The sequence below is a fragment of the Macaca fascicularis genome, chromosome 5 (genome assembly GCF_037993035.2).
Source record: "Macaca fascicularis isolate 582-1 chromosome 5, T2T-MFA8v1.1".
NCBI lineage: Eukaryota > Metazoa > Chordata > Mammalia > Primates > Cercopithecidae > Macaca > Macaca fascicularis.
This window is the reverse complement of record NC_088379.1, coordinates 14,593,443-14,881,800: the sequence shown is the minus strand read 5'-3', so window position 1 is coordinate 14,881,800 and position 288,358 is coordinate 14,593,443. Positions and strand designations below refer to the sequence as shown.

General features: G+C 39.7%; 5 protein-coding genes and 2 long non-coding RNA genes across 45 annotated transcripts in view; 3 read left to right on the top strand and 4 right to left on the bottom strand.

Moving 5' to 3' along the window:
- BST1 (bone marrow stromal cell antigen 1) overlaps positions 1-51,653 on the bottom strand; it is a 65,249-nt gene extending 13,596 nt beyond the window's left edge. For 2 of the 8 annotated variants that reach the window (XM_015450074.3, XM_074039438.1), the window contains exons 1-6: positions 20,117-20,372; positions 14,612-14,738; positions 12,610-12,745; positions 8,398-8,480; positions 4,900-4,976; positions 4,461-4,553 (exon numbers count right to left, since the gene is read on the bottom strand). In XM_015450074.3, the coding sequence (XP_015305560.1) occupies positions 4,461-4,553; positions 4,900-4,976; positions 8,398-8,480; positions 12,610-12,745; positions 14,612-14,738; positions 20,117-20,295 (695 nt within the window). In that variant the 5' untranslated portion in view covers positions 20,296-20,372. Of the gene's footprint in view, positions 1-4,460; positions 4,554-4,899; positions 4,977-8,397; positions 8,481-12,609; positions 12,746-14,611; positions 14,739-20,116; positions 20,373-20,638; positions 20,757-51,522 lie in introns of those variants that run through there. The other 6 variants (XM_074039439.1, XM_074039442.1, XR_012434698.1 and 3 more) reach the window with 5 other exon arrangements.
- On the bottom strand, positions 37,014-51,499 carry FAM200B (family with sequence similarity 200 member B). Of its 4 annotated transcripts, XR_012434695.1 has the most exons (5): positions 51,406-51,499; positions 46,857-47,083; positions 44,578-46,312; positions 40,004-40,096; positions 37,014-37,250 (listed from the first exon to the last, which is right to left on the bottom strand). XR_012434695.1 is itself a non-coding variant. In XM_074039436.1 (4 exons), exons 3-4 carry the CDS (start codon positions 45,802-45,804, stop codon positions 37,167-37,169), a joined length of 1,311 nt encoding a protein of 436 aa, XP_073895537.1. In that variant the 5' UTR covers positions 45,805-46,312; positions 46,857-47,083; positions 51,406-51,499; the 3' UTR covers positions 37,015-37,166. The 4 variants fall into 4 exon arrangements, 1 of the variants encoding a protein (XP_073895537.1); XM_074039436.1 differs by lacking the exon at positions 40,004-40,096 and having other exon boundaries at positions 37,015-37,250; XR_012434696.1 differs by lacking the exons at positions 37,014-37,250; positions 40,004-40,096; positions 44,578-46,312 and adding an exon at positions 48,365-48,474 and having other exon boundaries at positions 46,706-47,083; positions 51,283-51,499.
- Positions 51,654-51,719: 66 nt separating the features above from the next.
- Positions 51,720-66,606, top strand: LOC107129707 (uncharacterized). Of its 16 annotated transcripts, none has more exons than XR_012434703.1 (7): positions 51,720-52,027; positions 53,391-53,531; positions 54,878-54,922; positions 59,723-59,829; positions 60,424-60,585; positions 60,872-60,940; positions 65,490-66,606. It is a non-coding gene; the product is annotated as an uncharacterized lncRNA (long non-coding RNA). The 16 variants fall into 16 exon arrangements; XR_010586758.2 differs by having other exon boundaries at positions 59,642-59,829; XR_012434704.1 differs by lacking the exon at positions 59,723-59,829.
- An 8,106-nt stretch (positions 66,607-74,712) lies between these two features.
- Positions 74,713-121,309, top strand: FBXL5 (F-box and leucine rich repeat protein 5). 4 transcript variants are annotated; one of them, XM_065544801.2, is made up of 11 exons: positions 74,713-74,889; positions 90,083-90,298; positions 94,192-94,287; positions 96,391-96,577; positions 98,383-98,565; positions 104,564-104,689; positions 107,382-107,530; positions 108,465-108,547; positions 109,435-110,160; positions 113,972-114,120; positions 120,516-121,309. In XM_065544801.2, exons 2-11 carry the CDS (start codon positions 90,164-90,166, stop codon positions 120,590-120,592), a joined length of 1,911 nt encoding a protein of 636 aa, XP_065400873.1. In that variant the 5' UTR covers positions 74,713-74,889; positions 90,083-90,163; the 3' UTR covers positions 120,593-121,309. The 4 variants fall into 4 exon arrangements, with proteins under 4 accessions (XP_065400873.1, XP_045248099.2, XP_005554563.3 ...); XM_045392164.3 differs by lacking the exon at positions 74,713-74,889 and adding an exon at positions 79,293-79,446 and having other exon boundaries at positions 90,134-90,298; XM_005554506.5 differs by lacking the exon at positions 74,713-74,889 and adding an exon at positions 79,293-79,446.
- Positions 121,310-124,739: 3,430 nt separating this feature from the next.
- CC2D2A (coiled-coil and C2 domain containing 2A) lies at positions 124,740-258,840 on the bottom strand. 9 transcript variants are annotated; one of them, XM_045392157.2, is made up of 39 exons: positions 258,670-258,840; positions 252,769-252,825; positions 249,902-249,985; positions 247,828-247,951; positions 221,327-221,415; positions 220,923-221,024; positions 213,577-213,678; positions 212,385-212,561; positions 208,927-209,089; positions 207,773-207,909; positions 207,021-207,152; positions 196,731-196,940; positions 195,671-195,777; positions 191,573-191,713; positions 187,860-188,016; positions 186,798-187,036; positions 183,667-183,844; positions 174,964-175,120; positions 172,639-172,786; positions 170,730-170,868; positions 168,429-168,632; positions 166,612-166,704; positions 165,225-165,316; positions 162,320-162,487; positions 158,038-158,143; positions 157,734-157,843; positions 156,124-156,220; positions 155,007-155,105; positions 151,233-151,409; positions 148,208-148,228; positions 144,722-144,925; positions 140,042-140,131; positions 138,319-138,432; positions 136,615-136,749; positions 136,164-136,202; positions 130,085-130,207; positions 128,806-128,864; positions 126,582-126,759; positions 124,740-125,051 (listed from the first exon to the last, which is right to left on the bottom strand). In XM_045392157.2, exons 2-39 carry the CDS (start codon positions 252,805-252,807, stop codon positions 124,863-124,865), a joined length of 4,923 nt encoding a protein of 1,640 aa, XP_045248092.2. In that variant the 5' UTR covers positions 252,808-252,825; positions 258,670-258,840; the 3' UTR covers positions 124,740-124,862. The 9 variants fall into 9 exon arrangements, 7 of the variants coding, with proteins under 7 accessions (XP_045248092.2, XP_065400870.1, XP_065400869.1 ...); XR_012434690.1 differs by lacking the exons at positions 136,164-136,202; positions 148,208-148,228 and adding an exon at positions 146,095-146,170; XM_065544798.1 differs by lacking the exon at positions 136,164-136,202.
- On the top strand, positions 153,948-221,465 carry LOC135970883 (uncharacterized). The gene is made up of 2 exons (XR_010586756.2): positions 153,948-154,132; positions 221,335-221,465. It is a non-coding gene; the product is annotated as an uncharacterized lncRNA (long non-coding RNA).
- Positions 258,841-283,280: 24,440 nt separating the features above from the next.
- C1QTNF7 (C1q and TNF related 7) overlaps positions 283,281-288,358 on the bottom strand; it is a 108,085-nt gene continuing 103,007 nt past the window's right edge. For all 3 annotated transcript variants that reach the window (XM_005554497.4, XM_065544795.1, XM_065544796.1), the window contains exon 3: positions 283,281-286,682. In XM_005554497.4, coding sequence (XP_005554554.1) covers positions 286,051-286,682 — 632 coding nt within the window. In that variant the 3' untranslated portion in view covers positions 283,281-286,050. The remainder of the gene's footprint in view (positions 286,683-288,358) is intronic.

The window sequence follows — 288,358 nt, the reverse complement described above, 5'->3', positions numbered from 1 at the left end:
TAAAAAGTAAGCAAATAAGAGGTGGAAGAGGAAGTTGTTTCTGGGATAATCATAATTTCTTTTGACCATGTGCTCCTGGATATTCTACTCCCAGAAAGAAAAGAGGAATGTCTCTGGTTTAAAGAGGGCTGCTTCTGGTAAACCTGCAGGACCCAGGAGATGATGCTCTGAAAGACCCCAGAACCAGACCTGAAGCTGGGCAGCCGGGAGCGCTGGGAAAGCCAGGGCCAGTGCATGCACGTGGTGTCAGCCACCTGTGTAGTCTGTCCCCAGACAGTGACACATATCTGCAATGTGCTCCAGGGGCTCGGCACATTGCTACCTGCCAATTTGTTCACCCTACACTACAGTATATTCATTTGAAGTTTTAAGTAGCCACCAAAACATACAGATTTAAAAATATTAGAAAATGCAAATAAACAAAAATTTTTTAAAATTACCCCAAATCTCACACCCCTAGAGATAGCTGCTGTTAACATTTTGGTGTATATAGGTCTAGACTTTTAAAATATATTTATTTCTGCAAGATTTTTAAAATACAGCAATGGGTCTCTGCTATCCAATGTGTTTTGTAGTCTGTTTTAGGTCCTGTCTGCACACACACACATACAAACACACACACTTCTCTGCCATTATTTTTAGCTCCAGCATGGTCTCCCTTACATAAACAGACCAACACTCATAGAACCCATCCTCTCTTGTTGAAGACCTAGGTCGATTCTTTTATTTCAATGCCATTTACACTAGAACAAACTTTGTTGGTGTGGAGTCCTAATTAGGAAAACGGAGTCAGGCTGGCAGGAGCAGGGGAAAGCAAAAAGACAAAGCAGATAAGCTTTGTCTACCTTCTTCATGGTCCAGGTCTACCTTCTTCATGTAGACCAGTCTACCTTCTTCATGGTCCAGGGCACATAGGCTTCCTGCACAAATAACTCACAACCTTCCCAAGGCCACCTATCACCAGACGCTCAGCTGATAGAAAAAGGCAAGTTAGCTCACTGCAACCTTGGTGTTATCAGAACTGCACAAGTGCTATTCAGCACACAGCACAAGCACCATTCTGTAAAATTCCCAGTAAGCCTTTGTCTCCCTGCAGTCAGCTTGTCTCTTGCTGACCTGCCAGTTGCACCCTTACAACATATTTTCATACTTTCTCTAATAAATCTGTCTTTCTTTACCTACAACTGTCTTGGTAAATTCTTACCTCCCATGCCACCAGCCCAGACAGTCACTGACTGGAACTTCATTTTCATACACATTATTAATTATTTGTTCCGTTGGTATAAATTCCTGAAAGTAGGTTTTCTGGCATCAAAGATTTGAATCCAGTTTAAGGCTTTTATATGAATGGCCAAATTACACCCTGATAAAGTATGAGAGTGGCAATTTCCCACACTCATACCAACAGTGATTGTGTGTGTGTGTGTGTGTTTTTATTATTATTATACTTTAAGTTCTAGGGTACATGTGCACAACGTGCAGGTTTGTTACGTACGTATACATGTGCCATGTTGCTGTGCTGCACCCACTATATCATCATTTACATTAGGTATATCTCCTAATGCTATCCCTTCCCCCTCCCCCCTCCCCACAATAGGCCCCGGTGTGTGATGTTCCCCTTCCTGTGTCCAAGTCATCTCATTGTTCATTTCCCACCTATGAGTGAGAACATGCGGTGTTTGGTTTTCTGTTCTTGCGATAGTTTGCTGAGAATGATGGTTTCCAGCTGCATCCATGTCCCTACAAAGGACACAAACTCATTCTTTTTTTTTTTTTTTTTTGGCTGCATAGTATTCCATGGTGTATATGTGCCACATTTTATTAATCCAGTCTGTCACTGATGGACATTTGGATTGATTCCAATAGTCTTTGCTATTGTGAATAGTGCTGCAATAAACATACGTGTGCATGTGTCTTTATAGCAGCATGATTTATAATCCTTTGGGTATATACCCAGTAATGGGATGACTGGGTCAAATGATATTTCTAGTTCTAGATCCTTGAGGGATCGCCACATTGTTTTCCACAATGGTTGAACTAGTTTACAGTCCCACCAACAGTGTAAAAGTGTTCCTATTTCTCCACATCCTCTCCAGCACCTGTTGTTTCCTGATTTTTTAATGATTGCCATTCTAACTGGTGTGAGATGGTATCTCATTGTGGATTTGATTTGCATTTCTCTGATGATGAGTGATGATGAGCATTTTTTCATGTGTTTCCAACAGTGATTCTTACCTGCTTTCAGTAATGGTCACAATCAAGCAGGGAGAATTTACAAATGCAAACAGAGATAGATACACACCACCAACAACTGTGGTTATTAGGCACGATATATTACAAACAGGACCCTGACTTTACATGAAATGGGATGGTAAACAGCCTCACCACCATAAAATTAATAGAGTGGGAGTGTACAGGGAGGAAATGAGCAACTGGAAATTTTTACAGAAGTGGAATTCCAGGCATTACAGGAATGAAGAAAGCACAGTGTTGAATAACATCATTTTTTAGAACTTTGCCAATACCTGGGACAATGCCTTACTCTGGGCCAGGCTCACTACTTAGAATTTTTTTTTCAGTAAGCAACGACATTTAGGCTGCAGGACACCTGGACACAGAGATAAGTGAATGTGTTATTAAAATAACTATAAAGGCTGGGCATGGTGGTTCACCCCTGTAATCCTAGCACTTTGGGAGGCTGAGGTAGGTGGATCACCTGAGTTCAGCAATTCGAGACCGGCCTGGCCAACATGGTGAAACCTTGCCTCTACTAAAATACAAAAAATCAGCTGGACGTGCTAGTGGACACCTGTAATCCCAGCAGTCAGGAGGTTGAGTCAGGAGAATCACTTGAACTCGGGAGGCTGAGGTTGCACTACACTCCAGCCTGGGCAACAAGAGCGAAATTCTGTCTCAAAAAATAAATAAATAAATAAATAAATAAATAAATAAATAAATAACTATAAACTGTTTATTTGAATAAAGGCAGGCCAAACCATGCTAAACACAATCAGGTGTTAGCCATGCTGTGTTTAGCTCTTTGCTTATGAGTTTTATTTTTTAAATAAGTTTTATTTTGTATATTTGAGATGTACAGCATGATGTCATTAGATACATATAGATAGTAAATTGGTTATTATAGCAAAGCAGATTAACCATCTATCATCTCACATAGTTACTTTTTTGTGTGACAAGAGCAGCTAAAATCTACTTATTTAACAATAATAATCCCTAATACATTATAATTTTATTAACTATGGTGCTAATATGTTTTCCCTAAAATGTGAGCCAAGAGTCCTACTTCCTTAGATCATGACCTGCACCTCCACCCTGTGGCTCAAATGTACTACCAGGTGCTCTGACTCCTTTTGTAACCTCTCATACAGCAGAAATGATGGGCTGAGATGACGTTGAATGCCAATCCCCTTATCTCATTAGAGGTAGGTTTTGTGCTTCCTCTGACAGATACAGTAAAATAACAAGCAAGTATAACTTCTAGACAGAGCAACTTCTCACAAAAATTAGACCAACGATATGCATTTTTCATGCAAAAATAAGTATAATTTGTCTTCTGAGAAAGGGAATGCAGATCTTGGTATAATTAAGTAGTTTGCAAATTTATCACGATCTATTGCCCAAGGGACAGGGGAAAAATTACCCCTTATATGGTGAGTCTTAGAGAGTCCTGGGGGCTGACACAGACACAGGGAATTCACTGAGGTTCTCCTAAACACTTTCAATGGGACCTCCACTCCTTGGGGTTAGTAATACCTTCCTCCAGGTAGCACAGAGGGACTGTTCCGAAGGACAAGGCCCCAGCTTGTTTCTGAAGCTCCATCATGGCTGTCCAGCTTTATTTAGGCTGTGGCCTCGTTGGCTTTTCTTTAAACCAAATCAATTTAACTTTTTTATCTTGAGTTTGTGCCAGCAGTGCCCTTCACTGCTGAGAAGGATGAGTTTAAGTTTGCATTTACATATAAACTCATGTGGCTTCCCAGAAAATGTGGATCATAAAAGTTTTCTTAACCAGTTATTCAAGACCCAGTTGAAGAGCTGGTTGTTCTCTGAGAATGACATCTTAATTATAGAGTCCTTAGGTTAATTCTGAGAACCACTGGTGAGGGCTTTTGAATTTCAAATGACCAGAAGGAGAAAATGACTTAGACCCTCACAAATGCATAAGGAACTCGCCCATCCAAAGCTACCCAAGTCACTCAGAAAGGAACACTGTCTTTGCTGGCTGAGAAGAATATCCCGGATAAAGGAGGTTTTCTCTCTGGGCTCAGGACTGACTAGTGGCATTCCCAGGAAGTCAAGCTTCTGTCTTTCTCTACCAACCCCGTTAGAAACAAGAAGGCTGTCATTTCCCCCAAACTGAAAATGTTAAACGAACTTGATCATATCATAATCAAGAAAAACAAACTTGTGCAATTATCATCATCAATATCACCATAACTTACACATTGGGTCCCCCAATTTCATGCATAACCCAGATCTCAATTCGTGTAATCTTTTCCTTCTGGAGGTTTGGAATTTCATAATCTGCAAAAAAACTGAGAAACATTTCTTAAAGCCCTAAAGCAATATGATATTTTTTCCATTTCAGTTTTTAGTTAATTTATCATTACTCTTCTTTAAAAAATAAAGGGCTTTTAGAAGTTTTTCTTCTTTAGCTTTTATTTTTAGTTTACTTTTTATTCCAGTATTCATCAGCTGTTAATGGTTTAACTCTATAGACATGGCTCTGATCACCAGGTCATTCATCTGTTTTGCTTTACCTAAATTTACAGAAGCAAGCATGAGATGGGGACTAGGATAATTTTCTTTAGCCTCTGTTTAAAACAATTAAATAAATATTTGGGCATTCTCTGTTGTGTTTGAATGTGCTGGTGTTCTTACCCTTTGATGGGATAGGCTCCTGTTGGCTCTGAACCATTCAGCATGACGTGGATCACCCCAGAACTATCCTTTGAATACTATGAGAAGAACCAAGTATTTTTAGCAAATAAAGACGTGACATTTTTCTGCTATGAAATGAGCATTTTTACAAATCGTCAGTTCTAAATAATGGCAAGGATATGATAAATGTGGCATTTCATATGGCTTAGTAGAAATGCAAATTGGTTTATTTTGGAAAGCAAATTGCCTTGAAATGTCAAAAAACTCATAGACTCAGTAATCCATGTCTGGGAATCTACCCCAAGAAGATAATAGAAAATATGCAGTATCTTATCAGCTATAATAAAGTAGGTTATGCTCCCTTAGCAAAGAACCTCGAAACTGCAGTGACTTTAAAACAACAATGATTTATATCATGCTCACACTACATGTTTATCACAGGCCCACTGGGGTTTTGTTGCACGTGTCCTCATTCTGGGACACATCTGCAAAATCTCTGATTGCCAGGAAAGGGAGGAGACAGTGACAAATCATGGACCACTTCTTAAAGGCTTCCACCCAAAAGTCACACACATCACTCCCGCTTGCAACTGATTGGCCAGTGTAAGTCACATGTAAATAATTTCATGAGGCAGGGAAGTGCAAACGGTGGGCTCAAAAGACAAGCCAGAATTATCTGGCAAACAGCACTAAGGACTACCAGGAGCATTGTGCACAAAGATGTGTGGTGCAGCATTCTTTGTAATACTGAAATATTATAACCAATACCAAATACTTAACAAGGGGATGGTAAGTAAACTGTGATACTTAAGTGTCTGAAATATTAACCAGCCATTAGTAAAAGTCTACAGTATTTGCAATAGCATAGGAAGTGCTTACTTTCAAAGCAAAATGCAACAGTTGTTGGAGGAGCATGAGCTTTACTGTGTTAAAAATACATGGGCCGAAGTCTAGGATTCCCAACGGAGTGACAGGTCTACAGAAATTCCAAAATCTCCACTTCAAAATACTACTGGAGCATGTAATTTCCCTCATAAAATGTTTATAGTAGAATGAAGGAGGTGTAGAGGTGAAATATGTGGCAGTGATGTATAGGTGGCTGGGTTCATTCCCTAGCAAAATGATACTCAATATCAAACAATATACTCCATGTTATCCATGTCTCAGATTGCTTCCAAATAGTGCTAACAGTCATAGTTAAATTCTTAAATGCCAATACCTGGTCACCACTATGCTAAATGGGTTGCCTTTAGGTGGTAGGAATGTGGGTGATTAATTTATATTTTCTGTATGTGTCAATCACTATTATGAGCAGCTATTACACTGACAAAAAGAAAAAAAATATTTTAAAAAAAAATGTGTGCAGAGCCAGGCATGGTGGCTCATGCCTGTAATCTCAACATTTTGGGAGACTGAGGTGGGCAGATCACCTGAGGTCAGGAGTTTGAGACCAGCCTGGCTAACATGGCAAAAACCTGTCTCAACTAAAAATGCAAAAATTAGCTGGGCGTGGTGACACGCACCTGCAGTCCCAGCTACTCGGGAGGCTGATGTGGGAGAATTGCTTGAACCTGGGAGGTGGAGGTTGCAGTGAGCTGAGAATGTGCCACTGCACTCCAGCCTGGGTGACACAGAGAGACTCTGTCTCAAAAGAAAAAAAAAAAAAAAAAGATAAAAATAAAAATAAAAAGTATGCAGATGCAATGAGGCTGTATAACGTTGTGGTTGAAAGTCTGATCTCGAGTCAGCCTGCCTGGTTTCAAATCCTAGCTCCCCTACTTGTCAGTTCCATAACCCTAGTCAAGCTTCTTGACCTCTCTGTACCTTACTTTATTATCTGTAAAATAAGGTATTTTATTACGTTATTACCTGATAAAAGTCTCTGCCTCATATAATTGTCATAAAGATGAAAATATTTGGCCAGGCACAGTGGCTCACGCCTTTAATCCCAGCACTTTGGGAGGCTGAGGCGGGCAGATCACGAGGTCAGGAGTTCGAGACCAGCCTGGCCAATATGGTGAAACCCTATCTCTACTAAAAATACAAAAATTAGCTGGGCATGGTGGCACGCGCCTGTAGTTCTAGCTACTCAGGAGACTGAGGCAGAAGAATCACTTGAACCCGGGAGGCGGAGGTTGCAGTGAGCTGAGATCGACAGAGTGAGACTCTGTCTCAAAAAAAAAAAGATGAAAATATTTAAAATAATAACTGCTAACATTTATTGAATACTTATCTGCTAAGGTTCAAATCCGCTTCTCATCACTATACCACACTAATTCTCCTCATGCTTCGACTACACAGCAAATGCCAAGGGCTCAAAAAATGTGGGCACTAGTATTAGATTTCCATTATAGAATTGGAGGAAGTAAAAGGTGGTGGTTTGCAGCACACACTTGAAAGTCTGGCAGACCCACTGGGTAAAATAAATGGTTCCTTTACATGTAATGCTGACATCTCCCCTGAGTTACTGTTTGATCCCACTTTCAGATGAGGACATCTCTGTAGCCTCCCAGTTCTCAATGAAGGGCTCTGGCAGCTGCTGCCAACTGACTGAAGTCTGTGCTCAAGATGAAACCTACAGGTAGTGGGAGCAAATGGTGCTCTCTTGGGGTAGGCAGCAGAGCACAGTAATAAACAGAATATGTTTTATCTGGGAGGGATCCTCTGCTTAGCTCCAAACTGCAGCCACCATGGAGGATTTGGCCAAGGTCCTTCTCACCCTGACTAACAATCTACCTAGTGGACACCTGAGGATCTAGGGTAGAAGATGAGACCAAAAAAGACATGGATAGTCCTGAAATGGGGTTGACGGTGGTGGGCGGAAGTGCCCTGACATCCACCTGGTCAACCTAGCTAATGTTTAATAGTCAACAGCTCTTTGCCAGGCACTGAACTAAGAACTTAACCCTCTTTATTTGTAATCTTTATTCTGATTCTCATGACAGAGAATTCTGTAGTCACTGGCATGCTATAGCTACTGATAGCTGTCATCAGTTCTGGTGACATCATTCTCTGGGAAACAGACCTACCTTCAGGGGACCATTTCTGTGTCTCCAGCTTATCCTCCATCTCCTATCAGTTCCTCTCCTGTTAATATTAGTCTTGTGAACATTTCTGATCCCCACAACTTGATCTCAGGTGTACTAGGGTCTTCCATAAAGCAGGAGTTGCCCCATTTTATGTAGCAATCGAAATCATTGCTTTGAAATACTAATGATAACCATGACATAATGGAAATAATAATGACTAATTAAAAGCCTCATGCATAGTGAGCATTTATGGAATGTTTTCTCTGTGCCAGGCACTGCATTAAGCATTTTATTTCCTTAAATTCTCACAACTTTATATAGCAAAGAGCATGAATCATGATGTGGTAAAAGTGGAAAGTGAGGCTCAGAGAAGTTGATTGATGACCTGGGGCCCAGACTCTGAATCACTGTGTTCCATCTCTATGGGTCCCACACACGCTCAACCACTCAGATATCATCCCAGCATTACCTGGATGGATGCCCTTTTCCAAAAGGAATCCACAGGATTATTTTCACAGTCTTCTGATGTAGGGCAGGATTGGTAATCGAGTCCTAAGGGGTAAGTAGACAAACACATTTTATTCCAAAGATTATCTATCTCAGAGAAGAATTAACTTACAATATATCCCAGTTCCATGACGCGTACTTAGCCTCCATTCTGTACAATGTGTACAAGTTTAACATCCACAGTTCTTCCCACTTGATCCACAAGGAGCCTGGTGAGGGACCACCTTGTCCATGATACTAAAGACATTGGTCATTTTTCTCACCACAAATGTGAGGAAGGCAGAGAACTAAATAGCTGGCTAGTGAGTGAGCCTAGCTGACCACTGAGCCTCAGCATATTAGCTGGGTTATTTCTCTCCTGGAGCACTAGTAAAGTAATGTTTAAAAACCCACAAACAGCAACAAAAACCCTTTGCTTTATTGGGAGAAGTGCCGTCTCCAAAAATTAAAATCGTTAGCCATTATCTTAGTAGTAAATGCAAGGAAAAAAAAGGATTAAGAGCGATAATGCTTAGCCAGAGAACAGAAATTTTATACAATTGAAAAATATACAAAATGTCAAAATATATTACATTTAAAAATGTTTAAGGACAGATTAAAGACCCCAGCAGATCAATGGGATGTGGAACATGCTTACCATATACTCTATAAAGAAAAAAAATTTCTGATTTACAAGTTGACCTCATATTCCTAGCAAGAACTGCTATTAATGGCATTATTCATAATAGCCAAGATACAGAATCAATCTGTGTCCATCAACTGATTAATAGATAAGAAAATAGACCGAGCACAGTGGCTCATGCCTGTAATCTCAGCATTTTAGGAAGCCGAGGTGGGTGGATTACCTGAGGTCAGGAGTTCAAGACCAGACTGGCCAACATGGTGAAACCCCATCTCTACTAAAAATACAAAAAGTAACTGGGTGTGGTGGCATGCACCCGTAGTCCCAGCTACTCAGGAGGCTGAGGCAGGAGAATTGCTTGAACCTGGGGGGCGGAGGCTGCAGTGAGCTGAGATCGTGCCACTGTACTCTGGCCTGGGCGACAGACAGAGACTCCATTAAAAAAAAAGAAAATATGGCATATATACACAACGGAATACTATTGAGTCATTTGCAACAACATGGATGAACCTGGAGGACATTATGTCAAGTGAAATAAGCCAGGTACAGGAAAACAAATATTGCATGATCTCACTTGAAAGTGGAATCTTCAAAAGCAGATGTCATAGAAGTTGGGGGTAGAATAGTGGCTACCAGAGGCTGGGAAGGGGAATGGATAAGGGAGATGGGAAGAGGCTGGTCAACAATGTTACAGTTACATAGGAGGAATAAGCGCTGGGGCTGTAATGCACAATAGAGTGGCTATAGCTAACAATAGTGTATGCATATTTCAAAATAACTAGTAGAGAGGATTTTGAATGTCTCACCAGAAAGAAATAGTAAATGTTTAAGATGATGGATATGCTAATTACCCTGATTTGATTATTACACAATGTATATATGTATCAAAACATCACATTGTATGCCATAAATATATACAATTTTCATCTGTCAATCAAAAATAAAATAAAAATAAAAATTTGAAAAAAGAACCAAGGCCAGGTACAGTGGCTCATGCCTGTAATCCCAGTGCTTTGGGAGGCTGAGGCACGAGGATTATTTGAAGTCAGGAGTTCAAGACCAGCCTGGGCAACATGACAAGACCATATGTCTACAAAAATAATTTTAAAAACAGCCTAGTGTGGTGGTGTGTGCCTGTAGTCTAGCTACTTAAGAGGCTGAGGCAAGAGGATCCCTTGAGCACAGGAGTTCAAGGCTGCAATGAGCTAGGATCACACCACTGCATTCCAGCCTGGGCGGCAGAGTGAGACCCTGTCTCAAAAAATAACACTGATTTTAAAATAAAAATAAATAAAATAAAAAAGAGCTGCTGTCAATGGTTTGGGTTTGCTATTTTCTTGACTTTTTTCTGTGTGTATATTTTCATAGATGTATTGTGTATATGTGTTTCTATTTGAATAGCCTCATACCTATCACAGGGTTATATAAGTTTATTTTTCGCTTAAAAATATGCCTCTTTCTGGGTCAATAAATAAAAAACCTCATCACCATTGCTACTGGCCCCACAGGATTCCATGACATACACATACAGTTATTTGGCTGACCTGAACTGCTGGAGTTCGCTTCTTTCTGACACAAAGAGCCCTGATAGGAGGGCATAGATAGAAAAGGGCAGCGAAGTGAGGAAGAAATAACTGGTGGTTTTCTGGAATGCTCTTCCTTTCTTTATGTGTTTTTCATCACATTCCTCCCCTCCTTCTCCCCACCCTCTGCAGCATCATCAAACAAAAACTTCCTGGAAATTCTCCATTGAAAGATTGGCTGTGTCCATTTGACCTGGAACCTGCAATGCTGCCCATCTCACTCACAGTGAAAAGCAGAGGCCTCACAACATCCTGTGCCACCAGGCCCTCCTTTATTCCTCCAGCCTCATAGCTTGCACTTTCCTCTTTGCCCACTGTCCTCTTTGCTGTTAAATATGTCACACACGCTCCCACCTCAGGGTCTCTGCAATTGCTGTTCTCCCGTCAGAAAATGTTCTTTCTCATCTCGTTGTTCAAATATCAGCCTCTCAGTGAGGTTCTCCTTAGGCATCTAGGTAAAAATGCAACACTTTCCTCTCCCCAGCCCTCCACTCTCAACCTTTTTTGTCCTTATTACCTGTTTTATTTTTCTCCATAGTCCTTATAATCTTAAGACAGACTATATATTTCACTTGCCTGTTTATTGTTTTTTCTGCCCTCCTATAATGTAAACATGGGGTATTAATTTCCTCTTTCATTCTCTGCTGTGTTCCTACTGTCTAGAAGATGAGGGTCAAGCACATAGTAGACACTATAAATTTTAGTTTGATGGACAAATGGAGCAGAAATAAACAGAACTGATATTAGGTTAACTCTTTTTTTTCGTTTTTGTGCCGAGTCTCACTCTGCTGTCCAGGTTAGAGTGCAGTGGTGTGATCTCACCTCAGTGCAACCTCCATCTCCAGGGTTCGAGGGTTTCTCCTGCCTCAGCCTCCTGAGTAGCTGTGATTACAGGCATGCACCACCACACTTGGCTAATTTTTTTGTATTTTTAGTAGAGATGGGGTTTCTTCATGTTGGCCAGGCTGATCTCGAACCCGTGACCTCAAATGATCCACTCACCTTGGGCTCCCAAAGTGCTGGGATTACAGGCGTGAGCCACCATGCCCGGCCTGATATTAAGTTAACTTTTGAAGTGACTCTGATACCCAGGAAGGATCTCCAGTCTTCATGATGGGAACACTCCCTCACCTCCTTTCCTTGCTAGCCTCCCTCCTGAAGCTTCCCTGATGCCCTGGTGAGGCTGGTGTCTCACTCTGCTACTCCTCAGAACACCATTTTTCCTGCATTATATCACTCGAGCTAATGCCCCCCATGAGACTATAAGCTCCCCGAAGATAGGGACTGCTGTGTCTCCAGCTCCTAGCACCACAGTTGGATGAATGAGGAGAGTTTGCAGAGCATTCAGGCCAGCTCTTGTGACTCTAACTTTCCTTGTAACTTGGATCTCGAAATATCTGCCGGCGGCCTGGAGTGGTGTTAAAGAGCACAGGCTTCAGAATCCATCAGGACAGGGCTGAGACCCAGCCTTACCACTTCCAGTCATTTAACCTCTCTAAGCCTCAGCTTCCCCCTCTGGACAAGTGAGGATAGTAAGGCAGAGTTGTGCAAGCTTGAGAAAATGGGCTGTGGAGTCAGACTGTCTGCTGCTTACTAGCTATGCCCCCCGAGCAGTTTTCTTAATCTTGCTGTGCCTCAGTTTCCTCATTTATCAAAATGGGGATTATGATAGGATCCCATGAGGCTGTTGTGGGCATTAAATGAGTGTATATATATATACACACACACACACACTCATTTATATGTATATATGTGTGTATACACACACACACACACAAAGTGCTTAGACTGGCACCCGCAAAAGATAAGTATTCTCCAGTATTGTTATTATTAACTATTCTTGTCACTTATTTCAGAGGACTCGGAGAGGATCAAGTGAAATAAATGCATATGAAAGCATTTAGCACAAATGGTAATGCATAGTAAATAGGAGCTCTTAAGTCTCCTGTGATTTGTGCAGGAGTCTTACCAGAGGCATTTTTCTGTCGACACCAGCTCAAGAAATCTGCAACCCTGCCATACAGAACATCACTCAGGGGCATAAAACGACGGGTGTTTCCTGCAAAGCTGTTAACAAGGAGGTGGCTATTTTCCCAGAACAGGGACTAAGGAAAGACAAACAAAACATCAAAATACAACACAAAATCAGACTCTTCAGGCACAGCATTATCAAGGCAGGTCGGGCAATCCAGTTCTCATTCAACTCTGACCTGCTGCACAACAACTGAACGTTCTTATTCGTTGTCTTTATTTATTCATTCAAAGACTGCTAGCATCTCTCCTCCCTTTATTCCCAGGGTATCGTGCAAATGTTAATGGAATATTTTCTCACTAGTACTAAATATACACGCATGTGGTAAGATTCCCTACATTAAGAATGATCAAGGGACCTGGGCTGGAATCCTGGCTCTGTCATGTATTAGATATGTAATCTTGACCAAGGCATGCAATCTCCCTGTTTCTCAGTTTCTACTTCTGGAAAATGCAGAGCATGAGCCCTTTATCTTCTTCCACAGCTGTGGCCAGGATAATATGAAGCCACAGAAAGCACTTCCTAAAGTGTCAAGTGCCTCAAAAACACATTGCTTTCATATTATACTTCATAGTTTCCACTATAGTGTTTTCATATAACAATAACCCAAATGCCCCAGTCACTATTTCATCTGATCCTCAGTAGTCCAATCAGTTTATATTTAGACTAGAAGGTCCCCAAGGGTGGGGGCTGTTTTTCACTGTTACAGCCTTAACCCTTAGCACCAATGACTGGGCAAACAAATAGCCCAGGAAGTATTTACAGAGTTCATCAACTAGCACCGAATCTCTGAAAGAGAAGGTAAAAAAGTTGGCTTCTGCGCTTTTAGTGACAGGAAGACAGCGAGGTTCAAAGAACAGCATATACTCAAAATCATGTTTTCAGTCTCTTCTATCTTTGAACCTCACAGTTCCACTTACTTGCCTTTACAAATAACACACAGTGGAAAAAAATCAGGTTAAGAATGTTTATGTCACAGAAACAAAAATGGTGTCTAGCATTCTTTAAACTTGAGGTATTTTTTAAGCAAGGGTTTATGGAAATTTTCTCATTTATTTTCACTTTATTAGACCTTAGAGTGTAGACAGAATATAGATATGTGGTTTTCTTAAATCAACTGGTACTGAATAAATATAATCTTAAGACCCATTAAATGGAGAGACTGGTCTCCCAGAAGGATACTGAGATTGAGAGTTTTCTGAATTACTCAAGGTTCAGGCCATTGGGCCAGTTAGGATGAAGGTTATTTAGAATTGACCAGATGTGGAGGCCCAGTGTGACAGGTACGGCTATGTCCTTATGTCCCTGTGCTGATTCTCACACTGACTTGCAAACTTAGGAAATTTTCTTCTGCCCACAACCAGCTGGAGATCTAGAACCACTGTTGGAAACTGATATGGTTTGGATTTATGTCTCTTGTCAAATTGTAATCCCCTATGTTAGAGGTGGGGCCTGGTGCAACGTGATTGGATTATGGGGGTGGATTTCCCCCACTGGTGCTGTTCTCCTGGTGGAGTTCTCAGAAGATCCAGTTATTTACAAGCCTGTGGCACCTCCCTCTGCCCTTGGTCCTGCTCGTGCCATGTAAGACACCTGCTCCCACTTTGCCTTCCACTGGAGTAAAAGCTCCCAGAGGCCTCCCAGAAGTAGATGTTGCCATTCTTCCTGTACAGCCTGTGGAACTGTGAAACCAATTAAACCTCTTTTCTTTATAAATTACCCAGTCTCAGGCATTTCTTTATAGCAATGTGACAACGGACTAATACAGAAACAAAGCTAGCTTCCCACAGAGAGCTCAGCACACACATTATGTGTGCTGCTTGATGTTTCTGTGACATTGCAGGATGCAGGGGACAGCTAATCTCACACCTGGCCCATGCACCATCCACTTCTGTAGAGACAGAGAACAAAGTTTTACCCAAGACGGTTGTAGCATTACCTTATCTCTGGGAATAGAGTGCCTGGACAAGTTAATAAAAAGGTCATAGTCCGAGGGAAGCACGGAGCAGGGATCCTTGTCCAGCGCCACTTTAAAGGCTTCCCAGATGGCTGTGCAGTTCTTGTTCCTGTGCAAAAGTACAAGTTGGGAAGAACACACACATGCACATCACGATGTAATGTGAAGTATTTCCATTTCTCTAAGAGCTCTACAAGAGATTTTGTCATACAGTGACTCTGTGGAAGTAGGCTTACAAAAAAGACAACAAATTATCACGGCTCAGGTGACAGATTCAGAAATCTGACACTGGAATTGCCTCTCAGAAGGCACTGCACAGATTTCTCAGAGCTAAGGAATACAGCCTTGCCCCCAGGCTCACAAAGACGAGTAGAAATGGCACCTAGCAGGAGGTGACAATTTCAGTCAACTATACAGCAGGTGCCTCTTCATTTAGAACTAACAGTGGGGGCACTCTCGTTGTTCAGGTCCACTGTGGACCTCGGGGACCAGGTGAGGCCAGGCCAGGCCAGCCAGCAGGATGTGTGATGTTAGGAGGGAGGTCCAACGCTGCAAGAGGCTTCCACCCCTGGCAAAGCAGGTGCACCCTCCAGTGCCAGCCCCTCTTGAGGTCCATCCTAGTTTTCAAAAAATATTTCCCACGGCATTTGTGACTTTCTGTTTCTCATACTGGGTGGTGTGTAACACAGGTGGTTCTTATATTATTCTCTGCTGTTTTTTATTTGCCTGAAATGTGCGACAGTAAAAACGATCAGCACAAGAAAGACATCGCAAACACAAGAAAAGGGGGGCCCACAGAAGGAACAAAAATCAGTAAGAAATGCAGCACTGGTAAGAAAGACCCAAACTTCAGAAATCCTCCAGATTTAGGGGTTCTGAACTTTGAATTCCGGAAGGACTGGACTCAAGGAATTCAACCTGAGACCACATTCTGGGTTCTGAGGGCTCAGACCGAACATCTGCTGGGTGGCAATGGGCTGTTACCCAGTTCACCTCTACCCCACCCTCACTTCTAGAGGGATACCTCTCCACCCTCCTTCACACTCACACACACATACACCCCACACCTCTAGACCACACACACATCCCTCACCTCCAGACCACACACACACACACACACACACCGCTCACCTCTAGACTACACATACACATCCCCCTCACCTCTAGAATAAACACACACATATCTCACCTCTAGAACACACACACACCCCCCTCACCTCTAGAACACACACACACACCCCTCACCTCTAGAACAAACACACATCTCACCTCTAAAACACCTCTCACCTCTAGAACACACACACCCCCCTCACCTCTAGAACATACACCCCTCACCTCTAGAACACACACACACACATCTCACCTCTAGAACACACACCCCTCACCTGTAGAACACACACACACACCCCTCACCTCTAGAACACACACACACCCCTCACCTCTAGAACAAACACGTACCCCCCTCACCTCTAGAACACACACACACCCCTCACCTCTAGAATACACACACACACCCCTCACCTCTAGAACACACACACACACCCCTCACCTCTAGAACAAATACACATCTCACCTCTAAAACACCTCTCACCTCTAGAACACACACACCCCCCCCACCTCTAGAACATACACCCCTCACCTCTAGAACACACACACACACACATCTCACCTCTAGAACACACACCCCTCACCTCTAGAACACACACACACCCCTCACCTCTAGAACAAACACGTACCCCCCTCACCTCTAGAACACACACCCCTCACCTCTAGAACACACACACACTCCTCACCTCTAGAACACACACACACCCCTCACCTCTAGAACACACACACACCCCTCACCTCTAGAATACACACACACACCTCCCTCACCTCTAGAACACACACCCCTTACCTCTAGAACACACACACACATCTCACCTCTAGAACACACACCCCTCACCTCTGGAATACACACACACACCCCCTCACCTCTAGAACACACACACACCCCCCTCACCTCTAGAACACACAGACACCCCTCACCTCTAGAACACACACACCTCACCTCTAGAACACACATACACACCCCTCACCTCTAGAACATACACACCTCTCACCTCTAGAACACACACACACACCCCTCACCTCTAGAACACACACACACCCCTCACCTCTAGAACACACACACCCCCTTCACCTCTAGAACACACACACATCTCACCTCTAGAACACACACCCCTCACCTCTAGAACACACACACCTCCCTCACCTCTAGAACGCACACCCCTCACCTCTAGAACACACACAGTCTCCTTACCTCTAGAATACACACACACCCCTTACCTCTAGAACACACACACACACACACACACACACACACACACACACACACTGATATGGTTAGACTTTGTGTCCCCAACAAAATCTCATCTTGAATTGTAATCTCGATAATCCCTAGGTGTCTAGGGAGAGACCAGATGGTAGGTAATTGAATCATGATTGTGGTTTCCCCCATGCTGTTCTCTTGATAGTGAGTGAGTCTCACAAGATATGATGGTTTTATAAGTGTCTGGCATTTGCCCCTACTTGCACTCGCTCTATCCTCCCGTCCTGTGAAGAAGGCGCCTGCTTCTCCTTTGCCTTGACTTTCGCCATGGTTGTAAGTTTCCTGAGGCCTCCCCAGCAATAAGGAACTGTGAGTCAATTAAACCTCTTTCCTGTATAAATTACCCAGTCTGTGGTATTTCTTCATAGCAGTGTGAAAACAGACTAATACACAGACACACCCCTCACTGCTAGAACACATGCACACCCCCCTCACCTCTAGAATACACACACACCCCCCTCATCTCTAGAACACATGCACACATACCCCTCACCTCTAGAACACACACACACACCTCACCTCTAGAACACACGCACACACACCCCTCACCTCTAGAACAAACACACACCCCTCACCTCTAGAACATACACACACACCCCCTTCACCTCTAGAACACACACACACACACCCCTCACCTCTAGAACACACACACATCCCTAACCTCTAGAACACACACACACATCCCTCACCTCTAGAACACACACACACACACCCTTCACCTCTAGAACACACGCACACACATCCCTCACCTCTAGAACACACACACATCCCTCACCTCTAGAACACACACACACCCCTCACCTCTAGAACACACATACCCCTCACCTCTAGAACACACACACACATCTCACCTCTAGAACACACACCCCTCACCTCTAGAACACACACACACACACCCCTCACCTCTAGAACACATGCACACACCCCTCACCTCTAGAACACACACACACACACCTCTCACCTCTAGAACACACATGCACACACCCCTCACTGCTAGAACACATGCACACACCCCTCACCTCTAGACTACACACACACCCCTCACCTCTAGAATACACACACACCCCTCACCTCTAGAACACATGCACACACACCCCTCACCTCTAGAACACACACACTTCACCTCTAGAACACACACACACCCCCCCTCACTTCTAGAACACACACATATCCCTCACCTCTAGAACACACACACACTGCTCACCTCTAGAACACACACACACCTGTCACCCCTAGAACACACACACACCCCTCACCTCTAGAACACACACACCCCTCACCTCTAGAACACACACACCCCTCACCTCTAGAACAAACACACACATATCACCTCTAGAACACACACCCCTCACCTATAGAACACACACACACACCCCTCACCTCTAGAACACACACACTCCTCACCTCTAGAACACACACACACACACCCCTCACCCCTAGAACATACACACACCCCTCACATGTAGAGTGCACACACACACCCCTCACCTCTAGAACACATGCACACACCCCTCACTTCTAGAACACACACACACCCCTCACCTCTAGAGCACACGTGCACACACACACACCCCTCACCTCTAGAACACACATACACACTCCTCACTCCAAGAACACACACATACCCCTCACCTCGAGGGCACACACACACCCCTCACCTCTAGAACGCACGTGCACACACACCCCTCACCTCTAGAACACATACATGCACACCTCACTTCTAGAACACACACATACCCCTCACCTCCAGAACACACACATGCACACACCCCACACCCCTCACCTCTAGAACACACACACACTCCCCCCATCTCTAGAGTGCAAGTGCACACACACACCTCTCACCTCTAGAACACATGCAAGCACCCCCACCTCTAGAACACACACACACACACCCCCCTCACCTCTATAGTGCACACACACACCCCTCACCTCTAGAACGCACGTGCACACACCCCTCACCTCTAGAACACACACATGCACACTTCACTTCTAGAACACACACACACACCCCTCACCTCCAGAACACACACACGCACACACCCCTCACCTCTAGAACACACACACACCTCTAGAGTGCACGTGCACACACACACCCCTCACCTCTAGAACACACACACCTCACCTCTAGAACACATGCACACACCCTTCACCTCTAGAACACAAACACACACCTCTCACCTCTAGAACACACATGCACACTCCTCACCTCTAAAGCACACACACGCACTCCTTACTTCTAGAACACAGACAAACCCCTCACCTCTAGAGCACACACATACCCCTCACTTCTAGAACACACACACACACTTCACCTCTAGAACACATGCACGCACCCCTCACCTCTAGAAAACACACACACCCCTCACCACTAGAGTGCACACACACACCCCTCACTAGTAGAGCACATACACACACCCCTCACTTCTAGAACACACACATACACTTCACCTCTAGAACACACGCACGCACCCCTCACCTCTAGAACACACACACACACCCCTCACCTCTAAAGCACACACACACATCCCTCACTTCTAGAACACACACACCCCTCACTTCCAGAACACACGTGCACACACACACCCCTCACCTCTAGAGCACACACACACAAGCCCTCACCTCTAGAGCACACACACACACAGCCCTCACCCCTAGAACACACACACATCCCTCACTTCTAGAGCACACACACACACACCCCTCACCTCTAGAACACACATACACCCCCTCACTTCTAGAACACACGCACACACACACCCGTCACCTCTAGAGCACACACACACAAACCCTCACCTCTAGAGCAGACACACACACACACCCCTCACCTCTAGAACACACACACACCCCTCACCTCTAGAACACACACACACACACTCCTCATCTCTAGACCCCGCACAGCGCACCCCTCACCTGCAGACACACTTCACAGTCCCCTCCTCACTTGCCCGCATCCTTCAGGACCATCACTGTCTCCATACTCACCTCTCCCCTCAAGGCCTCTCTCATTGTCCCCTCACCCCGACCTTTAGCTCCAGTATTCCCCTCCCCAGGCCCTCTTCACTGTCGCCTCTTCCCGCCCCCCGCTTCCCTTCCCACCCGGCCCGCGGCCTCACCGCTGCTCCGAGCTCAGCAGTGCGCGGTACTCGGCGCAGCGGCCCAGGAAGATGTCCCGCAGCTGTGGGCTGGTGCCTTCCCCGTGCCACGGCGAGGGCGCCCCGCCCTCAGCCAGCAGCGGCAGCAGCAGCAGCAGAAGCTGGAGCAGCCGCGAGACCGCGCACCCCCGGGCCGCCATTGGGGAACTTCGGTCCCTCCAGTCCCGTGCCTCCTCGACTCCCCTTCTCTCCTTCTACTAAAGCGGCTCCGCAAACTGATGCAGGGCGGGACTCTCGCTCGTAGGAGCGACTCTCGCTGGTCGGAGGAAAACCTTGCTGTTTTCCGTTTCCCGTTCCAGTCTATTTCAAGACTGAGCTTGGGGCGGGGTGCGGTGGCTCATGCCTGTAATCCCAGCACTTTGGGAGGCCGAGGCGGCCGGATCGCTTGAGTCTAGGAGATCGAGACAAACCTGAGTAACATATAGGTAACAAACCTCCTCTGTACAAAAAATATAAAAATTAGCCGGTCTTGGTGGTGCGCACCTGTAGTCTCAGCTACCTGCGAGGTTGAGATGGGAGGAGGCTTGACCCCAGGGAATCGAGGCTGCAGCGAGCAGTGATGGCACCACTGCACTCCAGCCCTGGGCGACAGAGTGACACCCTGTTTAAAAAAGTAATAATAAATAAATAATAAAAATTAAAAAATAAAAAAAGTGAGCTTGGAACATCACCCAGAACAGGACCGGTGCACTGTGGCCCAGGCTAATCTTGACCGGTGTCCTCCGGGAGGGAGCCCCAAAGAAGCTGCGAGGTTGGAGGAGAGGTGAGGAGAGGTGAGTCATCATAGAAGAAAGACTTTTCTGGCTCCAAAGGACAACTTTGACAGATGCCCTCTTTCACACCAACCAATAAGTGGTTTCTGTTTGTTTTCAGGAAATAATAACCACAATAACGTGCCAAGCACTTTGCAAGTATAATATTCATTGCTTTCCGCAACACCCTTCCTAGCTAAGTTTGTAATTATTCTCGCTTTAGCAATGTTTAAACTTAGGGAAGTTAAGCATGTTCGGCCCTCCAGATTTGCGGATTCATCATCCAAATTCAACTAACCACGGATGAGAAACATTTGAGGAAAAAAAGAATGCTTGCCTCTGTACTGAACATGTACGGACTTTTTTTCCTTGTCATAATTCCCTAAATAATACAATGTAACAACTACTTACGTAACAATTACATGGTACTTGATATTATAAGGAATCTGAAGATGATGTGAATTATAGGAGAGGATGTGCAAATACCGTACTACACCATTTAATATAAGGGCCTTGAGCATCTGTGGATTTTGCTGTCCAGGTCCTGGAACCAGTTCTCCATGGATACCTACTGCCCACTGTAACTTGTTAGAGGTCACAATCTCCCTTCCTGATAGATGCAAAATCCTGGAGACAGTCAGTTTAAGAGAGCCAGTATTAATAGAATACCACGTGGAGGCCCAAGTCCTCAATTCTTAAAGTAATGACAGCAATGAACTTTGAGTGCCTGGCAAGCACTTGATAAACACAAGGGAGGACAGAACAGGTGTTCTGTACTGTTTTATTTGAATCTCTTTCTTTCTATAACCAAAATCTGCTTTCTCCTGTTCAGTTCCTCCTTAAGTTAAATCCACTTTCCAGAGGTAAGCATTTTTAATCCTTTCAAGTTTTGTTCCTGGTGTTTACTTCCATATTTCTAAATAACATGTGTGAACACCCAAAATTTGAGACAGGTCTCAGTTAATTTAGAAAGTTTATTTTACCAAGATTGAGGACGCTTATCCATGACACAGCCTCAGGAGGTCCTGACAACATGTGCCCAAGGTGCTCAGGGCACAGCTTGGTTTTACACATTTTAGGGAGACATGAGACATCAATCAATGTATGTTAAGAAGTACATTGGTTCCATCCAGAAAGGCAGGGACAACTTGAAGCAGGGAGGGGGCTTCCAGGTCTCAGGTAGGTAAGAGACAAATGGTTGCCTTCTTTTGAGTTTCTGATAAACCTTTCCAAAGGAGGCCATCAGACTATGCATATATCTCAGTGAGCAGCTGAATGACTTTGAATAGAATGTGAGGCAGGTTTGCCCTGAGCAGTTCCCAGCCTGACTTTTCCCTTTAGTTTAGTAATTTTGGAAACCCAAGATTTTCCTTTCATGCATCCCTGGTATGGCTTGTCCCACCAAATCTCATGTTAAATTGTAATCCCCACTGTTGGAGGTAAGGCCTGGTGGGAGGTGATTTGATCATGGGGATGGGTTTCTCATGAATAGTCTAGCACCATCCCCTTGGTGCTGTTCTCATGATAGTGAGTGAGATCTGGTTGCTTTAAACTGTGTAGCACTGGCAGGGCACCTTGGCTCACGCATGTAATCCCAGCACTTTTGGAGTCTGGTGCCAGGGGGGTGGGTGGGAATCATGAGGTCAAGGGATTGAGACCATCCTGGCCAACATGGTGAAACCCATCTCTACTAAAAATACAAAAATTATCTGGGTGTGGTGGCATGTGCCTGTAATCCCAGCTATTCCGGAGGCTGAGACAGGAGAATCGCTTGAACCTGGGAGGTGGAGGGTACAGTGAGCTGAGATATCACCACTGCACTCCAGCCTGGTGACAGAGTGAGACTCCGTCTCAAAAAAAAAGGGGGGGGTAGCACCTCCTCCCTCTCTCTCTTGCTCCCTTTGGCCACCATGTAAGACCCCTCACTCCCTCTTTGCCTTCCACCACATTTGGAAACTTCCTGAAGCCTCTCCAGATGTAGAAGCCACTGTGCTTCCTGTACAGCCTGCAGAACTGTGAGCCAATTAAACCTCTTTTTCTTATAAATTACCAGTTTCAGGTATCTATAGCAATGCAAGAACAGACTAATACAATGCCTATATGCTATTTTTTGATGTTTCTGTTTGGGACATTATTCTGTTTGGGAGGTTATTACATTTTATTTGTTGTAAACCTCTTGTTTACCCTGGAGGTAATCATTATCTAGAAAGTAACTAGCTTGCTTTCAATATTACAGGCTCATAGGCAGAAGGGACTTGCGTTGTCTCAGATGGAACTTTGAACTGTGGACTTTTGGGCTAATGTTGAAATGAGTTAAGAATTTGAGGGACTGTTGAGAAGGCATGATTGGTTTGGAAATGTGAGGACATGAGATTTGGAGGGGCCAGGGGTGGAGTGATATGGTTTGGCTGTGTCCCCACCCAAATCTCATATTGAACTGTAGCTCCCAGAATTCCCACGTGTTGTGGGAGAGAGCTGGGTGGGGGTAATTGATTCATGGGGGCTGGTCTTTCCCGTGCTATTCTTGTGATAGTGAATAAGTCTCACAAGATCTGATGGGTTTATCAGGGGTTTCCACTTTTGCTTCTTTCTCATTTTCCTCTTGCTGCTGCCATGCAAGAAGTGCCTTTCACCTCATGCCATGATTCTGAGGCCTCCCCACCCATGCAGAACTGTAAGTCAAATTAACCCTCTTTTTTTTTTTTTTTTTTGAGACTGAGTTGCTCTGTGGCCCAGGTGGTGCGATCTCAGCTCACAGCAAGCTCTGCCTCCCAGGTTCACACCATTCTCCTGCCTCAGCCTCCTGAGTAGCTGGGACTACAGGCACCCGTCACCATGCCCAGCTAATTTTTTCTATTTTTAGTAGAGACGGGTTTTCACCATGTTAGCCAGGATGGTCTCGATCTCCTGACCTAGTGATCTGCCCGCCTCGGCCTCCCAAAGTGCTGGGATTACAGGCATGAGCCACCGCACCCAGCCCAATTAACCTTCTTTTTGTTCCCAGTTTCAGGTATGTCTTTATGAGCATCATGAAAACAAACTAATACAACTAGATCTCACATCCTCCTCTTTCTTGTTTTATGGAGCACATCTTCCAATAGCTTCTTGAGAAGATACATAGGGACTAAACTTTCTGATATTTTTGCATAAAAATTCGAAATATCATTATTCTACCTTCATACTTAATTGAGAATTTGGTTGGGTTTCTGAGATTTTTGCATAAGAATTCAAAGTATCATTATTCTAACCTCACATTTGATTGAGAATTTGGTTGGGAAGATTTTTGCATTGGAAAGCATTTCCCTTCAAAAATTTGAAGACTGTGTTCCATTGTTTTCTGTGTTGCTGTTGAGAAATCTGAACCCATTTTCCTATTCCTGTTTATTTGACCTTTTTTTTTTTGTTGTTTGCTTTGTTTTTTGTTCTTTGGGCTGTTTTTTTCCATCTGAAAGTTTTCAGAATTTCCTTCTATTCTTAGGAGTACGAAATTTCAGAGATGAACTTGGGCAAAGGTAGTTGTTTTTCATTGTACTGGACAATCCATGAGCCCTTTTAACCTGCAAACTCATGTCTTTAAATACTGAGATATTTTGTCAATTTTTTTGGTAATTTTCCCTCCTCCAAATTTGTTTTCTTTTTCTGAAATTCCTATTACTCATATAGGAATGATTTCCTTGTTAGATTTCCTAGTCCCTAATTTTCTATATTTTCCCCTTCTATTTTTTATTTACTTTGTCTTCTTATGCTTTCTTGAATATAAATTTATCATTATCTTCCAACTTCTCTACTGTTTTTTTATTTATACTATATCTATATATCTATATATACATATGTACAGTTGTGTTCTACCTGTTCAGGTCTTTTTGCTTTTTATAATCTTCTCTTGCTGTTTTGTGAATATTTCTGAAGCTTTTATTACAGATGTAGGTTTTTCATTTTTCTTTTAAATTTTCTTCTGCCAACGTCTGTTTCCTTTGAATGCCATATTTCCATTTTGGTGACTGACTTTAATGTGAGAAGTTTCCCTCAAATAAACTGATGACTTTTGGCTGATTATTTTTACAAACACAGAAAAATATAAGGAACTGTATCAGTTCATTGTCACACTGCTGATAGAGACATACCCGAGACTGGGTAATTTATAAAGAAAAAGAGGTTTAATGGACTCACAGTTCCACATAGCTAGGGAGGCCTCATGATCATGGCAGAAGGCAAAAGGCACGTCTTACCTGGCAGCAGGCAAGAGAGAGTTTGCGCAGGGGAACTCCTCTTTATAAAACCATCAGATCTTGTGAAACTTATTCACTATTATGAAAATGGGAAATACCCACCCCCATGATTCAATTACCTCCCACCGAGTCCCTCACATGACATGAGGGAATTGTGGGAACTACAATTCAAGGTGAGATTTGGGTGGGGATAGAGCCATACCATATCAGGCACTAATCAGAAGCAGGCTCAAGGCACATGGTTAGAATTTATCAAAGGGTGGGCTGCCCTGTAGGATTAACATACTGCACTTTATCACTAAGAGATTCCTGTCATTTTCTCTTTGACAGTCCATTTTTCCAGAGAGTAATATTCCTTTTTTTTTTTTTTTTTTTGAGACGGAGTCTCGTTCTGTTGTCCAGGCTGGCATGGAGTGGTGTGATCTCGGCTCACTGCAAACTCCACCTCCTGGGTTCACACCATTCTCCTGCCTCAGCCTCCTGAGTAGCTGGGACTACAAGTGCCCACCAACACACCTGGCTAAATTTTTGTATTTTTTGTAGAGACAGGGATTCACTGTGTTAGCCAGGATGGTCTCGATCTCCTGACCTCGTGATCCACCTGCCTCGGTCTCCCAAAGTGCTGGGATTATAGGCATGAGCCACTGTGCCCAGCCTAATATTCCTATTTTCTACCTGGAAGGATATAAGCCTGGATGCTAGCAATGTGGAGCTGAGTGGGAGAAGGTGGACGGAGGAATCTCACTATTCACTATAAAGATTTTCACTTATCCCTCCTCTCTCACCACATTTTTAGTAGAAGCTCTGGCCTCAGCAATGCCTGGTACCCCACAACCCAGAATCTTTGGTTCATTCTTCAGGAAATATATTGCTGCATAGGATTAGGGAGGGCATTCTTGGACTTACAACTACTTTTTTGACTTCCAGCCCTACATTCACTCCCACTTCCATCTTAGTGACAGACTGTTCTTCCAATTCCTCTTTCTTTTGAGGGTTCATGGTATCAAACAACTTTCTTCACAGCTTACATTCTCTTTCCCCACTAGCCAGCTGAGGTTTCGTCCTTCACTGGCCAACTAAATTGTTACCCCTTCTTCATTTTCTTTCCATCATCCCAAATTCTGTTCCTGACAACTCCTCTTCTTTTCTCTTTTCCCTCATAGTTTACTCCTTTTTCATTTTGTTCATATTCATCTTGTTTATTGTAATGGGGGATGAGTTTTTTTTGAGGGAAGAAGTCTTTCATACCTCACAAACCCTCAAAACATGACTTCATCTTGATGTGTGAGGCAACAGGAAATACACAGCACTACTTTTGAAGTATCCATGCATCTGTCTGTCTATCTATCTGTCTAATCTGAATCTAGCAAACCTTCAGATTTAACTACAGTTTTCAGGAAATATAGGGGATAGAGGGATATGTTAAATGATACTACAGGCAGCCATGCACTGAAACTGGCTGACAATATTTGACAGATACATTTTCAAAAATCTGTGAGCCATTTGTTAAACACAGTCATAATTAAAAATTAAATTATATAAACCTATAACAAAATAAATTATATTAAAAGCAGGCTGGGCCGGGCGCGGTGGCTCAAGCCTGTAATCCCAGCACTTTGGGAGGCCGAGGCGGGCGGATCACAAGGTCAGGAGATCGAGACCACAGTGAAACCCCGTCTCTACTAAAAATACAAAAAATTAGCCGGGCGCGGTGGCGGGCGCCTGTAGTCCCAGTTACTCAGGAGGCTGAGGCAGGAGAATGGCGGGAACCCGGGAGGCGGAGCTTGCAGTGAGCCGAGATCGCGCCACTGCACTCCAGCCTGGGCAACAGCGTGAGACTCCGTCTCAAAAAAAAAAAAAAAAAAAAAAAAAAAATAGGCTGGGTGCGGTGGCTCACGCCTGTAATCCCAGCGCTTTGGGAGGCTGAGGCAGGTGGATCACAAGGTCAGGATATTGAGACCATCCTGGCTAACATGGTGATCTCCACAAAAAATACAAAAAATTAGCTGGGTGTGGTGGCTGGCAACTGTAGTCCCAGCTACTTGAGAGGCTGAGGCAGGAGAATGGTATGAACCTGGGAGGCAGAGCTTGCAGTAAGCTGAGACCATGCCACTGCACTCCAGCCTGGACTACAAAGCGAGACTCTGTCTCAATAAATAAATAAATAAAAGCAAAGGTAATAAACATCCAAAATACATAACTTCTTAATTATTTTACTACATGTTGCTGCTATTTATGCTCTTGGGGATATTTATATCTATTTCATTTTTACAGTAGAAATATTATGTAAAGTTGTGCTACTACACATCTTTTCCCAATTCTGCATTCAGTGGCATCATGTTGGCAGCTTGAAATCACTATGGTGGTAGTATTTACATCAAGAAAACCAGAAAATACTACAAAGCAGAGCCCATTCACCCCATCTCAACCCTACCCAGAAATATTATTATATAATTACTAGCACAGCACTGACTGCAGGTATTGTAATTAGCAAAATCCAGAATGTAGAAAATCTTTCAGAACAAATGATTCACTTTCTTCAATAATTAAATGTAAAGAAAAAGGAGGGAAACCTAAAGGTTTAAAATATGTATGTAAAATATGTAAAATAATTTTACAGATTAAAATTATCTTTTAATCTGTAATTAAAAGATAATTACAAGACTAAATAAATGCATTTTGTGAAGTTTGTTTAAATACTAACTTAAACAAACTGTAAAAAAAAATTATGACACAACCAATGAATTTGAATTTTAGACAGTCTAAATATTCAGTAACCAATGTTAAGTTTTTCTAGTTATAATAATGATATTATGGTATTGTGGTTTTAAAATAGTGCTTATCTTTTAGAAATACATACTGAAACATTTACAGATGGAATTAGGTCTGGGATTAGCTTCAAAATAATCTAGGAAAGGGGAGAATGGTAAGGAATTGTGATATAGATAAATCAAGATTGGCCTTGCATTGATGTTTATCATTATTGGTTGAAAGGTATATGAGAGTTGATTATAAAATTCTTTCTACTATTATATATGTTTGAGATTCTCCCTAATAGAAGGTTTTTGGACTTTTAAGGTAGGTATTTCATATCCTTTAATTCAACCATTTTATTGAAATAAAACAAACATACTGAAAAGTACACAAATCTTAAATGGGTCAATGAATGTTCACAAAAAGAATAACCAGCACCCAGATCAAGAATGACATTCAATACACATACACTGCAAATTACAAAACACTGCTCAGAGAATTGAGAGAACACTTTGGGAGCCTGAGGCGGGCAGATCACTTGAGGTGAGGAGTTCAAGACTAGCCTGGCCAACATGGTGAAACCCCATCTCTACTAAAAATACAAAAATTAGCTGGGTGTGGTGGCACACACCTATAGTCCCAGCTACTTGGGAGGCTGAGGCAGGAGAATCGCTTGAACCCATGAGACCAAGGTTGCAGTGAGCTGAGATCACACCACTGCAGTCTAGCCTGGGTGACACAGTGAGACCCTGTCTCTAAAAAAAAAAAAAAGAAAGAGAGAGAGAGAAAGAATTGAGGGAAGACTTGACTACTTTGAGAGATATATCACTTTCATGGATTGGGAGACTCAATACTGTTACAATGTAAAGTTTCTCCATATTGGTCTTTAGATTCAGTGCAATTCCAATCAAAATCCCAAATATTTTTTTAAAAAAAAGAAATTGAAAGCACATTTAAAAAATTAAATGGGGGGGCGTGCCCAAGATGGCCGAATAGGAACAGCTCCAGCCTCCAGCTCCCAGCATGAACAACACAGAAGACGGGTGATTTCTGCATTTTCAACTGAGGTACCGGGTTCATCTCACTGGGGCGTGTCGGACAGTTGACGCTGGTCCACAGGTGCAGCCCGATCAGCAAGAGCTGAAGCAGGGTGAGGCATCGCCTCACATGGGAAGCACAAGGGGGAAGGGAATTCATTTTCCTAGCCAAAGGAAATTGAGACACACAACACCTGGAAAATCCGGTAACTCCCACCCTAATACTGCGCTTTACCAAGGGTCTTGGCAAACGGCACACCAGGAGATTATATCCCACACCTGACCCAGAGGGTCCCACGCCCTTGGAACCTCCCTCATTGCTAGCACAGCAGTCTGAGATCTAACTGCAAGGCTGCAGTGATGCTGGGGGAGGGGTGCCCGCCATTGCTGAGGCTTAAGTAGGTAAACAAACCCACCAGGAAGCTCGAATTGGGTGGAGCCCACCACAGCTCAAGGAGGCCGGCCTGCCTCTGTAGACTCCTCCACTGGGGACAGGTCATAGCTAAACAAAAAGCAGCAGAAACCTCGGCAGAGGTAAATGCCCCTGTCTGACAGCTTTGAAGAGAGCAGTGGATCTCCCAGCATGGAGGCTGAGATCTGAGAACAGACAGACTGCCTGCTCAAGTGGGTCCCTGACCCCTGAGTAGCCTAACTGGGAGACATCCCCGACTAGGTGAAGACTGACACCTCACACCTCACATGGCAGGGTACACCCCTGAGACCAAGCTTCCAGAGCAAGAATCAGACAGCAACACTTGCTGTTCAGCAATATTATATCTTCTGCAGCCTCCGCTGCTGATACCCAGGCAAACAGGGTCTGGAGTGGATCTCAAGCAAACTCCAACAGACCTACAGCTGAGGGTCCTGATTGTTAGAAGGAAAACTAGCAAACAGAAAGGACACCCACACCAAAACCCCATCAGTACATCACCATCATCAAAGACCAAAGGCAGATAAAACCACAAAGATGGGGGAAAAGCAATGCAGAAAAGCTGGAAATTCAAAAAATCAGAGCGCATCTCCCCCTCCAAAGGAACTCAGCTCATTGCCAGCAACGGAACAAAGCTGGACGGAGAATGACTTTGACGAGTTGAGAGAAGAAGGCTTCAGTCGATCAAACTTCTCAGAGCTAAAGGAGGAACTACGTAACCAGTGCAAAGAAACTAAAAACCTTGAAAAAACATTTGATGAATGGCTAACTAGAATAACCAATGTAGAGAAGTCCTTAAAAGAACTGATAGAGATGAAAACCATAACACAAGAACTATGTGACAAATGCACAAGCTTCAGTAACCGACTCGATCATCTGGAAGAAAGAGTATCAGCGATTGAAGATCAAATGAATGAAATGAAGTGAGAAAAGAAGTGTAGAGAAGAAAGTCTAAAAAGAAATGAACAAAGCCTCGAAGAAATATGGGATTATGTGAAAAGACCAAATATACGTCTGATTGGTGTGCCTGAAAGTGACGGGGAAAATGGAACCAAGTTGGAAAACACTCTGCAGGATATCATCCAGGAGAACTTCCCCAACCTAGTAAGGCAGGCCAATATTCAAATTCAGGAAATACAGAGAATGCCACAAAGGTACTCCTCGAGAAGAGCAGCTCCAAGACACATAATTGTCAGATTCACCAAAGTTGAAATGAAGGAAAAAATGTTAAGGGCAGCCAGAGAGAACGGTCGGGTTGCCCACAACGAGAAGCCCATCAGACTAACAGCAGATCTCTCGGCAGAAACTCTACAAGCCAGAAGAGAGTGGGGGCCAATATTCAACATTCTTAAAGAAAAGAATTTTCAACTCAGAATTTCATATCCAGCTAAACTAAGTTTCATAAGTGAAGGAGAAATAAAATCCTTTACAGACAAGCAAATGCTTAGAGATTTTGTCACCACCAGGCCTGCCCTACAAGAGACCCTGAAGGAAGCACTAAACATGGAAAGTAACAACAGGTACCAGCCATTGCAAAAACATGTAAAAATGTAAAGTCCATCGATGCTAGAAAGAAACCGCATCAACTAGCAAGCAAAATAACTAGCTAATATCATAATGACAGGATCAAGTTCACACATAACAATATTAACCTTAAATGTACACAGACTAAATGGTTCAATTAAAAGACATAGGCTGGCAAACTGGATAGTCAAGACCCATCAGTTTGCTGTATTCAGGAGACCCATCTCACATGCAGAGACACACATAGGCTCAAAATAAAGGGATGGAGGAAGATCTACCACACAAATGGAAAACAAAAAAAAAAAGCAGGGGTTGCAATCCTAGTCTCTGATAAAACAGACTTTAAACCATCAAAGATCAAAAGAGACAAAGAAGGCCATTACATTATGGTAAAGGGATGAATTCATTAGGAAGAGCTAACTATCCTAAATATATATGCACCCAATACAGGAGCACCCAGATTCATAAAGCAAGCCCTTAGAGACATACAAAGAGACTTAGACTCCTATACAATAATAATGGGAGACTTTAACACCTCACTGTCAACATTAGACAGATCAACCAGACAGAAAGTCAACAAGGATATCCAGGAATCGAACTCAACTCTGCACCAAGCAGACCTAATAGACATCTACAGAACTCTCCACCCCAAATCAACAGACTATACATTCTTCTCAGCACCACATCACACTTATTCCAAAATTGACCACATAGTTGGAAGTAAAGCACTCCTCAGCAAATGTAAAAGAACAGAAATTGTAACAAATGGTCTCTCAGACCACAGTGCAATCAAACTAGAACTCAGGACTAAGAAACTCAATCAAAACCACTCAACTACATGGAAACTGAACAACCTGCTCCTGAATGACTACTGCGTACATAAAAAAATGAAGGCAGAAATAAAGATGTTCTTTGAAACCAATGAGAACAAAGATACAACACACCAGAATCTCTGGGACACATTTCAAGTAGTGTGTAGAGGGAAATTTATAGCACTAAATGCCCACAAAAGAAAGCAGGAAAGATCTAAAATTGACACCCTAGCATCACAATTAAAAGAACTAGAGAAGCAAGAGCAAACACATTCAAAAGCTAGCAGAAGGCAAGCAATAACTAAGATCAGGGCAGAACTGAAGGAGATAGAGACACAAAAAACCCTCCAAAAAAATCAATGAATCCAGGAGCTGGTTTTTTGAAAAGATCAACAAAATTGATAGACCGCTAGCAAGACTAATGAAGAAGAAAAGAGAGAAGAATCAAATAGACGCAATAAAAAATGATAAAGGGGAATCACCACCGACCCCATAGAAATACAAACTACCATCAGAGAATACTATAAACACCTCTATGCAAATAAACTAGAAAACCTAGAAGAAATGGATAATTTCCTGGACTCTCCCAAAGACTTATACTCTACCAAGACTAAACCAGGAAGAAGTTGAATCCCTGAATAGACCAATAGCAGGCTCTGAAATTGAGGCAATAATTAATAGTCTACCAACCAAAAAAAGTCCAGGACCAGATAGATTCACAGCCGAATTCTACCAGAGGTACAAGGAGGAGTTGGTACCATTCCTTCTGAAATTATTCCAATCAATAGAAAAAGAGGGAATCCTCCCTAACTCATTTTATGAGGCCAACATCATCCTGATACCAAAGCCTGACAGAGATACAACAAAAAAAGAGAATTTTAGACCAATATCCCTGATGAACATCGATGCAAAAATCCTCAATAAAATACTGCCAAACCGAATCCAGCAGCACATCAAAAAGCTTATCCACCATGATCAAGTGCGCTTCATCTCTGGGATGCAAGGCTGGTTCAACATACGCAAATCAATAAATGTAATCCAGCATATAAACAGAACCAAAGACAAAAACCACATGATTATCTCAATAGATGCAGAAAAGGCCTTTGACAAAATTCAATAGCCCTTCATGCTAAAAACTCTCAATAAATTCGGTATTGATGGAACGTATCTCAAAATAATAAGAGCTATTTATGACAAAACCACAGCCAATATCATACTGAATGGGCAAAACTGGAAGCATTCCCTTTGAAAAGTGGCACAAGACAGGGATGCCCTCTCTCACCACTGCTATTCAACATAGTGTTGGAAGTTCTGGCTAGGGCAATCAGGCAAGAGAAAGAAATAAAAGGTATTCAGTTAGGAAAAGAAGAAGTCAAATTGTCCCTGTTTGCAGATGACATGATTGTATATTTAGAAAACCACATTGTCTCAGCCCAGAATCTCCTTAAGCTGATAAGCAACTTCAGCAAAGTCTCAGGATACAAAATCAATGTGCAAAAATCACAAGCATTCCTATACACCAGTAACAAACAGAGAGCGAAATCATGAATGAACTCCCATTCACAATAGCTTCAAAGAGAATAAAATACCTAGGAATCCAACTTACAAGGGATGTAAAAGACCTCTTCAAGGAGGACTATAAACCACTGCTCAGTGAAATAAAAGAGGACACAAACAAATGGAAGAACATACCATGCTCATGGATAGGAAGAATCAATATTGTGAAAATGGCCATACTGCCCAAGGTAATTTATAGATTCAATGCCATCCCCATTAACCTACCAATGACTTTCTTCACAGAATTGGAAAAAACTGCTTTAAAGTTCATAATGGAACCAAAAAAGACCCCACATTGCCAAGACAATCCTAAGCCAAAAGAACAAAGCTGGAGGCATCATGCTACCTGACTTCAAACTATACTACAAGGCTATAGTAACCAAAACAGCATGGTACTGGTACCAAAACAGAGATATAGGCCAATGGAACAGAACAGAGCCCTCAGAAATAATACCACACATCTACAGCCATCTGATCTTTGACAAACCTGAGAAAAACAAGAAATAGGGAAAAGATTCCCTATTTAATAAATGGTGCTGGGAAAATTGGCTAGCCATAAGTAGAAAGCTGAAACTGGATCTTTTTCTTACTCCTTATACGAAAATTAATTCAAGATGGATTAGAGACTTAAATGTTAGACCTAAAACCATAAAAACCCTAGAAGAAAACCTAGGTAATACCATTCAGGACATAGGTATGGGCAAGGACTTCATGTCTAAAACACCAAAAGCAATGGCAACAAAAGCCAAAATTGACAAATGGGATCGAATTAAACTAAAGAGCTTCTGCACAGCAAAAGAAACTACCATCAGAGCGAACAGGTAACCTACCGAATGGGAGAAAATTTTTGCAATCTACTCATCTGACAAAGGGCTAATATCCAGAACCTATAAACAACTCAATCAAATATACAAGAAAAAAATAAACAACCCCATCAAAAAGTGGGCAAAGGATATGAACAGGCACTTCTCAAAAGAAGATATTCATACAGCCAACAGACAATGAAAAAATGCTCATTATCACTCGCCATCAGAGAAATGCAAATCAAAACCACAATGAGATACCATCTCACACCAGTTAGAATTGCCAGTTAGAATGGCAATCATTAAAAAATCAGGAAACAACAGGTGCTGGAGAGGATGTGGAGAAATAGGAACACTTCTACACTGTTGGTGGAACTGTAAACTATTTCAACCATTGTGGAAAACAGTGTGGCAATTCCTCAACGATCTAGAACTAGAAATACCATTCGACCCAGCCATCCCATTACTGGGTATATACCCAAAGATTATAAATCATGCTGCTATAAAGACACATGCACACGTATGTTTATTGCAGCACTATTCACAATAGCAAAGACTTGGAATCAACCCAAATGTCCATCAGTGACAGACTGGATTAAGAAAATGTGGCACATATACACCATGGAATTCTATGCAGCCATAAAAAAGGATGAGTTCGTGTCCTTTGTAGGGACATGGATGCAGCTGGAAACCATCATTCTCAGCAAACTGTCGCAAGAACAGAAAACCAAATACCGTATGTTCTCACTCATAGTCATAGATGGGAATTGAACAATGAGATCACTTGGACACAGGAAGGGGAACATCACACACCGGGTCCTATTTGGGGAGGGGGGAGGGGGGTGGGATAGTATTAGGAGATATACCTAAAGTAAATGACGAGTTAATGGGTGCAGCACACCAGCATGGCTCATGTATATATATGTAACAAACCTGCACGTTGTGCACATGTACCCTAGAACTTAAAGTATAATAATAAAAAAAAAATTACATGGAAATGTAAAAGATCTAGTATAGCCAAAACAATTTTAAGAAATCAGAACACAGTTGGAGGATCTATACTACTGTCTAATTTCAAGACTTACTATTAAGCTACAAAAACAAAGACATCATGGTATTAGTGTAAAGATAGATGTATAGGTAAATACAGCAAGAAAAAGTTCTACAAATAGACCCACATAAATATGGTCAATTGCTTTTCAATAAAGACATCAAGGTAATTCAGTGGAGTTATAGGTAGTTTATTTATTTATTTATTTATTTATGAGACAGTGTCTCACTCTGCTGGCCAGGCTGGAGTGCAATGGCATGATCACAGCTCACTATAACCTGACCTCCTGGGCTTAGGTGATCCTCCCACCTCAGCCCCTATCCCCACCCCAGTAGCTGGGACTACAGATGTGTGCCACCACACCCAGCTACTTTTTCTAGTTTTTGTAGAGATGGGGTTTTTTCATGTTGCCCGGGCTGTCCTCCAATTCCTGGACTCAAGCAGTCCACCTGCCTCGGCCTTCCAAAGTGCTGAGATTATAGGTGTGAGCCATAGTACCTGACCAAGATGGTCTTTTTAAACATATGGTACTGAATATCCGCATAAAAAAAGAAAAAGAACCTCACACCATACATAAAAATTAACCAAAAAATATGTTATAGGCGAAACATAAAATCTGAAAATATAAAAACTTATAAGCAAAAATGTCTTAGTTATAACACCTATGAACCTAAGATATCTAAGACAGGTCTCAGTCAATTTAGAAAGTTTATTTTGCCAAGGTTAAGGACAACACCAGTGACACCTGTCACACAGCCTCAGGAGGTACTGATGACATGTGTTCAAGGTGGCTGGGGTACAGCTTGCTTTTGTACTAGGGAGACATAATACATCAGTCAATACATGTAAGATTTTCATTGGTTCGATGTGGAAGGGCAGGACAATTCAAAGCTGGGGAGGAGAATTTCCAGGTCATAGGTAGGTTTAAAAATTTTCTGCTTGGCAATTGGTTGAAAGAGTTACTATCAGTTGAAAGGAATGTCTAGGTTACAATAAGAAGTTGTGGAGAGGTTTTATCATGCAGATGAAGCCTCCAGTGTTAGCAGGCTTTAGAGAGAATAGACTGTAAATGTGTCTTATCAGACTTAAGGTCTGTGTTGATGTTAATGCTGGAGGGGTATAATGTCCAAGCCCCTCTTGCATCATGGCCTGAACTAGATTTTCAGGTAACTCTGGAATGCCCTTCGCTAGAGGAAGGAACCATTCGGATGGCTGAAGGCCTTAAAATTTAATTTTTGTTCTACATACTAAAAGCCAAAACACAAATTTATGTATTGACATTCATCAAAGCTAAAAAATTCTGCTCTTCAAAAAGCACCACTAAGAAAATGAGCAATCCACAAATTGGGAGGTACTTGCAATATATGTATCTGACAAAGGTATGTATCCAAAAAACAGGGTTGTCCAATCTTGTGGCTTCCCTTGGCCACACTGGAATAAGCCACACATAAAAAACACTAACACTAATATAACACTAACTTCAGCCACACATTAAAAAACACTAACACTAGCTGATGAGCTTAAAAAAGAAAAAAAAGAAAAAGTTCTGTGTGTTACATGTAATTAGGCATGAGTGGGGCAGGAGAGGGTTCTTCCCCCGCCCACTAGGAATGTTGGGTGATGGTCTGGCGGTTATTACATTTATTACATTGCCTCTTTAAAAGTGATAAATTGGCAGCTGACACCAGGGAGAGGCCATTTCCTGATGGTCCACACCTGAGGCACTAAACTGTTAATTGAATGCAGAGACCAGGGAGAAGCAACTTCCAGATCATGTACATTAAGAGACAAAATGGTGGAGTATGACCTTCCAGGGGCACTCTCCTGGAAAATGGAAGAAAGCCTCAGATGGCATGCATACAGCTTCCTAAACACATTGCGCATGCTCACCTCCCAAGCACATTAAATAAAAGCAGTTGTTACGCTTGTGTGCACGGCTAGCTGGAGGGCCAGAGAGTCCCCTTTCCACTTGCCTCCCAGTTGACCAGGAATGGGCTGCATGGTAGCTCTCTTCCAGGATTCTATGGCTTGGGGCAACAAATCATGCCAAGCTCTCTCTCTGCTATATCCCGAAGTCCAACACCCTGCAGATCAGCCCCCGAGGACCATTCAGCTTCCTTTTCCCGATGTCAGTTTCACCTTGTGTCTGTCACGACAGGGGGATAATGTTGCATTCCTTGGAAGCTTAACGGGATGCCATGAGCTTAAGAGTTTCCAAGAGCTTGTCCATCAGTCTGCCCTTAGTCATCCTCAAACAGATGTATGGTGGTATTGTGGTGGACACTTACTGGACACTCTGCCAGGTAATTGGAGAGTAGTACTTATGCTCTTATCCAATTGGCTATCCCTTTAACCCTGGCATTTCACCAACCAGAAAAAGAAAAACCAGAACACACACAAAAAATAGACTCTCAAGTTAACATAGACGTCATTGGAGTTCCACAAGAAGTGCCTAACAGATTCAAAGCCCAGGACCAAATAGCTGCAGGATTTAAATCCATATTTCCACAGGTAACTATTAATAAAAATGTAGCTTGGATAAATTACATCTATTATAATCAGCAGCAGTTTATTAATTATACCAAGGATGCTATCAAAGGAACAGCCGAACAATTAAGGCCTACTAGCCAAATGGCTTGGGAAAACAGAATAACTCTAGATATGTTATTAGCCAAAAAAAGGTGGGGTTTGTGTTATAATTAAAACCCAACATTGTACCTTCATCCCAAACAACACTGCTCCCAATGGAAGTATAACAAAGGCCTTGCAGGGATTTACTGCTTTATCCAATCAATTAGCTAAAAATTCTGAAGCCGATGACCCTATTTCAGAATGGCTAGGAAAGTGGTTTCGTAAATAGAAAGGAATCATAGCCTCAATTCTTATTTCTCTTGCAATCATAATAGGTGTACTCATTAGGTGATGTGTCATACCATGCATCCACGGGCAAATACAAAAAATTGTACAAACAGCACTTACTAAAGCCTCCCTTAGTTCTCCTCCACCTTATTCAAGTAAGCGTTTCCTGTTAGAAGATCAAAACAAACTGCAAAGCCAAGACATGTTAAAAAGTTTGAAGAGAAAAATCATAAGAAAATTTAAAAAGGAGGAATTGTAAGATACAACGAATTTCTCTGAGTTTCTCTTCAAAAATTTAGCCTGCTAACTTCCTTGTCTTTTGTTCTCAAATTCAACTGTCCTGTTCCTCCTTGCCCCTAGTTACTGTAAAACAGCCTACCCCTTTTCCGTCATCCCTAATCAATAACTCACATCTGTTCCCTTGGTTACCTGCACCCATTGTCCCCGAAACTGCACGTCTCACCTGTTCTACCTCTGCACCTCACGTCCCCCTCCCCTTTTATATTTAGAAAACTACGTACAAGTAGCCAGTCGGGTCAGTTCAGATTGTGCAGTCGGACCCTAGCCCATGGGGGAGGGACACAGAGGTAGGAATTGCGTTAAGGATATAAAAATCCCCTAGTCTCCTTTGTTCTCTGTGCTCTTGCGATCTTAATTGGCACAGGTGGCACCCTTCTGCAGAAGTCAATTGCCTTGCTGAGAGGATTAAACTTTTGCCCGAGTGCTGGTTTTACTTCGTGGCACCGGGCATTTATTTCTGGAGCATTTTATATCCAACAAACACAAAAATAAGAAAAACAACCACATCTTAAAATTGGAAAAATAGTTGAGCAAATACTTCACCCAAGAAGATATTCCACTCCTAAGTATTTACCAAAGGAAATATGAAAATACATCTATGCAAAGATTTGTGCCTATGTTTGTAGAAACTTAATTCATAACTCAAAACAGTAAATAATGCAAATGTCCAACGAGAATAGAATAACTTGCAACATCATCATACAATAGAATATTATTTAGCAATACAAAATAATGACAAATCTTTTAAAAATATGCTAAATGAAAGAAGCTAGATGTAAAAGAACACAAACTTTATTACTCCACTTATATAAATATCTAGAAGAAGAAATAGCAGTATGCTGATATATACAGTTGGAGGAAAAGAGATTTCAGATGGAATGAATTGCCTGAGCAAAGGCAGAAAAGGAAAAACTATGGAACTTCTGAAAACAGTTGAAAGTTTAGTTCGATTGGTAAACAGGATGCAGACGGAGATTGGACAGGAAAATTACGGTTATAACTTAAAGCAATTGAGCACAATGCTAAGGTATTTTCACTTTGTTCTTTTGATCATTATGAATTATCAGTAATTTCTGAGCTTCCTTATTGAAAACTGTGTTTCTTTTCTTGGCCAGAATTCTTGACTGCCAGAGAATGAAGAGAGATTATGCATTTAAAGGCCTTAGAATAATGTGTTCCGTAGGGTGCTCTCAATGATGGTTTTGAATGCTTATCTTATATGTTCTGTATGTTTATTGTCTGTTGTGGAAGGTTGAAAAATAACCCAGCAAAGATGTCCATGTCCTAAACCCTGGAGCCTACGAATATGTTACTTTACATAGTAAGAAGGCCTTTGCAGATGTGATTAAATTAAGGATCTTAAGATGGGGAGAATAGACTGGATTATCTGGATGAGTCCAATGTAATCTTAAGAGTCCTTACAGGAGGAAGTCAGGTAAATCAGAGACACAGAGAAAATAATGAGATGGCAAAAGCAGAGAGATGCTTGAAGATATTATGCTGCTGGCTCTGAAGATGCAGGAAGGAGCCATAGGACAGGGGATGTAGGCAGACTTCAGAAGTTTGGAAGGGTAAGGAAACATTCTTCCCTGAATAATCCAGATGTAATGAATACTGCTGACACCTTGACTTTCACCCAGTATACATTTGACTCCAAAGAAGAATAAATTTATGTTGCTTTAAGTCACTATGTGGCAATTTGCTAAAGCAGCAATAGGAAACAAATACAGATTTGGGTACCTGAAACCGTCACTCTTTCTGCCCCCTTTTCTCTTCATTTGTAAGGTTGAACTTGGCAGTCACCAGGAGTAGGACTATTATTCTTGTTTAATCCTGACCAGAGTCCATGAGGAAGGCACCCCAAAGAAAAAGCAAGATTGGAGAATAGGTGAGTTCAGTCAAGAGAAAGATTTTTCTGGCCCCAATATTATGACAACTTTGCTGTAACAAACACTGAAGTTATAGAAATAATTTGGGTTTGGATAATCTGTAGAAAGACTGGAAAAATTCTTAGGAATGTGATAGAAGAGGCCTAAATATGCTTGAATAGGCTGTTAGTAAAAATATGGGTGTTATGAGGGCTTGGAAGTAAGTGAAAAGCATGGTAGAGAAAACCTGTATCATATCAGAAAAAATCTTCACACACCACAAACTGTAGAAATATAGATGTTAAAAGCGCTGCTGGTGAGAGCTCACAAGAAAATGAGAAACATATTTTTGGAAACTAAAGGAAAGAGGGTTCTTATTATACAGTGGTAGAAAGCTTAGATGAATTGTGTCCTATACTTGTAAGAAAACAGAACTTTTAAGCAATGAACTTGTATAGTTGCAGTTTCCAAGCAGTGATGAAGGTCTGACTTGGATTTTTCTTGTTGCTTTTAGAAAAATGAGAAAAGGGATAAATTGAGAGAACTGTTAGAAAATGAAACCATGATTTAATGATTTGAGAAATTCTCAGCCCATCCAGATTGCAAAAGATGCCAAAGCTGAGAGATCCACTGTAAGGAAAACATGCTCTGGTGAGAAAGCCAACAATGTGGCTGCATATCCTTCTTTAAAAAGTTTTTGATTTTTAAATTGTAGTAAAATATATACAATATGAAATTTATTATCCTAACTATTTGTAAGTGTGGGTAGTCTTTTGCTGCTGCTTAGGAAGCACAAAAGATTACAGTATTCTGATACACAGAGGGCTCTTTGAAGAGGCATGTGACTCACAAACCACCTCAACCAATCTCAGCAGAAGCCCCAAGTAGAGCTAGGATTATTCAGGAAACATCTGTTGAGGAGCCTCTCTCTCAATGGAGTGAATCCCTATGACTCACAATGTTTTGTTTACCAATAGAAACACTGTGAAATTCGACTAAAAGAGACAGAGTGGTTGAAATGAAAGAAGGCAATCGAGCTCCCTAAATTCTACCAGCAGGAAATGGGCTGATAAAACTATTCAGTAGCAGACATGTGGTACTCCTCATCAAAAAGGATGGCTCTGAGGGTTGGAGCCCCAGCAGAGGGCAGGGTAGGAGCCACAGCTATTCTCAGGCTTAGTAACCTAGTGGAGTTTGCCCATAGGACTTTAAAAGGGATTGGTGTTTTCTTTTTGGCTTTCATTTTCTCCCTTTTTGAATGGGAACGTCTATGACTGTCACCGTATTTCTGTCCCACTACTGTTTTACAGCACAGAACTTGCTTTCTAGTTTCACAGGTCCTTAGATATAAAACTTTGCCCCAGAATAGATTTATACTCAGAACTGCACCCATATCTAATTTAGATACAAGATTTGGGACTCTTTAGTTGAAACTTAGATGAGATTTGCACTTGAGCTGATGCTATAATGGGTTAAGATTTATGGGGACCTTAGGATGGGTGAATGTATTTTTCACATGGGATGGATGAGTCTTTGGGGACCAGAGGGTGGACTACAGTAGGCTTAACAATGGCCTCCCCAAAGATGTCTACATCCTACTCCCTGAAACCCATGAATATTACCTTACATGGTAAAAGAGATTTTACAAAGGAGACACAGAAACACACAAACCTCTGGATCAGAGACACAGTTTCTTATTTACAATAAAAACAGCAGCCAGAGGCCGGGCACGGTGGCTCACGACTGTAAACCCAGCACTTTGGGAGGCCGAGGTAGCTGGATCACGAGGTCAGGAGATCGAGACCATCCTTGCTAACACGGTGAAACCCTGTCTCTACTAAAAATACAAAAAAAAACTAGCCGGGCGTGGTGGCAGGCACCCGTAGTACCAGCTGCTCCAGAGGCTGAGGCAGGAGAATGGCGTGAACCCAGGAGGTGGAGCTTGCAGTGAGCCGAGATCGCGCCACTGCACCCCAGCCTAGGAGACAAAGCCAGACTCCGTCTCAAAAAAAACAAAACAAAACAAAAAACAAACAAAACACAACAGCAGCCAGAGTAGCATTGTGTGTGTTCCCCATGCTCCAATTCCTGTAATGTAATACACTAAGGGCCAAGTGTTACCTCTGCATGGAGTGGGTTGCACTACAGAACAGGAGCCCCAAATTTTAAGTTTCTAGGCTTTTATAGGGTTGCTGACATGTCTGCCCATCTTCTCCAGAGACATTACTCATTATTTCTGGAATGTAGGCAAATTCACCTCCTGGTGTGAGAAAAGAGAAGGCTTTATCTTTACTTCCCTGGGATGTGTTTATGGGAGGTGCTATCTCTAGCTTCACTATCCTGGAATGTTTCCTTTACACATTCTTAATTTGGATGCGAACATGGTCAAACACGGGATTCAGACTGTGCAGAAATATGAGCTATTCACAGAGAATTGTTTTTTTTTTTTTTTGAGACAGAGTCTGGCTCTGTCACCCAGGCTGGAGTGCAGTGGCCGGATCTCAGCTCACTATAAGCTCTGCCTCCCAGGTTTACACCATTCTCCTGCCTCAGCCTCCCAAATAGCTGGGACTACAGGCGCCTGCCACCTCGCCTGGCTAGTTTTTTGTATTTTTAGTAGAGACGGGGTTTCACCGTGTTAGCCAGGCTGGTCTCGATCTCCTGACCTCGTGATCCGCCCGTCTCGGCCTCCCAAAGTGCTGGGATTACAGGCTTGAGCCACCGTGCCCGGCCGAGAATTGTTTTTCAACACTTTATTTCAAGCATCAAAAAAGAAAAAATCAATTACCTTCAATAGAATAGAAAATCTGAAAAATTAAATAAGGCTAGGCACGGTAGCAGATGGAAAGGTACTGCTACGCTGTATGATTTTAATGAGAATGACCATGCCAAATGATATCACCCAGTGGGATAACGGAGTACACAGAGAAGCAGAGATTGAAATTAGTTTGAAGACTATGTTGTATATTACACAATATACATTGCTTAAGCATCAGCAACAATGTGAAGAAGTAACATCAATGTCATTTCTGGATGGTTACAGAAGTTATGTCAAAGTTAGATTTTTGAAAGTAAAAAAGGCAAAGAAAATTGCCACATATTTAATAATTACTCTTGGGAATGACTGCAAATTAGAGATGTTAGGTATTATTGATTCATGTATTCTTTAGCAAATGTATATTGAATACACACTATGTATCAGGCAAATGGACATCATCTCCCCCACTATGGAAGAATAGTAATCAAATAATTACAAATTATATACTCCAAGGTGGCAGAATGACAATTAGCAATCAAAATTATTACATATTATACACTACAAGGAAAACAAATAAATAAAAGTAATAATGGAGGATTTACCCTAGGGTGGTTAGAAAAGGTTTTTTTTAGGGAAGTAACATTTAATTTTTTTGAGACAGGGTTTCACTCTCTTGCTCAGGCTGGACTGTCGTGGTGCAGTCACAGATGACTGCAACTTCAAACTCCTGAGCTCAAGCGACCCTCCTGCCTCAGCCTCCCGAGTAGCTGGGACTACAGGTGTGCACCACCACACCTGGTTTATTTTTTAAAAAATTTTAGTAGAAACAAGGTCTCACTATGTCGCCCAGGATGGTCTTGAACTCCTGGGCTCAACTGATCCTTCTGCCATGGCCTGCCAAAGTGCTGAGATTACAGGTCTGAGCCACCATGCCCAGTGAGGGGAAAGTAACATTTAATTCAGACTTATCCTAAGCATTTAAAATAGTGACCAGAGTGTTTATTAAAACCTAGCTCAGATCATTTCTCTCCTTTGCTTAAACCCTTCAATGTTCTCTAGTCCACTGACAAAAGCCAGAGGCCCAATAATGGTCTTCAGAACCCTTCATGGTTTGGTTCCCCAATGCTTCCCTGATCTTCCTTTTTACTACTCTTTCTGTAGCACTTAATAGCTTCTAGATATTATAAAGCTTATTTATTAGGTTTATTTTCAATTTCTCCTTGCCAGGATATAAACTCTACTAGGGAATTATCTGTTTTGCTCACTTTTGTAACCCAAATGTCTCTGGAATAATTCCTGGCCTCTAACAGAAATTCATTAAATTTTTGTTCAATGAACATAATTTTATTAAATACAACAAAAATTAAAACATAACAAAAGTATCACAATGTTATAGTAGCATTTAAATATAACATAGAAAAATACTACAAAATAAGAAACGCAAAAACAAAAACTAGGTAAGATTTTATTTACTATGATGGGTGTGCTTGCCTGTTCATAAGTTCATTCCAGTCTAGAACACAGGAAGATAACGCTACCCGCATAGCTGCTGCACCATTCAGCCCATTTCTTTCCTTTGTTTTGAACTGGGTTAAGATGGAAAACCCTAGTTCACACAAACTAGTTGTTGTGAATGGTAGTAATAGCAGGACACTCTTTCTACTTAACAATGGAAAGTCTTCCTTTACCTTAATCCAAAATGCTGATAAACTTAAGGTCTCATAATCATTCTTCAACGTATATGAAGAACTAAGCTGCAATAATTCATTCTCTTCTTCAGGCACCAAGTTTAGCTCAATTATTGATTCAGGGTTTCGAAAAGCAAATGGATCTTTTACCCAACTGTTTTCCCTTAATGTTTCAAATTTTTCTTCTGGAAAGAAATGGTTAAAAGTTTGAGATAGAGAAGTGAGATGCAACAATATCTCTAACTTTATTTCTTTCAAAATGTTTTCATTAATAATATTCTCTTCAATATGTTGCAAAAATCTTGGAAACATGTAGTAGCTAGGACGATTACTTTTAAGTCTTACTTGCCATAACAATAACGTCTTTCGAAATCCCTGAATACGTTCAACATGTTGGAATACATCACTGTTTTTCCCCTGTAGTTTTAAACTCAGTTCATTAAGAATGCTAAAAATATCAGTTAAATATGCCAATTTTGTTACCCAAGTATCATCTTCAAAAATATTTGCCAAATGAGATTTTTTTTCAATGAGAAAAAAGTGAATCTCATTCCTGAGCTCATAAACCCTGCTTAGTATTTTCCCTTGAGACAACCAGCGAACTTTGGTATGATAAAGTAAGTGGGTATGGTTAGTTCCAATCTCTGAACAAAATGTTTCAAGAAGCCGGCTATTCAATGAGCTTCCTTTAATAAAATTAACAACTTTCACTGCATTTTTCAATACTTCCATGAGAGACTGTGGAATTTCTCTGGATGCTAAACCTTCACGATGTATAAAACAATGATTCCACACAGCACCATTATTAGTAACTTCTAGTAATTTTTTAATTACTCTGCTATGTTTTCCAGTTATGGTTGCTGTGCCGTCACTTGTAATTCCTTTACAGTTTTTCCAGTTTAATTTATATTGGCCAACTATGTGTCTTTCTAATTCTGTAAAAATATCTAATCCACTTAGGTGTGAGGTTAAATTTAAAAAACACAAAAAATCCTCCATAAAATCATCTTGCCACGCATATCTGACATAAACTAAAAGTGTTGTGCAGCTTCCAATATCAGTGCTTTCATCAAGCTGGATTGCAAAATCTATACCAGACTGTAACCGAGTAATAAGCATTGTTTCTAAATGTTCTGCAATAGTACAAATTCGAAGAGATACTGTGTTATCATTAGGTATAGTTTTTAATTTATCAGCGGATTTATCATCAAATATTGTACGCACCATATCCAAACACGCTGGAAGAATAATTTTTTCAGCAGCTGTGTTAGCTATTTTTTCTTTTGCCACACGATATGCAACTAAATATGATGATAATAAGGCTTTCTCACTAACAGTAGTAGAACTACTAAGAAATTGTGTTGATAACTTTACATCTTTTTTCTTTCTTTGAAAATATTCAAGAGGCTTATCAATAAGTTCAGCATGCTGAGTTTCTAAGTGCCTTTTTAATTTTGAAGGTTTTAAGCTTTCATTTGCAAGAATATTATTACAAATAACACACTGAGGTCTGTCATTTTCAAAGAGTTTTTCACATTTGATAAAGCCGTATTTTAAGTAATCTTCATTATAACGTCTTGCACTTACTTTTTTCTTTTTGAAATGCGGCTCAAATGAACTTGAAGTTTGCAGACTGGAGTCAGTATTTTTCTCAATATTGTCACTATTCACAATTCCAGATTCAACAGATGAACTTGAACATGCTTCTGTATATTTCACTTCACTATTCCTCTTTCTTTTAATAAAGAAATGATCCATTTTAATAGCAATTTGTTCCAGTTTGATTAAAATGTTATAATTGGCATTAACGCAAAAAAGAAATAAATATATATAGTCTAAATAACATATTTTCAAAAACTACACTCAAAGTTTGCAATTGAATCTCAACTGAGTATCTCAGACTTCACAACTAGTTGCAAGTAATTGTAATATAAAATGTGACTGTACAACATTAACCTTGCTATTATAAAAATCAAGCAAGACACCCCTGAATAAATGACTGAAAACCATTTCTTAGCCAATATACATTCTATTCATCATATCCCCTCCATCAAATAACCCTCTCACATATTGAAATTGAACTCAGCATTCCTTGTAATGTGCACAATTCAGGCAAAGGATTCAACACTTTGGTATTTTACATTTTATTTTGTTTTTTTTTTTTAAAAAAAAAGTTCATTGTGACTCACAGAATTGATTTCATGCCTCACTAATGGGTCTCACATATACTGTGAAAAACACTGATATAGAGACATTTTGTGCCTTTGCTGTGTTGGTACCTTGAGTATGTCTGCTTGATGATGAAAGAGACTAGCTGATCTGCTAGACTGTTGACTTGTATAAGAACATCTTGAAGTGGTGGGAATTTATCTTAGATTTTCATTCCTGAATCATTTTTATGGTCTGATCTAGTGAGGAGCCAATGAGGTTTTCCATGGCTAGGTCAAATATCGGGTTGGAGCTGATGGTATATTTTTATGGAACTTTCCTGGAATGCATCCTTGACCTGGGAATAAGACCAGAGATAAGACATTAAAGAATCACTGTACAAAGTAATATTACTGCCAGCTATGGGGGCCTTTATGACATCCGAGATCATGGACGGTGAGGCAAAAAGTCTATAGCTCTCTTTATCACTATCTTATATTGGCTTAGGCCTATTTCTGTAAGGCAAACCACTTCGAGATTAGTAAATAGAAAAACAGTAACAGTAAAACCCAGAAGTTGGCATCAGGAGTTGGAAAGTATATTAGCAACACAGAATACCGCAAGCCATGAAGGACTATAGCCTACTCGCCATACATACTTCCTTTTTGCTTGGCTGCACCTATCTTGGTCATGCCTGCCTTGGTAGTGATGCACTGCTCTCTTGGATCATAGTATATTTCAGTCTTATGACCGTAACAGTAGTTTCAACTTTTCCTTATATAGTTTTCCATCAAAATACCTCAAATTTTTTGGGAGGGGTGCAGTCTTACATTTACTGTAGTGTTTATTTATTAAAAATTCAACATGTCTTAACTGTGTTAATACTGTATGTTTATTATGACTGTTTACATTAATTGTATTTTCTTATCTTTATATTGTTGATGATCTGGTTATCTAGGTGGTTCCTCGATGACTGCAGAGGTACTACCTCTCCCAGGGTTAGCTAATTCCTATGCAAACTAACCAGTCCAGAATCCCCCCACCCCCAACACAAGACATCTTGGGTTCTTACACTCCTGGCCAATATTGCCCTGTCCTAATCACTCCAGGACGAGCTACCAGGCAACTAGGGATATCCCCTATGTCCCAAGTCAGCCAAAATTATTTAAACTAGCCAATTTTAAACCTGTTCAAGCCTGCTTATCCAGTTTTGCCCACTCCTTCCTAAGAAAACCGAATAAAGGCTTTCCTGCAGATTCCTTGTACTTTCTCTCCCCACTGACCCTGCTGCTTCTAGGTATGGCACCCTTGCATGGTGTAAGGTGCTATATGCTTCCCGCTTCTAGGGATCCAGGAGTATAAAAATTTCTTCTTTCATGATAATCATTTTCACATCTGCATATCTTACCATATCTGATTAAAATAAATCCTGGGTACATTTAAAAACACTGTTATTTTGTGTTATTGGTCTAGTTACAAAGTTGTACAGTTTGGCCCTAAACCTCTTTTTCCTGATCAGGTTTTTTACCTTTTAACACAATTATTTTGCGGAGTGAGTTTTTCTAGGAAATCAAAGTCCTAAATGCTTTAATGATGGTTAAATAGCTAGAGATTTATTACATATGGTACCTGATTGTACCTTAAAAGGTGTGCATCTGGGAGAGAATTCAGGACCTGGTAGATGCCTTTGACTTAATCTTGGTTAGATGCTTCCTTGAAAGATGACATGTTACAAATTCCTAACCTTGGCTGGAAAGGGAAAAAGATTTTCTTATTAGGTTTTATGTCCTCTGCCAAGGACAATAGCAGGACTAAAGAGTTTATGGTACATATGTCTTGGATGTCCCAGCACAGTGGGTGGTCATCAATATCAGAACTACACTGCTGAAGGCAAATGCATGTAGATCTCTTTTTAATGCATAAGAAAAGTTGAAGGGCAATATACAGCCTTGAGGCAGTCTAAACCAGATAAACACCTGCCTGAAAGGGAATACTGACTCTTCCTTCCATAGTTAAAAGTTCATATACGGATGCTAACATGTTTTAATGCTTCAACTTTCCCCCAAGAAACCTCAAACTACTACAATTTTGTCCTTCTGCCACCTCTCCCTAGATATTTATCATATATAGCTCAAGAAAAACAGTGCTAAACAAAACATGCTAAACAAAACGTGCTACAAAGTCTTTTGTTTGACTTTCTTTACTTACATCTCTGAAAGCAGCTTTAATGAGAAGCCAGAGGAATTTTAGGAGAGAAATTCAAACCTGAGGTTCTGGCCTAACCATAAGTTCTGGAACTTTAATTTAAATAGACATTCTCAATTAGTACTCAATGTAAATCAGAGCATGTTCATACCTGAACACGATCAAGTACACCAGTGTGATTCCATAACCCAGGTGGGTTCTGCTGGTCAAAAACACCAAAGACCTATAAATGTGTACACTGATGCTTAAGATGTGTGCACTGAAATTGGCTCCTGTGGCTACATGGCAATATTTCCAAGTAATAACTTTATTCAGCTATCCATCTATTTAGCCTCCCTTAAGAATTACAATTAAGGTAATCAAATATTTGTAGCTGAAAGTTTCCCATACACCAAGGTGCATTAACATGGTCATATGATTGGTTTCAGGTTAGTGATTTTCCACTAATAAATCTTATCTACTTGTTCCTAGAATAGTGCTTGCTGTATGGTAGTTACTCAATGTATTTGAAAGAATGAGAAAATTAATGACACCTGTAGTAAACTGTACAATGTACATTCTATTTTTATCACAGTCAGTAACAAATAAGTTATCCAACTATATTTGGACAATTTGGAAATATGTAAGACAAAGGCTAATACAACATATTATTTAAAATAGGATTGTCGAAGATTCTATTTCATAATAAACTGCTTATGTTAACAAATAGTAGAAACAAAGATCCTATAAAAACATACATGTAAATTTAGATTTAGCTTTTAAAGCTTAGAACCTAAATCTACCTGAAAAAAAGAAACATACATTAAAAGAGTATCTTATTTTTACATTACTCCATATATGGATCATTATTCTCTTAGAAGCAATTGTCTTTTAACCATTCTATTCTTTCATATTCTTACTTTTCATGTTTCAATGCCCCCTTGAAAGTTTATAACACTAGTTCAGTTACTATTGTATTAAAAAGTTATTTTTAAAGGGTTTACTCTCCCTCCTAAATCAGACAGTTCACCTACAGTAATAGCAGTGGCAGTATATTAGGGAACGGATCTCGTAGATGTGGTGATGAAAGCATGGGGAAGTTCTTTTTTAACTGAATAGGATGCCAGGTATCATCTAAGCAAAAGGCCCAAGTAGAAAATGTTGCAAGTTTGTCAGAAGAAAATATGAAATATTAATAATTGTTTAGGAATGTGATAATATGATGGACTAGGAGAATGTTTTAGGATTTTTAGTCTGGCTGGCTGTCTTACTTGCTTAATGCAATGATTGTTGTTATAATGCTTGATAGTCTAAAATTCCCTATCTCTAATCTTTTATATCCTAAGATATATCTCTAGTGTGCTGTGAGTATCATCTTCTGAAAATACAGCTCTAATCAGCTTCTTCATAACTGGAAAAGCACTTAATGGCACCGAGCTTGTGTAAGCTCTTCAGGATAATATCCTCTAAGGTTAAGCCTCATCTTTCCAGGTTTCTCGTTCATCACATGATCTCCATACATTCCACATTTCAGTACTAAAAGTATGGACATTCTTGAAATAGTTCATGCACTTTCATGTCTCTGCTTTTGGCTACTATTCCCTTTGCCTGGAATACTCTTGTTGGGTCACATGAAGTCCTATTTATTCTTTTTTACTTAGTTCAAATGCTACAGCAGTCATACATTCAACTAACATTTAGCTACCTACAGTCCTAAAGTATGTCAGGCACTGGAGATACTTAACAGTGACATATTAAAATAATAGAATATCCGTTCAGCTATTAAGATGAATGAGGTGGAGTTATACAACACTGACAAATCTCAAAAACATTATGTAAAACAAGCTAGCTGCAAAAAGATGTACACATTACTGATTGCATAAAGGTGGTTGGGAGAGTGGTTTCCTTGGGCAAAAGGGAAGAGAATGAGATGGGGTAGAGCTGACAAAGGACTTCAATCACTTAATATAATCATTTATTTCTCCAATTCAGTGGTGAGTACACATGTATTACAGTTTCGTTTCTACTTTTGTCTGTCTGAAATCGTCTATTTTAAAAAAGGATTTATAAGGCTGGATACCTTCCTGAAGGCACTGCGAAACTGTCATACAGCCACTAACTTAAAATTACCTTCCATCTCTTGCATTTCCCTTTGTTTCCTGTTTTGATATTACGCACACATTAGGCCTTAAGAGTGGAAACTGCCAGGTACCAGCTTTAGCTAGATTAAAATATGACCCTCTTCCCAGGAGACTCCTGACCGGTTTTCTCGTCCTCCAGGTACCCAACTAGGATTTCAAAGAACTTTGGCCTGAACCCCTCGGCCGACCCCAGCATAATCGCCCTTCAGGCCCGGATTGCTGCTGCTCTCACCTTCCCTCAATTCATACGGGGGGCAAAACCAGACTGTATTTCCCCGCAACGAACCCTGGAATGTTTCGCTTTAGCGGACTCCGGTCCACTCCCATCAGAGGTTGTCCTTCTTTCTCGCCTCACCTCCAGCCCCGACGCAGCAACCCGGCCGGGACCAGCGCCGCAAACCTCAGGTCTCTGCAGCGGAGGTACACTTCAACTCTCCCCACAATTCCCTTCACAACACCACTTCCGGCTTACCTCACAAATTCCACATTCCAGCCGGAAAGACCTGGATAGGCCCTCTGCGCATGCGTGAGACCGGGGCGGTGTCCGGGAGTCGAGAGAGTCGGCGGTGCACGCTCCACATTTCCACTTCCCTAGTCAATGCCGGCAGTCTCGCGGGGTTTCCTCCTGTCGCGGGAGTTATTTGAATGCCTGCGCGGTAACGACTCCTTAGGGGCCTGGGGCCCTCTGACAAGAAGCCTGAGGAGACGCCGCGGAGAGCTCTGCCTCTGGATTGGTGGGCAGGTTGGCTGTAGCTGAACGCCGACAGGGCTTGTCCGGACAGAGTTCCAGAGCCATGGGAGCGTAAAGAGACTGCTGCGGTTTAAGGAGGCCTTTCGGCTGGCGCAGCAGCCGCACCACAACCAGGCGAAGCTGGTGGTGGCGCTGAATCGCTCCTGCGGCGGGGTAAGCGCTCCCGGCCCGCGCCCGCCCCAGCCCGGAGCTGGCGGGGCCAGGACGCTGGTTCATACACTCCAAGGTGATTTTCACAGTCTTTGTGGAAGAGTTAGAGAATTTTGAACTCTGATATCATTTCACCTATTTACTTCTTTAGAGAATAGCATTGTGTTTAATAATCATAGTATTAGTGTGCGACTCTTTCAGTTAGCAGGTCATTGGTTTTTTAACATAAACCTGCATTTCATTACATAGATTTAAATATGTATGTATATTTCTGTCCTCTAATGATTGTAACAGAGCACATTTCTTGGTCATTAACAAGATAGGTTCGTGCAAATAAGTGCATCTTTGTCACAAACCAAGTATTTTTCTGGAGTTTATATATATATGTGTGTGTATATATATATATGAGACAAAAAATATATAAAGGAGAATATATATATTATATATTTATAATATATACTTTATTTTTTGGTTTGACATATATATGTCATATATATGGTTTTTTTTGTAATTCTACCTTAAAGAAACAGGGAAACAAATGTTAGATACCGAAGCTTGAATTTCAACTCTGAAACTTAATGCGACTTTATCAGCATTTCTCTTCCTCAAGCTACTTACTTCTTGTAGGATTACACAGTCAAATTTTTAAAAAATGTTGATTCTCCCACTGGATTTTTTTTTTTTTTTTTTTTGAGACGGAGTCTCACTCTCGCCCAGGCTGGAGTGTAGTGGCCCAACCTCGGCTCACTGCAACCTCCGCCTCCCAGTTCCAGCGATGCTCCTGCCTCAGCCTCCCGAGTGGCTGGAATTACAGGTGCCCGCCACCACGCCCGGCTGATTTTCGTATTTTTAGTAGAGACGAGGTTTCACCATGTTGGCCAGGCTGGTCTTGAACTCCTGACCTCAGGTGATCCATCCGCCTGGGCCTCCCAAAGTGCTGGGATTACAGGGGTGAGCCACCACACCCAGCCTCTCCGACTGGATTTTTAAAGCTTTTAATCAAAAGATTAGCAAATATTTATTTTACATGGCTCAAACTACATGAAAAGAAATGCAGCGAGAAACACTTCCTAGTCTCTGTACAGTACCATTTCTAATAGTCTTCAACGGGTAATCATTTTAAATTAGTTTCTTATTTATCCTTCCGGTCTTCATGCAGAGATACAAGCAGATGAGAATATACAGTCTCATTTCACTGGGTCTGTCCTTCAATATTTTCTGCACTGTTCATGTTCCCCCCCCCCGTTTTACTGTATATTCTGGATATTCCTCCTTATCAGTATTCAATTAAACTTATTTTTTCTGTCACATACTCCATTTTGTAGATATACTCCAGTTTATACAGTAAATCACACATAGGTGGACACTTGACGTTGTTTCCAGTCTTTAGATATTAGAAACAATTGTTCAGTGAATACATGTCATTTCTACATTTGCAGGGGTAACTGTCAGATTCTGAAAAGAATTAAAGAGTTGCTGGATCCAAGAGGAAATGTGTTTGCAAATATGATAGATATTTACAATTGCCCTTCATGGAGTGATCCGTTCTACACTCCTATTGGCAGAGAAGAGCATGAGAGGTATTGCTTTTTTTTTGTGGGGGGTGGGGGTGTGGGATTGGAAAGAACAGGAATATAATTGGGATTTTTTGATAGATAAGTGAAATCCTGAAAAGTTTGGGAATATGAGTTAGAATGATAAAATGTTTAACAAAAACAAATCGTTGTGTGATAGCTTAATTTTAAAAAGCAGTGTTGAATTGGGACCATTGGGTGTTGGGTTTTTTCTTTTTTTGTTGTTGTTCCTGAACTGTACCTGTAGCACATTTCTCCAGATAGATTCAAGGATGTTTAGAAAAATCAAAATCTCTTGTGATCAAAATCTGTGCCACCTAGCTCCATGACAGAAGCAATTCGAAAACAAGAGACTTGGGAAAATATTACCCAGGTTTATTTTTCTCAGTTTTTTCTACTGGATGGATAATTAATAATTATTAAAGAGTAGAGATAAGAGATTTTAGCCCGGCACGGTAGCTCACGCCTGTAATCCTAGCACTTTGAGAGGCTGAAGCGGGCAGATCATGAGATCAGGAGATCCTGACCAACATGGTGAAACCCTGTCTCTACTAAAAATACAAAAATTAGCTGGATGTGGTGCCAGCTACTCAGGAGGCTGAGGCAGGAGAATCGCTTGAACCCAGGAGGCAGAGGTTGCAGTGAGCCGAAATCACGCCACTGCACTCCAGCCTGGTGAGAGTGAAATTGTTAAGATTCTTGAGAGTTATGATAGTGTTAGGGACAGAGACTTTTATCAGTGTAATTTGTGAAGGGTTTGTTTTTTATTTCTGCTGGCCAGTAAAACAGTTTTTTAAGAGGCATTTGTTCATTGTATCAATTAAGCTATGATGATCTGCAAATACGAACCAACAGCAGAGTGAGAAACAGAATTTGCAGCAGTTTGTTATGTCATTTCACCAAACAGAAGGAAGATAAAGAGAAAAATGAAGACAGTGACATTTCAAACAAAAGGACCTTATACATATTTTTCTGTAGGCTAAAATAAGATTATAATTAAAAGCTGATTTGTTAGGTAATAGTAGCTTACATTTAAAATAAAATTATAAGAAACCAATTTTAGGTAAATAAATTAATGCCCTACCTAGGAAGGAATGCAAAAGATCATTTTTTTTGGTCAAAAAGTTGTTGCATTCTTGTTATTTAGCAAATATTTCAGACAAGGACTATTTTGAGACTATATAAATGCGTATTTAGTATACCTATGCATGAAAGTAGCACTGTAGCTTTTCTTAGTTTGCATGAATTGTAGCCCCTTTTGAGTTATTAAAGTCTTCATTCTGAACTTGGGGAAAATCAAGCAGTTGTTATAATGCCACTTGGGAATAAGTTTTCGTTTGTTTTTGTTTCAGTACTGTGGTAAACAGCAATGAAGTTTTTGATGTGCCAAATTCTGAGTAAGTTATTGGGAAATAAGCCAGAAAATGCCCAGATTGATAATGTTTTGTGTAAAAAATTAATGAAGCCATTCTTATTTGATTGAAAGATAAAATTGCAAATGAGAGAATCCAGGCAATCCTGCCTCTTTTGAGACTTAAGACCTATGAATAATGACTTGTCCCATAAGTTAAAAAGTATGTGCAACTCCATAGTTTTTTGTTTGATTTTTAAATTCACAGTAGTTGAATTATTCCTATTAAATATGTCATTTATGAGAAAAGAAAGTATGTATGAAACACACCCACCTACCCATTTAATGATACATCATTCCAATAGCAATTCCCTGACACCAGCTGGATGTCCTGCAATGCAATTCAATTTTGATACTAATTGCCTGAAGTTAGCACAGATGCCACAGGTTAAGTGCTCAGTCCCACAAGACTGCCTCCATTTCACATGCCCGGCCACAAGTCTCAGGTATTCCCAACCTACTTGGACTTCTTCCAGGCTGACCCCATATTTGGGCATTCCCATGACCTACCCCCCAGGTTTGATAATTTGCTAGAATGACTCACAGAACTTAGGAAAGTGCTATTTTACTACTACAGTTTTTGTGTAAAGGATACAACTCGAGAACAGCCAAATGGAAGAGACACATCGGGGAAGGTATGGGGGACAGAGGATGCAAAACTTTCATGTCCTCTTTGTGTGTGCCACCCTCCCAGCACATTAATGTGTTTGGAAGCCCCTTAAGCCAGATGGTTTCAAAGTTTTTTTATGGGGTTTCATTGATCAGACATGATTCATTAATCATTAATCACTAGTCACTTATTTGAACTCAGTTTCCAGTTCTTCTCTCCTTGTCAGAGATCGTGAGATGGGCTAAAAGTTTCAGTCCTATAAATACCTAGTTGGTTTTTCTGGTAACCAACCTCCATCCTGAAGATACCTAGGGTCCCTCTCTATCTCCCAACCCTTATGAGTCATCTCATTAACATAAACTCAGGTATAACTGAAAGGGATACATTATGAAGTATAAAAGACACCTCCTATCAGGAAATTGTAAGGGTTTTAGGAGCTTTCTTCCAGGAACCAAGGACAAAGAATAAATATATTTTTTTATTATACCACAGAAGAGTAATAAGATGAACATATATACCCAGCATCCAAATTAAGAAACATAAAGGTATCTTTTAAGCCTCTTGTGTTCCTTTGTGAATATATTTCCCCTCCTTCCCAGGGGAAACCATCATCTTGAATTTCATGTTATCTATTACCTTGCTTGTCTTCAGAGTTTATTACAGTTTTAAGGCTGTCTAGCGGTATATCCGAAATAAGCCTCTTTTTGACCTTAATATAAATGGAGTTGTATTGCATGTATGCTTTCCATGGTTTATTTTGTTAATAAATATAGAACATATCATTTGTTAGATAATTATATTGGGCTGTTAGTGACTACTTTTTTTGTCTTTTTGTTTTCTTAAGATTTTGTTCTTAGCTTCGAGAATTTCATTTCCTTAACATGGACTAGTGATATATTAGGTAATGTGTACTTAATAGAATTGAAAATCATACTTTAATATACACAAAGGTAAAGAATTGTATAATGAACCCAACAACCCAACACCTAGCTCCAACCATTATCAAGTCCCCCCCTTGCCCCTACCGTAATACTCATTCACATATACACGCACTCTACCCTTCTGTCAGCCAGAACTATTTTGAAGGAAATGTATGACGCTGTAACATTTTTATCTAATATCTAATATTGAGTGTTAGGATTTTTATAATTATTGCCAAAAAATGTTTTTAAACTTGTTTCTTTGAATTAGAAGCTAAACTATGTCCACATATTTCATTTTATTGATATATCTTTGTCTCTCTTAATATATAACAGAGTCCCCCTTTTTTGTGTTGACATTTATTTGTTGTAGAGGTTAGGTCATTTGTCTGATTGAATTTCCCATATTCAGGATCTGGCTGTTTCCATCCTCATACAATCATTCAACCTATTCTCTCATGTTTATTTTCTGTAAACTAATAGTAAAATTTAGATGCTTGATTAGGTTCAGGTTTGACTACTTGGGCGCAAGGGCAAAAATACTACTTATGTGGTAGTTTATAAACATCCTATTGCATCATACCAGGAGGTTAAAGGCTTCAATAATATTTTCGAAACAGTGTCCTAATATATATGGATTAAGGATTATAGAGCAATAATGCATAATTTCCATAAGCCGTGTTCTGCTATAGTCATATCTCCTCTAACCTCCTTTCTGGTTTTAGATGGAGAAACTAAGTATTTGCCAAAGGTCAGACAGCTAATTTAATAGTAAAAGTAGGGCTCTTTTTCACCTTTTGCCCCTTTTAAAATTTTGTCTCATAAACCTTTGATATCTGTGGATCAGAAAGAATTCTGTTTGATGTAGTCAGAATAGCATTTCTGCCTATTCAACTAGAACAGGAGTTTTGGCCGGGTGTGGTGGCTCACGCCTGTAATCCCAGCACTTTGGGAGGCTGAGGCAGGCGGATCATCTGAGGTCAGAAGTTTGAGACTAGCTTGGTTAACATGGTGAAACCCCATTTCTACTAAAAATACAAAAAATTATCGGGGCGTGGTGGCGGGCGCCGGTAATCCCAGCTACTTGGTAGCCTGAGGCAGGAGAATTGCTCAAACCTGGGAGGCAGAGGTTGCAGTGAGCCGAGATGGCGCCATTGCACTCCAGCTTGGGCAGCAACAGCAAAACTCCGCCTCAAAAAGAAACAAACAAACAAACAAAAAACAGAATAGGAGTTTTGTGACTGAGAAGTTAAGACATAGTGAAGGTTCATCTCCTTGAGTGGTTCTGTTTTTGCACTGCCTGTGTGGTAGCTGAAACTTAAGTTTGAAAGCAATAGTTAGAGAGGTTAGATAGGATCTAAGCCTGAAGCCTGGTAAATCCAGGATAGGAACAATGCAAGAAAATCTTTATAGACTATAATAGTAGTTGGTCATTTAGTTCTAAATAATTTTTATTTGTGGTACTTATTCACCTCATTTTTATATAGTAGTATGCTTTGCTTCCCGTGTTAATTTCTACTTGTCTTATAAATGTTAAGTGTAAATTAATCTTAATTTGAAGAAAATGAATTATGGAACAAAATATAGGAAGTGAAAACTAGAGGGAGGTAGCTTTCCTCTATAAGTTATGTGACTTAACATAAAAAAATCAATGATGTGGAAAAGTCTTCTACAAGCCTGGTTACACATCACAGAAATACCTTATGGTTGCTTAATCTGTTTGATGCATAAAGTGTTTTGTAGTGGCAGACGCACTGCTTTTTTTTCTTGTGATTCCTAGTGAACTGATGGGAATTTATGCAAACAATGATTGTAGGTATATGACAAATTAATTTATCATTAAAAGCCATAACTGGGCGGGCATAGTGGCTCATGCCTGTAATCCCAGCACTTTGGGAGGCCAAGGTGACCGATCATGAGGTCAGGAGATCGAGACCATCCTGGCTAACATGGTGAAACCCCGTCTCTACTAAAAATACAAAAAATTAGCTGAGCGTAGCGGCACGTGCCTGTAGTCCCAGCTACTCCAGAGGCTAAGGCAGGAGAATAGTGTGAACGTGGGAGGTAGAGCTTGCAGTGAGCCAACATCACACCACTGCACTCCAGCCTGGGCAACAGAGCGAGACTCTGTCTCAAAAAAACAAAAAAAATATAACATTGATAATCTTCTAAGATGAAAGAAATGAGTTGATAAGGAGAAAAGGTTTTAAGATTAAAATGGGCCGGGCGCGGTGGCTCAAGCCTGTAATCCCAGCACTTTGGGAGGCCAAGACGGGCGGATCACGAGGTCAGGAGATCGAGACCATCCTGGCTAACACGGTGAAACCCCGTCTCTACTAAGAAATACAAAAAACTAGCCGGGCGAGGTGGCGGGCGCCTGTAGTCCCAGCTACTCGGGAGGCTGAGGCCGGAGAATGGCGTGAACCCGGGAGGCGGAGCTTGCAGTGAGCTGAGATCCGGCCACTGCACTCCAGCCTGGGCTACAGAGCGAGACTCCATCTCAAAAAAAAAAAAAAAAAAAAAGATTAAAGTGAAAGTTTCATGAATAACTTTATTTTGTAAGGAAAAAAGTTATGATTACATATAATTTCACTAATTTTTAAATGTAAAATGGAGAAATAATCCCAGATAAATAACAATATAATAAAAATTGGGGAACATTTTATTTAATGTGATGAGTGTGCTATGTATTCATAAGTTTATTTCAGTTTGGGATCTCAAGTGCAGTTCTCACATACCTGGTGCAGTGTTAACTCTGTTTCTTTGTTACTACATTCATTCTACTTAGCAATGAACAATCCTGTTTCCTCCAAAAGAATAATACATCATTATGACATAGGGCTAGAAAGTTTTAAAAAAATATATACATTTGATGTTTCATAATCATTCTTTAATATTTACAAAGAAGTAAGCTATAATATTTCCTATTCTTCAGGCACCAAGTATAAATCAGTTTTTGATTCAGAGTGGTGGAAAACAAATCTATCCAGTTTTTTTCTTGAATGCATTAATTTTTGTTCGGGCATGTAATGGTTAAAAGTTTGAGTCAGGCCAGAAACAATAAAAAATGGACAAAATATATAAAACAATGTTTTCTAAGATATTGGATATCAGGCAATGAAGGACAGTGAAGCTTGATCAACAGAAAACAAAGTGAGTCCTATGTTTGCCTCAGTTTAGTGCCTTGGGAGAATTTCTAAGCCATAGTACAAGGAGAGAGGAACATATCAGCCTGGTGGAATCCCTCTGTTGATAGAGCCCAGAGCCTGGTGAGACCAATGCAGCCAGAGTTTGCTAGAAGGGAGAAAGCTGCATAGAAAGAGAATTCTCGTGGTCTGGAATGAATCGCTCCTGATTCTTCAGGTAAGTATTGACCACTGCATGTGAGGAAATGACCTGAGGCCAAGGAAAGGATCATCCAAAAATATTACAGTACAGTCTTGGATCACATAAAGACATTTTGTTCAATGATGGACTGCATAAGATTATAATGGGGCTGGAAAATTCCTACCACCTACCTAGTGATGTCATAGATCTCAATCATGATGTCTTATGTGTCTGTGGTGATGCTGGTCTACTGTCTTGCTGATAATATTCTTATCTTTTTTTTTTTTTTTTTTTTTTTTTTTTAGATGAGGTCTCACTCTGTTGCCCAGGGTGCAGTACAGTAGTGCAATCTTGGCTCACTGCAGCCTCAACCTTCTGGGCTCTGGTGATCCCCCACCTCAGCCTCCCAAGTAGCTGGGACTACAGGCAAGTGCCACCATGCCCGGCTAATATTTTGTATTTTTTGTAGAGACGGGATTTTGCCATGTTGTCCAGGCTGGTTTCAAACTTGTGGGCTCAAGTGATCTGGCTACCTTGGCCTCCCAAAGTGCTGGGGTTACAGGTGTGAGCCATTGCACCTGCCCTATTGTTATTTTAGAGTATACTTTTTCTACTTACATATTTTTTCAGAAGTTTACCGTAAAACAACTTCAGGCAGATCCTTCAAAGTATTACAGATGAAGGCATTGTTGTCATAGATGACAGCTTTGTGCATGTTACTGCCCTTGAAGACCTTCCCATGGGACAAAATCTGGAAGTGGAAGACAGTGATATTGTTGATTGTGACCCTGTGTAAGTCTAGGCTAATGTGTATGTATTTGTGTCTCGTAAAAATAAAGTTTTAAATACAGTTTATAAAATAAGGATATAAAAAATATTTTTATACAGCTGTACAACATGTATTTTAAGCTAAATGTTATTACAAGAGAGTCAAAAAGTTAATTAAAAAAAATTTTTTTAAGTTTATAAAATAAAAATTTACTATTGAAGAAAAACATTTTAAAAATAAATTTAATGTGTTTAAGCCTAAGTGTGCAGTGTTTATAAAGTCTACAGTAGTGTTATAATAATGTCCTAGGCCTTCATATTCACTCACCACTCACTGACTTACCCGGAACAACTTCTAGTCCTGCAAGCTCCATTCATGGTAAGTGTCCTTTACGGGTATACCATTTTATCTTTCATACTGTATTTTTACTATACCTTTTGTATGTTTAGATACAAAAATACCATGTGTGACAAATTCAGTATGGTAACTGAATGCTGTACAGGTTTGTAGCCTAGAAGCTATAGGCAGTGCCATATAGCCTAGGTGTGTAGTAGGCTGTGCCATCCAGGTTTGTGTAAGTACTCTATCATGGTTACATAATGATGAAATTACCTAAAGGTGCATTCCTCAGAACATATCTCTGTCATTAAGCAACACATGACTATAATTGTGTTGTGTTCAGAGACAGCTGGGAATATTGGCTGTTTCCACAAGACAGACTGGAAAGCCTCATTCATGGAGCATTGGGTAGAGTACATACAATGGGTCTTGCCTCAGTTGTGGGAAACAGCCCTAGCCTGAACACTGTCCCTGTTCTGCCTAACAAGCGTTTAAAGCAAGACCTGAAAGCATCAAACTATTTCTAAGGAGCTTAACTGAATTCTAGAACAAACCTCAAGATTTATAGGGATACAAAAACATCCAGCACCTAGAAAGGTAAAATCCACAGTGTCATCTCCAAACTAGCAAGGATGCAAATAAGCAGTAAAATAGGACCCATAATGAGACAAAAAGTGACATGTTAGAATTCAGACAGTATTCCATATTTTCAAAAAGTTAGGTAGGGGCCTGGAAGATAGATGCCAATCCAACTTCTAGAGATGAAAACTGCAATGTGTGAAATGTAAAACATATTGTGTGGGATTAATGGCAGATTGCACATTGTGGAAGAAAAGATTCATGAGTTTGAAGAAGACATAGCAATAGAAACAAATCAAAGTCACACCAAAAAAATAGTCTATCAGTGAGCTGTACACAAGTTTAAGCACCCTAGTGTGTAATGGGAGTAGGGGAAGGGAGCATACAAAGCATTTGAAGAAATGATAGCTTAAAAGTTTGATAGAAACCATAAACCCATAGATTCAAGAAGATATGAACTCCAAGCACAAGAAGCATAAAAAACCCATACTACCCAGGCGTGGTGGCTCATGCTTGTAATTCCAACACTTTGAGAGGCTGAGGCAGGAGGATTGCTTTGAGGCTGGGTGTTTGAGACTAGCCTGGGCAACGTGGAGAGACCCTGTCTCTTACACAAAAACCCAAACCAGAGTACACCATAATCAAATTGTTTAATACCAATGATAAAGATAAAATCTTAAATGGACTAGCGGCAAAAAGGTACTGTTTTCAAGTGACTTGGAAATAGTTACAAAGGTGAGAAGTTAGATTTCTTAAAGGGAACAATTTGAGAAGCCAGTAGAGCAACATATTTCAAGTACAGAACAGAGAAAAACCCTGTCAACCTAAAATTATGTGCCCAGGCCAGGTGCGGTGACTCACGCCTGTAATCCCAGCACTTTGGAAGGCTGAGGCTGGCAAATCACTTGAGGTCAGGAGTTTGAGACCAGCCTGGCCAACATGGAGAAGCCCCATCTCTACTAAAAATGCAAAAAGTAGCTGGGTGTGGTGGTGGGCACCTGTAATCCCAGCTACTCAGGAGGCTGAGGCAGGAGAATCACTTGAACCCAGAAGGCAGAGGTTATAGTGAGCTGAGATCACGCCACTGCATTCCAGCCTGGGTGACAGAGGGAGACTTGGTCTCAAAAAAAAAAAAAAAAAAAAGCCTATGCCCAGAGAAAATATCTTTGAAATAAAAAAGCAGCATACTTTTTCAGACAAGAGCTGAAAGGATTCATCAGTAGATGTGTAGTACAAGAAATGTTAAAGGAAGTTAAGTAAGGCAGGTAGAAATACACTAGGGACCAGCAACCCATGGTCTGCAAGCTGGTATTTGACTGCCTGCAGGCTAAGAAAGTTTTTTTTTTTTTCCTCCTTTTTTCAAGGGTTATAAAAGAAAACCAAAAATAACTCCTGATGTTGCCCACTGTTTCTTTTGTGGGGGGAGGGGGAAAAGGGGCAGGGGACATACAACTGCCTTCAGTTGAGAGCCACTGGCTATATATGCATCCCAGTTAAAAGCTAGAGGTTGTTGCATTGGATAAAACAAGATCCAATTTTATGCCTCTTATAAGGCACACAGTTTAAACGTAAAGACCCAAATAGGTTAAAAGGTTGAAAAAAGATACCGTGGTAACACCAATTAAAGCTGGAATGTCTGTATTATTAGACAAAGCAGATTCTAGAGCAAAGAATATTGACAAGGATGAAGAATGCAAAACGTAGCAACCACTGGAAAATACTTTGACAGTTTCTTGTAAAGTTAAAACATGCATCTATCATATATATGATCTAGCCATTCTACCTGTAGGTATTTACCCAAGAGAAAATGAAATATTTGTTCATGCAAAGACAAATGTCCATTGTAGCTCTATTTGTAATGACCAAAATTTAGAAACAACCGAAGTGCCTATCAAGTGAATAAACTGGAATACAATGGAACACATGAGAATACTACTCAGCAATGAAAAGGAATGAACTGTTGATACGCATGTGCAATTCATTTCAAGTATACCTCCATAAAGCTTGTATAAGCTTGAGTCAGGAAGTGAGATATAACAATACAGTAGCTCTGATTTTATTTTATTTCAAAATTTCTATTATAATGTCCTTTTCTATATGTTGCAAAATTTTGGGAGCATGTAGTACCTAGGGTGATTACTGCCTTTAACAATAATGTCTTTTGGAACCCTTGGATAAGTTGGAATGTTGAAATCCCTGTAATTATAAACATAGTTCATAAAAAATGCTGAAAATATCAGTAAAATATGTGGTATTATTAGGTATTGTCTTTGAAAATGTTTGCCAAATAGTAATTGCTTTTCAATAACAAAATAAGTACTGACCAAGGAGTATTGAGTATTTAATAAAAATAACTTTTCATAATGTAAAATCAGCAGACTGTCTTTGGATGCCAGAGTTTTGTTGCATTTTCTGTGGGCTGATGATCATTGATGCCAGGTATTGGGTAAAAGGAGAGTATTTATTACCATTCTTTCTACTTTTATGTTTGAAATTTTTTAATCATAAAGCTTTTTTTTTTTTTTTTCTTGAGATAAGGTCTCTGTAGCCCAGGCTGGAATGCAGTAGCACAACATTTAAAAAAATTTATATTATCTAGCAATAGATATTCTATTCCTGAAAATACATTTCTGTTGTCTGATATATAATGACATTCTGTTAACAAAACACTGCATATATGATGGTGGTCTCATGAAGTAATACTGTATTTGTACTGTACCTTTCCTAGTTTTGAATACATTTAGATACAGAAATACTTCACCATCGTGTTACAATTGCCTACAGTAAAGTGACATGCTGTACTGGTTTGTAGCCCAGGAGCAAGAGGCTATATTTATAGCCAAAGTATGTAGTAGGCTATACCATCTGGGTTTGTGTAAGTATGCTCAGATGTTTGGGCAGTGACAATCGCCTAATGACACATTTCTCAAAATGTATCCTGTTGTTAAGTAACAAATACTTAACTGTATATCTAATTCAGTTGTGTCTGAGGTTATATTTAAACAACATGGTGTATCCTGTACTAACGGATCTTCCTACATTTCTCTACAAGTGTTATGCAGCTTATTTTCAACGAGGTGGATTATGAAGTCTGTACAGACTTATAGTAAATATTGCTTCCAAATGTTCTGCAGTGGTAAAAAGTAAATAAGCTACTGTGTTGTCACTCTGGATAGTTTTTAATTAATTAGCTGAGGTTTAAAGTTGTACATATCATATCCAGACATATTAGAAGAAAATACATGAGTTGTTTTCTGTCTCACAATATGCTTTAATGATGATAATAAGGCTTTATCACTAACAATAGTGCAATAACTAAGAAATTAGTCTGGGAACTTGAATGTATTTTTTTCCTTTGTCAATAAGTTCAGCTTCTTGTGTCCAAATAGCTTTTTTAATTTTGAAGATTTTATGCCTTTATTTCAAGAATACCATTGACACATTTGATAAATGCACATATTAAATTAACTTCATTATAATCTTTTATACTTTCTTTCTTCTTTTTAGAATGTGATTTGTATGATGTTGACTGTTGTTTGAAATAAACAAAAGAACAATACAAAAACCAAGTACAAAAAAAATTTAAAAATGTGATTTGAATAAAGTCAAAATTTGCTGTTTAAAAACTCAACACCTTTCTCTGTTTTGTCACTTATTTTACATCCCAGATCCAGCAGTTGAACTTGAGTGGTTTTTACTTCATCATTCTTGATTATCTTTATTTTTAAAAATGTGGTTCAAGTGTAATTTGTAGTTGGATTAAAATGTTACAAGTTATAAATTCGAAAATACCATACTAGATAATGTGTTTTGACAAATGAACTGACCATTTACAACTGATACTTTTTTTTGGTCTTTATACTTCTGTTAGTAGCAGATGAAATCCTTCACACATGAAGTCACAAATAATTGAATTTTATTAACCAAAATTTTAATTGTTACAATCATTGGCTTTTCAATTAAGTTGATAGTTAAATTGACTATCTGTTTTTGTTTGTTTGTTTTTTAGCGATGGAGTTTTGCTCTTGTTGCCCACGCTGGAGTGCAATGGCATGATCTCGACTTACCGCAACCTCCAGCTCCCGAGTTCAAGTGATTCTCCTGCTACAACCTCCCGAGTAGCTGGGATTACAGGCGCCCGCCACCACGCCTGGCTAATTTTGTATTTTTAGTAGAGATGGGGTTTCTCCATGTTGGTCAGGCTAGTCTCGAACTCTCGACCTCAGGCGATCTGCCCACCTTGGCCTCCCAAAGTGCTGGGATTATAGGTGTGATAAATTGACCATCTTATACCAGGAAATCAAATGAGAAGACATCAGTAAAAATATTCTGGCCAACTCATGTTTTATTTATCATATCCTCTTCATTAATTGCTTCTCATAATGCCACAGTTTGTCATGGTATTTGTGGCAGCAGGCAAAGTCCTTGCTTAGACTTTGATTAAATTGCTGTGGCATTTTTCTATTAAAAAGATATCGTGGTTTCAATCTATAATTTGCCTGTGATCTGCGGGTTAAAAAAAAAAGCACTATACTATTCCATTTGATTCAGTGTTTTCAGATAATACATCATTTTGCTTAGTCTCATTTGGATGAAATGAATATTTCCAGATCTACATGTCAAATAAGAGGATACTACAACTTAGTATGTAACTCCTAAAAAATAGAAATTATTTAATATGAGTTAAACTTCAATTTTAACAGATGTTGAGTGCCTATATCATATGCCAAGCATTGGACTAGGTACTTGTACATGTTTTCTCATGGACTGCCATCAAGGTTAAAGAGGTTGCCCATGATCATGTGACTGTTTAGTGAAAGAGCCAAGAACCTAAGTACTACGACATGTATTCAGGTGCCCTTTGCACTGTCCCATGTTTCAAATCATTAAAGGTGGGATGCGATTTTCAAGATTATTTAATAGCTGCAATTTGTAATGGGTACAAATATGGTTTATAATGTTAACATTAAACTAGAAACTATGCAACATTTAGTAATTTTTAAATTATGATTATTTTGATTGATAATTTATAATTGTATACATTTATAAGATACAATGTGATGTTTTGATATATGTCTACAATGTGGAATGATTACATCAAGCTAATTAACACATCTAGCACTTCATTTGCCTATCTTTTTTTTTTATGGTGGGACATTTGAAATTTACTCTTGGTTTAGTTTGTTGAGACAGGTGGCAGCTCTGTCACCCAGGCTGGAGTGCATTGTTAGGATCACAGCTCACTGTCACCTTGACCTCCCAGGCTCAAGCCTCAGCCTCCCAAGTAGCTGGAATCACAAGCACACACCACCATACCTGGCTAGTTTTTTTGATGTTTAGTCGAGACAAGGTCTCACTACGTTTCCCTGGCTTCTCTAAATATTCATTATTATTGACTGTAGTCACCCTGCTGTCCAATAGATCTCAGAACCTATTCCCCTTGTCTACCGGATACTTCACATCCTTTGATCAACAACTCATTCCCACTCCTACAGCCTCTGGTAACCATCATCCTCTCTTTACTTCTATGAGTTTAACTTTTTTAGATTCCACAAATGTGAGATCATGTGGTATGTGTCTTTCTGTGCCTCGTTTATACTAATTTCTTTTTAAATGAAGTTTATTTAATACCATTGAATGAAAACACTACCAGTATTTCAAACCATAATCTAGTCAGCAATTGGATGGGTACTACATTAATACTACATTCCCTAAAAGTCTTCAGTTTCACCAAAACCAACACAGCACAAAGCAACAAAAGCTCATATTTATATTTTACTTTGTTTTTAGAGGCAGGGTCTTGCTCTGTCTCCCTGGCTGGAGTGCAGCGGCGCCATCATGGCTCATTGCAGGCTGGACCATCCTGGGCTCAAGCAATCTTCCCACCTCAGCCTCCTGAGTAGCTGGGACTACAGGGATGCACCACCATACCTGGCTAATTTTTTAACTTTTTTGTGGAGGTGGAGTCTCCTTATGTTGCCCAGGCTGGTTTTGAACTCCTGGGCTCAAGTGATCCTTCTGCCTTGGCCTCCCAGATGCTTGGAGTATAGGTGTGAACCACCATGCCCAGTCCCAAAATTCATATTTTTAAACTGAAAAGCCAAATCACCCTAAAAGGTTTCTATTACAAGAACAAGATAAGGAAATGGTCATTAAAAAAAAAAAAAGGTGTCAGTAGGAAATTGAGGCAATTCTGTTTGTATGCATTTGGCCTCAAGGAAGTGATTCAGCTTCCTCTTGCATTAGCCCAAGGGTGTGGCTTATGGTCTTGGACAGTTCACTTGTGATCCAGATTCCTTTGGAGGGTGTCAGAACAGGTGCAGGTACACTAGTCATTGGATTCCTACCAACAACCAAATCCATCTCAGTTGAGAACCATGTATTTTACTGGGTTCTTTTTTCCCCTTAAATTGAATAATTTTGGTGTAGTTTTGGACTTGGGCCAGATACTCTCATCCTATGTTTGTGTTTCTTTTCTCAGATAAACTAGTTCTGCTCAACTAGCATAGAATTTTATTTTTTATTACATATTAAAAAACACATATTGGGCTCTAGTATGCACAATGCTCTAGGCGAGGCAGTGGAGTTGGGGAGAGGAGTGGGAAAGAGTGAAACAAATATAAGCTTGGTTATATTTGAATATTAGCTGTGGATGCTTTAGCATTCAAACAATTTTAGATACATCTCGCAAGTTTGTAAGGTAGTTCCAAATTAAGTTTTACTGAATTGGTTGGGGTAACTCCTGCAAGGTAGACCATCCTAAGGGTAGAAGAAATGAGCTGTACTAATAATAAGCCGTTGTTGGAGTGAAGGAGGGATTCTGATTATAGTGGTATGGCTGTACCTCAAGTTTGCCTTGACTAAGATCCCTGACACCATATCTGATGCCCAGGGAGGTAGGGGGCTCTAAGTAAATACGGTTGAAAGCTACTTCACATAAACACACGAGTTGAAACAACCCGCCACTGGAACCCCTTTAACAATATGTCACAAGAAAGCCATTCTTTCCTACATTGGCAGCTAAGCTCATAATGGCTACCTGAAAATACAGGGTTCAAGGAAGAATGGGAGAGAGAGAGTGGCTCAGTTTTCATATGGGGTAGCAATGTAGCTGTAGCGGGAGTGAATTTATGACTGAGCACATGAAAAACATTTCTGATAATTCAGAAGCCCTTTGCATTAAGGGTAGGGAGATTTTGCTGAAGTTTAGGTTCTAAACTTCAACCTTAATGAATCATTAAGATTCACATATTAATGATATTGTGACCTCATTTGTACCTGTAGGCTGTTGGGGACTGCAGAAATAAGGGTTATATAAAGATGAGCAGGCTGGGAGTGGTGGCTCATGCCTGTAATCCCAGCACTTTGGGAGGCTGAGGTGGGCAGGTCCCCTGAAGTCAGGAGTTTAAGACTAGCCTGGGCAACATGGTGAAACCCCGCCTCTACTAAAAAATACAAAAATTAGCGGGGTGTGGTGTCAGGCGCCTGTAATCCCAGCTACTTGGGAGGCTGAGGCAGGAGAATTGTTTGAACCCGGGAGGCAGAGGTTGCAGTGAGCTGAGATGGCACCATTGCACTCCAGCCTGGGTGACAAGAGTGAAACTCTATCTCAAAAAAAAAAAGATGAGCAAAACTGTGTCCCCACCTTCAAAAAGGGCCCACTTTGGTGGGGGGAAAAATGTTTGTGTCAATAAAATAAAAAGCAGTATATTCAACTTTATAAGTGAGGTACTGTAATAGGTACCTCATCGGACGACACGTAAGAGTGTCTGAGTCCTGTTCAATAGGAATTAGTGTGCCAATATGTTTTTAACTGAGCGAGAGTCATTAGATTTTTTGTTTTAGAAACATTGCTGGCTAGCTGGTTTGGTGCAAGGATTGAAATGAGAAGCTAAAAGCAGGGAAACTAGTAGTTCAAGCAGAAGGTAAGTAGGGCCCATACTAGGTCTGTATTAGTGTAAGCAGAGAAGGGGTGAATTAGAGATGTTTGAGAGGACTATGTGTCTTATTAAGATACTGAATGATGGAAAAACGAAAGCTTTTAAGATAACTCCAAAATCTCTAGAAGCAGTATTGTGTGTTTACCTAAAAAGATAGAAGCTCTGAAGCCAGACTGCCTAAGTTTGAATCTTGGCTCTGCTATTTCTTTTTCTTTTTTTTTTTTTTTTTTTTGAGCCCTTTGTAGCCCAGGCTGGAGTGCAGTGGCCTGATCTCAGCTCACTGCAAGCTCCGCCTCCCAGGTTCACGCCATTCTCCTGCCTCAGCCTCCCGAGTAGCTGGGACTACAGGCGCCCGCCACCACGCCCAGCTAATTTTTTGTATTTTTAGTAGAGATGGGGTTTCACCGTGTTAGCCAGGATGGTCTCAATCTCCTGACTTTGTGATCCACCCACCTCGGCCTCCCAAAGTGCTGAGATTACAGGCGTGAGCCACCGCGCCCGGCCTCTGCTATTTCTTAATGGGGTAGTCTTGGGCAAATTATGTACCTTCTTTAAGTTTTTCATCTCAAAAATCACGATAAGAGTGCCTACACTTCATGCAGTCATTCTGTGAATATAAATACTCTAAAACCAAAAAGTCTTTAGAATGGTGATTTGCACTCAGGTTTGTTTGCTATAATTATGTTAGCCAGGGTAACTAAATGAACAGTGATGAAAATGAGATGAGAATACAGAAAGCTTGGCAAACTCAGAGGATAGAAAATGGTGAGTTCACTTTTGGACTTACTGAATCTGTAGCTTCTGGCAAATGATAGTCACCTAGTGTTTGTTGAATAGTGACAGAAATAAGCAGATTTTTTTTTTTTTTTTTTTTTTTTTTTTTGAGACAAGAGTGTCGCTCTGTCGCCCAGGCTGGAGTGCAGTGGCCGGATCTCAGCTCACTGAAAGCTCCGCCTCCCGGGTTTACGCCATTTTCCTGCCTCAGCCTCCCGAGTAGTTGGGACTACAGGCGCCCGCCACCTCGTCCGGCTAGATTTTTGTATTTTTTAGTAGAAACGGGGTTTCACCACGTTAGCCAGGATGGTCTCGATCTCCTGACCTCGTGATCCGCCCGTCTCGGCCTCCCAAAGTACTGGGATTACAGGCTTGAGCCATCGTGCCCGGCCAGATTTTTCTTTAAAAAAAAAAAAAAAAAATAGGCCGGGCGCGGTGGCTCACGCGTGTAATCCCAGCACTCTGGGAGGTCGAGAAGGGCGGATCACGAGGTCAGGAGATCGAGACCATCCTGGCTAATACGGTGAAACCCCGTCTCTACTAAAAAATACAAAAAACTAGGCGGGCGAGGTGGCGGGCTCCTGTACTCCCAGCTACTCGGGAGGCTGACGCAGGAGAATGGCGTAAACCCCGGAGGCGGAGCTTGCAGTGAACTGAGATCCGGCCACTGCACTCCAGCCTGGGTGACAGAGTGAGACTCCGTATCAAAAAAAAAAAAAAAAAAAAAGTACCAGGTATTGTTGTAAGCTCTTTGACTAGAGAATCTCATTTAATCTCTACCACAATCCAGTAGGATAGGTAGTATTATTTCCATTTCACAGATGAGTGAACAGAATAGTGAACAGGTTTATGGCTTAATGGTAGTAGCAAAGTCCTCATTCCCAGAAGGCAAAAGAGGTTCTGTTTCACCTTGCTGGTAGTAAGAAAGTGGACCAGCTGAGATTTGAACCCAATCCATGCAACTCCAGTGTGCTGAACCACTACAACAGGTCAAACCATTTTGAAACCTCTGGCCCTAATATCTCAATAGAGATACTGAGACTAGAGTCTATTATGGTAATCTGTTTCATACAGTGTTAGGTGTCTAATAATAAATATACCTATCATTTATTGAATAGCTACTATGTCCCATGCAGTGAAGTACCTAGTGTATTGTTAGTTTTTGAATAATTAATGACTAGTATCAATATATAATATTACCCCTATCTTTGAAGAGGAATATCATAGAAATATTATGGTATATGCAAAGGAAAGGATATCATTTCTAGGAATTTTCAGTAAAAGACTGGCAAGAATAAACATATGTGAACTTGTAATTCTTCATGAATAATAGCATTCCTTTTTTTGACCCATCCTAAAAATACCCAAATTAGAAAGTTACATTTGGTAAATATTTTACAATCATTTCTTATTTACTCATTGCTTACCCTGCACACTAGGTCAATATGCCCTACTGTTTTATGGTCAGTTATTCAGTGACAGAAAGATTATTTTGACAAAGATCTGGTAGTAACAATTGTGCACACTTACATTTTTTAAAATCTGGGAATAATGTTTAGCCACAAACTTGTTCACTATTCTGCTGTTCCTTGTCAGCAACAAGAACACCTTTGCAAAGACAAACAAAATTACATCTTACTATAGTATCAGCTACCTAGGAATAGATTACATAAAGATAATGGATTGAATAGATTGATGCAATTTTAACTCCCTCTAGGATGATATTGAAGAAAACAATTTTTATCCTTCACCATTTCTGGGCTGGGAATGGTGATGAGAGGCTTGCTTGAATTATTCAAGTAGAGCTTTTTTATTACCAGTGATTTCTAAGCTTGACCTTTTCAAGGAACAATGCATATCTGATGATCTCTTGGGATATTCTCATTATTTAATGTATATAGCAATATTAAAAGATAGTATTGAGTGCTAAGTATGCCAGGTACTGTGAAAGCCTATTACACTTATTCAGTTAATCTTTACAACAACACTATGAAGTATGTTTTACTCTTTTTCATAATTTATTAAGTGAGGACCCAGAAACTCAGAATACATAATTTGCCCTGGGTCACACAAATGCCACCACCTTTGAACTTAGATATGAAGACTACCCTCTAGAGTTGGTAGAGCCGTGGAAGGAGCCTATGCCCCTAAATAAAGTAGAGCTGTCAAACCAGTTCTGGACCACTTACATGGTGTATATGTAAGTTTAGTAGCCAGCTTCAAAGATAGCCCTCAATTAATCCCTGCGTTTATTAGGTACACTGTTGTGTAAGTAATCCCCTCCCACACTGTACTGGGGTTGTTCTGTACCACCAATAACATAGGCATGAATGATGGGATGTCTCTTCTGAGATTACATTATAAAAAATTGACTTATCTTGGGTTTGAAATCACTTGCTCTCTCTCTTTCTTGGCCCTCACCTTGAGGAAAGCAAGCTACCATATTATAAGTAACCCTATAGAGAGTACCATGTGGTGAGGACCTGAGGTCCTTATTCTAACAGCCTATAAGGATGTGAGGCCTCCCAACAGCCACTTGAGTGAACCTGAAAGCAAGATCCTTCAGTCCCAGGTTATGTCATTAGATGATCGCAGCTCTGGCTGCTAACTTGACTGCAGCCACATGAGAGAACCTGATCTAGAATCACCCACTAAGCCACTCTGTAATTCCTGATTCTCAAAAACTGAAATAAAGCCATTTAAGTTTTAAAGGGTGCTTAAGCCATTCAAGTTTTTGGTTAATCTGTTATGCAACAATAAGTAACTAACACATGAGAAAAAGGAAAAAAAAGACCCTATCTTGTTTAAGGCACTGTTATTTTCTATTTTCTGTCACTTGCAACTAAATGTAATAAGTCCCTTCTCCAGTTAATTTGTAGAATTAACCTAAAGAAACAGTTTTGAAATACTATTCCTAAGGTTCCCAAACACTGAGAATTGGCAGAGACCAAAGAGAACATCATGTCCAATCTGCTCGTTTTACAGGTAAAAGTAATAGCTAACATTTAGTGCTTCCTATGCCAGGCTCTGCTAAATTCCATAAAACAGTTAATTCTCAGGATACTTTGTGACGTAGAAACTCACTATCCCTTTACAGATGAGGATACTGGTTCCACACTCCAACCCAATTTTGCTTTACTGTCTCTTCACTGTAAGAGAACACTTTTAAAACAGTGCAATTACAAGCACATGCCAAAGTTTTGTTACAACCCCGCACACAGGGGAAACACCTATAGTAGTCCAAAGAATCACCTTGGTAGAGACATTTTAGGGAAAGAGAATGGAACTAATCACAGTTAAATCGGTTACACAAATAACATAATGATTCATTAAAGGTTACCTAACTTTTTTTTGAAACGGAGTCTTGCTCTGTCACTCAGGCTAGAGTGCAGTGGCTTGATCTAGGCTCACTGCAACCTCCTCCTCTCAGGTTCAAGTGATTCTCCTGCCTCAGCCTTTCCAGTAACTGGTACTACAGGTGTGTGCCACCATGCGTGGCTAATTTTTGTATTTTTAGTAGAGATGGAGTTTCGCCTTGTTGCCCAGGTTGGTCTCAAACTCCTGACCTGAAGTGATCCACCCACCTCGGCCTCCCAGAGAGTGTTGGGATTACAGGCGTGAGCCACCGTGCTGGGCCACCTAACTCTTCACTGACTTATCTGGATGACTGGTGACTGATTTCCCATAACAAGTCAGCCTGAGAAAGTCCTTTTTACACGTGTTGTAGATTAATTAATATGTATTCATAATTTAGCACCTTTTATCACTCAAAAGTGTCCCAGACCAAGTCTGCACAGTTGAGGAAATGAAGGTTCCAGAATGGCCAAGTGATTTGTCCTAGATCTTGTGGGTATGTAGTGAGAACTGGGATTAGAGTTCAAATCAATGTTTTATGTATTAGCCAGGCTATTAGTCAGTGAACACAAATGAGATGTATATATGACATCTCTATTTTTAGGTAGCTCTCCGCAGAGGTGTCTTGTGTAATTGGGGATGTTTTTGTACTCTGTTTTGAGTTTTTAAAACAATGTCAGAGGCTGGGTATGGCAGCTCATGCCTATAATCCCAGTGCTTTGGGAGGCCAGGTGGGAGGATTGCTTGAGGCTGGGAGTTCAAGATCAGCCTGGGCAACATCATGAGACCACACCTCTACAAAAAATAAAAATAAAAAATTAGCCTGGTGTGGTGGCACATGCCTGTAGTCTTAGCTATTCTGGAGCTGAGAAAAGAGGATCATTTGAACCTAGGAATTTGAGGCTGCAGTAAGCTATGATTGTGCCACTGCACTCCAGCCTGGGTGACAGACTGAAACCCTCCTAAAAAAGAAAAAAAAAAAAAAAAGTCAGAGGTAGGGAGGAAGGAAACAGAACTGATACTTTCCTAATACTTTTTTTTCCTCTCTGTAGGCAGGGATTAAGCAATTGCCTGCCAGATTTCATCATTACAATGAATGTAACTCTAACACTTTACAGGAAACTTATCATTTCTTTCCATTCCAGAAACTTGTGATACTTTCTCACTACATGGTGCAAACAGCTGAGTCAAGTTGTCCTTGAGAGTAGCCACCTTTCCCTCAGGTCATACACATGGAACCATTCTTTCTCCCTACAACTCAGCCCATTATAGAGCCTTTGACTGAAAATCAAGATTTTGGTGTTCGCTTGGCAATATTTACTACGAGGTAAATGACACAAGGTAGGTGACACAAAGGTATATTTGGGAAATGGAAGGCTCATCTCTGTCTGAAAATGTTGCAAGGAAACTTTATGGACCACTATACACATTATATCTCCAAATTTAAAATGAAAGAAACTATGGTTTTAGCATTATTTAAACTTCTCTTCAAAAGGAGATCTAAGGAATGGGACTACTCTATATTTGAACAGTTAACGTAGTTTGTGGTGCAGCTCACATTCTCTTGGTAGAAGGAATTGGAAATCTGAGTAAAGAGGTTCCCAGAGCTGAATTTCACCCAGTACCCAGTTGAGGAATCAAGTTTTGCTTATGAGGTCAAAATGAGAACCCTTTAAAGGAGGGTAACAATTGTTGAAAGTAAGAAGGACGTTAAATACAGCTTGTTTGGGTTAGTTTTCCTTAAAAACCATATATGTATATTACTGAATAACAGGAGTATTTTGGCTTGTAAAAACTTTTCAAATTATCATTCATGCAGCAAGAAATATTTTATGCTTGCTATGTAAGCCTACTACTTGTTCAGGGAATGTAGATAAGCATTATTACATAATGTCAGGTACTTAAAATGGCTAAGAAATTATTTTACTGGATACCTTTTCATTTATGACATTCTTCTGATTTTTTGTCGTTAAATATATTTAGTTAAAGCACAGGAGGGACTGGAATTAATGAGGAAGAAACATTGATCACTGCAGCTCATTCAGAATGGGGTAGATAGTATGAAACTTTGAATCTAAAAGCTGGGAGATTTCCAAGAACAGTAATCTGGATTTATTCAACTTTATATCTCAAGCTCCTTCTGCATAGTGGGTGTCCAATTTAATGCTGAATATGAGAAAATTAAGTCTCTGGAGTCCCAGATGGATAATTTTTCTGAATATTTAATGCTGAGCTTAAGGGCCACTTCCACCAGAAAGCCCTCTGTGGCTATCTAGAAAGTTGATTAAGACCATCCTATATGTGCCCATCTTAGTCCGTTTTCTGTTGCTTATAACAGAATACCTGAAACTGGGTAATTTATAAAGAAAAAGAATTTATTTCTTACAGCGTGGGGCTGAGAAGTCCATGGTCGAGGGGCTGCATCTGATGAGGGCCTTCTTTCTGGTGGCGACTCTGCAGCGTCCCAAGGCAGCGTAGGACATTATATGGCGAGGAACTGAGCATGCTGGCACAGGTCTTTCTTCCTCTTGTAAAGCCACCAGTCCCACTCCCATGATAACCCATGAGTCCTTTAATCCATGAATGAATTAAGCCATTCATGAGGGCAGAACTTTCATGACCCAACCACCTCTTAAAGTCCCCACTTCTTAATACTGCCTTATTGGGGATTAAGTTTCAGCCTGAGTTTTGGAAAGGACAAACATTCAAACCACAGCAATTCTTAAATCATCTTAGCTGGCTGCAGCAGTTGTCGATTGACTATTTTAATGGACAGTAAGGATCAACTCTGGTACTGAGAGAGGACTATGATTCCAGCTGGGTCAAAATGGAAACATTCTTTCATTGCTTGTTTTCACAACTAATCCGCTATTGGGGAAAGTGCTGTGTCACATACTCAAATAAACCGAGTTAAATGCCTTAGAATTGACCTTCCCTGGCCAGTAACCCTTTCCAGGGTTCCCAAATTAGGCTTGGAAACTACTATAGAAGAGGCCTATTGATAACGGAAGAAGTTATATTTTTAGGTTGCCAGAGACAGAGTGAGAGTAGGTAAGAGAAACGACCAATTCTACCAGTCATTCTACAATGTGGGTTTTCACTGCTCTGTTCACATGCCTTATTCAGACTTCTTGTGGTGGTCAATTGCTAGATGGTCTGTTGGAATTATCTGCTGTCATATATCCAAAGAGGTCTCAAAGAGAGTTAAAATGACAACCTTAGCCTTTATAAACGTTCCAATCTGTTGTAGTTGCAGTAACCTGTGGTAATGATACTACATTGATCAATGACCTCTCTAGAGCTAAAGTTCAGTATAAGTCAGTCATTTATTTTGGATATATCAGGTGATTAATTGCTACATCATTCAGCGTATGGAGCTAATGTTAACAGCTTTCCATGGGAAAAATTACTCACAGGGCTTACTTTTAAAATCACTTTCTTTCTTTCATTTTGTCATCTAAAACAAATTCCTTGAAAAGGCCAGTGTCCAAAGTGGCTGCTATTACTTTTCAGCTGACTATAGAGCTTCAAATCTGGGTGACAGTGAAACTGTGTGGATGGGCTTTTTGTTTTTGTTGCCAAATACCTTTTTAATGTGTCTGGTTCTAGAGATGGATACACTAGTGAACATCACAAACACAAACAGTTGATTGGAGAAGACAACATAGCATATTAAACGTTAGTAAAAATGAGGAAATTACACAGTGCTATGAACTATCCTCATTCTTTTTTCCAACAAGTATTTACTGCATACTCACTTTATGACAGACATCATTCTAAGTGCTCAGGATAAAACAAAGTGCATGTTCTCATGGAGTTCATTTCTCTATATAACTGGTTAACCTGAGGTCTGATTCTTCATTCCAAGATAGCTGGAGTGAAAGGTTAGCATGAGGTAAAGAAATAGAGGGTAAATAAGAAAATGCTCTCTGCGGGTTATTAAAAAATATAGAGGCAAAGTCCTGGGGAAAGAACAGAGAAAGAGAGCGAGAAACAGGGTGAAAGGGAGAAGGAGGAAGAGAGAGTCAACATCTTTATGAAGGACTTTATTATTCCATTTCTTAAGCATTATTCCTGCTTCTTAAGACACATTGTGTATAAGCCATCTCTGTATCCCAACTAATGCAATGCCTGTGGGGGTATTGTCAAATCCAGATTTATATGACCAGATTTTTCACTTACTAATTTCTGGGACCCTAGGCAATTACTAGAATGTCTTGAAGACCTAATTTCCTGCAGCACTACCTCATAGAGTTGCTTTTAAAAAGTATTGATAGCTTACAGACGGTACTATTATAAGTGCTTCAAATATATAAACTCAATCCTCATAAAGATTCTGAGGTAGGTATTACTAGCCTCATTTCATGTAAGAACAAACTGAGGCACAAAGAGGTCATATAGCTTGTTAACGGTTGTATAGCTAGTGTCTGGCAAAACCAGAAATCTTAACTTCATTTCCAGAGTCTGTGGTTTAACCACTGTTTACACTGACTGTCTATAATAGCATATAGTAAGATAAGATTAGAACTAAATAGGGTGCATTCCACTGCAAAGTTCTTTCTCACCTCCTTCTACTCCATTATTTGTTGAATATTTACTGATCCCCATGTTGTCTTGCAACTGTGATAGATAATAGAGAACAAGGGTGAACACAGCATATCTGGTTCTTGCTCTCCTGGAGGTTCTGGCCATTAAGCAAATAACAATTCCTCTCAAGGTTCTCAGGCTTCCCTGTTTTCTCCTGTTTCCCTGTCTGCCCAGCAGTACTCCAGCCAACCAATCTAAGACTGACAAGCGTCAGCAGAGAACAGGGTCTCCAGGAGGTCTGTGGCGAGGGCCAGGCTATTTATGGGGAAGAGACAGACATTTCCCTGGTTTAGTGATCTTGTTTTCTCTCCGAACCTCCGCTTAAAATGGCGGGATTTGTACCAAGGTTCTTTACCGCACTAACCTTCCGTTATTCACCCTTCTTCCCACCCCCAAGGCCCGTCGGGCCTATCCCTGACCCGCGTTCCAGCACTTGAGGTGCATTTCGGCACCTGGATCCCTAGATACTGTTTTTCCCCGCGTTGAGACTTCCGAATTCCACCAGGTCTCTCTCTCGCGGTCTCTGTCCCGCCCCTCGCACCCAGGCCCCGCGCCCGCGGTGGGCTGCCGCCCGGGACCGAAGCTCTCAGAGCCCGCAGCCCTGGTTCACCAACCGCTGGGCGGGAGCCAGGCCCGACCTTTGACTGGCGGGCGGGGTGGTCTGCACTTGGCCCCAGAAAAAGTCTGGCACGGGCCAATCGCAGGGAGGCAAAGGGTAGCTCTGGAGGTCCCGGCCAGACGCATTGGTCACCCAGGCCAAGCAGGCGTCGGGGCCTGGGCACAGGCAGAGCTCGCGGCCCCGACTGCGGCCATTGTGCTTGGCTGCCTCTCCTCAACGCCTGGTGGGCTGGGCAGAAATGGGAGAAGCGCCGAGAGCGCCACTGAAACGACTTTCCCCTACTCTCAGATACTGTGCTTTCATCTAGTGAAAGAGACAGGGTAAAGGTTTGGGTTCTTTCTGCTGCATAGGAAGAGGACAAGAAACGAAAAGAGTGGGGGCGGGAGGCAGAAGCCGCGAGCCTCTGCGCGCGCCCGGTCACGTGGGCCGCAGGGACCGCATGGCGGCGGCCTGCGCGCCCCCGCGTTCCTGCCGGCCAGGCTGACCGGGCGCGCGCGCCGACGGGGCGGGCGCATGCGCAAGGGGGCGCGCCGCCTCTGCCCCGCGGCGAGGGTGTCTATGGAGAGGCGGCGGCCGCGGCTGCTGAGGCGGAGGCTGAGGCAGTGGCGATGGCGCCCTTCCCTGAAGAAGTGGACGTCTTCACCGCCCCACACTGGCGGATGAAGCAGCTGGTGGGGCTCTACTGCGACAAGGTAACGGAGCGCCAAGCCTCCTGCTGTGGGCGGTGCGGGCGGCGATGGGGAGCTGGCTGGGTTACTGGGGCGGCCTGGCCTGTGCCGCGCCCGCAGCCCCGTGCCGTCGCCGCGCGAGTAGCCGCCTGCGCAGCTGTCAGCGCTGCCGGTTCCCGCAGCCTCCCCGCCCGCTGCGGGGCCCTCGCAGAGCCGGCCTCCCCGCCTGGCCGCCGCCTCGGACGTGCTCTCGGGGCGGGCGGCGTCCCCTGCCGAGGGCCTGGCGCCTGAGGAGGGGCGCTGCCGGGGTCACTGGCCGCCCTCGCGCCGGCCCCACCGCCGCCCTGGGCCTCCCGCTGCTGCCTCTAAGGAGAGCGGCCCTACCTCCCCGAAGCCCTGGGTGCCCCGGCCGGCCACCTGCGGTGGACTCCCATCCGCACCGAGCAGTTGTTCCCGTTCTCCGTCACTCCCCCGGGCCTGTTCGGGGCTCTCCGTGCAGACACCCACCCATCCTCTGAACCTCTCGCTGGCTTCCTGGCTGGAACTGCGGCGTCTCCCAGCTACCGGGTTCCTTTTACCCCCAGCTTTTTTCACTGGTTTGATTTGGGGGAAAAGCCAAGTTTAGAACTGAAGAACCTTCACTCTTCATATGTCGTTATCGTTTTCTTTGCAACTTTTATTGCCTTGACCACTTACTAGATGTAGATTTTGTTATAAGACAGCAATTCTTGGAATTCTTTACATAAGCTCGAATAAAGGGGGCCTCGGGAAAAGTTGGTTTAACTGTGAGAACCATTTTGGGCTCATAATTGGTGCAGCATAAGCTGAAGAGGCACTTTTGTGGAGATGATTCAGGGCCCTTTGCTAATGATTTTAAAACAATATTTAACATTCCACATATTTGTCAGTTTATGTTGGGAAAAGTCACATGGATATCTGCAAACCTCAGGCAGTCCCGTTTCTTGTGGAAATGATCCAACTACATAAAGCATTCAAATGACTACTGTTTAAGCATAGAAATCAACTTTTAGGAATTCTCAGAAATTGCATAGCATTATGCAGAACCATTGTCTACAGAAAAGAGGGGTGTTTCATAGTTAAGCCAGGCGATTGGAGAATGCCCAGGGTGTTCACTGCTAGGCCACACTCAAGACCAGCAATTTAAAGCAGTGACGTTGAATTTCAAATCTTAGCACTCCATCTTCTCCCTCCCTCCATTCTGAAAATTTAGAAATACCCAGTTCACACGTAGTTGGAAACACCAGGACTGTCTAGGACAGTGGTTTGCAACCTCGGATGCTTATTAGCCTTAACCTAAAAACTATTAGAAATCCTGATGTTTATGTGACTAAAATTAGGATTTCACCCAGACATCAGTTATAGATGATTAAAGCTCTCCAGTTGAGTGCAGTATGCAGCTGAGGGTGAGAACCACTTATCTAGGAGAAGCATGAGGAATGGTTAAGCCATTAATGGAAAGGGTATATCCCTGAATTTTTTAGTTAGCAGTATTGTTGTGTTTTTATCCTCTCTGGCTTTTGAATTTGGTTCATTCAGACAACATTCTTTAATAGCAGGAAAGAAAAAAATTGGTCTCAAAAATCGAAAGTGGAAGTTGAGACTAACAGAATCCAAGTTTTCTCTCCAGTTTAAACTGTGGAGAGGTAGCCTACGATCAACTGAAATTATATGGAGAATTTTGTGCATGTGCCCATTTTCCTAGGGGGTTTGTAGCTTTCATCGATTTCCAGATGATTGTGACCTCCCAAAATAATCACAATTTAATTTACTTGCAGACTACGCTCACCAGCCTTATTTTAAAATTTTCAACAAGTTAGTCACTCTTTTTCTGTGTCTCTTCCTGGTGGTTGAGAATATTTGAACAAATTTTGAAAATGCAGTTGCTTTTTTACAAAATATCTGAGTCAAGTAAGATTCTTTTCAGTAATGTTCCTATTTGCATAACTAGTTTAATAAAGCATTTTCAATTTGACATAGTGTAAGTCAAAATTATTACTAATTCTGAATTAATTAGATATAGTTAATGAGATTGTTGTATATGTTTATGAAGAAGATTAAAAGTCCAATTTTCTGAACTGAGACCGAGGAGATTTAGGGAAAAAAAAAACTGCATAGGAATTTTACATCCAGATTTCTTCTTGATAATGATAGCCAATGGAAATCTCTCTTAGGATGTCCTTTGGGAGCTAGAGTGGAAAATAATTATTTTGTAATGGCTCAGTAATCTTAAAGGAATTAAAGGAAGAGTACCTTGTTTGTTTTTATTCATTTATCATCTCACGTTTTGCCATTATCCTTTGGTTGTATAGACCAAGGATATCCCATTGAACACAGTTTACAATAAAACTATACAAAATGAGAACTAGTTTTTATGCTCAAACTAAAAAGGTACAAAATAGTTATTTCACTGTACTGTAGTCCAAATTTGGGCTCTGAATGCCCAGTTATTATAAAGAAGTCAGTTACTATTTTCAATACTGAACTTCTCAAGTACAATGTATTTTAGAAGCATCCATTTATTTGCTAGCATCAAGTAAACCACTTATATGCTTAAACTAGTTAGTATAATGTGTTCCAAAGTTATCTTAGTCTACTTATTTTTTAGGTAGAAAGTTGAATAGGATGAGAAAATAAAACAAATTTTCAAAAGCTGACAGATGTATGTCTTAGACCATTTTAAATATTGCTGTCTAATACCTGATTTAATACTTTGCCCATAGATTTCTTTTTACATTTGTAAAAAGTTTTATGGAAAGGATTTTCACCTTTGTTATCCAGACAACAGTGCTTTGAGTTATGTAAAGACAAAGTATTTCTGTTTTATTGCTGGGGACTTACAGGCCTAGATTAGCTAGGCCAAGGTTACATAAGCAGCTAGTGGTAGATCCGGATGGAAACCCAAGTCATTGTTAGGATTCCTAGTTTAATTTTCTTTATATTAAATCATAGTAGTTTATTTTTTGGGGAACAATGTGCTAAAAAATCTGCTAATTCACTGACCTTTCAAACTGGGATGATGTTAGTAAATATTTATATTGAATGACATCCTTTTTCCATTTTACTTCAGTTTATCAGTCTTTTCTCCAGTTCTCCAAGGTTAACGCCATTAATTCTGTCAGTGAGCATTGGAGTTTCTACCATCTACCCTGTAGTAGCTTGTACTACAGAAAGACGTTGGCAATGTGACATGTGGTCTCTACTCTCAAAAAGTTTACAGTCCAGTATGTAATAACATCTATGCTAGGATGGAAATCCAAACACGGTATAGTGGGAGCAAAGGGAGTTAGGTGGTCAGTTCCACATTAAAGTGTCAGGAGTGGTCTCTTTGAATTGATTTCTGAGGGAAGAGTAGGCTGTGGTTGTAAGGATGTGGTTAGTTCAGAGATTCCCAGGCTTATATATAAACCAGTTATTAAAAACTCAAGTAATGGAAGCCTTAAGGCGTGCCCAAATTTTTCAGGTAAGGGTATTAAAAGTGCTATTTACTTTTATTAAAGGATTTAATATATTTATACATTTATTTATACATATAGGACATTTTGTCACCCAAAACTCTTAGGTGGGAAGAAACGTAGAGTAATTTGAATATATTCTTTTTTTAAAAAAATGAGTGAGTATAACTTTATGGTCAGTTTTCCTTCCCCACCTCCCGGCCCCCCCACCCCTTTTTCTGCATACCTGTAACAATTTATTGACTGGCATTTGAGAAGATTGGCTTAGTGGAGAAAATATTGAATTGAGAGCTGTGGAAGAAGTAAAAGGGAATTTAATGAGTTCTTACTACATGTCTACATTGTTTCTTTTAATCTTCACAAGAACTATGTAAGACAAATATTATCCTTCATTTAAAGTTGAGGAAACAGCTTTAGTGGTTAAGTAACTTACCCAACTCATTCAACTAGTAATTAGTAGAGCCTCAATTTTAATCTTAGGATTTTTTTTCCCCTTCAGAAGCCCATGGGTTTTGCATTACCTTACTAGTTCGGCTACTTATTGGGAGCTCTATGATTTTTATGCAGAACAGTTTACCTGTGGGTCATTTTTTCCATCTGTAAATTTGATCAGATACTTACTAAGGTTTCTTCACTAAGTATAAGTCTCCCTTGATTAAATTAAAGCATTGTCTGAGTGAGTAGACAAAGTAAAAATGTATTTGGGTGAATAATATTGGTGTTTTTGTTATGCCATTTTCTTTTTTTTTTTTTGAGACAGAGTCTCGCTCTGTCGCCCAGGCTGGAGTGCAGTGGCCGGATCTCAGCTCACTGCAAGCTCCGCCTCCCGGGTTTACGCCATTCTCCTGCCTCAGCCTCCCGAGTAGCTGGGAGTACAGGAGCCCGCCACCTCGCCTGGCTAGTTTTCTGTATTTTTTAGTAGAGACGGGGTTTCACTGTGTTAGCCAGGATGGTCTCGATCTCCTGACCTCGTGATCCACCCATCTCGGCCTCCCAAAGTGCTGGGATTACAGGCTTGAGCCACCGCTCCTGGCTGCCATTTTCTTATCTATTTTTGAATGTGCCGTATTGTCTTTAAGTGACATACCACTTTTGAGAATCAGTTTGAAACCAGGCTGTAATACTTGATTTATCACTGTAGAATGTTTGAGACAGAAAGTCAGTTATAGGTTGGGCGCAGTGGCTTATGCCTGTATCCCAGCACTTTGGGAGGCCAGGGCAGGTGGATCATGAAGTCAGGAGTTCAAGACCAGCCTGGCCAGAATGGTGAAACCTCGTCTCTACAAAAAATACAAAAATTAGCCAGGCGTGGTGGCGGGGTCCTGTAATCCCAGCTACAGGGGAGGCTAAGGCAGAATTGCTGGAATCCAGGAGGCAGAGATTGCAGCGAGCTGAGATTATGCCATTGCAATCCAACCTGGGCGACAGAGCAAGACGCTGTCTCAAAAAAAAAAAAAAAAAAAAAAGAAAATCAGTTATAAATCCTTTTAAAATGTGGAAGGTACCATGTTACTATTTGTTAATTATGTGTGTCCTTTTATATATGTAAGTTCTTTGTTGAATTTGTGAGGCATCAGAGTATGTAACTTTATAGGTCACTAGGAACCTTTATATTTTACTGTAGAAGAGTGCTCTTCAAAATGTGACCTGTGACCTATTAGTAGTAGGTCATAAATTTCTTTTGTGGGTCAGGAACAGCATTAAAAATTTAAATGGAAAAGTAAGTATTAGAGTACATCACAGATTAGAGAGGGAAATACTGTTCCCTGAAATTTGTTTGAGTGTTTGTGATGGGTGTGAATCTGGATTACACTATATTTCATACTAAAGGTCATGGTTAACAGTGTTTGAAAAACAGTTTTCTAGAGCAACATTTCTGAACCAAAGCACTGTTGACGTTTTGAGGTAGATGCGTCTTTTTTATGGGGGCTATCCTGTGCCTTGTAGGCTGTTTAGCCACCATCCTTGACTTTTATCCACTAGGTGTCAGTAGTACATTTCCAGTGGTGACAACCAAAACTGCCTCCAGATTTTGCCTTTTATCTCTGGGGGATGGGTAGGGGGGTGGCAAAATTACTGCCTTGGTGAGAACTGTTGCTTTGGAGCAAATGTTCTTTCTAACAATTTACTCTCTTGGATCTGAAAAGATAGCTTTATTAATGGGACTAACGTTGTATCTGTAGAAAAGCCATAGATGTTAGAGTTTTAGGGACTTGGTCTTGGTTTTGTTGTTTACTAGTTGTATGATGTGGGGTAAGTTTTTTTCCTGAGCCTGTTTGTTAGACTATAAAATGAGGATTTTAATACCTACTCTTTAGATTGTTTTAATAATTAAATATATAACAACACTAGGGTAATTTCTCACATATCTTTGGCTTCAGTATGTCCCAGAAATTATTAGTGTCCAGGTTTTTTTCCTCTATAAAGTGTGTATGTGAAGGCAAACAATTTTAAAAACTATTCATATAAACAGATGTCAAAAAAGTTAGAATGTGTATATTCTGGTATATTCTGGTTCTTTTTTTTTTTTTTTTTGAGACGTAGTCTCGCTCTGTCTCCAGGCTGGAGTGTGGTGGTGTGATCTTGGCTCACTGCAACCTCTGCCTCCCAGGTTCAAGCCATTCTTCTGCCTCAGCCTCTCGAGTACCTGGGACTACAGGCGTGTGCCACCATGTCCAGCTAATTTTTGTAGTTTTAGTAGAGATGGGGTTTCACCATGTTGGCCTAGATCTCTCGACCTCGTGATCCACACGCCTTGGCCTTCCAAAGTGCTGGGATTACAGGTGTGAACCACCGTGCCGGCCCTGGTTATTCTTTTAACTGCTAAATTTACTAACTTTAGGTACCAGGTTAAAAACATTTGCACTTTTCATCGCGCCACTGCACTCCAGCCTGGGCAACAGCGTGAGACTCCGTCTCAAAAAACAAAACAAAACAAACAAACAAACAAAAAAAAATTTGCACTTTTCATATGGAGAAAAACTGAGTTGGGTAGTATCTTTAAGGACTTTTCTGTCTGTTGCTCTTTTTTTTTTTTTTTGGCTTTGTTTTCACTTCATCAAATCAACAAACATGTTGAGGATTTAATGTAGATAAAAATCTTATTTCCTCAACCTGTTGTACAAAATATTTTATATTCTCCACCAAGAATTTAACTTGATCTGTTAATCTGTTGATCATTTTTTCCCAGCTTTATTGAGGTATAATTGACAAATAAAAATTGTATATATTCAAGGTGTACAATGCGATGGTTTGATATACATGTACATTGTATAATGATTACCAAAATCAAATTAACACATCCATCACCACAAATAATTACCCTTTGTGTGGGAGTGGTAAGGACACAGAAGATGTACTCTCAGCAAATTTCAAGTACATAATACAGTATTATTAGCTATAGTCATTGTACTGTACTTTATATCCCCAGAACATACTCATCTTAGAACTGAAAGTTAGTGTTCTTTGTTCGGCATCCCCCATTTTCTCCATCCCCTGCTCCCTGACAACCATCTTTCATACTCTCTGCTTCTATGAATTCTACTTTAGATTCCATATATAGTGAGATCATACATTATTTGTCTCTCCGTATCTGGCTTATTTCACTTAGCTGTTTTCCAGGTTCATCTGTGTTGTTGCAAATGACAGGATTTCCTTTTTTATGACTGAATGATATTTTGTTGTATATATCACATTTTCTTTACCCATTTGTGGTCAAGCACTCCAATTGGCTCCATATCTTGGCTATTATGAATAATACTGCATTGAACATGGGAGTGCAGATATCTCTTAGAGATCTGAATTTTATTTACTTTGAACATATACTCAGGAATGGGATTGCTGGAACTTATGAAAATTACATTTTTGATTTTTTGAGGAATTTCCATACTGTTTTCCATAATGGCTGTACTAGTTTCTTTGTAATGATATTTTATTTTAGTCTGAATACAGAATTAATAACGGAAAAGCCTACTAAGTAAGGCTTGCAGATGCCTAGGTAGTGTTTATATTCTGTGTTCTTTATATTATTAAATTGTCACAGGTAGCCAGGTGCAGTGGCTTGTGCCTATAATCTCAGCAACTCAGGATGCTGAGCCAGGAGGATCACTTGAAGCCAGGACTTTTAAGACCAGCTTGGGCAACATAGTGAGACCCCATCTCTAAAAGATAAAGGAGTAACTAGGTGTGGTGCACACCACACCTGTAGTTCCAGCTATTCGGGAGGCTGAGGCCAGCAGGAGGATCACTTGAGCCCAGGAGTTCGAGGTTGCAGTGAGTTATGATCATGCCACTGCACTGCAGCCTGGGCAACAGAGCAAGACCCTGTCTCAAAAAAATTCTCACAAGAACTCTGTGAGGTAGTTAATATTATTAGCCCTGTTTTACAGATGAAGAAACTGAGGTACAAAGAAATGTAATGACTTGCTGGCAGAATGGATTACACCTAGGCAATCTTGCCCCAGAGTCAGTGCTTTTAACTACTGTGCTAGATTAGCTGGATATAGATTCTCTCTGTAGTTTAGAATCTCTTTATATAGTTACTATAGTTAATTTGGCTGTCAGTTTGTGGCACGAAACAAATCTTTACCTTAGTGTGTTATTAGATCTAAAAGAATTTCTAATAGTCTAATGAGAATATATGCAAAATTCCCTGTATGTCTTTTAAGATATTATTTTTCTTAACTCATGTTAGGGCCTTACAGTCTTCCTTTGATATCCTCCTATTTTGTGGGAGATTGTTTTCAGGACACCCATGGATACCAAACTCCATGGATGCTCAAGTCCCTTATATAAAATAGCATAGTACTTGCATGTAACTTACACGTCTTCCCGTATGATTTAAATCATCTTTAGATTACTTATAATACATAATACAGTGAAAATCCTATGCATATAGTTGTTATATTGTTTTTTATTGTTATTTTTACTTTTTATTTTTTTCAATATTTTCTTTTCTTTCTTTTTTTTTTTTTTTTTTGAGAAGGAGTCTTGCTTTGTTGCCCGGGCTGGAGTGCAGTGGCATGATCTCGGCTCACTGCAACCTCCGCCTCCTGGGTTCAAGTGATTCTGCTGTCTCAGCCTCCCGAGTAGCTGGGACTACAGGCATACACCACCACTCCCTGCTAATTTTTGTGTTTTTAGTAGAAACAGCGTTTCACCATGTTGGTCAGGCTGGTCTCGAACTCCTGACCTCAGGAAATCCACTCACCTCAGCGTCTGAAAGTACTGGGATTACAGGTGTGAGACACCATGCCCAGCCTTTTACAATCCACAGTTGGTTGAACCTGTGGTTTCTGTATCCCCACGGAGGCTGACTGTGTTTACTTTTTGCCATTAAAAAAATAATACCTAGCGTTAATGGTTTCTTTTGATTTGTGTCCTGCTTCTACTAAGGCTATTTTTAAGTTTGCTTTTTTTTTTCCCCAAAAAATGATACATGATAATGTTTGTAGAGATTAGCCACTAATGAATTTTATTGTAATCTTGTGTGGCATTTCTTATGATTTAAAAAAAAAATCTATAATATGTATTTAACCAAATCTGTCTTACCTGTGTTTTTTGTGTGGCTTAAGAGCCAAGCATCACTTTTACATTTTTAAATAGTTGGAAAAAATCAAAAGAAGAGTAGTATTTTGTGACATGTGAAAAACATATAATTTTGAATTTCAGTGTTTATAAAGTTTTATGAAAATATAACTACAGTCATTCATTTACATATTGTCTATGACTACTTTTGTGCTACAACTGCTGAGTTAAATAATTGCTACGGACCACATGGCCTGCAAAAGTTAAAACATTTGTTATCTGTCCTTTTATAGAAAAGTTGCCAATTCTTGCTCTAGATGATTTACTTGTGTATTGCAGTTAACTGTTCATTGTCTTATTTGCCTTCACTGGAATGGAAACTCCATAAAGGCAAGAAATCTTTGTTTTGTTCATTGATATATCCCAAGTACCGAAGAACAGTGTTTACCTCATAATAGCTACTCAGTAAATATTTGTATAGAGTAAAAAATGTATGACTTTATAAAAAATGAATATTTAATTTTCAAAATGATAATAGCTAATGTTTATTGAGTACCAACAACCATGTGAAATACAGATGTTTTATTATACCCATTTAACATCAAGGTTAAACTAACACATTAACAAAAGTAGGCCAGGCGTGGTGGCTCCTGCCTGTAATCCAGCACTTTGGGAGGCCGAGACGGGTGGATCATGAGGTCAGGAGTTCAAGACCAGCCTGGCCAAGATGGTTAAACCCTGTCTCTACTAAAAAATACAAAAATTAGCCAGTCGCGGTGGTGGGCACCTGTAATCCCAGCTACTTGGGAGGCTGAGGCAGGAGAATCGCTTGAACTTGGGAGGCAGACTCTGCAGTGAGCCGAGACCATACCACTGCATTCTAGCCTGGGCGACAGAGCAAGACTCCATCTCAAAAAAAAAAAAAAAAAAAGAAAAAAGAAAAAAAAGTAACTTACCCAGGGTTGCACAGTTAAATAATGGTAGAACCGGTATCCCATCCTAGAGAATCTGACTTTAGAACTGGTTCACTGTAAGTGACTCTTAAAATGCATAATCCATACTACCTTTTATAGAAGATAGTTAATTCTGTTATGTATAGTACGAATAATTTTGTTTTAGGAGCTTGTATGTCATCTGTTTTGATGCTGTGTCATCAGACTGTCATTCCAGCTGATGACAGGCAATAAGCTTAGATTATGTTCCATTTTAGGAATACTAGATACTTTAGAAAGCAAGTCTAGGAGGTATGGTGTTAGTAGCTTTTCCCCTTTCATCTACTTGTTGTATTTAACCAAATCAAGTTTCCCTCTTTAAAATATCTGCCTGCCTGTATTTAGCATACATATAGAGTAATGAAATTTTAGGTTTAGAAGGGGCGTGGTTTAATCTCTTCTATTTAAAGAAACGATGATTTGTGCACGTATCGTTTTTCTGTATCACCAAGCCCTCCAGACAGCAAACCAACATCTTCCTGGCCTAGTGTACTTTTTAATATACTATTATAACTTGTTAATTTATGAATTTCCTTTATTTGTACTTTAACCAAGTGTAAGGGAAGTATCATGCTGTGTGCAAAAGTGAATAGGGATGTATTTGAATATTTTTTATTTGTGCATATTTGCACGTATTTATTACACTTTTCTTTTTAAATTTTTATTCAGCTTTCTAAAACCAATTTTTCCAACAACAACGATTTCCGTGCTCTTCTGCAGTCTTTGTATGCTACTTTCAAGGAGTTCAAAATGCATGAGCAGATTGAAAATGAATACATTATTGGTTTGCTTCAACAACGCAGCCAGACCATTTATAATGTACATTCTGACAATAAACTCTCTGAGATGCTTAGCCTCTTTGAAAAGGGACTGAAGAATGTTAAGGTAAGTTTGCAAAAATGGATATTTAACTGTCAAAACTTGTGCCATCTTCTGGTATGTCATTGGCAAAACTTGTCACTGTTTTATAGTAAATGATGTAATGATAAAAAAAATTATTGCCGGGCACGGTGGCTCACACCTGTAATCCCAGCACTTTGGGAGGCCGAGGCGGGCGGATCACGAGGTCAGGAGATTGAGACCATCCTGGATCCTGGCTAACACGGTGAAGCCCCATCTCTACTAAAAATGCAAAAAATTAGCTGGGCATGGTGGTGGCAGGTGCCTGTAGTCCTGGCTACTCGGGAGGCTGAGGCAGGAGAATGGCGTGAACCCGGGAGGCAGAGCTTGCAATGAGCCAAGATCGTGCCACTGTACTCCAGCCTGGGCGATAGAGCGAGACTCTGTCTCAAAAAAAAAAAAAAATTGTTTTGTCACTTGTTAAAGATGGCAAGGAAGACTATTTAAAAAGAACTACTGCAGTGGGGAGTTTGCAATAGTGGAGAGAGAGATCAGGCCCAACATTGAATACAGTAAGGACAAGTAGGGATTTATATCCAAGTGGCAAAGTGGGAAGAGTGGGTGGAAAACTACTGAGGAAACATCAAGGCCAAGGGGATTCTTGCTAGACTAACTATAAAATTCTTGCTGAAGGCAGGAGGATAATAACATATTGAAGGATGAGTAGTTTGATCAAATGTAGAGAGTGATCAGATACTAAGACTGAGAGATTTTCACTAAACCAATTCAGCAGGATTTTTGCTAAAACTGGACTAAGCAGGACAAGAACAGAGTATAAGGTCAGGCCTAAGTTGAGAAGAGGGCCCAGAGGAGCCTGATTCAGGTTTGATGAGAGTCTTTATCAGTTACCTCTTTATTATTGTTTAATAAAATTTTATAATGAATACTACTCACCAAGTCTTAAAGCTGTTTTTCTAAGTTGAAGTTTTAATTAGAAAATTTTTACATTCTGTTAACATTTGCTGAATTATTAAAGGAAAGCTATCAATCCAGTTAATGGTGACCAAAGGTATAATTATTACTTAGAATGAATAAACACTTTAATTTTGTAAATTGTACTTGTTTTAGAATTGAATGCCAGCCAGGTGCAGTGTGCAGTGGCTCACACCTGTAGTCCCAGCACTTTGGGAGGCCGAGGCTAGTGGATCACTTGAGGTCAGGAGTTCTAGACCAGCCTGGCCAACATAGTGAAAACCTTTCTCTCCTAAAAATATAAAAATTAGCCAGACATAGTGGCAGGCGCCTATAATCCCAGCTGAGGCAGGAGAATTGCTTGAACCTGGGAGGTGGAGGTTGCAGTGAGCCAAAGACGTTACTGGGTATAGTTTAGGATAATGATGTAGAGAGACTTTCTTCTTAATTACATTTATATATTATAGGATTTTGAAATTTGATCTCAGTTATTTCCCTTCTGGCTTGGTGAAGCGTAAGCTTAAGTTATAGCTCTTTTAAGCCATCATATACTCTTCACCTAGAGATTTATGTTCTGGAAAGGCTGTTCTGCAGGTTAGGGAGGATGGATTAAAGATAAAAGACTAAAGGTGGAAGACCATTATTAAACATTATTCTAATAGTTTCTGGAAGAATACTCAGTAGCTACTTGGTGGGGAGGTGTGGGAGGTTTGGTAGGGGTAGGGTACTAGATAGTAATATTAATAGAAGGGAGATTTACTTTTTTATTGAATATTCTTTTATATTCTTCAAATTTTTTATCATATTATGTATTGCCACATGAATGCACCTTCAATAAGATCTGAACTATAGTTATGACTAGTGGAAATAAAGGGGAGGGGATCAGACTTGAGAGTTATGTAGGAAATAAAATTGATAGAATATAGTGATTATATTTAAAGGGAGGAGGAAAGAAAAGAAATAAAAATGAGGATTCAGCCTGACTTTCTAGAGCATATAGAAGAGGGTCAGGAAATAAAAAGATTCATTCTTGACATATTAGGTTTGAACTGCTTGTGTATCCAGATGGGCATTTATGAATAGGAGGTGATAAAGATGAATTTCATGGTCAGAAGAGTGACCCAGTATGAAAAATCAAATTTGATAGTTATTATTAGCATATAAGTAGGAATGGAAGCCATGTGGATACGCTTAGGGAAAATGTGTAAAGTCATAAGAGAATAAGACATTGGATTGAATATTGGGAAGCAGTTGAATAAATTAGTTCTGGAAAAAGAGACCAGAGAGGACTTAACAGAGATGAAATATTTTCATATTTTAAGTTTTCATAGGCTGGGCATGGTGGCTCATCCCTGTAATTCCAGCACTTTGGGAGGCTGAGGCGTGCAGATCACTTGAGGTCAGGAGTTCGAGACCAGCCTGGCCAACGTGATGAAACCCCATCTCTACTAAAAATACCAAAAAAATTAGCTGGGAGTTGTGATGTGCACCTGTAGTCCCAGCCACTCAGGAGGCTAGATGGGAGAATAGCTTGAACCTCAGCTTGCCGCAAGCTGAGATTGTGCCACCGCATTCCAGCCTGGGCGACAGAGCAAGACTTGTCCCCCAAAAAAAAAAAAGTTTTCATTATTTTGTAAATTTCCTACATGCTTTGAGAGGGCTGATATAGAAGTGGGAAAATGTAATTCTAGGTTATGAGGAAGAACTTTATAGTTCCTTAGAATTGCCCAGAATTAGAATGATTTGCTTCAAGATACAGTGAGTACCTTGCCTTTAGAAGTGTTGATATTGATATATATGACCTTACATCAAGTAAAATTTTTTTTTTTGAGACAGAGTCTTGCTGTGTCACCCATGCTGAGGTGCAGTGGTGTAATCTCGGCTCATGGCAACCTCCTTCTCTCAGGTTCAAGCAATTCTCCCTGCCTCAGCCTCCCGGATAGCTGGGATTACAGGTGCCCATCATTATACCCAGCTAATTTTTATATTTTTAGTAGAGATGGGTTTCGCTGCATTGAGCAGGCTGGTCTTGAACTCCTGACATCAGGTGATCCACCTGCCTCTGCCTCCCAAAGTGTTGGGATTACAGGTGTGACCCACTGCGCCCAGAAGCATAATGTTAACAGGTACAGTTGACCATTGAACAACATGGGGATTAGGGTTGCCAACACCCTGTGCTGTTAAAAATCCATGTATAACTTTTGAATCTCTCAAAACTTATAGCCTGCTACTGTTGACTGGAAGCCTTACCGATAACATAAAACGATTAACAATTATTTCATATATTGTATGTAATATATATATATACTGGATTTTTACAATAAGGTAAGCTAGAGAAAAGAAAATGTTACTAAGAACATCATATGGAAGAAAAAATATATTCACTATTTATTAAGTGGAAGTGGATCATCATAAATGTCTTTATCCTCATTGTCCTCACATTGAGTAGGCTGAGGAGGAAGAAGAGGTGAGGTTGGTCTTGCTGTTGCAGGGGTGGGAGAGGCAGAAGAAAATTGGTATTTAAGTGAACCCGCACAGTTCAAACCTGTGTTGTTCAAGGGTCAACTATATTCTGAATTTTTTAGTGGAGGAGACACTAGATGACCATAAAGGGATTCCGTAATGATACAGTCCATTAGGCTTGGAGATACATTAAGACAACTGACATTTATAAATTATATAAATATATGATTAGAAATCAAATCAATAGAAGTTATGGGCAGATACTTGCTATTTTTAGGCTTTTTGTGATATTTTAAAAATATAGGGTTACATACATTACTAAAGTAATCCAAAGCTTACTGTTTTACGGCATCTTTTATGCTAAAAGTAGAGAAACCACTTTGCAATTTCTCTATTTTTTTTTTTCCAGAGGTTTTATGTCACATTTTAAACTGCCTTCCTGGGACCAGACATAATTAATGAAGCAAAACTTTTATAAAAATGTATTTTTTTTTGGTTTCCAGAATGAATATGAACAGTTAAATTATGCAAAACAACTGAAAGAGAGATTGGAGGCTTTTACAAGAGATTTTCTTCCTCACATGAAAGAGGAAGAGGAGGTAAGCATACTTTTTCCCTCTTGTGATTTAGATTTATAACATTCTTAAAATACTATTTTGCTTCAGAGGATCTTCAAAATAATGCATAGGAAGATGTGTCTGGTTGATGGAGAGAAGAACCCAGTTCTTTTTGGGAACTGAAGAAAACCCAAGGGGGAAAAAAAAAACATTTGTTTTGTTTTCTCAGAAAGGTTGTTGCTTTTCATTGAATAGATGATTTAATTAATTTACTCAGGAAATAATTTTCTTTTTTGTAAATGGCTCTGTCTTAAATGTTAATAACTTATGCTACCCTAATGTCTTTCCAGAACCTTTAGAGGATTCTTTAAACTTCTAAATTTTTTTTTACATTTTCATGCTGTGTTTAAAGATTTTTTTAAGTTTTGTTTTTTTTTTTTTTTCCAGTAGTGTACTTTAGTATTTAAATGGTGGTTTTAAATTTATTAGCCTTGACTGGACATGGTGGTTCACATCTATAATCCCAGCACTTTGGGAAGCTGAGGCAGGAGGGAGGATTGCTTGAGCTCATAAGTTCAAGACCAGCCTGGGAAAAATAGCGAGACCTCATCTCTGCTAAAAATTTAAAAAATCAGCTGGGCATGATGGCATGTGCCTGTCATCCCAGCTACTTGGGAGCTTGAGGTGAGAGGATTGCTTGAGCCCAAGAAGTTGAGACTGCAATGAGCCGTGATTGCACCGTGGTACTTCAGCCTGGGTAATAGAGCAAGACCATGTCTCCAAACAAACAAACAAAGACATTTATTAGTCTTAAGCCTACTATACATGTATTAGGGTATCATTGAATGAATGGGCAAAACGTTTTCCCTTTTTCTTCTGTCTCTAATTTGGGATGAATATCAGAGTTAGAAATAGATAAATGATTTTATGAGGAACTGAATACCTGTTCAACTGTAAGTCAGTTATTGTAGAGATTCTCAACTATAGCTTCACCTTATAATCAAATTGATATTTAAACAAACAAAAGAAACCCCAACAGTATTTTAAGCCCTTTCCAGACAAATTACATCAGAGTTAAATCAGAGGACATGCATTGACTTGGGTATTTTTTCAGGGCCCCCCAACTCATTGTAATATACAGCCAGTGTTGAAACCACTGAATTAGTAGACTGACCAGTGTTTTTGAACTGTATGATACCCATCACAATTATCTGTGGAAGTGAAAACAAAACAAAAAAAGCCTTGTTTCCAACCTCTAAAGATTCTAATTCTGTAAATTGGAGGTTGGGACTAAGCATCTGTTTAGCAGAAGAAATCTCCATGGATAATTCTTATAGGAACCACTGTTGTAAAATAAGGATTTGAGGGAACATTTCTAAAATCCAGAAACAGTATTGAAAAGTTAAGTGTTTCAGTAGAGTTCTGACTTTTATGGTTCCAATACACTGGGAACCATTCTCATGTGAGGCAGAGGCCCAGTTTGGGTGGAGTTCGGTTACTCTAGTACCAGAAGGCAGTTAACTGACCTAAACATCTAACAGAATGATTAAGAGTGTTTGACAGATTCTATAAAGGGAAAGCCTTCTGGTCCTCATACTTTAAAATAGTTTGGGATTGATTTATTAACTGGAGAAACCATAACAAGAGGGATTTATTTTATTTATTTATTTTCTTTGAGATGGAGTTTTGCTCTTGTTGCCCAGGCTGGAGTGCAATGGCACAGTATCGGCTTGCCGCAACCTCTGCCTCCTGGGTTCAAGCGATTGTCCTGCCTCAACCTCTCGAGTAGCTGGGATTATAGGCATGCGCCACTATGCCCGGCTAATTTTGTATTTTTAGTAGAGACAGGGTTTCTCTATGTTGGTCAGGTTGGTCTTGAACTCCTGACCTCAGGGAACCTACCCGCCTTGGCTTCCCAAAGTGCTGGGATTACAGGCGTGAGCCACTGCGCCTGGCCAGGATCTTCTTGATGTACTTTTCTCTGCAATTTTTAGATAAACTAACTCAGTGGTAACAACTACAATTTTTATCTTTTTGAGATATATGATCATAATACGACATTTGAGCTGTTAATAATTTAAAAGGGTGTAGAGTGAAACAACACGAATTAAGCATCTTTCCTCATGAATATTTTGTTTAATTTAGGTTTTTCAGCCTATGTTAATGGAATATTTTACCTATGAAGAGCTTAAGGATATTAAAAAGAAAGTGATTGCACAACACTGCTCTCAGAAGGACACTGCAGAACTCCTTAGAGGTCTTAGCCTATGGAATCATGCTGAAGAGCGACAGAAATATTTTAAATATTCTGTGGATGAAAAGTCAGATAAAGGTGAGATTCATATATATAGATAAAGAACAATTTATTAGTTATAAGGTCATTGACATCTTACTGATATGAATTGTAGATTTTGGTTGAGGAATAATTTAAGTTAGGCCTGTACTGTGGTCAGTTAAAGGCGTTATTTTCATGTATCAATTTAATTGAAGACAATGGTTCTCATTTTAGAATTCAGTGTTGTGTATGATAATTTAACATATACTTGGGACGTATTCAGTGTAGTGTTTCTTGAATGAATTTATATATGAGTGAATCCAAATTATTGAAAACTACCAGTACAGAGCACTGGCCTGCTCAAAACTGAGCAGTCAAAATTGTTGAAAACTACCATTACACAGAGCACTTTTGTGGTATCATCCTGCTTCCTGAGCTTTATTGACCATAGTGGCTGCTTTTCTCTTTCCTTGTGTTTTTTCATTGGTTTTCAAAATCAGTTATGTTTATAATTTATTTTCATCCTTTCCTGTGTATCATTTTTTCAGCTTGTATCCAGTAATATTCAGAGGAACAAGTACTAGAGGCAGAGTTTTTCTGTGTTGTTACTCTGAAAATACAGATGAGAAAGGCAAATAAAGTTTATTTTTTAAAAAATAAACTACTTCCTCAGTAATTATTTATGTTCACTTCTTCAAGATTGGCGGCAGCAATGGGATTTCTGTTAAAATAGCTTGGAGTTTTTTGAAATTGGTCCTTTTATTTTTATTTAACAATGTAGGTGAAATGCATGTTGAAACAAATAATTTTACAAGTTAAGCAATAATTAATCCCATAAAGCTTGTATGCCTTACTCTGAAATATAGCTTGTGCTTTAGTTACCAAGCTAAGACTTGTTGTGTCTGGTTTAATTGTAATTATAACATGGGATTTAAAGGCATCACACTTACTACATTTTATTTTCCCACTCCTTCAAAGCAAATTGTAGCTGTATTATGTTTAAAATATTTGGCATTTTAAAAGTGGTAGTTTAAAGAATGTGATCATAGCGTTTCTATATTTAAGTTACTTTGTGAAACAAATCAGATATATAAAGTACTCAAATTCTTCATATGACTTTAATGATGAATCTCTTATATTTTTTATTGTAACACCTCATTTTCATTTTTATTTTGGAAATTATTACTGAAATAATAGGTTTATATATCCATAAGTACTTCCTGCAATAGTTGCTGACAAAAGATTCCTTATCAACGTGAAACAACATCAGAAATATTTGCATTTTGTCGTGTCACCTGCGACATAAATAATTGAAGTAGTTTAAAGCACCTCTAGGTTAAGGCAGTCAGATTTCGCAGACCTCTTGTATGAAATGTGAAAATCAAAGAGGGAATACAAGGAAGATTATTGACAGGAGTCATAATGCATAAATGGAAAAGGTCATGAGATTTGTGTGTGTCATTAAAAATGCCTTGGAGATCTCATAATCTGGCTGACTCTATACTTGTTGATTTAAAGCTGTATAACCTGTTTGGTTCCTTTTTCAAGTGATGCTACTTAATGCTACAAAGTGAGTATTGTTTTCTCTGTGATGCCTTTGTAAGAGGAAGTTAATTCTGTGTTCATTATTGTAGCTCCCACTGATGAAGTATGATTTGGGCCATGATAGTTTAACCCTACTTGTTCTTAACAAGTTTAACATCCCCATGTTACCTCTAATACATGTTATTTCATTTTCACATCTTGCAAGCAGGAAGGAGTTGACTTCAGGCACTGGATTTTGTTTATAGAAATGTGATTGTAATTTCTTATTGCATTTGCTCTTTAGCCTTTACTGGTAAAGTTTTTCTTTTTTATTTCAGAAGCTGAAGTGTCAGAACAATCCACAGGTATAACCCATCTTCCTCCTGAGGTAATGCTGTCAATTTTCAGCTATCTTAATCCTCAAGAGTTATGTCGATGCAGTCAAGTAAGCATGAAATGGTCTCAGCTGACAAAAGCTGGATCGCTTTGGAAACATCTGTACCCTGTTCATTGGGCCAGAGGTAGGTAAATGGGTTTTAAAAATATTTTCATGTTTTTTTGTAAATGAATATTTATTTACATGAATCAGCAATGCCAGGGAGGGAAACTCTGAGAGATTCATCAAAAAGTAGATTTTATAGTTAGATGATGTGTTTTTGGTATATATATTTTTGGAAAACTAGCAATGCTGAAATTCATGGGTAAATTATAATGGTGTCTGCAATTAAAAAAATTAGGAAAATATATTTGTGGGAGAGGATGCAAAAAGATTGACAAAATGATAATTATTGAAGATAGGTGATAGATACATGGGGATTCATTATGCTAGTTCTTTCTGCTTTTGACTGTTTTTCAGAATTAAAAGTTAAAAATAAAATTAGTATGCTTTCGGCCGGGCGCAGTGGCTCAAGCCTGTAATCCCAGCACTTTGGGAGGCCGAGACGGGCAGATCACGAGGTCAGGAGATCGAGACCATCCTGGCTAACACAGTGAAACCCCGTCTCTACTAAAAAATACAAAAAACTAGCCGGGCGAGGTGGCGGGCGCCTGTAGTGCCAGCTACTCAGGAGGCTGAGGCAGGAGAATGGCGTAAATCCGGGAGGCGGAGCTTGCAGTGAGCCGAGATCCGCCACTGCACTCCAGCCTGGGTGACAGAGCAAGACTCCGCCTCAAAAAAAAAAAAAAAAAAAAAATTAGTATGCTTTCAAAACTGCTTTAAGTAATTATGTTTAATAATAATTATATGAATATTTTAAAAATACAGAATAAATTCTATAAAATTTAAGGGTGATATACCATTATGGCTCCATTTGGGTGATGGCTCAAAATAATTGTGAATCTGTTTCTGTCTTTGACCTATCTTTATTTGATTGGTAATGCCACATTCTCTGAATCACAGTTTCATATAATATCATTATAGTAAATTACTTTCACATGTGAACAGTTAAAGACAATTTTCTTTTCATCAGCATATAATGCAGTTATGGGTTAAATACAACTAATATAGCATACATTTTTTCTGTCACTGAATTAAACAATTTCTGCTAGGTGAGTTTTTTTTTTTTTTTTTTTTTTTTTTTTTTAAAGGCAGAGTTTCGCTTGTGTTGCCCAGGCAAGAGTGCAATGGCACGATCTTGGGTCACTGCAACCTCTGACTCCCAGGTTCAAGCGATTCTCCTATCTCAGCCTTCCAAGTAGCTGGGATTACAGGCGTGTACCACCACACCTGGCTAATTCCGTATTTTTAGTAGAGATGGAGTTTCACCATGTTGATCAGGCTGGTCTCAAACTCCTGACCTCAAGTGATCCACCTGCGTCGGCCTCCCAAAGTGCTGTAATTGCAGACGTGAGCCACCGTATCCGGTCCGGGGGAATATTAGCTTCCAAATTCACATAATTTTAAAAATTGTTTTCTGTTTATGACTTTATGTCTGATTTAAATTGTGAGTCTAATTTAAAAGCAATTTTATTCATTACAATAACATATAGCACTTTTTTTTTTTTTTTTTGAGACAGAGTTTTACTCTCGCCTAGTGGAACTCAGTGGCACGATCTCGGGATCACTGCAACCTCCACCTCCCAGGTTCAAGCGATTCTCCTGCCTCAGCCTCCTGAGAGCTGCGATTACAGGCGCCCACCACCATGACCGGCAGATTTTTTTGTATTTTTACTAGAGACGGGGTTTCACTATGTTGGTCAGGCTGATCTTGAACTCCTGACCTCAGGTGATCTACTCTCTCAAGGTGATGGGATTATAGGCTTGAGCCACTGTGCCCAGCCACGTATAGCACTTTTAAAATAAGCTGTTAGATTTTTTTTTGAATGAAGCTATTTGGAATATTAGGTAGACTTATATCATCTAAATAATTAGAGTTGTTATGTGGGATAATTTTTTCTGTTAGTTGTAAGATAATGAAATATTTAGTGAAAAGTCAAGGCCAACATGGATGCAGAAAATATTTTCTCTGGCTGGCTATTTTTAATTCTTAAGAATTATGTCATGATTTGATATGAATGTCAAATGTGATAATGCTGTGCTAACTTTCATGAATTCACCTAAATCTCAAATATACTACTTTTTTCTGTTTTTAATATGTTTAAACAAAAAATTCCAATAAGCCCGGGCTCTACTAAAAAAATTTAAAAAATGCCTGGGCACGGTGGCTCACACCTGTAATCCCAGCACTTTGGGAGATTGAGGTGGGCAGATCACCTGAGGTCAGGAGTTTGAGACCAGCCTGGCCAACATGGCGAAACCCTGTCTCTTCTAAAAATACAAAAATTAGCCAGGCGTGGTAGCAGGCACCTGTAATCCCAGCAACTCAGGAGGCTGAGGCAGGGAGAATTGCTTGAACCCGGGAGGCAGAGGTTGCGGTGAGCTGAGATGTGCCATTGCACTCCAGCCTGGGCAACAGAGTGAGACTCTGTCTCAAAAAAAAAAAATTAACAAAAATAAAAAAATTAGCCAGACATGGTGGTACATGCCTGTAATCCCAGTTACTTGAGAGGCTGAGGTGGGAGGGAGGATCATTTGAACATGGGAAGTCAAGGCTCTAGTGAACCATGATCACACAATCTTGGTGACAGAGGGAAGACTCTGTCTTAAAAAAAAAAAAAAAAAAAAGAACCAGTAGAAATCGGATTTTATTTATTTCTAGTATGTGCTTTGAGTGGTTCTCAATCAAATTGATTTTTCCCCCTTCCAGGGGATATTTAAAATATGTGGAAGCATTTTTGTTTGCTCCATCTTTGGGTATCATACTGGCATCTACTGGGTAGAGGCCAGGATTGTTGCTAAGCACCCTGTAATCCACAGGATAGCTCCCAAAAACAATTACCCAGCCCAAAATGTCAGTAGTGTCAAGGTTGAGAAACTTTAATTTAGATGTAAAGAGTTCAGTAAATTGGCTGGGCACGGTGGCTCATGCCTTTAATATCCTAGCACTTTAGCAGGCCAAGGCAGGCAGATTGCCTGAGCTCAGGAGTTCGAGACTACCCTGGGCAACAAGGTGAAACCCGGTGTCTACTAAAATACAAAAAAAAAAAACAAAACCCAGGCGTGGAGGTGCATTCCTGTTATCCCAGCTACTTGGGAGGCTGAGGCACAAGAATCACTTGAGTCCAGACGGCAGAGGTTGCAATGAGCCGAGACTGCGCCATTGCACTCCAGCCTGGGCAACAGAGTGAGACTCTGTCTCCAAAAAAATGAGTTCAGTAAATTGATTCTGCATAATCTGTCATTTCATGATCATATAATTTAGTTGCAGTACATTCTCCAGGATCTATGAATTTATAGTTTAGCTTTAGATTAATCTTTCCCTTTGCTTCTGTTCCCATCTACTTCTGACTACTGGTTGACTACAGAGTAGACAGTCCTGCTTCCTTTTATTAATTAGCTGTTACCATAATGAGGCTATTGTAGGAACCAGTGTGAAACAACAGCAGGGGAGAATGTTTGCTCGTTGTGATTTCTAAAATTTTATGCAAGACTTGATAATCATTAAGCTTATTTCTATAAAAGATAAAATTGAGAAACTTTATAGAGAGTAGGATACATAGCAGGTACATAGCAGACTCTATACATTTTTGTAGTTATTGTTCTGTTTCTATAGTTTGAAAGAGAAGGATTTACTTTGGGAAAATATGAACTATTGGTTAATTGATTATTATTGTTAATTGAAGCCACCTGTCATAGTTCTTTTCAGTATGTCTGAATGGAATCCTTTGCTGATTTCAGCGTAACTTTTTTTTAACCATAATTAAATATTTCTAAAAAATTGCCCATTGCCTGGGCAAAAACTGGAAGCATTCCTTTTGAAAACCGGCACAAGACAAGGATGCCCTCTCTCACCACTCCTATTCAACTTAGTGTTGGAAGTTCTGGCCAGGGCAATCAGGCAAGAGAAAGAAATAAAGGGTATTCAATTAGGAAAAGAGGAAGTCAGATTGTCTCTGTTTGCAGGTGACATGATTGTTTATTTAGAAAACCGCATCGTCTCAGCCCAAAATCTCCTTAAGCAGATAAGCAACTTCAGCAAAATCTCAGGATACGAAATCAATGTGCAGAAATCACAAGCATTCCTGTATACCAATAACAGACAAACTAGAGAACCAAATCATGAGTGAACTCTCATTCACAATTGCTACACAGAGAATAAAATACCTAGGAATAAAACTTAAAAGGGGATGTGAAGGACCTCTTCAAGGAGAACTACAAACCACTGCTCAACAAAATAAAAGAGGACACAAATGGAAGAACATTCCATGCCCATGGATAGGAAGAATCAATATTGTGAAAATGGCCATACTGTCCAAGGTAATTTGTAGATTCAGTGCCATTGCCATCAAGCTACCAATGGCTTTCTTCACAGAATTGGAAAAAACTACGTTAAAGTTCATGTGGAACCAAAAAAGAGCCTGCATTGCCAAGACAATCCTAAGCAAAAAGAACAAAGCTGGAGGCATCATGCTACCTGACTTCAAACTATACTACAAGGCTACAGTAACCAAAACAGCATGGTACTGGTACCAAAACAGAGATATAGACCAATGGAACAGAACAGAGGCCTCAGAAATGACACCACACATCTACAACCATCTGATCTTTGACAAACCTGAGAAAAACAAGAAATAGGGAAAGGATTCCCTATTTAATAAATGGTGCTGGGAAAACTGGCTAGCCATATGTAGAAAGCTGAAACTGGATCTCCCCTTCCTTACACCTTATGCAAAAATTAATTCAAGATGGATTAAAGATTTAGATGTTAGACCTAAAACCGTAAAAACCCTAGAAGAAAACCTAGGCAGTACCATTCAGGACATAGGCATGGGCAAGGACTTCATGTCTAAAACACCGAAAGCAATGGCAACAAAAGCCAAAATTGACAAATGGGATCTCATTAAACTAAAGAGCTTCTGCACAGCAAAAGAAACTACCATCAGAGTGAACAGGCAACCTACAGAATGGGAGAAAATTTTTGCCATCTACCCATCTGACAAAGGGCTAATATCCAGAATCTACAAAGAACTTAAACAAATGTACAAGATAAAGCCCCGTCAAAAAGTGGGCAAAGGATATGAACAGACAGTTCTCAAGAGAAGACATTTATGCAGCCAACAGACACATGAGAAAATGCTCATCATCACTGGTCATCAGAGAAATGCAAATCAAAACCACAAGGAGATACCATTTCACACCAGTTAGAATGGCAATCCTTAAAAAGTCAGGAAACAACAGATGCTGGAGAGGATGTGGAGAAATAGGAACGCTTTTACACTGTTGGTGGGAGTGTAAATTAGTTCAACCATTGTGGAAGACAGTATGGCGATTCCTCAAGGGTCTAGAACTAGAAATACCATTTGACCCAGCGATCCCATTACTGGGTATATACCCAAGGGATTATAAGTCATGCTACTATAAAGACACATGCACACATATGTTTATTGTGGCCCTATTCACAATAGCAAAGACTTGGAACCAATCCAAATGTCCGTCAGTGATATACTGAATTAATAAAATGTGGCACACATACACCATGGAATACTGTGCAGCCATAGAAAAGGATGAGTTCATATTCTTTGCAGGGACATGGATGAAGCTGGAAACCATCAGTCTTAGCAAACTATCACAAGGACAGGAAACCAAACGGTGCATGTTCTCACTCATAGGTGGGAATTGAACAAAGAGAACACTTGGACACAGGGCGGGGAACGTCACGCACTGGGTCCTGTCGGGGGGTGGGGGGCTGGGGGAGGGATAGCATTAGGAGAAATACGTAATGTAAATGATGAGTTGATGGGTGCAGCAAACTAGCATGGCACATATATACCTATGTAACAAACCTGCATGTTGTGCACATGTGCTGTAGAACTTAAAGTATTAAAAAAAAAAACTGCTTATTGCCTAGGGCTCAGATGTTGTCTCTATGTAGAGATTTTTATTGTAAATAGCTTAGTTTTCCATTATTGCAGGCAATCTGATATTATTTTGATCCTTTTACTTGTTTATTCATCGTGTAGGTGACTGGTATAGTGGTCCCGCAACTGAACTTGATACTGAACCTGATGAAGAATGGGTGAAAAATAGGAAAGATGAAAGTCGTGCTTTTCATGAGTGGGATGAAGATGCTGACATAGATGAATCTGGTAAGCTTGTTTGAAATTAAAATTATTACATAGTGTTTTAATAATTATATATTAAGTACTTATAATTAATAAGTACTAATAATTAGGTATTAGATTTATGTAGTTTGTATTTTCTAAAGAAACGTGTTTCTACGCCTACTACTTTTTAAAATTTGAAGGAATAATAATAACATTTTAAATTAATTGTTTGAAGTACTTTAAAGAGTGCATAGGATTATTTCTCTTGTTTTTATATTAAAATAAAAAACCAGAAAATGGTACCTTTTTTTCTTATGGAAATAATGTATGTTTATTATAGTGCTTTATAGTTTACAATGTGATTTTAGCGCCACTTCAGATGATCAGTTGTGCAGCATCTATTGAGTCATATGTGACTTGAGGGAAATAGGATGAAACTGTTAAGTTGACTTACTCATTTGTAAATAGTCTTAATATTTGCCTAATAAGGTTATTGTAGAATTAAGAGGTAATATACATAAATATTCTTTGTAAATGGTAAGGGATTACAAAAACTAATGTAGCCATTCATTAAACACTGTGGGAGAGTTCAAGGGTGGATAAGACTTAATCGCCACTCCAAAGAATTCACAAACGAGAGAGAATTTAGAAAACATAATTTTTTTTTTTAAATTTATTTTTTATTATTATTATACTTTAAGTTCTAGGGTACATGTGCATAACGTACAGGTTTGTTACATATGTATACTTGTGCCAAGAAAACATAATTTTTACTTTAAGGTACATGTTGGAAAAATGCTGTCATACTTGTGCAGAGAGATGCTGTTTGAAAGTGTGAGGAGGACGACAAATTCTGTCTTGGATATTCTAGATAATACTTACTAAAAGATGGTAAAATAGTAAAAAATGAACAGATGAGACATTCTTCTAGTTGGTAAAACTGAAACTATAGGAACTTTTTATAAAGTTACCTGCTTAAAGTAGTTTGATCTGGCAAAAGAACTAAATGTGGAAAAAAGAAACATGGAAAGTAACAGTGCAAGTATAAAGATTGTTATATCAGCGGCTAAAGTAGTTTATTTTTATGAAAAGCAGATGCGCTACATTTTGATAAAAAGATTCAAAATGTCATATATAAGGAAAAGGTCTATTCTAGTTATGATAGATTTGGTGATGTGCTTACCTGTGGCAGGCATTGTTTTAGGTATGAAGGATCTAATGGTGAACAAAATGGAAAAAAAAAGAAAAAACTGGCCCTTGTTGAGCTTAAAATTTAGAGACAGGAGGCAGACGATAAATACAGGTAAAATATATTCCGTATTAGATGGTGACAAGTGTTGTGGAGAAAAATAAAACAAGGAAAACATGCCAAGAAGAATTTAAAATTGTAGTTTTAAATTGAGTGATTAGTTAAAGTCCTTTGAGAAATTTGAGTAAAGACCTGAAGGAAATGAGGTATTTGCTTAGATGTCAACTTAAGGAAGTCTCAGTTTATTCATTCTGGAAAATTAATTCATAATACCTGTGGTAAGAATTTTGAAGGTTCTAACAAATTCAGTATATTTGTCTCAATACTTGAAGATGGAGCAAAGACTCTCAATTTCCTTGATACCGAAAAGGAAAAGTTAAGGGTATAAAGATTGAGCCTTTTTAGATAATGTATCTGTTGATTATTAAAGACTAAACTGCTATTTACTTCAGTGCTTTTTTCAGTTTAGCTGCCTTGTCTTTACTTGTCCTAAGAAGTTATTGTTTTTCATAGAATGTTTAACTTTCTTAAAAAAGATTTCACAGTTCCAATTACCTTGATTTGATCATCACACATTGTATACAGGTATCAAAGTATCACATGTACCCCCAAAATATGTATAATTATTGTATATCAATAAAAAATTAAAAATTTAAAAATTTCATAATAAATAGTGTACCTTTAGATAGTGAGGGCCAAAGTAATTTTTATTTCCTTATATTTTATCTTCGTGTGTGTGTGTTTGTGTGTGTCTGTGTCTGGCTAAAGGACGAATTTAGGATACTATCTAAACAAGGAACCATGAGTAACAAATTCTTTTAGTTTATATCCTTTTGTCTGCTATACTTAGTTTTGTTTTAAATGAGACTTCCTTAACTTGTTCTGTTAAATCGTTTTATGTTTAAAGACATTCAAATTGGTCTTTAGGTAAGAATAATAACAATAGGATCCTGAGAAAGGCAATACAATACAGTTATTCATTCTTTTTAGTGTAGTTTGTTTTTTCCTTTTTTCGAATTGGAGTGTATAGTGTTTTCATGGTGGATGTTACAGTAGTACATTCTGTTGTAAACATCCAAGCTTTACAGAAGTTATTAAGTAAACCAAAAGCCATGTCATTTTTAACTTCTTAGAAATTCTTAACTACCTTCTTTTGCTTGATTCATTATGATCAGGCTAATTTAGTTGAGTTTCAAATCTTTTCTAGCTTTGTGTCCTTTTTAGTTATGTGGAATCAATGATAGTACGTTTTACTATGGATCATTTTTCTTTTAATATCATATTTTTCTCTTGAAAACTTTTACTGTTCTTTTTAGTTTTCACATTTTTTTCCGAAACTTTCTCATTGCCTAAAAATGGGATTATTTACATAAGAAAGTATAAGGATAGCACAAAGTATTTCATATTTAACAATTTGGTGAGTCCTTGAGTAGCTTAATTATTATCAGTTTATCAAGTTCTTAGACTTTTTAATTCATGTTACAGAAGAGTCTCCGGAGGAATCGATTGCTATCAGCATTGCACAAATGGAAAAACGTTTACTCCATGGCTTAATTCATAACGTTCTACCATATGTTGGTACTTCTGTAAAAACCTTAGTATTAGCATACAGCTCTGCAGTTTCCAGCAAAATGGTATGTTTAAATTAACACTAGTTTGGGTATTAAGAAAAATCGCATGATAAGACTTTGGTTTGCTCATTCCTGAGTTTAATTAAGGGCAAACAAACCCCCAAAATGATTATTGAGTGCCTTCCTATGGGTAGGCATACACTGCTAGGTTACTTATTATTTCATTGCGGTTCTCACAACAATCTTTGTAGCATAATTATCATTACCTATATGTTATAGATGAGGAAACTGACTAGAAGAGGTTAAACATTTTATTCAGTTTCACAGATGTTAAGTGATAAAGCCCAGTTTTATGTAATTTTTAAAATAATATGTAAGACATGGTAAGATGGGCAAATTAGATGAAAACACTGTTTTATGAAAGTAGATCTTATGACTTCCTACATCAGAATCTTGAGTGTTCCTTAAAAATGTAAATTTCTTGGTTTAGTCTCATAACTGCTAAAACAGATTCTTGGGTGGGTGCAGTGGCTCATGCCTGTAATCCTAGCACTTTGGGAGGCTGAGGTGGGCGGATCACAAGGTCAGGAGTTCAAGACCGGCCTGGCCAATATGGTGAAACCCTATCTCTACTAAAAATACAAAAATTAGCCGGGTGCAGTGGCGCACACCTGTAGTCTCAGCTACTCAGGAGGCTGAGGCAGAAGAATCGCTTGAACCTGGAAGGCGGAGGTTGCAGTGAGCCGAGATCCTGCCACTGCCCTCCAGCCTGGGTGACAGAGTAAGACTCTGTCTCAAAAAAACAAACAAAAAAAACACAAAAAGATTGTCAGGGATTTGAGCCCAGAATTTTTTTTTTGTACTCTATTCAAGTGTTTTTTTTTTTTTTTTATATTCACGAAAGTTTGTGAACTAGATTATGTTTACTAATAGTCATCTGTTACTTAGCTAACTGAAGTTCTGCAGATCTTCACAGTGACAATTTTTTCCCTCTTAGGTTAGGCAGATTTTAGAGCTTTGTCCTAACCTGGAGCATCTGGATCTTACTCAGACTGACATTTCAGATTCTGCATTTGACAGGTTAGTTATTTTAAACAATTTAAATATAATGAAAAACTATTTTGTAAGGTTTCATTTATATAATTGCAATTTAATCATACTATTATTTTTTACTATCAAATATCAGTCATGTCTGACTATAATTTGATAGCACCCTCCAGTTCTTCACCTCTTGTTCATGGGTCCCAGCTGATCCAAAAATTCCATCTGTATCATCTTACAATCTGTATAGTCCTATATTTTGTCTAGGCCCTTGAGCCCTGCTGTGCAACCATGTAGATTGGTATTATATGTTTTTAAGAAGTTTTAGTTTTAGTTGGGCTCTAAGTGCCATTTGGCAAAGCTCCCTGTTAGATTCTTCACAGTTACTCTGAAATAGTATAACTTTCTTCAAGCCACCTCCTTCCCAGAGTATATCTCTTTGACCACCAATTCTCTGTATTCTTGCTCACTCCTTCTTTCCCACCCAACCATTTATATCAGCACCTTTTTTCCTGCTGCAGAGGAAGAGGTATACTCTTCTCTGGTTAAAGCTAACCCTCTATCTTCCTAGAGCTTGTTTCTTATGGATCTTCCTCATTAACCATTAGTTATTATTCTCTTTCTTTCATGTGTTTGCACCCTTACTTCTGCTGATTACTTTTAGGGTAATAAACTTAAGTCTTCCCATCCTTACCCCTCTCACATCCTACCTTTCTGTTAGGTTAGGAATACTCTGACTTCCTAATTACTCTCATTGAGTTTTTGTATCCCTAGTGTTAAGAATAGTACGTTAACAATAGATATTCAGTAAATACTTAAGTGATTATATTAGATGTAAAATCTTCTAGTTTTAATCACATACATGTAGTCAAATGCTTTTGAAAAATTTAATAATATTCATTAATAGTCTTGTCTTTTATTTATAGTTGGTCTTGGCTTGGTTGCTGCCAGAGTCTTCGGCATCTTGATCTGTCTGGTTGTGAGAAAATCACAGATGTGGCCCTAGAGAAGATTTCCAGAGCTCTTGGAATCCTGACATCTCATCAAAGTGGCTTTTTGAAAACATCTACAAGCAAAATTACTTCAACTACATGGAAAAATAAAGACATTACCATGCAGTCCACCAAGCAGTATGCCTGTTTGCACGATTTAACTAACAAGGGCATTGGAGAAGAAATAGATAATGAACACCCCTGGACTAAGCCTGTTTCTTCTGAGAATTTCACTTCTCCTTATGTGTGGATGTTAGATGCTGAAGATTTGGCTGATATTGAAGATACTGTGGAATGGAAACATAGAAATGTTGAAAGTCTTTGTGTAATGGAAACAGCATCCAACTTTAGTTGTTCCACATCTGGTTGTTATAGTAAGGACATTGTTGGACTAAGGACTAGTGTCTGTTGGCAGCAGCATTGTGCTTCTCCAGCTTTTGCATATTGTGGTCACTCATTTTGTTGTACAGGAACAGCTTTAAGAACTATGTCAACACTCCCAGAATCTTCTGCAATGTGTAGAAAAGCATCAAGGACTAGATTGCCTAGGGGAAAAGACTTAATTTACTTTGGGAGTGAAAAATCTGATCAAGAGACTGGACGTGTACTTCTGTTTCTCAGTTTGTCTGGATGTTATCAGATCACAGACCATGGTCTCAGGTGAGTTATCAATTCCAGAATATTAAGAAGTAGATGTGTTCTCATTTCCAAATGGAATATAAAAATTTTGATCTAAGTCATTCTTTTCAGTTGATTTACTTAAGCAAAAAGAGTTAACCAAGATCTGCTCTACTTCAGTGTTGGACCAATGTAACTTCTGTTATTAGTATGAAGTTTCATTTCTGTCAGTTCAAATCCATTGTGATATATGGAAGAACATAAATTTGAAAGTTTAATAAATAGTAAATGGCTACATCACATATTTTAAGGTACTTTAGTGGATGAATAAGGTACAATTTTTTCTCAAGAACATGTAACAAGAAAATGTGCATATTCTGCTGCTGTGTATTATTTCTGTATGTTACAGTTTTATATTGAGGGTTTTGGAAAATGTAGGCTGTCTATGGAAGTCATTTAGTCCAACTACATGGCTGTTAAGTGTTTACCAAAGCCAAAGCTGAGCTACAGTTTCATATGTAGCTAGAGTTTAGATATTTTGCTCTTTGATCATGATCAACTTACCTTCTGTTGCTTTTTTAAGTCATAAGGAGGACGTGTGGAAGAAGTACTGCAGTTTCTTTTCTGTGTTTTTTTTTTGTGAGCATAATCTTTAGCAGATTAAACCGACTTTTTTTGTTTGTTTGTTTTTTAACCTCCTAGAGGAAAGAAGGGCTGGAGGTGACACATATATCAGCCCAGACAGGTAGCTCTTTTCAGCAGCTAGGTTCTATATGTTTTATAGGACCCACTTCAAGATTTGTTAGGTTATGAGTTACTCTTATGCACTGTTGGAGAAAATACCATGGTTCACTGACTTGGGAGCATGGCAGACTTGATGTAGATTGATCTTGTTTTTTTCTGTATAACTGGCTTTGTGTACAATACTTAACCTTATGCTTTGAGGCTTATGTAAGAGGAATACTTATAAGGCATCTAACAATGATACAGAATAGATTTTTAGTAAGTGGAAGCTGATGTGCAGTAAGCGATTATCTTTGACATGAGCCTTTGGAAATTGGATACATGTTTTTCTTTGATAATGGGATGTCAAATATTTTATAATGAAAAATTCTGCCAGCATAAAACTTAATACCCCCTACTATTATAAAATATACTTAACATGAAATTATTATAAAAGTTTTTCATAAGTCATATACAGTAACCAAAAGTGTTTTCCCTGAGGTAACTGGTATAACTGTGCTTTGACTGCTGTGAATCATTTCATTAATTTTCAGTTTTCTCAAATCCAAGTGCATATGTTGTAATTTTAAAAAATAAAGATAACTTTATTCTGAGTTTTATTCTTTAAAATAATTTTATTACAAGTATGTATTCCTAAATGTAATATGATTTTGTTTTTGAATGCAACTTGATTTTAGAAAGTAAAAGCAATTTTTAGTTCAATGTAAAACCTAGTAATTCATTTTTCATTGTCGTTTTTTCACTACCATCATACCTTATTAAAATTTATTTATAACTCTGTTCAGTTTGCATTTTCAATATGACCAGTTTTTGTGTTTTTTTTCAAAGAATGAAGTAATACATGTGACCTCTCAGAGCTGCAATGACTTCTGACCATGTGGCAGTTTTCTTATCTTTTAGTTTTTTAGGATGTTTTTAAAAATAACCCAGAACTTATTAAAATTTTATATAATTAATTGATTTCAAGGTTTTTTTTTTTGCTTTCAAAGTATTTAGAAACTCTTCTAGTATAAGGTTTTGGAAAACACTAGAAGGGAGCACACTTTTTAAAAGCAGGTGACCCCAGGGCAAACTTGTATCCTCACTGAACTACTGCAGCTGATGCTTTCTTGAAAGCAGCACCTCCTGGCTGGAGGCCAACCAACACACTAAAGAAAACTACACACAAGGACCCTCACAGAGTCCACTTCACTCCTGTCCTATCTCTACTGGAGCAAGTGCTGGTACCCATGGCTGAGAGACCTGAAGACAGATCACATCACAGGACTCATCACAAACACTCCCCAATACCAGCCTGGAGTCCAGCAGCTCTGCTGGGTGGCTAGACCCAGAAAAGAAATAACAATTATGGCAGTTTGGCTCTCAGGAAGCCCCATCCCTAGGGGAAGTGGGAAGAGCACCACATCAAGGGAGCACCCTTGTGGGACAAAAGAATGTGAATAATAGCCCTTGAGCTAGATCTTCCCTCTGACATAGTCTACCCCAATGAGAAGGAACCAGAAAAACAATTCTGGTAATATGACAAAACAAGGTTGTTTAACACCCCCAAAGGAACACACTAGCTCACCAGCAGTGGATCCAAATGAAGAAGAAATCTCTGAATTGCCACAAAGGGGAAATCAGAAGGTCAATTACTAAGCTACTCAAAGAGGCACCAGAGAAAAGTGAATACAAACTTAAAGAAATAAAAAAAAAAAGTTATAGGATATGGATGGAAAAATCTCCAGAGAAATTTATAGCATAAATAAAAAACAATCTCAACGTCTGGAAATGAAGGACATACTTAGAGAAATGCAAAATGCACTGGAAAGTCTCAACAATAGAATTGAACAAACGAAAGAACTTCAGAGGTTGAAGAGAAGGTTTTCAAATTAACCCAACCTGACAAAGAAAAAAGAATTAAAAAAAAAAAAATGAGTGAAGCCTCCAAGAAGTTTGGGATTATGTTAAATGACCAAACCTAAGAATAATTTGTGTTCCCAAGGAAGAAGAGAATTCTAAAAGTTTGGAAAACATATTTGAGGGAATAATCAAGGAAAACTTCTCTGGCCTTCCTAGAGATCTGAACATCCAAATAGAAGAAGCCACCTTTTAATTTTATCCTGTTTACGTAAATACTGCTTTTATTCTTCTAGGTGTGCCATTAGGTTTTATTTTTTATTGAAATGTAATTAACATACCATAAAATTTACTGCTTTTTGAAAGTATACAATTAATTCAGTGATTTTTTAGTATATTTACAGGGTTGTTCAACCATCCACCACAGACTAATTCAAAACATTTTCATCATCCCAAAAAGAACCCCATACTTAGTAGTAGTCACTTCTCACTCCCCCTTTCCCCAGCCTCTGGTAACCATGAATCGACTTTGTGTCTATGTGGATTTACCTATTCTAGAATGATAATATTAATGGAATCATTCAATATGTGGCCTTTAGTATCTGGCTTTTTAAAATTAGGTTTATGTGCTCAAGGTTTATGCTTATTATACTATATGTCAGTACTTTGTGGCTGCAGATTATTTAATTGTATGGATATACCACATTTTATTTATCCATTTATTAATGGACATTTGAGTTGTTTCCACTTTCTAAGTGTTATGAATAATGCTACTATGAACATTCATGTGCAAGTTTTTATGTAAACATATGGTTTTAATTCTCTTGGGTATATACCTAGGACAGGAATTGCTGGGTCATATGCTAGGTGTATCTATGCTTTTTTTTTTTAGAAACTGCCCAACTGCTCATTAGGTTTTAAGCTTCAGTAATTTTCTTGATAATTTTTACTTACTAATACAATTGGGTAGGAGAATGAACATTACAACTCCAGGGTTCAGTACTTCCTCTAAGAATTAAGTTATCATGATGTTCTTGTAAAGAACAGTTTTATAGATTTCTTTATTGAATGTCATTAGGAAAAATGTTGAACATTTTCTTAAATGTATTTCTGCCTAAGGATGAGGTTAGTTATCAGTGTTTTACAGAAATTCTTACATTTTCTCATTACCATATTGAAAAGTATGTAAAATAGTGGTTCAGTGGACCATAGGAATACAAACATTTTTGTAGATGAATATCTTTTAACTGTCAAATTATTTTTCTTACAGGGTTTTGACTCTGGGAGGAGGGCTGCCTTATTTGGAGCACCTTAATCTCTCTGGTTGTCTTACTATAACTGGTGCAGGCCTGCAGGATTTGGTTTCAGCATGTCCTTCTCTGAATGATGAATACTTTTACTACTGTGACAACATTAACGGTAATGCCTTTTAACAATGCAATAATTTTGAAGGAATTAAACTTTTTTAGCAGTTCTAATAATTTTTCCATTTAGTTTTCTAGATTGCTAATTACCAGACTGCCTTACTTTCAGATTTAGTTAAATTTGATAAAATTTTAAAATTACATTTTCATTAATATCTTGAAAGGTAAGTTTTTCTTGCAGATGTATATTCTAAATATCCATTGTGTCAGACTTTTGAGGCATGTAATAGTGTAATCAAAAATGGTAACTTAATGGAAGTACTAAAATTCTTGTTTAAAAGTTTTGGATATTCCTCTAGAGTTCTGTAGCGCTCATTAAGAATTTAGAACTATTTATGTTCTAGATATACTGCTTTCTTAGGGATGATAGACTCATTTTTCTTGTAAGATGGCTTTATCAAATGTAGAAAAATGAGGACTTTAGTAATGTGGACTTCTAGAGTTTCTGGATCTGATGTCAACTCTTACTGAAGATTGAAGGGAGTTGTAGTATTGAGAAGAGGCTGAGATGCTTTAGACATGATTAGGATTCCTATAGTGTTTTGGAAATTGATTCCTGAACCTACTTTCAAAAATCACAAGAAATATTTCTTGATTTTGTTCTTTTAAACATATTCTACCCTACAGTGGGCTTATTGAACATGCTTTTTCAAAGTATGTTCAATGCCTTTTTGCACATTTGATAGTCACTGATAGAGATTGAATTTCCCAGAAGCATAAGAAGCTGCTCTTCTGTTATTAATAAGCAAATCAACCTCCTGTATTTATAACTGGAGAAAATTTTAAATGGCTCAGACTACTGTGTACCTGTCTTTTTATACTACGCCCTATTGTCTTTGAGTGCCCAATTCACCTTAAGTGACAGGAAAATCAACAAAATTTTTCTCAGGCAGAACAATTGACAGGAGTCAGGAAGACCAGAGGGAGTAATGACATACCAGAAAGTGGAGAAATGAACAAATCTGCTATTTCTCGAGATTAGATTTTCCTTAAAATATGTAAGAGGAAACTGAAGATTGCAGCTCTCTTATTTCTGGAATCACATTGTTATACAGGAGATGACCTCCCATGTTCTTGATATATCAACACTAAGTTGGACATTTCTTGTTTTCTGTTGCCTTCTGTGTATAATCAAGGGATGGCCAAAGGGAATGTCATCGTAGTTGGTTAAAGTGAATGTCACTGTAGTTGCAACATGCTAAGCCTATGAAAACAGTGTGATTGATGCAGTGAAGCTGTTACTTTTGTGGATGCTCTGGATTTGAGACAGGAGTTTTGTTTTGTTAACATAAAGTTATTTCATTGTAGGTTTAGTGCTATACTTTCTAAGGCTTATAGGACATATTATCAAGAGTAATTAATAAGCAATTTTTTTTTATCAGAAAATTTTATTTGTATGTTGCACTTGAATTTTTCATACTGATTTCAGCATAGGTTATGCTTCGGAATAAATCTCACTATCAAATTCATTATTTATTTTTGGGTACATAGATGTTACTGGGTAGAGGGAGGGGACTGGGTTTCAGATTGTTTTTATGCTTACTTGTTTTATGTTTATATGTTTCTAAACTTTGCAAAAATTTAGATGATGGGATAAAATGAAATACTTAAAATCTTTTGCACTTTGTCCTTATGCATTTCCTCTAAACTCGTTTTGAATATGTAGTTTCAGAGGAGCTACTATATTCCTATTGTTGAATGTAAAATTTTTTTGGATAAATGACTGATTTTTTAAAATAAATGAATTGTAATGAAGATATCTGACTGAAAGATTTGAAAGGAAATTGCAGTGCTTGTATAATCCAATATTAACTCTCCTTTTATAGCTTATTGAAGCATGATTTGGGGGAATGGAAAGCCTTTAAAATTTACAGATGACTTGTTATATAACTTGTGTCTGAGTTCCACATAGGTTGTTGTTAAAGCAATGCTGTCTTATAGTCTTTTCCTTAAAAGGATATGTGGACAACCTAGAAAGTGTTAGAATGTAGTTTTGTTGTATCCAGTTTTGCAAGATGACACTTGTTCCAGTATCTTTCAAAACAGCTCAGCTTGTATAGTAGATATCTAGTGAATGCTCAGGGTCCTCCTTGTTACTATTTTTATTATTTCTGAAAGTGGTCAGTGTGTTTTAATACGTGGTATTAGAACAATGGAGAAATGTATTTAGGTGACAAATTACATTTCCAATATTTGAAAGTAACATTTAACTAAAAATACATTTTTTAAAAGAAAACATGTATAGTTAACTATCAGATTACTAAATATAAAAGAAGTAAATACTGATAAACATTAGTCATTAAGTAATACATAATAAGTAAAGCAGAATGCACTAGCAGAGATTTTGGAGATGATAAGTTAGTTATCATGTATTCAAGCAGTAACTACCTTGAGCAAGACACTGTACATAAAGTGTCTTGATATAAAATGCAAATCTAGATTCTTCTGAATGATTCTTTATGACTTAAATTTATATGATAAGATTTGAATATAAAAGTCTTCTTAGCCATAACATTAAAATTTTTTTGTTAACATTTAAGAAGTGTTAAATGAAATAGCATAGTTGTAGAGCTGTGAAGAAGGTATGAACAATGACACAAAATAAACTTTTTTACTGATTTGCATTTCAATGTGTGTATAATTTATAAATTAAGATAGATTAGCTCATAGTTTTAGAGGTGACCCAGTCTCAGATGATGTGCTCTTTTATGTTTCTAATTTAAGTTAAAGAGGAATTAAAGGTAAGTGAAGGTAAGTGCAGATATACAGCATAAGTAATATACTTAGAACCCAGTAAAAACAAGTTATTCAGTAATAAAAATCTGGAGAAATAATAGCTAACCTGATACTTCCTATCATCTGATACTTAAAAATGCTTCTTATAAGATTATTCCTTACCATGCATTTAAATATTTTAATGATTATTATATTTTTCTATTTTCTTTATTATTCTTTAATGTAATTTAGGCTTTATATATCTTAACCATTTGGGTTCTCTATCCTACACTGAGATGGAAGTTTGCTGGTGATAAGTCAAATATTTAAAGGGAACTACCTTGTGAATTGTCTTTGTCTAGTAAAGCATAGCTGTCTACCTGGCAATCCATCATATCTTCGTCATATTTCTTTCTAATGCTCCCTCACCTTTTCTGTTGTCCATTTATTCTGTTGTCCATTTATTCATTTTTCTGAACAGTCCTTTTGTGTTACTTTAAGGATTTTATTGTTGATGTTGCTTATACTTTCCATGTTTTGGAAGGTGCTAGTCTCCTGTTTCTATAATGTGATACTGAATTTAAAACAGTGCTTGTCTTCATTTTTGTTTTGACTCAGGCCTTCAGCAAATCCTTTAATGGATGCTGTCACTTTTATGATTATTGGGATCAAATACCAGTAACTACTCTGTTATTAACCTTATCAAAGGATTGTAGTTTTGAGTCATTTAATATTACAGTTACTGATTAAGTTCCTATAGGCTTCTTTAAGCAGATTCTGCTTTCAAATTTGAAAACAATATATTAATTCTCTCTCTTTACTCTGTACACTTAGAATCTCACTGAAACTCAATTCTAGTGAACTTAGAATGTATTCAGAGTTCTTGCTTATATTCATGTAAAATGTGCCTACTCAGTGAGTGGGCACATTTTACATGAATATAAGCAAGAACTTTGTTTTGTGATAAATAAGGAGATGCTGACAGTAGGTTTGTGCTTTTTACTTAATACAGGGTAAGAACTTTTATTCCTACATTTTTCTTCCCCCATTATCTCTGCAATCATCCCTTAGGCTTCAAGAGCAAAATGACCCAGGTAGCTAGGGTAGAAACTGAGCATGTGGACCCTACATCTTTTGAGGAGGATGGTGAAAAACTGTGTCGTGTCAGGTTAGATCTGAATCTCTAGGAGAATAGCTTTTTTGATCTGTTTGCTCCTTTGAGTCTCCCTTTTACTTTATCCTTTGAAAATCACTTGCATACTTCACTTCCATTGCTTGCAGGCATGGCGTATGATTTTTCTCAGGCTACTGTTGAAATTTAGCATAATATTTCTCCTTTATCTTTCTGTCCTTTAAAAAAAAATAGGACTGTAGTAAGTCCTCAGTGTTGGTGATACGTTTTTGGAAACTGACTTTAAAGAAAACAACATACAGGAAGTCCTCAAATAGTGTCATTTCATTATAATGATGCAAACAAAACAGCTAGCTTTGTTATACGTTATTTTGCTTAGAGTCGCAGTTTCTAAGAACCTATCGATGTTAAATGAGAACTTAACGTTATGGACATTTTGAAATATTTGAGGAGTTGCAGTTTGGAAAAATTGTATGAGAGTCTTCATGTCTCTTCTTCTTTAAAAAAATTTAGAATGGAATTTTAATCTGATAAAATGATAATCAGATCCATTTTGGCAAAACCCAGTGAATCTGGCATTTCATGATGGACTATGGGTCAGAGCAGGGGAATGGCAGTGAGGCAGGGCTTGTGTCTTGAGGTGAGGCACTAGGTGATTGGTGGACAAAACAGTGAGCAGTGTAAGGGGTGAGGAAAGACAAGCTAAGAAGGGGAAAGATGGGGATTGGGTGGTGCACAGTAGGTAAAGCTGGCATTATATTCTAAGGAAAAACTTGGTTAAAGATTGGCAGTGGGAGAAGAATTTCAGATCATAGGGTTCCTTCTCAGGGCATTTTTAATAAGTATTCAATACATACTAAAACATTTTATCTTGATTGTGATTAAGATGATTAACATTGTATCTTATTATAAGGGAAAATAATTTTAACACAATGCCGCTTTTTGAATTTTAAGTATTTGACATATTTCACTTTTCATTTAAAGACTAGAACAGATTGTTATTTTGATTAAATAAAAATTGGCTTTAGTAATTCAACTTTATATATAAAATAATTTTAAACTTCCTGTTATGGAAAAATTTAACGTCGAATAATGTAACGAACCCTCATGTACCATCAACTTCAGCAGTTCACCTGTGGCCAGTCTCTTTTCATCTATACCATTGCTCATTCCCATATCTGCCCCCCCCATTAAGCTAATCGCAGGTGTCATATCAACGTAAAAATTTAATATGACCGAAAGCATAAGCTGTGGTAGTTCCACATATGTGCGTAATGTTTATTAGTTTCTTTCCTAAGACTGTATGTCTTAAGAAATTTGCCCTTTGTATTTTGTATGTGCCATTTGGGGAATATAAGGAAAAGTTAAATTTCTGGAAATTAATGTGTTCTGTGTGTTTAGTTGGAAGTAATTATTATGGTGGTATTAGCCTAGTTGCTTTTTTTTTTTCTTTCAATTGAGTGCTGTTTTAGAAAACAAAAATAAATTTAAAATGCGTTTTTGAGTTAATCCTAGATATCACACCAGAGTACTGTGATTTTTCAGTTATAATCCATTTGATATATTCTGTAGTAAAATTATATTTCATGTACAGTTTTCATTTTGTATTGTTCCTTATATCACAATTTGCAAGTATTTTGGTTGTTCTTGTTGATATGTAAAGAACTAATTAACTATTCCTTATTTGTTCATGGTGCAGACATACTGAAAGACTTCAATATAGTTGAAACAATCTTTCCCACATGTGCCTGCTTTTATGAAAATATTCATTCAGAGTACTTGACATTTGAATATGTGCTATGAAACTTCTTCTTTGATACTTTCTAATTCTCAGCTATGTTTCCTAATGGATCTTGTATCTAGTGCCTAGGTAGCATAGTGTGACTGGGATAAAATGTCAGTTATTCCACAAATGTTTTATTATTCTTTGTAAGTGAATGATAATTTTTACTATGTCTTAGATAAAGTTTAATTGATCACTCATTATATATTTAACTTTGGATATACATTTAACCCTGCCATATATAGATATTTTTGGCTGTAAATACTAAATAAAAATATGGCAAATATATTAAGTCTTTGTCCATATAGTTTATTTTGCTGTAAAATTTGAATGTAATGTTTATTGTAATTGCTCAATAGTGAATTCTTTAGCTGATCAATTAGTTAGGGCTGTTTTTTTGCCTTTATTACATTTCTAGGGAGGATGTTCAGATTATAAGAATCTTTTTATAAGTTAGCTTTGCAGTCTTCTGTGGATTGTCTCCTTTCCATTTTGGATTTTTATATTGTAAAGTTGTTGCTAAAAATTATTTTTTTCCCTTCCACTTACCTTTTGGACCATGAAGGATATATTAATTAAAGTCAAGCTGCTGTTGATTTTTGTGTCTGAATAATTTCTTAAACACTCATCATGAGATTTACTTCTGTGATATAAGTACTGCTAGTAAAACCAATGAATATTTTGGCTCCTTCATAAGCAAAATTTTTTTTATGTGATCTCTAAGAAATTCCTCCTTTCACATTTTTCTGTTTTCATACAGGTCCTCATGCTGATACCGCCAGTGGATGCCAGAATTTGCAGTGTGGTTTTCGAGCCTGCTGCCGCTCTGGCGAATGACCCTTGACTTCTGACCTTTGTCTACTTCATTTAGCTGAGCAGGCTTTCTTTCATGCACTTTACTCATAGCACATTTCTTGTGTTAACCATCCCTTTTTGAGCGTGACTTATTTTGGCCCCATTTCTTACAACCTCAGAAATCTTAATTTACCAGTGAATTGTAATGTTGTTTCTCTTGCAAATTATACTTTTGTTTTAGAAACGGATTAGGTCTTTTCAAAAGGGTGAGAACAGTCTTATCAGTTTTCTTTTAAGTGAAATGCTTTAAAGAATGTTGGTAATGCCATGTCATTTAAAGTATTTCATAGATTATTTTGAGTTTTAAAGTCCATAAAGGTGATTGGTTCTCTTTATACATTGACACTGTATCAAGCTTTGCAGATCTTTTCTGACATACATGTCTGAAGAGTTATTTTCAAAGACAGCACATTTTTGGAAACTAATCTGTTTTCTGTAATATTTCCTTTATTTCAACAATTCTCAGAAGACCAATTCAAACAAACCCACATTTAAGATTTTTAGGATTATAGAAAAAATTGGCTTCTGGGTGTTAGCTCAGTGAGCTAGGAAAGCACCAATCCATATTTGTTTCCATTAAGGATACCTTGTTCTCACCACTGTCCCTATATCGTCAAATTTGGGAGAGATTTTTTAAACTACCACAATCATTTGAAGAAATGTATAAATAAAATCTACTTTGAGGACTTTACCAAGTAATACTGTTGTGTTGTGATTTTTATTATAAATCTCAATCCAGGTTTACTTTAGTATAGAATAGGACTAAATACTTTGTCTTTGGAGCTCCCATGAACTCATTATCCTGACAAATAGTTTAAGACAGATACTGAATTTTGTTGAGCTGAATTTTCTTTTTGAAATTAGTCAGTAGTCAAAATTTGAATCTGTAAGTTTATCTACTTTGCTTTGTTAAAACATCATGAGAGTGGAGGCCTGCCACCCAGAAAGGCACATACTAGTGCCTTTTAGTACAATTTTATGTCATGCAGAAGAAAATGGCTATGTTCCTCCTGTTGATATAGATGTAGGCATACGTCATTTTATTGCGCTTTGCTTTATTGCACTTGGCAGATAATGCATTTTTTACAAATGGAAGGTTTATGGCAACTCTGTGTTGAGCCTGTCTATTGGGGCCATGTTTCTGATAAAACTTGTCCCTTCACGTCTCGTATATTTTGATAATTCTTGGAGTATTTCATAGTTTTTCACTGTTATTAAATCTGTTATGGTGATCTTTGGCCAGTGATTGTTGTTACTATTGTAATTGCTTTGGAATGCCATGAAGTGTGCCCTAATAAGACAGATAACTTAACTGATAAATATTATATATGTTCTGATTGCTCCACCGACCAGCGGTTCCTATCTCTCTCCTCCTCAGACCTCCCTCTTCCTAGAGACACAACAATATTGAAATTAGGCCCCAGCTAATAACCTTGCAGTGGCCTTTAAGTATTGAAGTGAAAGGAAGAGTCATGTCTCTCACTTTAAATCAAAAGCTAGAATTGATTAGACTTAGTGAGCAAGGCATGTTGAAAACTTAGGCCCAAATCTACACTTCTTGTGCCATACAGCGAAGTTGTGAATGCAACAGGAAAGTTCGTGAAGGAAAATAAAAGTGCTACTCCAGTGAACACCCAATGATAAGAAAGTGAAACAGCTTTTTTACTGATATGGAGAACGTTTTAGTGGTCTGGATAGATGAAACTAGCCATAAAATTCCCTTAAGCCAAAGCCTAATTTAGAGTAAGACCCTAACTCTCGTCAATTCTATGAAGGGTGAGAGATGTGAGGAAGCTTCAGAAAAGGCTGAAACTAGCAGAGGTTGATTCATGAGGTTTAAGGAAAGAAATCTTCTCTATAACATAAAAATACAAGGTGAAGTACCAAGTGCTAATATAGAAGCTGCAACAAGTTATTCAGAAGATCTAGCTAAGGTCATTGATTTGAAAGTGGCTACACTAAATATCAGATTTTCAGTGTGTGGACAAAACAACCTTCTATTGGAAGAAGATACCACCTAAATCTTTCATAGCTAGAGAGGAGAAATCAATACCTGGCTGAAAAGGGCAGGTGGACTCATGTTAGAGATTGGTGCAGCTAGTGACTTTGTTGAGAATGCTCATTTGCCATTCTGAAAAACCTAAGGCCCTTCATTAATGCTAAATCTACTCTGTGCTCTATAAATGGAACAACAAAGCCAGTATGACAGTATATCTGTGTACAACATGGTTTGCTGAATATTTTAGGCCCACTGTTGAGACCTGCTCAGAAAATTTCTTTCAAAACGTTAACTGCTTATTGACAAGGCTCTTGGTCACCCAAGAGCTCTGATGGAGATGTACAAGGAGATTAATGTTTATATGCCTATTAACACAACATCTATTCTGCAGCTCCATGCAGAATTACTCCATGGATCAAGGAATAATTTTGATTTTCAAGTCTTATTAAGAAATACATTTGGTAAGGCTATAGTTGCTATAGATAGTGATTCCTCTGATGGATCAGGGCAAAGTGAATTGAAAATATTCTGGAAAGGATTCAATTAGAAGGATTCACCATTCTAGATGCCATTAAGAATATTCGTGATTCATTGGAGGAGGTCAGAATATCAACATTAACAAGAGTTTGGATGAAGTTGATTCCAGCTCTCAATGGATGTCTTTGTAGGGTTCCAGACTTTAGTGGAGGAAGTCACTGCAGATGTGGCAAAAATAGTAAGAGAACCAGAATTAGAAATAGAACCTGAAGATGTGATTGAATTGCTGCAATCTCATGATAAAACTTGAATGGATATAGAGTTGTTTCTTACGGATAAGCAAAGAACATTTGTTTCTTGGTCAGGCGCAGTGGCTCACTCTTGTAATCCCAGCACTTTGGGAGGCTGAGGCAGGAAGATTGCTTGTGTCCAGGAGCTCAAGACCAGCCTAGACAACATAGTGAGACCCTGTCTCTACAAAAAATAAAAAATTAGCTGGGTGTGGTGGTGTGTACCTGTAGTCCCAGCTACTTGAGAGACTGAAGTGGGAGGATTGCTTGAGCCTAGGAGGTTGAGGCTGCAGTGAGCCATAATCACACGACTGCACTCTGCCTGGATGACAGCAAGTACCCTGTCTCAAAAAAGTTTTTTGAGATGGCCTCTACTCCTGGTGAAGATGCTGTGAACATTGTTCAACTGACAACAAAGGATTTAGAATGTTACATAAACTTAATTGAGAAAGCAGTAAGGGAGTTTGAGAAGACTGACTCCAGTTTTGAAAGACATTCTGTGGGTAAGATGCTGTCAGCATTTCATGCTACAGAGAAATCTTTCATGAAAGGAAGAGTCAGTCAGAGCAACAAACTTCATTGTCTTATTTTAAGAAATTCTCACAGCCACCCCAACCATTGGCAACTTCGAGGCAAGACCCTCCATCAGCAAAAAATTACAACTTACTGAAGGCTCAGATGGTCATTAGCACTTTTGAATAGTGAAGTATTTTTAAATTAAGGTATGTACATCTTTGTGATAATGCTTTTGCACACTGAATACACTATAATATAGTGTAAACATAACTTTGCACTGGGAAACCAAAAAAATTGGTGTGACTCATTTTATTGCAATATTCACTTTATTGCAGTGCTCTGGAACCAAGTGCACAGTATCTCCGAGGTATACCTGTACATGCAAACCTGTGGAAGATGAAGTAATCTTGCAGTCTTAGATATTTATTTGTTTTATTTATTTGGAGAGAGGAGGAGGAGTAGCAATAAAAACAGGTAAACATTCAGTTCAGGCGAAGTGTCTTAGTGTTGTCTAAAGATAAAGGAAGAATCATTTGATGGAATATAAATAACTCATTACTGCTTTTTATTTCTACTAACATTTGAATTAAACACGGCAAAGGAGGAGGAATTCTGAAGGCTCTAATGATGCTCTCTTTAAAGCTTTACCTTGCTCTGAGGTAAAACTTGGTAAGTTTCTCTCACTTTCATTCCATTGCTGTTAATATTTGCCCAAGCAAAAGGTAAGTAAGTACAAACGAATAGAGGCAGGAAGCTCATAATGTACTCTACTGTGGGTAGTCTCAATTGAATTTCAGGGTCAAGTAGCAGAGACGAGGCAGACTACTAAATAAAACACTTTGCACAGTTTGAAAACATGATAATTTTATTATTTGCGAATAATATGTTCTTCTGATGTGATGCATATAATTTAAAATTTTCTCATATCCTGTGTAGTTTTTACATGATACAAAAAGTACAGTGAAAAAAATTACCTGTTGCGTATAAGAGAGGCAACATAGATCCAAACAGACAAAACATTTTTGGGGTATGGGTGTATGTATACAGCTAAAGCAAATTCAACATTAGGAACATCAATATTATGTACTCCAGTACTATACACAGCGTCAATTAAAGGCTTCACTTCAGAATAAGGCATGTGAAGGGGAAATCCAGAGAACTGAAGGGAAAAAACATTTGTAGTCATTAGTGAAGTTTGAAGATTTAATACATTGTTTCCTATGTAAATGTATGCCATTAATATAATAAGTCTTCTGGATCTCAGTTATTTGCTTGTGTTTTTCTACTCAGCTATTTATTAGCAATACAGAAAATGGAGAGTTGCTTAATACCCATTTTGTTTTCCTTGCTAGCATATAGGTGTTAGTCACCCCATCAGTGTTCCCTCTTTTTGGAAGTACCTAGTACGCATAGTAACCATTCTAATTCCAGAAACATAGGTTAAACTAACAAATACATTTCTTTTTTCTTTTTTTTTTTTTTTTGAGACAGGTCTCACTGTCATCCATGCTAGAGTGCAGTGGCGTGATCATGGCTCACTGCAGCCTCGGCCTCCTGCTGGGCTCAGATGGTCCCCCCACTTTAGCCTCCTGAGTAGCTGGGACTGCAGGAAAGTGCCGCCATGCCTGGCTACTTTTTGTATTTTTTGTAGAAATGGGGTTTTGCCATGCTGCCAAGGCTGATCTTGAACTCCAGGGCTCAAGCGATCCGCCCACCTCAGCCTCCCAAAGTGCTGAGTTTACAGATGTGAGCCATGGCGCCCGACAATAATTTTCGTCCCCTTGGCTACAATGATTGATCCATAGGGATGGGCAAGAGATCAAAGGGAGTCTCAGAGGGGATCTCGGGAAACTTGTAGGAATAATGGCACATGACGTTCTCCTGCTTTGGGTAGTATGTGCGCAGATGTGAATTCTGTAAGTGTTCCAGCATTTGCTAACATGAGGAAACCCAGTCTTAGGATGATGCCATCATACGGAGGAGGAGGGCAGAATGGGAGGACTTGAAGGAGAATGGGAAAACCCTGATAGCTACCCTCTAAGCTTTACTTAAGCTGGTGAATTCTCTATTGCTCAAGACTGTTTGAGTTTTCTGACACTTGAACTGAAAATATCCTGACTGAGAACCTGCCTTATAAGTTAAAGGATAAATTTTACTCAGTGAGTGATCTAATTTGACCTTCACACTGTTTAGCTAATAAGGCTTACTGTTAAGTCTTAGTTACAAGCCTGCTTTCTAGGTTTTATTATCCAGCTATAGCATGTGAACACAGTACTACAAGCAGGCAGTAGAGAGGGTATATCGTCTGTTAATAACCACCTTTCTTAGCAATGAAAAGCAATCAGTGTAAAACCTTACATCCTTTAAAAAAACTGTTCTAGAGTGTTTTGATCCTTGTGCACAGTTGAGTCTAACATGATTTAGCCAGATGTTTTCATTTTATTTGATATGTAAATGTATTTCATAAAAGGTATTTTTCATGGGATACTTATATGAAAAATAGTGGTATTTTGCTATTTAGTGATTATTGAGGTTTAAAACTTATAATCACAGTTTTTAGTTTATGCTGCTTTAAATATGTACTTCTGGGAGCAATGTGGGTCTTTTGATTCCAGAAACCTGTTATTGGCTAATTTCCAATTTGAAACAAGGAAATCCACAGTCAGTTTAGGATCCATTTGTAACTTACCCTGTAGTCTCCCAGCTGCTTTAGCAGTTCTGCTCTGTGGTCATCTTCTACATCTTCTCCTTGACTTTTTTCTAACAGAGGCAAGAAGTGACGCAGAGTAGAGGTACAATATCTATTCCACCGAGTCAGATGGCGTGGCCTCCAGTCCATGATTTTTTCTTTTAGTATTTTTTCAATCCTGGTCACAAAACATAAACTCCATTTTTTGGTGACTCACTTTTCCCTTGTTAAAAAATATATGTAGTATGTAGTGGGGATTCAGATGATTGTATAACTACATTTTTGTTGATGGAGTTGTGATCCTCCAGGCATAATTAATGTCTAATGGCTACTCCCTGGAGATTCAGAATTAACATGCAGTCCTGTCCTTAAGGGTTGTATATGAGTTGAGATGGGAAATAGGCCTATAAATAGAAAGTATGTGTATCCTAAGAGCTATAACAGATACTTGAAATGTAACACAGAAGCACAGAAGAGGGAGTACTGAATGACTTGGGGATAGCAAAATTCAATACATGCAGCAAAAGTTTATTAATATTAATTTTTTTTAAGGCAGGATCTTGCTCTCTTGCCCAGGCTGGAGTGTAGTGGTACAATCACAGCTCACTGCAGCCTCAACTCTCGGGCTCAAGTGATACTCCCACCTCAGCCTCCTTGGTAGCTGGGACCACAGGTGCATGCCACTATGCCTGGCTATTTTTTTTCTTTTTTGGTAGAGACAAGGTCTTGCTGTGTTGCCCAGGCTGGTCTCAAATTCTTGGGCTCAAGCGATCCGCCAGCCTTGGCCTCCCAAAGTGTTGAGATTACAGGTGTGAGCCACTGCGCGTGGCCATGAAATGTTTTTTGAAATGTTGTACAGCTATACTCATTGGTAGCATATATACGGACAGATGAATTAGACACAGGCATAAGAAGTAGGGCTTATGTTGAAAGCCTCAAGTATTTGTGGGGCTGTTAGTGTCTTGTGATTTATTCATATCATGAATAGTGAATTCTATTCATGATGATGGATTTTTTTTCTAAATTGCGTTAAAACTGCCTTTAAAATACCAACATCATGGAAACTTTATTTGTGGTAAGTACAGGTATTGGGTTCATAGGGTGTGAAGTTTAAGCATAGAATGAAGGAAAATAGCTACTATTTATTGAGCCATTATTTACTAGATACTGCGCGAAGTGCTCTTTGTAGATTTTTATTTAATCTCACTAATAACCTTATGAGGTAGGGATATTGTCCTGATTTTACAGATGAGAGGACAGTTTGAGGCAGGATAAGTGATTTGACTAAGGCAAAGGAGCTGGGATTCAAAGCCTCTTGTACATTCCCTAACTAATTGCATGGGTTTAGAGACCTAGATAACTTCTCGTTGTTCAGTAGTCATAGGGATCATTTCTTTTTTGGCACTTAACATATCTTTGTTTTGGGTTTCAAGACGGTCTGCACAAGAAAGTATGGACGAATTGTCAGGCATTTTAATATTAGAGAAATAAATGACTTGGGTCCAATCAATAGCATGTTGAAGCTATCAGAAAAAAACAAAATGTTTGGAGATTAGTTGTTCTAGTTGAGGATCTTGAATAAGGCATTATGGAGAAATTGAGAGTAAATGAGAGTAAACCAGTATTTTCTAGTAATAATGCCTCAAGAGGGGTCACACAGCTTAATACAGTAGAAACAGTACACATGCCTTGAAATCAGAAAGGTTGGGCTGGGCTCAGAAGCCCCCTTTAACACTTAAACAAGTATGTGGACTTCTCTGACCCTCAGTTTTCACACTGTGAAACCAGGAGAATAATTTCTATTTTACAGGGTTATGAGAATTATGAAGACTCACATAGGCTCTTACTGATCTTTTCCATGTGTTAGGTCCATAAACTAGCTGCAGTTCAATAGGACCAAAGAGGTATATTTAAGCTAAGGATTATGATGTGCCTCAACAATACCTATAACATGATGTTAAACTCATGTTTCACTCAAAGTGGAGTCTCTGTAGAAGTGTGTATTACTGGTCTTCCACTCTGGTTGGTTCCACAGCATGCTGATGCTAAAGGTTCCTTTTGAGTCATGGGATTTAGAGATCACATCTGTGTTTAGAATCTATAAACATGAATTAAAGTTAAGTTGCCTAAATTGTTTCACGTTCATTCAGGCTGACAGTGGTTTAAAGTTTGGTATTATACTCCTAGTGACAGATTACATGTGGATTTATGGATGTTACGTTACCTGTCTTGTAGCTCAGCTGCAGCTGCTTTGTCTGAACGCTGGTAAATTAGCTCTTCAGGCTATAGAAGAGAAAATAGTTCAGAAAGTATAAAAATCACCTACAGTTAATTTGAACAGCTGTCCATCCTTTTAAAAATCTTTCAAAAAATCAATGAAATCTCAGACATTAAGATATAGAAAATAATATAATGCATGCTGATGGACACATGAACCACCATAAGTAAAACATCATAATATAGTGCTCTGTAGTTCTTTCTCAGTTTCATTTTTCTTCTCTCTTAACAGAAGTAACCATGACCTGAATTTGTTTTAGCACCCCTTTGTTCAACAAGTACTGATTACCTGCTGTGTGCTAGGCACTTTCATAGGTGAGAGGGATAATGGATTTGGCTATGAATAAAAATTCCTGTCTTCATTAATACAATGTGTTTATGTTTTTATTACAGATATATGTACCCCTAAACATTTTATTGTTTTGTATGTTTTCTAAACTTTACCTAATTGTTTTATGAACATGCAACTTGTGCTTTCTCCCTTAACTTTATATTTAGTGGCAGCAACAAACATATTTTTAGAGGGCTTACTAAGATTCATTAATGCTGATTGTTCTAACTGCTGTAAAATATTCCATCATGTAACATAATTTTTCTCTTCTGTCATTCCAACTCTTTTGCTATTTCAGGCAATGCTTCTATTAAAAATGTTGTATATATCACCTTATACACATATGGGAGAATTTCTCTAGGGTAATGTTCTTCAAAGCGTTTTCTGAAAGGTAGATTCAGAGTATAAAATACATTGTATTACAAACCTAGTACACACATACATATATCTATCAAATGAAAAAAAGTTTTAGTAAACTGCTTATGCTTACTACTTACAATCTACTACTGGTCAGGACCCTGTAAGTTAATTTTATGAGCCCCTAGTGGATCACACCCTGCAGTTTAACTTGATGTTTCATTAAAAATCATGAAATCTATTTAGTAAATTGAGATGAGCATTTAAAAAATGTAGATGGAATACATTTTGTGGTACTTTTATATGTCATGAAACTTTTTATATCAAAACTTCCACATATGTGTAAGATGTATATACTGGTCCTTTCACATATATGTACATATATATGTCCATTTCTTGTTGTGAGTTGAACTCAGATGCGTTTGATAAACAAATACTGTTCTAGACTACCCAGGAGTAAAAAATATCTTGTAAGCCAGTATAATGATTTCCTGTTTTTTACTTTGTCTACATTTAATTGTTAATAAAAGATTTATACCTGAACACTGGAAAGGCCAGGGTATGGAAGGCTTCTTGAAAAGAAAGATTTCCATAGCTTGGGCTTGGTGACATCAAAATTTATCCTTAGTGGAGAATCATATCGTTGAATATTAAACCAAATCTAAGAAATACAAGACTATATTAGCATATATGTTAGCATATATACATACACATGTGTGCATGGATGTATGTGTGGCAGAGGCAGCAGAGAGACAGCAAGTGTTCATACAGGCCGCACACTTTTTGTCATTTTTTGATTACAAAAATTGTGTACATTTTACAATCAGTGGCATCATACAGTTGTCATTGGCCATTTTTTCACATTTTTTATCTGAAGTTGGGGGTGGACCTTAGTGTTGACTATAGATTTGATAAAGTGAGGTGGTTTTTTGTTATAAAAACCAAGGCCACTTCTTTCTTAGGCTAACCTTAACTGACCCTTCTTTTCCCAGCCTCCTAATTGAATGAGTGTTCATTCATCTCTTTGCATCCACAGCAACTGTAGTCTCTGAGATAGCCCTTGTCTTGGTGAGGCAGCATAGCATGTTGGTTCTGGAACCAGACCACTTGCGTTTTAATTTTGGCTCCAACATTTACTAATTGTGTGACCTTGGATGATTTATGTCACTCTGTATGCCTCAGTTTCCTTCTCTGTAACAGTGGGTTAATAAATAGTATCTACTTCATAAGGTTGAGTTGATTCAGTGAGTTAATCTGTACCTCTTAGAAAAATGCCTGGTATGTAGTAAATGCTCAATAATTGTTAGCTATTTTAAAATTATTATTAGTTAGCATTGTTTATAATTGCCTGTCTATTCATGTCTACACTAGGCTGTTAGACTTTTGTCCTGAGGACATTCACCATGTGCCTTATTTACCATTGTATCTTTAGCACCTAGCATAGCTCCTGGCATACAGTAGTCATACTGAAAAGCTATGTACATGAATTTGTCCATTCAGTATATTTAATCAGCTACCTACTATGTTGAGGCTCAGTTCTAATTACTGGGGATAAAGCAGTGAATGAAATAGATTTTCTACCCTCATGGAGTATCTAGTAAGAGAAGGTAGCAAACAAATAAGCAAACAGGCAGGCACTGAGGCTCACACTCATAATCCCAGCAGTTTGAGAGGCCAAAGCGGGAGGATCACTTGAGGCCAGGGGTTCAAGACCAGTTTGGACAACATAGTGAGACCCTCATCTCTAAAAAATATATATATATATTTTTTAAAGAAGTAGCCAGGTGTGGTGGGGTGCGTTCCTATAGTTCTAGATGCTTGAGAGGCTGAAGTGGGAAGATTGCTTGAGCCAAAGATTTCAAGGCTCCAGTGAACTGTGGTCACACCACTGTACTCCAGCCTGGATGACAGAGCAAGATCTTGTCTAAAGCAACAACAACAACAACAAAAACCAAGTAAACACATGGGATATCAGATGTTGCATGATGTGGTAAATTGTATCATTAGCCCCAATTCTACACTCCTTTCTATATGCGTACCCTTTCTCAAGTTACTTTGCAGTTCCTCCCACTAAAAGAGAAGAAATATACTTCTGCATTCCTTGACTTTTGGCCAATGGACTAGGACAGAAGTCAGTGCATGGTTTCTGAGTCTACGCTTAAGAAGCTTTGTGTGCTTCTGCTTGTCCTTTTGTGCCTCTGCCATTGTCACTACACTGCATCCCAGAATAAACACACATGAAGCTGAGCTCTCTCAGTTGACTCACAGATCTGCTGTAAGAAGCAGAGCTTGTCTTGCTACCACAACTTGCAGCAGAGTTGCCCAGCCTCAATTAGCAGAACCTCCCCAGCTGACTCAGATCCCTGAGAATAAATGTTTGAAGCCATTTAGTTTGGGGGTAGGTTTTTACTGTCTTTATTGTGGCAGTAGTTAATTGTGCAAGGGCTATGGAGGAAACAAAAATGGAACATTTTAAGGCAGGCAGGGAAGTTCTAACTGGAAAAATGACTTTTCATCAGAAATGCAAGAAGTGAGGGAGAAATTTATGACGATATCCAGTAAGGGGGCAGTGGTCATTTGTGCCTAGGAAACAGCAAATGTAAAGTGTGCTTTGTTATGTTTGAGGAATAGCAAGGAATATGAAGTAGTTTTAAAGAATGAGCAAGCTGGAGACAGCAAGTAAGAAATGACATTATCAGATGAAGGGGGAGAGAGGTGGGTAGGGTGGGTATCAGATCATGGAGGCCCCGTGGGCCATTTTGGAGATTTAAGCTTTGACTCTTAAGTGAGATAGGAAGTCACTGGAGTATTTGGGTAGAGGAGTGACATAATTTGCCTTTTATTTTAACAGGAATTTTCTTTGCTGTTTTGAGATTAGACAAATGAAGGAGGGTCAAATGGTGAAACCTTAGTTAGGACGCTTATTTTGAATAATCTGGGTAAGAGCTACAGTGACTTGAACGAACATGCTAGCAGTAAAAGTGGAGAGATGTGGTTGAACTCTGGGTGTACTGTGAAGGTAGAACCAGTAGGATTTGGTTTGGATGTAGGAGAGAGAGGAATCAAAGATGACTCCAAGGATTTTGGTCTAAATAACTGGAATGATGGAATTGACATTTATTGAGATGGGAAAGACTGCAAAGGGGAATCAGGAGTTCAAGTTTGGGCATCTTAAGTTTGAGTTATCTGTCTGACATCCAAATGAGGATGCTGAGCAGGTGATTGGATATTTGAGTCTGAAGTTCTGGGGAGCTAGGTGAGCTGGAGATATAAACTTGGGAATCATCGGCATATATATGGTGTTTTGGGAGGAAGTATAGATAGAAAAGAGGTTTGATGAACTTTGAGGATCTCTAATGTTTCAAGTTTGGAGAATACAGAAAAAGTAGCAAAGGACATAGAGAAGTAGAAGCCAATAAGGTAGGAGGCCTTGACTTGGAATCCAAATCAGAAAATTGGCTTAAGACAAGATCTTTAAGAACTACAGTTTGGCTATAGAATAGGGAATGTTCAGAAAAGTAGTGGGAAATTGCACTGCATACATGGGGTTTGAAATCCAAGGTGTAAAGTTTACTCTTAAATCTGTATGCAGTGAAGTTCCCCTAGTACTTTCTGAGCCAGAAAGTGATGAAAGCTTAATCAGGTATCAGTGTATCAAAAAGTGAACTCAATTGGGGGTACTATTTAGTTAGTCATTTATAGAAATGTAGGGCAAAACCATAATGGCATGACCTGGGAAATAGCAGAGATGGCATCTATAAGATTTGGCCTCTATATTTAGGATTGAAGTAGAATGAAGTAAGGGAGAGGGAAAATCAAGAATAATTCTAGGGTTTGAATCAGGATAAGTGATAACCATAGAAATAGGAAGCCAGGAAGGGACCTGGTTTTGGGGGAAATGATTTGAGTTTTGCATGTGCTGTGTTTGAGATTTTGATAAGGCACCTGGGTATCTAGCAAACAGTTGAAAATTCAAGACAAAGGTTCTGGGGCTGGTTACAGAATTATGACTTCTCTACCAGGATAAACTAGATAGAGCCACAATTAATAATAATAGGTGTGGTCCTAGAAGAATCTAAATACAGAGTCTTTAGGAACTTCTATTTTTAAGGGATGGGAAGAAAAGCCAGTGAAAGAAACAACTGCAGAGTAATGAAGACCAAACTATCCTTTATCAGTAAACTACGGAGGGGGAAAGTGTTTTTTCGTGAAGAAAGTTAGTGATTTTAATGTTAAATGACAGAAAAGGGGAGGAGTGAAAATGAGAAGCAGCTATTGGATTTATTTATTCATTAGCAAGACAATGGTGCTTCTCAGTTTAATTTCTGCAGTATGGTCAGGAAGGAAGAGCTAGATTATAGTAGGTTAAGGTCTGAGTGTGCTTATAAAGTGAAAGCAAGAGATATAACTAGTATTTGAAGAACTTGGGGAGGAGAGGAAAGAAAGGCAATGCAGTTTTGGGTATATAGCCAGGTTGGGAAAAGGGTATTAGAATTGTTGGACCCCTGAGCATATCAATAGATAGAGAAGGAGAGAGAAAAAAAAGAGGAGCTAGTTGGATGGAACAGTGGAGCGTGGAATGGGAATGGAAACAAGCACAGTGGAAAGGGAAGAGACTTATTCCTTGGAAAAGGAATGAAAGGAGAAGGACTGACATCCAAAGAAGTGTGGCGGAGTAGAGGGCAATTGAGGTTTTAGAGTGCCAGGCCAACAAAGCCAGGAGGAGGTCCTCTGCTGAGTGGCCAAGGCTTAGAGCAGGTTTAGAAGAGCTACAATGGGGGATGCATAACATCATAAGCTACTATTACCCATCTCAAAGAAGAGGAGAAAAGAACGTTCTTTCTTCCTCACAAAACCTTAGCTTTATGAGAATTAGTCAACCATACAGTAATTGTTTTGAGAGCTGGTAATAATTTTGACAGATAACAGAGTTATTTGAAGGCTTTTTCAGTGACTATTAACCCTGCTTGATTACTAATGACCTTAAAATGATCCCCTAAATGTAGATCAGGCTTAGCAGATCACTTTTGATAATGATAATGGATTTAATTAAAAATAATAATTAACGTGAGAACAGTGTTCCACAGTGCTCTTTACATTTGTAATTAATAATGCTGTAGTTGCTATTTGCTGAACACTTATCAAAGACAGATATTTTGCTGGGTGCTTGGCATATATTATCTCTAATTTTAGCAGTAACGCTTAAAAAAATAGGCTGATGGGGCCGGGCACGGTGGCTCACACCTATAATCCCAGCACTTTGGGAGGCTGAGACAGGCAGATCACCTGAGGTCAGGAGCTCAAGACTAGCCTGACCAACATGGAGAAACCCCGTCTCTATTGAAAATACAAAATTAGCTGGGTGTGGTGGCATGCCTGTAATCCCAGCTACTCAGAAGGCTGAGGCAGGAGAATTGCTTGAACCTGAGAGACAGAGGTTGCGGTGAGCCGAGATCTCTCCGTTGCACTCCAGCCTGGGCAACAAGAGCGAAACTCTGTCTAAAAAAAGAAAAAAAATAGACTGATGGTCTTCAGAGAAGGGTGGATACCCCAGGAGGATGGGAAGAAAAAATTAGATTTTCTAATTATTTCTTTCTATGTTTAAAGTAGTTTTTGGTATATTGATACAAAAATATATATAATTCATAAAAATATGCATGTTGGGGATGGATGTGCAAACAGTTTTTATAGACAGAAGCACATAAAAACCATCATTCAATAATTTGCCGGGTGCGGTGGCTCATGCCTGTAATCTTAGCACTTCGGGAGGCTGAGGAGGCCAGGAGTTCGAGATGAGCGTGGTCAACATGGTGAGACCTCATCTCCACTAAATTAGCCAGGCAAGGTGGCACGTGCCTGTGGTCCCAGCTACTCGGGAGGCTGAGGCAGGAGAATCGCTTGAATGCAGGATGTGGAGATTGCAGTGAGCTTAGATGGCACCACTGGACTCCAGTCTAGGTGACAGAGCGACACTGTGTCTCAAAAAAAAAAATAAAAATAAAAATAAAAAAAATAAAGAGTTGTTACTCAGTTAGGTGTTTAATATTAATTATCTCATTCACTTCTCACAACTACTCTATAAAGTAATGACTTTACATTTCTAAAGTAATGACTTTACTATTACCTCCATTTTACCAACGAAGAAGCTGATGCTGTGAGAGATTGACTTTCCCAAGCTCACACAATTAGTAAATGATAAAATTGGAATTTAAACTGAGGCAGTCTGATCCCATAACTCATTTTTCTTTGAGACAGTCTTGCTCTGTTGCCCAGGATGGAATGCACTGGCTCCATCTCAGCTCATTGCAACCTCCGCCTCCCGGGTTCAAGCAATTCTCCTGCCTCAGCCTCCCAAGTAGCTGGGATTACAGTGGCACACCACAATGCCCAGCTAATTTTTGTATTTTCAGTAGAGATGGGGTTTCACCATGTTAATCAGGCTGGTCTCGAACTCCTGACCTTAGGTGATCCACCCGCCTTGGCCTCCCGAAGTGCTGGGATTACAGGCATGAGCCACAGCGCCCAGCTCTGTAACTTATATTTTTAATCGCTACTTTATTTAATACCCTTCACAATAAAATCACGCAGCCCTTAAAACTGGCTGCAACCAGAATTACCTGGGGATATTGCAGGTCAGGTGAGACTTGGGACTCTCCCTTGAAAAAAAGAAAGAGAGAGACAGAGAAACCCAATCTGCTCAGGTGACAAATTTGCCTCAGTTCTTAAAACACTATGAGTTAGAAATTGTAAACTCTGTTTTGGATGAGAAAACTAAGGCAGACCCAACGCAAACTCAGGTCCTCTGAATCTAAATCCTGTATTCCTTTGTTATTCTGCTTTGTCATTCTGCTTCTCAGGCAGGTCAGGTGACTAATTGAACCAAAAGTTTTATTTAGCACAGTTCCGCCACTGTGTTTGACACTGCATTTCTTTAACGTGTGTGTGTGTGTGTGTGTATATATATTCATTTATATAAATATTTTGGTACACAAAATATTTAAATCAATAGGTCAGTTATTTAAAAGAAACAACAGCTAACCATATTTAAGAAGAAATGTTAATACTTACATTATCAGGACCTATTAAACAGCCCACATTTTTCAAGGGACAGAATGTATCAAATTGTCCATAAAAATGTCCACTGCAGGGATTCCATATTAAATAATGACCTTGCTCCCAAGTTAGCACATAGGCAGTTGGACCCTGAAAGAAAATGGCCCTTAAAACTAGTTTTCAACTATTTATGCAATGAAGGCCAATAGTAGTTTGCACAGACAATTCAGTATTTTACTTGGACCCCTAATTTCTGAAATTTCATGGTTAATGGTGAAAACTACTTTGAAGTTCTAGGTTATTTTGAATTTAAAAGTAAAGTCGAATGCTTAGTTTTGCAAAATTCTTGCATCTGATACTAGTACAATGACCAAAAAATGATAGTCATCATCTTAACCAATATATCTTAAGATTAGCTGAAGAACTATTATTAGTGGAAATAAGCAGTCACTGGCGTTTTCTTCTTCGAGTCAGTAAGACTGCCATTTAAGTCTATAGAAGGCTGATTATGTCTGAATAGAAATATTTCTATTTCTACTATAGTAACTTACATTTGGTAAACATTTGTAACTATGTAAATGCATAGTAGATTTTAAAGGACATATACCAAACAGTTAAGAATGACTGTACCTGGGGAGGGGAGTGGAATTGAGGGTTGGGGAAGTAGAAGTCTTATTAAAGTATTCTGGGTCTTCTGACAAGGGACTTCTACTTTTTACACAGAATACTTATGTATTGTTAGATTCTATTTTTACAATGAGAATTTATTCATTTATTCCCCGTGTATGATTTCACTTGATGCTTACAACAGTTTTCTGGGGAAGGCAGGGCAGAAATTATCCCAGTTTCCTATAAAACCCAGAGTTGCTGAGTGACCTACTTAGTGTCACACAGCTAATGAGGAATGGGCACAGAATCTTGAACTTCAGCCTCGTGACTTCCAAGCCCAGTGTTCTTTTCTTGGGACCAGACTATCTGGGAGATAATGATGGAGAATGAATTTGAATATGAATATGGTACTACTTTATTACCTGCCTTGCAGCAACTCATGCTATCGAATTTCCAAGGATTCCTAGAGCCTTGTGGCCTCTTTGGATAAACTGCTCTAATCCATGTGAATTTTCTAAACTTACCTATTTGTATCCCAAATGTAGGGATATTTGTGGTGGGCTAGGGAAAAATTCTAATAGTCTCCAATCTAATAAAAATAACGATGTTAATATAAAAATAAAGCTGCTAATGTTCTTTTCATTCCTCCTTATCTGGCTTGTTCCTCTTTGCATGCCAGGCTAGCAGCAGATACCTATAGAAGCACTAGGCATGAAAGGAGAGATCTCTAACCTTACCACACACACTCCTTTGGATCCTCTTCATTGCAAAGCATGAAGAATACCACATCATTAAGGGAATCTGAATTCTTGGGAACATAGCTGGGAAGAGGCCCATACTAAAATGACAAAGCTAGGTGGGGGCTTTGGATGGTAAAGGGTTCGAGTTTGCCAAAAAACAATCTGAAGTGTTGCATGGGGCCCTGAGGACCACTGAAAACCATTTCATGTCTTATCACTGGTAGTTCTCTGTGCCTGTTATGGCATCTGTGGGCCAGTTTCCTAGCAACCCAAAGGATCGTTATGAAAATATGTCCTGTGTGTAATCTGGAACACACAACTCGATTAGACAAGTATACTCCTCTGTTAAAGGCAGCCTACATGATCTTACCTCAGGAATAGCGTTGCCCATCAACAGCCAGGCCTTCTTACCCAGAGACAGAAAGTAATTACACAATAGTACTGCATGTTCTTCTTCATCCCCTGCCAGGAGATCAAGAAATTGCTGACAAAAAGAAAAAATATGTCGTATAACTAAATGCTTTATTCTGGATTGGTTGTGCAGGATTCTAATATGTCATAGTTGAGATTAGTGCCTTGAAGTGTAAGACCTATAATCTTGCCCCAAATTTTGATACTATGTTGATAATTCATTTTTTTAAAAAACCACTTTTAGTGGACATGGCCTTTTCTCTGACATTGATGATAAAGATTTCTAGAATCAGTAGTCACTATGATTGTGGTAGGGTCGGGGAGACAAATTTCAAAGTTTCATTTTTATTTTTAATGTATATATAGTTCATTATGTACTAAACAATCTTTAAAGCATATTACTTCATTAAACTTATTTAATTCTAGAACAATCCTTTGAGGGAGGTACTCCTATTTGCCTATTTTACAGATGAGCAAGTTGAGGTACAGATTAATAAGGTAACACTTAGGAAGCAGTAAAGTCAGTCTAGCTCTAGAGCAAGAGTTCCCAGCCCCCTGGCTGTGGACTAGTGCCAGTCTGTGGCCTGTTAGGAACTGGGCTGCACAGCAGGAGGTGAGTAGCAGGTGAACAAGACTTACCACGTGAGCTCTGCCTCTTGTCAGATCAGTGGTGGCATTAGATTCTCATAGGAGTGCAAACCCTATTATGAATTGCACATGCAAGGGATCTAGGTCATGCAATCCTTATGAGAATCTAATGCCTGATGATCTGAGGTGAAACAGTTTCATTCTGAAACCATCATTCCGAAACCATCCCTGACTCTACCACTGACCCATCCGTGAAAAAATTGTATTCCACAAAACTAGTCCCTGGTGCCAAAAGGGTTGGGGACTGCTGCTCTAGAGTACATGAATTCTAGTCTTTCAGTAACTTCTTACAGATGTCTCAAAGTTGTAGAAATTTTCTCTCTAAAATTGTCAACATTTATGTTGCCAAAATGTATTGGGGAACAAAAAATGTAAAGTGCACTTAAATTTCTTCAATTTAGGGCTATACTTCAAAGGAAGTTGTATAATGCAGTTCAATTTTTTGCAAAACCAGTACAACATGAGATCCAGAAGCAGAATTAATACCTGTGATAATATATGCTTGTTTCATACTACCTATGATCTGTTTGAAAGATTATGCAGCATACATAGATTGTAAATTCCATGAGGGCAGAGACTATGTTTATTTCACTTATAGCCAGAATTTAGTACAGCATCTGGTATGTGGTGACCAAGAAGTACATACTGAATAAATAATAATATGCCATGCCTTACAAAGCCCACAAATTAAGGAATATATCATTTCTAATTATAATATAGAATGCAATTTTGGTATTTTCATGAACAAAACCAAGAAGTTTTACAGTAATACTGGGAGAGTAAATCAGCATTAAGACACCTGAAGTGTTATTTTTAAATTTTGTGTGAGTAATTAATTTTTTGTTAACTTCTGAACTTTGGGAAAATTGAATCAGGAAGAAAAAATACTTCAAAATTTAGCTCATATTACTAAACAACAGCCAATTAGATTTTTATGGCTAATGAATGTTAGAATTTAAAATTATGCAAGCCAGTTAGCTAATATTTCATTAAGTCAGCTCAAGTTAGTAAATCTGTGAAGAAGAACTACTTACATCAGATGTGCTCCAGAGGTCACAGATACCACCAAATGAGACAGTGTCAGGCAGGAAGGGAATCAAGGACACGTATCGAGCCACCAGTTCCTGTATAATCAAAATGAGCTTTACAAAAATAATTTCTAATAAAAGAGAATGCTGCATCCCCTACCTCATTTCTTAAATCTCAGATATTACAAACATTTACATGTACAAAATGAAACTAATGCTCACTAAGTGCTTACTAAATATTGTATTAATAGCATCTCCATCCTCACCAAACATCGTATATGGAAGGTTATTGTTATTACCCATCCTTTACAGATGAAGAAACTGTGTCCCTTTGACAAGTCTTTTTTTTTTTCTCTCTTTCATTTGGCACTACTTTACTTTCTGATATAACAAAACTTTCTAGAATCATCTTGAATTTTCACTTGGCCCAGTCTTGAAAGCAGTCACTTCTCTAAGGAGCCCTGGTTGAGAGGATGATAGTACTTGGGAACCAAGACACGTGATTCCCAATAGTAATTGAGAACCAAAACAGTGTGACGTTTCAATGCGTTTATACATTGTATAATGTTGAAATCAGGGTAATTGGCATATCCATCACTTTAAACATTTATCATTTCTTTGTGGTGATAATATTCAAAATCTTTTAGTTAGCTGGAAATACACTATACATTATTATTAACTATATTCATCATACTGTGTAATAGAACACCAGAACTCATTCTTCCTAACTGTAACTTCGTATCTGTTGAACATCCTCTCTCCATCCCCACTCCTGCCTTCCCTCCCCAGCCTCTAGTAAACACTATTCTACTCTCTACTTTGAGATAAACTTTTTTAGTTTCCACATATGCGTGAGATCATGTTGTGTCTGTCTGTCTGTGCCTGGCTTATTTCATTTAACACGCCCACCAGGTTCACCCATGTTGTCGCAAATGACAGAATTTCATTCTGTTTTGTGGATGATTGGCATTCCATTGTGTATATACACCACATTTTCTTTGTTCATTCATCCATAGATGGGTACTTTGCTTGATTCCATATCTTGGCTATTGTGAATAGCACTGCAATACACGTGTGAGTGCAGATACTTCTTTGATATACTGATTTCATTTCCTTTGGATATATATCTAGTAATGGGATTGCCAGATCACATTGTAGTTCTGATTTTAATTTGTGAGGACCCTCTATACTATTTACCAGTATTGACTGTATTAATTTACATTCCTACCAACTGTGTATAAGAGTTCCTCTTTCTTCAGACCCTTGCCAGCATTTGTCATTTTTTGTCTTTCTGAAAAGAGCCATTTTAACTGGAGTGAGGTGGTATCTCATGGTTTTGATTTGCATTTCTCTGATGATTAGTGATGTTGAACATTTTTTTCATATGTTTGTTGGATACTTGTACATCTTCTTTTGAGAAATATCAATTCAGCTCTTTTGCTAATTTTTAAATCAAACTATTTGGGGTTTTCTGCTATTGAGTTGTCTCAGTTCCTTACATTTTCTAGATTTTAACACCTTGTTAGATACAGTTTGCAAATATTATCTCCTACAGGTTGTCTCTTGACTCTATTGATTGTTTCCTTTGCTGTGCAAAAGCTTTTTAGATTGATGTCATCTCATTTGTCTGTTTTTGCTTTTGTTGCCTGTGCTTTTGAGGTCTTATTAAAAAAATCCTCCCCAAATTTCATGAAGTACTTCCCTTGTGTTGTCTTTTAATAGTTTCATAGTTTCAGTTCTTACATTTAATTCATTAATCCTTTTAGAGTTGATTTTTGTATATGGTGAGAGATGGGGGCTCTCATTTTATTCTTCTGCCCATGGATATCATTTTTCCAGCACCATTTATTGACCAGACTGTCCTTTTTCTCAATGTGTGTTCTTGGTTCCTGAGTCAAAAATCAGTTGGCTGTAAATGCATGGATTTTTTTCTGGGTTTGCTATCCTCTTCCGTTGGCCTATATGTGTTTTCAGACCAGTGCCATGCTGTTTTAGGTACTGCAGTAGTATATTTTGAAGTCAGGTAGTGTGATACTTCCAGTTCTTTGTTCTTTTAATCAAGGTTACATTGGCTATTTGGAATCTTGTTATTTCCGTATGAATTTTAAGAGTTTTTTTTCTATTTTTGTGAAGAATGTTCAATCTCATTACTTGTTACTGTTCTGTTCAGGTATATTTCTTCATGATTCAATCTTGTTAAGTTGTATATGTTCATGGATTTATTTGTTTCTTCCAAGTTTTATAATTTGGTGTGTAGTTGTTCAAATAAGTCTCTTATAATAATTTGCATTTCTGTGGTAATAGTTGCAGTGTCTCATTTTTTATTTCTGATTTTATTTAACTCATCTCTTTTCTTATTCCAGGTTTGTTGATTTTGTTTATCTTTTCTAAAAATCAGCTCTTTGTTGCATTGATCTTTTGCATTTTTAAGTCTTTATTTTGTTTATTTCTGCTCTTATTTTTATAATTTTTTCCCTTCTACTTAATTTGGGTTTAGTTCTCTGTGCTGTATTCCAAATAATTTCTTTGCATGTGTATTCCAGTTCAATAATTCTCTCTGTATTCAACTGTATGTAATTTACCTCCTATTTAACTGTATTCAATGTTTTGTTTAACCTGATTAATTCCTAATTTTAACTATTATATCTTTTATTGTTATAAGTTCCATTTGTCACTTTAAAAAAATCTGCCTGTCAATTACAATGCTCTATTGTTTTTTAATTATACTTTAAATTCCCCAAATTTCTTAAACATATTAAACATGTCTATTTTATATTTTATATCCAATAATTCTCCTGTCTGAAGTTACTATGGCCTGATTCTTCAGTTTGTTGTTTTTGTGAATGAACTCTTACCTTCTTTATGGTGACTTACTTCTTCATTGATGATATTTCATTGTATGTTCATGTTGCTTGGAATTTTTTTCTGTGGAATTTTTTTGAGGCTGAGTTAGAGGGGCATTCTTCTAGGAATATTTGTGGTATTTGTGTTTGCTTTTGACAGGGATCTAGGGGCATTATCAACAGGAAATACTTTCAACTAGATTTTCAGTTGAGGTTTTTTTGGGTTATACAGGTGGTATAAATTCCAGTCTCAAATGTGAGTAAATACAGAGTAGGGGTTAGAAAATTTTCTTTTTTTCTCTTCCATCCAAAGTCAAGACTGAGACAGGCAGGGTTTCTTCTGAAGACAGGGCATTTCCTAGTTTATCCATCGATGGTATTATCCTGAAGAGTCCCAACTGTGCGTTTTAGTCTCTAATTCAATCTTCCAGGCTGCTCTAGCCCCATGCATTATCCCTGTCTTCCACAGTCTTGTGGCTCATTGAAACCCAGCTATAGTCATTAGGAATTATCAGATGACCTGAGAGCAAACATTGTTTCAAGCTTTCATCCTTGTAGAATCTTGCTTTCTTATTTCTTGTCTCTTATATTTTCCCTTTCACTTTACTTTCATTTCAGCTATGACTTACTAGATATTTTATTCATCACTCTTAAGTGTTCTCTACTGGGAGACGTTTTCTGTACATCTACTGTGCTAGGTAGAATAGAAGTCCCTATTATTGTTTTCTATAAAAATTGAGTAATATAAAAAGCAAATGAAATGTAGAACACAAAGTGGGGTTTTTTGATACATCTATATCTACAAAAAGATATATCATTACCTTGTTTCTAAATTACTATATTAGTGACTAATAGTAGCAATAACGCCCTATATTATCGACTCTCCAAAGGCAGTTATGGGTTATGGTATCCATGTAAAATTAGCCTGGTTAACATATGGCTTCTGATTCACACAAGTTTGTGATGGGTATATGGTGCTCTGAAGCCAGAGAATGGTGCATACATATTTAATGGCCCAGTGTGGAAGTACTTTGGAATAATGGTCTAAATGCTGAAAATACTTAAATATTTGAAATAATTTTTGCTTAATTTGAACTCAGTGTATATATAGCATTAGGCATAATACTGTATAGTTATCTTAATACAGTTGAATGTGTATAACTTCTGAAGTCAAAGGTATCAGTTCAAATCGTAACAGAGTTATTGAGAATACACAATGAAAACATGTTTATGTAATACATTTTGGAAATGTAAAGTCCAACATATGGAAACATAGTGCCAGGGACACAGTAAGCACTCAATAATTTTTTGTTGAAACAGTGAACTAAGGATTATTATCATCCCTGGTACCTTTAGACTTTTTTTTTTTTTTTTTTTGAGACAGAGTCTTGCTCTGTCGTCCAGGCTGGAGTGCAGTGACATGATTTTGGCTCACTGAAACCTCTGCCTCCCGAGTTCAAGCTATTTTTAGGCCTCAGCCTCCCAAGGAGCTGGGACTACAGGCATGCACCACCACACCAGGCTAATTTTTGTATTTCCAGTAGAGATGGGGTTTCGCCATGTTGGCCAGGCTGGTGTCAAACTCCTGGCCTCAAGTGATCTGCCTGCCTTGGCCTCCCAAAGTACTGGGATTATAGGCATGAGTCACTGCCCGGCTGCCTTCAGACTTTTCTAAAGGAAGAAAACCTCATGTTAATAAAAATGTTTTAATCATTACTTTTATCATTAATGATCTTGATACAGTTAATATCTTAAGCACTATGAAATATAGTAATTAAAATGGCAATATATTGAAATGTGAAAACAGTTTTAGCACAGCACTTACTGACTATGAAATACTTACTGCAGTTGCCTGTAGATTATTGGGGTAGACATTAAGGAGCTCCTGAGGAGGGTTTAAAGGTTTGAGATAACGTGTGATAAAAACAGTTTTTCCGCTTATATCAATTACTGTTGTAAGACACTGACGATTTGGAAACTTTAAGGCACATTCAGCTTGAAATTTCTCAGTTGCTTGAAGTAATTTCTCATCTTCCTGAGACTCAAACTTCAAAAAGAAAGACTTCATGGAGTTTATATATGATTACAAGAGAGAAAGTACATGTTCAGATTCCACAGTCAACATGCATGAAATGTATGGTTTGGGAATATGACTGACTCCTTACAAAGCTGTCATGTCCTGGTGTCCCTGCAGCTTTATTTAAATTAAATTTGTAGTTTGAAAATTAGACCGACTTATTAAATACTTAAAATATATTTGACAGGATTGAAAGAAAGTAGTCAACAGGTAAGCAATAATACGGAAACTACTACATTAATGAAATTATCTGTGAAAATTAAACTGTGATGTACTAATTCCGATTGATGAGGCTAGAATCAGGCAATAGAGTTGCATGTGTATTTTGATGGTGGTTTTAAGTGTGCAGGCTGGGGGGCGGCCTCAGAAAATCTAACATCTCAAATGCAAATCTTAAGCAACTCACGTTAAATAGGCAGCAAATTTATGGATCTATATTGATGTGTTAAAATGTTTCAAGTCCATAAGCACTGTAATAACTAGTAGTAGTGGATCTGAGCAAACAATTCCTAGACTTTTTTTTTTTTTTTTTTTGAGACAGGGTCTTATTCTGTCACCTAGGTTGCAGTGCTGTGGCACAAATACAGCTTACTGTACCCTCAAACTCCTGGGCTCAAGTGATTCTCCCACTTTGGCCTCCTAAAGCAGTGGAATTACAGGCGTGAGCCACTACATCTAGCCACCAATTCCCAGACTTTAAAAAAGTAACTCAAAGCAGATAAAACAGAACGAATGTAAATTTCCTTTACAGACATATTGTCATTTCCCCTGCTAAAGCTGCTACTAACAAAAATAACATGAAAAGGAGTGGGTATTTAAATATTTTAAAATGATTTTTTTGTATAAAAATATTTGCGTAGTTGGTTACATTTTAAGGGATTTCAGAACAAACTGAAAATTTTATTTTAAAAACTAATTTTTGGGGCTGGGCACAGTGTCTCGCACCTGTAATCCCAGCACTTTGAGAGGCCAACACAGGAGGATCACCTGAGCCCAGGAGTTTGAGACCAGCCTGGGCAACATAGTGGGACCCTGTCTCTATAAAACAAACAAACAAACAAACAAAAAAACAGTTAGCCAGGTGTAGTGATACGTGCTTGTAGTTCCAGTTGCTTGGGAGGTGAAAGTAGGGGGCTCACTTGAGTCTGGGAGGCGGAGGTTCCAGTGAGCTGAGATTGAGCCATTGCACTCCACACTGGGCAACAGAGTGAGACTCTGTTAAAAAAAATAATGATTTTAAAATAGAATTTAGAGGCAGTGATTGAAAATGTTTTTGACATTGTAGTATATTTGTTTTCTCAGTCTTTCCCACCAAGTAAGATTCCTGACTTTTAAGGGATTTTGTTTTTTTATCTCCAGTGTGGAGAATACTACTTGGCACATAGTAAGTGTTTAACAAATGAGTGAATGAATGAGGCAATGGAAAACATTTCATTACTTTTTATGACCTCAAATAGAATCTAAATTATCCCAATTGTTCTTGTCTGCCCCTTATATTGGGGCTGAACTGTGGCTTCTATTTCAAATTTGATTACTATACCCTAAGAAGTTGGAGTAGTGGTTGTAGGGGTTATTTAGGATGGAGACATCTCCAGAAGCCTCCTATATATTCTCATAAAATGTTCCTTGACATATAAATCTTAACATCATCACAATCATAACTGCCTACTGCTGAGCATAGTGCCGAGACACAGTAGCTACCTAATAAAAGTTACGACGAATATATAACTAAGTGAAAGAGGTAAGCTCATACGGCTTTGGTATAGGTGTATCACAGATTTCTAATGTAGAATGGTCAATCCAGAAGTAATTGTAATTGTGGAAAAATGGAGAATTATAAAACAAGAATGATGTGCAAAAAAGCACACAGTTGAATTCATCCCTATTCCTCTAAACTATTTCATTTACTCATTCATCCAAGTTTTGAAAAATGTTTGTTGGGAGTCTGAAAAATTCCAGCACTCTGGATAAATGAGTATGAAAGAATCCTCCAAAAGAACTTTTAGTCTACAGGGGAACATTAATAAGCAATCAGGGACTTGAGACCTACAGTGCTGTGGGAGCATTTAAGAGAGGCAGCTATAGGCACTGTCCAAAAGAACAACAACAATCTTGAATCAGTACTGATTATTGGTCTTCCAAGTTAAAAAAAAAAAAAAAAAAAAAGTGTGTCTGAAGCTTTTTCTGCCACTTTGATTGGAATGTTCTGTTGAGTCACTTGCCTCTATAAGCAGTGCTTCTTGAGGCCTGTGTTTGAATATTCCTTATGTACACCTAGCATACACATAGTAAGCATTTAGTCTTTAATACTTGTCCAGGTCACCAAGATGCCATTTTATGGTGTGAAACAGGAATTTAAAGATTAGTAGTATGCTCTGTTAGTGATCTAAGAAGTGCCAAGAACAAGTTAAATACTGAAAGAATTTGGGTCATTTATGATGAAACAAATTAAGGTGGAGTTGACTATTCAGTTTGATTCAACAGAAAATTTGAAAGGTTCTTGACTGGTTCAATTCTTTGACCTCTAATGTAAACATGTATAAAAAACTGAATGGGTTTATGTTGCCTTTGAAAAGCTACACTGGCCAGGCGCAGTGGCTCACACCTATAATCTCAGCACTTTGGGAGGCTGACGCCGGAGGATCACTTGAACCCAGGAGTTTGAGAGCAGCCTGAGCAACAAAATGAGACCTCAACTCTACAAATAAATAAGTAAATAAATAAAATTAGCTGTGCCTGGTGGCACATGCTTGCGGTCCCAGTACTTGGGAGGCTGAGGTAGGAGCATCGCTTGGGCTGAAGAGGTCGAGGCTGCAGCAAGCTGTGATTGTGCCACTGCACTCCAGCTGGGTAACAGAGCAAGACCCTCTCTCAAAAACAAAAAACAAGAACGAAAAAGAAAAGCTGTACTGAGACAGCCCCAACCCACCAGAAATAACTTCCAGAGATATACTGTAAGAAGCAACTTGTGGATTTTACAGATTTGCAAAGAGTGGAGCTAGCTCCCAGTATGCAGGTGACATTCAGACTCATGACTTCTTAGATTCAAAGCTAACAATCTTTCTCGTAAAATGAAATGGGTCAAAAGACAAGGCAGGACATTCCTCATGGAGCTGGAGACATCTGTAATTCAATGCCCAGGCATTACAGATACATGAGGACACAACACCTCTCCTTCAGGTGGCAGTGGACAGAAGCAGCTAATTAAAGCCTAATAACTATTGACCAATAAACAGTAAAACAAAATAGTACCTTCTTAAGCATGTTACTCATCTATCAGAGGCAAGAAAGAAAGAAAGAAAAAGAAACAAGAGGCAGGCTTTATTAACAGAAATAATCTTTTTTTAAAAAACGTATTTTTAACCAAGATCATGTAAGTGATATTAAAATAAGTTTCAAGAGTTTCCACAGTGAGGTACCATCTCACACCGGTTAGAATGGCAATCATTAAAAAGTCAGGAAACAACAGGTGCTGGAGAGGATGTGGAGAAATAGGAACACTTTTACACTGTTGGTGAGACGGAAACTAGTTCAACCATTGGGGAAAACAGTGTGGCGATTCCTCAAGGATCTAGAACTAGAAACACTATTGGACCCAGCCATCCCATTACTGGGTATATACCCAAAGAATTATAAATCGTGCTGCTATAAAGACACATGCACACGTATGTTTATTGCAGCACTATTCACAATAGCAAAGACTTGGAATCAACCCAAATGTCCATCAGTGACAGACTGGATTAAGAGAATGTGGCACATATACACCATTGGAATACTATGCAGCCATAAAAAAGGATGAGTCTATGTCCTTTGTAGGGACATGGATGCAGCTGGAAACCATCATTCTCAGCAAACTATCGCAAGAACAGAAAAATCCAAACACCTCATGTTCTCACTGATAGGTAGGAATTGAACAATGAGATCACTTGGACACTGGAAGGGGAACATCACATACCGGGGCCTATTGTGGGGAGGAAGGAGTGGGGAGGGATAGCATTAGGAGATATACCTAATGTAAATGACGAGTTAATGGGTGCAGCACACCAACATGGCACACGTATACATATGTAACAAACCTGCACGTTGTGCACATGTACCCTAGAACTTAAAGTATAATAATAAAAAGAACAACAAAACAAAAAAAGAGTTTCAGGAGTTTCTACCCATCTTTAAAAATTTTCCATTAGTAGATATGTTTAAAATATCCTGTGGAATGGTTCCATATAGCATGGTGGTAGAGGAGAGACTCTAATCTGCTAATCCAGGAAGTATTGCTGTAAGTGGAAAAACAATTCCAGATTGTGGACCCTATAATTTTAGGATGAGAACTTCTCTCTCCTGAATCGTCTGCAAGTGAAACACTGAGTGGTGTTTTTTGCCACTGCGTGTTTTGGACATAAGGGTTTTGTCAATCAACATGCCTTCCTTATCAAACAGCCACAAAAAGTCTGCCTTCCACAGGGGTTTTCTAAGCCCTCATTTTAGAGGTCTAACAGTGCAAAGGCAGAATCTGACTGCCATTTAACAGCTTTAGGGAAGGAAGGTTGCAGGACTTGAGGACTGTGGTTCAGAGCCCTGGAGGCCTCTTAAAAGTCCTGCAGTAAGAAGTCAGGGCCCGTGAGGGATGCCTAGTGTGGAGGAGTCTTGGGCTTTCATCCTTTCTGCCAGGATAGACTGCTTTCACATGTTTTAGAAACACACCCCCAAGGTGGGGTCCTAGCTGACTGCCTGTTCCTCAGTTATATATACATAGAAATAGCAAAATCATCTTTTGTCTAGAAGTATTTTTGTGTATATACATGTTTGTTGGTGTTCATTTGAATTTATATTATACATGAAGACAAACATTCAGAATATATTTTTCCCTTTCTAAAAATATTTTGAAATGCATATATCTAGAGAAGCACTGTTTTACTGACAAAATATACAATTAATTTAAATTTCTGTGCATTGCAGATGGGAGATAGTGATAATATTTTTCTCTGGGAACCAAATTGTAATACTGGAAGAAAAGGAGTATGTTTATTTTTTTCCATCTCTGTCTAAATCTTAATTATAATGGATAGACTAGAGTAAGCACAATGATCTGTGCACTATAGGTTAGTAGTTAACAACTTAGGCTTACACGTGAATGTAAGCTTGGAGGAATTTTTATCTCCTTTTCTAGCCTACTGTACCCCCAGTGCCTAAGAAATGTCTGTCACATAGAAGATGTGCAGTAAATATATGCTGAATATATACAGTTTAGAGTCAGACAGACTTGTGTTACCTCTGCCTATGTCACCCTGCATAAATCGAACCTTATTTTCCTCTTCTATAAGTTGGAAACCCCTTGTCCAAGACACCTATGCGTATTCAGGTGAGAACATGTATCCAAAGTTTGACGTAGTGCTGAGGACAGTAAGGATTCAGTACATTATGGTGGTGGTTGTAGATGTTATTACTGTATTTGTTTACATATGAATAAGAGGTTACCATCAATATATTCTCCCAAATCCAATGAGGGCAGTATATAAATGCTGTACAGGTATGTTAGAAGAAGACATTTATTTCTTAACGCATTTATGCCTGAAGTTGCAATTTTTTTGAATTTTTGCAGTCAGACCTTGGCAATGACCTTGAGAGGTAGGCTATAAATAACTCCCACATGCTTACTGTTCCAGTAATGGAAGACTAGGCATAAATGGGTTTAATGAAGGTTCGGGGACAGTTGCTAACCAGTGAAAGTTCTGGAAACTCTTTTCTAGAGCTGTTTAAAAGCATACTTGTACATATGTTTATTTGTTTCATGAAATGAATTGAGGTGACTCATGAAGGTCATCTAGTCTTGTGATCCTGTGAATTGATTCAATGCATACCATAGCCAAGGATGTAAGATCAGACATGGAAATGTATTCTTGCCAATACTTGTCATATAAAAGAGCAATCTGATTTTCTAGTTTGTGATATTTTATTTTCTTCACATTGAGAACAGTCTTCTAGAAGTAGAGCATGTTTATATTTGTCTTGCTTTGACTAAAAGTCTTAAGTTTTAGGCAAAGCAAGACAAATATAAACATATTGCTGATTGACCCAATTACTGGTTCAGTGAAAGTACAGACCCACACATCTATTTTCTCACCACCATTCTGTCTAAACTGAAAGAATAATAAATGGAGATTGAAGTAAGGAAACCTCTGTTTGTGGACTACAGTCAAAGTTCATAAAAGCATAGCCTAGCAAGCACTTCTTGCATTTTATCAAGATAGACATGGGTTTCCAAATTGTAAGCAGTTACCTTTTCTCGAATGGACTCTCCGGGAACCAGCTGGGGCTCAATGGTAATAAAGAGGGTAATGTAGGAGCCTTCACTTAAGCTTCGGACAGAATCAAAACCCCGCTCAAGAATCATATTTCGCTCCTTATTGTAGCCCAGAAGAACTGGGGGAATATCTATTTTAAATGTTCCATCAATCTGTGAAGAAAATATGACTTGGTAAACATCCTGATGCTCTTTCCAACAGAAGTTCAGAGGCAAGTATCAGCTCCTCATTGTCTAATAAATTGAATCAAAACTGCTCAGACTGGCATTCAAAGCCACTCCCATCTTTCTGACCTCATCTCTCTAAGCACTCACTAGAAAGGGCTCTGTACGTCATTGCCTTCTTTTCATTGTTTAGCAGAGGGTGTACTGAATATATAATTTGCTTCAGTTCAAATCTTGGTTTAAATGCAGTTTTGGGTTCAAAACTTGGTTTACAGATGAGGAATCTGAGGCTTCCTCATTAGTAAAAAGAGACAATAATGGTATCTACTTTGTGGGGTTGTTATGAGTAGTGAGTGAATAGATGTAAAACACTAAGAAAAACGTCCAGCATACGGTAAGCAATCAGTAAATATTGGCTACTGGCCATTCCCCATTTCTAGAATGCTCAGCTTCCCATCTCCATTTTTCAGAATTTTAATTATTTTCCAAAGCTGAGATCAAATGTTATCTAAGGATACAGGAAAACAAGAGTATAAAAACTATGGCAGGCCAGGCACAGTGGCTCACGCTGGATATCCTAGCACTTTGGGAGACTGAGGCAGGTAGAGTACTTGAGGTCACAAGTTTGAGACAAGCCTGGCTAACATGGTGAAACTCCATCTTTACCAAAAATACAAAAATTAGCCAGGTGTGGTGGCACACGCCTGTGGTCCCAGCTACTTGGGAGGCTGAGGCAGAGCAATCGCTTGAACCTGGTAGGCAGAGGTTGCAATGAGCTGAGATGGCGCTACTGCACTCCATCCTGGACGACAGAACCAGACTCTGTCTCAAAAACAAAAAAAACTATGGCATGGAAGGTACAGCTGAAATAACCAAGCTTGTTTATTCTGTAAAATAGATTACACAGGAGGGAATGTGTGCCATTTTTGAAGATTTGAAGTATAAGGATTTAAGACAGGGCTTCTCAGCTTGGGCACTGTGGTGGTTAAGTGTCAACTTGATTGGACTGAAGGATATAAAGTATTGTTCCTGGGTGTGCTGCCAAAGGAGATTAACATTTGAGTCAGTGGACTGGGAGAAGCAGACCCACCCTCAATCAGCACCATCTAATCAGCTGCCAGCATGGCTAGGAGAAGTGTAGGCAGAAGAACGTGGAAGGATTAGACTGGCTAAGCCTTCCCCCCTTCATCTTTCTTCCATGCTGGATGCTTCCTGCCCTCAAACAGACTCCATGTTCTTCAGTTTTTGGACTCTTGGACTTACACCAGTAGTTTGCCAGGGGCTCTAGGGCCTTCAGCTACAGACTGAAGGCTGCACTGTCAGCTTCCCTACTTTTGAGGTTTTGGGACTCGGACTGGCTTCCTTGCTCCTTAGCTTGCAGATGGCTTATTGTGGGACTTCACCTTGTGATTGTGTGAGTCAATTCTCCTAATAAACTCCCTTTCATATATATATCTATCCTATTAGTCCTGTTCCTTTAGAGAACCCTAATACTGGCACTGCAGATATTTGGCCAGATCATTGCGTGCTATGGAGGGCTGTCCTGTGCATTGTAGGATGTTCAGCAGCATCCCTAGCCTCTGCACACTAGATGCCAGTAGCAGTACCAACTCTTACTAGTTGTGACAGCCAAAAATGTCTTTAGACATTACCAAATGTAGGTACACTTAAGAACACGCGCTTTGGAGTCAGACAAACTTTTTAAATGACAGAAGTAATAAAGTCATTCTCCAAAATGTACTGAAACATAGAAATCAAAAAGTTCAATAGTTTTCTCTGCTTTTACCAACCTCATTTCCCAGGGATAAGCAATGATAGTATATAGAAAGCCAGTACAAGTTGAATCTCACCTCTATTGTAAACTTTGTGATTTGAGCAAGTTCCTTAACCTCTGTAGGCTTCTGTTTCTTCATTTATAAAATGTGAGGTTTAATTGAGGTGATGTATAAACTACCTAGCAATAACATATAATATGCACCCAATAAATATTGTTATTAATATTATTATTGTTGAATCAGGTTTCTACTTGTTATGTGTGGCTCCAGAGAACTGAGCCAGGACCTAAGAATAGGAATTACAGGGAAGTATATAGATTATGGCACAGTTCAAAGAAAACCTTTATGACAGAGCTATTGGGAAGAGAACAAACTGCCTCAGAAGGTAGTGAGTTTTAGAGACACCTACACAGAGCACAGATATTACCAGAATATAGTGAAGGAAATTCACTTGTCAAGGAGTTTAGAGTAATTCTTTTTGAATACCTTCCCAAATGTGAAATTTAGCAATGCCAAACAACTATCACAGGCAGTGTGATTTGCAAAATAATGTGCTTTTGAATTTTTCTTTTTTCTGTTTAAAATCTATTCAGAGAAGGAAGTGTAAATTCTTTTGACAAACATGTCACTGTATAACCTGTAGCCAGTCCCTTTTGCTTAGGGAAGATTGCATTTCCAATTGATCCTTGGAATACAAACCAATTCAAGCCTCTCAGACTTGAGTTTTGGTCTTGGTCTTTTTTTTTTTTAGACGGAGTCTCGCTCTGTTGCCCAGGCTGGAGTGCAGTGGCACAATCTCAGCTCACTGCAAGCTCCGCCTCCCGGGTTCACGCCATTGGTCTTGGTCTTAATGGAGAGTTTGTGGTCCAGACAGCATTTACCCTGTGTGGACATCACAGTGATTCAAAGCCTCCTGTTGCCATGGACTTAATACTGGTATGTTAAAGCGATTTCAGAATCTTTAACTGTCCTAGATTAGAGCTACTAAGTCATTCAAGAGTTGTCAACTCAATGGATCCCCTTAATCAAAACCATTAACTCTGCAGAATGGTGTCTTTGTTAAGCATGTCTCTGCACTTTTCATGTTTTAAATAGTGAGTACTTGTAGAAATATTAATGGAAAGCACTTGATTGAATAGGCTTTCAACTGACCTGATTGTTTTCTTCAAGTTACTTTCAGGCATCTATCCATTCCACCTTTGTTGTTTTGACAAGTTTCCACTTTATTCTACCTTATTCTTTACTTTTATTTAATATTTAAAAATTCTCAGATTTGAAAAGTCATACATTAACTACTAATTCTAAGGAACATAGATACTTAATGCAAATGTGACAGAATATCAATGGTTTTAGAGGTTTGTTTCTTTTGAGCCTTCTATGGGCTTTGCATGTATATTCTTCCAGTGTTGAGGATGTACCACACAAAGGAAGTTTTTTCTTTTTTTTCTTTTCGACATGGAGTCTTGCCCTCTTGCCCAGGCTGGAGTGCAATGGCGCGATCTCGGCTCTCTGCAACCTCTGCCTCCCTGGTTCACGCTATTCTCCTGCCTCAGCCTCCCGAGTAGCTGGGATTACAGGTGCACGCCACCATGCCCAGCTAATTTTTTGTATCTTTAGTAGAGATGGGGTTTCACCATGTTGGCCAGGCTCATCTCCAACTCCTGACCTCAGGTGATCTGCCCTCCTTGGCCTCCCAAAGTGCTGGGATTACAGGCCTGAGCCACCGTACCAAGCCACAAAGAACGTTTTAATAGGAAAAATGGATAGAGAAATTCCGTGCTGTCGTGGACCTCTGACTTTAGATACTCACCCTCGCTTGGAAATATATTGTGCTAAATGGAATTTTCACACATCCCAGCCAGTGTCTCTCAATACGGGTATGGATTCCACTTCCTCTTTCACGGTCATCCTAAAGGAAGGGTGGGAAGTAATAGTTGCTTAAGAACTCTAGGAACTCATTTAATTAATCTGGCAGCAGGAAAGCAGCAAGATTTTAGCTGAAAGCAAGTGAACTTACATTAGACGGACCTAATCAAATTCTGGTATAGATACGTAATGGCTTTGTGGCCCTAGGAAAGTCATTTGACCTCTCTGAACCTCAGTTTTCTCATCAATAAACTAGAGATTTAACAATCTATAGGATTATTTAGAATAAAATCAGACAATGTGTGTAAAGCACCTAGTACAATTCCTGGCACAGAGCAGACACTCAAGTGAAAATAAAAGAACTACCTCCTTCTCCCTCTTCCCTTTCCTCATTTATACATGTCAAGTTTCAAATATTTCAAACACAAGAAAGATGGAAAATGTTATCAGAGGTGTTTGAACCAAAGCGACTCCATCTTGAGTAAGGGCTAGGAAACATGAGGCTGGTACTTGCTGGGCTTTCCCAGAAAGTTAGGCATTCCTGGCCTCTAGATGTTTACAGTTAAGGGAACAGACTGATAACATTTACTAAACAGGCCCAGACTTAGGAGTGTCCTGATATCCTGATATCTTGAGAACAGAAGCATTCCTAATTTTGCTTTAAATATAATAATATAGATTCTTGCAAAATACAGTAATTTAGAAAATTAATACTTTATCACAAACTCTTGTAGCAGAGCACATCTTCCCGTGATCTTTTTTTTTTAATCCTATATCTAAACAAGGGTTCACCCAGGGTGAATGCATTCTTCCTCTTACTTTCGAGACCACCCTGTTCTGTCTATGGAGTAGCTATTCTTTCACCACTTTACTTTCCTAATAAACTTGCTTTTGCTTTGCACTGTGGACTTGCTCTGAATTCTTTCTTGTGTGAGATCCAAGAACCCTCTCTTGGGGTCTAGATCGGGACCCCTTTCTGGTAACAATGTGATTGGAACTTACGTAGTGGGTAGATGATATGAAAATGAATACAAGTGTCTTTCTTAAAACTGAGAACATACCTCTAAGACATCATGCAGTACTTCATCAAAAATGTTAATGAACACAATGTCTTTCACTGACTGCAGACTGGCTGTGCTATAATCTCCATTAGGAGCCCTGCAAGACAGCACATGACCAGGGACTGTGAAAATAGGCAACATAGAAATTATGAGCATTCAAATGTCAGCATTTGAAAAATACCCAAATATGAGCATAGACGTTAGAATTAAAAGCACTGCCTTCATTTCTAGGATTTCTCTTGTACAGGGATACTATAATACCTACATTCAAATGGACAGAGCATTAGATTAGAGACTGTGCAGAGACAAACCCTCTGCTGGCTTGTCCTGGTGAGTCTCATATTCCCCCACACCCTTGTGGTAAGCTTTTCAAGGAGGCAGCTTGCCAGGACTGAGCTGGCTCAGTGGACAGGCTACAAGGTTTCCAGCTGACACTGGAGCTAGTATATGGACTTTCTAAGCAACTGGGCCCCAGAGGGGTGCTTCTCCAGCAAGACCACTCTCCAGTGATAAACTTCCTACTGGCTGGTCCAGGGACTAGTTGCATGGTCCCTGCCTCACACTCACTTTTTCTGTATATAAGTAAAGCAATACAAGGGTGAGGTCTCCTGTAACATAACCCAATCTGAGTCTAGCTAAGCCTGGAGCAACCATGCCTCTGCATGGCAGGGCTGGTGACTGGGGTACTAGGTGTATTTTGTTGAACATTTGCCTTTATGTTTTCTTGTTCTTTTTGCTTGTTCTGTGCATAATAGTTGTAGCTGTTATGCACAGCTTCTGACTTAACTAGTTCTTATTTATTTATTTATTTGAGACAGAGTCTTGCTATCTCACTAAGGCTGGAGTGCAGTGGTGTGATCTTGGCTCACTGCAACTTCCACCTCCTGGGTTCAAGTCATTCTCCTGCCTCAGCCTCCAAGTAGCTGGGATTACAGGCATGTGCCCTGGCCTCAAGTGATCTGCCTGCCTTGGCCTCCCAAACTGCTGGGATTACAGGCATGAGCCACCATGCTCGGACTGACTTAAGTAGTTCTAATCCTTGCTCTGTCATAATTTACTGTGTGGCTTTAAGTAAGTCACCTTCCCTTTTTGGGTTTTAGTTTCTTCTCCATAAAGGTAGAGATTGGACTAGATAATCTCCAAGCTTGCTTCAAGTACTGAAATAATAATAACCATTTAAATACCTAAAATCCTTTGACCAAACTTCTGAAATGCCTATTTATTTCTGGTGAGGAAGAAAGTATGATTTATGGGAACTAAGGAGTTTCAGATTTACTTGAGGGGACAGAGGAAAAAAGGAAAGCAATGTAAGTCATTGGGGTCAAGGGAATGAAAAACTTTGGACTTTAAGAAGCCAGAGCCTGGAGGAGTGTAGGATGTCCCAGCAATGAACCTGGGGTTTTAAAAGTTGAACATTTTTCCATTTTTATTCTTGAAGGGAGTCAGCTGTGGTACAAGAGGAAAAGCATGGGACTTGGTGTCAGGACACCTGGATCTTGTTGCCGCTCACTAGCTACAAAACCCTTCACCTTAGCTATTTCTCATGAGCCTGCTTTCTTCACATTTCTTCAAAATGTCCTATAGTTCTTTAAAGAGGAAAATATGCTTACTTAAATGGAAGTTCTAGTTCTTCATTCCAGCTGGGGTTTGGTCCTTCAGCTGTAGTTGTATGGCAAACTGTTCGTTGAAAAGAGACTTCTACAAAGGGACGTACTAAAACCTTAAAATCAAAAGCAAATTCTGAGTTCCCAGTGGTTAGTCAAATTATTTTTTTGTTAGCAAAAATATAGTATATTTACTAAATAGTATGTTTCCAAAGAAAATGAAGCAGAAAGCAAACCATCCATGAAGTTTACAGGCATTTCTTAAAAACGTAAGGGACAAGATGGAAAGCTGAAGTCCAGCATCTCTCACCTGGCCGAGGGGGTAGTCAGCATTGTGGGTTGGGCTATGTGTGCTTGGGGAAGCAGCACGCTTTTCACTGAACATCCTTGAAGACTTTGACGGCTGCTGGAATTTGCTAGGAGGGAAAATGTTTGAAGGAAATTAATGATGGGGGAAGTCTAATTATATATTGAGAAGATGATTATTTATTTATTGAGACAGGGTCTCGCTCTGTCGCCCAAGCTGAAGTGCAGTGGCATGATCTTGGCTAGTGCAATCTCACCTCACTGCAACCTCTGTCTCCCAAGCTCAAGTGATCCTCCCACCTCAGCCTCCCAAGTAGCTGGGACTACAGGTGTGAGTCACCACACCTGGCCAATTTTTGTATTTTTAGTAAATATGTGGTTTTGCCATATTGCTAAGGCTGGTCTCAAACTCCTGAGCTCAAGCAATCTGCCCACCTTGGCCTCCCAAAGTGCTGGAGTCACAGGCATGAGTTACTGCACCCAGCCTTATTTTTATTTTTATTTTTTAAATTTTTTGAGATAGGGCCTTGCTCTGTTGCCCAGGCTGGAGTACAGTGGCATGATTATGGCTCACTCCAGCCTCAACCTCCCAGGCTCAAGCAATTTTCCCACTTCAGCCTCCTGAGTGGCTGAGACTACAAACACACTCCACCATGCCCAGCTAATTTTTAAAATTTTTTGTAGGGACCAGAGGTCTCAGTATGTTGCTCAGGGTGGTCTTGAACTCCTGCGTTCAAGTGATCCTCCTGTCTTGGCTGATATTACAGGTGTGAGCCACCATGCCCAGCTTGAGAAGATGCTTTTTTCCAAAGATGTATGGCCCTGGTGGCTGTGGTGACAAACATTCTCCCTTAAGCTTGTTGACATTGCAGAAGGCTTTAGTATGCTCTGGTCCCCACCGAGTCACCTAGAGATTGCTAGAGCCTTCCCCAACTTCCATTCCCAGGCCTATGTGCTAAGAACAAAGGAAAATGTCTCCTTTCTCCTCCCCTCTAGGGGGCGCCCGAGTGGGGGAACCTGCCTTTCCCTCCATAGATGAGAGCCTCGATCCCTCACAGGTAGGAGATCTGAGCTTCCTGACCAGCCTGCGCCATCTCCATCCAGTCCAGGTTCTCCCCACTGTATGTTTTTTGTACCTGTACCCTCCAATAACCCCAAGCTACACATGTCAGGCAAGGAATCTCTTGGGGCCTGCCAAGCCTCATCAGGAAAGGGAGGTGCAGGGATTCCTAGCTTGAGTTAGGATCAGCGAGTCTTACCTTCTCCCTTCTCAACTGCTGTTCTAAGGAACAAATGAAGGTCAAATCCAGAGAGCCTCTTCTGGATACCTCCCCCATCACCGTAACAACATACTTGCATATTTGTATTGAACCTTATGGTTTGCCAAGTATTTCACATTCATTACTGGGCAAAATACAAATAGTCTCTTTCTATAGACTATCACCTTTCACAGCTAAAGTTTCAGGCAAATGTAAGTGGAACATTTAACACAACAGCTACCATAGAAAAGCTCTTTTCTCTTTGGAAAACCATCAGTTACTTTATTAAACAAACATTTGTGGCTGGATGCAATGGTTCATGCCTGTATTCCCAGCACTTTGGGAGGCCAAAGTGGGAGAACCGCTTAAGCCCGGCAGTTCAAGACCAGCCTGATCAACAGAATGAAACCCCATCTCTAAAAAAATAATAAATTAGCTGGGTTTGGTGGTGTGTACCTGTAGTCTTAGCTACTTGGGAGGTTGAGGCAGGAGGATCTCTTGAGCCCAGGAGTCCCAAGTCTGCAGTAAGTTATGATTGCACCACTGCACTCCAGCCTGGGTGACATAGGAAGACCCTGGCTCTAAGAAGTAAAATAAAAAAAAAACCCAAACCCATTTTTTTATTACCTGTATTTTAGGCCCCATGTTAGACTTTGGGCTTTTAAGATGAAGAAGATAACACTTCAGTGCAGATTAGACTGGAAGGCAGACACATAAACAAATCATCTCAGTAAAGTGAGATAGGTATTAGACTAGAGGGATGGTCAGAGGCTGTATGAGAACAGTGAGGGAGGCAAAAAAAAAAAAAAAAAAAAAAAGAAAACAAACCCTATGTGGATGAATGCAAAGGTAAAGGGTGAAGACTTGGGCAGGTTTAATGGAACAGTTGATGTCTGAGCTGTCTCGATCCATCTGCATTGAATGTGTAGCATGTAGGATCAACTGTGCTCCCTTAATTTAGTTGAATGAAGTGATTTAACACTTAAAAATAGTCTATGGAGGTGAAAACTACAAGAAGCACCTCTATGTTCTTTAAAAAATAGTTTTTCACCCCAGTTGAGCTTTGTGGCAATCAGTGTGAAAGGGTAGGCTGTGAGCTCAGGAAAGCAATGCCACAGCAGATTCAAGAGCTTATATGGGCATTTACAAGTAACAAAGCATTAGGAATAGTTGATGATGGTAGATGCTTTCTAATAGGTTAAAGACTTAAAAAAAAAAAAAAAGACACACACACACACACACACACAAATATGTAGGGGCCGGGCGGCAGTGGCTCATGCCTATAGTCCCAGCACTTTGGGAGGTAGAGGCAGGAGGATCACTTGAGGCCAGGAGTCCAAGACCAGCCTGGGCAAAATTGGGACACCCTGTCTCTACAAAAAATAAAAAATTAGCCTGGCATGGTGGGGCACACCTGTAGTCCCAACTACTTGGGAAACTGAGATGGGAGGATCCCTTGAGCCCAGGAGGTCGAGGCTGCAGTGAGCTGTGATAGCACCACTGTACTCAGCCTGGGCAACAGAGTGAGACTCTGTTTCAAAATAAAAAATGTAAGGCAAAATAATGGGGTGAGAGGAAGGAGAGAGACAGAACTAAATTAAACGGTAAGAACCTAGGGAGAAAAGACGGCAAGGGCTGGAACAGTTTTCCTCCAAGGAAACAGATAGGGCTGAATGACCTTAGCCAAGTCACTTATACTCTACTTCCATTTCCCCTTTTGTGAAATGGAGATAGTAATAGCAGGAACAGTTAAACGAAATCTTTTTTTTTTTTTTTTGTGAGACAGAGTCTCACTCTGTCGCCCAGGCTGGAGTGCAGTGGCGCAGTTTCCGCTCACCACAAGCTCTGCCCCCCAGGTTCATGCCATTCTCCTGCCTCAGCCTCCCCAGTAGCTGGGACTACAAGCGCTCACCAACACGCCCGGCTAATTTTTTTGTATTTTTAGTAGAGATGGGGTTTCCCTGTGTTCACCAGGATGGTCTTGATCTCCTGATCTTGTGATCCGCCCACCTTGGCCTCCCAAAGTGCTGGGATTACAGGCATGAGCCACCGCACCTGGCCTCGAAATGAAATATTACATGTGAACCTGCCTACCATGGTGCTTGAAACATGGTGAATACATGTTAAGTGCTACTTTTCTCCCATTACACTGGTAAGGGCACCACCAAAAAGAAGTTTCAGGCCAGGTGCATTGGCTCACACCAGTAATCCCAGCACTTTGGGAGGCTGAGGCAGGAGGATCGCTTGAGGCCAGGAGTTCCAGACCAGCCTGGGCAACATAGCAGGACCCTATCTCTACAAAAAAAAGTAGTTTTAATTTTTGGTCCTTCCTCCTCTGTTTCCTCAGACTCATCTTCCCAATGGCTGAAGGCTCCTTGTTGTCCCTGGTGTAGTGAATTCTAGTAGTCATAACACATTACTCAGAACAGATGAAAGGGAAGCCACATTTTTATGTTCACGGCACACATGTTTCAGAGCCTTGGATAGACACCTTCTGTGACTCTCCCCAGCTCATACCCACTTCTCTGAGATCTGTTCCTGTCTTTGAGGCTGGTGCTTCTGACCCTGTCTTTCTGGTTATCGGCGATTAGACCATGGATCAACACCTGACCAAGTTAGCGCCTTCAGATTTCTCTGGAGAAAATGACGCTTAGTTGGTGGTACTCTGGCTGCATGGGCCACTTCCATCACATGGAGAAAAATGAAGCAAACTCAGAGTGAGGCAAGTGAGAGGCCATGGGGCCTCAGGAGAACTATCTTATCCCTGTAGTCTACCATGTAGTTCAGCTATACCTCTTGTCCTTGTCCTGAGTTATTCGAGATGTTCCTAATAAATCCCCCCTGTAGCCTGAATTGACGGAATCATCTCTATTACTTGCAAACAGTAGGGCCTTGGCTTTGCAATGACCCTCAGCCCCCTGCTGAACAATAACCATGTTAAGAATGAGAGTGAGTGTGCTGTAAAGGAGTGATTGACTTGGCTGGGATGCTGCATACTGCATCTCGGGCTGTTGGGAGGGCTCTCACCTCACTGCCGGCTTCCTCACTGGAATATCGTAAGCTCGGACAATGTTCACCAGCAGCTTTATGTCTCCATCAGACAGGTTTTGGGCTGTCACCTTCTTCCGACCTTTTCTCCTTGGCCGCAATGGTCGCTTTTGTTCTGCCAGCTTGAAAAGGCTTAGGCCCAAAATGCTAATGATTACAGAACAGGATCAGGACTCTAAGAAAAAGAAAGGTCTGCAAAATTATGAGACAACTTCCTGAACTCTGCCCCACGGTCCTGCACAGGCCCCTGAAAAACTCTTTGTCCTTTGAAGGTGGGTGGAAATAGTCTAGAAATTCTCCCAAATGGGAGAGATCCTACTGCATGGATTGTTAAAACTTACTCTAGCTGCTGCTTATCCAAGGAAAAAAAGCCATGCTCTGGCCCCTATGTTTCCTGCCTAATCTCTACCTTGCTCATCCACCAGTTCCTCAAACATGCCTATGGTCTCCCACCCTTCACATTTGCTTGGGCCAGTCCTGCAGAGGGAATGCCTCCCTGCATCTTCCTTGTCTGCCTAGTTGGTTGCAGTTTTACCCATTCCTTGGGCCCAGTGTCTTCACCTCCCCCAGAGACTCAGCTACACTGGCTAGAAGGGTTACTCTCTCTTTCAAACCCCTTGATCTCCTATTAGTCTGCTCTCTTCACATGGCAGTGGGTGTGTACGGCTGCTTAGGCAGTTGCTGGGTTATCTCTTTCTCTCTGGAGTTAGAACTGGGTGTGAATCCTGGCTCCACTCTTTGCCCTTGGGCAAATTATTTCACCTCTTTAAGTCTCTGTTTCATCATCTGTAAAATGTGGATAATGATACCTACTTCTTTAGGTTGTTGAAGGGATTGAAGAAGAAAGTGTGTGCAAAGCACCCTGACACTGGTCTAGTGTTTAGTAGATGTCCTAAAATGGTAACTATTGGGTTGAGGCCAGTGATTAAGGTGGAGGAAGAGGAGGAGGTATAGGGAGGAGGAAGCGGGTAGGGGAGAAGCAAGAGGCTCGTTCTCTCATGTCTCTACCTTTCACGGAGATGATATGCAAGAAACACTTCCTGGAAGATGAAAGCAACAGAGTCAGTGAATCATAGGAGAAAGGTTCATGGACCAAATAAATTCTGACCCAGAAACTAAACAGAAACAAAGATGTGACTTTGTATCTGGAAGCTGATGTTCATGGCTGTGTGAAACAAAGAACAAAGCCAGCTCTGCAGAGCTGGCCACAGGCTACAATGCACATGGTTCTCTGCTTCCTTCCTGAGAATCAGAGCTGGCTAAGTGACCTCTTGACTGGAGCCCCTTTTTGCAAGAGGCACATGCCAGCTGAGGCTGAGGTCTCTGCAGCTCCTGTCTAGGCACTGCTGACAGCTCCTATAAGGAATCCCAAGGAAGTTCCAGGATTCCAGGAGCTGTTGTTCCTGTTTGTTCTCCAAGGTTTTGCACAGAATAGCTACCATTTATAAGCACCTCCTATGTATTGAGAAGAGTGCTGGGTGCCTTACATATAACATTTCTAATATTTACACAGATGATATTTACCCCATATTTCAGATGAAGAAATTAGAGGCTACGAGAGGTGTTATGATTTGCTGAAGGTTCCTTAGTAGTAGGAGGGAGAGCAGGGTTCAAACTCAGGTCACTGTGACTACACAGCTCATGTTTTTAATCACTCTGCCAGGACACTTACCTAACCCAAACTAGGGGGCCTCAGAGACAGAACTTTGTTAGAGGTCCTAACATGACAACACTTCCACTGTCAATGCTTCCTCCCTCCCCTGGAGGTAAGTCCTCCCTGAGACTTTGATGTCTCCATAGCAGTCAGCATGGGAGCACCATGTCAGCCAGGACCATCAAATACAGAAACATCTTAAAGCCAAGAAGGAACTGAAATTAAAAGAAGAAAGAACATACCCTGAGCCTTCAGAACTTAATGCAGAAAGTAAAGCAGAAAAAAGGAAAAGAAAAAAAAAACAATATGAAAAATCATCATCTATTCTAAGTGTACTTTTCATGACTTTGAAAACATACAGTGACTGGACTGTGGGCCTGGAATAGAGAGAGAGGTTTTGCATGGATTTATGTGGGTGTAGCCTCCTTTCTATATGTGGAAAGGGGCTGCTATGGATAGCACATTTTTTTTTTTTTGTCTCCTTCCCAACTTGATGGTGGAGAGAAAGTATGTGCATAGAAAAAACCTTTTTAGGAGACCAAGAGACTTAATCACAGAAAAGGTCATGTGGCCTGCACAAGACCACCAGTATGGGAAATTATCTTTCATCTTTTCTGTATCCACACCCCTAGTTGAAGCCATATGACAGTTATCCAAACTAATGAGTCAATCAAGCAAATACAGTCAATTCCCAATATCTATGTGAATATCAGATCTTCCCTGCTGTTCTGCCCTCTCACCAAGCACATGCACCAGCTCTCTGCCCATCAGCTGTGGTGCTGGAACCAGGTTTCCTCGTGTACCCCAGAAGCTTATGGGTGGGGTTTCAGCCACCTCTACTGCCATGTGACAGGAGAGAAAGGGAATGTCTGGCACTGGGAGACTAGGAAGACAGGAGAAGTACTTGCAGGAGGGAAATGCTGTCAGGTTTAGTTCAATGAGAATGAGGAAATGGGAAAGGCTAATGAAGTTGATTTGGAAGTAGGGGAGGTGAGATGGGCTTTATTGGAATGTGATGGGAGAGGCCCTAGGAAGATTTGTTCTAATAGAAATTCCTCAACTAATGTCATCATCAGGTATTAACCAGGTTTAACCAGGTTTAACACATTATTCCTGGCCCAAATGCATACCATACAATGATTTTTAAAAATCTTATATGATACCTTTCATACAATAAGAGTACAAATAATTTTTATAAGAAGTGATAATAGTGGCTTTGATTATTTTTACCTGATATTGGGAACTTCTTCTTCTACTATCATATCAGCAAGAAGAAAATACTGTTTTGCAATTAAGAAACGATTTATCACTGATTCTCTAACCTGGGGAAAGAAATCAGCTTATTTAAAATGTTCTTATTATTTAAACTTCATAGTTCACTCTCCACACTCCAAGTTTTTACCCTAATGTCATCTTAGTGTCCCCCCGACCCTCCAGCCCAACTGTTACTTTCCTCTGCAATGCTGGTCTCCTCTTGCTGTAAACCCTCTAGGTTTCTGTACTAGACTGTAAGCTCCCTAAAGTCAGGGGTTTTCCTGTTTTGCTTATTGCAATATTGGAGTTCCTGGTAAAGTTCCTGGCATATAAGATGGCAAACTTTTGCTGAATTAATGAATTAACCATTACAAAAAATAGGGCCAGTCTCAAAACACACATACTTAAGAACTGATTCTTAAGTTATTCCCTTATTCAGAATGATTCACTTCCTAATTCCAGAGGACCTCTGGCTGGGCACGGTGGCTCACGCCTGTAATCCCAGCACTTTGAAAGGCCGAGGCGAGTGGATTGCTTGAGCTCAGGAGTTCGAGACTAGCCTGGGGCACATGGTGAAACCCCATCTCTACAAAAAATATAAAAATTAGCCAGATATGGTAGTGTGCACCTGTAGTCCTGGCTACTCGAGAGGCTGAGGTGGGAGGATGGCTTGAGCCCAGGAGGTGGAGGTTAGAGTGAGCTGAGATCACACTACTGACTGCACTTCAGCTTGGGCGACAGAGCCAGCCAGCCCCCTGTCTCAAATATATAAAAATAAAAATAAATAACCTCTTAAATAGGTTTTTTTATATGTTTTTTTTTTTTTTTTTTTTAAATAATACATGAGCCACAGGGTAGACACACTGGATAGGGAAAATGCACTGTAGTCACTGTGGCATTTGTGGCAAGTTAAGGTTATTGAAGGAAGGAAGGAAAGAAGGAAACGAAGGAAAAAGGACAAATGAAAGGATGTTTCAGCTTTAATTTTTAGTTTTCTAGTGCATAAGGGCAGTTAGTATATGGTTTAAAAACTTTTGTTTTTTTCTGATTACGAAGGTAATCGTTGTAACGCAATGCAACATTCAAATATTGGAAAAAACATGACTTAGAAATTGAATCCCTTGTAATTATGCCCCATTAAAAGATAACCGCTGATAATAAACCAGAACATAACCTAGTGGTTTCATATATTTGAAAGGTGATGATAGTTGTCAATCAATTGTATATTTGTATTTATGAGGAAATTTATGCCAGCTAAGTGGCTTGCGTAAGCTCACACAGATATTTATGAGTAGAGGACTTTCCACCTTAGGATCCTGGCTCTTTTCTCCCTATGAAGACAGTTTTATATGATTTTTCTTACCTGCTGGAGGTACTTGGCTACTATGGCCCTATGGGTGTCTATGTGTTCCTTGGTTTCAATTACACTTCTGTCTCGTAACCGTTTCTCATAGTCCTAAAATTAAAAAGAGGCAATGATTTTAAAGCACTCTCTGGTGCTTTTTTTAAGATCAGGGAATTATTTATCACATATGATTTAAGTTATAAATTGTGGTTCTACAACATGGCACATGTATACATATGTAACAAACCTGCACATTGTGCATGTGTACCCTAGAACTTAAAGTATAATAAAAATAAATAAATAAATAAATAAATAAATTGTGGTTCTAAATATTTCTTCCACCTTCTTTCTAACTTTTGTTTCAGAATTGGTCTTTGATGTAGTAACCAGGATTCTGAGACAGGTAGCTGAAATGCCTTACTAGTAGAAGAGAATTCTGTACAGTAGTTACAAGTTAAAATGTTAAGTCAGGAAGAAATAGACGCCACAGAGAAGCTCTTCCAAGCAACTTAGGCGAAGCCCCTGCTTAAGTTTTGCCTTTTCTATTTTAAGTAAAGTTTCAGTTAAAATATTACCATAATCATATAACATCTGGCTGTAGCTGAGTCAGGTCATCTGCTTGGAGGAGAGTGATGCATACATTTGGCTTTGTCTGCTCAGGCTTCTCCCCTTTTCTGTCAATAAAATTATGTGTGTGCCCTGGGAACTGCTATGTTCTCCTCCAATCCCACTCTCTGGTCACAGTGGAATGCCTGGTCATGGTACCTAACTCAGGCTCGGAGGACACATCTCTGCTGGCTGAAGATACTAGATGTGAACTTGTATGATGTTGGTGACCATGTGGCCAAGTAGAGAAAACCTGTCTGCAAATGATGCCAACACCTCAGAGAAGCTGAGAGAGGATGGAGAAGGTTCCTGGCAGCAGGCCAGGCACAGATGCACTCATGCCATTCACACGTTTTTAGATATTTAATGCTATTTTGAGATTTCATCATCCAGTAAACTTCCATTCGTACCTAAGGTAGTTCAAAATCGGCTTTTATCTCCTGTGATCAAAGTCCAGACTAATACAGAGAAGAACCAAATAACCAACCATATTATTCAAGAATAGTTTTGGCATGAAAAATCTTCGTGGTACTAATTCCTGATGGCTCTCCATTTACCTTGTTAAGTATTAATAAAAGTGCGTGTGTCTACAGTTCATGAAAAGCAGGAAAAAAAAAAAAAGTGCATGTGTCTGGTTTCACTGGCCTGCCGCACCTGCACGGGCCTGTTACCTGCAATTCCTCAAAGGCTCCTCCGCCCCACGCCGGGAGATGTGATCTGCCCTCCTCTGAGTCTTTGTTCCTCCTGCTGCGCTTGACCAGGATGGATATCCAGCCCTGTTCCTTTACCTCCTTCCTGCCCCACCCACCCCATGGCTGTTCAGATCCTATCCCTCTAGTTTTCCCTGCAGTGCTTTACCAGTGTGCTGAGTACACGACACTTAGTAAATACTGCATTAAAATGGAATTGAATTCCTAAGGCATTCAAATATTATTAGCCATATTAAACCCTAAGATATTTTTCAACCCTACAATTCTAATTGTACGCAGTTCAGTTGACTCAGAATCCTGGTTACTGATTAGTTTATATATCATTATATTGAGGCAGAGAGATTATTTAAATGGTGAATTCAAGAAAAAGCATAGAAAGGTTATGTATAAAAGTGCAATAAAAGAGAAACCGCTATTGCTAGTGACAACATAACAAAACAAAATACGTATACAGTAGTATACCTAACAGCACAGCAGGTACTTTATTATTTTATTAACCCCTCTATGGCAATTTCTTACCTGGAATACCTTTTCCATAATTTCTCGGTCATAGACTGGAACTTGCTTATAATTTCGGAATTCTGGCACCTCTTGGCTTCTAAGACGAAGAAGCCTAAATCGTTTGGATCTATTTAATTCTTGATCTGAAACAAAGTTAAATTCCTGTTGCAGCTGCTCCAGTCTAAAGAAATCAGGGACATAGGATTCACCACTGGTAGCAACCTATAAAAAATGGAAAATGCAAAACTCCAGATGACAGTCAGATCTCATCCAAAGAAACTTGGCACTGAGTGTCAAGGAACATTTAAAAGTTTTAGATTAAAAGACTTGAAAGAAAAAATACTTTAAAATGTAGTAATAATGAGTCACACGCTATTATATTCATTTAGTAGCTGTGAACAATACCACAAATCATTTTTCCAAACAATAAAAATTAGGTTTCATTTTTGGTGTTCATGCTTCCCTAGTAGTGTTATTATGCAAATATACAGACTGAAAAAGAAGAGATTTGTGCCAGACTGCAGTGTATTACTAGGTGCCTACTAGAAATAAGATTACTCATATACATATTGTATATAAAATCAAATATATGACTTTTTAATGTCATGCACATATGCAGATAAAGGCCTCAGAGGCAGATGGTCAGCTTTACTTGGCTCCACAGCCATGCTTTCCTGTCTCTGAAGAGCACCTCACAGGCTTGGTCATTGAGAAAAGTGAGCCAGAGATGGATCCAGGCCAGACAGCCTCCAAGGCCCCTGTGCATTGTTTCAAGATGGCCAGGTCCAACACCTCTGAGAAGCTGAGCAGATGGGGACTGCACCTCACCCAGGTGCTGCCCGCCTCTCTGCTTGGTGCTTTGCTGGCTGTAACCTCCTGAGCAGAGGGAAAGCCAGTGCCCCAAGATGTGCTGGGGCCTTGCATGGGAAAGGCAGTTCTGCTGTGAAAATCCTGGTTCATAATAAGAGACCAGTCAAGAAGGCAATCTCTGTTTTGTTCTTTGATGGGAAAACATATAGTTAAAAAGAAAATAATGAAAGTGATGTGTCTATTGAAATGTGATTTGAAAACTTTACATGGAATAGACTACATTTTAGGTAATAATGACCCAATCTTCCTAATATTTCTATTAGGCACACTAAGGTGTATCATGTTGAAGGAGAGTTCATAAAGATAAAAGTCAGAATAAACCAAGGTTTGTTACGGGACTTGGAAAAACTAGAACCAAAATGAAAATGTTCATACTGGCTACAATTATCCTATTGATAAACGCATATGGATAGCCATAAGGATGTGTTGCTAGGGCTACCCTCTGGATTACCTACTTGTTTATTATGGTTTTGTGTGAATAATGAAGTTGCCAATAAAACCAATTGTATATGATACCAAGAAAAATAAACTAATGTTCCAATTTATTCATAAATTCACTGAAGACAATTTTGAATATTATGGTAGATATGAGCAATTTATCTGGTAAATACTTAAGTGAAACCTAAATGGTAACCTAATTAATCAACAACAAGAAAACAAAACAAATTTTTCTTAAAATGCCCCATCAATGCTTTAAGTTATGATGAAGAAAGCAAGTGTCCTGAAATCAGATCAACTTATTAGCCATGTGACCTTGAGCAAATAACGCTGAGTTTCTGAACTCAGCTTCCTCTCTGTAGAAGGGAAAATAAAACCTTTAGGAGTTTTACAGAGGTTAGAGGTAGGAGTGACAACCACAATATTTACTGCTCACGAATTGTGTGCTCAGATAAAGGGGTTTTGTTTGTTTGTTTGTTTTTGAGATGGGAGTCTCACTGTATTGCCCAGACTGGAGTGCAGTGGCAAGATCACAGCTTACTGAAGCCTCAACCTTGTGGACTCAATTGATCCTCCCACCTCAGCCTCCTTAGTAGCTGGGACTATAGGTGTGTGCCACCATGCCAAGCACATTTTTACATTTTTTGCAGAGATAGGGTTTCGCCATGTTGCTCAGTCTGGTTTCGAACTCTTGGGCTCAAGTGATCCTCCTGCCTTGGCCTCCCAAAGTGCTGGAATTACAGGCATGAGCCACCGTCCCTGGCCAACTTAAGTGTTTATATGCAGCTGTTCATTTCCTCATGACCACACTATGACAGCAGCACAGGGCTTAGAAGCACCGAATGCTTGCCTTGGTCCTGTAGCCAGGCAAGACGCAGAGCTGGAATTCAAACTTGGCATTCAACCCAGCATCCATGTTCTTAAACAGTATTGCATAGGAGAAGACAGCGTAAAGGAAAATTGTGTAAAAGGCCAAGTCAAAAAATGGCATGTGTTCCTCCTGCTACATACCGAGATTAGCTGCATCAAAGGGGCATTGTTGGGGTCATTTGGGTCGAGCTTGGACTCTGCTGCCCACTTGGCCAACTTTTTCATATCCGTCAGTCCTGATGTGCCAATAGATGAGATGGCATCTGCTCTCTTCAAAGCACTGAAAAGAATAGTTGATTCCATGAGACTGACTTGATCACAAAACAGTTTGCATCAGGACCTCAAATTCTAGAGATAGCATCACTTAGGGAAGCTATTATCCTCCATGAGAGAAAATGTTATCATAAGGAAGAATTTTGTCATTTTTCTTTACTTGATGATGGCTATTAAACATACAATAAGGACAATAAATAAATAAGAATGGAAGGAGTGCAACTATGACTAATTCCTACACTCTGTCCAGTGCATAAAAGTGCCCCTCAGTCCCTGGATTCTGGCAAGTAAAGAGGAGCCTCTGTATCTGGTGCTAGAAAACCACAAACCCTCACATCCCAGGCCACTGAGGCCCACTATAGCTGAGGACAAACCAAAAGAAAAAGAAACAAAACCAACTCTTTTTTTGAGACAGTCTTGCTCTGTCGGCTAGGCTAGAGTGCAGTGGTGCAATTTCAGCTCACTGCAACCTCCACTTCCTAGGTTCAAGTGATTCTCATGCCTCAGTCACCCAAGTAGCTGGGATTGCAGGCATGCGCGATCATGCCCAGCTAGTTTTTTTTGTTGTTGTTGTTTCAGTAGAGATGAGGTTTTGCCATGTTGGCCAAGCTGGTCTCAGACTCCTGACCTCAAGTGATCTGCCTGCCTCGGCCTCCCAAAGTACTGGGATTATAGGCGTGAGCCACCATGCCCAGCCTAAAACCAACTGTTAAACAACCAACTTAAGCACCAGCTTTGGACACACGGAAATCAAAGGAAGCCACGGTCAGCAAGGTTAAGCTAGGGCTTTATTAATAGTCCTGCATATCTTGTTAATCACATTGTGTTTTACCTGCTATCCTGAGGATTTGAAGCTTTACTCCCCAGGAGATTTTTCTAGCACTAAACACCAGTGAAATAAATGCAGACTTCTTACATTCAAAGGCATAGTCAAGCCTCCACTGAAAGTGGCTTCTGACTTAGCACAGAGCAGCATCTCCTTGTGGTTTTTATCCCATGGACATGGGTGGTCATTATGGGGATGCAGGGGGCATCAGGGGAACCAAACGAGCCCCATTCTGTTTTTCCACGAGTTGAACATCACAGCCTGTGACGTGGAAAGTGTCTTCTTGATGATTACAATGAATCCTTTTATTTTAGAGGTGAGGCAACTGAGGCCTGGAATGGTGAAATGATTGACTGTAGACACATTTACTGTGGAATGACAGAGAGAGGCTCTGACAGAGGAAGACCCAGGCCACGGGCGAATACAATCCAGGCTTCAGGGACAAGCATCAAACACAGGGAGGGGCTGGCCTAGGTTGAGGCCCAGAGTGCCTTTCTTCTGTTCTGAGTAGAGACTCAAGGATCTAGCAATCAAGGGAGGAGACTGGAGAATGGGTACTTTCATGTAAATAGCAGTTCCTACACCAATCATCATTAGCAACAAACCTTTACTAAGGGCCAAGTGTATACAATTCTGTGATGCTGTGCACCTCCCCCATCTGTAAAATAGGGGAAAGAGTACATCCTAGAGTTACTGTGAAGATTAAATTCTTTTCACTGTATCTAATACTGATAAACACTTAATATTTGTTAGGTTATTAATATTTTAATTTTTTTGGACTAGAGGTTGTTATAAATTTTTTTTGTTTTTACCTTAAGAATAAAAAACTCTTAAAAATACTGGCACCTGACAATAAAGGAAAGAATATGATATTGCAAGCTTTCTTTCTCCTTCATTATCTTTAATGCTGACACTGACATTGCTCATCAATTTACTCTCACCATGTATTACCTCCGAAATCCGATGTTCTGCTGTGACAGTGGAGGAATTAAAGGTATCCCGTTTTCTCCGATGGCCCACGCCACACTATGAGACACTTTCCCTGAGGTCATCAGAATCAACTGGTTACTGCCATCAGCTTCAAATGAGAAGGGCACTCCTAGGGAAACACCAGATTAAACAGGATGCTGTTTAGAAAGAGGGACTGAGCCTAGTCCTGGCAAGAAAGCAGATAGTAGACAAATGGAACATGGAGTGGGTGGGGGTGATGAAGATGGAGCACGTGATTCAAGCTGGTGTCACTGAATTTCTTCAGGTGATGATGCTGACAGCTACTCAGCTCTGTCTCTGATGGCAGAGAGTAGACGTTCTCATGACGCACTCTCGAGTGGCTCCACCTGCTTCACAGCTTTGTGACCTTGGACAGGTTAGTTAACTTCTCTGAGCCTTAGTTTTCAATGTATAAATCAGGGATACTAAATAGCACCTTCTTTGCAGAGTTATTTCAAAGACATTTATTTACTTAGTCATTCAAAATACTTATTTGAGCTTCTACTTCATGCCAGGCACTATTGCAGGCACTGAAGATAGCGGTAAAGAAGCAAAACTGATAAGAATCCCTGTTCTAAAAACTGAGAAAGAAAAGAACTTCTGTTCTCATGGAGTGTATATATGAGTCAGGGAGAGAAGCAATACTAAGAGAAATGCTTAGTATGTTAGAGACTGTATGTAAGTCTGTTAGTATACTAAGAGAAATACTTAGTATGTTAGAGACTAGTATGCAAGTGCTAAGGAGAAACAAATTAGGGAAGGTATATAGAAAATTTGTGCTTTGGAGGGTGGAGAGGGGATAAACTTTTAGATGGGGTGGCCAGGAAAGCCTCAATGAAGGTGACTTTTGAATAAATGACTGAAGAAAATGAGGAAATAGAGGTAGAGGTGTATTATTTTGGGAAAGAGCATTACTGGCAGAAGGAACAAGTGCAAGCACCCTAAGATAGAAGTGAGGAACAGGAGTTAAATAAGTTAATATTTGCAAAGCACTTACACAATGCCTGGCAAATAGTGATCGCACAACACATGTTAATTATTACTAAGCTATTGTAGCTACAGTAAAGTCTCATTGATTTGGCCTCTAACTGAAATTTAATGGTAAAAACACTCTGGGCAGTTATTTAATCAACTAAAGGAGAAGATTTTCAAGCACTAAATGAAGTAACTCTAGATCTTTCCTTCGTATTGAATATCCTATCTTGATCTTCAAAATAACCTTATAAGACATTAAAGGAGTTACTAATAGATCCATTTTATAAATGAGGAAAATGATATGCAAAGAGGTTACATGACTACCAGAGTCTCACAGCTTGCCAATATCAGAGCTGGAACTAAAACCTAAGTCTCTAGACCTGAGGATTGGATTTGGCCTCAAATAAATAATGCAAATAAAGTTCTAGATATAAGTCACAATAAAAAAAAATCAACAGATACATGAGGAAGCAAGCCACCATAAACAAGAGGCAACAAAATCAGACCAGTAAGTAGATAGGTATTGGAATGATCAGATATCTAATATTTAAGAATATTTTAAAATATTTGAATGAATGAATGAATGTATAAAAAGAAATGATTGAGAGTCTGAGGAAAGGAAAAAAAGCTGTCAGAACTGACAACACTGATTGGGAAATAACTAAACATAATTTCCAGAGTTGAAATATACAGTAATTGGAAGGAAAAACAGAAAGGATTAGTTCCAATAATAAGAGACAGCCAAAAAGTGAATTCATGGCTTGCAGGACAAATTTAAAGAAATTACATAGATCGTAGCAGTGAAAGAAAAAGACATCAAATGTAACAAAGAAAGGTTAAGAAACATGGAAGAAGGAGTGAGAAGATCCATCATATATCCAATCGGAATTATAGAAGGAGATGAGAGAATATTAATAAAAATCTCCCTATTAAAATTATTTATTTCAAACTTTTTGAGCTTATGAACAACACTGTGATGTTCATTTTTATGCGCAAATCTTTGTCCTCATTTCAAATTATTTTCTTAGGAAAGATTCCTAGAAATAAAAGTAAGGCACCAAAGGTCATTTTCAAGGTTCTTAACTCACACTGCCAAACTACTTAGTAGTTGCATAGTTATATGCACTTACATTGTCACCAACAGTATATAAAAAGTAACTTGGCCAAAAGTTGCATAGCATTATTTGTTTGAATGTGAATTTTTGATATCAATTTTACAATTCTCTGGTTGTCTGGGAAGTGAAATAGATATATACACATTCAAATCTGACAATGAAACAGTGAGCCATTGAAGATACTAGCTTTCCATACCACTTCCAACTCCCTCGTGGTCCAGTGTCACATGCTGATTACTGCTAAACTCCACTTCTTCAATAGGAGCCCTTCCAGTGACAACAGTAGTCTCAGGAATAGGCAGAAACACTTCAGCTAGCAAGGTGGGACTACTGTGTCCAATAGTTTCATAGACCTGAAAACCAGAGAAGAGAAATAGCCAATAAAAGCAACAATAGTGTGAGCTCACACTCACATAATCAGTCCATGTTGTTAGTATTTGTGCTGGTCACTGTTCCAGCCCAAAGGACTTATCTCAGTGTGGAAAGTTGAGTTGTGTTACTATGGTTTCCATGGAGACGAGCTTACACCTGTTTGTGGTCAAGTTGTTGACACCCGGCTTTCTTGTCTGAACTAATCTTCTGGGTAGGGAGGTTAATCGAAGCAGCAGGCAAGGATAATTGTTTTTATTCCGAACCAATATACAGCTTACTAGGAGAATGGGCCTCCTCTTTTTCCAGGTTCAGGTTGTATTCAGACAGTAATGCCATCAGGAGGAATGGGTGGGACAGTAAGGACATGCCCCCAGATGGCTTATTATCTGTACCAATCTCCAAGTCAGTCAGAGAAGCTCTGTATGCAGAAGTACTCCAGAGTGTTACATTTTTAGTAAATCTATCAAGTTCTTCTCTTTCAGGCCTCATTTTATTTGTTAGCTGCTGAAACTCCAGATTTTTCTCAGACCTTCTCCTAGATGGAGCCAATTAGACCACCAGCAGCTCTGCTACCGATCACTGTGGTGTGTCTCATTATGATGCTATCACCATGAGGAGAAGGGCCCCACTGCAGGGCAACCATGGTTTAAGAATGCCCAATCCAGCCTCAGTTGGACTCTTGGCTCCATTCGATCCCCTGTATTCTTGGTACACTTCACTTTTGTGACAATATGACATAATATTCCACAGTTCTCCTGGCTTCTTTCCTGTGTTTTATTCTTTCTCTACATGAGGTCTCTGTGACTGGTTTACATTTTTTGAAAAATGCGGATGTTGCTACTTTTATTTCTACTAATTAATCTTTATATTTTTCTTCTTATGTAATAGTCCCCCACTAGTCAATATTTTCCACTTACCAATTGAATGCACAAAGATGACACCATGGATCGTTTCCGCCCACCCTCCCTTACAGGGCATATGATCTGAACTTTTTTTTTTTGAGATGGAGTCTCACTCTGTCACCTAGGCTGGAGTGCAGTGCCGCGATCTTGGCTCACTGCAACCTCTGCTTCCTGGGTTCGAGCGGTTCTCCTGCCCCAGCCCCACTAGTAGCTGGGATTACAGGCACCCACCACCACGCCTGGCTAACGTTTGTATTTTTAGTAGAGACAGGGTTTCACCATGTTGGCCAGGCTGGTCTCGAACTCCTGACCTCAGGTGATCTGCCCTCCTTGGCTTCCCCATGTGCTGGGATTACAGGCATGAACCACTGCACCCAGCCTGATCTGAATTCTTGTCCAGGAGTGAGGATGAAGTGGTGCCTGGCTACTATCCTGGCCTTGCTTCCCCCGTATCCATCAGCTCACCTTTGCAAGATGACTGGCTGAGCATGGAGGGTCACTGGGTCAAAGACAAAGGCAGAAATTGCACAGGTACTAAATTCAGGACCCCAGACTTAATTTTGCTGTGAGCTATTCTAATAGGCAGGAGTTCAGCAGGAAGCCCGTAAGTGGCACACTTAAAACACACTCTCCAAATTCATCTTCATCAGTTAAAAAGGTGATATTTTGATCTATACTAAAAAGTCTTTTATGGAAAATTTCAAACATATATAATGCAAGAATAATAATATACCACAGACCTGTCACCCCGTGCTTCAGTGATCACTATGTTATGACCATCTTATTTCATCTATACTCTCAACCATTCCCCTCCTCTCCAGTATCTTGAATCTAGACATCATTTTATCTGTAAATATTTCAATATGTATCTGTAATAGATAATATTTTTAAAAAGCATAATTACAATACTGTTTTTATAATAATTCCTTAATAACCTCAACTATTAGTAAGTTTCAAATTCCCTCGTGAGCCTCAAAAAATTCTGTAACATTTCGTGTGAATCAGGATCAAAATGTATTCCATATGTTGTAATTGACTGACACGTTCCTCAAGCCTCTGTTAATTTGTAAGTGACCCCTCCTCTTTTAAAAAATTTTCTTTATATTTTTATTGGTTCACAACTCTGATGTGACAAGGAGTGTCATTTGTTGCTTGACCCAACACTCCTTAAGAGGCTATAATTCTATAATCTTACACAGCTTAAAGAACATGTAGTAGTTATCATTTATTGCAGTGGAGACTTTGGTTTGACCTCTTAAATTACAAGCTCATTGGCATGAAGTCTTGTCCCAAGAAAATGATGTGTTTTCTTTAATTTTGTTTGAAATGAAAGAAACCACATTTTTAAAAGAATTTTTTTGCCAGAATTAATCGAGACAAAAATTCATTGAGATTTCCTTTTGTAGGAAGCACAGGGACTTAAGGGGCCTTTCAGTGTGGTACCCTGTTTAATCTTCACCACAATCCTATGAAAGGCTATGAAAGGTGGCTTTTATTCCTCATGGGTGTTCCCTGGGCTGGTCACCATGCCTAGTGATGACCAATAAAACATAAGTGATCACATAAAGGGTGTTTCTGAGGACATCAGTGGAAGGCGGCTTATTCCTAGTTTCTGGAGCCACATTCCTAGCTGGTGTCTAGAGAGGAACTGAATGGGGGCTCTTGGTGCCAAGTCTGTAGGCAGAGGCAATCATGGACTCTAGGGGAATGGAGGGTTTACTAGTTGGTGTTACTGTCTTAGGAGATAAGTATCAGATTTTTTTAATGAGAAAAAAATGGATTCCATCTGACAAAGCCAAAAAAAATCCAGAATTTCCCCAATCTTTATTTCCTACTCTCTTAAGATAGCAGAAGTTATTTTATTTATTTTTATTTTATATTTTTTTGGAGATGGAGTTTTACTCTTGTTACCTAGGCTGGAGTGCAATGGAGCAATCTCGGCTCACAGCAACCTCCGTCTCCCGGGTTCAAGTGATTCTCCTGCCTCAGCCTCCCGAGTAGCTGGGATTACAGGCATGCACCACCACGCCGGGCTAATTTTCTATTTTTAATAGAGACAGGGTTTCTCCATGTTGGCCAGGGTGGTCTCGAACTCCCAACCTCAGGTGACCCACCTGCCACACCTTCCCAAAGTGCTGGGATTACAGGCATGAGCCACTGCACCTGGCCCAGAAGTTCTTTTAAATGCTAGGAAGAAATGCTATTTTTAAAAATTAGGAAATGGGTACTTTGGGCTTTAAGTAGGCATTTATAAGTAGATCTCTCTATAATTTAGTTTCATTTTTGTTTTCTCTCAGTAGTGCTGAGGGTTCTCAGTCTCAGCATTATTGACATTCTGGGCCAGGTAATTCTTTGTTGTTGTGAGTTGTATGCTGTAGGATGCTTAGCAGCACCCTGGCCTCTCACTCATATGTGGGAGCTTAAAAAGCTGATCTTATGTAGGAAAAGAGTAGAATGATGGTTATCAAAGGCTGAGAAGGGAGGAGGGAGAGGAGGAGGATAAAGAGAGGTTCATTAATGGTATAGAAATATAGTTAGAAGGAATAAGTTCTAGTGTTTGATAGCACGGTAGGGTTACTATAGTTAACAATAATTTACTGTATGTTTCCAAATAGCTAGAAGAGAAGATTTAAAATGTTTGCAACACAAATGATAAATGTTTGAGGTAATAGATATTCTAAATACCCTGATTTGATCATTATACATTCTATGTATGTATCAAAATACCACATGTACCCCATAAATACATACAATTATTACATATCAATAAAAAAAGTTTTTAAAAATCACAGAATATTGTAAAGGAACAAAAGAAAAGTAATCACATGTTTTGTTTTTTCCATCTAAAATGACAGCATGGAATCAGCATGTTTTTTCCCTGCAGACGTTTCTATACCTGTTGTTTTGTCAGAGAAATAAAGCAAGGAATATTTTTTTTTTTAATGGGAATTCTCCCATTTAGTACCCGTGGTTTTCTTCAGGATAACACGAGACAACATGTAAATATTGTGGTCATGCAGTAGACACTTAGTAAACATTATTTCCTAGAGATTTCCCAGTTTCACAGGCCCTGTCTCATTCAAGCCCTCCTCGTCTTACCTTTAGATGACCACACCTGTCTTCTTGCCTCATGTAACCTGTCCTCCCTGCAGCCGCCACCTGGCTTCCTTCAGGCCCTCAACCACCTGACCTTTCCAACTGCACACAGCAGGGCTTTCTGGGATCAGCAATCTGACTTGCTATCATCCAGTTTAAAAGCATGGCAAGTAAGATGTATGTGAAAACATCTGTTTTGGACTTGGGTCCATAAAGAACCAACAGCAACCACAAAATGAGGTAGGCGAGGGTAAACAAGGACAGTTCTCCAGATATGACTGTTATTCCCCCTCCGATAGAGGAGTTATTCCTCAGATCAGCCAGAGAAATTAGGAAAGGCCCTGAGAAGAGAAAGTCGAGCCATCACCAAGTAGGTTAAAAGGAGAATTTCCCTATCTCAATCCACATGCCAGGAATATAAACGATTAACAGGATTGACTAATAAGGAAATATGATAATGTTAAAAAATGTAAAAGGCACCCAGCAATATTACACCACTGTTGCTAGTTGTTTTGGTGTTGAGAAGATGAATGTAGGATAAAGTTACATATGTGAATGACACAAAAATGAAGGCAAAGCTTTTTAAATTTCTAAGCCAAATTTTATTTATAAAACCCTACACATTTATTTTGGAAAGGCCTCCAAAGCCAAGATTTTCAAGACCTTTCTGGAAGGACTGTGGCCTGGCTCCATCTCCCCTGTCCCATGAAGTCCAATCTCATCCTTCTCTTGGGGCCAACTTTTTTTTTTTTTTGAGACAGGGTCTCACCCTGTCTCCCCGGCTGGAGTGCAGTGGTGTGATCATGGCTCACTGCAGCCTCAAACTCCCAGGCTTAAGCAATCCTCCCACCTCAGCCTCCTAAGTAGCTGAGACTAGAGGTATGCACCACCATGCCCAGCTAATTTTTTAAAATTTTTGTAGAGATGGGGTCTCACTATGTTGCAAAGGCTGGTCTCAAACTTTGGGTCTTTTAGTTTAAAGGAAGACTTTTGGTTTAAAGTAAGACTTACTGCACACAAAACATTGTGTGAGCTATGAATAAAACTTGACTGAGAAAGTAAAGAAAAGAAAGCAAAGAAACACAAACTCCAGAAGCACACTTGCTGCTCCTCTGTCACCTGCCCTGAATAGAGGAGGAGCTGCAGGGGCCCACAGGAGTCCCTCCCTTTCTACAGGCATCTATAGTGAAGATGTCAGTATTCAGAGTTCTGCCTCCTAGTTTGACATCCATCATCAATTCATCCTCCCTGTTCCTCCCCTACAAAGGAAAAGATGATATCAAGAAGACCAAGATTAACATGAGAAGACCAGATAGAGAGCTAGAAGGGAGAGCAGAAGACAGTAGTGAGGCAGGCAGGAAGGAGAGGAAGTGGGCCAGGAGACACCCACTGGCAGAGTCAGAAAGAAGGGAGAGAAGGCGAGAAGGCCTCCCCTCCTGCAGGTGCCCAGCCATGCCTCCACTGATGGTGAGAGCTCAGACTACCTAGGCAGCCTGTGAAACACACTCCCACTATGGGCACTTCTGAATGTTCTGAATTACTTTAGAGGGAGAGACTATCTTCTGTCTCGCACAGCACAACAGTATTTTACTTCACATGTATTCTAAAATGTAAATAAAGTCTCCAATACTATCTCCTGCTTATTGCCTTGAATATTAGCTTGCTGTGGATGTTATAGTCAAAATAATTTTTGAAAAACCAATGTGACAATACTATGAAATAAATTTTTAAACCAAAAAGCAAAGTTATCCAGAATATTATCCAGAATATATTCATAGGCAATACGTGACCAAGTGTTCCAGGCCATCAGCCTCAGCAGAAGCTCCAGAGGAGATGGAATAGAGAGTCAATGTGGACCCCGCAGGGAGGGCAGGGACCTCACAGGGGCTCTGTCCAGCGACCACGTATCTGAAGGCTGCCCCAGCTCTCCAGTGCAGAGTTGGGCAACTCTCTACTTTTACGTTCAGACAAAATCACCTCATTTCATTCTCTTGTGTTCATTCAGAGTTATACATCAAGGAAGAAGTAAACATTAATAGAAATTATTTTCCCCTGTTTGATATTCAGAAAGGGAATTTCCAGGCTTAAGAAAATCTCAGGTTTTCACCAAACCTCCAACTCCAATCCCCTTTCTAAAACCATTTTATACTTGCTTTCTCCTCTCACCCATATTATGTTTAAGTTAGCAGCCAAAAATTTTGTTTTTTTTTTCAAGTTTCAGAATACACAGACATTAAAAAAAATTCGATGGCATTTTAAAGAGTTATACGAGTGACAAGACTAAACAAAATTCTAAAGTTCTAAAATTTCAAGAAAAAAATTTCAGCTGTGCAGATATCAATCCTGTTATCTATATAGCAAAGGAATTTTGCTTGAGTCTTGATGCTTGGCACTTTGTAAATGAGGACCACCCTGCCCTCACCCACCCCCAGATCACAGATTAAAAGGTACAGGACAAAACTGCCACAGGCTCTGGAGGAATTCTAAGCCAAGGTGGTTGACCTTGGGTGTCCAGTGCCAGCCCTTTCAGGTTCTGCCTCCCATTTCTTGGCACCACCTCCTCTCTTTCCATGCAGTTCTGTGCTTCCTTCCCACTGTCAAAAGAACACATCCCAGCTGTTGCGAATGTCCTCTACAGATCGTAGAAGGTTTTTAACTACTGAGGTCTAGGCGGGGCTTGATATTCAAAATACTGAACTATACACAGTATTGAACCCACCTCCTGGGTTCATTAGAATAGCGGCCCACCACAGCTTGGGAACAGGACCCTGGAGGCACTGGCCTTGGTCAGCCATTCCCTTTAATTGGTCAATTGTGGGAAGGTCCAGGGGATCTTTGAAGTGGCGCTTATGTGGCCAGGATGGCATCTGGGAAGGTCAGGGCAGCAGCTATTTATCAGTCAGTACAGAAGTATGTAAATATTTTATTAATTATACAGCAGTGATGGTACCTGCAGACTTTGTCAGTTATACTCACTAGGAATAGGTAGTGGCTGCCTGAAGTACTGTATTGAGAAGAGTTCTAAAATTATATTCGGGCTCAGTGGGAAAACACAACAAAAATAGCACCATCAATTATTGCTTTCTGGCAAGGGTGGTGGAGGGGAGTGAGACATTTCTGCCTGAGTGAAGGATGAGGATCTGTGATTTCTGCCTGGGTGGTGGTGGGGAAACAAGGGCATGCATGCCACAAAGTTGCAATCCTTGTTAACAAGCCTGTTAGGATTATAAGAGAGACCCGTTAGCATTGTGGGAGAAGAGTCACCGAAAGAACAAGCAAGACTGAAGACACTATGATGGGTTAAATAGCATCCTCCACATATTGATGTCCAACCAGAAACTCAGAATGTGAACCTAATTTGGAAATGAGGTCTTTGCAGATGTCATTAGTTAAGGATGAAGATAAGATCATATTAGATTAGGGTGGGCCCTAAATCCAATAAGAGTGTTCTTATAAGTGACAAAAGAGGACCCACAGAGAGAGACACAGAGAAGGCTATGTGAAGATGGAAGCAGAGATTGGAGTTATGCTAACACAAACCAAGGAACTCTAAGTGCCAAGAAGAGCTGGATGAGGCAGGGAAAGATACTCCTCTAGAGCTTTTGGAGGGAGTATGGCCCTACTGACACCTCGATTTCAGACTTTAGGCCTCCAGAACTGTGAACAAATACATTTCTGTTGTTTTGAAGCTACCAAGTTAGTGGTTCCTTGTTATAGTTTAGTTTCCCCAGGAAACTAAAATAAACTCAAACAAATATGTTGCTAATGGTGGGATTTAGGCTAGTGGGAAGATTTATTAATTTGTGGGGGGAATCCTAGCACCTGTATCTTTCCGACATTATAACCTCCCATGATTGTGGCGTAATTGATTTCTCTGTTATATGACGCTAGAGTCCCTGTAGAGGGTGATATTGAAATATGTCTTCAATGAATGAGCTGGAGATTTCCCTGTGCCCCACCCCCTTCAGCACCCCTGTCCCATCTCAAGGCAGACACTCCAGAGCACTGTGGCCAGAGTTATTCTGCCAGCATTTTCAGTAGGTGAGTTGGGGAACAGATCTCTTTCTTCTAAGACTTTAAGAACAGATGTGCCAAGGAAGAGGCTTGAGACTCTGTCAAGACGTATGTATAACCAATGGATGATTTAAAATCATTTCACACCTGTAATGAACAAAAAGTTATTGGGGCAGTAACTATAATAATATTAATTATTATTACTATTGTTTTGAGACAGAGTCATACTCTGTTGCCCAGGCTGGAGTGCAGTGGCGTGATCTCAGCTCAGTACAACCTCCACCTCCTGGGTTCAAGAGATTCTCCTGCTTCAGCCTCCCGAGAAGCTGGGATTATAGGCGCCCGCCGCCAGGCTGGGCTAATTTTTTTTTTGTATTTACAGTACAGATGTGGTTTTTGCCATGTGGCCAGGCTGGTCTCGAACTCTTGGCCTCAAGTGATCTGCCCACCTTGGCCTCCCAAAGTACAGGCATGAGCCACAGTGCCTGGCCAGTGACTGTAATTAAAATGTGTACCTGAAGTGTTAAACTCTCCGGCCAGTTGACTATTTGCAAATTGAAAATCTGCCCAAAGTGAACTCGGAAGTCTGCTCCTAGTGGCCGACTGACTGTCCTGGACACCTCCTTGTTGTTGAAGAGCACTTTTAAGTACACTGAGCGCTTCTTTACATCCTCCCTTCTCGAGACCTCCGCTCTGCAAAAGGAGATCATTCACAGTTGGAGTTAGTAATCATTTACTAAGATCACCAAAATATATGATAAATAAGAACTGAACAGAACAAGGCACATTGCAGGCAACTCTCCCAGTCATGTCAGCCCTCATTTAACCAGAGGAGCCACAGGTCTTGCAAAGTAACGTGGAATTTATGGAGAAGCCATTAACAGACACTGAAAAGGGCACAGAGGATTTAAGAACTAGAGTCCATTCATCGTTGTACTACAGTCTCCTCAGGTTTTTCAAGCAAGCTTTACATTTGTGTCCCAAAGTTTTAAGTTCATATATTCCTTGTTAACTGGAATAAATTCAAGACATAGGGGATAATAATGATTTATATTTGGGTAAGAAGTTTTATTCTAAAAATACAGCAGCATATTGTAGCAGTTAGATCAAGTTCACTTTTCCGAGATACCAAGTTTTTCTCAGTGTTTTCAGACAGTAAGTGAATGTTCAATAGATGCAGAGTATTAATAAATGTTCCTTATTTTTAAAGATAATCTGACTCAGAAAGTTAAAAAAAAAAAAAAACAACCTGCTGGGCGCGGTGGCTCACGCCTGTAATCCCAGCACTTTGGGAGGCTGAGGCAGGCGAACCACGGGGTCAGGAGATAGAGACCATCCTGGCTAACATGGTGAAACCCCGTCTCTACTAAAAATACAAAAAATTAGCCAGGCGTGGTGGCAGGCGCTTGTAGTCCCAGCTACTTGGGAGGCTGAGGCAGGAGAATGGCATGAACATGGGAGGTGGAGCTTGCAGTGAGCTGAGGTCGTGCCACTGCACTCCAGCCTGGATGACAGAGCAAGACTCCGTCTCAAAAAAAAAAAAAAAAAACCAACCTCACATTGGTCTTTAATTTTATTGTACATATGTGTACAGACATCCACCAAAAAATGCCAGTTATTGGTTAAGTCAATAGCAATTCAAGCTAATTAAGGAAAGCAAAAGGTTAGGGCATCAAAATTTGAAACAAGCTCAGGTTTTTTTGGGGGGTGGTAGTTTATTAAAAATTGTTCCATTGTGGTAAATATATATAACATAACATAATGTTTATCACCTCAACCATTTTTAAGTGTATGTTTCAGTGGCATTATGTACAATTACTATGTTGTGTAACCATCACCACTATCCATCTTCAGAACTTTTTCATCATTCCAAACAGAAATTCTCTACTCATTAAAGGGGGTGGTAGTTTTAACTTTTTACAAGTCTGTAATTTAGACTTATTCTAGATGAAATAGCTCAAATTACTTCAGCATTTTTTTAATAAAGGATACTTCACAGCAAATTTGCAAGAAGTATCCAAGACACCCCAGACTTAGACTCCACTCATAAAAGATTACCAAATCAAGCCCAAATTTTCCTTTTAGAAAGCATGCTCTGTCATCACATATTTTGAACGTTCATGTCAAAATTATAGGGTATGGTACTTGTGCCTTGAAAACAGCTTACTTAGTACAGGGGAATAGTTTATGTATAACATCTTAATATGTGAAGTTGAGAGAACACATGAAAATGCACAAAAAGCTATAATTTGAAAATAAACATTAGAACATTAGCAGAAGTTTGAAACCAAGACTGTCAGAAGTCTTATAATGACATCCTAATTAACTCCCACATTTTAATGAACTCAGAGGCTGACTGACTTCATTTGAATTCTCATTTTTCACGTTGGGATATTGAAGATTCCAGTGTACAATAGTCCCTGTATTCACAATAGATCTTCTGTGTACTAGAGAATTAAGTCTGGGATTTTGTGGTATTGATGATTTTAATGGACTCCCTTTAATTAATGATGATATACCATAACATGCATCAGAATCACTTGGAGACCTTGTGAGGACAGTTTTCTGGGCCCCACCTCAGGGTTTCAGGTTCAATAAGTCTCAGGTAGAACTTGCGAGTTTGCATTTCTTTCTTTTTTAAAATTATTTTTAAAATTTCTGTTTAGTTGGTTGCCTTTAAATAATTGTCTGGCTAGTTTTTATTAACCTTTCTTAAACATATTTATTTCAACGTGAGGTATTAAAAATGTTTGGGGTATTTATTTATTCAATAGAGGCGAGGTCTCATTTTGTTCCCCAGGCTGGTCTCTAACTCCTGGCCTCAAGCGATCCTCCCACCTTGGCCTCTCAAAGTGCTGAAGTTATAGGCATGAGCCACCATGCCTGGCCTGAGTTTGTGTTTCTAACAAGTCCTCAGTGATGCTGATGCTGCTGATTCCAGGGCTATACTTTGAGAACCATGGCTATACAGTGAAGGAAAGAATAAATAGGAAATATAAAAATATTTTTATTATGTTATAATTTTAAAAAAGAAGATGAACTTATAAATGTATGTTTATGGATTTATTATATATACAAATGTATATAAATCAAGTGATGTTTCTCAAGTAAGAATGACTAGACATGTATTTTTATCAAATCTGGAGGGTATGCTTCAGATGGCCTGACTTAAATACAAGCTATAGGGCACACCCACAGTGTTTTGGGGGGTCTTCAAGGAGACAAGCTGAAATCAAGGAAGGGGCAAGGAGAGGCATCCATGCCTGTGCCAGAAAGGTGGGACATGCTACCAGTGGACTGAAGACTCATTGAGGTTACAGATAAGGGACTCAAATCAAAAGCCACACAGCCAGCCACTGTGAAGAGCAGGCAGAGATTTGCAACTGGGATGCTTCTCCTACAGGGAGCTTTCCAGCGCGCTCCTGAGTGGCCAGTGCACATGCATGAGGTAGGTGAATCAATGAAATCACCTAAAGTGGGCAAATGTCAGCAATTTCATGTGGTTCAACCTAATATTCATTCAGAGTTGATGATTCTCCTGATGCTAAAGTAGGTCGGTAAGTGTACACTCCCCATAGTGTGCATGTGCCCACATGAACATGTGTATCAGATGTCAGCCTCATTTATGGTCAGAGCATCCACTCACCTGGGGCACTGATCACTGGGTGTTACACTTCCCGCCAGGCTTAGCTCTGGAACCAGCGTGGGCTCCCAAGGCCTCCTCCTGCTCTGGGCTGCTCTCTCCCTCACCTCATGCTCTATCACTGCCCGATCAGTGGGCTCCGGAGGGGTGGGCTTCACAAGGTCCTCCTCAGGATGTGGCTCCTCAATCTCATCATCGGGATGATCTTCTGCTGCTTGTTCCCTTTTCTTCTTCTTGGCCCTCTGTTGGGTTTGAGGCAACATGACATCAAACAGGAATTTTGGAATTTCATTTAAGAGCACAGTCTTCAGAGCCAGATGGACCTGGATGCAAACCCCAGCCCCATTTCAAACAGATGTGTGTAATCAGGCAGGTCACTAAGCCACCTGACCTCTCTGTGCCTCAGTTTTTTCATCTACAGAATGGAGCCCAGGAAATATCTCCCAGGGCTGTTGAAATGAGACTGTTAAAATGCCTAAAAAGCATTTACCATATAGCCTAGTCCCTAGAAAGAGCTTAAAAAATGGTAAGTATTCATGTGATCATTAATTTTGGTTTTCAAGGCTAAGGACACATCTTGAAATATTAAAATAAGGCATGTAAGCACAATGAGCATTGCAGGTCCACCTGATCTGTTATTTGTTGCCCTTGGACTCAGTTTTGTAGGGTCATGTCCATAAAGTTATATAATTTTCTGAAGGAAACTCCAGAGCATCAATCCCTACATTTAATGGAATAATGCATGTAAGATACTCAGCACAGTGCTGGACACAAGCATTAGTGATTACTACATTATTACTTAAATAGTCACAGAGTGCTACCATAGCATTCTCTATGGACAAAGCTGGCTCTGGTATCAATCAACTGGGTGGCTTTTTAAGCAAATGCATTAGCCAGTCAGTTCATTCATCCTTTTATCCCTTAGCCAGGGGACAGGGGAAGAGACAGAGGGAGCCACAGGATACCCTAGTCTGCCAGTCTGGTTTCCCCACTCCTGTACTGGAGGCTGTCCTCCCAGACCCTTCCTGGCCAGCCCTATTCCAGGCTGAGTGTTTGTTTACACACTTGCGCTTTCCTCCAGGCCTTCCACTGGTGTAACGACGTTCTGTACTCTTCCATCTTCTGTGCGTACTCCTCCGTATGCTCTTCCAACAGTTCACTTATTTCAGCTTGAATTTCTGCTTCATATGCTTCTTCATCTGCTTTCTGGTCAACTTTTTCCCTTTAAAATAATTTGTAGTCCATTGGTTATTTCTGGAAATTAAGAGAGCAATAATAACAGCAAATACTTCTATTGAACTTGCCATGTGCCAGTTCCTCTTCTAAAAATATCACACATGTAAACTCACAATCCTGTAAGGCAGATGCTGTTATTATCCACCTCTTATACATGAGGTGACAGAGGCCCATAGAAGTTAAGTAAGTTGCCCAAGAACACACAGCTGGTGAGTGGAAGGGCTGAATATGAGCCCAACCCCCTGAACACTAAGCAGCCATGCCTCTCTGCGTTAAGTGATCTGTGTGGTGTGCTGACACGGGGCCTGTAAGTTCTCAACTGATAGTGGTGGAAATTTCATTAGTTATTTTATTACTTCTTCAGGTTTCTGAGGAACTGCTTCATTTTGTTGCTACTGAGTCCCTGAAACCACTTTAAGTTCTAGGGTACATGTGCACAACGTGCAGGTTTGTTACATATGTATACACGTGCCATGTTGGTTTGCTGCACCCATCAACTCGTCATTTACATTAGGTATTTCTCTTAATGCTATCCCTCCCTTAGCCCCTCACCTGCCGACAGCCCCTCACCTGCCGACAGCCCCTCACCTGCCGACAGGCCCCGGTGTGTGATGTTCCGCGCCCTGTGTCCAAGTGTTCTCATTGTTCAGTTCCCACCTATGAGTGAGAACATGTAGTGTTTGGTTTTCTGTCCTTGTGACAGTTTGCTGAGAACGATGGTGAAACTACTTTTTTGACTTTGGATGGAAGATTTGGGTTTTTCTTTGATGATTTTGCTTACACTCCACCAGGAGATCAGCCCAGTTCTGTTTCCCACGGTGTGTTCTGTAGGACATTAGTTCTGTGAGATGTCCCACCAGGAAAAGATATTGTGTCCGTATCAATGCTGGATTAAATAAGTGTGAAATGTTCCTTGCTGGTCATCTTTTCAGAGCCCTTAACATGTTGATGAACAGCATGGCTCTCCTGGTGGGCGGCGGCAAATGTGCAGTGACTGCATCCATCCCACCCAGCACTTTGGAGATGGTGCCGAATACTGACTGCACTATTTTCCCCAAAGCAGTTAAGCTTCGTAATCCATTTTACAAAAACCTAGACAAGTGCATAGAGCTGACAGATATTTGCTTATGGACACATGTTGCCTGGAGTTTAAGCAGTTTACAGTCCCCCAAGGCACAAGCTCTTACAGCTCTCTAGGATGACTACCAAATAAATCACTTTGGATGCACAGTGGTACCCAAAATTTATAAACATCGGGGGAATTTGGCCTCAAAATTATGTCCCATCTCTGATATACAGAAAACCATTCACTTTTCTCATTGCTATTCAAAAGCATGAATAAACTTGAATAGTTTGTGTGTGTGGGAAAAACTATGCTTTCTCATAAGGTGGCTAGATGAATCAAGAACGTGAGAAAAGGGTTTTGGAAGATAGCTACTTATCAGGGGAAGGAGTGTTATGACCTCATGAGTAAAATGCCTGTAATTTAGTTTACCCTATAAACTCAAAAAGAAGGAGGGGAGGGATGGAGGGAGAGTTAGCAGCAGGGATGATGGGAGGGAGGGAGAGAGAAAATAATCTGGCAAGGATTTCTGTACTGCTTCTGTGGGAGGCTCAGCCTAGGAGATGGAATTCGAAAGCACAAACACTGCAATTTCTAGGAGACAGCCATTATTTTGTGAGGTAGCATATTTGAATTTGTCAACCAATATTAACTGAGCAGATACTAAGTGGCAGGTGCTCTGGTAGGGACCAGATATACAATGACAATAGGGCCCCTGCTTTCAAAGATCACACAGTCTTAAATACTTGTCCTGAAAACTAACTTTTTTTTTCAATTTTATAATTACAGCTAAAGAAAAATCACAATTTGCAGTTATCTTTGGCTGAAATATGGCTGTTTTCAAAGCAATATATCAGATAACTGCCTAAATTTGTTACTATTGTTAACCAACATTAACTGAGCAGATACTAAGCGGGAGGTGCTCTGGTAGAAACCAGATATACAACGACAACAGGGTCTCTAGTCTCAAAGATCACACAGTCTTATACTTGTCCTGAAAACTACCTTTTTTTTTTTTCTCGATTTTGTAATTACAGCCAAAGAAAAATCACAATTTGCAGCTATCTTTGGTTGTACTATGGCTGTTTTCAAAGCAATATGTCAGATAACTGCCCAAATTTGTTACTATTTGTGTCAGTATATAGGCACAACACTTATCCAGGTGAAACAATCAGACAGGGACCAACACCAGCAGCATAGATGCTCTTGCATTAACACATAGAACATGGTTGTGTTGTGATAAACTGTACTCTGAAGCATATATAAAAGTCTAGTGAATTAGGTAGCAGAAATATTATCAAAGCTTCCTTTCTCCACACCACAAATGAAGGTCAATTCCAAATGAATTAAAGATGAAATGTGAAAGCTAAAACTATAAAGGTTATAGGAGACAATATCATGGAATATCTACATGACTCAGGGGAAGAATTTCTTAAGAAGCATACAAAAAGCACCAATAATAAAAGAAAAAACGAATGTATTTTATCTTTTTAAAGTTAAGAATTTCTATCCATCAAAAAGCAACAAAAAGAGAGTAAACAGACAACTAACGAGTAGGAGAGGATATGTGCAATACACGCTACTAACAAATTCCCATGTTATACGCAGAATGCCTCCAAATTACCAAAAAAGATAACAAGATAAATAATCCAGTCCAAAAAGTGACCAAAGCCTTGAACAGACACCTCACAAAAGTGGAAATCCAGATAGTCAGTGCATGTACAAAAAAACGCTCACCTTCATGAGTAGTCAGGAAAATATAAATTAAAACATGTCAGCAGGTTGGCAAAATGTTAATTAACACCACCAAGTAATCGGCATGATATGGGTGATATGGACCTATGAGAACCCCCGTGAAGGCATGAATCAGCACAACTTCTGGAATATGTTTGGAATCAGCAATGTAAAGTTGAAATGAAATCTTGGGCACATGTACCCTAAAAGACAAGTACAAAAATTCCTACAGAAGTGGTTTCTGTAACAGTTGAAAAATGGAATAAACTCAAATGCCCATCAACGGAAATGGACAAGTTTGGCTATATTTGTATAACGAAGTATTATAAAGCAAAGAAATCTAACTACAGCCATGTGCTGTCAAGTAGATGAATCTCACAAACACAGTACTGAAGAAAAGAAACATGTATATATTCACTAAAGAATACACACAACATACTTTCAGGTATGTAGAAGTCAAATACAAGCAATATTAAACTATATATTCTTAGGGATTGCACATAATTGGCAAAACTATAAAGACAAGAAAACAATGATCACAAAAGTCCAGGTAGTTGTTATTTTGGGGATTGAGGAGGATGCCATTTGGGAGGGGCTGCTCAGGAACGAAATGTTCTATTTCTTAACCTGGGAAGTGGTTATATGCATATTTATCTGTAATTACTTTTAAAACTGTATCCAAGTTTTATACATTTTTCTTGATGTGTGATATATCCCAATAAAATAATTTTTCAAAAAAGCCTACTTTCTCAAAACAAGTTTCAAGGGAGTATTTGTAAATCTCTGGAACTCTCGAAGGGATTTCATCTCTTTCCAAACTTTTATGATGGTCTTAAGCAATGTTCGATCTTTTTCTTGTTCAGCATCACGGAATTTTCTCGTTTGTCTGCAACATATAATAACACATGAGTATATATTAAAAAGTTAGGTGTGTTTGTTTGCAAAAGAAATTAATAATGCACAGTGATTGTATATTCAATTTGATAGCTACCATATTTTGAAACAAGTACAGAAAACTAAATACAAATGCAAATGTAAAGACAATAGGATGTCAACCTGTTTTGAGAGGTTTACTTGATTTTGTTTTCTTTAGGCAGATCTGACTTTAATTAAGTACTTAAAAAATTCATATTAAAACTATGCATCCTTCAACAAATAGTCACCTTTGAAGGTAAGAAAATAAAGGCAGTTCTCATGGACTAAATTATTATAAACATAGCAAAGTACACTGCTGTTCTAGTTAGCAGCAAATACATTTAAAGTCTTTCTGTGTTAACACAAATCACAAGTTCCACACTGAGGAGATGAAGTATTGTTATCGCATGCCTTGGAGATTTTCAATATTCACTAGATTACCAATATTTTTGGTTTGATCTGAAGAGGCATCATTTGAAAATTCTTTCCTCTTTATTTTATTTAATACCTTACTTTAAGTTCTCTTTATAAATGATAGCTAAGTTTAGATCCCAAATGCATTTTATTGCATAATGAGACCATTATTAAATTTTTGAACAAGTGCCATGAGTCATTCCAGGGAATTTAGAAGTGTCTAAGAGACAGAAGATATCTCTGTCCTCAGGGAGTTTATAGTTTAGCTCAGGGGACAGACACATACATAAATGATATCAGTGTGAGGTTTGTCTAAGAAAGTATCATGAGAAACCAAGGATGTAGCATTTCACAAATTAGCACCTCATGACCTCCAGAAGGCAGGCCTAAGTCTGGAGGTTGTACATGTGATGATTTAGTGGTACAGAGAAATAAGGGGGTCTAGGTTTCTAAGATCAACTGGTAACTGTAGAAAAGGAAGATGGCAGAAAATGATAGTGGTTAGGTAGTCAAGATCTGGGACTCTGGGAAGCCCTTAGAAAAGCAAAAAAGCAACAAACTAGAATAAGAAACATTCTCTTTGAGGAGCAGTAAAACATTGTGGTTAAAGGTGCAGTTGTTGCAACCAGACTACCCAGGTTTGAATCTCAGCTCTACTATTTACTAGCTGGATTGGATAAGCTACTTCCCTTTGCCGGCTCACATCTGTAAAATGGGTATGGTAGGAGTTGACCGCACTGGGTTGTTGGGAGGAGTTAATGAGATAATCCGCATAATGTGCTTAGAACCTTGCCCGATACCAAGCAAGAGGCCCACAAATGTTATCTGTCACCATCAGGTGATCAGTTCGTCTCCTATGCCTTTAGCTGTTATCACCCCTGCTTCAGTTTTAAAAACCACAATATAAAATTATTTTACTAGTTACATGACACCTTCAGGCTTTCTGATATATTTTCTACTTTCTTTTTTAGTACCTAAAAATAATAGTTTCCCAGAAATGCTAAAAAGAGCTCTTAGCAAGAAAAATTTGCATACAAACTAAAGAAGCAGAAAATTACAAAATAATATTTAATTAAAATTGTGACCAGAGCTGGAGAGGAAGAGGGAAAGGCAATTTTGATTAGGGAGTTGGCAACAGTTTTCTGAAATCTGATGTAGATGGGGTCTAGACCGTGCAGTGGACTGCTGCTCAGAGATGACACTTTGGGAGCCACTGGCATCTGGATGATGTTTAAAGCCAAAAAGTGGATTCATTTCAGGAGAAAATGCAATTTTAAACAGGATTAAAAAGAAAACAACAATAACACTTGAGACTCAGAACATGTATAAGCTGGACAAAGGAGAATGATGGTCAAAGAATGATGAGAAGGACAAATGGCTGGAGAGGGACGAGGACACCCAGGAGAGGGTGGTGTATGGAGATGCAGGATGTCCTGACAGGCAATGTGTGGGGATGGTGTCTGCATTCAAGCACTGAGCAGGCCGAGTGGTTCCATTCCACTTTCCCAGGTGGAGGTCCCCAGGGGCTGTGGCAAGATATGCTTCAGAGGAAAGGTGGGCACAGGAATGAGACAGGATAAGTTGGAAATGGGAGAGAGTGGAGATAGTATGAATAGCAAATGTTTACCTGGTGTTTGGCCATGAAAGGAAATATAGAGATAAAATGGTAGCTGGATGGGGACTTGGGGTCATAGAATTTTTATGTGTTCAAGACTGAGCACATCTGAGGGCAAAGATCCTACAGAGAGGTTAAGTAAAATGTTCCTATGTTGCATGACCATTCATATTTTCTTCCTTCTATATCCTGGTTGCCGTTCGGAGGACAAGGCATGTAGTCATGATGCTGCTATGGAAAATAAAATGGAAAATGCTTTATGGTGCTGGCCCGGGTTAACTGCAACCAGTGGAGGGCTCAGCAGATGCTTGAGGTGGGGAGTTCTTGGGGGTGGCTGATCAGATCCCGGGGGCTTGAGGAAATGGATCCATGTGATGAAACATCCAGCAATAGATCATCTGCTTAGAAATTGTTTTACCACCTAGTGAAAAGTCAGCAAAGGATGGAAATCTCTTTTACTGGGTCAGAAATGCTAAATCTCAAAGGCTTTCATCTCCAGAGGCACAGAATTATTGTAATGGGTCTGCTGTCTATGACTCCGCTGGGTATTGTCTCTAGATCTCACACACAGTTCTGGTGTTTTTCAAATAGTGACTAATAAATACAGCTCCATATAAAATCACATTTGCTTTCAGAATAGCTTTTTGTCACTTTTTTCTTAATGTATGCCAAAACAAAAATTATTCTCACAAGGAGATTGCAATATGTTTTCCTTTTAATATAAAAAATAATTTTTATTTAAAAATATACTCCATACTTTTGCAATTATAGGTTACAAACTTCACTAATTTCTACTTTGCTGGAAGAATTTCCAACTCATAGCTAGACTGTAAAAAGAAAAGTATACATTGAAATGCCTTCATTTATTATTTCCTGTTCTAAGGATTTGTTCTGTGGAAGTACTCATACAAATATAATATTTAGGAATTTTAATTACAGTAGAATTTAAATAATAAAAAACAGAATAGAAATGCAAATACATATCAGTTGAGAATTATACAAACTACAATAAATCTACATAATGCCAGGCTTTAAACCATGATGTAAATCTACATGCACTGTGACAGGAAAATGTCTAAGATGCATTGTATATAAAGAAGCAAGTTGCATATGATTCATGTTGATACCTGCAGATCTGATTCAGTCATTTTAACTGTGGTACAGAAATTCACTGTAAGCCTATACCAAGATGGGTTTACTCTGCTACTGGGTTATTTCTAGTGGCTTCCTTTTTTTTTTTTTTGTCAAGATCTCACTCTGTCACCCAGGCTGGAGTGCAGTGGTACCATCCTAGCTCACTGCAGCCTCAAACTCTTGGGCTCAAATGATTCTCCTTCCTCAGCCTTCGAGTAGTTGGGACTACATGTATGTACTACTATACTCAGCTAATATTTAAAAATTTTTTGTACAGGCTAGTCTCAAACTACTGGCTTCAAACTGTCCTCTCACCTTGGCCTCCCAAAGTGCTGGGATTACAGGCATGAGCCATCGTGCCCAGGCTGTCTTACTTTTGAGTGATGCTGTGCATATCTTTGCACATGTCCCCATGTACATGTGCACACATAGCTCCTTAAAGAACATCTTGTATCTGAATCAGAATTGCTGGGTCCAAACTGATGAGCCTCTTCAACACTTTAGGAGTTAGGGCCAAGCTGCTCTCTAAAGTGGTAGCTGTAGCAGTTTTCCCTTACACCTGCAGAGTGACCATTTCCCTCATCCTCATTCACATTACTGGACTTCAAATACTGTGTTAATATGATAGATGTATTTCATTGTTTTATTTGGCATAATTTCACATGTATTCGTTGCATTCAGAAAAAGTACCTGGAAAAATAAACTCTAACAAGTGCACATCTAACAGGGGAAAAAAAGTAGTTACACTTAACAAACTTTACTCACCGAATTTCAGATTTATACTCATTGATGGTTTTTTGGATGGTATCAAGAGACGAATGAGGTTTTTCTGGATCAACACCAGTCTGAACAGCATTTCTTAGAGCTTGGAGCTTAAAAAGATATGGATACAAGTTTTGAGTTACACTCTATTCCCTACTGCAGTGCAAGTGGACCCACCCACTTATCCTGGGCAAAATGGTGCCAGCAGTCTATGAATGGATGTTCAAGCATCCAGCTGTCTCCAGACTTTCACATAAATGAATTATGATGGAGAACTGTTTCATCTGTTCTTGAAGAAACTGGATTAGTAAAGAATAGTGTATGTCCATCCTTGTTCCATAGCCCAGATAATCAAGCTGCTCATGAAAATATTATTTTTATGTGTGTATCTTAGAACCAAGTTTTCTTCCAAAGCTAACAGTGGGTTTGCCTGGGTCCAGGACATACGGTGGTATTCTTGTGATACAAAGAAACTATAAAATTACAGACTCATAAAACGAGATATTGTGAAGTTATCTCTTCTTTGGGCAGTAAGGTTTTAAAGTCAGGGCATGAGACTAAAATTGCCTATAGTCAAAATTACCCACAAAAATCCCATGGGATAGTGTCACACTGGGAATAAATCCAAATTCATAGCCATTCCTTTGACCATCAGTTGAAACAACTGACTTGTGTTTAAGTGCCACACTATGGGATAATAAATATAAAGATGAGAATGTTTCTAACGATAGATAATTCTCAAGCCACCAATGGTTTCAAGTTCTGAGCTCACGTAAGCAAGTAATAACCACATATCTTCCACCTAACACCCACTTCTGGTGGGCGCTGTAGTGTTTACAGAAAGCCTTCTGTTTAGGGCAAGTGTGTGCCAATAAATTTGTACACATTACATGTATACCAACTCTGTCTTTCCCTTTGTCTCTAGCTGGATAATGCATCACACATCCTAGACAGAGGAAACATGTGAAAGAGGGGCATATTTTGCTGTTAGAAATTTTCATTGTTTGGGCTCATTGGAAGAACCAACTCCATTGACAATCATTATGGAAGAAATCACATGTACCTTATCAGTAAGAAATTTTGCCTTGTTTCTCTGGTGTCTTGCAAGGTACTGGTCATATAACTGGGCCAGCTTGGCTGCCAAAACATGCTCTCGGCTAAAACAGGGATGATGAGTGAAGATTAACCCCGAAATATCAATGTCCAGTTGGAAATTTCCAGGATGGTCTCCAGATCTGATCATATGCTGACTACTGTGAACATACTTTACTGCCTGCCAAGGAGAGCAGAGTGTAGACAGAACACAGTTAAAGCACTTACTAGATAATGATTCTCTAATCCACAATGGGAAAACAGTTAGATGCAAAATACCTTCTATACTGGACCAGTCAGGTGAAAAATGCTTGATTACCTATTTCCAGGTTTTAGAGGCCAGCTCTTTTTTGAATAGTTGAATAGTAAAATGAAAGACTGGGAATTAGAAAAGAAACCATTTCAATCTTGCTTTCCTAAGTCTTTTAGGTTTTATTACTCGCCCAAGTCGTAGTTCTAATCCTTTTCATGCAGACTATCTTGTTTCTTGGAATCTTGGGTTTTGTAGCTGGTGACCTTGAAATTCTTTGAATGGGAGGAGCATAGATTCTAGTTCAAATCGATCATTATTTGGATCCCGGACATACCCCATGTATTTACATTTTAAAACATGTGGAGAAGGCTTCCTTTTGTAGACAGCAGCAAGAGACATTTACCTAACTGAGCATCATGCTGGCACTCAGTCTTCATGGGGAGGAGAGATATTGGTTTGCAAAATAAGAGTGGGGGCTGTGCAGCTGAGCCAAGCGTGTAGAAAACAAAACAGAAGTATCCAACAGGAATTTCTTGGATCGTTTGCTATATAATGTATCAGATACATCTCTTTGCTTTTCTTCCGTAAAATCTTCAAGATATTTACTTTGATCACTACAGCTACTGTGGGTGGGAGCTCAAGGGTGGAGAGGAGACGTCTTGGGTTTTGTGCCTTTATTTTTTCTCATTATAAAGACGGACTACAGTAAGGATACGGTGGTTGAGACATCACTTGGTCCTTCCTTTTTGCAGAGATGAGCTATTTGTCTAGAAAATGATAATGTATTTATTTTTTTAAATGATAATGTGGCATAAGTAAATTATTTACAAATCATGAGCTTAAAGGAAAATTGTAAAAATTCTGATCAGAATGGAAGCTTTTATCTTCCCTAAATTATGGGTAACATGTTCAGCAACTCTTCATTTAATTATTTTGCATGGTATTATGTAAAGATGCTAGATCTGGGCTATGAGCCTTGGATTCTAGGCCCGGCTCTACCTTGAACTGCTCTGAGACCTCGGGCAAGTCACTATACATCTCTGGGCCTCTAATTTTTCATATGTAGAAATAGGAGGCTAAGAAAAAAGATTAAATTAGCATTTTGTAGATCACTAGGTATCATATCAGGCATTTCACATGCATTATCTCATTTACTCAACAAAGATTAATGGATGTGTACAGTGTGGTAGAGCCTGTCTTCAAGCAGCAATCAATTTAGAAGGGAAAACAGCCCTAGGATCTAAAAGCATGAAGTCTGGGATGTGTAGAGGGAGGTAGGGAAGCCCGGCCCAGAAGAGTGGATTCCAGCATTAAAATCTTATGATTATAAGATTTGAACACATTGTTTTATTTTAAAAAGGCCCTTGTAAAACTGGAATGTGTTTACCAATATTTTAGGCTCAAATCAGGATGAATTAACTATACTGCAGTACTTTCTGGAATATACTGTATTTCCCAAATCTGCATTAGCCCACATTACAATAATTGCTGGTGGTCTCTGCTTTTTGCTTAGCCCAACCAAGTAAAAAAGCTTCCAGGACTCGTTGCAGCCACTGGGCTAGACTGCTCAAAAGACCCCAACTCCCATACTATTAGAGAGAAAGACCTCTAGTTCCTTGTCTCTTCGTCGTATCTGTTCCCTTTCTTATATATTGAGAACTATTATGAACGCAGTAGCAACAATTTCTTTCAAGAATCTTCACTTGGATTTATAGGAGGAAAAACAACTGGGACATGGATCAGCTTCCACTGGTCTTTTGCATCTTATGAAAGCCCTGGGTGGCCTTTAAGAGATCAGATCTGGTCATTAATATACCTACACTTCAGACTGCAACAATGGAGCGCCATTTTTTTTTTTCTCTTTCATTCAGGTAAAAGTATTCAGTTATAAACTACATTAATATTAGAAGTTTTTAATCTCCATGTGACCACCCTTTTATAATCCAGATTACCTGGATTAATTAAAAATTTCCACCTCACAAATATATGTACAACTAGACTTCAAACCACAGACATAATGGAAAATTCCTCTCTAATTGCTTTGCAGCTGCTCGTTCTTGCCTTGCCTTGCCTCTTACCTATGGGGTTCCAGAGTTAATGGGATCGCTCAGGGTGTGGCTCTCACACACTTCTTGGTATGAGTAAATAACATGGGTAGAGTGGTTCTATTTACTTGTAATGTAACTTAAGTCACCTGTACTTTGCACCGCCTGCCACAAATCTGCATTAGCCTAAGTTCCAAAACTTGCTAGTGGTCTCTGCCTTAGGCTCAGCTCAACCAAGTATAATGGTGTTTCAGGACACTTAGTAGTCATTGGGCTAACCGGATCAAAAGACCCCAACTCTCTTCCTATTAGGGAGAAAGACACCTAGTTCCTTGTCCTTTTTTTCTGTTGCATCTGTTTTCCTTTCTTATTTATTGACAACTATCATAAACACAGTAGCAACAATTACTCCCAAGGAGGGATAATATTTAGAGTATATTTTAACTTTAAAATTCATTTGATTTTTTAGTCTTCAACTGAAAACCGAAACTCTAAGAGTTGATGAGTATGGATTATCTATTGATGTTCTCAGCATGTGCAGAGATGCATACCAAAGGAGAAAAAAAAAATTAAAAACTGTACAGAAGACCAGGTGCAGTGGCTCACGCCTGTAATCTCAGCCCTTTGGGAGGCCAAGGCGGGTGGTTCACGAGGTCACGAGTTCAAGACCAGCCTGGCCAAGATGGTGAAACCCTGTCTCTACTAAAAATACGAAAGTTAGCTGGATGTGGTGGCGGATGCCTATAATCCCAGCTACTCGGGAGACTGAGGCAGAGAATTGCTTGAACTCAGGAGGCGGAGGTTGCAGTGAGCCGAGATTGCGCCACTGTGCTCCAGCCTGGGCAACAGAGTGAGGCCCTGTCTCAAAACAACAACAACAAAAATGTACAGAAAATTAATAATCATTGGTAAGTTTACAATGCAAGTTTCTACATTTGCCCTGAGAAAATAATAGCAGCAAAGTCTGGGTCCACCTCAGAGCCTGCAGTAGATTCTAGAATTATTATTCTGGTCTTCCCTGGGAAGCCTTCTCATTTCCCATCTTCTGGAAACACGCCATGTTTCCTGGACATGAGGTTAGTGCATAATAATCCACTTGCCACTGACTAGAGTTTATTTTTTGGTATCGATAATGTGAACCGTGGGGAGAAATATGATTCTTTCCTTCTGGAGTTGTTAAGCTTAGGCTATCAAAGGACACATCCCCTAATATGTAGGACTTCTGTCCTGCCTGCAATTGCAGAGAATGAGGCCCGCTAGTATTCAAGACGAACCAGAGAAAAGAGAGGTGGAAGAGAGGCCTGCTGGCATCAAATCCCTGGTCCTAGCCCCTGAGATCTTGTTTCCTAAAGGTCCTCTTTCATTTTATGATTTATTCCCAGATCCTTTCCAGTTTTTTGAGCCACTAAGTTCCCTCTTTGCTTAAGCTAGTTTGCAATGGGTTTCTGTCATGTGCAACCAAGAGAGTCCTGTGTAGTGCAGTGCTTAGAATGCAGGAGATTAACAATGCTTTGGTGAAAAACTGGTGAGAATAATGATGGGAAAGTGACACTTTTATCTAGTAGTACCTCTGCAGGAGCTTGGAATCATGACACAGTCCTCCAGTGGGTATGCAGTTCTGAAAAAGGGGGGCTCCTACGTGTTGCAGGGGCTTTAACACTTGCTTCCATTTCTGTCTTTCCAGCCAAGGCACGAAGTCTCTCTATGGCCAAGCTAAGGTTGCTCCCTCTGTATTCCCAGAATTTAGCACAGCTAAGAATATCGTAGACTTTTAGTTAAAGATGGAAGTAATAAAAAGGGAAGGAAGGAAGGAAGGACAAAGGAAGGGGAGAAAGAAGAGGGATGCTTGTACTGCTTTTCAACAACTTTTGTTTTTTTTGAGATGGAGTTTTGCTCTTATCACCCAGGCTGGAGTACAAAGGCATGTTCTCTGCTCACTGCAACCTTTGCCTTCCAGGTTCAAGCAATCTCCTGCCTCAGGCTTCTGAGTAGCTGAGATTACACCCACCCACCACCCCTGCCTAATTTTTGTAGTTTTAGTACAGACGGAGTTTCACCATGTTGGCCAGGCTCGTCTTGAACTCCTGATCTCAGGTGATCTGCCCACCTCGGCCTCCCAAAGTGCTGGGATTACAGGTGTGAGCCACTGCGCCGGGCCTGCTTTTCAACAACTTTAACCCTACTTTGCGCCGGGCCTGCTTTTCAACAACTTTAACCCTACTTTGCTATTGTGATTAGGCAAACTGTATTTTATATTGTTTATGTTTTACCTGCAATGTCCTATCTAGCATTTTAATCTTTTACTTTTGCACTAATTACTTCTTAAGATGTGTTAAATTGTATTCTTTCTTATTTGATGTTTAACAGTTTTTCTTTGCATGACAGCTAATTCCTTTTTGCATTTTTCTATCTTTAATTGTCTCATCTCAATTTAAGAACATCCTAATATTGAGACAATATTAGGAACAGAATATTTCACTTTTAAAAACTACTTTTTTCCCCCTCTGTTATTAAAAAAAAAAGTTCAAAAAAGCAGAGCTGAATACCAACTCCCTTCTAAATAAAACTCTTAAATTCTCTAATGGGAGGGTGCACAATCCATCATTTGAGTCAATAGCGTAATATTCCTAACCAAAGAACAACTGGGCTTGACTCAAACGGGTGATCAGTGCTGGTTGATCCTGCTGGGTGAAGTTAGCATCAGACCCAAGCGCTCTGAGGCGTAAATTCATCAAGGCTCTGTTAAGGGCCCAAGGAAATGCCGACTTTTATTTTCTTAACATTTTTCCTTCTATGTATGTATGTATGCATGTATTTTTTAGAGACAAGGTCTCGCTCTGTCAACCAAGCTGGAGTGCAGTGGTGTGATAATAGCTCACTACAACCTTGCACTCCTGGGCTCAAGTGATCCTCCTGCTTCAGCATCTTGAGTAGCTGGGACCACAGGCCTGTGCCACCACGTCTGGCTACCTTTTTATTTTTTGTAGAGGAAGGGGGTCTCACTATGTTGTCCAGGCTGTTCTCAAATTCGTGGCCTCAAGCAGTCCTCCCATGTTAGCCTCGCAAAGCTTTGGGATTACAAGTGTGAGCCCCTGCTCCTAGCTGTAATTGCCAACTTTTGATTTGGCACTCTGACTTGGTTTTCCATTATGTGGATGCCAGGACTAAACCAGAACCTAAGAAAAGCTAGTATTTTGCAGGAGAGACAGTGAATCAGAGAGAGGCATAGAAAAAAGGAATTTCTTTTAATACACGCAGCAAAATCATTTTAATGACATTCAATTTGCACTTTTATTGAGGTATTTCTATGTGCCAGGCACACTGCTAAGTACGAGTTAAGAGGAAGACTATAACCCAGTTCTTGTCCCTAAGTCACTTTCAGCATAGCCAGAGAGGGAGAAAGAAAATGGATTAACAGTACAAGAGCAAAACAATCTTTGCCTGCCGACCTATTTCTTTGCTCTTGCATCATGCCGGAAACTCCTAGGTGGAAGGCTGTTTGGAAGTAAGACTGAAAATAGAGGCTGTAGGCATTTAATTTTTTTTTCTTAAAGGCAAGCCTGTTTCATGGAATAATGGAAAAACTATTTTTGGCAAGAGACAGTCTGAATAAATGAAGGAAAAGGTTAAAGTAAATAAATAAAATGGTAAAAATGTTAATTGTGAAAGAAAAGCACTGTGTTTTGAATAATTGGAAGGTTACATAATTACATTTTTAAAAAAGACTGAGGTATACAACTCAACAATAAACTTAGTAGGTGACCTGTTATGGAATAACAGATAGATATAATATCTCCTCCATTTAAGTTAATCCCCTTTGCTTCTTTCATGTGCAGTCTAAGACATTCTTCATGTTTTGTTGTGTTCAAAGCATAGCCCTGCAATAAATGCCCTTGGAAGATGTCAGCCCCTTTAGCCTTCTTCCTTCTCTAACTTCCTTTGCTCTGTGATGCTTTATGACAAGCCCCTTTCAGTAGAACTCTTCTTTCTTGACTTTCCTGTATCTGCTCGTATGATAGGAAGATTTCGCTTCTCAAAAGTATTGAAAAGAAACCCTCTGTCCTTCTCTACCCGCCCTTCCAGCCCTACTGGCTGCTTCCCAAGAGAGAAGGAAGGACGTGTCTGACTGGAGAGTCAGCTGGAACCCAAGATCCTTAGTCCAGGTTACCTGCAAAGCTAAGCAGTGGCCCCTGGCTGTCCTGTCTTAGCTGTCTCCAAGGAGAGGTTGTTCACTGGCCTGCATGGTCTGCTTGGCACTCCACCTGGTAAATACACCAGAGCCGCTCAGCTTGTGTCTAGATGGGGAACAAAATTCGTGAGAAATGGAACAGGAAACCATCTGGTCTCCGGTTCAAGTGGCTTTCTGCCATCTGGTTTTACCCTTAGTGCGAGGGATATCTGGATCCCTCTCTGACTCCAGTGTATTTCCAAGTTGGTTTAGAATTTCAAAAGGAGACAGATGAGATCCATTGGATCCCTCATGCCCTACCCTCCATATTAATTACTCTTCTGTTTTCTAACTTTAACCCATAATTCAGTGTTCATCATATCTGTGTTTAATGGAATGGATAGGTGGATGATGATACACACTGATGGATTATTCAATAAATGCGTAAGTTGATATTGTTTTGATCACTAATTATATCATGTATTTTTGTCATGTAACCAAATAGATGATAAATTCATCATGGACTGGAACTTATCTTTACCCTTGTTTTGTAAATCTGCTTCCAGGATCACATTTCTGTACAAAGCAGCCATCCACTGATACTTGTCTGTAATAATATTTTAGAGAAATTTATAATTTTTAAAAAGGTCATACTCATATATCATCTCAGTACTCATGATGACCCCATGAGGGAGAGAAAATGATTATTATTCCTATTTTTCAGTTAAGGAAAAATATCCAGAGAGGTAAAGGAATTTGCCCAAAGCTGCAAGCTAATTAGTTAGTAGGACAGCAGGACTGTACTCAGTCTCTGTCTGGGCCTGTGTTTTCTCTGTTCATCATTCCTCTTTATAGACAAAAATGATGATTGTTATACGCACCCCATTCTGTTTCACGTGATCAGTGCTGAATGTTACAAATTTAAAATTATACAGATTTCTGAAGGAGGCAGTCCCAGTGATATGGTTTGGCTGTGTCCCCACCCAAAACTCATCTTGAATTGTAACTCCCACAATTCCCTCATGTAATGAGAGGAGCCAGGTGGGAGTTGATTGAATTATGGGGGTGGGTCTTTCCTATGCTGTTCTTGTGATGGTGAATGAGTCTTATGAGATCTGATTGTTCTAAAAATGGGAGTTTCCCTACACAAGCTTTCTCTTTGCCTGCTGCCATCCATGTAAGATGTGACTTGCTCCTCCTTGTCTTCCACCATGATTGTGAGGCCTCCCCAGCCATGTGGAACTGTAAGTCCATTAAACCCCTTTCTTTTGCAAATTGCCCAGGTTCGGGTATGTCTTTATCAGCAGCATGAAAATGGACTAATACAGTAAATTGGTACAAGAAGTGGGGTACTACTGAAAAGATACCCAAAAATGTGGAAGCAACTTTGGAATTGGTAACAGACAGAGGCTGGAACAGTTTGGAGGGGTCAAAAGAAGACAGGACAATGCGGGAAAGTTCGGAACTCCCTAGAGACTTGTTGATTGACTTTGACTAAAATGCTGATAATTATATGGACAGTGAAATCCAGGCTGAGGTGTCTCATATGGAGATGAGGAACTTGTTGGGAACTGGAGCAAAGGTGACTTGTTATATTTTAGCAAAGAGACTGGTGTCACTTTGCCTCTGCCCTAGAGATTTGTGGAACTTTGAACTTGAGAGAGATGATTTAGGGTATCTGGCAGAAGAAATTTCTAAGCAGCAAAGCATTCAAGAGGTGACTTGGGTGCTGTTAAAGGCATTCAGTTTTATAAGGGAAGCAGAGTATAAAAGTTCAGAAAATTTGCAGCCTGACAATGTAAAAGAAAATCCCATTTTCTGAGGAGAAATTCAAACCAGCCATAGAAATTTGCATAAGTAATATGGAGCTGAATGTTAATCACCAAGACAATGGGGAAAATGTCTCTGGGGCATGTCAGAGGTCGTCACAGCATCCCCTCCCATCACAGGCCTGAAGGCTTAGGAAGAAAAAAATGTTTTCTTAGACCAGGCCCAGGGTCCCCATTCTGTGTGCAGTCTAGGGACTTGATGCCCAGTGTCCCAGGTGTTCCAGCCATGACTAAAAGGAGCCAAGGTACAACTCGGGCCACGGCTTTGGAGGGTGCAAGCCCAAGCCTTGGCAGCTTCCACATGGTGTTGAGCCTGCGAGTACACAGAAGTCAAAAACTGAGGTTTGAGAACCTCTGCCTAGATTTCAGATGATGTATGGAAATGCCTGGATGGCCAGGCAGAAGTTTGCTGCAGGGGCACGGCTCTCATGGAGAACCTCTGCTACGGCAGTGCAGAAGGGAAATGTGGGGTTGGAGCCCCCACACAGAATTCCTACTGGGGCACTGTCTAGTGGAGATGTAAGAAGAGGGATACTGTCTTCCAGATCCCAGAATGGTAGACCCACTGACAGCTTGCACTGTGTACCTGGAAAAGCTGCAGACGCTCAACACCAGCTCATGAAAGCAGCCAGGAGGGAGGCTGTACCATGCAAAGCCACAGGGGTGAAGCTGCCCAAGACCATGGGAACCTACCTCTTGCATCAGCGTGACCTGAATGCGAGACATATTTACCCAATGCCTGTACCTCCATTGTATCTAGGAAGTAACTAACTTGCCTTTGATTTTACAGACTCTTAGGCAGAAGGGACTTGCCTTGTGTCAGATGAAATGTTAGACTGTAGACTTTTAAGTTGATGCTGAAATGAGTTAAGACTTTGAGGGACTTGTTGGGAAGGCAATGACTGATTTTGAAATGTGAGGACAGATTTGGGAGAGGCCAGGGGTGATATGATATGGTTTGGCTGTGTTCCTACCCAAATCTCATCTTGAATTGTAACTCCCACAATTCCCAGGTTTCGTGGGAGGAAGTGGGTGGGAGGTGATTGAATTGTAGTGGCAGATCTTTCCTGCACTGTTCTCATGATAGTGAATGAGTTTCACAAGATCTGATGGTTTTATATATGGGAGTTTCCCTGCACAAGCTCTCTTTTTGCCTGCCACCATCCACGTAAGACGTGACTTGCCCCCCTTGCCTTTTGCCATGATTGTGAGGTCTCCCCAGCCATGTGGAACTGTAAGTCCATTAAACCTTTTTCTTTTGTAAAGTGCCCAGTCTTGGGTAGGTCTTTATCAGCAGCATGATAACAGATTAATACACCCAGGAAAGCAAGAGCAATGTAATTAAATATGAGAGCAGACAACTGTAATGATAGCCAGCACTTACTAAGCTCTGTTTTAGGCACTTGTGTGGATTACCTCATTCAATTTACACAGCAAGCCTAGGAGGCAGACACTGCCATCGTGCCTACCTTACAGATGAAGACATTGAGGCATGAGAGACTAACGGCCAAGTTCACCCAGTGAATGGTAGAGCAAGGGCTGGAATTAGGCAGCCGGTTACCAGACTTAGGAAAATACGATATAAAGGATTTGCAAGGATAGAAAATCTCTAGCCATATAATAAAGAGACAACAAATGGGAAGTGGTCCTGCAGCAAATGTGAGATGACAAGGGAAAAGAGAGGGCAAAAGAAGAAAAATAAGGGTAGCTAACCAGGATGCGTGAAAAAAGATCCTAACTCAGTCATTCCTAGCTAGGAAACTCACTCCTTGTTTAAGAAGGGATTCATTGAGTATAATTAGACTTACTCTTACGTAATATGCCTGATGTTTGTTCTTTATGTGTAAGATTGTGAATTATTTTAAAAAATTAAAGTGGAATGTTATAAACATAGCACCCCAAGCTATTCAAAAAGCAAAGCACTTTCAATTTCATGTAATAAAAGTGGAGAGAGGGGAGTGTCTACCTTTTTATATAGTGTTTCAAGCTCTGCCTTAATGCTCTGCTCCTGTGTTAGTACTGGCCGCCTCGAAGGAAATGGCTTGATGGGGTTTGGCAGAGCTAGGATCCTACCGTCATCTCCAAACCATCTTCTTTCCTGTAGGTGAAGCAGAGGGAATGACAACATTCTCTTCTAATTGAACAGAAAATGGTTTATAACACAAACAACGTTTCTTGAAAATTCTGTGTCAACATATATATTTCATGTACCTCCTCCCCCAACAGAACTGTAAAAGTCTGTTTCCATTAGAAATCAAGTCTTCACTAACGCCTCTCACAACTGATTTAAAATGTACACCCTGGCTCCCTAAATAGTATTTTAAAGAACTTAAATGAATGCTTAAGAAAAATTTATTTTCTATTCATTAAACATTTAAGAAAAAAAAAAAACGCAGGATAAAAACTCAAAATTGAGACTATTCTACCTATGGATAATTTAAAAATTCTGTCAAGTACGAAAAGGTTGCCAGCATCTGGTTTAGCAGGAAAAACACAGATTCAGCTAGCAAAGATGGATTTTGAGCAGTTGAGAAGTTGTGTTATTTGAGGATCAATAAATGTACTGAGAGAGAAAGTTAAAACAAAAATTGAACCACTTTCTGTGGATAACCTCAAGAGGAAATGAGTACAGTGGATGCAATGACTGCCCTGTTAGGAAAATAAAAGCTATGTCTAGTGCACCCAGGCCACACTTGGGAGCAGAACGTGCACACTTACGGGATCCTGCATCAGCAATCTGTTCTCCATGATGTTCTGATTGGTGCGTGCCACCTCTGGTCTTACCCCAGTGTAAAGGCCTTCATCTTCCAGGAACCTGGGCTGTACATTCTCAGGAAGCTTTTTATATGTAGGGACTAGATAGTTTATAAATAAATAAAACATTAGGACCAATCTAAATATCTCAAACTGCATTTTGGTGAATTAATCACTAGAGATTTCATTTATGTTTTTAGAAAATGCAAATTTTCCAAATTAATTTTTAAAAGCAGAACCAAGGGAAAGATGAATGTGCTCACTTATAGGAGTATGTTGTAGAATCAGGTATTTAAAGAAAATACCTAAATAATTTAATATGTAACTCATCAGTGTGGCATACTGAGAAGAAGGTAGTATTCAAATCATAGGACAAGGGACAAGTTTTAGCTTTATTACTTTTCAGCTGGGTGAATTGGGGCCAGGCACTTCTTTGAACTCTCTCCTCCTGTACAAAAGAGATAATAATCTACTTAACTGGGCTTCTGGGAGAATTAAATGAGGTAAAGTATGAGGACGTGCTTTGTAAATGAACAGGTTTATATGAGTGAACGTGATCATTACCTCATTTATTCATTCACTACTTTATTCATTCATAGAACACATCTTTACTGACAGCCTCCTTGTGCCGGGCACAGATGAGACTCTGGGAATCCAGGCCAGTCCCCTGCTGCCTTGGAGCTTGGATTGTAGTGGGAGTGACAGGCAGCAACAGGAAGCAAAGGTCTCTACAAGATCACGCCATAGAGTAGTAGGAAAATACACGGGGAATGGTGACTTAGGGAAGGGTGGGGATAAACTTAAGATGAAAGAAAGGCTGTTCTCATAAACTCTCAGCCCCTGTAACTGATCACTGATTTGATAAAAGGCTTCCCACAGTACTTTGGTGTATCTTCCATTAGTCTATCAATAAGTGTTTGTTGAATGGATATTTTTCCATGTTCTGTGTTTTTTTTTGTTGTTGTTGTTTGTTTGTTTGAAGATATTTCTGGATTGTTAAATCAGATTAGAAACTGGAATCAGATCTGGAGATGAGGCATCCTTATGCACTAGCCATATTTCATTACAAAATAAGTGACGATTTCTAAACTGAACAAGAAAATAAAAAGAGCAAGTACCTGTCTGCCTACTGGGTATGAAGAGCATTTCTGTTTCCATCTGCAGCCGATCATGAATGCTTTCATAATCTGCAGGTCTGACTGCTACAAAATCATCAGCCATGTGATCTAAGCCCAATAGGAAGTCCTCGGCATCATCACCATTAAGCAGTTCTTCCTCATCCTGCATAATGTTAAAAAGTAACAAGAAAAAATCATGCTAAGATTTTTAGTTAGAAAAATAATTAACAATACCAAACTCATGAAACTTAACATTTCCTACAACTTTTATCTTTTCCTTTTATAAAAAATGAAAGCATAGAACTATATAATCTTTCATATTTAACAAGTGGGTTTAAAAAAAAATTGTTTTGCACTATTCTGCACACCTGGAAGATGTCAAAATCAGAGATGGCTGTTTCAGAAGAGAAGTGGTAAGCAAAACAATCAAAATCCCAACAGATATGGCCTCCTTTGAGGGTGCTTACTTTTGGCCATTTATGTAAAGAATTGGGCTCATAATTTATGTAGCAGTTTAACCTTCCACCTGGCACTAAACCAAGGGAAAAGGCACCAAGTGTATAGGTGCACAGTCTACACACCCTGTTCAGACTGCCTAGGTTTAAATCCCAGCTTCACCATATACTGTCTGAGGAATTTGAAACTGCTTATTTAACCATCTGATCCTCAGTTTCCTCACTTATAAGATGGTTATAGTAATAGAGTTTACCTCTAAGCACTTTGTGGGGATAAAATTAAATGATGCACTTAAAAATTCAAAGCAAAGAGGCTATAATCACAAATGTTAGCTGACATATATTGATTTTGTTTGGATATTTTCCAAACATCTTCTCCCCCTTCCTCTTTTTCTTTCTCCTTCTTTTAAAAATTTAAACCTGGTATCCATTTATGAGCAACATCTTTTAAAATCCTGTGGAGACTTTCAGGTAGCTGAAGACAACGATGGCAGTCTAGCTACTTGCCTCTTAATATTTCCTCCCCATGTACACGCAACAGTAGGGAAAGAAAAAGGGAATCTATGTAGAAACCATGCTTTTAACTTAGCTTGAAGACAGAGAATGTCGAAACATCGAACAAGTGAAAAGAGGAAGATCACCAGATGGCAGTGTGTAATCTTCCTTCTCCTGCCCCACCTCTGCTTTGTGGTGAGCAAAATCACCCAGAGAAAAACTGCAGAGAAGACAGAAAAGGGAAGCTAGCAAAAGGGGCTACAGAGGATCTAAAACTTTGTTCAAAAAGACTAAATCAACCTTGAAGATGAAAATACTTTAAAAGTGTCCGGGCAGAGCAGAGCATGGACTATAGGGAAGGGGCTTCAAAATGTGTGTGATTTAAAATGTGTGTGATTTTAGGAAAACAGAGCTTCTGGGGCAGTGAATAGGCAAAAGGAAGGGAGAAGTGGCCTTTGGTGGAAAGTGTCATAATCTCAGAAGATGTTCACAACTGGAGACTTCTATCAACAGGTGAAGCCCAATTCTCCTCCATTTGAGAGTGCACTATGCCTCGTGACTTGCTTCTCCTGAGTAGAATATGGCAGAAGTGACAGTGTGTGGCTCCTGAGACTAGGTCATAAAAGGAAGTGTGGCTTATTTTTTGGGTTCTCTCCTAGATCACTTGCTTTTGGGAAGTTAGCTGTCATGTCAGGAGGACACTCAAGCAACACTGAATGAGCTGAATGCTGATTTGCAGAACGATTGTTATAGTATAAGCTAAAATATTCCTGAGCTTCTATAAATCTAGGTAAAAGAAGTGCATTTCTGGGAGGCATTTTTCAAAGGAGGAGATTATAAGCAAAGCAGAGAATTAAGCCAATTATGTGAATACTAGAATATCCTAGGGTGTTTTCATTATTTTTAATGTGGTAAAATATATATAACATAAAGTCCACCATTTTAACATTTTTTTTTTCTTTTTTTTTTTTTTTTTGAGACAAAGTCTTGCTCTGTCATCTAGGCTGGAGTGCAATGGCACGATCTCGGCTCACTGCAACTTCCGCCGCTCGGGTTCAAGTAATTCTCCTGCCTCAGCCTTCTGAGTAGCTGGATTACAGGTGCCTGCCACCACACCCAGCTAATTTTTGTAATTTTAGTAGAGACGGGGTTTCACCATGTTGGCCAGTCTGGTCGCAAACTCCTGACCTTAGGTGATCCACCTTCCTCGGCCTCCCAAAGCTGGGATTACAGGCCACCGCGCCCAGCCCATTTTAACCATTTTTAGGTGAACAATTCAGTAGCATTAAGTAAATTCACGTTGTGGTCCTACCATTACCACCATCTGTCCATCTTCCCAGACTGAAATTCTATGCCCATTAAATAACAACTTTGATTCCTTCCTTTAGTCTCTGACAACCACCATTCTACTTTCTGTCTCTATGATTTTGACTATACAATGTAGCTCATATAAGTGAAATCACAGAATATTTATTCTTTTGTGACTGGCTTATTTTTCTTAGTGTAATGTCTTCAAGGTGTATCTATGTTGTGGCATGTGTCTGAATGTCCATGCTTTCTGAGGGTGTATACTATTCCATTGTATATTTATGTTTATCCATTTATCTGCCAGTGAACACTTGGGTTGCTTCTACCTTTTGGCTTTTGTGCATAATGCTGCTATGAACATTGATGCACAAGTATATGTTCAAGTTCTTGTCTTCAATGTTTTTGGATATATACACAGAGTGAAATTGAATTGCTGGATCATATTATAATTCTGTGGTTAACTTTTGAAGAACCACCATACTGTTTTTCACAGCAGCTGCACTATTTTACGTGGTTGCAAGCAATGCATCAAAGTCCAATTTCTCCATATCCTCTATGACACTTGTTTTGTTTTTGATAAGAGCCATTCTAATGGCTGTGCAGGGGTATCTCATTGTGGGTTTGATTTGCACTTCCCTTATGATGAATGGTGTAAAGTATCTTTTTATGGACTTATTGTCTATTTGCATGTCTTCTTTGAAGAAATGTCTATTCAATGCCTTTGCCCATTTTTAAATGGTATATTCTCCTTTTATCTCACACATACCACCCACAGTTGCAGAATTTGAGTTGTAGCCTGAGTGTGGTGTTTGGGCACAAAAAGCTGCTTACTTTGTAAGGTTGCGATAAGAGAGAGACTGAGGTTTCATTTGCCTTGCAGAGGAACATACTTTGCACATGGAATAAATACTAATCATTTTGTGGAGTCTAGCAAGAAAAATCCACAAGCCACATTATTTAATTTTTTTTTTCACAAAAGAAAGATAAACAGGTTTAATCAAGGTTCTTCTTACCACATTGTAGGGTCTAACCCAGAGCACAGGGAGCCATGTGAATTCAGTACTTGGGATTTCAACTCATGGGGAGTGTCATTTTCCTGGTGGTGGTGGGTTTTCTCCTCAGCCACTTTCTTTCTTGCAGGTATATCACCCTTTTCCTCCTAGCCCTCCACCCACACATTACCATCCTGATATTAAATACCATTTCCTTTCCTCTTCCTCGTGCAGGTGGTTCTTCTTCTTCCCCTTCCTCCTCCTCTTGATTAGTTCCCGCTCTATGTCTTGCTTTTGGCTTTTCCTCTGATTCTTCTGGTTCGGGATCAAAGCTGAAAGTAAAGAAGTTGTAGGCCTCTTCTGGAGAAGGGAAGCCAGGTGGAACCTAACGAAAAGCAAGGAGCAATCGCAAGTTCCCATTTATAAGCTGTAATGGGCTCTGCACAATTAACTGACAGCTGGCTTGATGCTAATGGGATCAGGCGTATTCCAGGCCTCCGAAGCATACTGTCTTAGTTAAAGGTGTGAGATTACTGGTAATAAACTTTAATACCTGCCACAGGCAGTGGGAGGCCTCCTTTAATAGTAACTCTAATCAGTGACTTTTAAAAAAACCCAGCAATTATTTACATTCCAATAAGTACATAAATATATTATTTATAGTAGTAAACACTTTAGATAAGGTTATTAAAATGACAAACAGTGGATTTATTGTTTTATCAGCCAATGCTGAGATAGTTTTTTGTTTTATTATGAGAAATACAGAAATTTTTAAACAAATGACCTTTTTTTGTTGTTTCTCTTTTTGAGTTAGTACTCTCCTTTTTTCCTGTAATGAAAGCTGGGGCAACTTCAGAGCTGAACAAATTGTCTCATCACCAACATTTCCTGTCTTTCCATGCACCCCCTCTTCCTCAAGTCAGGGAATATTCTGATCTCTCCAGCTAGTATGAAAGTTGGAATCACTTCTCATACTTTTTTCTTGCAGACTGCATGGCAACAGGAGTCAGGTTGTGTATGTAGTCATTTATTTATTTTTAATTTAGAGATGAGGTCTCACTCTGTCACCCAGACTGGAGTGCAGTGGCGCAATCATGGCTCACTGCAGCTTTGACCTCATGGGCTCAAGTGATCCTCCCATCTCAGCCCCCCAAGTAGCTGGGACCACAGGCATGTGCCATCATGCCTGGCTAATTTCTGTATTTTTTGTAGAGATGGGGTTTCGCCATGTTGTCCAGGCTGGTCTTGAACTCCTGTGCTCAATCGATCTGCCTGTCTTGGCCTCCCAAAGTGCTGAGATTGCAGGTACGGGCCACCACACCCGGCCTGTAGTCATTTCTCATTGGATATTTGTAAAAAGCACAAATGAACAAATGGTTTAAAAAGACAAGATTTCTCACCTGGGGTTTAGGCTTGATTTTTCGTGCAGAATCACGGAACTTGACTCTTGAATAACTTCGGGAATCAATTTCTTGTTGAGTACTTTCTACCTCTTTCCCTGGCTATATGAGTGGAAAAAAATGATGCATAAGCCATTTAAACCAAGAAACTTAGGCTGTTCTAAAATGAAGGTTAACCCCCCTGCCCCAAAGGCTTATCTTCTGACTGCTGTTGCATCTTATCATTCCTAAGGCATGGAATGCTGGCAAATTTCAAATGCAGTCATGCCCTCCATAGCGACAACCTGCAGAACTGCATGCATGACAGAGGTCGTACAGACTATAAATATGGTATTTTTACTCTACCCTTTTTATATTTACATAAAAAAATACTTACCATTGTGTTACATTGCTATGGTATTCAGAAAAGTAACATGCTCTTCAGGTTTGTAGCCTTGGTGTGTAGTTGGCTATGCCATCTAGGTTTGTGTAGGTACATTCACACAATGGTGTTCACACAATGACCAAAATGCCTAAGAACACATTTCTCAGGACATATCCCCATCATTAAGTGATGCATGACTGTATATTTGAAGGTTGATGTTGCTGAATATTTTCTTACTCAACTGGTCTCTCTCAAGACTAAACAAATATAAAATTGTATACTCAATAAGCTTTAAAATGAAAACTGTTGGCCAGATGCAGTGGCTCATGCTTGAACTCCCAGCACTTTGGGAGGTCGAGGCGGGCAGATCGCCTGAGGTCTGCAGTTTGAGACCAGCCTGGCAAACATAGTGAAACCCCACTTTTACTAAAAATATAAAGATTAGCCAGGCATAGTGGCAGGCGCCTGTAATCCCAGCTACTCGGGGACTGAGGCAGGAAAATCCCTTGAACCTGGGAGGCAGAGGTTGCAGTGAGCTAAGATTGTACCACTGCACTCCAGCCTGGGAGACAGAGCAAGACTCCGTCTCAAAAAAAAAAAAAAAAAAGTGTTATCTGATCCTATAAATTAAGATTATCCACTTCACAGAGGATCATTTCCAAATAGTCTATAAAGAAAACCATTAATCATGTCTGATTGTAAATAAGTCCAACATACATCCTCTAGGGCACATGGCCTGTCTTCACTCAGCCTCTGGTCCTGCTATCCACCCCGGGAAGCTGAGCCGTCTGCCTCTACTTGCTCTATGTGATAGTTATCATATGGATATTCCCTTTTGCCTCTGAAAGCTAATCTGCAAGGTGCTGTTTCCAACTTCTTACCCATCTCTCCTTCTAATCCACCCCTTTTAAAACCCAGATACTCCTCCTTTTTCATGAAGCACAATCTAAATGCCAAGCAATTGTGAGCAATTCTAAGCCATCCCAGTAGTACATATAGGTGTTCATAGCAAGAAGGAACATACTTATTCTACCTATGACAGAAACTTCATCATTATTATATGGACTGAGAATTATTTCATAGCATGGAGTAACTGTCACCCAACAACAGTAATGTAGTGTGCCATCTTCACTGGGGACCTTCAATATATCCTTCCTAAGTTCTACCTGTTCCTCAAGACCACACAAAGCTTCCTTTCTCCATCCTAAAATGAACTCTCTTTTTGGACTCAAATTGTTTGATTCATATCAGGCACTGTCCTGTAGAGCTTGGCAATTGAAACCATCGGCTCTGAAGTCTGACTGTCTGGCTTTGAATTTTAACTCTACCACTTACAACTTAGGCCACTTGAGTAGAGCATCAAATAAGGAAATGTACATAAAATATAACCAGTTAGGTACATTAATGGTAGCTGTTATTATCACATTACTAGCTTTTTCTTACATGTCTTTTGTTTTGGTCTATAGTTTGTATGCACATGATATGACTAAACATTTTAGTTTGGCCCGTGGGAAACCAGAGCCTGTGGCAAGGGTTTTTCTATGCCTGTAGTTGACTCTGAGAAGTGACACCAAAGAACAGGAATTGGGGACTGGGAAGAATAAAGCAGGTAGAAAGGGAGTGCAGGAGAACTTGATTGAGAAGTCTACCACTGTGGGCAAAAGAGTTTAACCCACAAGGATCCTCTGAGGAGTCATGCAGACTGCTTGTCAGAATTGTCCACCAGGGACACAGAAGAGGGGAATATTTGTCTAATGGCTTCTGTCCTCCAGGTGATTGGAGGGTTTCAGAAACAGATGGCCCAAAATAAGGTGCTTTGACATGCTGAACTGAAGAAGAAGCCTCAAGGTCTCTCTGACCTCCCCTACCCTGGATGCCAAATTCCCTGTCTCTCCTAAAGCACAGGATGAAGTTGTTCTCCGAAGTTCCCTTAGCTGCCTGAGTCCAAACCTGCCAAAGAAGAAGACAGTGACCTTTAGTCCCTCCCTTGAGTGTTCATTAACTGTACCCATATCGCAGGAAGAAAGACTGAAGTTCATCAACACACTTGGACAGACTTTAGTCAAAAACCATTGTCTGCTCTGCGGGCCCAACGGACTTTGTCTGAGGCCACTGTTATGTTCTTTGAGCCCATAGAATTCCCCTAAAAATCATTTGCTACTCACTAAAATCACCCACACTTCTCCACCTCTGTTTCCTCTAGAATGAAGGGTACATAACTATCTGTACTCCTTGCACATTAATAAATGTGTATGCCTTTTCTCCTATTACTCTGCCTTTTGTCAGCTGATTTTCAGTGAACTTTCAGAGGGTGACAAGGAAGTTTCCCCTTGGCCTCTACATAGTTGGTCATTGCACCAGAGGGTGTTAAGCTCCTGGTGCTTCCAGTCTTGCGTATGTGTCAGAATACATGAGTGGGCCTCCGCAAGCCTTGGCGAGGCAGGGATAGCCCTGGAATGAAACCTGGAGGTACGGCTAAAGTGAGGTGCTGTTAAATTTCACTTATGTGCAGCTAGATGTCCAGTAATGGCCAAAATAAAAACGAGGGTGTCAGTTGGGTATAATCTATCCTAATATCGAGCGACTATATATAGTTTCCTTTTATGTTGAATTCTATACTTCTCCTTCATTTTCTCATTTTGTAGTGTTAAGGTTAAATAGTTATCTACCAACTAAATTGTACAGAAGTTGAAGTTGTGCTAATCAATACATTCCACAATGTAATGCTAAATGAAGTTATTATTTTTCTTGGTAAATTTCAGTATTTTAAATGTTTTTGAGGATGAGGAGAGAAGCAGATGAGTATTACCCAGTATAAGGATTATTTTTTCTTTTTTTTTTTGAGACAGAGTCTCATTCTGTCACCCAGATTGGAGTGCAGTGGCACAATCTCGGCTCACTACAACCTCCACCTCCCAGGTTCATGAAATTCTCCTGCCTCAGCCTCCCGAGTAGCTGGGATTAAAGGCACCTGACACCATGCCTGGCTAATTTTTTTGGTATTTTTAGTAGAGGCAAGGTTTCACTATGTTGGTCAGATTGGTCTTGAACTCCTGACCTTGTGATCCGCCCACCTCAGTCTCCCAAAGTGCTGGGATTACAGGTGTGAGCTACTGCACCCAGCCTAGGATTTTTAAAAACTGCAGTAGAATAAAGATCAGATTCCTGTGCTTGGTCAGGAAGGCTTTTTAAGATTCTGCCAAGTCAGGTCCTCTTGTAAAATAGGGCTAAGACTTTCTCATGCATTGTCGATGATGCCATTCTATTCCTGTCTGCTCCACCTCCTATAGCACAGGAGAGAGACTGATGTGTTTGAAAACACACAAAACAAACCGAGAAGTCAACCCATGAGAGAGAAACTTGGCTCTGTATAGGCAAGCCTTGGGCTTTAGAGAGCTGTGAAAATGATGATAATAAAACAGAAGACCAGGCAGAAAGCTTAACATTAGTAATCTAGAAAATAATTAGGTTAAATTCCATGTGGCAAAATATGTGGAAATTATTATTTTTGTTTCTTTCCATTGGGTTGGTATAGAAAATATGCTCAGATAATATAATTTCATTGATGTGATTTATTGCAGTATTGATGGTTTTATTACAGTATTTACGGACTTGATTAAAAAGTATAAATGTAATTTTTGTCAAAATCTTAAAAAGTTTTAAAGTCAATTATGTTAATACATTTAAGGCCATTAATTATACTTAAAAACATTGAACATGCTGAATTAAATTTTAAAGAACTATAATACATTTGTATAATCATAAAGTAATAATTACATTCAATATCAATCCAGCAATAAAATACTGAGTGCCTATCATATGTGCACATATCCATCTAGGAATTCTTTCTCACCCTTAAATTTTTTTGTATCCTACAAGAAGGCTTTGGCCCTTTCTAACTTGAGCTAGACCAATTCAAGTCTCACTGCTTTTGTTAGAGCATAATTACAAAATATATTAGCTCTAGCCCTGATCTCTCTTCTAAACCATAATCTAAACCAATTTCTTAAAAGACACCCTAATCTGATTGTCTTGTAGACCCCTGAAATTTTTGTATATGCTTGATACTGGTCCTGTTACTAATGAAGACACATGATTTGCAAATAACTTCTCCATTTCATGTGTTCTTCTTACCTTGTTCAACGGTTTCCTTTGAAGCACAAGTTTTTAATTTTGATGAAGTTCAATGTAGCTATTTATCCTTTTGCTACTTGTGCGTTGGGCGTCAGATCAAAGAAAGCCATGGACTAATTTTTATATAACCTGATTTTGAGGCTGGGACGAGGTGCCATTTTGTTGGGCTGCTAACAGCACCCACCACAGAGCTGAATCCCCCTATATCCCCACTGGCTGTAAACCCCACTGAGCTCCTCAAGGGTGAGCTCTCACTGCCATCACTGTATGTTCTGAGCCTATTGGACACCTGGCAGGAAGGAGTTTCTCATAAATGCTGGCTGGGTGACAGGTAGATTAGGTTCAAGGATCAGATCTTGGCTAGTCTGAGACAGGGAACTAGGGCCACATGTAGAAAAATTTTGGTCATATCTAGTGGAGGCTAAGTTTTCAAGGTTCTGTGTTACTTCTACTTTGATGTTTATGTGTTCTTAGAGATTTGCATTTGTTCACGTATCACAAGTCTGCTGAGTATAAAGTGAAAGGAAATACAAAAGATATTAAGCAACGGTTTGCATTGGTAAATTTGGATTACTGACCAAAGTATTCCTAACTTGTTACCCCTTTTCTCTCTGAGTATACAGCATCTAACAGTCACTAATACTTTTAAATAGAGAGGGCTGACCATGTGCCCGGAACTACATGAAACACTATAACATGTATTCACTCCTTTAGTCCTCAAAACAATACCAAGAACTAGGTTCTAGAATTACCCCTATTTTATAGAGGCAGGAAGTGGGGTCTGTAGAGTAGCTAAACTAAAAAATCGCATCACTAGTGAGTGAGGTTGGCAGCCTTTAGCCCTGGGCAGCTGAAGTTCAGCATCTGTGCTCTTTGTGTACTCCATTTTTTGACGAATAGGATATTGAACCATTTTTTAGATATTCCTTCTAGATTTGAGGTATATACATGAAGAAATGTGATTGTGAGATGTTCTATTATGAATATGTGACTTGGTCTAAAGACAAAGCAGTTGATATTTGCCTCAATACCATAAGAATGGTACTTAGGGAATATGGAATATTATGAACACACAAGCCAAGTCTGATCACAAGGAGAAATAAACACCCTAGTAGCCAAGGGAGTATATTTTTACTTCTACAACTTCTAGCTTTATTTGAGATATCAGTATTTGTGGCCCATGGACGGTGACAGCTACATGAATTATGATATCTATTTTTTGAAATGATGTTGTAAAATGATTTTCAGTCAGAAGGTATAGAAAAAGCCAGATATAAAAGACCAGAACCTCCTATCACTTAGCCAACATGACCAGACGCTTAGCCTCACATGCCCATGAAAATAACCAAAGTACTTGTGTCAAGCTGATGGGATTATAGATATTTTTCTTTATTTTCCAAGATTTGTAAATTATGGCTTTTGTAGTAAGAAAATAAATGGGAATTAAAGGAAAGAAATGCTTTTTCAGTAGAATGGATCATGAAGGCGCATAACAAATAGTCATAAAGCCATTTCATTGGACTGATTAGGGTTCCTAATGAAGACCACAAAACATAAGCAAGGCTGCAACGTTCCTTATAATTATGCAACTTGTGACTTCTTTGGGGTGAATATAGGTAACATTTTATAACACCTCATCATAGAAAAAGAAAAGGCATCATTTAAAAAATCAGAAATATCCCTAGAGCCTGGGCTTCTTTGTCTTAATGGTTAAAAACAACCCAAACCAATAAAAACAACAAAAAACCAATTGGGTTGGAGTTGCAAACACCTCCTGAGCCATTTGCTATTTTTCTTTCTGTTCCTTTTTTTGCTGTCATAGCACTTACCCCTCTGTTTTTCTTTTCCTGGCTCCCTCTCCTCCTCAAGGGCTTTAACTCTAAGGTTTTCTCCAAAGGCACTCTCAAAACTTCAACACTCACCACAGTAGAAACACTTCCTAAATCTGTTTCTCCAGGTCTAGGCCCTTCCTCTGTGTCTCTGGAGGAACACATGTTGAGATTCCTCACCAGCACCTCAAATGCAAACGAAATTCACTCTAGTGCATTCAGACTGCCTCCCCTTCCTGTTGTCAATAGCTTTCCATGGCTTGTAGAAAACTACTGAGGCTCCTAAATGTGACATTTGAGGACCCTTAGCATCATCTGACTCTATTTTTCTACTGCATTTTTATCTCTCTCCCTGCTTTCCGGGAAGATCCATGGATCCAGCAATGCTGACCCAATGAGAGAGACTGGAAATGATATAGAGCTGGGATCAAATCCGGATTCTTCTACATGCATGCTCTGTGACCCGGGGTGGTTTCACATCTACTGTGACCCTCGGTTTCCTCGTCTGTTAAATGTGAATGAAAATAACAGTACTTGCCCTGTAGGGATAATGAAATATGCTAACATGGGACAAAGGTAGCAAAATGCCTGGCACAGAGTAGTACCTTATAAATAGTAGCTATTGTAATTATTAATATTTTTGAAATAGGGTCTCATTGTTGCTCAGGCAGGACTGCAGTGGTGTAATCATAGCTCACTGCAGGCTTGACCTCCTGGGCCTAAGTGATCCTCCCACCTCAGCTTCCCGAGTAGCTGGGACTACAGGCATAAGCCACCATGCCCAGCTAAATTTTTTATTTTTATTTTTAGTAGGAGTGGGGACTTGCTCTGTTGCCCAGGCTGGTGTTGAACTCTTGGACTCAAGTGATCCTCCCACCTCAGTCCCCCACAGTGTATTATAATTATTAATAAGCATTTAATACCTCCTCTGTGCATAGCTCTGCTCTAAAAACTTTTGCTGGAAACTTTATATTCTTCTTTACTGGTTTTGATCACAAAGTAGAGAGAGTATTTCTCACCTCTGTGCCAAATTCGGTCTCCAGTTCTTTCTTACTGGGACTTCGTAAGCGCCTGGGCCGAGGAGTGGGGATTTCCTGCAGCAATGCACTTTCTGCTTTGGACTAAAAAGTCAAACAGAAATTTACTGCTACATGATGTCAGGAATGCTGAGAAATAATCAGTGAAAAATACATTCTATCCTTTAAGGGGTAAGAACAAGGAAAATGGTTTCGAAAAGTGACATTAAATTCTGAAGCATAATTTTCATCTGTGCCAATGCAAAATAAGACATTAACATTTAAAACTTGAAAGACAAATTGAATGGCATTCAAATCCATGCAGTTTGGAGCATAAAAAGTAAGCTAGACAAGGCCTGGAAGATTGCAGTCAGCACTGAACAGAATATTCATGTGGTTTCTCTCACCCTCGCAGCCTGCAATTTCTCCCTCATGCGTCCCCTCATGGAAAATTCTGCAAAGCCTGTTCTGGAAGTTGAAGGAATTGGAGGTAAGCCTAAAAAACAAAAACAAAAACAAAAACAAAACAAAACAAAAAAAAAATAAGGAAAGAAAAAGGAAAATTACTTTAAAACAATTCCCTCCCCACAAAAGGGAAGGTTAAATTTAAAAAGAAATAAGAGAACATAATTTTATTTGGCACATTTAGAACTTCACATAAGCAAACATGAGACCATGCTGACAACCATCCTTTTGACATAGTAAGTACATGTCTTGGCTTTTCTGAAACTGAGAGCCAAAACCTCAGTCCTGGCTGGCACTGTCATCTTGACTTAACCAAGAATGAAATGAATGACATTTGACTGTTCAAGGCACATGAATACTTACCAGTTCAATTGCCACTGGGAAAAGGCTCTCACATTTGTTGATTTGAGAAACAGGCTTGTCAGGTGAATGGTTGGCTAATGAGTTTGGAGTTTCCGGGTTTAACTTTCAATTGCACTGGTATCTTTGATAAGAGAAACCTTTTCTAGAGGCCCAGACCTAGCCCTGGGCTATCATAGAGACAATATACATTTTGTATATATTATTGAATTTACCCATAAATACAATGAACTATCAGGCAGCTATTGTGTGCCAGGTTCTGTGATACCTGCATCAAATGCATTTCTCAACAGTTTTTCTGCTGTCTTTGTGAGGAGTACCCCAGGGATTATGATCACCAAGTATCACAAAGATGAAGGCTCTGCAGCCCTGTGTGATAAATGGCTCTACAATCACACACCTAGGATGTGGAATTCTTGGCATTTGGTCCCAGTCCCACATTCCCCAATTCTCTAAACCATTACAAAAGAGGCAGAAGTAAAATGGAGTCTTTGAGGAACAGAATGTTAGCATGGGTGGAGCAGAGTGTCTCTACTGGGATGAAGAAGGACTCAAGATTACAAAAGGATTTTGGGGTCAAGTTAGGGAAAGCCTCTGATGTCACATTAAGGTGCCTCGGGTATATTCCCCAAGCAGTGTGGATGTCGTGAAGAATGTGCAGGGAGGAGGACATGAATGCAAGCAGCCTGTTCAGAAGCTGCACCACAGGATGGTTGGGGTGGAGTGGGTGAGGTGCCAGGGACCCCAGCCAGGATGCCCTGGTATGAGATAGGAAGGAAAGGGGGTCAATGTGAGTCAGTAAGACAGGCCACATACAATAGGGCCTAGTGGCGACTGGTAGGTATGGAAAAATGACCAGTAGCAGCGGCAGCAGTAGTATCTTCTGGGAACTTTTTAGATACACAGATTTTCAGGCATACTCCAAAACCTGGAGGTACAGCCCAGACAACCAGGGAGTTTAAACACACACTCAACCTGGAGGACCCCAGTATAGAGAAATAAGGAAAGAGTGAGGGAATCTGAGGTTTCAACACAAGGAGTTTGATGCTGCTGAGAAAGAAAAATGAGAGGGGGAAGTCAGACTGGGAGGTGTCGGAGTGAATTTGTCTGGGGCCAGATGAGTCTGCGGTGCTTGTCCAGGACACCAAGCTCTGGGACAGGGGCCAGACTGAACAGTAAAGGCTTGGGAAGGCTTTCAACCATGGTGAGTGCTGAAGCTTTAAGAAAGGGGTTTCCTGAGGAGAGAAGGATCCTCACACTTGTAGACAATGACACTATCTTGGGAGGAAGGAAGCAGATGAAAGTAAGAGAGCTAGGAGGAAAAGTGGCAGAGAGAAGGCAAAGATAACAGGTCTGCAGCTTCCTCCTGAGCCTGCTTTATGCAAGAAAAGACAATAATCACCGGCCTCAACGCCCATTTCTGCAGCACAGCCACTCTGTTTCTTGGGTTGTGCCTTCTTCCATACGTGTGATAGAAAGCTATAAAATACTACTTATATCATGCCCCCAACTATCACTTAATGCCTGTATGGAGGCATGAAATATTTAGGGTAATGATTAGAGTCTGGCATGCATGTGTTGAGGTTCAAAGTTCTTTAAGAGAATCTCCATTAGCTTAATAAAATTTTTTGGCATTCTTTTAAAACTCACTTAAAATCAAGTCATTTTTCATTTTAAAGATAATATAACTATGGTAGATTATGTGATTATGTTCCTGTGACATATGCACAGAGTCATGAGACTTCCTTCATCTGTCATAGTTTGAATTTATATATGGTTTTGTACTGCACAAAGAAGTTTTGGTCAATGGCAGACCCCATATACAACGGTGGTCCCATAGGATTATAATGGAGCATATGTAGAGATCTGATCTATGGCACCTGATATTGGCTTTGCAGATCAAGTAGGAGGAATAATTGATATTCAGTAATGATGCTGGGACATTTGGTTTTCCATATTGAAAAAATACAGATATATATATATATACACACACACACCATCTAGGTTTGTGTAAGTATGCTTTATCATAGTCCCATAATGATACAATCACTCAGCTATGCATTTCTCAGAATGTATCCCTGTCATTAAATGACACATGATTGCATTTGTTAGGCTATTTGATTAGTACCCATTTCCTCTCCAGGTTCTAATGTCCCCAGCCACGCAGGGAGGGCACACTGTAAGTATCAGTAAGCGTGTGTGGGATGCCTGGGTGGGTAAACGGGGGCTTCTAGACTGAAACCCTGCTTCTTGCCAATGCTTTCCTCTGGCTGACCATTTACTGTGCCACTGTCCCTGTCACCAACCCCCTCCATCACCCGTGAGAAGCCTTTTTCAAAACTAATAAGTTTTTATGAACATGAAAAATAATCTTGTTTACACCCCCTTAAAAAATTCAGGTTTTTTTTTAGTTTACATAAAACAGTTATTACTTGTACATGGTTTACTAGAATAATTTTATGAATTATTCTTTAAAAGAGAGACAACATATTTTATTAAACACTATCTCTTCTGAATAAAGAAACTGAAGTAGTCTTATTATTAGTTTAAAAAACATTGACAATTTTTGAAACCATAAAAAGTAGCTCTTGCCTGATTCCTTTTTGAAATTATGAAATTTATCACTTTTAATAGACGTTATTTTTTAGAGCAGTTTAGGTCCTCAAAAAAGTTGAGGGGAAGTTGCAGAGACTTCCCATATATCCCAGCCCCAACATGCTTAGTTTCCCTGATGTTCGTACCCCCCCACCAGAGTGGCACATTCATTACAATTGATGAACCTGCAGTGACTCATCAATCACCGAAAATCCATAGTTTGCCTGGGGATTTAGTTCTGGTGCTGTATATTCTATAGATTTGGATAAAGCTATAATGATACATATCCAGCATGATCAAATGATACGGAGTAGTCTCACTGCCCTTCAAATCTTCTGTGCTCCACCCGTTCGGCCCTCCCTCCCCTCTACTTTCTGGCAACCACTGATCTTTTTACTGATTTTGTTTTTAAAGTCTGTGCTAGTAAAAGACATGTAGAGGATTTAAAGATTTCCAAATCAGGTCTGTACAACTAGCTGATGGCATGTCATCTCCCCAACTAGACTGTGACCAGCTGAGAGCAAGAAACGTATTGGGAGACTTTTGAACTCGGTTTTTGTAGTATTAGATCAGTGAAGGAAAAACATAGGAAGGAACCATGATGATGTGAGGGATATTATACTTAAAAAGGTATTTCAAACAAGATGAATGTAATCTTCATTTGTTTGAAACCAGTAATGATGAAGACTTTTTTAAAAAGATAATATTACTAACATGACATCCACGGAAGCCAAAGGTACCAGTTCACTCCCTTTGACATCATAGCTAATGGGGTTAAGTACTTTCATTTTTGTCTTGGTAGAATATGGCAAACAGGGTTTCTTTAAACAGCTGGAAATACTAAGACAACCCTCATTAAACATTTTTCTTCTAATTTATTGTCAGTTTCTCCACTCCATTACTAATCAGCTACATGATCTCAAACTGGATCTCCCTTTCAAGCCCTGCAGGTGAGAACTGATCTGCCAGGCTCGAGGAAGGCCTTGATTTCACATTTACAAAAAGAGGCATATTCAGAAAATGGCCCTTTGACCCAGCTAGGAAAACCTGACATGAATAAAGTTTCTGTAGCATCAAATGCAAAGTGTGATGAAAATATTTTTTTTAATTAAGATGTGATTTGAGGGCATACAAGAACTTATGGATAATGACAGAATTTTAGGACATTCCATTAAAAATATATATATAATGTCAATGTAGTATGAAATGTGGATTTCTTTGGCAAAGTGATGTTTTTCATCAGACACAGCAAGAGACTAGATGTTCAGCAATGTTGCTCTTGCTGCCTAGCAAACCCATTAATCCCAAGGCTACGTGAGCCTTATGTTTGAAATGGCTTTCAGATCTTCTCTGCACTCTCGCTCCTCTTTTCTATCACTCATACTCATTGTTCCCCAGTTCTTTCTCTTTTCAGGCTTAGTAAAGTAGTGGACACTCTCCATTTTTCTCCTAAGCACTTCGGTTATACCTGATCCCTCAGAAAACACAACCATGTTTTCCTAACAAACAGGCATTTCATTTTAGATAATTTTCTGTTCCTCTCATGTTATGTCCACAAATTGATGTGATCCAGAATCCTGATGCCTCACCTACGTTTTTCCTTAAAAGCAGTTTTATTGACATATAAGACATATGCCACAAAGATCCTGCTTTTAAAATGTGCAGAGCACATGAATAGGCATTCTCTGAGAAAGACGTACAATTGGCTAACAAGCACACGAAAAGATCTTTAACATCATTAGTCATTAGGAAAATGGAAACCAAAACCACAATTAGGTACCACTTCACCCCTATAGGATGAGTATAATAAACAAGAGAGATAATAACAAGTGTTGACAAGGATGTGGATAAATTAAAATTTCTGTGCTGGTAGGAATATAAATTGCTGTAGCTACTCTGGAAAACATTTTGGTAATTCCTCTAAATCTTTGGCAAATATTTAAAAGTATGATAAAAATTTATGTCAACTTAAAAATATGCAAGGAAAACCTAGTATTTCCATAATTATTGCAGGGGTAGTGGAAAAAAGAGTTACAGGGACACAGGCCTAAACTACCTTTTACTTCTGCTTCTCCATTCCAAATGCTCAAACCTCACCACAAAATTATCTTTCCCTAATGCAAAATTCCAGGATAGACTATAAAATATAGAGATAAGGGGGTAGGAAGAGCATGGGGCAAAAGCCAGCTTGACTTCAGTAGCAAAAATGGGAGAATAACAGGGCTGAGAGGAAAAATGTATTTCTGGGCTCTCTAGCCTGTTCCATTGGTCTGTATGCCTGTTTTTGTACCTATACCATGCTGTTTTAGTTACTGTATCCTTGCAGTATAGTTTGAAGTCAGGCAGTCTGATGCCTCCAGTTTTCTTCGTTTTGCTTAGGATCATATTGGCTATTTGGGCTCGCTTTTCCTTCCGAATGAATTTTATAACAGTTTTTTTTCTAATTCTGTATAAAATATCATCAGTAGTTTGATAGGAATAGCACTGAATGTTAAATTGCTTTGAGCAGTATGTCCAGTTTAACAATATTGATTCTTCTTATCCATGAGAATGGGATGTTTTTTCATTTGTTTGTGTTATCTCTGATTTCTTTCAGCAGTGCTTTGTAATTTCTCCTAGTAGAGATCTTTCACCTTCCTGGTTAGCTGTATTTCTAGGCGCTTTATTCTTTGTGTGGCTATTGTGAATGGAATTGTATTCTTGATTTGGCTCTGAGCTTGGACATTATTGGTGTACAGAAATGCTACTAATTTTTGTACATTGATTTTGTATTCTGAAACTTTGCTGAAGTTGTTTATCAGATCTAGGAGCCTTTGGGCAGAGACTATGGGGTTTTCTTTTCTTTTTTTTTTTTTTGTTTGAGATGGAGTCTCGATCCGTTACCCAGGCTGGAGTACAGTGGTGTGATCTCAGCTCACTGCAAGCTCTGCCTCCTGGGTTCACATCATTCTCCTGCCTCAACCTCCCGAGTAGCTGGGACTACAGGTGCCCGCCACCATGCCCAGCTAAGTTTTTGTATTTTTAGTAGAGATGAGGTTTCACCGCGTTAGCCAGGATGGTCTCAATCTCCTGACCTCGTGATCTGCCCGCCTCGGCCTCCCAAAGTGCTGGGATTACAGGTGTGAGCCACCACACCCAGCCGACTATGGGGTTTAGAATATAGAATAGATATAGGTATAGAATAGTGTCGCTTGCGAATAGAGATAGTTTGACTTCCTCTCTTTCTAGAAATAAAGCCACACATCTGCAACCATCTGATCTTTAACAAAGCTTACAATAACAGCAATGGGGGAAAGGACTCCCTATTCAATAAAAGGTGCTGGGATAACTGGCTAGCCATATGCAGAAGACTCTTTCCTTTCACCATATACAAAAATCAACTCAAGATGGATTAAAGACTTAAATGTAAAACCTAAAACTTTAGAAACCCTAAAAGAAAACCTAGGAAATATCATTCTGGACACTGGCCCTGGCAAAGACTTCATGATGAAGTCTCCGAAAGCAATTGCACCAAAAACAAAAATAGACCAGTGGGACCTAATTAAACTAGAGAGCTTCTGCACAGCAAAAGAAACTATCAACAGAGCAAACAGATAACCTACAGAATGGGAGAAAATATTTGCTAACTATGCAGCTGACAAAGGTCTAATATTCAGAACCTGTAAGAAACTTAAACAATTCAATAAGCAAAACACAGACAACCCCATTGAAAAATGGGCAAAGAATGTGAACAGATAATTTTCAAAAGAAGATGTACTTGTGGCCAACAAACATTTGAAAAATGCTCAATATCACTAATCATTAGGGAAATCCAAATAAAAATCACAATGAGATTCCATCTTACACCAGTGAAAATGGCCATTACTATATTAAAATGTCAAAAAATAACGATGCTGGCAAAGTTGAGAATAAAAGGGAACCTTTATACACTGTGGGTGGGAATGTAAATTAGTTCCGCCACTGTGGAAAGCAGTCTGGCGATTTCCCAAAGAACTTAAAATAGAACTATCATTTGGCCCAGTAATCCCATTACACACAAAGGAATATAAATCATTCTACCATAAAGACACATGTATTCACATGCTCATCACAGCACTATTCACAATAGTAAATACATGGAATCAACCTAGGTGCCCATCAGTGGTGTACTGGATAAAGAAAATGTAGTACATATACATCATGAATACTACAGAGCCATAAAAAAGAATGAATTCATGTCCTTTGCAGCAACATGGATGGAGCTGGAGACTATTATCATAAGCGAATTAATGAAGGAACAGAAAACCAAATACCGCATGTTCTCACTTGTAAGTGGGAGCTAAATATTGAGCTACATATGGACAAAAAGAAGGGAACATAGAGGCTGGGCGTGGTGGCTCATGCCTGTAATCCTAGCACTTTGAGAGGCTGAGGCAGGAGGATTGTCTGAGCTCAGGAGTTCAAGACCAGCTTGGGCAACATGGTGAAACTCCATCTCTAGTAAAATACCAAAAATTAGCTGAGTGTGGTGGCATGTGCCAGTAATCCCAGCTACATGGGGGGCTGAGGCAGGAGAATCACTTGAAGCCAGGAGGCGGAGGCTGCAGTGAACTGAGATCATGCTACTGCACTCCAGCCTGGGCAACAGAACGAGACTCTGTCTTCCAAAAAAAAGAAAAAGAAACAATAGACATTGGGCCTATTTGAGGGTGGAGGGTGGGAGGCAGGTGAGGGTTGAAAAACTACCTATTGGATATTATGCTGATTACCTGGGGGACAAAATGATCTGTATACCAACCCCGCAATATGCAGTTTACCTATGTAACAAACCTGACATGTATCCCTTGAACCTAAAATAAAAGTTGGAAAGAAAATTAAAAAATAGATAATCTGTGAAGTCACCATTCTTTGTTTTTAAATTTATATATGCTTCACCCTGTTACATATTGTAACTGTATGTTGTCAATCAAAGCATGTAGTTGAATCACACTAATTAAAAACTTTCAAATTTTGAGGGTTAAAAAATGTAATTAGTGGACAAACTGATACAAGACCCTAGGATAGCCTTTAAGCCACAATTAATGCTCTGGGTACACAGGACACGACTTTACTGTCAGGCAGGTTTTTACCCAGGGCAAGAAATGGGCCCAAAAACCTATTGGTGGCTGTAACTAGAGTTTAAGAAAATAGGTCATTGATTTCTTCTCTTGATTTTCTAACTTTTATGAAATAGACCAGTATCACTTGTGAAAGTGTCACTACATAAAAAGAAAGTCAAAATGGGCTGAGAACAAATTGGCTGTCCCTATATGAGCCCCAGCACTGATGATAGTTCACATTTGCTGAGGTGTTCTAGAGGGACTTCTCTGATCACTGTCTTTTTTGCTAGTTCTCCCAGGCTCGCTCTTTCCGAGTCCCACCAGCATTTTCATTTTATGTTAGCTGAAAACTCAGGAACCCTTGCTCTGGCACATGCGTCTCTTTCTCATGTGGGGTCTTGGGATCCTGGCCCTGTCTGGTGCCCCTTCCTCTTCTTCATGCTTCAGCAGATGGTGCAGACTTGGGGACCATCAGCCTGGACAAGACTTGGTGCTCTCATGCTGTTGTGTTGGTGCACAGGGCACGAGGCTCCAAACAGGACTTTCAGAGACTCTCAGAGTTGTCAAGAATATCACAGATATATTTTGACATGGAGATTCTACTTAGGATTCAGTCTTCCACATTGTCTTCTACAGAGTGGAAAAAAATATTAACAGGTATTCAGGAGGGCCAAGAACTGTGTGAGAAATGCTGGGTTAAGTGTGTGTAGTCTCAGAACAAACTTCATGAATTTCCAAGAGTAGAAATGATATGAAAAGTTTCTCAAGTTGAAGTCTTTTTTGGAGCAGTTCATTTCTAAGAGGATACTAGTATTCTATAAACTCCAGTTTTGGAAATGCTGGATTATAGAATCTTGTCTTGACTCTTCAATCATTCAACCAACAAATATTCTTTGAGCACCTGTTATGTGTTCAAGGTATAGGGATGGGGCAGTGAACAAAACAAATGAATGCCTCCACTCTCATAGAAAGTGTATGCCAGTAGGGGAGATGGACCACAAACAAGTTCTGTAGTTAGTATGTCAGATGGTGATATTAAGTGTAGAGACAAATAACACAGGATCAGGGGATAAGGAGGGCCAGGAGGGAGGGGCGAATTGCAGTTTTAAATAGAGTAGGCCAGGCGCAGTGACTCAAGCCTGTCATCCCAGCACTTTGGGAGGCTGAAGCAGGCAGATTGCTTGAGCTCAGGAGTTTGAGACCAGCCTGGGCAACGTGGTAAAATGCTGCCTCTACAAAAATTAGCTAGGTATGGTGGTGCACACCTGTAGTCCTAGCTACCTGTAGTCTCAAAATTAGCTAGGTGAGGTGGGAGGATGGCTGTGCCCAGGAGGCAGAAGTTGCAGTGAGCCAAGGTTGCACCACTGCACTCCAGCCTGAGCAACAGAGCTAGACCTTGTCCCAATAAATAAATAAAGTGGCCAGGTAAGGGCCTCCAGGTGACATAAGAACAGGTGAAGAAAGAGGGGGATCAAACCATGTAGACACCTAGGGGATGAGAATTTCAGGTACAAGTAGTACTAACTGATGCAAAGACTCTAAGATAGAACTAAGCCTGATGTGAGGCCAGAGCAGAAATGGGGAACCCAAAAATTGAGGGAATGGAATAGTAGATACTAGGTCACAGAAGTAAGGGGAAACACAACCACATAGGTCATCCTAAATAATTAGGCATTAACAAATATGATGACATCAAGAAGGTGGTGAAGCAGGCATCAGAGGGCCCCTCAAGGGCATCCTAGGCTACATTGAGCACCCAGGCTGTCTTCTCCGACTTTAACAGTGACACCCACTCTTCCACCTTTGATGCTGGGGCTGGCATTGCCCTCAACAACCACTTTGTCAAGCTGATTTCCTGGTATGACAATGAATTTGGCTATAGCAACAGAGTAGTGGCCCACATGGCCTCCAAGGAGTAAGATCCCTGGACCACCAGACCCAGCGAGAGCACGAAAGGAAGACAGAGGCCCTCAGTTGCTGAGGAGTCCCTGCCACCCTCAGTCCCCCACCTCACCGAGAATCTCTCCTCCTCACAATTTCCATGCAGACCCCCTGAAGAGGGAGGAGCCTAGGGAGCCCCACTTTGTCGTGTACCATCAATAAAGTCCCCTGTGCTCAAAAAAAAAAAAAAAAAAATGGCATTAACTCTGAGTTGAGTGAGAGCCATTGGAAGGTTTAAACAGAGAAGTGACATGACTTTATTTTCATAGGACCACTCTGGCTGTTGGGTTGAAAATGAAGGTTGAGAATGGAAGCAAGAAGATCAGTTAGGAGGCTACTGCAGTATTCTAGATGAGAGGTGAAAGTGGCTTAGATAAGGGTGGTAGCTGTGGAGAGAGTAAGAAGTAATCATTAGATCTATTCTGAAGGTAGAGCAGACAGGATTTGATGGTAAATAGGATGTGGGCAGACAGAAAGACAGGGGTTAAGGATGACTCCAAGTTTTTGACCCGAGCAATAGAAAAAAAACGTAAAGTCCATTTAATGAGGTGGGATGACTCTAGGAGAAACAGGTTTGGGTTGATAGAAACAGATCAGAAAGTCAGTTTCAGTTAAGTAAAATTTGAGTTATCTCAAAATATATAATAGATCTAGAGAAATGTAAGAGCTAAAACTATAAAATTTCTGGAAGAAAACATGGGAGAAAATTTTCATAATCTTGAGTTGGGCAAATAATTTTTAGATACAACCCCAAAAGCACAATCTGTAATAAAAATATAATAAATTTGAGTTTATCAAAATTTAAAACTTTTGTGCTTCAAAGACACCATTAAGAAAATGAAAGACAAGCCATTGACTTGGAGAAAATATTTTCAAATTATGTTATCTGATAAAGTACTTGTATCTAAAACACATAAAGAATTTTTACAACTCTATAGTAAGACAACTCAATTAATAAATGAGTAAAAAACGTAAATAGCTGGGTGCGGTGGCTCACGCCACCCAGGTGGGTGGGTCACTTGAGGTCAGGAGTTCAAGATCGGCCTGGCTGACATGATGAAACCCTGTCTCTACTAAAAATACAAAAATTAGCTGGGTGTGGTGGCGAGCACCTGTCATCCCAGTTAGGAGGCTGAGGCAAGTGAATCGCATGAGCCCAGGAGGTGGAGGTTGCAGTTAGCCAAGATTGTACCACTGCACTCCAGCCTGGGTGACAGAGTGAGACTCTTGTCTCAAACTAAATAGTCATTTTACTAAGAAGATATACAAATGGCTAATAAGAATATGAAAAAATACTCAAATCATTAATCATGAGGGAAGTGCAAGTTAAAAGCACAAGACACCACTATACGTCTACTGTAAAGGGTATAATTAAAGACAGATAATACCAAGTGTTGGAAAAGATGTGGAGAAACTGGAACTTTCATACACTGTTGTCAGAAAAGTAAAATGATGCAGCCACTTTGAAAAGTGTATCGACAGTTTCTTAAAAAGCTACACATAAGTTTATCATATGACTCAGAGATTCTACCACTAGGAATCCTCCCAAAAGAAATGGAAACATAAGTTTCCACAAAGACATGTTGCAAGTGTTCACAGCAACACTGTGGATAATACCACCAAACTGAATATAATCCACATATCCATCAACAGGTGAATGAATAAACAAAATGTCATGTGTCCATATGATGAATTATAATTCAGCAACCAAAGAAATGAGATTGAAATGTGGATACATGCTACAATATTTATGAATCTCAAAAATCATTATGCTAAGTGAAAGAGGTCAGGTGCAAATCACTACATATCGTATGATTCCATTTACGTGCAATGTTCAGAAAAGACACACTTCCAGGAATAAAAACCAGATCAGTGTTTGTCTAGAGCTAGGGCTAGGAGTGGAGGCAAATAGGCACAAAGGAACTTTTTGGGGTGATAGAAATATTCTAAAACTGGATTGTAGTGTGATATTGCACGTTTATATATCTACCAAAAATTCCTTAAATTGTACACTAACAATGGGTGAATTTTATGGTATGTAAGTTATATTTCAATAAGCCAAAGATATGGGTTGTCTTATTAGATGTGCAAAAGTGGATGTTGAGTATGCCGTTGCATATTTAGTCTGGAAGAAGTCCATGCTGGGGATAAAAATTTGGAACTGGTCAGTATATAGATTGAATTTAAAGTCTTGAGATGACAACAATAATCGAGTATTGGTAAAGAAAAGAAAGCCAAGCACTGAGCCTAGGGTGCTCCAACATGGAGTCGTCAGGATGTGAATAAGAACACGCAAAGGAGAAAGAGGTACAGCCAGTGAGGCAGAAGGAAAACCAGGCAAGTGGAGTCCTGGAAGCCAAGTGCAAAAGTAGGAGAGAATGGTGAGCGCCATCAAATGCTGTGAAAGTCAAGTAAGATAAAGATTAAGAACTGACTATTGAATTTAGCAAATGTGTGAGTCATTGGTCACCTTGGCAAGGACATTTTCAATAAACGGGTGGGTGTGTGAGTTACACTGGAGTGATTTCAAGAGATGACTGGAGACAAAAATGAGAAAAAATGAGTTTGAAAGAATTTTGCTCTAAAGAAGTTTTGTTTTTTTGTTTGTTCGCTTTAAAGGAGGGTAGGGAATTGGGACTGAGTACAGAGTAATTGCGGTCTTGGCTTTCCTCATAACTAACAATAGGTAATATTTATTTATACGTATTAGTACTTTAATTTAGTCTTCCCAGTACTGTGTGAGGTAGTGAACGGCAGCGTTGGTGAACGTCTTGACATTTCCTACATTCTCCAGTGTGCATCCTTGGACTAGAATGTTCATCCCATTCTCCAGCTGGTAGGTACTAAGGTAACTCCCAAGGCCCGGCTCCTTCAGGCAGCTTCCCTCTATGCCTTATGCTCTGCTTTATAACATTCTCCCCGACCCCAGGCCAGTCTCTCCAAGTCCTCATGACTATTAAAAAGTATACCTAAAATAAACACTTTATTTCCTTTCATTTACATCATATTTCACTGGATTCTGAACTTTCTTTTCCACCAATACTGACAAATTGGCTCCGAAATGATGGTTTAATCAGAGAAACTAACATGAATGAATGGAAAACAGATGGTAGTAATGAAGAAATTTATGTTCCTAAGAAACTACTTAATGTGTGATAGTTACTCCCTCAAGAGATGGTGCAAGATGGAATCATGGGGGAATGTGTGTACTTTTAAACTAGATGTTTATTTTATTTGGAACTATTCCACATTCAGTGAAATGCTTTCTTTATTTGGAATGTCATGACTATATATATGTTTGAAGAGCAGATTAGAAGCCAAGCTTTCACTGCATGGGTTTGTGGTGCAGTTCATTAGGGAGGTGGCGCCTCCGGGCATGTGCCCGAAGCAGTGTGTGAGGCCATAGGTTAGGGGTGCTGGTCTCTGTGTCTCTAAATGCAGCCTGACCTTGACAATACTTGGAGCCTTGTAGGACAGAGGGTCACAGGTTCAAGGTGAGGGGCTGGGCTGGTATCACTGAGGGGCAGCCCAGACTCATGAGAAGTTTGGGAAGTAAAAGGTCAATGGAGTAATCAAACATGTGGATCCAGATGTTTGAGCAGACTTGGTTGAAAAGACACAATGGGCGTGGTGGTAAGTAAGCACACCTAAGGCAGAACAATGCCTAGAGGGAAAAGCAGAGAGGCCACTTGGAGATACTGTTCACTCAGAGTGCCATCTGCATGCCAGCACTATGCTAAGCAGAGCTGAAAGTCAGGCTCTGCCCTCAAGGACTGCTAGTTTGGTGAAGGAGGGCAGGAGGCGTACCAATGAAAAGATGCCTCTGGATACTCACTCAGGCGCAAGGGCCATGGGAGCAAAGAAAATACCTACTCACTTACTCTGGGGAATAGGGGATGTTTTCCAAAGGGGGTGACATGTATATATTGATTTTTGAGAGATGAATAGTTAGAATAAGACAAACAAATAAATGAAAACCCCAAACAGGAAACAGGCTGTTCTAGGAAGGGAGAGATAGGTGGATGGTCTACCTGAGTATCATTCTGTTTTTTAAAAAATGAAGCACAGTCAGATTGTCGATCTGGTGAACACTCTAAACTTGCTTCATGCACCATGTTAAGATTCCTCTGTGGGTTTCTGGACTCACTGTTGACAGTGCTGGCTGGGACATAGCATTGCCATTGTACCTTCCATGGGTAACTGTAAACCATCAGCTCCAAAGATCAAAGAGGGTTCGGTTTGAAGCTATGGAATGATGCTGGAGTGCAGCAATTAGGAATATAGGTTTGGATGTTAACATATTGGAGTTTGAATTTTGGCCTCACCACTTCTGGCTGTTGGTTTCCTCTGAGCTTTAGTCTCCTAATAAATGAAACAATGCCTGATAGTAGGACTGTTCTGAGATTTAAATAACATAATGAATGTAAAGACCTTAGCACGATGCCTGCAAGCTTTTTGCCTAACTCAGAACACGGTCTTAAGTTCTCAGAGTTCAAGATGTCAGATTCATCATCTGTTTGCCTGTCTGTCTGTTTGTCACTGCTTCTGTCCCCTACTCTGTGAGGGTAAACGCCTCAGGTAAATGAGTAAGTGCTTAGAGAGGAAAAATAAAATTGAACCATACAAGCTTAAAAAGTCCCATAGCTTTCTCAGTACCCATCTGTGAGCAAAAACTTTCTTGTTGTGGCTGGGGAGACTACTGAATCTGAGGTTCCACCTTGGAAACCTCACGTAAGGTAAGCAGTGTTTATAAGCTGGTCATGAGGAAGAGCTTCATGATCCATTTATAGAGTATTAATGTTAGCTCAGGTTACCAAGTCTTAACCTGCAGCATGCTTCCAAACATGCGACTCTCCCCTTAACATGTAAAAAAAGGGGAGGGGAGTGCAAGAATGGGCTCAACATTTGAAAATCAGTAAATGTAATACACTGCATTAACAGAATGAAGGACAGAAAGTGCACGATCTTCCCAACTGATGCAGAAAAGGCATTTGATAATGCTTTTTATAATTTAATGGCTTTTCATGATAAGAGCACTCCACAAACTAGGAATAGAAGGAAACTACCTCAACAGAATAAAGGCAATACAAAAAGCCCATCACTAACACAATTCTCAATGGTGAAAAACTGAAAGCTTTTTCTGTAAGATCAGGAACAAGGCAAGAATGCCTGTTCTTACTACTTCTGTTTAACAGAGTATTGAAAGTCTGAGAGCAATTAGGCAAGAAAAGGAAATGAAAGCCATCCAAATTGAGAAGGAAGAAGTAATATTATCTTTGTTCATGGTGACATGATCTTGTATATAGAAATCCCAAAGATTCCACAAAAACATTGTTAGAACTAATAAAGAATTTAGAACTAATAATTCAGCAAAGCTACAGGATATAAAATCAACACAGAAAAACCAGTTGCATTTGTATACATTAAAAATGAGCAATCCAAAAACAAAATCAAGAAAACAATTCCATTTACAATAATACAGAAAAGAATAAAATACTTAGGAATAAATCTAACCAAGGAGACAAAGAACTTGTACATTCAAAACTATAAAAAAATTGCTAAAAGAAATTAAAGAGGCCGGGCCCAGTGGCTCAAGCCAGCACTTTGGGAGGCTGAGATGGGCGGATCACGAGGTCAGGAGATCGAGACCATCCTGGCTAACATGGTGAAACCCCGTCTCTACTAAAAAATACAAAGAAACACTAGCCAGGCGAGGTGGCGGGCGCCTGTAGTCCCAGCTACTCGGGAGGCTGAGGCAGGAGAATGGCATAAACCTGGGAGGCGGAGCTTTCAGTGAGCTGAGATCCGGCCACTGCACTCCAGCCTGGGCGACAGAGGGAGACTCCATCTCCAAAAAAATAAAATAAAATAAAGAAATTAAAGACACAAATAAATATAAAGACATTCTGTGTTCATAGATTGGAAGACTTAATATTTTTAAAATGTCAGTACTACCCCAAATTATCTACAGATTCAATGCAATCCCTATCAAAATCCCCATGGCCTTTTTTTTTTTTTCAGAAATAGAAAAATTCATTCTAAAATTCTTATGGAGTATCAAAGGACCCCAAAGAGCTAAAACAAATTTGAAAAAGAAGAACAAAATTGGAGGTTTCACATTTTCTGGTTTCAGAACATATTACAAAGCTACAGTGATCAAAGCAGTTTGGTACTAGTAAAAGGCAGACATATAGACCAATGGAATAGAATTGAAACCCTGAAAATAAACCTTTGAGTATGTGGTCAAATGATCTTCAGTAAAGACCACTCAATGGGGAAAGAGCAGTCTTCAACAAAAGATCTTGGGAAAACTGGAGATCCACGTGGAAAAAAAATGAAGTTTGTCCCTTACCTTATATCATATACAAAAATTAACTCAAAATGAATCAGAGATCTGAACATAATACCCAAAACTATACAACTTCTAGAAGAAAAAGGAAATTTTTATGACATTGAATTTGGCAGTAGTTTCTTGGATGTGACACCCGAAGTACAGGCAATGAAAGCAAAAATAAACAAATGGGGCTATACCAAACTTAAAAACTTCTGTGCAATTATCCCTCCCTTAGGAACAACAAATTGAACAATTATCTGTGCAAGAAAACACCATTATAAGAACCAAAAAATCAGGTGAGTGATCACAGTATCCAGTATTAATATAATAACAAGGAAAGATGCATTGAGGAGGGTCGGAAGGGCAGTCTTGCATTGCCTGCACCACCCTTCCCCCAAGCCCAAGCAGCACAGCACAGAGAAAGAATCTATGTACTTGGAAGAGGAAGAGTGAAGTGAGTGTGGGACTTTGCATTGGAACTCAGTGCTGTGCTGACACAGTGGAACACAATACTGAGCAGAATTCTGCTGGTGCCCATGGAGGGAGCATTTAGATCAATCCTGGGCCAGAGGGGAATCCTCCCCTCTTCCCAGTGGGAAAGACTCGAGTCCTGGCCAGCCTCATGACCAGCTGACTAAAATCATCTACTTCTCTAAATAAATTGCAGTGGCAGTCAGGCTACAAAGACTGCAGTCCTTGGGTAAGCCCTGGTGCCATGCTGATCTCAGAGGCAGTGGGTTTGGCATGCAACCCAGTGAAACATCAGCTTCAACAACTGTGGGAGTGATTCGTGACTCCTTCCTAAATCCAGGTAGTGCAGTGTGGAGAGAGACTCCTTCCACTTGGAAGAAGGAGAGAGAAGAGTACAGAGGACTTTGTCTTGCAATTTGGGTACCAGCTCAGCCACAGTAAAATAAAGCATGAGGCAGATTCCCGAAGTCCTCGATTCCAGGATTTTGCTCCTGAACAGTGTTTCCAGACCCAGTTTGGGCCAGATGCGAATCCCAGTCCTGGCAGGATCTACTACCTGTTGACTAAAGTGGTCTTGGGCCTTGAATAAACAACAATGGCAGCCAGCCAGTAGTGGCTGTGGGTTGTGGGCAAGCCCAGTTCCATGCTAGCCTGAGAGCCTGTAGCATTCAGATGTGACCCAGCAAGTATGATCAGCGAGGTGCCAGCTGTGGTGGCCACAAGAATGCCCACATTACCTTCCCCCAACTTTAGGTAGCCCAGTGCAGAGAAAGATTCCTGCTTGGGGGAAAGTGAGGGAAGAGAGCAAGAGACCTCACCTGGGAACCAAGGGAATTCTCCCTTATCTTCCCTAAGTTTATCAAAGCTGTGTTCCAGAAATGTGCAAGAGTTGCAGTGTTATTGGGCTTAGGGCTCCCCTAGTGCTGAAACAGCTGCAGTGGCCTCAGGCTTAGATAACTACATTCAACCCCCTTTGAGTTTCTGGAAAGCCCTCTTAAAAAGGATGGGTACAAGCAAGCCCAGACTACGAAGATTGGAATAAATACCTAACTTTTTGATGCCCAGACATCGATGAACAAGCATTAAGAACATCCAGGAAAACATGACCTCACCAAACAGACTAAATAAGGCACTGACCATTCCTGGAGTGATAGAGATATGTGCCCTTTCAGATAAAGAATTCAGAATAGTTGTCTTTAAGAAGCTCAAGGACCTTCAAGATAACATGGAGAAATTTAACAGAAAGATTGAAATAATTTTTAAAAATCAAGCAAAAATTCTAGAACTGAAGAATTCAACTGACAAACTGAAAAATGCATGAGTCTTTTGACAGCAAACTTGATCAAGTAGAAGAAGGAATTAGTAAGCTCAAAGACAGACTATATGAAAATACACAGTCAGAGAAGAAAAATGAAAATAACAAAGAATGAGGTATGCCTACAAGATGTAAAAACTAGCCCCAAAGGCAAAAGCTAAGAGTTATTGACCATAAAGACGATGTAGAGAAAGAGCTCAGGGTAATACATTTATTCAAAAAATAATAACAAGTTTTCAAACTTAGAGAAAGATATCAACATCCAGGTATGAGAATGTCAAAGAACACCAAAACATTCAACTCCCCTAAGACTACTGCGAGGTCTATAAAAATCACACTCTCAAAAATCAAGGACAAAGAGAGGATCCTAAAAGCAAGAAGAGAAAAGAAACAAGTAACATATAAAGTAGCTCTGATACATCTGGCAGCAGACTTCTCAGTGGAAACCTTATAGGTCATGAAGGAATGGGATGATATATTCCAAGTGCTAAAGAAAACAAACAAACAAACAAACAAAACTTCCAACTTAGAGTATTATATCCAGCAAAGTTATCCTTTAAACATGAAGGAGAAATAAAGACTTTTCCAGGCAAGCAAAAGCCAAGGGATTCCATCATCCCCAAACCTATCTTACAAGAAATGCTAAAGGGAGTTCTTCAATCTAAAAGAGAAGAATGCTAATGAGCAACAAGAAATCTGAAGGTATAAAACTCACTAGTAAACATAAGTCCACAGACAAATACAGAATACCCTAACACTGTAATTGTGGTGTTTAAATCACTCATATCTTTAGCCTGAAGACTAAAAGAAAACCTATCAAAAATAACTACAACAATTTGTTAAGAGACAGACAGTACAAAAAGATATAAGTAGAGACAACAAAAAATAAAAAAGCAGCAGGGGAGACAGGGTTAAAATAGAGAGTTTTTCAGTTTTTGCTTCTTATTTTCATTGTGATCAGAGTTAAGTTGTCATTGGCTTAATATAACTGGTTATAAGATGTTATTTGCAAGCCTCATGGTAACCACAGAGCAAAAACCTATAACAGGTACAAAGAAAAATAAAAAGCAAAAAATTTTTAACATAATTCCAGAGAAAATCACTTATACACTAAGAAAGACAGGAAGAAGAGAGAAAGGAACAGAGGACTAACAAAACAACCAGAAAACAAGAAAATGGCACTAGTAAGTCCCTCCCTATGAATAATGACGTTGAATATAAATGGACTAAATTCTCCAATCAAAAGACTTAGATTGACTGAACAGATTAAAAAGATTAAAAAAAAACAAAAACAAAAACAAGACCCAATTATATGCTACCTATAAGAAATTCACTTCACCTGTAAAGATGCACATAGACTGAAAATAAAGGGGTGGAAAAAGTTATTCTATAAAGTGGAAATGTAAAAAGAGCAGGAGTAGCTGTATGTGTATCAGATAAAATAGATTTCAAGACAAAAACTGTAAAAAGAGACAAGATCATTATACAATGATAAAGGGGTCAATTCAGCAAGAGGATATAATACTTGTAAATATATATGCACCCAATACTGGGACACCCAGATATATAAAGCAAATATTATTAGAGCTAAATCCCAATACAAAAGTCTCCCATTAATAATAGTTGAGGATCTTAACACCCCCTTTCAGCATTGGATAGATCATTTAGAGAGAAAATCAACAAACTAATATTGGACTTAATATGCAAATAAAACAAATGAAACTAACAGAGATTTAAAGAACATTTCATCCAACAGCTGCAGAACACACATTTTTCTCTTCAGCACATGGAACACGCTCAAGGAGAGACTATATCTCAGGCCACGAAACAAGTCTCAAAAAATTCAAAAAAGTTGAGATCATATCAGGTATCTTCTCTAACCACAATAAAATAAAACTAGAAATCAATAACAAGAGAAACTCTGCAAACTACACAAATTCATAAAAATTAAACAATATGCTCCAGAACAGCAATTGGGTCAATGATGACATTAAAAAAATAAAAAATTGACTGGAACAAATGATAATGGAAACACAACATACCAAAACCTATGGGGTATAGCAGAAACATTACCAGAAGGGAATTTTATGGCAATAAATACCTACGTCAAAAATATAGAAAGATTTTAAATAAACAACATCACAATGCATCTTAAAGAAACAGAAAATCAAGAGCACATCAAAACTTGAAATTAGTAGAGGAAAAATAATAAAGATCAGAGCAGAAATAAATGAATGTGAGACTTAATAAAAAGTAGAAAAGATCAATGAAATGAAAAGTTGTTTTTTGAAAAGATACACAAAATCGACAAAACTTTAGCCAGATTAAGAAAAAGAGAAGACCCACATAAATAAAATCAGAGACAAAAAAGGAGACATAACAACTGATACCACAGAAATTCAAAGGATCATTAGAAACTATTATGAGCAACTATATGCCAATACATTTCTTCTAGAAAGCTAGAAGAAATGCATACATTTCTAGATATATACAACTTACCAAGATTGAAACATGAAGAAATATAAAATCTGAATAGACAAAAAGCAAGTAATGAGATAGAAGCAGTAATAAAAAGTGTTTATCTTCAAAGAAAAGCCCAGGACCTGACGGCTACCCTGCTGAATTCAACCAAATATTTAAAGAAGAACTATTATTAATCCTACTCAAACTATTCCAAAAATCAGAGGAGGGAATACTTCCAAACTTATGATACAAGGGCAGTATTATGGTGATACCAAAACCAGACAAAGACATAACACCAAAAAAACCCTACAAGCCAGTATCTCTGATGCACACTGATGCAAAAATCATCAACAAAATACTAGCAAACTGTATTCAACAATACATTAACAACATCATTCTTCATGATCAAGTAGGATTCATCTCAGGGATGCAAGGATAGTTCAATATATGCAAATCAATAAAGTAATACATCATACCAACAGAATGAAGGAAAAAGGACAGGATCATTTCAATAGATGTGAAAAAAATTTGCAAATAACTCCTCTGAAAGGGGACTAATATCCAGAATATACTAGGACCTCAAATATCTCAACAGATAAAACATAAATAATCTCATTAAAAATAGGCAAAAAACATTGATAGACATTTCTCCAAAGAAGACATATGAATGGCCAACAGGTATATGCAAAAATGCTCAAATTCACTAATCATGAGGGATATGCAAATTAAACCACAATGAGATATCTTACTCCAGTTAAAACAGCTTTCATCAAAAAGACAAAAAATAACAGATGGTGGCAAGGATGCAGAGAAAGGGGAATGCTTGTATACTGTTAGTGAGAATGTAAATTTGTACAGCTGTTATGGAAAACAATATGAAGGTTTCTCAAAAAATTAAAAATAGAACTACCCTATGATCCAGAAATCCCACTGCTGGGTATATATCCAAAAGAAAGGAAATCAGTATATCAAAGAGATATCTGAACTGTTTTTATTGCAGCACTATTCACAACAGCTAAGATATGGAATCAACCTAAGTATCCATCAGTGGATAAATGGATAAAGAAAACATGCTACATATACACAATGGAATATTATTCAGCCATAAAAAAGAATGAAATTTTGCAGTTTGCAGCAACATGGATGGAACTGGAAGACATTATGTTAGTGAAGAAAGCCAGGCACAGAAAGACAACTAGTACATGTTTTCACTCATATGTGGGAGCTAAAACAATTGATCTGATAGAGATAGTGAGTAGAATGATGGTTACCAGAGGCAGGACCCTGTCTTGAGCATTTGTTTTTATGCCCATGGCAGTTTTTCAACATGTTTATCAAGCTCCAAATATTGCACTGGGGAATAAGCAATGAATACAGTAGACAAAGTTTGGCTCTCAGGGAGCTTTCCTTCTAATGATCAAGATAGTCAGCTGTTGGGAGGCCAAGGCGGGTGGATCACGAGGTTAGGAGATCGAGACTATCGTGGCTAGCGTGGTGAAACCCCGTATCTACTAAAAATACAAAAAAAAACTAGCCGGGCGTGGTGGCGGGCGCCTGTAGTCCCAGCTACTCGGAGGCTGAGGCAGGAGAATGGCGTGAACCCGGGAGGCGGAGCTTGCAGTGAGCCGAGATCGCGCCACTGCACTCCAGCCTGGGCGACACAGGGAGACTCCGTCTCAAAAAAAAAAAAAAAAAAAAAAAGATAGTCAGCTGATTGGAAAATGCCAGGAGGTGATGAGTGCTCTGAAAGAAAATAGAACTAGCTGAGAGGAAAGAGGACAGAGGTCGGAAAGGGACATTCTAGATAAAAGGTCAGGGAATCCCTCTCCACTCTCCACCTCTCCCCAACCACCAGATCCCTATATCCATACATTCATGTCCACTTGGATATTCAACAGGCATCTCAACTTTGCATGTCTATTCAATTTCTACCTTTAAACCTGCCCTTTCTGCCATCTTTTCTTTCTCTGAAACTATTGGGAAAATGGCAACTCCATTTTCCCAATAGCTTAAGTCAAAAACCATGGAGACAACCTTCCTGCTTTCATAATTCTTGTTCAATCAAGAAATATAACTGTTTGTCTCTAACCTTCTAAATACCCAGATTTCCCACACTCTTTTGTCCCCTTCCACTGCCCACCAGTCCCATTCCGCAGTAACTCCCACCTGGATTTTTGCTGTTGGCCTCTACCTGGTCTCTGTGCTTCTGCCCTTGCTCCTTCCAAAGTCTACTCTCAGCACAGGAGCCTTCAGCCTTAAGTCTGATTATATCAGTCCTGGGCTTGAACCCTTCAATGACGCTCATCTAATTCGGATTAAAAGTCTAAGGGCCCACTAGGCTGGGTACAATTCCCTTCCTCCCTTCTGATTTTATTTTTTTCCTTTTCCTTGTTGTTCACTCTCCACCACCCTTGCCCCCTGGCTGTTGCTGAACATTCCAAGCACATTCCTGCCTTAAGACCACTCACTGCCTGGAACATTCTCTCCTTGGGGATCACTCATTTCCTTTCACAAATGCACCTCATCCTCTCACTCGCACTGCAGTCCTGCCAGCTTACTGTTTATCTTTCTCTTCGGCACTTCTCATACCTGCTGTACTCTATGTTTATCTAGTTTACATTTGTTTTTCTCTTTTTTCCTCTCATCCCTCCCACAACTGGAGTATAAATTCTGTGGCACTGTTCACCCAATCTATTATTGTCCCTGTTTTACAAATAAGGAAACTAAAGTTTAGGGAGGTTGGAGAACTTGCCCAAGGGAGTAAGATAGGTAGAGACTGGTACCCACAGTTGTCTAAGCCATCTCCCATGGTCTTAACTGGACAGCTCAATTGCCTTTACAATCACAAGCTTAAGTAGAGAACTCTCTTTAAGTGGGAACCAAAGCCCAGGAATGCTCAGATGGTCATGAGGTATTCAGAGGCCAGTAAGGAGTCAATGAAAGTGGAGCACACGGGAAAAGACCGAAAAATACAACTGGAAGGGGCCCAACTGCATAGGGTCTTAGTGCCCAGAATAAATAAGAGAGTATGGATTTTATGTAATGTAATATAATAGATTTCTGAGTAGAAAAGTGAGATAAAGAAGAGTTTTAAAGAAAAATTAATGTGGTAGTAAAAATGTCCATACATTCTTTGACACTCTTTCTTTCAAAAGAAGGAGCTTGATTTCCTCCCCTTAAATGTGGGCTGGCTTTAGGGACATGCTTCTAACAAGTATGTTGAAAGCACTGATAGGTGATTTTCACGACTGGGTCATAAAGCACATGGCAGCTTCTATCTTGCTCTCGACCTTCTCTGTGTTTTCTGCACATACATCTGTGTGTTTCCAAGCCCTGAATCTGGAATCCTCCTCACCCTACAATTCCCCATGCAGACTCCTCCGTATGTGGAGGCTCCATTCTTCTGTCACCTCCCTTGCTACCCTTGCCTGCCTAGGGCAGTCCTGCGCTCTGCCGTTTCTCCCAGCACTCATCATTCCTTTTTACTTGTCTGTCTCCTGCTCTAATGCCACTGGTATAATATTTCCTCTGCTCTCTTGACTCTGTCTGCTGGCTTTGACTTCTCATTTCTGACAGATGCCTGGCTCCACAGGCTCCTTATCCACCATGTGCTCCACCCCTCACTGCTGGGGATGTTTTCTCTTAGGCTTGGTTCATCAGTGCTGCCGATTCATCAGCAGCTTCCAGCTCCACCCAGGGCTTCCCAGACACTGGCTGGTCATGGTGTGGCTCCAGGAGGCAGGTCTCAGTCTTCTGTCCATTCCATACCTCTCCATTCCCCAATTCAGAAATAGTGCCTTTTGTGGGGGAAGGGAATAATGGATAGATCATCTCCATGGTGATAGTGGACAGTATCTCCTTCATTTTAGAGGTTAGAAAATAATCCACTTTTTATGTCACAGAGCCTTGACTGGTGGCCACCTCTTCTGGCAGTTTTTCCCTTGATTTTAAAATAATTAAATATCCAATAGTTATGCTAAGGACTGAATTGTGTTCCCCCTCTGAAAATTTGTATGTTGAAGCCTTCTCCCCCAGTATGACTGCATTTAGAGATAGACCCTGTAGGAGGTAATTAAGGTTGAATGAGATCATAAGGAAGGGGCCCTGATAGGATTAGGATTAGTGTCCTTATAAGAGGAGACACTAGAGCCTCCCCATCCCCCAATGCAGGCACACAGAAGAGGTCATGTGAGCACACAGGAAGATGGTGGCCACAAACTAGCCGGAAGGAAGGGCCTCACTGCAAACCGGCCATACTGGCACCCTGATTTCAGATGTCCAGCCTTCAGAACCATGAGAAAACAAATGTTGGGTGTTTAAGCCCCCCAGTCTATGGTATTTTGTTATGGCAGCCTGAAATGACAAGTTGTAATCCTCGGTAATAAACGTTTTTGAGCATTTAGAAAAAGAAACAGCCATCTGAGATAAATTTTGGTTCTGTTTTTATTAATTCATAACAGCTCTCATTGTGTCACTGCTCTTAGATTAGAACCACATTTTTCCAATCTAAGAGTCAACTTGCTTCCAAGGTCCTCTAGTTTCCAACAGTTACTTATTTCCCAACTTTGCCATAGGGAAAACAGCCTAACAATTATGTAACAATTAAAAAGTATAACCACTTTTCCTCTTGTCTAATCCACTTTTCATGAAAAGCAATGCCTGAAGGGTGGTCATTTTCCCTACAATGAGCAGGTAATTCATGATGTTCATTGTACTGGGGAAGAAGAAAAGGCACGTATGTGTAGGGGGAGAAGCGTAGGTGTTCTCAATGGTAAGGTCACCAGCAGCCTCAGAAACCTCCCTCATTTCTTCCAAACATCTAATTCAAGCCTCACTACATTAACGCATATGTCTTCCCTAACAATTTCATCTTCCTTTGAGTTTCAGCATATTTAATTTCTATTCTAATTAACACTCCCAAACTTATGTACTGTTAGTCCATTTTGCATTGCTATAAAGGAATATCTGAGACTGGGTAATTTATAAAGAAAAGAGGTTTATTTTGGCTCACTGTTCTGCAGACTGTACAATAAGCATGGTGCCAGCATCTGCCTCTGGTGAGGCCTCAGGAAGCTTTCACTTATGTCAGAAGGGGAAGGGGAGGCAGTCGCATGGTGAGAAAGGGAGCAAGAGAGAGGGGAGGAGATTCCAGCTCTTTTTGTTTGTTTGTTTTCTGAGATAGAGCATTGCTGTGTTGCCCAGGGTGGAGTGCAGTGGCCCGATCTCGGCTCACTGCAACCTCTGCCTCCCAGGTTCAAGCAATTCTCATGCCTCAGCCTCCCAAGTAGCTGGGATTACAGGCATGTGCCACCACACCTGGCTAATTTTTTTGTATTTTTAGTAGACATGGGGTTTCTCCATGTTGGTCAGGCTGGTCTTGAACTCCCAACCTCAGGTGATTCACCTGCGTCAGCCTTCCAAAGTGCTGGGATTACAGACATGAGCCACTGCGCCTGGCCTGCCCAGGCTCTTTTTAACAACCAGCTCTCTAATGAGCGAACGGAGCAAGAACTCACTCATTACTAGAGGACAACACCAAGCCATTCATGAGTTGTGCCCTCATGACCCAAACACTTCCCTGTAGGCGCCACCTCTAACACTAAAGGTCACATTTCACCTCTAACACTGAAGGTCACATTTCAGGGGACAAACATCCAAAGAATATTATGTGGTTATAGAAACACATCCTGAAGCTATGTGTCCCGTCTCCTTGGCAGGGATTAACCTAGAAAGTCACTCACCAAGTTGGGATAAGGTGAGTGGAGCAGCAGTGGCAATGCATGAAAACTAACACCCATAAAAAATCCCCATACTGCTCTGTGCTGAACTCACAGTAGGCAATTCACAAGCACCGGTGAACCAGCTGAATGGAAGAGAGGCACTTACTCCGTGGGCCTCTCCGGACTGTCATGCTCAGGAGGTGGGTCTTGGGCTCCTCCTGCACAGGCTCCGGCTGGTTGCCAAGGTGGGACTCTTCGGACACCATTTCCTTGGGGAGAGCAGTTGGTGGCTGGAGGAAGAAGGTCAGAGGTTCAGACACTCCCAGGACTTCATTTCAGTCTGTTCCTCTCTTGGGAAGATGGGTCACCAGTGAGGGGACATGCCTTCATACCATTCACATCTGGATAACCACAGTCCCCGTCACCTGACTCACTGTGGGTACCCCCCAGGGAAGAGGTGCCAACCCAGAGTTTCTCTAGAAATGGTTTCGTGAAATTATCAAGGCATCCCCAAATAGCGTGATTATTTTCACTTTTTCTAGGTAAAATGTATAGAGCTCTGCAGGACTTTGGAGGAAAGAGAAAGGGGAAAATCACAGTGGGTTCTCAACTTCAAATAGTTTGCAAACAGCAGCTAAAGTGTCACTGGGTAATTCAGGGCAAATATTTAGTCCACCCTTCGGGCACCCCCAAGAATAGCCTCTGGTTCCTTCCCCAAACTCTCAGTGAAGGAAAACAAGGAAGCAGAATTGGCAATAACACCTTTGAGGACAGATAGACTAAAGCTTGCCTCCAAACTCAGATTGACTGTGGGACTTTGGGCAAGTTATTTAACTTCCTTCTACACTGCTTTCTTATCTGTAAAAGAAAAATATAATAAAAAGAGCCCATTTGTTGAGATGCTGCAATGTATGAGTCATTGTAGAAAGCACAGAGATTCTGATGTAAATAGATGGCCCGGGGTGGAACTTATTTAAAAAAAAAAAAAAAAGTCCCCATGTGATTCTGATTCTGGAGTGCAACTACATTTCCTGCAATGCTGCCAACCTATAAAGTTCCAAGCCTGGCCCATAAATTGCTCAGCATTTAATAGCCGTTATATTCCCTTCTCCATCCTTGCCCCTTTCTCCTCTTCAGTCTAAGCTCCATGGCAGCCTTGGCATTGGTCACCCACTGCTCACTGTGCCTGTGACTCTGGAGCTAAGGGCTGGAACCCTTTTCATCTAGTGCCACCGTGGCCCCTGGCCCTGGGCTGCAGAGCTGCAGACTGACCCCACAGGGAGGGGTTAAAGCTTCGGAGCTGTGTCTGGCTGTGGGTCTTTTCAGTCCCCAGGAGTGGCCAGAGAGCTAGCCCACGTGGCCAGGCAGTACCTCCCCGACCGCCTGGACCCTCCCGTGGGCGGCTTCATCTCAGCCTGCAGGAAAGGCTGAAAGTGACTCCTCTGCCCAGATTACCCCAACGAGTATGCTGAGCAAGGGGGTAGCTAGGAGGGAGGTCTCTTCTGTCTCCCTGTGACCTCCTCACCTCTCCTGGCCACCCCTCTCTGCAGCCCCTTCACGTGACTACTGGCTCAAAATGGCGCTTCCCTCCCCTCCCTCCCCTGCTGGCATCTCGATTGTTCCAAGCAGAGCTCCCATCCACAATAGCTGCTTCCCTGCCTCCCTTCTCAGAGGACAACTCCTTACCAAGGACTTACCTGGAAAAGATTTACCCTGCACAGGACGCTCCCAGCCTAGGAGGGGAACTCCTGTGGAGAGGTAGGGGAGGATCTGCCAGCAGGCTCGGGAGAAAGGAGTTGGCTTCTGCCTCAAAGACAGAATTTGGGCTTGGAGTTGGAAAAAGAGGGAGTTTTCCAAGATTTGTAATCCTTTACTGCCATCTACTGCCCATCATAGTCTATGGCCTTCAATGAAGCACTAAAACAGGCTCCTTTCATCTTTTCTAGACTCCTCTCTAGGAGATGGAGAAAACTTAGAGTAAAAATGCCCCAAGTATGGACCCCCGCCTTACTGTGAGGCTCATCTGTAAGTCTCTGAATCAGGCTCCTGCATCCTGGACCATCCCATCTGCATCCTGGACCATCCCATCTGCATCCTCGCCTCACAGTCCCCCAGAGCAGGCCAAAGGTTGGTACCAAGGAAGGAAGGCTGCCCTTGTGGATGCTGTATGGCCCTGGGGATGCAGGCAGGTTGTTGATCGGTGACACAACACACAGACACAGTTTCTTGTCACTTCCTACCTGTTTCTTTCTTGGCTGTCTTCGAACCTTTGAGTTCCTCTTCTGTCTTCCCATGTCTGCATCCTCATCATTTTCAATGAATTCCTTTGTTAAAATGCAAGAGGGAGAGAATCTTAAGACAGGGAGAGAGGTATGACTTTTAGGTATTAAAATTAAAACCCCCATCTTGACCCTGGGCTTCTATGCAGTAATGCTCAGTGGGAGTGGGGGAACAGTTAACAATCTGTGCAGCTATCATCATCCACTCTTCTCAACACAGACATGTTTTCAAAAAGTCATATCCATATTGGAACATCATACACGAGATGATGTTGCATCTTCCATGGTTCCAGGTCCTCGTTCATGCAGACAACATTTACTGAGCATTTACTATGTTCCAGGCTCTTGCGACACAGAATTGAAAACCATATGCTGTCTGCTCTTAAAAGTCACAGTCTAAGAAAGGCGACCAACAAGTGAATCTGCTAGGACAGACAGAGAACCGCGGCCCAGGACAGACATCAGAATCATATTAGGGATTTCACAGGTTAAGTTTTTCTGCCTCTTGGCCTTACCGGCACAGGAAAAGGATAATAAGGATCCAATGTTACATCATCACAAATGCTTCAGATTAAAGGAAATTTTGGCAGATTTTTTTTTGAAAAGGAAAAAAATCCTTTCACAGCGCAAACTTCATTTCCTCTTTCCACCTTACACTTTCTAATGTTTTAGTCATAAATTGTTAGAGCTCAAAGCTCTCAAGTCTACTACAAGCTGTAAAGTTTTTTAGTCCTAGAGTTTTATAAGCTGGGGCACAGGGGTCCCTGGGTGAATAAGAAGTTGCAAGATCAACACAGAACCTCTCTGGAGTACACCAAACATACTAGAAATTTTTTCCTAAAACTAGGATTTTTTGTATTGTTTTTATACTGAAACAAATTTGGAACACAAAGTATGAATTTTAAAGATATATGATTTCAAAGAAATTTCATGCAGGTTTCCGGGGCAGACCTCAATTACTCCTGACTCCCCTTGGCCACTGGGGTTAGGGTAGACATGAACCGCAATAACAGAGGAGGGAAGTGAGGTCGAACGAGAGAATAGCCCTGGTTTGGGCCTTTCCTTCGTGTGTGTGACCTGATCTCTGACTTGTCCTCTGAGCTGCATCCTCACTCTGGACTCCTTCTTTGGGCCTGCCAAATAGGAAGTGTTCTTAGTTCAGAGGATTCGCCAACTTAGATTACAAGAAGATAATTATATTGTGGTGTGCAAGCATGGCTTTTAATCAATTCTAAGTGTTTACTGACTTAGAATGGACTTGCGAGAAGCCTACGTAATCTTTTGCTTTTCCGCGATGTTTTCATCCTCTATTCTAACTATCCAGTAGGACTTCAAATAAGATAGAATGTAAATTCCATGAGGGCACAAGATTTGTTTACTGCTGTATTCCCAGGGACTATAGGCACAAAACATATTTGGTTACATGAATGAATAAGCAAATATAAATTTATGTGGGTTTGTCGGTACTTGATCTTGCTTAAAAGTTATTTATGTATTTATTTTTGAGACGGAGTCTCCCTCTGTCGCCCAGGCTGGAGTGCAGTAACATGGTCTCAGCTTACTGCAACCTCCGCCTCTCGGGTCAAAGTGATTCTCCTGCCTCAGCCTCCGGAGTAGCTAGGATTACAGGCATGCCCCACCACGCCTGGCTAATTTTGTATTTTTAGTAGAGATGGGGTTTCTCCATGTTGATCAGGCTGGTCTCGAACTCCCAACCTCAGGCGATCCACTTGCCTCAGCCTCCCAAAGTGCTGGGATTACAGGCCGGAGCCACTGCACCCAACCATCTTGCTTAAAGTTAATCTGCATGGTTTTATAATGAGTTTCCTCAGGCTTTTTGGAGCACTGCATTGGACAGCACATATCATCTCTATTTCTGTCTTTGTTGTCTCAAGCCAGTGAGCCCTTGAAATGAGAGAGAAGTAAGGATTGAGAGGAATACTCTCTTTTGTTGGATGGTCTGCAGTCTCCAAACTAGACAGCCTCCCTTCTCTGGTGTGGGCAGTGCTTTAATGAGTTTTTACGTACAATGAGCCAGAAATTGCAGGACTCCATGGACAGAGGCTTCTATTAGCGGGTGTCTACAATTGTTACCTTCACTCTGAATGTCTTTAGAAATCAGCGTGCTTCAGGCAGAGCTAGGCCCAATAATAGGTAGTAACTTAGAGCTGCTATGTGTCAGAGTTCATAGAACAGTGACAAAACAGCTTCAGAGCATTCAGGTAGAAGTAAGATCTCGGAATGTCAGCAGGACTGCATTTCCTTCACCATCCACCTCCCCTTCTCCACCACATATCTGATAAGCACCCTCAGGGTGCATTTAGTAGGTGTGTGTTAAACTAAATGTGGGTTGAGGATAACTCTACTTTGAGTTCTTACATAACAAACTGCAATCTTGGTAAACTAACTGAAAGCCTGACTTAAAGTGTACTTCTGTAGCAGATAGCTGAGTCTCAGCCAATCACAGCAGCTGAGCTTCAGTCAATCACAGGTGGCCTACTGATCAGACCATGTTTAAATAAGGCAACGCTGAGGTGTAGCTAATCCAGCCGTGTCTGTACTCCACTTCCATCTTCAGTCCATAGATGCTGTCTGCCCACAGAGCAGAGCAGAGCAGAGCTCTCTGAGTCTCTTCAGGTTCTGAGGGCTGCCCAATTCACAAATTGTTCTTTGTACAATTAGACTCTGCTGAATTTAATTCATGTAAAGCTTTTCTTTTAACATGTGCAATAGATGCTTGTTGGCCTAATTTCCTCATTCACAAGCAAGTGTAACATAAGCATGCACACACAAACACATCCCTAGAGGACATCGAAGTGGCCACTTACCTCTGTAATTATTTTTACTTTTTCTTCCCTGGGATTCATTTTGGCTGGGATGGGTTCCTGACAAAGAATAATGAAGAAGTCAGGCATTTTGAAATCAATGAAATACTGCTTCTCTTACTATGGATATATATGAGGCTGGCCGTGATGGTAAGTGAAGTGTTTGAGCTGAGTAGACTTTCCACTCACAGGAACCCTGGCAGACCCCAGGACTGGTGGAGATAAGTGCCAGAGGAAAGGAAGGATGCCAGGTCTCCCTGTCCCTACATCTTTACTGTGCCCATAGAGTTGGATGGCACTGGTTGGAATCCAGCTCCAGAAGGACCATTTTACAGCTCCTCTCCGCTACTGCCCCTCCGCACTCTCTGCCCTTGACCTTGGCCCTTATTTCACTAAGTAAAAAGACAAGACCAGAGAGGGCTTCTGCATCCCCTTCCCCTCCTACCACATTGAGCCACCGCCACCTCCTCTGCTTCCACTTGCTACTATGAACCCCCATGTCCCCATGGGGCCCCTCCTTCAATAGTGCACTGGCCCCTATCATTCCTCCCCCTCCAGGCCCTTGATCCTGACAATTCTTCACTTTCACCTGGATTTTCTTCCTGCTCTATTGGCTCATTCTTACCAGTGGAAAAAAATGCTGTAATTTTTCCCTTCCTTTAAAAAAGCCCCCCAACAGGTTTTTTTTTTTTTTTTTTTTTTTTCCTTTGAGACAGAGTCTCACTCTGTTGCCTAGGCTGGAGTGCAGTGGCATGATCTTGGTTCACTGCAACCTCCGCCTCCCAGGTTCAAGCGATTCTCTTGCCTCAGTCTCCTAAGTAGCTGGGATTACAGGTGCGTGCCACCACGCCTGGCTAATTTTTGTATTTTTAGTAGGGTCAGTTTTACCATGTTGGTCAGGTGGGTCTTGAACTCCTGACCTTGTGATCAGCCTGCTTTGCCCTCACAAAGTGCTGGGATTACAGGCGTGAGCCACCGCTTCCAGCCAAAAAAAAGCCCTCTCTTAACTTTACTTCTCTTTCTAGCTGTTGCTGAAGTTTTCAACAATTATAGAAAAATCCCTCAAAACATTCCCTCTCTTTCCAGTTTGTTTTTATTTTTGGGGTCTAGCATGTTCTTCAACTCCTCTTGCCAATGATTCATCTCCAGTGACCCCGGCCTTGCCATGTCTGGTGATCAATTCTCGGTCCTCATCTTACTTGACTTGGTCAGAGACATTTAAAACATTTTCTACGTTTTTAATTTTTGTGGGTACATAGTAGGTGTATATATTTATGAGGTACATGAGATATTTGGGTACAGGCATGCGAAGCTTAATCACATCACGGAAAATTGGGTATCTATCCCCTCAAGCATTTATCCTTTGTGTTACGAACAATCCATTTATACTCTTTTAGTTATTTTTAAATGTACAATTAAATTATTATTGACTATAGTCCTTTCATTGTGTTATCAAATACTAGGTCTTATTCATTCTTTCTATTTTTTTTGGATCCATTAGACAACCTCCCCCAACCCCTGACTACGTTTCCCAGCCTCTGGTAACCATCCTTCTCTTCTCTATCTCCATGAGTGCAATGATTTTGATTTTTAGATCCCACGCATAAGTGAGAACATGCCATGTTTGTCATTTGCATCTTCTCACTTACTTGTGGGTGAAATCAGCCAGGCACGGAAAGGTCAGAGACATTTAGTGATGAAAGTCACCCATCCCTTTCTTTGGAGATACTTTCTTCAGTTGGCTCCTGGGACAAGTTCTTTCTTGGTTTTCCTCTTACCCATTGACTGCTCCTTCTCAAACTCCTTTGCTGGTTTCTCCCCATCTCTCAGACCACCAAAGGTTGGAGTGCTCTGGGGCTTAGCTCTGCCTGTTTTCATTCCTCTGGCCGTCTCATCATGTCTCTTGGCTTTAAACACCGTCTGCATGCTGATACTTCCCAAATTTACATCCTGGGTCCAGACATCTCCCCAGAATTCCAGACTCAAGTATCTGCTTGATGGACACCTTCACTTGGCTTGACATACCTCAGATAAAGTTCTTTGCTTTTATTCCTGAGCCTGCTTTGTACTGCAGTTTTCCTGTTGTAATACACAGAAATCCATTTTGCTCAGGCCAGAAACCTTGCAGTCGTTCTTAACTCCTTTCTCAGTCTCACATGACACACCACACTCAATCCATCGGAAATCCGGCCAGTTTTGGCTTCAAATTATATTCAGGATCTAATCACTTCTAAACATTTCCACTATTATCACCATGGTCAAACACCATCTTCTCTCTTGAAATCTACTGCAAGTACCTCCTAATTTCTCACCTTCCCACATTGCTGGGCTACCATATTCTCTGCATTGAAGCCAGTGCAAATTGATAAAAATTTGAGTGACATCATGACGTTGCTTCACTCAAAATCCTCCAGTGATTTCCCTTTGTCCACAGAGTAAAACCGAAAGTTTTCTCCAAGGCCTACAAGCCCTGTGTGATTTGCACTTGAATCCTCTTGCCTCAGGACCTTTGCACCTGCGGTTCCTGCTACCTAGTTCTCCTTTTCCCCAAGATATCTGCATGGCTCTTGCTCTTTCACTTTCTTCCAGTCTCTGCTGAAATTTCATTATCAGAGAGCTCTTCCCTGACCATTCTCAACACAATGATCTCCTCCCAGCACCCTCCTGGAATTCCTTAACTACCTTACAATGATTTTTTCATAGTACTTATCACCACTCAACATACATACTTGTTAATGTCAGCCTATATCCATTAAAATATAGCTACAAGAGGGCAGAAACATTATTTTGTTTATTGTTTACCTCCAGAGACTAGGATTATGGGACATCATGGACATTCAATATATACTTGTCAAATGAATGACTAAGTCACTGACTTATTGCCTGTGGTTCCATAGCCACATTCTGGGACTATTTAAAGCTCCACTGTTTTTTCTAGTCTTCTGTGAGGATTAAGTGAGAAACCATGTGGAGAAACAACAGGCATATGGCTGACAAATCATAAGCCCTTTCTAATATCCATGGAACCCAAATCTTAACTGGGACTTGGTCAGGTCATTTAAGCAGCTCATCTGAGCTCAAGGTTTCACTGACCCTACAGGGGAATTACCATGTTAAAGGGAAATAAAACATCTGAAATTCTATTGTCTTCTCTACAAACTTCATCACAGTGTACAAAAAATAAAGGAAGGAAAATGTAAAAGCTGCTAAGAAAATAGAGAGGCAAGAAGGTAACCTAGAGTGAATGAGGGGGCAGATAATAAGGATGAAATGTAAAAGTACACAAGAGTTCTCTAATAAACAACTCCGGTCATTGCAAACTGAAAGAAAACCAAAACAAACAAACAAAAAATCTGTGAAATATTTTAGTAACTAAAAAAAGTTCTCTATAAGTTAAAAAACGCTTTATATGAAATAAAAAATAGAAGTAGAAAATGAAAAATGTAATGGGATTTTCTTTTCTCCTCATTCTTTCCTGATCATTTCCTTTAAATGAGTTTCTAAGGAAATCAAATGACAACGAAATTTACTTTTTATATGAACACTGTTGCTAAGAAAACATAAATCAGTACTGCATGGTTTTAATATGCAGCTTGCCATCATCTTATGCATTGGTACTTGTTAATATATTCCTACTGACAACATCAAAATAACTATGATTTACTGCACACTTATTTTGTGCTAACTCTAGACATATGTTCTCTTTAGTCCTCACAATAACATATCTGGCTTAGCAGTATGTGCCCCAATTTGTGTATGAATAAACTGAGGCTCTGACAGTTTGCATGATTTGCCCAAGGTTATAATTATTAAATGTCACATCCAGAACTTGACCCCAAGACTCTGATTCCCAAGTCCTCCCTCACTCCACTCTACCCCTTTGTCTCACCATTTATTCTTACTTTTGTAATGGCATCAATAATTATTCTATGCTTTCCAGAATAGCCCACTATTCTGGAAATATTTACAGTTGAAAGCTGTGAAGCACTGGTGAGAAAAGGCTTAGGCTACATTAAGTCAATTATTTATTTTACTCAGTGCAGAAAACCAAACATTTTTTTCAAGGAAAGTACTGACACCTTCATCTGAATAAATGGTCTATTCTTAAGAGTCATCAGTGGATCAGAGCCATACCTGTAGGTTGAGATACAATGCATCTCAACTCCATATTGGTTGCTTAAAAAATCATGCAATATATATGCCCTACTCCAGGATGGCAAAAACATGGGTTTATAGGAAGAGTGGCCCACGTATTTCTTTGCCAAGGAATATGTGGACCTGAGTTCCAACTTCAGCTTTTTTTATTAGCTGTGTGATCTTGGAACAATGTCCTCCCTTCTCTGAGACACATTTTTTTTTTTTTTTGTCTGCAACATTGCAATCATACTTCCTACCTTGAAGGATGATTAATTTATAAGGGCTAAATGATGAAATGTGTGTAGCAAAATGCCTAGCACAGACTGGGCTCTTAATATTGGTAGGTTTTGTTAATAAGAAAAAGTGATTGTGGGGAGGGAAAGTGGAAAAAAGGAATGAGGAGGGAAAAGAGCTTGGGGGATAGAAGAGGAGTCATGAAAAAGACCTTAGGTGATTTTCAAGCCCACCCACCTTTGGCTCCAATCTTCAACCCCCAGCTTCCATAACTCATGTTCCATCTCTCGTTGCCTTCAGCCAGGCCCAGGGCAGTTGCCTTGCTGTTTCCATGTATGGTGCTTCTGCAACCTCCTGCACTTCTACCCAGGAGTATTTTCTTCCTCACACCGTGAGAATATTTTTCTGTTCCATCCTGGAGCTTGGACACCTGGGGAGGTGCCACATACATTCTTTTGGAATACATTGTCTTATTCTATAAGTTATTCCAGCTGCAGTTTCCCTTAGCATAAGGTTAGTGACAAATAGCTTTATAGAATCATTGAATCAGCTCAATATAATATACATTGGCTTTGAAGAGTACATATGGGGACCATATTTGAGCTGTGTTATATGATATATGGCCAGTGCATTTACACAATGTGGTAAGTGCTGGAAGCCCCTCCCTGGATGTCATCCCACTGTGCTTTCAGTGTTTTATAAATCTCTTATGGCACTTAGCTCATTGTACTCTTATCATGTGTTTATAGGTCTATTTTCCCAGCAAACTCTGAGCTTCTGACCTGGTCTAATTTATGTTTGCACCCTCTAAACTTAAGTTCATTGCCTGGTGCATTGTTGATGCTCCATAAATGTTTGAATGAATGACTCTATAAGTGGGCTCTAGGAGATATATATATTTGTGTATATATAAATATATACAGAGAGAGAGAGACAGAGAGAGAGAGAGAGAGAGATTTCATGCTGGCACTGAATTTATTTGCAGAAAAGGTTATATGAAAATGCAATAGCAAACATATATCTTATTCGACTTTATTAGCTTTTCATAGCACCTCTTTGCAATGAGGGGAAACAAACAGTCAGCTTAAGTTGTAGCCAGTAGATTTTCTTGAAGTCTTTGGACAGCACAGCAACTCTCAGCACTGTGGTTAGTAGCCCTTTCTCTGTCTAATACCAAGAAAAGTGTATTTCGCAGTAACTAGTGCTTCTCACCTTAAGCCAGTTTGAACTAAAAGGCCCGTAAGTGCAACATGCAGCTAATGGTTCACAGAGCTTTTCACTCAGGGCTTGTGATGAACTGGACTTACATTTCCTGCAAACCAGATACCAGATAGCAGCTCAAATCAAAGCTGCCAAGTAATGGTCTATGTTCCCATTTCAGAAAGTAAAAACATAAATAATGATGAGAGCCCCTAAATTTACAATTCATTAAATCCAGTCTCATGGTATCCGGGAGAGACTGAATTTCAAGCCGGGTAACTGAAAACAGGAAATCATTGTTGCAGCCCAAAGTCCGGTTAGGGACTGATTTACCTTAAGAAACTTTACAAAAGGCACTTTGCAGATTCTGCTTTCTAGGATGGAAGTGGAGAGAGATGGTGCTGTAGAATCTTTTAAAAGGGTCCGGAGGGAAAGGCTGAGTGTTGGAGATGCCCCTGGGCTCCTCCCTGGGAAGCTGCAGCCATGTCTTGGAGCAAAAACACCAGCTTAGCAACCCGTTCCTAAGGAAGGTCACTCGGTGGCTTTTTTTTTCTTTTAAAGTGACAGGTTACTTCCAGTAGTGGAGTACAAGCATGCTGGGTAAGCAGAGACGCACAGCCTGCTGGAGAAGGACTGAGAGAAATCAACATGGGCAGCACTGCAAATTAGATTAAGCCTTAAGAGCCGCCCCTCCCTCATGTCATCTGGTCGTCTTGCATTTCCAGTGAAGAACAGGCTCAGAGGTGGGGCGATTTAGAATCTTAAAAGATCATCATTACATGGTGAAGCTGTCTAACGTGGCAGCAGCAAAAGCTCTGTGGAGGTCCTGCAGGGTACCAGCAAATGTTGCGCTCAAGTGTTTTCCAGTTAAAAGTGGAAGGTTGAATGCACAAGTTTAATTTTTGCCTATTCTCTGAATCCCACTGCAATTCCTAAAAACGGATATAAATGTTATGGCTCAAAACAGTTGAAAAGAAAAAAAAAAAAGAGAGAGAGAGGAAAGAGGCAAAGTAGCTGGAAGAGTAATAGAATGAATGGAGCCAAGGAAACCACACTCCAAATAGACTAGTGTGTATGTGCACATGTGTTTGTGTGTATCTGTATCTGTGTGTATTTTGTGTGTACGTTTGTGTGTATGTGTATTGATTGTATTCTTGATGCTCTGGCATTTGGAGCCTTGATCCTGGAGAAACTGATTCTCCTAGGTTAGCTAATTTCTAGAGATAGCAAATGATTCCCCTGAAATATGCAAAGTCTTATATACAAGCCAGCCAATCCAGAGCCCACACAACCAACCATCTCCATTTTCAAACTCTCACACACTAAGCCAATATTCCTCCTGTCCCAAGTCACCCCAGGTCCAGATACCAGACCACTATAGCCCAGAGAACACCACGATTATTCAAGCTATCTAGTCCTAAATTTACTCAGCACCCTACCCTGTGTCACCTATTCCTTCCTGGGAAAACCCTAGTAAAGGCTCTGCTCTGTACTCTGCTGTCTCCCTTCTGCCTTCTGACCAACACTGGTTCTTCCCTATGTGGTCCTGTGTGGCATTCCATGTTCTATGATTTGTATGTGTCTCCCCAAAAGCATGTATTGGAAACTTAATCCCTAATACAATGTTGTGGGGAGGCGGGACCTAATGAGAGGCAATTAGGCTGTAGGACTCTGCCCTCATGAATGTATTAATGCCATTATTGCAAGAGTGGATTCCTTATAAAAGAAATGAGTTTGACCTCCTTTTCTCTCTTTCTCTTTCTTGCTCTCATGTTCTCTTGTCTTGCACCATAGGATGGTGCAGCAAGAAGACCCTTGCAGGATGCCAGGCTCTTGATCTTGGACTTCCCAGCCATCAGAACTGTGAGAAATAAATTTCTGTTCATTATAAATTGCCCAGTCTGTGTATTCTGTTACAACAGCAGAAAACAAACCAAGACACCATGCCTTTTGTTTCTAGGGATCTGTTAAGTATAAACTTCTTCTTTTATGCCAGTCATGTTTGTGTCTGTGTATCTTACCATACTGAATTAAAATAAATCCAGAGTACTTTTTTTGACTCGGCCTGTATGCATGCATATGTGTCAGTGTATTTGTGTTTGTGTCTCTGTATGTGTATGTATGTTTATGTATCTGTGTGCGTGTATGATGGGGTATGCAGGTAGGCATGAATACAAGGAAATGAGCTGATTTACTCTGCAGAACTTCAACAGCTCAGGATTTGGGGCAGCAATGTCATAGCTGAATCGTGTTCTCTCTCACCCCCAAAGATGCTGAGGTCCTAACCTCAGTATTTCAGAATGGGACCTTATTTGGAGACAGGGTATTTACAGAGGTAATCACATTAAAATGAAGTAATTAGAGTGAGATCTAATCCAAGATGATTGTGTCCTTACAAAAGGGGAAATTTGGATTCAGAGATAGACACAATAGAAGAAAGGCAACGCGAAGACATGGGGAGAGCACCATCTCCAAGCCAGGGAACACTCAAGGCTATCAGCAGCCAGGAGAGAGGCCTGGAACAGACTGTCTCTTGAAGCTTCACAAAGAATCAACCCTGCAACACCCTGATTTCAAATTTCTAGTCTCCTGAATTGTGAGAAAATTTCTGCTGTTTAAGCCACTCAGTGTGTGCTACTTTGTTACAACAGCCCCAGGAAACTAATACAACCATAGACTAAGGAAGGTGGGGAGAGATATGGGGCTGAAAATGCAGGAAGATTTGAAAGTCTGTATATTAAAGGATTGATCCTCAGGATCCTTTTTCTTGGCAGCCTGAAAAATGCCCATTCCTCAGGCATAATTTCTGTCCTCCACATCTGCCTCATCTTCTGCTGCCCATAGGAGATTTTTTTTTCCCCCCTAGGGAAGTTAAACCAGAGACTCTCTGGTCTCAAGTTCACAGTTACTGCAGAAAGTGAGTGTGTCTCAGGACTGAAAACTGATATGAAATGGAGATGTTGCAGGGCCCTTTCTGAACTTTTCTCAAGAACTTAGACAACCAAGAACATACCATTGGCTCCCCCATCCTACCTCTACCTATACAGAACTGGAGAAAGTAGAAAATTATTTTCTGGAAAATCTGAATGATTATAAAGCACAGACCCTACATACCAACATTTCTGAATCCTCCAATAAAAAAGCTAGCATATTGGCCTTACAGAAAGGCATTACAAAAAACATTAAAGGATCTCAGGCTATGAAATTTAATGCTCATAGTTATAAAAAGAGAGAACCATGAAAATGGAAAAGTATAATTTACCAAAGGAGTAATACAAGAACAACAGTATGAAAGAATATATTTTCCAATTGAAGGGGACGATCTACTATCTAGTGCTGGTACAAGAAGACAATAAGAAAACTTGTCTGTATTGGCTTGTATTCTGCATGTGGTGAGAAAAACGTGAAGAATTTACAACCATTGGTTTGCACCATGCAGTTTGCTTTATTTATGCTCCTTATATCTTTTAGGAGGCCCCTAAGTGACAACTTTTGAAAAGTGGCCTTTGGCTACTGTATCCCTGTGGAGTGCCAGGCACAAGTTATTACAAAACTTTTCTGGAGGAACACACCTTCAAGTCCACAAATAAGTGTAGAGGAAGATGAGCTCACAACCCAAAATTAGAAAACACAAGAGAAACACTCAAGAGTCCACAGACAAACCAGAGGACACTATTAGATGCTCAAGAGTTTCTTGCAATACAATAATCAGATGAAGAATGGAAAAATAACAATGACCAGCTATTCAAGAAGATAAAAGGAGGATTTGAAAATATGAAAGAAGAGTGAGACACTATCAAAAAGATCAGACAAACTCAAAAAGGAACCAGATAGAACTTTTAGAAATAAATAATACAGTCATGAATTTAGATAAAAGTCAAAGAATGTGCTAAACTGTAGATGAGAGAGCTGAAGAGATGCAAAAGATAGGTTTAAAAAATTGAAATGTGTCACAGAGAGATGGAAAACAGGAAGGAGTAGGTAAAAGATACAGGGAGAAACTGATGAAATCCATCATATCCAGTACAGTACCAGAAGGAGAGGAGAGAGAAAGAAGTTGAATGCTCTATCTTACAACTGAGGGATCTTGGTCAACTTCCTTAACCTTTCTAGGTTTCAGTTTCCTTCTCTGTAGGAAACTGAGGTTCAATAATAGTAACTATTCCAGAGGGTTGTTAGGAGATTTGTTAAGTTAATAATTGTAAAGTGCTTAGGACAGTCCTGGCACATAGTAAATGTTGTAAGGCTTATTAAGTGAAGAAAAATATGAATGTTTACTGTAAGAGATTATCTACTTGAAATGGTCAACTGCTATGAGAGGGAGGACTTATTCACCACTCTTATGCTAATTAACCGTATGATTATTACCTCTCTGATCGTTTTAAAAGTTTCATGCTCTGCCAGCTGAGCTAACTGGGCATGTCCTCTTTGATCTTTAATACTGAACTAATTCATAAGAATTATACAACTTCTTGTTAAGTTCCAAAAATATTAAAAAGTATCATTCCAAAACACCATTACTTGCAAAAGTTCTTATGTAAGCAAAATAAATGAATCTAGCAAATTTATTTTAAATCATAACGCAAAAATCTCATTCTTTTGGTTAAGTGTTCCTAGTTGGCTAAAGAGTTTTTAATCAAGGATAAATGTTAATCACATTATCACAAGCTTTTTTCTACATCTTTTGAGATAATTAAATATTATTTTTATTCTTTCATCTGTTAGTATAGAGAATTGCATTCTCAGGTTTTTTAATGTCAAATTCTGCTTGCATTCCTGGGATATACTCAATTTTGTCAAGATACTTCAAAAATTAATATTGGATTTAGTTACCACTTTCTAGAAATTTTTGATTTATGTTCTTAGCTGAGATCAGCCTTGTATTGTTCTTGTCTCATTTTAGGATAAAGGATAGTCTAACCTCAAAAAAAAAGCAGACTAATGTTTCTCTCTCGCTCATCTCTGTAACAGTTCAGCTAAAATTAGCTTTATCATTTCTGTGAACTCTATACAATTGTCTGGGTCTAATAACTTTTTAAAAATTATGGTAAAATGTATATAACATAAAATTTGCCAGTTTGCCCATTTTAAAGTGTATAATTTAATAGTTTTTTTAGCACAGTTGCAATGTTGTGCAACTGTCACCACTATGCTTCCAAAACTTTTTCATCACTCCAAACAGAAACTCTACACCCATTAAATAATAACTCCCTATTCTCCCTTCCCTCATTACCCCTTGGTAACCTTTAAATGACTTTCTAGCTCTATATATTTGCCTATTCTAGATATTTCATATAAGTGGATTATTACAATATTGTCCTTTTGCGTCTTGTTTAGTTTACTTAGTATAATGTTTCCAAGGGTCATCTATGTTGTAGCATATATCAGTATGTCATTCCTTTTTAAGGCTGAACAATATTCCGTTGTATATATAGACCACATTTTGTTTATCCATTCATCTGCTGATGGACATTTGGGTTGTTTCCACCTTTTAGCTATTTTGAATAATACTGCAGTGAACATTTGTTTCAAAGTATTGGTTTGAGAATCTGTTTTCAATTCTTTTGGGTAAATACCTAGAAGTGGAATTGCTGGATTGTATGGCAATTCTGTTTAACTTTTGAGGAGCTGCTGAATTATTTTCCACAGTGGCTGCACCTTTTTACATTCCCAGTAGCCCTGTACAAGAGTTCCAATTTCTGCACATCCTTGCCAACACTTGTTGTTTTTATTTTTTTTTTATTATTTTATTTGAGACTGAGCGTCTCTCTGTTGTCTGGGCTAGAGTGCAGTGGCACGATCTTGGCTCACTGCAACTTCTGCCTCCCGGATTCAAGCTATTCCCCTGCCTCAACCTTCTGAGTAGCTGGGATTACAGGCACCTGCCACCATGCCTGGTTAATTTTTTTTTTTTTTGTATTCTTAGTAGAGACGGAGTTTTGCCATCTTGGCCAGGCTGGTCTTGAACTCCTGACCTCAGGTGATCCACTCACCTTGGCCTCCCAAAGTACTGACATTACATGTGTGAGCCACTGCACCTGGCCATTTTTAGTTTTTTAAATTATGGCCATCATAGAAGGTATGAAGTGGTATCTCACTGTAGTTTTAATTTGCATTTACCTGATGAGTAGTGATGTAGACCATCATGCTCCATTGTATGGACTGGCCATTTGTATATCTTTCTTTGAGAATTGTTGTATGTGTGTGGGTGGTTGTAACTAGCATTCTGACCACAGACTCAATTTCTTTAGTCCCTACAAATGTATTCACGTTTTACATTTCTTCTTATTTCAGTTTTAGTATATTATATGTTTTTAGGAAATTGTCCTTTTTCTTTTTAAATTGATTAACATATGGTGTTTCAAAATATTCTTTATTATTTTAAAACTCTGATAGACTTTCAGTCATATTCCTTTTATTATTCCTAATAATAAACATCCTGTGCTCTATCTTGGTGTGCCTCTATGGTGGCTTTATAAACAAAACCCCAAATTCTTTGACACCCTTTTAATCAAGAAGTGGGGTCTATCTTTTCTCTATTTGTAACTGAGTGGATTAGTAACTGTATTGACCAAGAGAGTATAGCAGAAGTGATGCTGGCTTTCTGGCTGAATCGTGAGGCTAAGCCATAAAAGATGATGTGGTTTCTATGTTATTTGCCCAAACTTTTATACTTAGAACCCTGACCCACCATGTGACAAGTCTGACTACTTTGAGACCACCATGCTATGAGGGAGCCAGGCCACATGCGAAGGCCACACATACACACTCTGTTGGCAGTCCTAGCCTGAATCGTCCTAGCCAGGGCTCTAAACATGAGAGTGAACAAACATTCAGATGATTCGAGCCCCAAGTTGTTTAGTTGCCTCCCCAGGTTCAAGTTCTCTCAGCGAAGACTCCAGACATTGTGAAGCAGAGATTGGTGAACTAGGTGTGCTCTGTTCAAATTCCTGTCTCCCAGAATCCATGTGCGTTCTAAAATAATTATTTTAAACCACTACATTTTTGGGTCATTTGTTATGCAACAATGACAACTATAGGAGTTACATCTTTAAATAAATGAAACATATGAATGAATGAATGAATGAAATACATTCATGATTTTTTTACATGGAATTCTGAGGTATATACTTTTTACATGTTGCTATAGTTTAAATGTTTTTTTCCACAATTCATGTTGAAGTTTAATTGCTATCATAACAGTGTTGAGAGGTGGGACCTTTGAAAGGTGATTAGGTCATGGAGGCACCACCCTTATGAATGCATTAATGCTATCATTGAGGAAGTGAGTTAATGATCACAGGAGTAGTTTTCTGGTAAAAAGGATGAGTTCTGCCCCCATCCTCTCTCTGTCTCACAGTTTGCTCACCATGTGATCCTTTCAGTATGTTATGATGCAGCAAGAAGACCCTCACCAGATGCCACTCCTCAATCTTGGACTTCCCAGCCTCCAGCACTGTGAGCCAAATAAATCTGTTTTCTTTATAAATTACACAGTCTGTGGTATTATTTTATAGCAGCAGAAAATGGATTAAAGGACATGTTGTCTTAGTTGGCTTGGACTGCCATAACAAAATACCATAGACTGAGTAGCTAAAACAACAGACATTTATTTCCTGCAGTCCTAGATGATGGAAGTTTGAGAACAGAGAGCAACGTGGTCAGGTTCTGGTGAGGGTTCCCTTCCTGGCTTGTAGATGGTCACCTTCTATCTATGTCCTCACAGGCTAGAGATCAAGTGAGCCCTGCTCTCTCTTCTTATAAGGACACCAATCCTATCATGGAAGCCCCACCCTCAGGATCTCGTCTGAACCTAATCACCTTCCCAAGACCCCAATTTCAAATACCATCACATTTTGGGGTAGGTCTTCGACATATGAATTTTGCAGGGAACACAAACATTCAGTATGTGACACACGTATACCTAAAAAAATAAGCAAATGCATTCAATGCCTTCGAGGATAATGCCACTAAAGCATGATGCATTTGAAGCCTCTTTGGGAGACTAGGATACTGTACAACATTAAAAATTATAGAGCCCAATATGAGACTACTATGCTACATTCTCTTTGGGGTAAAGCTGCAATGGTGCATTATTTAGGTCAATAAATGGCTAAAGTATGCCTTTCACACCTGTACATGTGAAACACAATCGTAGCTTTGGATGAATGTGTCATTCTTACTGGTTCTTTGAATTTTATACTACTTTTGATTATAGTTGATTTATTCTCTCTGAAAGAAAAATTTATCACAAGGGAAAATCTCACTAAAATAAGGTTTAGGTTGGATGCTGAATAATGACTTTTGAATCATAAATTTTGTAAAACCGTGCCTTTTGATTTTGGATTTATCTTTTCCAGTTTACTAAATTATATACCTCTCTCCCTCAAACATAACTTGAACTCCAGCAAATTGGAACCTCTTGTTTTATAGTAAATAGAGAGAAATACTTATTGACTCAGATACATTGACTGTGTAGCCCATTTTTATTTTATTGATACTAAAGCATTTAATTTTCTTCCTCTAGTGCTATGATTTTCAAACTGTTTTGAATTGCGCACTTTCTTCTTATTTGCTGCATTTCACAACATTCTCACTTTCTAAGAGAGCTGTTGGAGCTATGGAGAATAAAATGCTGTAAGACTCATTTTATTTAGAGAGTCATGCCATAATTTGAATTAACTAGAGATGCTCTTACATATCAGAGAAAACTGCTGTTCCAATATAAGTAGTGAATTTTTATTATTTTTGTTGAAAAGGATATATTTTTTACAATTTTTATATTCTCTTCTCTCCAGCTACTTCCCTTAAATGCATCTCACTGGCAGGACCTGCTTCACCAGCTTAGTGTACAAATATCATCACAACTCTTTCATTTTCTGTATGGTTGCTTGAAAATGTTCTTTCCTTTTTTAGCAGGACATGTAATGTCTCCATCTTGAAGCTTCATTGCTATCTAGAATTGCTCATAAATATTGAGGGGCTCACTTGATTCAAAGGGTAACCCTTTGTACAAATGCCAATGGAGAGAGAAGTAGCTAGTCAATTACTGCTGGAAATGTTTCCCAGGAAGTCTAAGCAATTTTGCTGTCAGCTACACGTATACACCTGCTAGTCCATATACTCATACCAGCTGCCTCACATTTGAGATTCCAGGTTTACCCTCTTTCAGGTTATACTAGTGCTTTTCAACCAGTGTTGACCCTCTTGGACATTTGGCAAAGTTTGGGGATATTTTTGGTTGTCACAGCTTAGTAGGGGGAAAGGAGTGCTACTGACATCTCGTGGGTAGAAGCCAGGAATACTGCTAAACATCTTACAATGCATAGAACTGTCCCTGCACTGCCATTCCAACATAAAAAAAATTATCTGTCCATGTATGTCAAGGGTGCTGAGGTTGAGAAACCCTGTTTCTCCAATATAGTTTACACCCATATGATCGGCTTCTGCTTCCAGAATTTGGCAGGTTTTAAGACCTCAATCCCAGGTTACATTTAAACCAGGAATGGACCCTCCCGGAGCCCAACATTCTCTGAGTTCTAGTTTGAACCATGGTCACCAATCCACAGCCCACAAACCCCCTTTTCTCATGTTGCATTCCCCTCCATAGAGGCAAGTATCCTTTTTGGCTGATCGATCTCAGTTTTAACCAACCAAGTTTATCACTGAGTTTTTAATGCTATTGACATTCAGCAGAAAAGAAATTAGTATCAAAATTTACTTTTCCCCTACGAGGTTTCTTGGCTCCCTTTGCAGTTGTATTCAATGTATGTCAAAGAGCACAAGGGGCATTTGGAAAATTGGGGAGCATCAGTCATGCCACAGAAAATGATGTTATATTCCCATTTTCCAGGGCAGTGGGTGTCCACTTGCCTTACATCTGCATAATCAAGATGAGTTGCTCACAGGACTCTCCATTGAAACAAGATCTTGTCCAAGGAGACTTACTGAGCTTACTAGACAGAGGATTAGCTGATCATACCCTCCTGATTAAAAAGTAGGTTTTGCTTTCCTGCACAGCCTGATCCATCTTTCATGTTCTTGTGCCCTGTGATGCCACAAATTGTACTGTATTTCCTTCCAATGCAGCAATTGCTAAAGATACTTGGGAAAAAGGCAGTTTGCTAGATTCATATAAGAATGACCTCTCTGCTCTTCCAGCTCAAGAATTTTCAAGTCTTTGCTGTTTGTAGCCACAGCTCCTGGTTGAGACAACTTTGCTTTACCCTCTGATGCAGAAGCTTGGGGACCTGTGAGAGTTTGGGGGCTTATATTGGTACAGAGGATAGGTTGGTTTTAAAAAAGTACCCAGGAGCATCTATACTTGTTTCCTGAGTTCTGCTAAATTGAGAAGCTATGTTTCCAGCATCCTTAGATGGACTAGGGTATAAATAGAATTTTCGTGGACTTGCCTCTGATCTCAGTCACTGTTGATGTTTTTGGAAATGCATGGCAGATTCCAAAGAACTGACTAGCAAATAGATTTCTGGAGTAAACTCTATCCATAAATTGGTATCTGCTTGTGTTCTCACTATTTGAGAGATGGAATTTGGAGCAGAGGACAAAGGGTTGCCTGCCACTATGCACCATTCTGCTCTCTGGGGCTTGGACTCTGAGGGGATTTGCCATAGTAGAGGATTTTCCTGGCAGGAAAAGATGGACACTGCCATGTACTGTCCAACAGTAAGCAGTACAGGGACCCAGCCAGCTTCATGAGGGTGGACTAGATTTTGTGGATCACAAGTGCCATCATATCTAGTTGCCAGCTTTTAGTAATTCTCTGTGTTATAATTTTTCCCTCTTATCTCTGACACATCTGTAAAATCTTATAATTGTTCCCTTAGAGACTCATCTATGCTGTGGGGGAATTACAGAAAGAATTTATATCCATGCTCAAAATGAGAGGGTAAAGTAAAGAAGAATAATTTCAGGAGCAAGAATGATGGGATCAGTGGAGATTGCTAAAATTCTCAAAAGGCAAGTAAATTTTAGGAATAATGATTGGGGATCAGTGTTGAGCGTAAGTTTGCACCTTCCTATATGGAGATTTTCTTTCTTCACTGCCAGCCTGGGATATTTTTCCAAGGGATCCTGAGAATCACTCACATTTTCTCCATGATACTAATGTATGCTTGAGACCTTCAAGACACCCTCCTAATTCAAGTCTCTGCTAACACCGGAGAAGGATCCATCATCATTAACAAGGCTTTCTTCTTTCTTTATCCTTCCAGTGCTTACCACAAGCATAGCTGTTGACACATCATTTTGTCTTTCCTGCTGAGTTTCCATTGCTCAGGGAAGCTCCTGGTGCATAGTAGACACTCAGTAAATATCTTGTGTGAGTGAAGGAACAAACCAATACACAAAGCAAAGCCTTCACTGAGTCCTTATTTAAGGACAAAAACTTATGACTGAGAATCTAAAAAACATATGACTGAGAGTCTAAAAAACACAAACTTATGACTGAGAGTCTATAAAACACAACCTACTTTCGAATCAGCTGTGTGGATTCAAAGAGTCAGAAAGGCTGCATCTGTTAAATCTGGGAAAGTCATCACTAGTAGGAGGGGGTTCCTAGGGCCAGTGAGGGGGTCCTTTAGGAGTGGTAGCATTTAGTGTGAAACTGAACTGCTGGCCTCAAATCTTAAATCTGCCGTTTGCTAATTGAGTAGCAAGGCAGGTAGCTTTTGGTTTTAGTTGATGTTTAATTTCAAATTAAAATGTATCTTTCCATCAATTGATTCATCCATCTGACATTTATTTAGTGCCTGCCACATGGTAGATGTGGTGCAAAGTACTAGAGATTCAAAGACGATTAAGAAAAAAATCCTCACCCTCTAGCTGTTTACCATCCAGTGAGGTTGAAACCTCTTGATATGGTTTGGCTATGTCCCCACCCAAATTTAATCTTGAATTGTAGCTTCTATAATTCCCGTGTGTTGTGGGAGGGACCCAGTGGGAGATAATTGAATTATGGGAGTAGTTTCCCCCATACTGTTCTTATGATAGTGAGTAAGTCTCACGAGAGCTGATGGTTTTATAAGGGGAGATCCCTTCGCTTGGATCTCATTCTCTCTCTTGTCTACTGCCATGTAAGATGTGCCTTTTGCCTTCTGCCATGATTGTGAGGCATCCCCAGTCACATAGAACTGTGAGTCCGTTAAATCTTTTTTTCTTTATAAATTACCTAGTCTTGGGTATGTTTTTATCAGCAGCGTGAAAACGGACGAATATACGTCTATTCACACTTATCCAATCAAGCTTTGCAGGAAACCACAGAGGGATTATCAGATACCAAAATGTCATTTTTACTCTAATTGTTTATTAATTACAGTGTATATGGATAAGTAGCTTTAATAAATGTATACTAGGCAATGAGAGGGGATCCAAATGGAAGACAGAAGACCTTGACTCCAGTCCCATCTTAGTGACCACTGACAAGGCCCTCATCCTTTATGGATCTCTGTTTCCTCTTCTGGAATATGAGGTGGGCAGAGAAAGTTGATTTCTAAAGTTTCTCCTAGCCCACTCTTGGATTTTACATAATCTCTGGAAATTGTCTCTAATAGAGTAGTTGTTGTTGCTGGCCACTAGAGGTCAGTACCTTAAAAAGTAAACGGAATTCTCCTGTCATCAAAGTATGCCTTAAAGCAAAAGCAAAATTACTGTTTTCTTATCTTGGTTAGGAAGAAACATTCCCAAAGAAACAGTTTTCTCCTTGACATGTTAGAGCTTGTAAGATGACATTTCCAAACTCTGGCTGAGCATTCACTGCAGAGTTCACTAACAATTGTAGCATGAGAGATGGAAGGAGCAGAAGGTCCAGCCCTAGTTAGTGAAGAACGTATGGTTTCTGCACAGACCTGAATGCATGGATAGCTGTGTAACAGGAGGAAAGTGGAACTGAAAATGACTCTTCTGTAGAGCAAGCCCCTCGCTGTATCCAGTGGTGCTCTTGTCCCTATCTGGTCACTGAGAATTAAAAGGTAAACATGTTTTCAGATCAGCTCTTTTCTCATAGATGTGGTAGGGAAGGCACAATGTTTTTCCTTTCCCTGAGTTCCTGCCGCTCTGAAAGATAGGAACTTCCACTGCCTTAATAATGAGTGGCTTACCTCTCAATGACTCCTTCTGGTGGAGGGAGGAGGAGGGATTTCTCTGATTGGTGAGATGGCAAGAGTCTGGCACCCCCTGGGCTCTGTGTCACTGTTGGGAGTGGGCTGTGTGTAAAAAGCCACTTGCACATGTGGCCTCTCTTGGGTTCTATGAGCTTGATTTGCGGGGAGGCAGACCTCTGTTCTCTCTGAGGCTGAATGGAAAAGTTTCCGTTCTGGGATGCTCATCAGGTCTAGACCTGGAGGCAACTACTGGGAAGTTTGTTTCAGCCTCATATCCAAGTTGCTTTCTCTAATTTGGTGCTGCCAGTAGGAAGACCAGTATTTTGGTACATATGTGGCTTCTGTGTGCATTTCTCAATTGGCTTGGCACTCTCAGGACTGAGGAGTAGGATTAGATGGAAGCCCTTCTCAAATCCTATCAGTGGAGGTGGATTAATATTGTCCCCTCACAACTCTAATGACTGCAGCCTTGTTTGTGGTGTTGTTGGTGTAGGGTTTAGGTAAGAGTGGGGCTCAGGGTTGTCCTTGGGGACACAGGTCCAGGGAAAGGAGACAGATACAGCCCTTCTTCATTTATCAACACCTTGTGCAGCTGAAACCAAACTGAAATGAATGTAAGGGGCAAATAGTAGGAAAAAAATCATTAAAATTCAACTTGAAGAGTGTGTAGGAGAGAGATGTTTTGTTCTGCTTTACCTGAGTCATGGTAGTTGTGCAAAAAGAGTTGGTCTTAAAACTCAGGCCTCTTTTGGTATGTGGTGGTTCTGTGTCCCCCTAGCTGCTCCCCTTTACCCTCTCCCATCCTGTTACCTCTTCATTCACAAGAGAAGCAAAACGAATTGAAAAGATCTCCAACAATTGTCCCAATAATTCATTCATTTATATAGACATTTCTTCATTCATTCATTCATGCATTCATTCATTCATCCTACCAATATTTACTGAGCTTTGATTATGCACCAGGCAGTTTCAGGTACAGGGAATTAAGCATACAATACCCCCTTCCCTTGTGGGGCCAACATTTATTTGAGGGTTGACCAAGTACTGTGGCAGGTGAAGCTGTTGCCTCTTCCATATCTCTTGCATTAACCAATTCAGGGTGCTTTGGTAGATTTTTAACTGTCTTATCTCCATTTCTGTGTCTGAAGCCCTTTTTCAGAACCCTGAAAAGCCACTTTACCTGAGCACCAAAGGCACCCCCAAAGTGCAGGAAAAATATTGTTCCTGAGAGTGGTCCTCAGCCAATGACTCTTGGGAGCTGGTCTTTAAACACTCCAGCTTCCTCTCTTTTTGGATGAGTGTTATCCCGTTCTCCCGGCAGCTCCTTGGGATGAGCTTCAGTCAGCCACCGTGGCAGTTAGCTTAGAGACACACACTTATCGTTGCTCTGTTGCTTCCTCACTATTGGTGTTTCCTGCAACTCCCAAATAACCACTGATACTCAATTCCTTGTCTCAGAGTCTGCTTTTGGGGGAAACCTGCTAAAATTGTCATTTTTTACATGTATTACCACATTTGTTCTTGCAAAGACCCTATGATATTATGAACTGAACATCGCAATGCCTACCTGATGACACACTTTTGGAAAAAACAAAACAAAACTGCCTACATCTCCTGCCGATCGGCTTTGAGCAGGCAACTGTGCTTTAACCAGTATTCACTGTCCTAGCTGATGGGACCAAAGGAGGGTGTGGATAAGCTGCAGCCAGTCCCCAGGCTGGCTCTTTGGTAAACAGGGGCCTGCCAAGCATGAGATCCTCACTCTGGGGATTTGAACTGAGACATGAAGAAAGAGTCAGCAGGGATTGAGCAATTGGAGCTAAAGCAAAGAACATGTCATGAACTAGAGCTGGGCTGGGAGATGCCAGCAGAGATTGAAATGATGAGAAATCAGAACCCATGTACTAGAAAAGACAGAGACAGGGTGAGGAAACCTGTGAGTGGTATGAGAAGCCCATGGATGCAAAAGAAGCAGAGACGTGAAGCAGAGTGGAGTCAAGTTCTTCACTGGGGGACAGTGTCAGGATCTACCCTGGCCTCCACCAAGGTCCTGGAGGGCTGTTGAAGCCACTCAGCTTGAAGTAATGCCCTATTAGGCCTGGTGCAAGCAGAACTCCAGCACCCATTACTCCTGTTCTGATTTTGTAAAATATCGATCTCAGAGGGCAGTTGCCAAGTTTTGCTTTTAATTGGGAGTGCAAAACTAGGTATAGCCTTGCCTATTGAATTAGAATACAAGAAATTCCAAACTTTTGTTAGAACTGGAAGGGAAACCAAAGGCTCCTTTAATTCAGGGGAGGCAAGTCGATTTCATCTCAAGGGTGCATGCTTATTGATGGATGGACCTTTCTTGAGAATTCTGAGGCTGCCCTGGGGCACAGTGGGAAGAAATGCTGCTATCTATTAGCAAAGTCTGTCACGAGTTTGGAGAAAGACAGCAACTTACTTTCTACCACCCATCCAGTGTGGAATCAGAGGCTTAAAGATTTAGGTGATTTGTCTAAAAGTCACACAAAGCTGATTATTGGAATTCCTGGGGCTAGGTCTTGTCTTCTGACTTCCTACCCAAAAGATTCTCTTATGGCTTTCTCATACAGCTAACTTTGGCTCTTTAAAACTGTTTTAGGAAGCTAAGAATCCTTTCTCATAAGACCAATTTCTTCTTGTTATATGAGAAATTATATGCACGGCCCTCCAAAAAGTTAGTTGGACTCACATTTATGTTTTTGTAGGCGAGTTTTAGTTCATAATTTAGAGTTGCCAAATTTAGCAAATAGGAACACAGGACACCCAGTTAAATATTTGAGACAGATTTCTGCTAAATGATTATGATGTGAAATTTATATTTGAATCTTCTGAATTTTATCTGGCAACCCTAAAGGGAAATCAGGTGGGCAACTCCTTGTGTGGACACACCTTGATATATTGATGGATATATGGCTTCTGGGCCCCGACTTTCTAGTTATTGTTTGTCAATATTCTGACCAACTGGGACATCTCAGGAGGCTGTGTTTTAATTTTAGTTCTGCATGTAGTAAGACCTGGATGTTTTCTGTAGAAAATCTTTGCAACTCTCTGTATTGTTTTGGAGTAAAAACAATAGTAGGACCTGAGTGTTTTCTGTTTCAGTAACAATGGGGATGCTCAGTGGTGCCAAATTTGTTATCTGAAATTGTGGTTGGAATAGATCACTGAGACTTTGTTTTTTCTTGTTTATTTCCGCCAAGGCAGCATCTCACAATCTTGTGAAAAATAGCACTTTTGTAATGAAAGAGCATCTATGCAACCCCTTAGAGTTCATGATTTTTCTCCTTCTAGTGCTAGCAGATCATTTTTTGGAACCCTGACTAGATTGGGCAAGTCTTTACCTCAGTAAGTTCTGCCAGCTCCATGATGGCACTGGAGTAAAGCCATGAATTCAGTCTTCTTCATATAGCTGCTCATAAATGCCTTTGCCATCTGACAAATGCATTGGCTCTGAATGACTTCATACTGTAGTAACCCATTGGGTTTATAGTTCTGGACTAAGAGAAACTCAATAAAATGATGTCAACTCAAGACTCATTTCCCTCCCTGTTCAAGTTAGGAAGAAACAATTTAAAAACATATAAAGTAGTATTATTTGGTTGTATTCTTGCTTTAAAAAATCCTCTGGAATAGACATTCAGGTATGCCACCAGGAAACTTTAAGAATGATATTGTGTTTTACAATTCAACTCCTAAGAGTTTTATTTCTCTGTCCTTAGATATTTTCTCTGCAATTTTTGGAAACAAAATAATATGCAACTAGCCTGAGAGCTTACATAAAAATATTTTATGTAAAATGAGTAAAATGTTTATTCTAAAAATTAAAAATAAAGATTAAAAGAGTAGAGATTTAAAATTCCCCATTAATATTTTAATTTAGACTTTTTCTATGCATATGGGCAAACAAACTCTAAAAATGAAATGAGTACTGAAAGTATTCCTTAGTCATCTACTTTGTTTGGTTAATATTTTGTGAATATCTTATGGTGCTAATACATTTCCATCCTCATTTTTTTAAAGACAGGATTTCCCTATGTTGCCCAGACTGGCCTCAACTCCTGAGCTCAAGCAGTCCTCCCCAGCAGCTGGAACTACAGGTGCAAGCTCTTGTGCCTGGTGGTGCATCCTTATCATTTTTTATGACTCTATTTTATTGGATGAGTGTATCCAGCTCATTTTACCCATATTCAGGCTATTTCTCAATTTTCCATATCGCACGCTTTGCTGCAGGGCTCTTCCTGCAATTAAACCTTTGCACACATTATTATTTTCTTGGAGTAAATTCTTAGAAATGGAAGACTTGGTGATTTTTGTGTCTTAGACAACATTTTAAAAAATCCTGGCTATAGTAAAAGAGAATTTGGATGAGGGAACAGTTTCTTGCTCTTCCTGTACACTTTCCAGGTTGGAGTCTCTTTAACTTGGGACTCTCACAAGGGAACAGATATCATACCTGAAATGAGGAGCAGCTATGGGGTCATTTCTGTAAATAAAGGTCAGTTTATTTACAGGTCAGTTGGAAAAAGTAGATTCTGGGGGCTGAGTAGACTCTCTCACCATGACAAGACTGTACAGATATGGTTCACAAGTGGTTCTCAATTTTGGCCCCCAGGAGACATTTGGCAATGATGGGAGATATTGTTGCTTGTGATGACTCACGTGGTTGGGTGGAGATGCTACTAGCATCTAGTGGGTAGAGGCCAGGGATGCTGCTAATGTCCTGTGATGCACAGGACAGCCCTTAAAGAAAGAAGGATCTGGCTCAAAGTTCAAGATTCCTACTGAATTTAGGAAACAGTGATGAGGAGCGGAAATAAAAAGTGATCAATGAGTCTCTTGAAAACCATGGAACAGCACTGCAAATTTTATGTTTTTTTTTTTTTTTTAATTTTCTCTTTCAAAAGACTCTTCAGTTACCCAATGTATTTGGCATGTCTCAGGCTGATCTACAAACCACATTAGGGGACACACAAGGCTTGTGGAATGTGTGGTCCTACTTGCTCCTGGCTTCTGTTAGGATTAATCTTGATAAGAATGTGTAGTATGTATAGAGGAATTTAGACTGCCTGGATTTTTCTAAGCATAATAGTACAACGATGATGCTAAAAGATTGCCTGAGTTCCTTTTGTGGAACTAAACCAGATGCAAAGGGTCAGCATCCGTCCTTTGAGGCCAGTCTCTGTTCCTTGGGCAGAGCAAAGTAGGTTGTTATATTTGGGACTCCTTAGAGTTTGCTGAGCTGCATGTTCTGGCCGCACTGAATATTTTGATCATGAGTAAGCCAGTCATGATTGTGACAGGCTTAGCTCCCAGCTAAGGTCACAGGAAAAAGATGTTTACTAGGATCAAAGGAAGATAATTGAGGATATTGCATTTCCTCCATAATGCAATGATTTTACTGTGAAAACATGTCTTAAAGAAGAGGCCTTGAGAGACACGGGAGTGCAGGTGTGTGTGTGCTCATGACAGGGCATGGGCATTGGAGGGGGATGGGCAGAGCTAGAATATCCCACATTTATTAAGGCTTGTCATGGGCAAATTGCTCAATTGCTCTGAGCCTCAGTATTCTCACCTCTAAAGGGGTAAGAAGAGCATTTAACTCATGATGAGCTGGAAAGTTACTAGGTTAGAATCTTGAACTCCTAAATCTCCACCAGCTGCTTGTTGCTGTTGCAAGTTTAGGAGAGGGATTTAGAGAGGGACACTCTGGCAAAAACCCTCTGTTCATCAGTCCAAGGACTTCACTCCAAAATCCCATGCAATTTTTTTGTAAGTGGAGCTGGACCACTTCTGAGACTCAAGGGTTCCTTGTGCATAAATTACACACAGCTCTGGAAAAATGTCCCTTCTGCTGTATGCATTCAAGGAACCAGTAAAAACAGAGAGCCAGTTTTATTGCATAAGCTGTGTGGAGTTTTAGAGAGACCCTGGAGAAGGAGAGATCTGGGAGGGGAGCCCTGTGCTGGTTGATTGCCGTTGCTCCCACCGTCTCTCCTGGCTCCCATCCATTTTGTATCCCTGTCTGTTCTGCATTTTGCCCAAGAAGCTCATCTCTGTGCACTGCATCAGCAAGACTCTCTGGGCACCTGGAGTCATGGGGTTTGACCAGTGAGGGGTATAAACAGGGGACTGAAAGGTAGAAGAGGGTGGTCAGGGGATTCGCAGTCCTGGCTTCTTCCCTACTTCTGGCAGTGGCTGAGCTCTTCTGCAGATGTAGCTCCTGTAGGCTGGTCCCTCTCCCAAGTCTCTAGCTCTTCACTGCACTTTGTAACCACCACTGCCTCTCCTCCTTATGGAGTCTCACTCTGTCGCCCAGGCTGGAGTGCAGTGGCGCGATCTCAGCTCACACCATTCTCCTGCCTCAGCCTCCTGAGTAGCTGGGACTACAGGTGCCTGCCACCACACCTGGCTAATTGTTTTGTTTTGGTTTTTTTTTTTTTGTATTTTTGGTAGAGACAGGGTTTCACCGTGTTAGCCAGGATAGTCTCGATCTGACCTCGTGATCTGCCCGCGTCGGCCTGCCAAAGTGCTGTTATCACAGGCTTTGGGATGGTGAAACATTCCTGCTGTTGCTAGCCCTGGGATACTTCAACATCCCTGCGTGGTTTTTTTCACCCCACCGACACCTTTAATACAGTTGTTTCATTCAACCTTCCATAGTGAAATCGTTTTGAAAGTGTTCTGCTGCCTTCTGCCTGAACACTGATAGGCACATCCTGGAGAGAGAAGAACCCCTAGAGAACTTGATATGTAGCCTTGAGAGTCTTTGAACTTCTCCATTCTGATGCTGAAGCAGCATCCCAGAACTTGGGAAGCTTCCATCCCAATGTCCACATTCTTTTCAGTTTTTTTTTTTTTTTTTTTTTTTTTTTTTTTTTTTTTTTTTTAAGAAAGGAAGAAGGTGAGAGTGGTGCTGAATTCTCTCTAGAGGTTAGAATGCACCACTGACAGGGGCTCTTCCTGAGGATAAAATAAAGTACCATGCTGAAAGGATCCAGTATGGTGCCATTTACTAGGCACACAGTAAATGGTAATTGCTGGTATCATGAGGCACTGACTAGTGGTCTCTCAAGGAAACAAGAAGGAAAACATGAAGTCAGCAATGCAGTTAACAACTGAGGGTAACTTTTCAATCTCGCCTTTCAGGGCTGTCATTATGTGTTGGCCGAGGAATGAATTGGATTTACAGGCTCCTTTTTTTTTTTTTTTTTTTAAACAACAACAACAACAACAACAACAACAACAAAAAACTTTTATTTTAGGTTGGAGGGTACATGTAAAGGTTCGTTACTCAGATAACCTCATGTCACGAGGGTCTGTTGTACAGATTATTTTATCACCTAGGTATTAAGCCCAGTACCCAATAATTATCTTTTCTGATCCTCTCCCTCCTCTCATCTTCCACCCTCGAGTAGACCCCAGTGTCTCTGTTGTTCCCTTCTTTGTGTTCATGAGTCCTCATCAATTAGCTCCCACTTATAAGTGACAACGTGTGGTATTTGGTTTTCTGTTCCATGTTAGTTTGCTGAGGATAATAGCCTCTGGCTCCATCCATGTTCCTGCAAAATACATGATCTCATTCTTTTTTATAACTGCATAGTATTCCACAGTGTATATGTACCATGGATTCTGTCACTGATGGGCAATGACAGGGTCATTGATTTAGATTGATTCCATTTCTTTGGTATTGTGAATAGTGCTGCAATGAACATTTGCATGCATGTGTCTTTATGGTAGAATAATTTATATTCCTCTGGGTATATACCCAGTAATGGGATTGCTGGGTGGAATGGTAGTTCTGTGTTTAGCTCTTTGGGGAATTACTGTACTGCTTTCCATAGTGGTTGAACTAATTTACACTCCCATCAAAGTGTATAAGTGTTCTCTTTTCTCTGCAATCTCAAACTGGCTCTTTTTGATACCATAGAGACTCATCTCCAAGGATGCTCTTCCTCTTCTTTTTATAATTATCTAAAATAGATGCATATGTTATTGCCTATTCTAGGGTATTGATGTCAAAAATCAGAGAGTTTGAGGGGAAGAAGAAGTATTTCAGTTGAAAATAATTTATTCTTTCATTAAAAGTAGCCATTGGAGATCAGCATTATGACAGCCTGTAGAATGAGATCATCACAGATGCCAGGCTTTTATAGTATGAAATATTTAGTCAATTCTGACCAAATGTTATCAAAAATTAGATTATTTCAGGGACAAACCATTCTAGCAAAACGTTTATTTTGCATCATGCAGACACAATAAATGTGGTTTTGATTTTATATGAAAACAGCTTAGGAAATCTCTAGTTAATTTTGTCTGCCAATTAATTAATCTCTCTTTTTCTTGACCTGGAATCTTCATTTTCCTTTGGAAAATAATCTCTTCCTCCTCCTACCACCTCTGTCCATGTGATTTAGATGAGATGGATTTTTCTTTGAGCTTTAGGGCTGGGTTGTGATGTAAACCTGGCCAATGGCAACATCACATTTCCTCAGCCAATTGTTGGTTGAGGGATAGGTCATGATTCAAGCAGAACCAATCAGAATCAAAAGACTGTCATTTCCAGGTTATTTCACTGGAACTGTTGGGAGAGAGAATTTTTTTCTCCCGCTAGGACTGCAAAATACAAACCTGAGTTGCTGGAGGCCATCTTTGCAATAAATAAACGTAAGACCCTTCCTGAAAGTGAAGCCAGCAATGTGGGGAGCTGCTCTGTAGGAGGGACAGAGATAAGACCCTGGTGACATTGTTTGGGTACCTAGATCTGGCTCTGGGAATTTTTGTTATTTCAGTGAGTTTCCTTTTACTTGAACCATGTTGAATTAGAGCCTGGCAGTTATAATCTAAATAATATTAACATACCAGATGATTATAGGATTTTCCTGTTGTGACAACTCCCCCATTTTGACTCTGACCATATATGTAGATTGTGACTGAAAAGAACTTGTCACTAATTAATCCATCATAATTTTATTGAGCACATACTATAGCAGTCATCATGTAGAGTCCTGGGATATAAAAATCAATAGGGCAAACAAGCTCTCCATCAGATAGACAAATACAAAAAATACATGAGCAAGGTGCCAGCATGGTGGTTAAGAGACTGGGCTTTGGAGCGTCACTGCCTAGGGCTACTGTGCCACTTACTATTTACTCCACATATTTTGTAACCTCTCTGCCTCTCAGTTTACCCATCTGCAAAATGAGGAGAATAATTGTTGTGAGGACTGTCTTAATCCATTTGAGCTACTATAACAAAATACCAAAAATTGCATAGATTATGACAGAAATTTATTTTACAGTTTTGGAGGCTGGAAAGTAAGATCGAGGTGCCAGCAGATTTGGTGCCTGGTGAGGGCCTGCTTCCCCATTCATAGATGGCCATCTTCTCACTGTGTCTTCGTATGTTGAAAGGAGGTCTTTGGGTCCTTTTTTAAAAAAAATAAGGGCAGGAGTCCCATTTATGAGGGTAGGTCCTTCATGACTTAATTGCTTCCCAAAGGTCCCACCTTCTGACACCATCCCACTGGCGATTAGGTTTCAACATATGACTTTTGAGGCTACACAAACATGCAGACCATAGCAAGGACCAAGTGAGCTGATATATGTAAACCACTCAAAAAGTGCCCAGTGAAAAAGTGATTGCTATTGCTACCATGACTATGCACTGGTTCCCAGATGGCAAGGAAAACACACGTGGTCATCTGTAATTCTCCTTAGGCACAGGGGAAGGGAAAGATTAGAGAAAAGAAAGTAACTTTTGAGCTGAACCTGAAAAGGTGAGGCACCCTAGGGCAAAGTACCCTAGAATTGCAGTTATCTGCATATTCTTGGATAATAATTGCATGTGGGTGACTTTTGAAGATGTGACTGTAAAAGTTTGCAGAAGCTACATCCTCAAGAGCTCAATGCACCATGCTAAATGATGCTTTTATGAATGTTGGGTAGGATAATATCTTTTCCAAGAGATCAAATAATCAAAGGGCTTAAGTAAAAACAGCATTTAACAGTTACCGTAATTCAAAAGTCCAAGGGAAGAGCTGGCTATAGATATGTCTGGATCGGGGTTCAGATGATGATTCCAAGAGCCATTTTCTCTCTTTGTCTCTCTGCTTCATCTGTGCATGGGTCTATTCTTGCATGGTATTATGCTCTGTGTTGGTCATGTGGCTGGTGGAGATTCACAGGCTCAAGTCCAATGGAAAAGAAGGAGATTCTTTTCTATAGTTGTCCCAGCAAAGTTTCATTGACTCTCACAGAGTCATCTGAATCAATTATTTTGGTGAGTGGGATGCTATACTCTGATTAATTAGGCTAGAGATTTACATACTGGAAGTGTCAATTCCACTGAGAAGCTCATAGACTTAGCATGTTAAGGAAGATGGTCCTTCAGAAGGAATTTAGGTATGGATACCAGAAAACAATGTGAAATACACACCTGATGGCAAACCTATAGAAGTTCAAAACACCTTTTATAGTGGAGGGGTTGGGAGGGTCATTGCTGTTTTTTAAGCTGGGAAATGGCATGCACATTTTCATTTTAAAAGGATATACTCAATCTAGTGTGGAGGATGGATTGGAGGGTTGTGGTTGGAGGCAAAGGGCCAGTTACAACGTTTTTCACTGATTGAGGGAAGTGATGATGAATGTATAAATGACACCTTTCGCACCGGGAATGGAAAGGTGCAGTGAATCAGATATGTGCATTTAGTGACTGGAACCATAAGAATTTTATGCTGGGCAAAATTCAGTAGGGAAGGGAGGGAAGACATTTAGCTTGCACCTTAGGGTTTTGGCTTTGGTGCAAGGTGGGTAATGATGCTATTTACTTAAAGTGGAGCTACACAGAGAGAGAGACAAAGAGAGAAACCTAACGATGTGGTTTGGATGTTTTTGTCCCTTCCAAATTTCATGTTGATATATGACTCCCAATGTTGGAGGTGGGCCTAGTGGGAGGAATTTGGGTCATGGGGGTGGATCCCTCATGAATGGCTTGGTGCTGTCCTCATGCTAATGAGTTTATGTGAGATCAGGTTGCTTAAAAGTGTGACACCTCCCCACTCCGCTCTCTTGATCCCTCTCTCACCATGTGATAGGATGGTGGCACCCTCTTCATCTTCCACCATGATTGGAAGCTTCCTGAGGCCGCACCAGAAGCAGATGCTGGCACCATGCTGCTTGTATGGCCTGCAGAACTGTGAGCCAAAATAAACCTCTTTTCTTTATAAATTACCCAGCCTCAGGTATTCCTTTATAGCAATGCAAATGGACTTACCCAGCTCATATCTAAAATTTATTTACCTTCATGATCTTTTACACAAAGTGGTAGAAAAAAAAGATATTTAGAGTTTATGGAATCTATTTTTTATCATAAGCAACATTATTCACAATGATAAATGACCTGGAAATACCTTTGTGCATTCAGGGGCACAAAGAAACATTTGTGACCTGAAAATATGTAACACAGGCACATGCATTTTCATGTACACACAGTATTATATTAGCCTCATTATTTTCTTTTTTCTTTGTTTTTCCTATTTCTTCTCATCTGCTTTTTACTGCTGTTTTCTTTTTATATCTTAATTTATCTTCATAAGTGACTTTAAACTCTTCTAGAACAAGGTAGTATAGAGTCAATAAATATTGCTTAATACGTACTCATTACAAGTCAGCCTTTACAAAGAACGATCAGAATGAGACTTGGAATTTTTTAAACCAAAATTGTTCTGCTACTTTCTTTATACAAATATTTACAAATGTGGATAAACTGTATCTGCTATTTTTAAATAAAAGACACCTACATTTGTTTAAGATTTGATTTATTTAATACCAAAACAACTCCTCCTTTCTCATGTCAGTTCTCTTTACCATCCCACCAGATATTTCAAAACGAAATTCATCTCAAGGCTTCGAACCAATTAAAGAAAATTCAGTTTTAAAAGCTACTCAAAATAGGCTTTGTAATAAAAGAAACATTTAAAAGATAAGCAAGCAATGTCCAAAAAATGAATGCATTTGTGGATTACGATCAGAAGAAAATTTTAATCACAGTAATCTGTGGTTCATGACTGTCTGCCATAACTTCTCCATTTCCACTTTATCCAGCAAATCCTGTAGTCTTCAAAGGGCCCATATGTTCATTTTTCCCAAATTAGTTACTTCTGTTGGCTATTTTTTATGCTTCACAACTTGGAATTCTATCTTTGGCTATTATTTGTAAGCAGGTGACTACCTCAAACCACCTTTGCTCTCTCCTTTTTTTCTAATATTCATTGTTCTTGGTCTCCTGTACACATGTCCTGACTCAGAAGGAGAGCAATAAGTGCACAAATATGGCAGGCAGATGAAGACAGTGAAAGCAAGATAGGGTTGAAAGACAGGAAAAGTTAGCCTTGCCCTTACACGCAACTGCTAGATGATTGCAACTTTCATCTGTGTTAATGGCAGTATCCAGCTCTGAAATACACAGGGTCTCCACACTTTCTTATGAATAAACTCTCCAGTTCTCAGGCTGGCTTTCAAAGCTCTTACAAATATGGTCCATTGATTCTGCTTCTGGGTCTCTGTTCTCACTTCATCCCCATCATTACCTCTGTCTCATGTGTGCTTTTCCCCAACTTGTGCCACTCCAAGTGTCACCCATCACATAAGGTCCAGTGAACAGAGAGGATTTCCCTATCCCTTCTCTGTCACATCCTAATTTGGAAGTAAACATTTCCTCTTCTTTCACAGTATTTCGCCCTTATTTCCAGCCTAGAACTTAGCATATTTTATCATTTTCTCTTCCAAAATTATAGGTATTTTGTGTGTGTGCATGCCATTTCCTTTCTTGTATCCTTGGCAATTTACTAGTCAGAGCTGGCTCCTGCACCATCTGGGAAGTGAGGAGCACCTCTGCCCAGCCGTCCCTCTGTCTGTGAAGTGAGAAGCACCTTTGCCTGGCTGCCATGCAACCCTCCAGGTGTGAAGTGGCAGCCTTGTGTGTGATGCTTCTGCCCTCCCCAAGTTTGCATTTTTGACAGTAAAATTTACTTTTAAATTACAAAATTTAAATTGGGGAAGATTAAAAAAAAGAAATTTACCAGTCAGGGCTATACTATTAATATATTAATCTTAATACTCTTCTGTCTTCACAGAATCTAGCATGGTGATTCAAACATAAGAGGTATGAAAACTATTTATAAGTCAATGAGCAGAGAAAGGAATATATAGAAGGAGGATTGGAAGTTACCAAAAGGGAGGGATGAAGGAAATACTATTACCATAAACCATGGGAACAGTAGATCAGACAGAAACATGGAAGAGAATAATTGAAGAATTGCAGTTCAGTGAAGAACAAGGTGCTGACATAAGCAAGAGTGGGACTAAGGGAGGTGTGAGACTTGGAAGGTATGTCTGTTTACTCAGACGTTTGGTCTCTCTCCCTCCTTCTCCTGTTCATTACTCTCATCAGCTTACTCATAAATCAGTGAACACATGCCTTGCTTTATTTGAGCTAAATACCTAGCAGATCCATGAGAAGCAATGTCTTACCACAATGTAAAGTGGTGCCCATATTTATGAGAAAGCTATTAGGACAAATATTTGTCTTGGGAAACCATCACACTAAAGGATTTACAAGAATCACCTACTGGCTATTTCTCTTCATTTCAATCTTCATTTTTATCACCTCTGCCAGGCCTCCTCTGTCTCTAGATTTTTCACCCCTTCGCTGTTGAGAATACCAATAAGCATTGAGGGTGCAAAGAGAATGCAATGCTGAATTCCTCATTCTCTTTGCATCCATCACACCCACTTAAACACATACACCTTGGCATGATTAGTGTTTTTCCATGTGTAAAAGCTTCTCTGGACCCCAGTCTCAGGAATAGCAGACACTGTGTGCTTTTAGCATCAAATCCATCTGTTTGCTATGCTGCTCATCACACTGAATTGTGATCGTTTGATCACCACACACTAGCCCGTAGGCAGGGGCTTTGTCTTAACTCATTATTAAATCTGATTCAGTGCCACAGTGTCTGGTCCTTACAGGCTCATTAAAGGGTTGTTGAGTGAATATATACAAACATGAAGGAATAAATAATAAAACAAAGACATTTCTCATTTCTCTGTAGCTTGCTTGAAAAATAGTTAGCATCTCTTACCTTTGGTTTTTGACTTACTATATAGCCTTTCGAGAATTGTCAAAGATTTTGGGATGTTATGTTATGTTTCTCTTAAATAATAGACTAAAATATATTTTTGAAGATTTAATGAGGCAATATTATTGCCAACTGGTTTTGTCACTCAGGGCATTTAATAGAAAATTTGTTAATATTGTCTTTAATTTGCTTAAATATTTATGAACATTGTTTTCAAAAGAATTTATATCTGGGGCTATTCTTTAATAGAATTCATTTTGTTGTGGTTTCAATTTTTCTGTGTTTCATCTTGCTTTGATAAATTCTGCTGGAATTGTCTTTAAAGGCTTTAGAATCTGAGTGGGAGTCTCTTTGGATCCCATTCCTACTTGTTCCACCTTCTGGAACCCCAGATTCAATCAGAGTGTCTACCACAGGGATCTTGGTCCTGATCACAATTCGTCATCTTCTGATATGGAATCTAGATAATCCGTGTCAACGTATAAGAGGAACCCGGAGAATAAGCTGTCTGCCCAACCTGGGTCTGAGAAGAGGCCATTCTGGTCTGTGAAGAAGATCTCCAGCCAGACTTCATCTTCTGGCTGCAGATAGATGACTGTAGACCCCGAAGCCACATCATGGTTTCCTGTGTTGGCATCGAAGGTCTTTATCCGGTACTGCCCATTGTGTACCAGTCCAATTGCCAGATGCTTATTAGCCAATGTGATATCATAAGAAAAGTAATAGATCCCTGGGAAAGCACAGATGAACTTCCCTGTGGCAGGGTTGTAGTGCTCTCCCTCATTGAAGAGGACCTTGTTAAATACAATAGGTAGTCTTTCTTCTGGGTAGCTTGTTGTGATGCCAACAGAAAAGGCGGATTTGAGCACAATGCTTCCACATCTGCAAACTCCAGGCAGCCCTGGGTCCCCTTGTTCTCCTCTGTCTCCCTTTGGTCCAGGAGGACCAACTGGACCTACTTCTCCTTTCTCTCCCTCTGGTCCCATGGGTCCTTTCTTCCCAGTCTCTCCTTGGTCCCCTTTCTCACCGGCAAGACCTAGTGGTCCAGTCTTACCTCTCAAACCTTCAAAAAGAGTATATAGTTTGATTAATAGTTCCTTGAAAGATATAATCACAAACAGTATACCTACGTGGTCCCAGCACATCCCAACTTTGTCTTTTCAGGCTACCTTTAACAGTGTATTACTAAATAATAAAATTTTTTTTTTTTTTTTTTGGATATGGAGTCTCACTGTCACCAGGGCTGGAGTGCAGTGGCGTGATCTCAGATCACTGCAACCTCCACCTCCCGGGTTCAAGCGATTCTCCTGCCTCAGCTTCCCAAGTAGCTGGGATTATAGGCACCTGCCACTACACTCATCTAATTTTTTGTATTTTTAGTAGAGACTGGGTTTCACCATGTTGGCCAGGCTGGTCTCGAACTCCTGACCTCAGGTGATCCGCCTGCCTTGGTCTCCCAAAGTGCTGAGATTTGGGAGGCCTGGGCCACCATGCCCGGCCAGCAGGAGCCTAGCATTCGAAAGCGCATCTGGCACATAGTGAGGGCTCAACATGCTACAATAACCAAAAAACAATGACTGCCACCACCATGCAGTAGCTTCTTTTGTGAGGAGAAAACTGAGTCCCAGACAGGTAAAAAAAAACTTGCTTCGGGGGTGGGTGCAGTGGCTCACGCCTGTAATCCCAGCACTTTGGGAGGCCAAGGCGGGCGGATGCCGAGGTCGGGAGATCAAGACCATCCTGGCTAACACGATGAAACTCCGTCTCTACTAAAAATACAAAAATTAGCCAGACGTGGTCGTGCACGCCTGTACTCCCAGATACTTAGGAGGCTGAGGGAGCAGAATCGCTTGAACCCGGGAAGTGGAGGTTGCAGCGAGCAGAGATTGCGCCACTGTACATCAGCTCGGGTGACAGTGCGAGACTCAGTCTCAAAAAGAAAAAAAAAAAATTCCTCTGTATCTGGACTAGAATCCAAGCCTTCTTAGTTGAATGATGTTTCCTGTTCATCAAAATGCCTTTTATCTTTGGGGCTGGAGTCAAGAATCTTAAATAGTGTTTGGCTCTGTCACTAAACGGTTGTATCATTTTAGTTAAGTCCCTTAATTTTTCTGAGTCTCTTTATATACAGAAAAAACATAATTGCTATGAAAGAATTTTCACAAATTCCAAATCACCATACAGGAATATTTTCTGTGTGTCTAAATCTTTATATGTGCAGACCAACTATAGGCTAAATACAGAAAAATGGTGATCCTGGTTGAAGGAAATAAGCAAAATCAATTTAATTTATATAAATGGTTTAAAATTTAAATAGATTATGTATATAACACATTATATATACAATATTTTATATATATAAAATCTATATAAGACATTGATTTTTTATATGACATTGATGTTTTATATATAAAATAGATTATATATAAGACATTGATTCATATATGACATTGACATTTTACATATAAGGCATTGTATAGATATAAAAAAGCAATGATTTTATATATATAACATATTATATATAATATATTGAATATATTTTATATTTCATATTTCATATCTACCATAACCCTTTTAGCAATAATGATAATCAGCAATAAAATTAATGTTACAAATAAAAAAAATAAGATTCAAGACCAAAATGAGTTTCCTAACCTGAGATTATTTAAATACAATATACACACATAAGGATATGTAACAGCTCAGAAAGAAAAGTGTAATAAATGTAATATTATATAT

What these genes read in the sequence shown, in the direction of transcription:
- FAM200B (XM_074039436.1), bottom strand. Translation starts at nt 45,804, where the DNA reads ATGGTGCGTACAATATTTGATGATAAATCCGCTGATAAATTAAAAACT. An exon ending in TATCAGCATTTTGGATTAAG is followed by an intron (nt 37,251 to 44,577) that starts GTAAAGGAAGAC and finishes CTGTCGTGACAG; the next exon opens with ACACAAGGTGAAACTGACAT.
- FBXL5 (XM_005554506.5), top strand. Translation starts at nt 79,363, where the DNA reads ATGGCGCCCTTCCCTGAAGAAGTGGACGTCTTCACCGCCCCACACTGG. An exon ending in CCCTGTTCATTGGGCCAGAG is followed by an intron (nt 98,566 to 104,563) that starts GTAGGTAAATGG and finishes TTCATCGTGTAG; the next exon opens with GTGACTGGTATAGTGGTCCC. An exon ending in ATCACAGACCATGGTCTCAG is followed by an intron (nt 110,161 to 113,971) that starts GTGAGTTATCAA and finishes TTTTTCTTACAG; the next exon opens with GGTTTTGACTCTGGGAGGAG.
- CC2D2A (XM_045392157.2), bottom strand. Translation starts at nt 252,807, where the DNA reads ATGAATCCCAGGGAAGAAAAAGTAAAAATAATTACAGAG. An exon ending in TTGAAACACTATATAAAAAG is followed by an intron (nt 196,941 to 207,020) that starts GTAGACACTCCC and finishes TCTCCTTGGCAG; the next exon opens with GCAGTAAAGTATGTTCACAG. An exon ending in CTGACTACCCCCTCGGCCAG is followed by an intron (nt 157,844 to 158,037) that starts GTGAGAGATGCT and finishes TTTGATTTTAAG; the next exon opens with GTTTTAGTACGTCCCTTTGT.